At 39.1% G+C, this 288358-nt stretch overlaps 3 protein-coding genes and 2 non-coding genes across 6 annotated transcripts in view; 2 read left to right on the top strand and 3 right to left on the bottom strand.

The window, feature by feature from the left end:
• Positions 1 to 8314, top strand: part of PRKN (parkin RBR E3 ubiquitin protein ligase) — a 1788167-nt gene extending 1779853 nt beyond the window's left edge. For both annotated transcript variants that reach the window (XM_043964490.1, XM_043964489.1), the window contains 2 exons: positions 2503 to 2620; positions 7463 to 8314. In XM_043964490.1, coding sequence (XP_043820425.1) covers positions 2503 to 2620; positions 7463 to 7575 — 231 coding nt within the window. In that variant the 3' untranslated portion in view covers positions 7576 to 8314. The remainder of the gene's footprint in view (positions 1 to 2502; positions 2621 to 7462) is intronic.
• A 41895-nt stretch (positions 8315 to 50209) lies between these two features.
• On the bottom strand, positions 50210 to 50488 carry LOC122725861 (60S ribosomal protein L37a-like). The gene has a single exon (XM_043963210.1). It carries the CDS (start codon positions 50486 to 50488, stop codon positions 50210 to 50212), a length of 279 nt encoding a protein of 92 aa, XP_043819145.1.
• A 19939-nt stretch (positions 50489 to 70427) lies between these two features.
• On the bottom strand, positions 70428 to 70534 carry LOC122726953. Its single transcript, XR_006352944.1, has one exon. It is a non-coding gene; the product is annotated as a U6 spliceosomal RNA (small nuclear RNA).
• Positions 70535 to 70574: 40 nt separating this feature from the next.
• On the bottom strand, positions 70575 to 70681 carry LOC122726932. Its single transcript, XR_006352923.1, has one exon. It is a non-coding gene; the product is annotated as a U6 spliceosomal RNA (small nuclear RNA).
• Positions 70682 to 106266: 35585 nt separating this feature from the next.
• Positions 106267 to 285578, top strand: AGPAT4 (1-acylglycerol-3-phosphate O-acyltransferase 4). The gene is given in 10 exon segments (XM_043964392.1): positions 106267 to 106399; positions 157041 to 157306; positions 230424 to 230593; positions 260009 to 260170; positions 261261 to 261414; positions 264505 to 264607; positions 270221 to 270296; positions 276413 to 276611; positions 281747 to 281785; positions 281788 to 285578. Coding segments are annotated over 9 exon segments (1203 nt in total). The 5' UTR covers positions 106267 to 106399; positions 157041 to 157128; the 3' UTR covers positions 281910 to 285578.
• The last annotated feature ends 2780 nt before the right edge of the window (positions 285579 to 288358 follow it).

Genomic DNA, 288358 nt, shown 5'->3' with positions numbered 1-288358 from the left:
AAAGCCATCAAGTCAGTAGACCTGCATTCATAGCCCACTTACTATCTGTTTGGCCTTGAGCAAGTAACTCCTACTCTCTGGGCCCCCAGTTTTCTCATCTGTAACATTAAGGGACTGGACTAGATGACCCCTAAAGACCCTTCCAGCTTAAAATCTATGATCCTTTGATCTACATTTTACAGATGGGGAAATTAAGACAAACAGAAGTTAAATAACATCACAAAACTGGTGCTGGGGGCTACTAAAATGAACCACTTCTGTGTTTCTATTAGCTGTAAGATAACTTAGAGATGGCAAGATAACTTGATCCTGGGAAGTTCTAGCAAAGGGAGAGAGGTTAGGAGTTGTTCCTCAGAGCCCAATGCAGTGAGGTCATGAGTGAAATAAATCTGCACCATGAAAGAAAAGGCTATTCCCAAACACTGAATCATGCTGTTTGGATTAACAATTGGAAAAACATTTCTTCTCTGAAGTGTCCTTGGCCAGGAACCAAAGAAGTACCAGTTTTCTCTGGTGTAGATGTTGTTGAGTGCTTAGAGTAAAGTGGTACAGATTGTAGTCACTGAAGGATTAGGCGGGTACAGAATGAATCTTTCCAATGAAACATTAGAAGCCTCCTAACCTCTTCTGATTCAAGAGCCAAGGAAGATTGAGGACCCAATGACCTTCCCTGAATATATACCTTCCCTTCTGCCTCACTCTAGCTGCATGGCTTTCATTCTTTGTGCTGCCACTTCCTTGGCCACATTTCAGTGGCCAAAATCAATGGAAATGTCATTCAGTTCAGTTCAACAAGCAATTACTGAGCAGAGGATCTGCCCTGTGGTTATAGAAACAGCCGCACCTGGGCCCTGCTCTCAAGGAGTTGACAGTCTGTGGATAGCAGGGATTCTTGGGCTTTTTTTCTTTGGTAATGGAATGGTAAAGTTTATTGATGCCTGCTCAGAATTTTTCTTGTTCAGTCATTTTTCGATTATTTCTGCCTCTTCATGACCCCCTCTAGGGAGTTTTCTTAGCAAAGATACTGGAGTAGTATGCCATTTCCTTCTCCAGCTCATTTTACAAATGAGGAAACTGAGGCAAACAGGGTTAAGTGACTTGCCCAGGATCACATAGCTAGCAAGTGTCTGAATCCAGATTTGAACTCATGTCTTTCTGACTGCAGGCTTGGCACTCTCTCCACTGTTGTACACAGCTGCCCCCTTCTCAAAATAAATTTCCTTAAATGCTTACAAGAAAATACAGAGTATTGCCAAAAAATATATTGAAATACAGTTACCAAAATGTTAAAAAAAAATATTCAAGAACCCCTGATCTAATTAACAAAATGCATGGTTTTAAATTCACTAAACTTTACAAACGCAGATTATTTCTAAGTAGGAAGATGAAGAATGACAGAGTTCTCAGTCAAAATAATAAAATAAAGCATATCAGAATATAGAACAGGGAATCATTTTTCTAATTTATCATATACTAAGTGAGCATTTAGCACATACTAAGAGAACTCTTTATATTAATTGCATTTAATGGTATCTATCACTACTTTTAATACCTCAAGAGATCTGTAACTAAGAAGTGTGATTCCACTGTTATGAATAATCCCAACAGTGAAAAAAATGGTCCCCAACCACATGATAATGGATAGGTTCATGAGTCATCGTGGTCAAAAAAAGAATCCCCAGCACCCCGAAGCTGCCTTTCTGCTGCTGAGCTCCTCGGAGCCGAGCAATGTGTGTTCTCAGACATCAAACCCACAGGTCAGCACCTGGCCCTGATCCAAAACCTTTCCAGCTTTATAGGGCCTGCTAATACTGGTATAGCCTTCAAGAGCACAGAATCACCTTTATACCATAATGAAGGCAGTCAATGTGATGGAGTGGACAGAGGGCTAGACTAGGAGTCAGGAAAACCTGGTTTCAAATCCCTTCTCTGACACTTACTAACTGTGTGACTGAACACATCACCAGACCTCTCATATCTTTTGTTTCCTCATGGGTAAAATTGGGTTAATAATATCACCTCTCTATATGCAGTGAGAACGAAATGAGCTACTATATGCGATATGCTCCACAAACTTGAAAGTGCTATGTAAATGTTATTATTACCATTATTAAATGCCATTAATGTTAAGTTCCTAGTATAGAATTGAAGAAGGAATTTACTGGAAGGCATTCTTGTTGTATAAGTTAAATTCTACTCTTTTTGTCCGAAAGATTTTAATTATTTCCATCTTTCAGAATTTTCTGAGTTATTTTTGACAGGGATTAGGACTTGAAGGCATTCTTAATCGGGGGCCTGTGAATTATTTTTTCATTGTTTTTTTTTATTTTGATTATTGAATTTCAATATAATTGGTTCCCTTTTTAATTCAGTGTATTCCATTTTATTCGTTTTAAAGTATTATTGTGAGTAAGGGTCTATAGACATCCAAAGGGATCCATAACATGCCCCTCCCAGATGAGGAGCTGAGATCAATAGAACCTTTCCCCTTTCTTCACATAGGGCTTTATGGTGGATGAACAAGCTGCGGAAAGAGCAAGGTGGGAAGAGGCCTCCAAAGAAACAATCAAGAAAACAACCAAACCTTGTCCCCGTTGCCATATACCTGTGGAAAAAAATGGTGAGTCTGTCTTACAATTTAAAAATAGTCAGGCAGCTAGGTGGCGCAGTGAATAGAGCACCGGCCCTGGAGTCAGGAGTACCTGAGTTCAAGTCCAGCCTTAGACACATAACACTTACTAGCTGTGTGACCCTGGGCAAGTCACTTAACCCCAATTGCCTCACTAAAAAAAAAAAAATAGTCAAGACTTAATAAGGCCGTCATCATTGAACATTAGCAGTGTGATGACCATATAGTAAACTGAGTCATAGGCTTCAGCATTCAAACCCCATTTCATTGATGATTCTGTTACAGGATTTCAGTCTATGAATTTCTATTTCAGTTACCATCAGTACCCTAGCAACAATTATATAGTTTCCTGGATACCCTACACATGAATGTATTTTGAAGAAATGCCTTATGGATGTGTGGTTCCATCTAGAATTTCCAATTCTTAGCCTCTGAAATAACTTCATTTATGGAATTTAATTATTCCATAAATTAAAATAAAATGAATTTTTTCAAAAAGAAAGAAATCGCTTCATTTGAGAGAATACATCATGGATCATAGGAATCATAGATTTAGAGCTAGGGGAGACCTTTGAGGTACGCAGGAAAAAGATTGCTAGAGTTGGAGTCCTGTTTTTATTTCCTCATTCTACTTGCCTGTGTAACTGTAAGATCACTCAAGCCCTCTTAGCCTCTGCTTCCTCTTTGGAGGGGATTAGACCAGACAACCTCTTAAGGCACTTGTGGGTATAAATCTATGGTCCTGCATCCTAAAAGATCATAAACTAAATTAAAATCATGAAAGTCCTAACCCTGCAGTCAACTTTATGAAGCCCAATTCCCATCCCCTTCTAGTCCTATAAACGGACTCTTTCCTATTTCCAAAGTCAGATGGCTTTCATCCTTTGATCCTCTCGAGTAGCAGGTATTGGTTGCCAAGTAAATTTGCCTACATTTAGGAACTTCTGCAATCCAATTAAGATTCAATGAAGGGGGGCGGCTAGGTGGTGCAGTGGATAGAGCCCTGGCCCTGGAGTCAGGAGTACCTGAGTTCAAATCTGGCCTCGGACACTTAACACTTACTAGCTGTGTGACCCTGAGCAAGTCACTTAACCCCAATTGCCTCACTAAAAAAAAAAAAAAAAAAAAAAAGATTCAATGAAGGGAGGGGCAGCTAGGTGGTCAGTGGATAAAGCAAGCACCAGGCTTGGATTCAGGAGGACCTGAGTTCAAATCTGGCCTCAGACACTTGACACTTACTAGCTGTGTGACCCTGGACTAGTCACTTAATCCTCATTGCCCTGCAAAAAAAAAAAAACAAATAACCAAACCAAAAAGAAAAAAAAACAAAAACAAAAAGACAACAAAGATTCAATGAAGGGTCACTTGGAGGCCACATAATATAATAGAAGATGTGAGTTCTAATCCTGACTCTCCCATTTCCAAGTTTAGTTAATATCTCTCAGCTTCATTCTCTTCATCTGTAAAATGGCTTGGGGGGGAGAAGAAAGGACAAATTAGACTTGGTTCCCCCAAAGGTCCCTTCCAGATCTAAATCTTTGATCCAGTGGTAGTGCTTTGGGGGACTATGGTACTAGTAATTCTTTGTATATCAGCTATTACAGAGTTGGCCATGTTTTCTACTCTTTACTGGTATTAAAATTAAGATAAGTATTCCTTTACTAGCAGTACTTGACTTTATCTGTCCGCAGGACCATTAGTATGAATAAGTTCTTTTGGAATTTGCTGTTCTTTCAGTTGCTATTGGGTAAATGATCAATTTCACCATCTCTGTTTCTGTGCCTTTTCTTTCTTTTTCTGTGATTCTGTTCCCATGGTTTTATACTATCAGATGCTTTATACTTTTATATCCATTACATATTTGTGTAGTATGTTTTTTAATTACAATTAACAACACCCCCCCCCTGCCTTTTTTAAGACACTTCACTCAGTATGGAAGTGCAGGGGCCACTCAGTAACAGTTTAGTAATGGGTCCTATTTAGCCCAGCACAAGAAATTGTTGTTTTTATTGTTGTTGTTTAATCATTTTTTAATCATGTCTGGCTCTTTGTGACCCCATTTGGAATTTTCTTGACAAAGATACTAGAATGATTTGCCATTTCCCTTTCCAGCTCATTTTACAGATGAGGAAACTGAGGCAAACAGGGTTAAGTGACTTGCTTAAGGTCACACAGCTAATAAGTGTCTGAGGCTGGATTTGAACTAAGGTCATCCTGACTTCAGTCCTAGCACTCTATCCACTGTGCCAACTAGCTTGTCTACAAGAAATTAAACATACTCTGTATGTGGCTTGGGTCATTTCTTCCCTCCTTGAGCAGCTTGGCAGCTGCCCACTCTTTGAGGCTTACCATATTCATGTCAGACTTTTTGAATGCAAACACCAGCAAAGTCCAATCTAATTTAGAACTCCTGAGCTCAAAAGACCTGCCAACTTCAACTGCCCTGGTAGCTGGAATTACACCTACCTCCAAAGGCCCATTAACCTTTATATTGAAATTCAGACATTTCAGATAACTTAAATGAGTATAAATATATACCCTAAAGAAGAATGTGGGGCAGCTAGGTGGCGCAGTAGATAGAGCACCGGCCCTGAAGTCAGGAGTACCTGAGTTCAAATCCGGCCTCAGACACTTAACACTTACTAGCTGTGTGACCCTGGGCAAGTCACTCAACCCCAATTGCCTCACTAAAAAAAAAAAAAAAAGAGTGTGCTGTATTCAAGTTATTTTCCTTGAAAACTAAAGTATATGTACAGAATCACAATATTTCATAATATAACCTATAATACTTACTGGTTGTGTGGCCTGGATAAATACTTAACCTTGTTTGCCTCAGTTTCCTCATCTGTAAAATGAGCTGGGCAAGGAAATGGCAAACCACTCCAGTATCTTTACCAAGAAAACCCTTTAATGGGATCATGGAGAGTTGGACTTGACTGAAATCATCCAACAACAATAACAACAATGCGCCAGGGGCTTTGCTAAGCATTTTACAAATATCATCTCATTTGATGCTCAAAACAACCCTGAGTTGAGATAGGTGCTATTATAATCCCCATTTTACAGTTGAGGAAACTGAGGCAAACAGGGTTCCGTGACTTGCCCAGGGTCACACAGCTTTTAGGTATCTGAGGCTGTATTTGAACTAAGATAAACCTGAGGAAAAGCTCAGCACCCTATCCACTAATTCTAAATGCACTTAAATTATCCTGAGATGCAGTCTCTAACTTTTTGTTGTTATTGTTCTAGATCTGTGATTTCATTGATATCAGGAATTCCAATGGGGAAACCCCTTCCACCAATACAGATGAGTAACTCATCTATAATCAATAGTCTTAGAGAATTGCCTGGAACATCCAGGTGTTAAATGACTTGCCTGTGGTCATATAGCTAATGTGGACAGGACCTGAATCCAGGGCACCCTGAATCCAAGACAGGCAGTCTATATACTATACCCCACTGAATTAGCTGTGTGACCCTGGGGAAGTCACTTAACCCTGTTTGCCTCAGTTTCCTCATCTGTAAAATGAGCTGGAGAAGTAAATGGCAAACCATTCCAGTATCTTTGCCAAGAAAACCCCAGATATAGTCACAAAGAGTTGGACACAACTGAAACAATTCAACAAAACAAAGAATTGGATCTCACAGCAGACTCCCAGTGGCAAAATATAACAGCCTGGAAACAATTAGTGGCATAATTTGGCAAGAAAACAACACAGAGGGAAAAGAGAGGAAAGAGAAGTAGAAGAGAGAGAAAGAGAAATGAATTCACAGCATAATCCATAGAGTTAAATAACAAAACACATTCACTTATACATGATATTTGCAGAGATTCTGCTTTGGGCTGGATGATCCTGGAAATTCTATCAGAAGCAGATTCATTGCTGGAACCATTCAGATAATTGCCTCGATATTTCACTCTGCTTTGCTAATGAAGATTTGGGTTTCCTGCTTCAGAAGTAGATACTGTTTGTATTTGGAAATTTTGAGGAAAACAGCCTAAATTGTCAGGCATTTGGCTTATTTTTGAAAAGCCAATTCAGGAAATGCCAATCTCATATGCAAAGGAAAAGGGCATTACAGCTCATGATCTGCATGTAACCCAGACTCCTGTTTTCTAAGTCTTGCCAAAGTCTCCAACACTCAAGAAATATTGAAGGATTAGCCACAAGGACATGACTAACAGAGATGGAAATCCAGCCTCAGAGTCCAGAAGGTCCATGCCCAACCAGTTTTCTAAGAATGAGTTGCAGAGCAGATATCAACCCATGAAGGGAGTTTCCTCCCTGAGAATCCTTTATATCATTGAAATCACAGGTCTGGTTTACATTTAAAACACACACACACACACACACACGGAACTATGTAAGTTTATTAAGGGGAGAAATATACTCAGATATTCAATTGTGATTTCAATAGTTTGGATGTTCATACTGAGAATGCATTTGTAGCCCATGCATACCTACCCAGTCTGTATACCTCTTATCTATTTCCTGTCGTAATTATGCTACAGGCTATTTGCCCAGCCTGCTTTTGTAATTAACCACAGTTCATGAAACATAATACAATTTGTCAGAAAAGGCCCCCTGGGCCTAACACAATAATCAGACTCATCATTGGCCACCACAGACCTTGTCAAATCAGTTTCATCCTTTGGGTCAGTTGCATAGTTTTAAATGTAAAAGAAAAACATTCTGAAAAACTCATTCATTTTGACCCTTTGTTTCTGGCGATGACTATTTGCCCTCTTGTGTTAACAGGCATGTACGTGTTCTTTCCTATCATTTGCTCTCCAGTCCAAAATAATCTTGTCCTTTCCTCCCCACCCTGCAGGAGGATGCATGCACATGAAATGCCCTCAGCCTCAATGCAAGTTTGAATGGTGCTGGAACTGTAGCCTAGAGTGGAACCGAACCTGCATGGGAGACCACTGGTTTGACGTCTAGCTCAGTAACAAAGAAGCAGGGACGAGCTTCACCAATTGCCCTGATGTAACTGGTAACAGCTCGGTTGGCCCATGGACTCCTGCCATTTTGATATTCTTTTTCACATGAACCAAAAGAATTAAACATTAAGCTTCTTCCAAAATTCACTCGAGACAAATTATGATAGTATGCCATTTTTAGATCCCATTTTAAACACTCTTCTAGAGTCCTATGAATCGGAGCAAAGCTAAATGTAAGACAATTAAATCTTGTTTACAAACCTCTGTAAACGCACAGATACAACAGGGCAGATTCCTAGTGGAATTCAAGGATTACCTGTGGATTACCTGTCTCCTGTGAATTTAAGACAGACTTGAATTACTATGTGAATGCAGCCCTCTCAGGTTCCATTTTATATACTTGACTTATGATTTTTTTTTTTAATTATTGTTAAATGAGTCACTGGAATGATTGGAAGAGATTGTTTGTGACTCATTGTCAGTGACTCTGTTTTAGATTGATTAAGTGGGTAACCTTTTTTTTTTTGGGAAAATGTGGCCACAGCTTCAATACTAACACCTCCATATAAATTCCCACAATACCATAAGCAGAAGTCAAAAATGTTTCAGGGAAAATTTTTGCTTGCTTTCAAGAATAAGAGGGGCAGCTAGGTAGCGCAGTGGATAAAGCACTGGTCTTGGATTCAGGAGGTCCTGAGTTCAAATAAGGCCTCAGACACTTGACACTTAACTAGCTGTGTGACCCTAGGCAAGTCACTTAACCCTCATTGCCCTGCAAAAAAAAAAAAAAAAAAAGGGGGGGGCAGCTAGATGGCACAGTGGATAAAGCACCTGCCCTGGATTCAGGAGATCCTGAGTTCAAATAAGACCTCAGACACTTGACACTTACTAGCTGTGTGACCTTGGGCAAGTCACTTAACCCTCATTGCCCCACAAAAACAACAACAACAACAACAAAAAAGAATAAGACCAATTGATAATCTTAAATTACATCAATGAGATTGTAGCTAAACATAACTCACCATATCAAAGGAATGGGAAATTAGGAAAACTCATTTGAATTTTGACATGCTTAAATTATGGAGAATTAATTGAAACCTAGTATACTTCTATAGCATTTTATTAATTTTCTTCTTAGAAAAAATATATCTTATCATTTTTTTTGCAGTCTCAGACTTTAATTTTTAAAATAGACATTTCTGAGCTTGCAGACTTTTCTAACAGTTTAGATACATTGTGAAATTTAATAGCAATACTGAATCACAAACTTAGGTGCCTATTACAGGAACATAATAAAAACTAATGAGTTGTGGTGCTCAGTGTTAATAAAAAAACCAGATTGTTAAACCAGAATGTTGATAAATATTAGCATTTCTGGGCCTACATATAATATCCACCTGAATCTCTGGCAGGAAAGATTTATAATAGAGGGAAATGATGTGCTCCTAGTATGTTGGCTTAGCACCTCTACTAACACCCTATTAGTTTGGAAAACAGTAGTTTTCCAAATGGGCAGAGCCCAGGGCTGTCCATAAAACATCCATTGGTATCCATATTTTTCCAGAGAGATTGATTTTAAAGATGTGACAGCACATTTCAAATATGATCTGATGCATCACTTGGATCTCAATGGATGGTTTGAACCCCGTTTGGTGCAGCAGTAACAGGCAAGAAATTTATAAGGACTTGTTCGTGTCTGTTGATGTCTGCTAAATTCATGATAAAAAGGAAAATTTTTTAAAGTAATAGTTTTTTGGTAAAGTGATAGATTTAGTAGTAGTAATAGTTTTGCTTTTTAAAGTAGTAATTTTCAAGTAAGAAAAAATTGCACCACATGCACTAAAGAATAATTCTTTTTACATAGTTCTTAAATGAAAAAGTATTATTCTGAATAACGATTGTCTTTAGATGAGTCATTTGATTTTATTCTCTGAAAGAACATTGGAGCAACTGGTGATATCATGAGTTTCTTTCATCAATACATGAAACTATTAATGATGTTTTTAGCATCCCTAGCTAACTTAAATTTATAGTACAGCTTTTGTTTTAATTGATATTTTGGGGGGGTTTCATCCACAGTATTTTAATCCATTCATCTTTAAAGCCAAGAGGCTTTAAAGGCCTGGGAGAAGAAAGGTTAGCAGCAGGTCAAACCCAGGGGCATCCCACTATCCTACTTCCAGCCCCACCTTAACGTATCAGCTTCTTTGCCTAGTTCCTCCTAATTCTACCCTGCCTTGCCTTTCACCTCCAAGGATCCTGTGGACAGTAAAGGGCAAAGAGAATAACTTAGTCACAGTATAAGAGCACAGGTGCCTTGCACTCACAGCAAAACTCATTGGGAGCTCACTTTATGACCTTGAACCTACCAATCCTACAATTCTGTGCCCTAGTCCGGAAGCTGGGAAATCCTATGAAATACCCCAAAAAGAAACGGGAGAGTCACAAAAGTTCCTTCCTGTGGGTCATGAGTCAATAACATCCCCCTGGTGACTCAGAAATCACCCCACTGTCATGAAGCCCAATAAAGACTTCCTGGGTAAGAATGGAAGTTGAAGAAGTGATGACCAGCTCTCCTACAACCAGCAGCCCCTGACTAGTGACCTCATATTAATGTAGCTGTGCCAAGTCCCAAGGCAAAGTCTTCATTCGGTTATTTGGCCTAGTGCAGATTCCACTATTGTCTGGTGATGGTGGGGTTTTTTTTTCTTTATTATTAATGGCCACCTGCTTCCAAATGCATGATGTTTGAGTTTAAGAAATTTCAACTGAGATTACTTACACAGGATCGGTCCCATTGCATCTAGATCCTAAACTGTCTTGCTTTATGATATAATTATATAATATTATATCATCTGGTTTTTTCTTGGTGATAGTTATTTTTTGGTCCAGAAGAGAAAAATGAGTTTGAGTCATTGAAAGTGGGGGCGGGGGGAGGGGGGGGAAGCTAACTAATCAATGAATGTATCATGAGTGATATTATCTTCACATTGCATCAATAATAAACATGAAATGTGTGTCATACTTCTCAGCTTATCACAAAGGAGAGAATTTAAAGTTCTTTACCAAATTATCTTTGTTTTCTATACAACACCTAAATTTGTCCTTCAGTGCACCAGCGAAAACAATCAACAACATGCCTGTAACTTCAAAGACGTATTTTCAATAAACATTGAAAGCGTGGTTGGGGAGATGTGTTGTGCTTTATCCAATAAGCCAAGCTCACATCCTAGAAGAGTTATTTGGTATTTCAGTGGCTATTTTTCAGATGTGTAGAGTCAAGTCCCAGAATAACTCTGCTTGCTATGCTGCGGTTTTAGAGAACGCTGTCAGAATACAAAAGGGTAGTTATAAAAAGCCAACATTTATTCAGAAACCTGGCCATGTGCTTTCTATCTCTGCTAATAAACTTCCCTAAAAAGCTAAAAACTGAAACTTTGGTTTGAGGGAAAGGTTGGCCTTGGACACGGAGTGTCTCTGCCTTTCAAAGTCAGCTCAGTAAAAGTCATTGATATTTGCATTGCTATTTATTATTCCTCCAGAAAGTGTATTTACACTGCTATTTGTTTGGAATAAGCCAAAAAAAATTCACAATTACAGAATCTCCATTTTAGAAGAGACCTCAAAGTCTATCTTGTCCAAAGGCACCCAAACAAAAATGTCTTCTTACCAAGTTCTGTTAGAAGGAATAAAAGAAGTGTGAGAAAGGGCCCCTTTGATTATTTGAAGATAAAAGTGTATTTCACCTATCTTTGAATAGAAAAATGTCTTCGTATGTAAATAAATAGGGATGCATTTATTGGTATATGTGTATCTACACATGTGCATGCACATAAGTACATATGGACATATATGGACCTGTGTGTGTACACATGTATAGTTAAAGTTAAAAAATCTTAATGTCATTTTAAGCTTTGATAACTTTACATATATAATATGTATGTAATTTATATGTACATCCAGATGTGTGTATGTATATATATATATATGTGTGTGTGTGTGTGTGTGTGTGTATGTATGTCTCTCTTCTGACAGGGACTGGCCAGATCTCCTGTCTATCAGTTCATTGCTATGAATGGCATTCAAAGAACTGAGGTTAATACTCCCTAAGGTTTCCTATGATTTTATATTAAATATAGAAATTTACACACATACACACACAATGATAGCATATGGGTAGGTGGATTGATTATACACTTTTGTGTACTAGTTATTTGATTGCTGTTTTCTCCATTAGAATGTGCATTCCTCAGGGGCAGCTAGGTGGCGCAGTGGATACAGCACAGGCCCTGGAGTCAGGAGTACCTGAGTTCAAATCCAGCCTCAGACACTTAACATGTACTAGCTGTGTGACCCTGGGCAAGTCACTTAACCCCAATTGCCTCACTAATATGTGTGTGTGTGTGTGTGTGTGTCTGTGTGTCTGTGTGTGTCTGTGTAACTAGTGCTTTTGAACCAATTTCATCCTAGAAGTCTCATGGAAAAAAAGAGATTGTTTAGCAGTAATTTAAAAATAGAAATAAAGTTTCAGTAGTATAGATAGGAAGGAGTCATCTGTCCAGTGAGTGGAATGAGACGTTAACACTATGAATGTAAATCAGTGGAGAGATGTAGAAGTTTTTATGCAGAAGAAAATACCAGGATGTAAGAATAAATTTGACCTAAACATTTCAAAGAAGACTGAAGATCCTTAGAATTAAAGCCAGAAGACCTAGATTTGAGTCTCTTTTCTGCTACTTGATGCCTATGTCATTGTCAGTAATTATAGAAATAACAACAAAGGGCTATAGGGAACAACAAGTTTTTAAAATGTAGAGACCTAGTCAAGGAAATCAAAATCACATGAGACCAGGATGAGATGCATACCATGCTCATTATCCTGTCTGCTATTGGAGTTATATATTTTTATACATTCAGTGGGCTTACAGAGGATGAGTTTATAGCCTAATACTTTTATCCAACTACAAAAAGTAGTTATTTTATCCATCTGCGTGATAGGTGATGCTGAGAATAGAGTATCAGACCTAGAGTCAGGGAGACTTGAACCCAAGGTTGGCACAGTGGATAGAGGACTGGGCCTGATCTTCTTGAATTCAAATCTAGCCTCAGATATTTGTTAGCTGTGTGACCCTGGGCAAGTCACTTAACCCTATTTGCCTCAGTTCCTCATCTGGAGAAGGCAATGGCAAACCATTCCAGTATCTCTGCCAAGAAAACCCCAAATGGGGTCAGGAAGAGTCAGACGCAACTGAAATGACTGAACGACAACAATCTGCCTCAGACTCTAGCTGTGTGACTCAGGGCAAGTAACTTAACCCCTATTTGCCACAGTTTCCTCTACTGTAAAACCCCATCAAAAACCAAAAGAACAACATATCAATAATAATATGTTCATATGTTGCTTTTGATCCCCACAACCCTGAGTACCATTATTACCTCCATTTTACAGATGAAGAAACCAAGAACAAGACAGGTAGCGACTTCCCCAGGATCACATAACCAGCAAGTGTCTGGGGTGAGATTTGAATCCCCAGGACTTCCTGACTGTAGTTTCAGAACTGCTACCTCCACACAAGCTCTTAACTTAGATCTCCATTTTATCATCTTTAAAATAGAGAATTTGTATTAAATAAAGAAATTTCCCTCTGGGTCTAAATCACATGTTATTCTATTGTTTTAATGAAAATAGTCAATTGATCAATAACTTGGCATATCACCCAAACAATTCCAGCTTTGCAGATGGTTTCACAAATGGAGGAAGTCCTACAAACGGAGGGAAGTGGCATTTTACAATTAACTGAGGATGAGTGCTTTGCTTCCATTTCCAGACCTTAATTTTAAATCCCTGGGGGGGAAAAAAAGAATGTCATCTCTTTCTGATGTTTCTCTTGACTTTAAAGAGAGATTTCCTTACAATAAACCCATGAGGTTGATTATTTCAACAACGGTAATAGATAACGTTTATATAGTATCTTATACCTGACAAAGGATTTTCTTCACAAATAGCCCAACAAAGTAAGTACCATATATTTTGTCATCATCATCAATCATCATCAATCATCTTCAATCAATCCTCCTCATCTATCATTCATCATTAAATCCTCATCATCACCAATCATTCATCGTCCATCAATTCTTATCTTCATCCAGTCTCTCTTAATGATTCTAGACCCTGGCTTGAAAATCCCTAAGTTATATTCCCATGACAGTTTGCACATGGTACAACTTTACAGCAATCTTTATGATTTTTCTGAAACTGTTTTGAGTATTTCTAAAGTAATGCTAGGGGGCAGCTGGGTGGCGCAGTGGATAGAGCACTGGCCCTGGATTCAGGAGGACCTGAGTTCAAATCCAGCCTCAGACACTTAACATTTACTAGCTGTGTGACCCTGGACAAGTCACTTAACCCCAATTGCCTGACCCCCTCCAAAAAAATAAAACAAAAAAACAACTTTATACTAAATTAATGCTAGGACATGTAGAGGTGGAATTGGACTTTTTAAAGGAAGCTGCTACAAATATACTTAAAGGCTGAAATCAGTTTGTGGGGTTGGGGGGGGGGAGGTCAGAGGCCATACTTAATAATAACAAATTAGTGAGAAGATGCAATTCTACATTTGGTTCCCTGAATGAGGACTGTTCAACATTGCCTCCTCTATCCCAGGAGGAGCTAGAAAGGAAATCTTTTGTAACCCAGTGCTTTAATTCTGATCCCTTTCTACTGAGGAAAAATGTGAACCAAAAGCACAAATATATTTTTAGTCAAATGCTTGAGAATACTGTCCAGCTAGGTAATTCAGTAGATAGAGTGCTGGGCCTGGAGGCAAGAAGGCCTTCATTCAAATCCAACCTCAGACACTTGCTAACTGTGTGACCATTAAGTCTTCTGACTGCCTCTTTTTTCAACTCTAAAATGGGGATAATAGCACTTACACGAGATTGTTGTGAGGATTAAATGAGAAACTATTTGTAAAGTGCTGGGCACATAGTAAGTGCTTAATAAATTCTTATTTCTTTTCTTCCTTCCTTTTATTCTTATTTTTAAATTTTAATTTATGGAATAAAATAAGTATTTCCTTAATATAGTACAATTAAAAAGGGACAGCTAGGTGGCACAGTGGATAAAGCACTGGCCCTGAAGTCAGGAGGACCTGAATTCAAATCTCACCTCAGACACTTACTAGCTGTGTGACCTTGGGCAAGTCATTTAATCCCAATTGCCTTAAACATCCAGAGCCATCCCCAGTTGTCCTGATGTATATCTTGCCACTGGAACCAGATGACTCTGGAGGAGAGTGAGGTTGGTGACCTCGGACAGCCCTCCCTCACTTAAATCCAATTCATTCCAAGTCATGACATGACCCAGATGTCATGGTCCTCTGAGAATGAAGGACAAACAACAATAATAAAAAAGATGATTGCCTGCCTGCCTTCCTTCCTTCCTTCCTTCCTTCCTTCCTTCCTTCCTTCCTTCCTTCCTTCCTTCCTCAACTTGCAATACACAGCAAAGAAGATTTAAACAGGGAACCAGTCTTCACAGTGTGACATCTTGCTTTTGTTTAAATGGAACCTTAGAAAACAATCATCTGACTATAACAATGTGAATTGAAAGAACAACAAAAAACAAAAAAGCAAACCCCCCGAAACCGAACACTGTAATTACAAGGACCAAGCTTGTCCTGAAGAAAAGAGAGGGGGGAAAGACATTTACCTATAGTCCCTCTTTGCAGAGGTAGAGGACCATGCATGTGAAACATTATATATACTGTCTCAGTTGGTGTGTTGGTTAGTTTTCTGAACTACTTTCTTATTTTTATTTCAATTTCTCTTTTATAATTTATTTTAAAGAATGACCCCTTTGTCGGGGTCTGGGTGGGGGAAGAGAAGGAAATATGATGGTGATGGTGATGGTGATGGTGATGGTAGCAGCTGGTATTTACATGGTACTTCAGTGTTTGCAAAGCATTTAACATATTTTTTCATTTGATCTTCACAACAACCCGGTAAGGTAAGTGCTATTTTCCCCCACATTTTACAAATGAGGAAACTGAGTCTGGAAATAGTTAAGGGAAATGCCCAGAGTTGCACAGATAGTAGGTGTCTGAGGCAGGTCTTCCTAATTCCAAGAAGACATCACTAAAAATTAAAATTAAGAGAAATAAAGAGAATGGACTCTGGTTAAGAGGATGTGTGAACCAGACGCTCATATTCAAATGAAAAGGAAAGGACACACCAAAATCAATATAAATGGTTTGGATTATCATCCTGTAACAGAGAATTTACTGTCCATCAGTTAGATGAAATGACATATCTGTGATGAGAAACAAAAATAAATCAAATCAATTAAACAAAAAACAATTGAGGCTTTTATCAGTACCCAGGGAGCAAAATGGCCAAGACAAGGGACCTTATGTTGAAATCTGGGCTAGTAAATAAACTGTGACAACTGCCCCCACCCACCCCCGCCCGGGTTACCAGAAAATGCAGAAATGGCTAGAGAGAGAAAAAATCTGAGTGAATAGCTCATGCTCTGGGTCTTGCTGCTTCAAGGATGTCATTCACCCTGTTCTCAGTGTTTCAGTAAACAGGATCAATCTTTTCTTCTTCAATGTCATTGCCATCTGACCACTTAAAATTAACTGAACTCTCTGGGAAGCAGGGCATCGGGTATTTATGGCTGCTGTTTAACTTGTGGAGATTAAAAGTGCTCTCCATTAAAGATGTTGTCATATTTGTCTTTGCAAAAGCATTTGAACAGATGCTCGCGTGAGTTAACACTGCAATCAGTCATTTTATTTTTAGAATGATCACTACCACAACATCCCAGGGAGTGCTGCAGCCTTGATTGTCAATGAATAATGCTAAATGGAATGGGGCTTTGCAGCAACAACCACCAAAAAAAAAAAAAAATTAAGGTAGAATAATTCAAAATAACGTTTCGTCTTGCCTGCTGGTGAGGCAATGGGACTGAACTCCCTGGGGTTGAACCTGTTCTTGTTCAACTGTGTGAACTGAACAAACTCCAAAGGGAGCTCGATTAACCACCATTGCTGCTTCTAGTAGATTTAGGGCCCAGGAGAAGTTTGCTCATTTAGCTTAAGTACTGAGTACTAGAGAGGAGTTAATTCTCCATAGGATAAGAACAGCTCATTATGTTATTATTTACAGAAAAGAAAAATCCATGCTCCTCTTCCCATTAGTGTACATATGTCTTGATATCTATATTACACCCACTGCTTCACCCTCTCCTTAACATCTCTATTCACCAAACTGCTAATTGCAAACTTCTCTTTCTGTCTTTTTTTCTGTCATTGGCAAAAATGTGTCTGGATGGAATGGTACCAAATCAATTACATAAACCTAAAAAAAAAAATCTCTAATCGAAGAACAAAATAAAATATGTTATTTAATCCTAGCTTGTTCCAATACAGCATGTCCCAAAAGTCTCAGTGCAGTTTTAAGCTTGAATAGCTTTGCAATTAGCATTTTAAGAGTTTGGGCTGGTTTTGGGGGGTTTGTTTGGTTTTGGGGGTTTTTTTTGCATTTTAATTTTTAATACCTTAAAGCTGCACTAAGACTTTTGGAACAGCCTTTATCTATATAGTATAGATTTGGGGCAGATTTAATAAGAGAAAAACAAAATGAAAATTATACAATATTTCTTGTTCTAAGTTTAATAAATACACACACATTCATACATACATAACACAATTCCCTCTCTTGCTAAAATGTATGAAGTGTAGGTTGTTGGTTTTTTTCCATCAAATAAAGAAAATGACCTTGTGGTATTGTTCAGTTGTGTCCCACTCTTTGTGATCCCATTTGGGGTTTTCTTAGCAAAGATACTGAAGTGGTTTATCATTTCCTTCTCTAGCTCATCTTACAGATGAAAAAACTGAGGCAAATAGAATTAAGTGACTTGCCTAGGGTCAGCTAGCAAGTATCTGAGGCTGGATTTGAACTCGGGTCTTCCTGACTCCAGGCCTGGTGCTCATACTATAGCTTCTTAATCTGTGGGTTGTGAGGGCCAAAATTTGATATACTGAGCATTATTTGGGTGACTCGCCTTAATATTGGGGTCCTGGAAATATGAGGGACCTTTAAGATTTTATTCTCCCCTCTGAGCTGCCCTTTTTAGATATTTCTCCCATGCCAATAAGAAAGGAGCCTTAGAGCTTTAGTTCACAAAAGGATCAGATTTTATTACTTGGGAATTAATTAAACAACAAAGGTGAAACTAATAAAAATCAAAGATAAGGAAATAGGAAAATAGAAATACAGAGAAATGCTCTTAACTCTAAACTTAGCTTAAGCTGGTTCAAAGGAATTTAGGGTTTTCAGTAAGTAACTCACCAACCTGAACAGCCCGCCAGTCTAAGGTTGCTCGAGTGCCACCAGGACCTCAGTCACCAGCCAGAGAGAGCGAACTTGAGTTCCAGAAGTCACTCTGGAGTTGGCATTCCAGAAGTGCCCTTTAACTCTCCCTGAAGGGAGCGTTCAATCTTTTCTCCCCCAAAAGGGGAGGTCCTTAAAAAGCTGCCTATACCACAAATAATTTTTAGCACAGGTGGTGACCCCATATGGGGTCACATAACTGAATGGAGTGGGGGGGGGTTGTGAAAAAGTTGGCAACAGTAAAAGGTTATGCATACCTATTTAATTGCCCATATACTAGGGGTCATGTAAAAAATTCTCAGGCAAAGAGGGTTCACAAGTGGAAAGAATTTAAGAAGCCCTGCTCAATCCACTGTGCCAATTATTAGCTGAAAGACAATTTTGCTTTGATAGGTTGTGTCATCGATTTGAACAATAGCAGACTGATGTTTCTCTAATAAAAATCTACCTTTCTGCTTTCTAAGTTTAATAAACAAATTCAGTAGCAAGTCCCTCCAAATTCCTAGACCTCCGTTTTCTTACCTGTAAGAGTTGGGCTAGATGCCTGTGAGATCTCTTTTTGCTGGAGCTCTCTAAGCTTAAGAGTCCATGAGGCTTCAACAAGTTACCTGATAGGGGCAGCTAGGTGGCACAGTGGATAGAACACTGGCCCTGGATTCAGGAGGACCTGAGTTCAAATCCGGCCTCAGACACTTAACACTTACTAGCTGTGTGACCCTGGGCAAGTCACTTAACCCCAATTGCCTCACTAAAAAAAAAAAAAACATTAAAAAAAAAGTTACCTGATCTCCTTAGTGTAGCTATACCCTCTTTTTTTTTTTTTTTTTTTTAGTGAGGCAATTGGGGTTAAGTGACTTGCCCAGGGTCACACAGCTAGTAAGTGTCAAGTGTCTGAGGCCGGACCTGAACTCAGGTCCTCCTGACTCCAGGGCCGGTGCTCCATCCACTGCGCCATCTAGCTGCCCCTTAGCTATACCCTCTTAAAGAGCAGGTTGCAGCCCATTCATACCTTCTCTTCCTGTTTTCCCTTATGCCCTCAAATGAGGAGCCACAACAAACTGAAGGTCGTCCTTCACTTCCAATTTTAGCACCCAGGGGCACAGACTTAGCAAATGTATGTAGTAGAGAGCAATGACGGGGGCCGTGTGTGGAGGGGCAGTCCATCAGTCAATGCTCCAGGAGCCACCCTGTCTTCTTCTGAGCCTGCTCCACATTGGACATCCTCCAAATCATTGCTTTGAGATTGTTCATTGAGATGTTATCACAGTTTACTCCCTATACCTTGGGGGTGATCTTTAGCTGACTTTCACCTCCCCATAAGTGGAGTTACTTCTTTTTAAGGAGTAACCTAAGAGAATTCTCTATTCTTTTTTTTTTTTTAAACCGTAGCCCAAAGGCAAACCTTCAGCTCCTGTAATGAGAAAGGTAGGCTTGCCTTTTCTCTCCATGAGGACCAAAGTATTAGCCCTTTGGGAGCACCAAGAAACCAGTCAATTAATAGAGGCCACAGGCATCTGATCTCTTGAGTTCATTTCCTCCAGCTAACAGGATTGAATTCTTTGTCCCAAGTCTGTTATCTGACACAGGGAATGAAAATCACTCTTTAACTCCAGTCAGTTCCTGACTGCCAATCTGTATTTCCTCTGAAACCGTTTGGTAGGGGGTGGCAGGCTTATAGTCCAAGAAACCACAAAAGGCTCTATTGGTCTAAAATATCTTGGCTTCTCTCAGCACCCCTAAGAACCCCCTGAAAATCTTCGAATATTCTCATACAAAACAACATGTAGGACAATCAATCAATAAGCTTTTATTAAACACCTATTATGTACTACAAGGGACAATTAGGTGGCATAGTGGATAGAGTACTAGGCCTAGAATCAAGAAGACTCATCTTCCTGAATTCAAATCTAGCCTTAGATACGTGTTAGCTATGTGACCCTGGGCAAGTCACTTAACTCTGTTTTGCTTCAGTTTCCTCCCTGTAAAATGAGCTGGAGAAGGAAATGGCAAACCCCTCCAGTATCTTTGCCAAGAAAACCCCAATTAAGCTCACAAAGAGTCAGACAGAACTGAAAATGACTGAGCAACAAAATGTACCACAAACTCTGCTGGATACTGAGGATGAAAACACAAAGAATGAAACAATCCGACTCTAGAGAAATTTATATTCTAAAGGGGCTCATCAGGTACTTATATAAGCATATACACAATAATTATAAATAGTATAAATATGGGATAGTTAGGGAAGAAGGGTACTAGCAGAGGAAGGGGTGAGGAAAGACCATATTTGTGAGAAAATAATTATCAATAATCAATTTCTTGGGAGACCCAGGGATCAGTCCTTTCTCTCCTCCCCCTGCCTCCTTCAAAGTCCAGTTCTCCTTGAGAAACTTCATCAAATCTCATCTGAGACAAACCCAAGGGAACAAAAGGAATGGAGATAGATTCTTTTGTCTAGATGAAGGAAGGATGGATGGGTTTAAACCACACCTAGATAATGGACTTTGCTTTAAGCAACTTGAGTGAGGGTCTTTTGCATTCTTTTCCCCAAATCAGCCGGAGAATTCATTTTAATATAGACCACCTTCAAGTCAAGTCAACCAGTGGAGTTGAGTGATACTAACCAAATTAAATTTGTTTGATGTGTAATGATCCAATTAGCTTTGATTAATGTATAATGGCCTGCCTCTATCAAAAGGGATAAAAACAAAAAACAAAAAACCCTGGGCAGGTAGACATGTTAGCTTCTTTTGGCTTTCTGGGACTACATGGTCTGTCTCTGACCCTGTTTCTCTGTCTCTGTCTTTCTGTGTGTGTGTGTGCGCGCGCGCGCGTGTGTGTGTGTGTGTGTGTGTGTGTGTCTGTCTGTCTGTCTGTCTGTCTGTCTTCCTCTTTTTCCCTCTCTCCCTCTTTCCCCCTCTCTCCCTCCCTCCTTCCCTTCCTCTCCTCCTTGAGACCACCTGGGTCTCTTGGGGGGCTTTTCTCCTGTTCAGGCTAACTGGCATGCTGAAGCTTTTCCCCTGCTTTTTCTACCACAAGGCCCGAGACCATGAAAAATTAGGGAGACATGGGTGATCCTTTACTGGTATATTGATAAATTAATAATATTATTACCCCCAAATTGATGTCTATAGTAATTAATTTTATAAAACACATGTAGAAGATAATGCTTGAACTGTACCTTAAGTGATATGTAGGTTAAGACATATAGAGGAATTAAGGGACTATTAAAGTTTAGCTTCTCCAGCTAGATAGCAAGACAGACATACCTAAGAAGCAAGGTGAGATAAATTTCTATAAACCTGGGGGCCCCAGGGACAGAGATAACTCCAGAAGCCTTTCCCATCCCACCCCTCATTAAAGCTTTCCCCACCCCCAAAGGGAACTTTCCATTGCCAGGCGGTCACCCCATCCATCCTCTAGAAAAGCTTTGGTTTTCTTCTGCTTGAAGAGAAAGAGGTCTCTAAGCCGTCTCCTCCCCTCACGTGAAGTCTTTGACTTCCCTCTTGTTCACTTTCTCCAGTGCCCAAATAAAAGACCATTTTATTCTAATTCTTTACAGAGGAATAGCTAAGCACCCCCACCACCTATTTCTCCCCTGTGACATTAAGGAAGAGAGGGAATTTGTGAGATACAAGTGAGGAGGAAGTGTATTCCAAACATGAGTCATAGCTGGTGTGTGTGAGTGTGTGTGTGTGTGTGTGTGTGTGTGTGTGTGTGTGAGAGAGAGAGAGAGAGAGAGAGAGAGAGAGAGAGAGAGAGAGAGAGAGAGAGAGAGAGAGAGAGAGAATGAGAGAAGAATAGAGAGATTTGTAGAGAGATTTGGTTGTTTTTCAGAGTTTGGGAGGGGAGATAATATACAAAGAAGAGGGAAAGATGAGTTGGAGTGAAGATAGGAACCAAAAAGCTAGGTGGGGCCATCCTGAGATATGCTTTTCTGCCCTCCACCTCAAACCATTAATTCTAAGTTCTTGCCTTCCATACACAGATATTGCCAGAAAAAATCCTCCCCGGGATATCCATGTATTATCTCTCATTCTTGCTACTTGACTAACATACGTCCATTTTGATCACATTCCTCTTTGGTAATGATTCTTATGCCACAGATGTCACTCCAGTAGGTCATAAGCTACAGTCCACTTACACACACCTCTATGTATCCATCAACTTTTAGGTCCCCTATAATCTCTGAGATCATGATTCACAGCTATATTGTATTCCCAATCGATCAGTCAACTAGCATTTATTAAACACCTATGCTCAGCGCTGAACCACCAAGACAATATTTCAACATTTCTGTGGATCTCATGGATGCAGAGATCCCCTCTGTTAGTACCGATCACAACCCAGCCAACCTTTATGACTCCTGTCTGTGTTCTTCCACAGACCCTCCCCCAGAAGATCCACCAAACATGCCTCAGGTCTTCTATATCTTCTTATATTTCACCTTTTACTCTTTCCATATGACTGACTTTTTAAAATCTTACATTCCCCCAATGAAATTCTGTATGCTATTGCTTGAGTACGTTATCATTGGAAATATGATACAGGTGACTTGCATTCTTGAGCAACTGTATTCCTCAGAGATCTCTGTGATTTGCCACAAACAACATCTTTGGGAGAACATTTTGTGTGAGAAAGTTAGGTTTTTGTACCAAAGCACTCCTGGAGGTCATTAAAAGTGGTGTTGTTGCTGCTGTTGTTCAGCCATATCTAATTCTTCATGAAAGATTCTAGAATCGTTTGCCATCTCCTTCTCCACCTCATTTTACAGATAAGGAAACTGAGGTAAGTCAGGTTAAGTGACTTGCCCAGGATCACATAATTAATAAGTGTATGAGGCCAGATTTGAACTCAGCCTTCCATGACTCCAGACCCTGCACTTTTATCTACTGCACCACCTAGATGCCCCTAAAAGCACTGTGCAACTACCAAATGCAATCATTCCCACTCTTCACCTCCTATTCAGTTCTGGAACCGGTGCACTGTCCATATACAGTGGCTATCCCAAATATCTCTTTTGATATACTAATTTAATGAACTGAATATCCATTTGCATGCCTAGAAAATAGCAATTTTCATTATTTTGGTTTTTTCCCTAAATAATCGTTAGGTTCATTGATTTCTTTTTCATAATCACATATCTCATTTAGAAGTCTCCATGAGGTAATGGGGATCGATGTGATCTGCCTTGTAATATTTATGGCCAATAACATGCAGAGGTCCACACCATGTATAAGGAATCCCTCTTCCACTTGGATCCTGTGCATAATTTCCTCTGTGACAATGGCAAACACTTTAGGAAAATGTACATCTCCACCCGCTCTTTTTTTTTTTTTAACTTATTTGAAGTTAATAACTGAGGGTCTTTGAACAGTTGGCTGTTTGGTTGTATTTATCAAGAAATCTTATATGATCTTATGCATAAGAAACTCCCTTGCTGATGATCTAGTACTAACACTTATAATTGTAGCTTTAGGAGAAAAATTCTCTTATGGAATTAAAGGGTTTGGTTTGGTTTGTTTTTTTCTATTTCTGGATAATGCGATAAGGAAGCAGACCTTATTATTACCTCTTGTTTGGTATTCCCTCCAACATCACTAGGAAAATGGTTCAGGTTAAAAAGATGCATTAATAATACTTCTTATAAATAGAAATGTTTTCAGTGCTCCATAGCACAAAGATATGTATTTTGTGATTTTTAAAAGTCACATATGTCTCAATGAAGTCTGGGACTCAGCTAGAGAGAATTACCTGAGTTATGCTAAAGAAAAGAAATAAGAATTATTGTATCACATAAATAAAGCTTGTTATCCCTCCTGTTTCCTCTTTGTTTTGCCAATCAGAAGGCCCTTCAGATCTCTCTTGGGGTAAGATTTATATGCTGTGTATCTCCAGTTTGGCATAATTTGAACAATAACAAAAAATCACACAGAAAATGAAAAAGTTATCCAATTTCATTCAAGCTCTTGGATTCCTTCCCAGACAACATGCTCCTTGTCTGTCCCTAAATAAAAGGGAGAAGAGCAAAAAAAAAAAAAAGGTCTTTCATACTATTGCTCTCACGCAAGTTGGTCATATGTTTCAGTCTAATTATCCCCAGTGGAAAGATCATGGCTTTCAAAGTCAGAGGTTCTGGGTTCAAACCCTGCCTCTAACACTTACCATCTGTGACACCAAAGGCAAGACACTTTACCTGCTGGGCTTCAGTCTCCTTGGCTATAAAATGAAGGTCTTGAACTTGGAGAATTCCCCCAGTTCTAGATCTCTGATCCCATGGGCTAAGCTGCCAGAAGGAGGAGGTCATGTTTTATTTAGTTTACCCTGTTATAGTAAGCATCCTTACAAGAAAAGGTTTACTCTGATGTCAGTATCCACGAAGGTTCTTCTTGGTGGAATATGCCTTAATATTTTGTTCAATTACCTCGTTGGTAAGGAAATATTCTCAGTGGAAGCCTTCCTTTAAACTAAACAGCATAAATGCTTCTTACCTGCCTTGATTTTGAGAGAGATAGTCTCTCCCTCCCTCTTTCCCTCCCTCCTTCCTCCTCCTCCTCTTCCTCTTCCTTCTTCATCTCTCTCGCTCTCTCTCTCCCTTCCTCCTTCCCTCCTTCTCTTCCTCTCTTCCTCTTCCCCTTTGTCTTTCTCCCTTTTTTGTCTCTGTCTTTCTCCCTCTATCCTTCCCTCCCTTCTTCTCTCTCTGTGTGTCTCTCTTTGTCTCTGTCTCTCTCTCTCTCATACACACACACACACACACACACCCTAATGACGGCAAGCATCAAGCATCAAGCATTACACGATATATTCAACCAAGTCTTGTTATCTCATAAAATAAAACCATAGGGACAGCTAGGTGGCGCAGTGGATAGAGCACCGGCCCTGAATTCAGAAGGACCTGAGTTCAAATCCGGCCTCAGACACTTAATACTTACTAGCTGTGTAACCCTGGGCAAGTCACTTAGCCCCAATTGCCTCACAAAAAAGAATAATAAAATAAATTTTAAAAATAAAATAAAATAAAACTATAAAATAGTTGGTTCTCAGAGTCAAGACAAGGCTACCTAGGGTGAAACCACATAGAGTGGTGAACAACAATAGGGGATGCTTTTTTTTTGTTTACGACATTTCATAAATACCTATATTCTTTTTTTTTTTTTTTGCTGGGCGATGGGGGTTAAGTGACTTGGCAGGGTCACACAGCTAGTATGTGTCAAGTGTCTGAGGCTGGATTTGAACTCAGGTCCTCCTGAATCCAGGGCCAGTGCTTTATCCACTGCGCCACCTAGCTGCCCAATACCTATATTCTTAATGCCAGAAAGTTGCTTTTTCCATGACACATAGGTGGGGTTTGTTTGTAGTAAACCAAGTTTCATCTATGATGAAAGCTTTTGCTTCTGGTGGCCAGGAATAATAACAATAATAATAACAGCTGGGGGCAACTAGGTGGTGCAGTAAATAAAACACCGGCCCTGGATTCAGGAGTACCTGAGTTCAAATCCAGTCTCAGACACTTGACACTTACTAGCTGTGTGACCCTGGGCAAGTCACTTAACCCCCATTGCCCTGCAAAAACAAAAACAAAAATAGTAATAACAGCTAACATATAGTACTGTGGTGAGTAAAACTATATGTGGTTGCCTTATTTCTGTCCCAAGCTTGGAGAAAATTAGCTGGGGGTTCTAATATATTGTTACTTATAAATTAGAAGCTTTAGCACCAGTTTTGGGGCATTTATTAAGCCTTTATTAAAGTATATTAGATATTAGTAAAGAGAAATAGCACATGACTCAGAAAGTTAGGAAAGCCTAGCTAGGAGAGAGGAGGAGAGGGAAATAGGTGCCGCCACCTATGAGTCTCAGGTCAAAAAAGGAAAATCCCATTGCCTCTGTGAGCGGAAACTTCCTGCAGGTCCAGAGGAGAAGCGTCCCCACACACTGCTCCAAGCTAATTGGCCAGCATCACCCAAATCCATTGGTTCACTGTGCTTGATGGTGGTCCATGAGTAGAACGTGCCCAGGTCAGAGTTCAGAGAACACACCCCCTGAGGGCCAGGCCTTCAGGTAGGTGTGGTTCCAATCAAGTTAACTCCAAGTGAATCAATCAACAAAGTCAATTCAATCAGTCTTAATATAATATTCTCTATGGGGGGCCTCTGGGCATCCCAAAACCCATTATTTTCTCACAGTACCCACTTTGTGCCAGGCATTTTGCTAAGCACTTCACAATTTTTTTTTCAATTGATCCTTATAACAACCCTGAGAAGTAGGTGCTATTATTTCCTTATTTTATAGTTGAAAGAACTGAGGCAAACAGAGGTTAAGTGACTTGCCCAAGGTCACACAGTTCGTAAATGTCTGAGTCTGGATTTGAACTCAGGTCTTCTGACACCAGACGCAACACCAACTAGTAGCAGTAAAGGGCATTCAATTCTCAAATCTTGCCAAGGGCTCATAAAAGCTTTTGCCCAACCCTGCTGCCATTGCCAACTTTTCTCCATAATAATTTCCTTCTGGTCTAATAGTAATTAGCTCCACTTACTAACAGACAAACATTACCGTTTTTGTTGAGGTTCCTTCATCTTACACCACATCTGCATGTGCTGATCTTATAATGCTTTGCCCATACAAGCGTTTAATACATTTTTTAAATTCATTATTTAATTCATCTCATGCAAAGCAAAAAAAAAAAAAAAAGATTTAAGGGCCACATCATAAGGTTTGTAGCATCATTTTAGGAAATGTTAGGCTTTAGGCCTAAGGTTTAAACCAGTTTTTACCATATGTTACCAATTTAGAAAATCAAGACTCATACCAAATCATATGAGAAAATTCTATTGCGTGCCTCATTCAACCAGGTCACAGAATCCTAGATCTCCAGAGTGACTTCATCTAGGTCACCTTTTAAGTCTGTGGAGACTGGGGAGAGAATTCAGGTCTTACAACTCTCAGGCCTATGAGCTATATACCCCAAAAGTACTTATTCAAATTACTCACCCATGTTAGTTCATTCTATGGAAAATCTCAGTCAACCAAAGCAAACACTTTCTCAGCACGTAGTGTTGTGATAAGTCATATTCCCCAGTCCTTGTCTCCAGCAAGAATGGGAATAAAAAGTAATACATAAATTACAAATGAGACAGCTGACAATGGGATGAAACCAATGTGACCTGACTTAGTACATTTTGGTCATGGCCTTACCAAAGAAAAATGCTTTTCTATCTTTGTCTTGTTATTTCTGCTAGAATTTTAAAAGAAAAGGAGTTTATAAAGATTAGTAAGAACTGAAAGTTCTGTCTTTTCCTCAAACCATAACAATTGGAACATTTCATATTTCTTAAGCATTCAGATAAGGGAGCCCTCAAGGAAAAATATTGAAATTATATATGTGCGTGTATGTATGTATGTATATGGGTATATAAACACACACATAAATATATATTTAAATATTTGTATATTTGAAAATATAGGTATATATTTGAAAATTTATGCATTTTCCAATACCCTATATATTTTCTACTCTACCCAATATATTTGAAAATACATTATTTAAATACATTTATATACATATATATGTATATATATATATACATATATACATATATGGAGTCCTAGCCCCTGACTTTTTTAGCTCTTTCTTAAGTCACTTAACTTGTCAAAGCTTCAGTTTCCTCAGTCATAAAATGGGAATAATAACACACTATCAACTTCACCAGGCTGTTGGGAGGAAGGTGCAATGTCTTAAAATGTTCTATCAATGTGAATTATTGTTCTTATTATTGTCTGTGTGATAAAGTAAAACACTTCCACTCTCTGGGCCTGAGTTCTCTAGTCCTTAAAATGAAGAAATTGAACATTACAACATCAAATTGGCAGAAATCCTAAAAAACAGAAAAAGTTGGAAGGCTGTGGAAAGACAAACTCACCAGTACTCTGTTGGCAGAGCTGTGAATTAGTCCCATAGTTCTGAAAGAAAATTTGGAATTCTCCCCGGTGCCCTGTGGTAGTAATAACTCTGCTCCAAGGCAGAGCTTCTTAAAATACATAATTCTGGTAGTAGAATTTAAAAAGAAACAACAGCTTATAAAATTGCTCTTCTTCCCCCCAACAGTAAGTCTTAGCAGCCAGCCTTCATCTGTGGCATCTGCATTTTTAAACAGCTTATTTGGTGTCTTATCTAACCATGTCTTTCACAGAATACTTTAGGTGCTCAGGAAATGTTGTTTTGAGTTGTTGAATTTTGAGTGTTTCCAAGAAGTAAAATACATACATGGTCTATTTATATTCTCAAATATTATTTGTGCAGTGTAACTTTGGAAAGTAACATCTGCAAACTGACTATTCATGTATGAGTGATGTTCTAAGGATGAGATGGAAGTGGGCGGGGATGTGGGAAGATATATCTCTAAACTGTGGCCTCCTCAAATGACAGGGGTGAAAAATGGAGCCATAGTTTAAAAAACAGTGATAAAATTAAAAAACCTTTTGTTGAATCAAAAATATTGACTTCTGAAGTAATTACTGAATTAATCTCTTTAACACTCTTTTTCTAAATTCATTGAAAGTGAGTTGTTAAAAGACATTTGTGTTTGTTGGATTCACTATTTAACATACACAATAAACAAGAAGTATTTTTGGTTAATGGCAGCTAGGTGGCACAGTGGATAGAGCACAAGGTTTAGAGTCAGGAACAATTATCTTCATGAGTTCAAATCTGGCCTCAGACACTGGGTGACCCTGGGCAAGTCACTTAACCCTGTTTGCCTCAGTTTCCTCATCTGTAACATGAGCTATAGAAGGAAATGGCAAACTACTCTAGTGTCTTTGCCAAGAAAACCTAAATGGGGTCATGAAGAATTAGACATGAACAACAACAAAGAGTCAGACGCTACTGAAAAATGACTGAAAGAAGGAGGAATTGGGGGGTAATGGAGCTTCCCTTCTAGTGCTACTTTCTAACTACCCACTTTGGCAGGTTGATTCTGCAGAGAATGGTGAATTGTTTCTCCTAGGGGTTTGGGGATGTTTCTCTAGTACTGTTACTCATGGGCCCTACTGGAGTGCTCTCCATGCATTACCCAGTCGATAGCAATTAGCCAGCCAGAGTTATTAGCTTTTAATTAAAGGTGTTTACTGATTTGTGTAGTAAGAACAGTTGTTTCAAATTATTCCCCCCAAAAGTCTAGGAAAAGCTCTCCCACAAGTGCATAAAGTGGACTCTGTCTCTCCCTCCTATCTCTATCCATTTGCTCTGGCTGTCCCCCATGGCTACAAGGCACTCATTCCTTAACCTTCTCATTAGAGAATCATTCTCTCCCTTTATGACAAGCTCAAGCCCCATATTCTAAATGAAACATTTCCTGACTCCCCCCAGCTGTTAGTGCCCCCAAAGACTACCTTATCTTTAACTTTATATGTTTGTATTCATTAACTCTAATGATTATGTATATGTTTTTATAGGTACTAATTATTTCCCCCCTTAGAACACAAACACAAGGTGAGTAGGGATTGTTTCCTTCCTGTCAAGCACAGTGCCTGGCAAATAGCAATTGTTTAGTAAATAATTGTTGATTGATTAAATGTATTCATGATCCTAATGAGCATTTGTATCCTTCACAGTCCAGCTTTATATGCAAAAATGATTGCATATATGGCACCTTTTTGACATGATTAGTACCATTTTTGTTTGTTTTTCTTTGTTTTGGGGTGACTTTTTTTTTTTTTTGCAGAACAATGAGGGTTAAGTGACTTGCCCAGGGTCACACAGCAGTAAGTGTCAAGTGGATGAGGTCAGATTTGAACTCAGGTCCTCCTGAATCCAAGGCCAGTGCTTTATCCACTGCACCACCTAGCTGCCCCAAGAGTAGTACTTTTATTGATTTCAAACACAAATGTGTTTTATGCTAAAGTAACTCCAAGAAGGGAAACTAGGTGACCAAAAAAAAAAAAAGTAGCTCCAAGAAAGGAGAAACCATTGGAATGGACATAAATGGAATGAGCACCTACAATATTCAGGTATTGTGCTAAGCACTTTACAAATATTATCTTATTTCATAACAACCCTGGGAGGTAGATGTTATCAATATCCACATTTTGCAGTTGAGGAAAATGAGGCAGGTTAAGTAACTTGCTCTTAAGATTTCTATCTGTGTCTGAGTCTAGATTTGAACTCATGTCCCCTTCACTCCAGGCTCAGAGCTCTATCTCCTATGCCACCTAGCAGCCCAGAAGTTAAATGAATTATGTATGTGTTCAACTCTTCATGACTCCATTTGGGGTTTTCTTGGCAAAGATACTAGAGTGATTTGCCATTTCCGTCTCCAGCTCATTTGACAGATGAAGAAACTGAGGTGTAGAGATTGTGTCTTATCCAAGGTCATACTGCTAGCGAGTGGCAGAGCTGAAATTCAAACTCATTTCTTCTAAAGTTTCTGCTACACCAAGAAAACATTATCCCTAGTTGGATATCAAAGATAAAGGACGAGGAGTCTAGGATAATTCTGATGTTTCAAGTGTAGGTGACCAAGAAAATGAACATATAACGGACAGAAGACAACTGAAAGGAGAAGCTAGGAAAGCCCTCAAGAGGTTATCCTTGTCTAGTGCCTCACCTCAGGCAGATACATACCTAAGTCACTTAGAATGATGATGACGATGACGACAACAATGATGATCATGATGAAAATTACTAGCATTACTATACTGCTTACTACGTGCCAGGCACTGGACTAAGTGCTTTACAAAATATGATGCCATGTGATCCTCCCAACAACCAATGAATTACCATTCTTTTCTGTGCCCAAGGAGCTAATTACACAGAGATCAACAGAGCAATTTCTGCTGATCCTGGTATGTATGAGAGGATGCTTACCCCTCCCCTTCATCTGGGGTCTCAATGAGCTCTCATTTAATAGTTATGCTATAGGATGAGGGAGGTACCATCTGTGTTGCCATGCCCTCATTTTCCTGCTTAGACTCCTTTCTATGATTTTGCAGAGAAAGGACAGCGACTGGTGATGTGGTACCAGATGGAAAGATGTAGACACCAGCCAGATGACTCATCTATGTGTAACTCTAGCCAGAAAATGTGGTGCGATGAGGAAATGACAGTCACCTGGAGCAGAGATGGTGACCTAGGGAGGTATGATCCAGAGAAATATCCAGATTAAAGCACACTGACAGCTATATAAATCCCATTTGACTGGTGAACTGGGGAAACTGACTTCCCTCTTGGTTCATGAGTCTGAGGAAGGGAGTGCACAACCTTTACACACATATTTTCCCCTAAGCTATAGGCACATGTTGTGATTCTATCCTGTCCACACCCAGTTCTGGGAAGGAAAAAAGATCTAAGAACAGTAGGAGGAAAACCTCTCTATATAGAATTTCTTGGTCTAGTTTTTTTTTTCCTCTTTATGCACAGTAAATTATATGAAAGCTGCATGCTAAATCTCTAAGTCTATTAATGCCTTGGGAAGTGGCTTGAGAAAGTAGAATCCATTACCTGCTATGGACTCCAAGATGGGTAAAAATAGCTGGTTTTGTATTTAATGTTTTATGCAACATTTCATTTTATCCCCTAGATTAAATTCAAACCAAAACTTTGTTCATCAAAGTTCTCCTACTGATTGGATTTGATAATTGGGGAGCATTTTATACTCATAATAAGCCTGGGAAGTAGGTACTATTATTATCCCATTTTATAGATGAGGAAAATGAGACTGAAAGTAGTTAGTTAAGTGAGGTGCTGAAGTCCACACAGCCTGTGCTTTATAGGCTGTTTGCTCTCTGGAAGCCAACAGAAAATCTAGCACATGCCCAGAGTGAATGTTTTTCAAGGGCTGGGCTGATGGCTCAATTAGAATTCTGACTGGCGAGTGATAAGCATATTGTGCCCTGATAATTGCTGGATAATTAACACTCTGATGTACTGTCTCTCTGTAGGTAGCTAGATGGCACAGTGGATAGAAGACAAGAGTTCAAATCCAGTCTCAGAAACTTAGTAACTGTGAACCTCAGCAAGTAATTCCACCATTTTCTATCTTATTTTCCTCATCTATAAAATGGGATAATAATAGCACCTGCCACCTAGGGTAATTGTGAGTATAAAATGAGATCATGTTTATAAAGTGCTTTGCAAACCTGAAAGTGTTATATAAATGCCAGCTATCAGCAGCAGCGCTGCTGCTACTTTGGTTGTTGTTGTTGTCATGGTCATTTAGAATTAAGGAAGGCAGAACTAAAGCTGCAGGATCAAAGGTTCCCATTCTGGGTCATTGTCACAAAAATAGATATATTCAATACCCCTTTTTTAAAGAAAGAAGAACAAAATGGAGATTATACAACATTTCTTGTTCTAGGTTTAACTACTTTTACATTCAGAAAATTTGTCTATATAACTAACAACCCCCTCTCTTGCTAAAAGGTAGAATCGGAGGATGTGGTTGGTGGCTTTGGCTTTGCCACAAAACTGACCATCTGAACTTAGGCCTCATCTTTCTCAACTGTAAAATGTGCCAGGAGCAGCAGCATGGTAAAGTGTAGAAAGCTAGTCTCAAAGATAACAGGACCTGGATTCAAGTCTTTTTTTTTTTTCCTATTTAGAATTTTATTTTCCAAAATATATGTAAAAACAAATTTTGACATCAATTTTTTTTTCTTTTTTGTGGGGCAATGGGGGTTAAGTGACTTGCCCAGGGTCACACAGCTACTAAGTGTCAAGTGTCTGAGGCCAGATTTGAACTCAGGTACTCCTGAATCCAGGGCCGGTGCTTTATCCACTGCGCCACCTAGCCGCCCCCGACATCAATTTTTAAAAAATTTTGTCTTCCAATCTCTCTTCCTCCCTCCCTGCCCCCCCAACTCCAAGAACTCGGGCAATTCAATATAAGTTATGCATGAGTAGTCATGGAAAACATCTCCACACTAGCTAGGTTGTGAGAGAAAACAGATAAAAACAAAATTTAAGATTAAGGAATTGTCCAAAAAAAATATGTTTCAATCTGTTTTCAGATACCATCACTTCTTTCTCTATAGATGGATTGCAATTTTCATAAGTCCTTCATTGCCTTGCTGAAAATAACCATGTGCTTCCCAGCAGATCATCTTGTACTATTGCTGTTATTTTGTATACAGTACATTTCACTCTGCTTCAGTTCATGTAGATCTTTCCAGGTTTTTCTGATAGCATCCTGTTCATCATAGCTTTTATATAGAACCTTAAGCTTGACAAAGAATTTTCTTCACAATAGCCCAGCAAAGTAGGTATCATACATTTTGTTATTATAATCCTGGGTTCAAGTCTTACCTAAAACCTACTGTCTATAAGAACCTGGGCAAGTCTCTGAACCTCTCAGTGACTGAGATGACTCCATAAGACTCCATGTTGCAGAACAGTTGCTACCTGCAGTGGTAGAGGGAATTTTCTCACACAATGACCTCCCTAAATCAGCCAAATCAGCATCTGCCATGCCTGCCTGACTGTATCATTTATATTGAAATGGGATTATTTATTGATAAAGTCCTGAAGAATATGCCGAGATGCTGTAAAGAAATGTGTTTCAACATATGGCCTATTTCATTGAATACATTCCAGTACCATGAGATCATGGAATAAGAATGTGAGTTTTATTCACATCCCCACTTTCATCAAGTACTAGTGAGTCCAGAGTTGATGTTTTCAGTTGAGAGACTTCTCTGCATATGCAGCATCAAATGAGGGGAATTACCATCAAAGGTTAAGGATTCTCTAGAGCTGAACAGCAAAGGAGGAACAGCTGTTTACTTGGGGCTACTGGGTGGCATATAATTGCTAGTTATTTATTTCCTGGAACATTAAGGAAATCAGGAAGTAGTCCTGAAATGATGTTAATTTTGAAAATTAAGTCTGTTTTATGGTAATGGAGGGGGGAGATAAAATATTATTTTTTTAAAAGATAGATAATTACAGGGGGCAGCTAAGTGGCACAGTGGATACCTGGAGTCAGGAGGACCTGAGTTCAAATCCAGCCTCAGACACTTGACACTAGCTGTGACCCTGGGCAAGTCACTTAACCCCAATTGCCTCACCAAAAAAAAAAAAAAAAGATAGATTATTATGTAATTGTACAGATATAACCTATATCAGATTGCTTTCTGTCTTGGGGAAGGGGGAGGAAAGGGAGGAAGAGAGAAAAATTTGGAACTAAAAATCTTATAAAAACAAATGTTGAAAACTATCTTTACGTGTAACTGGAAAATAATTAAATACTTTTATGATAAAAAATTAAATTTAAAAGATAGAGAATTAAAGTCTGTCCTTGCTGTGTAAAAGAAAAGACAAGGTCTGAACATTCAAGATGAAAGAATGTTTGGGCACAGCTAGGTGGTTTAGTGGATAAAGCACCGACCCTGGATTCAGGAGGACCTGAGTTCAAATCCGGCCTCAGCCACTTGACACTTGCTAGCTGTGTGACCCTGGGCAAGTCACTTAACCCCAATTGCCTTACCAAAAAAAGAAAAAAAGAAAAAGCATGTTTGGTTTGAGAGAGGTAGCATGGAAAGAGGTCAATGGGAAGTTGGAAAAAAGCAAGGGGAGGGGGCAACTAGGTGGCACAGTGGATAAAGCACCAGCCCTGGATTCAGGAAATAGGAAATAGGAAAGAACCTATTTGTACAAAAATATTTCTAGCAGCTCTTTTTGTGGTGGCTAAGAATTGGAAATCAAAGGGATGCTCATCAATTGGGGAATGGCTAAACAGACTGTGGTATATGACTGTGATGGAATATTATTATGCTATAAGAAATGACAGGCAGGATGATTTCAGAAAAACCTGAAAAGACTTGTATGAACTGATGTGTGGTGAAGTGAGCAAAACCAAGAGAACATTGTACAGAGATAGCAATATTGTTTGATGAAGAACTGTGAATGACTCAGCTATTCTTTTTGTTTGTTTGTTTTTGTTTGCTTTTGTTGTTGTTGGGGGTTTTTTTTGGTGAGACAATTGGGGTTAAGTGACTTGCCCAGGGTCACACAGCTAGTAAGTGTTAAGTGTCTGAGGTCAGATTTGAACTCAGGTACTCCTGACTCCAGGGCCAGTGCTCTATCCACTATGCTACTTCCCTGCCCCGACTCATCTATTCTTAGCAATACAATGATCCAAAATAATACCAAAGGACTAATGATGAAGCATACTGTCCACCTCCAGAGAAAGAAATGATATTGATTGAATAAAGACTAAAACATGCTATTTTTTACTTTCTTTCATTTTTTCTTTTTTTTTTTTGTCTTCTTATAGGAAATGACTAATATGGAAATGTTTTACATAATCTTGCATGTATAACCTATATCTAATTGCTTACCACCTCTGGGAGGGAAGAGGAGAGGGAGGGAAGAATAGAATTTGGAACTCAAAACTTTAAATAAAAATTAAAAAAAAACAAAACTATGGGGCAGCTAAGTGGCACAGTGAATAGAGCACGGGCCCTGGAGTCAGGAGTACCTGAGTTCAAATCCGACCTCAGACACTTAACACTTACTAGCTGTGTGACCCTGGGCAAGTCACTTAACCCCAATTGCCTCACTAAAAAAAAAAAATCATTGTTAAGTCTATCAGTGGTTATTTTAAAAAAAAAACATCTTTTATACATGCTAAAATAACTTCTTTCTACACTTAGTGGTTTAAGTTTGGGAACAGTAGGTTTATTTCAAGAGGAATATTCCAAAGCTGTCCATTCTTTACAAATATATTCAAACTTAAGTCAAGGACCTTACAAATTTCAGAATTTGTCATCAGGAGATGAAAGCTAATGTTTACTTTTATACAGTCTATAAAGACGTGACTGATAAATTTATTTACTAAGAAAACCATATAAGAAACAGCAAAGTGTTTTCAAGGTCCTGCACATACTTTGCTCTTTACAAATAAATATTATATGTTCATTAAAACAATTCCCTTAAGGAACTCTATAAGACCCAATTTTGTTAGTTTAGTTCCAATTATTGTGTGTATCCCCTTATAGCAAAGGGGATGATGGGACGTATAATTTTTTGTTTTGGTTTGTTTTGTTTTTGTGTGTGTGTGTGTCTGTGTGAGGCAATTGGGGTTACGTGACTTGCCTAGGGTCTCACTGCTAAGTGTCTGAGGCTGGATTTGAACTCAGGTCCTCCTGACTCCAGGGCCGGTGCTCTATCCACTGTGCCACCTAGCTGCCCCTATAGTTTTTCTTAAATGGAAAGAGAGACAAAAAAATGATGTGTGTGTGAGCAGGTGTGTGTATAGAGGGCGAGGGGAGGGTCTTCTTGGAAGAGTACTACCTGGAAGGGGGAGTAACTAAGCTGAATAAAATCATGAGAAGCAAGAGATTTGACTGGCACACTGACCCAGTTAAGGAGTGATCTGACAAGGCAGAATATTGCTATTTTGCTACTACTAGCACCTGATGAATCTATCTCTTCTTCACTTCCTCCCTCTCCCCTGCTTTGTCCTGTCTAGAAACTGGCATTATTTACTCTTCAATTTTATTTATCTGCTTTATGTAACCCTTGGCTCAAAGGATCAATTGCATGAGACTCTTTCCTCATTGACAGAGATCAGTACCCCACACCTCCATAAGGGGAAGGGCACAGTTTATGACTGAGGGTGGGGAAAGAAGAGAGATGCAGGCTCTTCTGGCTTCCACCATTGAGAGAAGATGTATACGATTCCAACCTCTCTTCAGGTTGCTGAAGGAAGAGAAAGATTGTAGGAAGAAGTCAACGTGGGAAAAGCTGGCAGTCTCTACCATATATCCCCATACCTAGTTTCTACACCAGAGACATGGAATACTTTCCTCTTGGGTGAAATCTGAGAGTCTCTGGGGGTTGAGGTGAGTTTCCTCATTCCCAATAGGAGATCTCATTCACTCTGTGTATCTATCGTCTGATATATATTCTCATTGTATCCTTTCTTTGATTTCTGCTTTGCTCTTGACCTTGACAAATGGGTTTCTTTGCTATTTGCTAAACGTATTTATTATGGACCTGACATTTGGTGAAAAAGAAATTAAGCCTTGTATGTTAGCTTAGGGCTCTCTTTACCCTATTAAGAAACAGTAATCGGGGGTGCAGCTAGGTAGCACAGTGGATAAAGCGCCGGCCCTGGATTCAGGAGTACCTGAGTTCAAATCTGGCCTCAGACACTTGACACTTACTAGCTATGTGACCCTGGGCAAGTCACTTAACCCCCATAGCCCTGCAAAAAAAGAGAAAAAGAAAAAGAAACAGTAATCAGAAGCTGCAGAATAAACCTAAAAATGACATCCCCTAGACTAATAATATTTAAAGAGGGGGCAGCTAGGTGGCGCAGTGGATAGAGCACTGGCCCTGGAGTCAGGAGGACCTGAGTTCAAATCCGGCCTCAGACACTTAATACTTATTAGCTGTGTGACCCTGGGCAAGTCAACCCCAATTGCTTCACCAAAAATAATAATAATAATAATAATAATAATATTTAAAGAGGCAGATTGATAGAATTCTAGCCCAGTACCCCCTCTCTCTGAGAACTGCAAAGTAGCTAGCCTGAATCTTTTGCTTTCCCTTCTGGCAAGAGTCAAAGTCTTCCTTGGGAAAGGGTAGGTAGAGAAAATAAAGATGTCATTTCTCCCCTCCCTGCAACCCCCCCATCTAGACAAATTCATGTGGGCATACATGGACAGGGGAAAAACACCACCCACACATACCACTCCCCCTCACATGACCTTTTGTGTACAAATGAATGAAACATTTATTAGAACTTTCTATGTGCAGAGCCCTGTGCTCATCACTGGGTACTCCAAAGAAAAGTAAGACTATGCCCAGACTCATGGAGCTCACATTCTTTTTTGCTTTTTCTTTTTTGTGGGGCAATGAGGGTTAAGTGATTTGCCCAGGGTCACACAGCTAGTAAGTGTCAAGTGTCTGAGGTCAGATTTGAACTCAGGTCCTCCTGAATCCAGGGCTGGTGCTTTATCCACTGCACCACCTAGCTGCCCCCAAGCTCATATTCTAAGGGGAGAAAGAAGACATATGGAAGACTTCAGCTACAAGTCGGATAGAAAGTTCCCTTGGTTCTTCAGGTAATCTCTGTCTATTTGTCTAACTCTCTGTCTCTCAGTATCTCTCTCTTTCTCTTTGTCTCTCTGTCTTTCATTCATAACTAGCAAATTTTCTTTAGTTCATACATTTACCAAGCATTTATTAAATGCCTAGGCACAGTTGGTCAACAAGCATTTATTCAGTGTGTACTGTGTGCCAGGCATTGTGCTCAGTACTAGGGATCCAAAGTGTGTCAAGATAATGAAACTCAGGGGTTCACCTGGAGGTTGATCTAAACTGATTGAATTGAGACTGCTGACTGGCATACTAGATTGTAAGCACATCTGGCTGGTACTTAAGGATACTTAAGAAAGGCATTGTTCTCAGAAACTAAAAACTTTGAACTTTACATTGAGACCACCTTCAGATCCAGTGAACCAATGAATTTGAATGACACTAGCCAATCAGCTTGAAGGACCTCCCATTTCTGGGAGGGGAACATGAAGGAGGAAGCAGATGCTGGCGAGAGGCTTCCTCCTCTTTTTTTTTTTTAGGGAGGCAATTGGGGTTAAGTGACTTGCCCAGGGTCACACAGCTAGTAAGTGTTAAGTGTCTGAGGCCGGATTTGAACTCAGGTACTCCTGACTCCAAGGCCGGTGCTCTATCCACTGCGCCACCTAGCTGCCCCCCAGCTTCCTCCTCTTTTGCTTCGAGACATCTGCATGGTGGCAGAGAACTTTAGGAGTGGGAGGTTTAAGAAGGTTAGGATCACCAGGTTATAGGAAATCTGTTCTCAATCTTTCTCTTTCTTTTACTACCTTTCAATAAACCCTTAAAAAAAGTATATTCATTTATCAGTGATTTTTAGTCAGTTTCCCCCCAAAACTGGGGAGACAGATTAGAACCCACATTTAGAATTTTAAATTACACAAAAGAAAAGCAAAAACACAGTCCCTGTCCTGAAGGAGCTTACATTCTCTTGAGGAGAAGGGATAAACAGGTACACAAATAAAAAAATTCAAATTATCTATTAAGTCATAGGGGGAGGAGGCACTAAAAAGTAGGAGGATCAAGAAAGACTAAATATGTACATAGTATTTGGGTTGAACTTTGAAGGAAGGGAGGGATTCCAAGACAGAGATGAGGACAGAGTGCATTCCAGGCAAGGAAAAAATGAGAGAGAGAATGTCCTGATAAGAGAGCAGCAAATAAACCAGTTTGTCCAGGAACAAAGTGATCTGTGGCCCTGTGATAAATGGCTGTTGGGCAGACTCAGGGAGAGTTTGTCTTCCCCAAATCATAAGCTGGAATAAATTTGATATAAATCTGCTGTCATTCATCAAATTAGGAGAAAATGAGCTGTCGGGTCCAGGAAGGTACATCATTAAATACTCCAAGTTCTACTTACTGTATAAGTTTAAGTTTCTTGTTACCAGGTGTTCTTCACCTATTATCATAAATCTCTATGGCCATCTAATGAATAATTTTAGAATTTTGCTTTCTCCTATAGCATTGATGACATTTTAAAGAAGAAGAGTAATTCAAACCAAAGCCAGATTAAACAGGAGCTAATCATATTAATGAATAGTTTTGCATTTGCTATAACAATAGGTTCCCAAATAAAGATACTTGTCAGGGCCAGACCTGGTTCAGCTCATGAATTCTCAACTTCCTTCTGTACAGCCTACTCTGATTCATGAGTTTATACCCAAACCTGAATTTGAGGAAGTACTGAAACCTGCTATGCTAGACCTGACTCAGCCTATGATTCCCCAGACTCTTTCTGGACCTTGCACCTGTACTACCTCCATCTCTCTCTCTCTCTCTCTCTCTCTCTCTCTCTCTCTCTCTCTCTCTCTCTCTCTCTCTCTCTCCCACCTTTCCAGGTATTATTTGCCCCTATTAGAATTAGAATGTAAGTTTCTTCTTCTTCTTCTTCTTCTTCTTCTTCTTCTTTGGTGAGGCAATTGGGGTTAAGTGACTTGCCCAGGGTCACACAGCTAGTAAATTGTTAAGTGTCTGAGGCCAGATTCAAACTCAAGTCCTCCTGAATCCAGGGCCGGTGCTCTATCCACTGCACCACCTAGCTGCCCCAGAATGTAAGCTTCTTGAGGACAAGGACCCTCTTGCATTTGTATCCATAGCACTTAGCACAGTGCCTACTGTGTATTGAATAAATCCTTTTTCTGTCTGTCTGTCTACTGCCTGGGAAAGGATTGGAGCATCTCCAATATAAGTGGACAGCCAGGAAATTAGTTTTTTTTTAAAAGATTGCTTTCCAATTATATTGATTTATTCTGTTTTTACTTAACATTTACAGATTATACCCACTCCCTAAGAAGTCTCTTGTAATAATGTAAAACTAATATGAAAAAGGGGCTGCTAGGTGGCACAGTGGATAGAGCACCAGCCCTGAATTCAGGAGTACCTGAGTTCAAATCTGGCCTCAGACACTTAACACTTACTAGCTGTGTGACCCCGGGCAAGTCATTTAACCCCAATTGCCCCACCAAAAAAAAAAAAAAAACTAATATGAAAATATGTCCAACATTCCACTTCTGTAGCAACCCACACACACTTATCTATTTTTTTAATTAAAAGAAATCTATTTGATGTCCCTCCTACCTTTTTTAAAAAGAGAAAAAAAAAGAGAAGAAAAACAAATTACTTGTAACAAATATATACAGGCAAAACAACTGGCTATATACAAAAATAGATATGTCTCATTCTACTCCCTAAAACTATCACCTCTCTGTCCTGAGGTGAATAGCATGTTTCATCACTGGGCCTCTAGAATCATGGGTAATCATTGTATTGATCATAGCTTTTACAGCTTTCAAAATTATTTATCTTCATAGTGTTGCTATTGCGCATGTTGTTCTCCTAATTCTGTTCTTTTCATTCTTCATCATCAAAAAAGTCTTTCAAATTGTTCATTTTTATAATATTTATATTATAGTATAAATTGTCCTTCTGACTCTGTTCACTTCACTCTGAATCAGTTCCTAATAGTCTTTCCATATCTCCTTGAAATCATCTATTTCCTGATTTCTTATAGCACAAAATATTCCATCACATTCACATACCACAATTTATTATCCATTCTTCAACCGATGGATATCACTTTACTTTCTGGTATATGCCTTCACAAAAAGAGCTGCTATGAATATTTTTGTACATATAGGACTTTTTCCCATTTAAAAAAAATCTCTTTTGGATATAGGCTTAACAGCGGCATAGTTGGGTCAAGAGGCATGTTGTATTTAGTAACTTTTTGTATATAATTCCAAATTGCTTTTCTAAACAGATGTGCCCATTCACAGGTCCACCAATAGTGAATCACTGTGCCTGTTTTCCCACAGCTTCTCCAACATTTATCATGTTCCTTTTTTTGTCATCTTTGCCACTCTGATATATGTAAGGTGGGATTTCAGCATTGCTTTAATTTCCATTTCTCTAATTAGTATTGATTAGGACAATTCTTAGATACAGAGGCTGGGTTCCTTCCCCTGAGAACTGCCTGTTCATATCAATTAGCTCCCACTCCCATAAATTTGGATAATTTCCTTATATCTTGTAAATTAGATCTTTATCAGAAACTTACTACAAAGATTTTCCCCAGTTAATTATTTCCCTTTTACTCTTAGTTTTATTGGATTTACTTGTATAAAAACAACTGGCTTTCAGATATATCCAATTGGCTATCCAATAAACATCTTAAATTCAATATCTCCAAAAGAGAACTCGTTATCTTTCCCCCAAACACTCCCCCCTCTTCCTCCTTTATTACTTTAGAGGACAAAACCATCTTCTCACTCCCTCAGGTTCACAAACCTAGGAGTCATCCTGTATTCTTCACTATCTCTCACTCCCCATATATGATGTTACCAAGGCCTTTGTAACATCTCTTGAAAATGCCTTCTCTCTTCTGACTCTTCCATCCCTCTAGTGTAGGACCTCATCGTCTCACACCTGAACTATGATAATTACCTGCTGGTGGTTCTGTCTGTCTCAATCCAATCCACTCCAATCCGTCCTCTATTCAGCCACTCCGTTAGTCATTCAAAGCTCATAATAATATAACCCTCTTCTACCTTTCCAGCCTTCTTACACCTTCCAACCTGACACAGATGCTTCAATCCAGTGACACTGGCCTCCTGGCTTTTCCACCAACAAGATACTCTATGTCAGCTGTGGGTCTTTTCTTTGGCTTATCCCTATACCGAGAATGCTCTCCCTGCTCTCACTACTGACCTCCCTGAGATCTTTTAAGGCCCAACTAAGATCCCACCTTCTACAGGAAGCCTTCCTCAACCCCTTTTAAATCTAGTGCCTTTCTTTTGTTAATTTCCTATTTATCCTATATGTGTGTGTGTGTGTGTGTGTGTGTGTGTATTTGCATGTTGTCTTCTGCATTAGATTGTAAACTCCTTGAGGGCAGGAACTTTTTGCTTCTTTTTGTACAAACTAGATTCTCTATTTTTTGCCATCCATTCCTACAAACTGCCTTCTTCTTTATTTGGATTGAATTGTATCTTTTTCTTTTCTTTTTTTCTTGGGTGGGGCAGGGCAGGGCAATGAGGATTAAGTGACTTGCCACATAGCTAGTAAGCATCAAGTGTCTGAGGTCAAATTTGAACTCAGGTCCTCCCAAATCCAGGGCCAGTGCTTTATCCACTTCACCACCTAGCTATCCCCTGACTAAGAATTCTGTGAAAGTTTTAGATGTATGGACTTGCATGTGAGCATGCCCAAATAAGCATGAACACAACCCAAAAAAGTCAGTTGACACTGATTGATGATGCATGGGAGATAAAATGGAAAACTGATTACATCAATCAAAAAAACATTTATTAAGCACCTACTATACAACCAGGCCCTCTGTTAAGCACTGAGGATGGATTATGGTATGGTAAGTATAAAGATAGCTCTGCTTGGGTGTGGCATGGATAGATATCTCATCTGAGTCTGACCCTGCCTTTCTCCAAAGGACCCTGTAATTATTACCTTAATAAAGAATAAGGGATAGCTAGGTGGTGCAGTGGATAAAGTGCCTGCCCTGGATTCAGGAGGACCTGATTTCAAATCTGGCCTCAGACACTTGACACTTACTAGCTGTGTGACCCTGGGCAAGTCACTTAACCCTCATTGCCTCTCCCCCCAAAAAATAAAAAAAGAATAAAAGGAGGGTTTTGTCTGCACTGCTAGCAGCCTACTTGGAGAGGGGCAGGCAGAGTCTAGGACCACTCCCAGTCTCCTGTTTTGAAGAAGGATACTGAGCTAAAACAATAATAGGTTCAGAGGAAAAGCTACTTTCTCATTGCTTTCACAGAGAGTGATAATTGACTGTACCCAGCATAGCTTCCTCCTACTAAACAATAGTTAAACAAAAGACCACCAAGAATAGGTAGTACACTTTTTTTTAAATCAAAGTAAATAGTAAACAATAATTGGGGAAATTCTACAGTTTAGAATAGACCAAAGTATACACAAGAATAAAGGAGATCTTTAGCTGGGAGTGAAAATCTTAGGTCATCAAAGAGAGAGAAAAAATCTATGTCACCAAAGGTAGGCCAGTCTTAGAAGTCTCTGGAGTTATCATTTGAAATCAAGGGACACACTGGGGGCCAGTTGCCCACAAATCTGCATCTCCAAAGTCTTCTGGTAGCCTTTCACAAATTTGTACTTGTCTCTCATAGTGACTCTCTCAAAGTTCTTGAGCCGTCTCTGAAGAAGTCACTTCTCCACTCATGCAGGTTCAAAATGTTGAAACTTGTTTTTCTTTGAGCCAGGAAGGAGTTACTTTCTTTATAGGCTCAGTGCATAGAGCACCATCCCTGGCATAGGAAGATTCCTCTTTCTGAGTTCAAATCTGGCCTTAGACACTTCTTGACTTTGTCACCCTGGACAAGTCACTTAACCCTGTTTGCCTCACTTTCTTCATTTGCAAAATGAGCTGGAGAAGAAAATGGCAAATCATTACATTATCTTTGCCAAGAAAATCCCAAATGGGGTCACGAAGAGTTGGAAATGACTGCAACAACAAAAATAGGTAAATTGCACATAGTTTTGTAGGACTCTCTCTCAGAAGAAAAATTAAAATGTGTGGGTAGGAAGAGATGTTACACATAATCGGTTTAATTAGTGTGGGTTGAACTTTGAAAAACTTTAGAACTCTGATTAATGCAATAACCAATCACAATTCTAAAGAACTAAGAATGGAACATGTTACCTACCTCCTGAATGAGAGGGTGACAAATTCAAGGTGCAGAAGGAGACTTACATTTTTGGATACCGCCAATGTGGGAAATTATTTTGTTTGAGTACATATATTTGTTTTGTTTTATTACATATATTTGTCACAAGCGTTTTCATTCTCTTTTTCAACTGGACATAGTAGGTTGGAATGTTGGGAGAAAGGAAGATAGGAAGAGAATATTTGCCAACAACAAAAAGAACAAATGGACCCTAAAGCCCTTTTAAAAAATGAACAGGGTGGGCAGCTAGGTGGCACAGTGAATAGAGCACCGGCCCTGGAGTCAGGAGGATCTGAGTTCAAATCCAGCCTCAGACACTTAACACTTACTAGCTGTGTGACCCTGGGTAAGTCACTTAACTCCAATTGCCTCACTGAAAAAAAAAAAAAGCAAGCAAAAAACGAACAGAAGAAAAGCCAGAAGGAAACATTAAAAGAATACCATTGAAAGCTATACATTGAATTTATTATTTACTTAAAAGGAAAAGCAAGCTACATCTAATAGCAGCTCATGATTTCATGCACAATCATCTTTTTCTATTCTACTTTGTAGATAAAATATAGAAATTCTGATAGCATTTAACGCTTGTTAAGTCCAGGAATAAATAGGAGTAAAATGACCAAAATAATACTTGGCAAAAATCCAGTGTTTGTTGAATTAAGTTGGAAAAGATTCTATGAATAGGCACAAATGCAGAAGACTGGGTTTTTTGTTTATCCGTTGCAAGGAGCTGTTGCCTTTCAAGTCTATCTCCCACAGTCACACTGAAGATTCTAACCTAAGTATTGACAGCATTGTTGATTTATGATTTCAATAACAGTTGCATGTTATCATCTATAAAGCATAATTATCACCTAGGTCAAAATCATCAACATATATATTATTTTACAAGCTATGGAAAATCATGGATAAGAATGAGGCACATTAAAATGGAAAGATTAGTAGAAGTGCTCCTGCCATTGAAATCATAGATGCAGTAAAGCATCGTTACAATTTTATAACATGATGCCATGATGCTATAGACATCAATCTTGTGCCTATGGAAAAGCTTTGTAGGTAATGATAAAATATCAGAATTGCCAAAGCATTTGATGAATACTTTATGGACAAGTAAAACTTGCACACACCCAATTGAAAAGATTTATTCTGTTATTCACCATGGTAGATGAGAAAATGCTGAGCTTCCCCACCTTTCCTCACACAGAACCATGGAATCTTATAGTTAGGGGCCTCAGGGACCATCTAGTTTAACCCATACCTGAAAAGAATCACCTTTACTGCATACCTAACAAGTGGTCCTTTAGCCTATGCCTAAAGAACTCCAGGGGTACCTCCCAAGGCAAGGCTCATTGTTTGGGTTTTCATGGCTCAGAGTGAGTGTAAACAGCAATTGTTTCTGTTTTGACCAGATACTCTGAGGGTCTTCCCTTCCCTGGTTGATTCTTTTTGGTGGGTTTTTTTTTTCTTTTGGCTTTGAATAGAATTTTATTTTCCAAAATATATGTAAAAACAAATTTTAACACCAATTTTTAAAAACTTTGTGTTCCAGCTTCTCTTCCTCCCTCCATTCCCACTCCCCACCCACAAGAAATCAAGCAATTCAAAATAAGTTGATTCTTTTATTTTTTTTTTAGTGAGGCAATTGGGGTTAAGCGACTTGCCCAGGGTCACACAAGCTAGTAAGTATTAAATGTCTGAGGCGGAATTTGAACTCAGGTACTCCTGAATCCAGGGCTGGTGCTCTATCCACTGCGCCATCTAGCTGCCCCCAGTTGATTCTTTTATAAAGGCAAACCAGGCCACCTTTTGCCTCAGTTCTTACCTAGCCATAACTACTGAATGGGTGTTGCCACAGACTAACTATGATGTGGGAAAAACCTTAGCTTAAAAAGGCCAAGGTCTCCCAGTACATCCAGGCCATCACCAATCATCCTGAGCTATGTCTTGCCACTGAACTCCATTGACTCTGAAGGAGTCAATCACATTAAAATGAGTCATTATTATCTTTTTGGGGGGAGGGGGGCAGGGCAATGAGGGTTAAGTGACTTGCCCAGGGTCACACAGCTAGTAAGTGTCAAGTGAGGCCAGATTTGACCTCAGATCCTCCTGAATCCAAGGGTGGTGCTTTATTCACTGTGCCACCTAGCTGCCCCAAATTATTATCATGACCATTAGAAATTATCTTTTGGTTTGTTTGTTTTTTTCCATCCAAGTTCATGGACCCCCTGAAATCTATCCAGGGTTTGTGGACTCCAGATTAAAAACTGTTGTGCTATATATTCTGTCATTTAAGAGTAGTAGACTCTCAGTAGATATACATAGTCGATAAACATAGTAGATAAAGCTTTGGTGTTGAATTCAGGAAGCTAGAATTCAAGTCTTCCTTTGACTCATATAGAGTGTTGTACCTTAGGGAAGTCACTTCTCAGTAGTATAGTGAGAAGTATGTTCCAGAGAAGGTGCCAACCTGCATTGATAAAGGGAGTTTCCTCATCTAATAGTTCCCTGTACCAATAAAATCACAGGTGCAGCCCCTAGCATTTTTCTTTCATGTCATTCTTTTGGGCCAGAGCAACCTTCCACAGCTGGTGCAAAAACATTCCAAAGCCCATGGCATTCTTATTGTGCTGACTTCTATATTTCATGGATAGACAAAGGTGTTGAAATTCCATATTCATCACAAAATGATAGACTGGAATGACTAATGTTTGTTCACTCTATAAGCTGTTTAAATATCCACTGATTTCTATGCTGGACTTGATTTTCATGCTTGAACAATTTCCTTCTAATTTGCAAGAAATATATAATTAGAAATTCTTCAGTTGAGTTACAACAGTAACAAGAATCTAGAAAAGCTTGTTCAGAAAGCAAAAGCCTGGTTAGGGCATTGTCCTTAAAGTCACACCTTCTATAAAAAGCTTTCCCCAATTGTTTTAATCTTAGTGTCTTCCCTTTAGGACTATCACCAATCTGTCCCATATACATCTTGTTTGTGTATAGTTGATTGCATGTTGCCTTCCTCCTTAAATAGTGAGCTCCTTGAAAAAAGGGACTGGTTTTTTGCTTGATTTTTACCTTTCTTTGTACCCCCCACACTCAGCACAGTGCCTGGTATTGTGGGAATGCAGTGGGACCCCAAGAAACCTAAAGATTCTAACCCCAAAAGGAGTCCTTAAAACTGTCCCAAGGGAAAAGTGGCAGTCTCCCACCTCAGGAATAAGGTGTGGCATAATAAGGTCATGCCAGCCCAGTAGGCTGATAAGCAATACTAAGGTCTGCAAGACCATATGCAGAATATGGATGCTGCATATTCTACTGACACCTGTTATAAAAAAATCCCCTCTTAGTTATCTGGCCCCCGTTTTTGTATTTCTTCTTGCTTTGTAATTCCTTCCCCTTTCTTTGTTTTTTAAGATACAAAAGACCAGGTCTTCTCTTACTCTAGTGGGACAGTCAACATAATTATTTGTTCCCCAGCCATATATTCCTCTCTCCTAGTAAATCTCTTTTTATCTTATAAGATTCATGATGAGGCTCCAATTCTTTGGATGAGCTAGCCCCTTGATCCAGGTCCCGAGTCTCCCTGACACCTGGTAAACAGGGGTACTTAATAAATGCTCTTTAACTGATAACTTCTGGCAAATTGAGTTTCCTGGTTTCCTTGACTTCCCTGAATTCTCAACTTAAGTCCTGCCTTTTACAAGAAACCTTCCTTGGTCTTCCTTAATCCTAGTGACTTCCCTCTGAGATGAGAAATTGAGCCCAATTTATCTCATACACCCCCCCACCCCCCACCCCTCCCACCCACACCCACACACACACACACACACACATCTTATTGTGCATGGTCACTTGAATGTTGTCTGCCTCAGCAGACTATGAGTTCCTTGAAAGTAAGGACTAATTTTGCCTTTCTTTTCATCAACAGCTCTTCTCATGGAGACTGGCACTTGGTAGGTGCTTAATAAATCTTTTGCAAAGTTGATCTTTTATTTAAAATGAGGAGGACCTTCCACACTTTGGGGTGGGGAGGACTTAAAGATCCTGATTCGTGATTTTATCTATAAGAAACTCCCAATGTGGAAACTCTATTCCATATAGATTGGCATCTCATATATAGTTGATGATCAGAGAGTTGTCTGAGGTACTAGTTGATTAAGTGACTTGCATGTGGTCACCAAGCCAAGTGTGCCTCAGAGATTGGACTTAAACCCAGATCTTCTTGATTCCAAAGCTTGCCCTCTTTCTACTACTGTGCACTGCTATTAGTGGAAATAAGGGTAGTATCTTTATATTGGTCAACTCAATAAAGAGTACTTAAGTCACTTTCTGAGGCATGACTCTTTTCTGCCCCCTCTAGATTAAAAAAAAATCAATTCAAGTATATAATTCAATAGTTAATATGATTGCAAGGGAAGACCTATAACTTTAAAATAGCAATTAAACAAAAGCATCCTCCTTTAATAATGTAAATGATGTGGGATGGAATTAGGGTCAAATTGATTGTGAGTCATCCCAAAAGAATTACAAGACTCAGTGACTCAGTTTACCAAGTTTTATTGCAATACTGTGAGTGAACACAGGGAGAGAACCAGAAAAGTGGAAAGGTATCTCTCCAATAAGGAACGAAAAGACAGTTATATTTATAGTACAGATAAACTGATTATCAGTCTCATTATAATAATCTCCACCTTAGGGAGGTACAGGGGAGGGTTTATCCTAATTTGGAGTTCCTGGGGTCTTGAGCCAACCCCAAGGTGGGTACCTTTCTCTGTGGAGGTGTGTTTTGGGGGTTTACATGTCATAAGGTGAATCTGGGGATAAATTTGGCCTTTTCTGCACATGTCACCTTTTTATTCCCATGCCTGGTTTCAAAATATTTTCATTTATCAGTTAAAATTTCTATACCCTATCTGTGTACCATTGTTATAGTTAAGGTTTCTATGACCTACTTCTTTATGTTCTTGTTATGGGTGCTGATTAATGTGGGTAATGTGAGGGAAAACAATCCTCTTCTCAATAATTCTCAGGAACTCAGCAGCAGTGTGACAAAGGCTCTTTTATTTCCTTCTTGTGAGAAGGAGGCACCCTAGTGTGCAGCTAGTGGGTGCAACGAAAGGGGGCTCACAGGCCCTGTTTTAAAGCCTAGTCCCTAACACGAAAGGACCCTCCCCTTTTTTTCATCATTGGTCCAATTACTCAAGGGTTACAATCTATGAGCAAAAACTAGCTAATCAGAACGCAGTATTTCCATCCCTCTTCCTTATATAGGCATAACTCAGGAGTGGACCTTATTCTTCCTTATATGGACACAACTCAGTAGCAGACCTTATTGGGACCAGGACTCCTAGAACCAAGTGATTTTGTTAGCCAGAAGGGGAGGAGGGGATCTGAGACCTTTGTCCTAAAAACAGGTCAGGAGGAGTATGATTGACTGTTATATCCTCATTGAGAGGAGACAACTACCCATTTTCTCACAGGTAACAAGAACCTAGGCCCTGACTTGTATTAATGAAGCTTCAAGTCTTAAGTTCTCCATTAACTGGGGTCTCATATCTAAATTAGAGCTTGGGTCTTAGGTTTTTCTGTTAACCCCTTTTTTGCCTCCTACATCATAAGCAGCAATTTGGCCCCAGTATTTTTTACCTTTCCTTCCCCCATCTGCCCCTGGGGTGGGAAGGTATGTTTCACTAACTTCTTCTGGACTGATGTAAGACCATTCAGGTATTCATTGATAGGCACTATCAATTCATATCATATTCATCAATGCACACAGACATTTTAATAACCGGTTTATTATATGCTTGGAGCATAATGTTGTGGTACACAAAAACCAGTAGCCCACAAGTAGAATTTTTTTTTTACTATTAAAAACCAAAGTGATTTGTTTTATTACATAAATTAACCCATTTATGGTTGGACTATGGCCTACAGATATTTGATGGGGAGAAAATTTTACTGGTCTTTCAATTCCTTCAGTCTTCTGATGGTGGATTTGACTGTAACTGCAGAGGTGGTATTGTAGGTCCATGTACCACCAGCTACTGTTTTCATACAGGATCCACAATGCCAGATACCCACAGCCCATCTCTTCATTTTGTTCTTGCCACAGAAGGAACAAGTATACATGGCATGCTGGCTAATTTCAATTTTCTTCACCATTTTTCTGAGGGATGCACCATAACGTGTTCCATTTTTACCAACAATTCCAACCTTCCTGGTGTGTTTAGCCATGTTGCCAGTCGAGGCCTGGAACTTGAAGAGGACAAGTAGCATTTTCAAAAATCTTATATAGGACAAGGCAGGATGGATACAACTGGAATTTTTACACAGGAAAAAGCTGGAAGGCAAAGATTCACATATCAAAGAACTGATAGCAGAAGGTGAAGATTTTCATCAGGTAAAATAGTAAACTGATCAGTAAATATTGGGGGATTTATTCTGGAATTCGCAAACTAACCAGAAAGTGTTCATCATAAGTACATAGAGTTAATAAAGCTGAGCCAGAAATTCTTTTATCATTAACTAATCACCTGAGTTAAATTTTTAGAAGTCTCAGCCAAATTTCAGAAAGCTTCAGCTAGTTACATGACTTGCTTTAAAAATTAAATGGCTATATTTAAGACAATATGGAAATTTCAAAAAATTATTTTATGACAGGACCAACAATGATTTTTCCATTAATCATTTTGCTTTCCTTTTAGTAATTTTTTTTATGTACATTGTTGTAAGTACAATTTTTGAAATGACTTTGTAAGGCAGACTCAAGGAGAAAAAATCTGGGTGCTTAGGCTCTAAAAACAGTGAACAGGTTAGCCCTCAACTGGTCTAAATTTTGGAGAGCTATCCATTTATCTTAGTGTTGTTATTTATTAGTATTTTTATTTATTAAACTTAGAATTGTCCTTAAAGCTTTACTTTTTGCAAGATATGTTTCTCAGTGCTATTTAATCTTGTTTTGTTTTGTTTTGTTTGCAGGGCAATGGGGGTTAAGTGACTTGCCCAGGGTCACACAGCTAGCTAGTGTCAAGTGTCTGAGGCCAGATTTGAACTCAGGTACTCCTTAATCCAGGGCTGGTGCTTTATCCACTGCGCCACCTAGCCACCCCAGTGCTATTTAATCTTAATACCTGTGGAACTATCCACAATTTATTCTGTATGCATCTTTTTGTATATAATTGATTGCACATTGTCTTCCTCATTGGATTGTGATCATCTACCTCTTTCATTTCTCTACACTTTAAGAGATTGACAAATCAGTCTACCAGTATTTAGAAACTAACCCTGAGGGTTTAATGATACTTACTATAATACTTAATGCATATCAGGGTCCCTCTGATTACTCTTTATATCCCAACCAGCACTTCTAGGACTAATTTAAGGAAATTCTTAACTTCTTGTCTCTTTCTCTAGAAAGAATAAAAAAAGTAGTAAGATCTGGGAACTGAATTATACCCACTTTTATAACTAGCATGTCTTGTTGCTGTCACTTGTGTGGGCTTCAAGGAAATAGATACAGGGTCCTTTCAGAATAGTTCTAAATAACTCTATTGTATTATTCACTTGTTTGAAAATCAGAGCAACAAAAAAGGACATGCAGTTGTGGCAAAAAGCTTCAGTTCTGTAGTTCATGCTCTTTACCTTCAAATTACTGTGTAATTATATTGCCAAAAAAAGTAAATTTACTTAGACCAGTCTACTTTCTGTATAACTGAAACTGTTAATCCTTTCTAATCATTTTTGTCAATGAGCAACCACCATTATCAGTTCCTTTTCCCAACCTAACTCAGTATCTACTCCCAACCCCTTTGTCTCAGGCTGGGCTCAGGGAATGAGGACTTGATTCTACCCTTAGGTGATAAAGTAATTCAGTTGTCCTTGTATAATTTTCCCCCTGAATGTCCTTCACTGGGCTTCAGTTCATGCTTCCTAGGATTCTCTGAAATAATCTCCTTGGCAAATCAAATCCAATCTAAATAATTGGAAAAATATCAATTGCTCAATGGATAGGCCGAGCTAATATAATAAAAATGACAGTTCTACCTAAATTAATTTACTTATTCAGTGCCATACCAATCAGACTACCTAAAATTATTTTATAGAGCTAGAAAAAATAATAACAAAATTCATCTGGAAAAACAAAAGGTCAAGAATGTCAAGAAAACTAATGGAAAAAAATGCACAGGAAGGTGGGCTAGCTGTACCAAATCTGAAGCTCTACTATAAAGCAGCAGTCATCAAAACTATTTGGTACTGGCTAAGAAATAGAGTGGAGGGGGCAGCTAGGTGGCACAGTGGATAGAGCACCGGCCCTGGAGTTAGGAGTACCTGAGTTCAAATCTGGCCTCAGACACTTAACACTTACTAGCTGTGTGACCCTGGGCAAGTCACTTAACCCCAATTGCCTCACTAAAAAAAAAAGAAATAGAGTGGAGGGTCAATGGAATATGTTAGGCACAGGAGACACAGTAGTAAATGACTTTAGTAATGTACTATTTGATAAACTCAAAGACTAGCTTTTGGCATAGGAACTCAGTATTTGATAAAAACTGCTGGGAAAACTGGAAGATAATATGGCAGAAACTAGGCATAGACCAACATCTTACACCGTATACCAAAATAAAGTCAAAATGAGTATATGATTTAGACATAAAAGGTGATACCATATGTAAATTAGGAGAGGAAGGAATAATTTACCTCTCAGATCTTTGGAAAGGAGAATAGTTTATGACCAAACAAGAGATAGAGTATATTATAAAATGCAAAATGGATAATTTTGACTACATTAAATTTAAAAGGTTTTGCACAAACAGAAGCAATGCATTGAAATTAGAAGGGAGACAGAAAGCTGGGAAACAATTTTTATAGCCAGCACTTCTGATAAAGGCCTCATTTCTAAAATATATAGGGAACTAAATCAAATTTATAAGAATCCAAGTCATTCCCCAATTGAGAAATGGTCAAAGGATATGAACAGGCAGTTTTCTGATGAAGAAATCAAAGTTATATATTGCCATATGAAAAAATGCTCTAAATCACTATTGATTAGAGAAATGCACATTAAAACAACTGTGAGGTACCACCTGACACCTATCAGATTGGCTAATATGACAAAAAAGAAAAATAATAAATGTTGGAGAAGCTGTGGGAAAATTGGAACACAAATGCATTGTTGGTGGAGCTGTGAGCTGAACCCACCATTCTGGAGAGCATTTTGGAACTATGCTCAAAGGGCTATAAAGCTGTGCATACCCTTTGACCCAGTAATACCACTATTAGGTCTTTTTCCCAAAGAGATCATAAAAAAGGGAAAAGGATCCATATGTACAAAAATATTTATAGCTGCTCTTTTTGTGGTGGCAAGGAATTGGAAATCGAGGGGTTGTTTCTTACAGCACAATAGTATTCCATTACAACTATATACCACAACTTGTCCAGCCATTCCCCAATTGATTGGCAACCCCTCAATTTCCAATTCCTTGCCACCACAAAAAGAGCAGATATATATATATATATAGATATAGATATATAGATATATAGATATAGATATATAGATATAGATATAGATATATATAACCTATATCAGATTACTTGCTGTCTTGGGGAGGGGAGGGAGAAAAATTTGAAACTAGAAATCTTATAAAAACAAATGTTGGGGTCAGCTAGGTGGCGCAGTGGATGGAGCACCCGCTCTGGAGTCAGGAGTACCTGAGTTCAAATCCAGCCTCAGACACTTAACACTTACTAGCTGTGTGACCCTGGGCAAGTCACTTAACCCCAATTGCCTCACTAAAAAAAAAATTGTTGAAAACTATCTCTAAATGTAACTGGAAAAATAATAAAATATTTATATGGACAAAATAATCTCCTTGGTTATTTCTTATGGTCCATTTATATTCTATTATATTCATATATTACAATTTGTTCAGCAATTCCTCAGTTGATGGGTAACCCTTTAGATTATAGTTCTTTGTTGTTTTATTTTAAATTCCTTTTTATCTCTTCAGAACAAAGAAGTTTGTTTTACTTGATCATTCCTTCCTTATAGTCCCCTCACTATCCCTCACCAATCCCCTATTTAGTTTGATCTATTTCTACAACAAACTGTTGGGTGGGGTGTTCATCCATCTTTTCAGCTGTTTTAGATAAGATTGAGTTTCATTTGATGTCCTTCCACCATGTTTGCATATTCTTCTATTTTTACTGTTTCTATTTCTTCTATTTCACTTGATCTCATCAGCTCCCATGGATTTCATTAGCATCTTTATGCAGATGACTCTTAGATATACTTGTCCAGTCCTAACATCTCTCACAATCTCCAGCCACAGAACTCCAACTTCCTAATGGATTTCTCAAACTGAGCCCAAGTTTAAACCGAGTTTATCTTAAACTCAGCATGCCCCAAACTGAACTCATTATCTTTCCCCTAAAACTCTGCCCTCTTCCTAACTTCCCAGTTACTGTCAAGAATACTGTTGGTCTTCTAGGGACCAGGGCTCACAATCTTGGTGTCATCTTGTACCCTTTACTTTCTCTTTCACCTTTTATATACAAACATTTTGTCAAGTCCTATTGTATCTACCTTGCCAACATCTTTCTTACATGCCTCCTTCTCTCTTATAATACTATACCTTTTTGTTTTGTTTTGTTTTTTTGGTTTTTTTTGGGGGGGGGGGTTGGTGAAGCAATTGGGGTTAAGTGACTTGCCCAGGGTCACACAGCTAGTAAGTGTCAAGCGTCTGAGGCTGGATTTGAACTCAGGTCCTCCTGACTTCAGGGCCGGTGCTCTATCCACTGCACCACCTAGCTGCCCCAATACTATACCTTTTGATGTAGGTTCTCATCACTTCATTCTGGACCTGTAGCCCGTTGGTTGGTCTCCCTGCCTCGATTCTCTCCCCAATCCAGTCCATTCTGCACTCAGCTATCAAAGTTGTCTTCCTAAAATGGAGGTCTGATCATATCACTTCCCTATTCAGTAAATTATAACGACTCCCTATTGCCTCCAGGATCAAATATAAAATCCTGTGTTTGACTTGTTTTTGTTTTTGTTTTTGTGACTTTTAAAGTTCTTCATAACCTGGCCCCTTCCTACTTTTTTCTTATACCTTACTCTTAACACATACCCTGTGATCTAGATATACTGACCTTGCTATTCCTCAAGCATACTGATGTAGGAGGCAAAAAAGGGGTTAACAGAAAAACCCAAGACCCAAGCTCTAATTCAGATATGAGCTCTAAAAGGGATTCAGACCCCAGTTAATGGATAACTTAAGATTTGGGAAACAATTCAAGGCCCAGGTTCTCTTACCCACATTAATCACCATTCATAACAAGAACATAAAGAGGCATTAAGGTCATTAAGGTCAAAAAGACCTTAACTATAACAATGATACACAAGGATACACTGAAAGGGTATAGAAATTCTAATGAAAAATGAAGACATTTTGAAACTAGCCATGGAAATCAGAAAGAGACATGCACAGAAAAGGCCAAATTTGTCCCCAGATTTACCTTATAATGGGTAAACCCTGAAAACATACCTCCACAGAAAAAGATACCTGCCTTAGGAGTTGACTTAGGCCCCCAGGAACTACAAATTAGGATAGGCCCTCCCCTGTACCTCCCTGAGGTGGAGATTATTATAATGAGACTGATAATTAATTTATCCATACTATAAATATAACTGTCTTTTCTTTCCTTATTGGAGAGATACCTTTCCACTTTTCTAGTTCTCTCCCTGTGTTCACTCACAGTATTGAAATAAAACTTGGTAAACTGAGTCACTGAGTCTTGTAATTCTTTTGGGATGACTCACGATCAATTTGACCCTAAATTCCAGCCCACATTAATACCACTACATTTCCCAACCCTGTGTCCTTTTAAAAATCATCCTGAGGGGCAGCTAGGTGGCACAGTGGATAAAGCACCAACCCTGGATTCAGGAGGACCTGAGTTCAAATCCAGACTCAGACACTTAACACTTACTAGCTGTGTGACCCTGGGCAAGTCACTTAACCCCAATTGCCTCACCAAAAAAAAAAAAAACATCCTGAGGAAACTTCCAGCTCTAAATATCCAAATAATGAACTTATATAATTTTTCTATAAGTAAAGGAACAATAATAGGAGAGTCAGTCAGTAGATAGTTATTAAGCATCTGCTATGTGATAGGCACTGTGCTAATTTCTGGGGATAGAGTCTTTAAAAGGTTTTTTGAAATCATAGTTTCAAGAAAAGTATTGATTCTTAAATTATCTCTCCCCAACCACTTTTTCAGGTCATTTGTTTTTTATGTCCTTGATAACTACAAATTTACTGAGAACTGACTGATCCCCATCTACTCTCCTTTCTCAGGCCAATGAATTGCCTGAGGCTAACCAATCTTTGTCAATTCCAGACTCTTGATTGACTTATGGATCTCCCCCTAGAAAACTATCCCCTCCCAATGATTCCTCACCTTACTCAGACTTTATGTTATTATGTAAAAGGGTCCACCTACATTAAGTAGTTTCTATTTAGAGTTAAGTAGTTAAGTAGCGTCTATACTTAACTCAGGAGCAGTTCTATAGTGTCTTTTGTCAAAGGTTCACTTATATCTAGTAGTTGTATGCGACTCTGGAGCAGTCTTTTGGTTCGATTTTGTTCTGTTACCCCATAAAAACTCTGTCCTCAGTTCCCATCTTTGGGTATTCCTAGCTTCTTGCTTTGTGATACCAGGAGCTATAGTTCCTCTGCCCGATTAAAGACCTTATTTTCTCCTATATTGATTGCTTCATTAATTTCCAGACTAACGTCTTTCTTTGGGAGGGTTTCCTCAATCTTTTGATTTTTGTTCTAGTATTTCTTTGCTGTTTTATGGAGTCATTGATTTCTATTTGCTCTATTCTACTTGTCAGGGAGCCCATTGCTTGGAGAAGTTTACTGCTTTCTTTTCTAAGCTATTTATTCTCATTCTAACACTTTCCTCCAGGTCTTTTATTTCATTATTTACATTTTGCTTCATGTCCTTTAGATATTCATGTAGTTCTTGTAGAAAATCCATTTTTGTCCCATTGAGTCTCTGTTATCATTGTTAACAATTTGTTTCTTCTCCTAGGCTGGATTTTTGGGCATATCTGGTTATTTGTTAAATTTTTTTTTTTTTTAATTTCAGTTGGTGTCTTTTGGCTTACTTATCTCTCCAGCTTTTAGTTCCTGAATTGGAACTTTGTTCCAGAGTCAGTCTTTAGCCACTGCTGCACTTTTCAGTGAGGATGGTAATCCCTACTTGGTCTTGCCCTGGAGAAAGCTGGGTTCTTGAACTAACCTCCACCTGCAGAGTTTAGGCCCACTTGGATCACTGAGAATTATAGCACTGGATCTTCAGGGCTTTCTATGGCATCCCATGATAGAGCGAGAGAGAGAGAGCATCTTAGAGCATCTGAGTGTCTAAGCTGTCCCAGTCTGTATGTTACCACTTCATACTGATCATTCCTAGAGACTTCCGAGGTTCCCTCTGCCAGTCATTGACCACCCTGGGGATTTCTCAGGATAACCCTCCAATCCCACAGCCTCAAGATACAAAACCTCGCAGGCTAAATGGCCTCTGGCCCATTTCTGGACAGGCTCAGAGGCTACTGGTTTATTTGCCTGAGCTGGCAAAGTCTTTGCTACCAGTCCCTTTCCTGATGCCTGTGTACTCCTGGCTGACATTCTGTGTAATTCTGGAACAAAAGTAACTCACAGTGTTTTCTCATCTGATTTCTTGTTCAGTTATTTGATCAGATGTGAATTTCGTGTTTTTTTCTGGAATAGGAATGTGTGAGTTAAATGATCTGCTTCCATTCAGGTAGTCATCTTGACCAGAAGTATAAATCCTCAGACTTAAAATGATAGCAATCAGACAAAAAAAAAAAAAAGAGAATCCTTTAAAAATTTAGACAAAAAAATTAACTTGGAGTAACAAAACATGAAGAATTAAAAAAAAAAAAACATTTAATGGGGGCAGCTAGATGGCGCAGTGGATAGAGCACCAGCCCTGGATTCAGGAGTACCTGAGTTCAAATCTGGCCTCAGACACTTAGCACTTAGTAGCTGTGTGACCCTGGGCAAGTCACTTAACCCCAATTGCCTTACTAAAAAAAAAAAAAAATTTAAAAAGTAGAAAACAATGAGGACTGGTATATGGCAAGGCCAAAATATACTGTTATAATTGTCAAAACTATTTGCTACTATGTAAAAAAATTTTTTTAAAAACCAAACCAGTGGAAATAGATTGGAGAAGTGTTATCTTATACATGATAAGAGTTTATCATAGTGGAGGAAAAATCAAAAACCTAAAAATCTCCTTCTTACTGTATAGAAAAGTGTAATGGGGGAACTGGTCCATGAGCACCTAGCTCTGGGAACATGTACAGAGAGCTCTAATCTCCACATGAGGGGTTTGGTGTCCCTTCTTCTGGAAATGAGGATGACATGGCAGACAGGTTCCTGCCCTTATTAAGATCATTTGTAGCTATTTTATGACTATTTCCTGACTATTTGGTGAAGTCTTTTAATTGGCTGCTGAACTTGAACTCCCTGCATATGCAAAAAGCCTCCGACAAAGAAATTCTACCTCTCTTTCCTTTCTCTTGGCCCTAAGGTAAAAGGACAATGTTCTGAGCAATGGCAGTCTGGCCTGGGGAGTTATCCTTCACTTCACTTGGGCCAGTTTATGAGTTCATGGCCTCCTGATCAAGCATGTATCTAAGATAGGGCTGCCTCCTGTTTGTGTCTTCTTTCCTTTGGTAAATTGTTTGGTTAGATCTTTCAAGATGAGAAAAACCACCAGCTGTCCAACACCAACCTTGGAAAAGAGTCAACCCTGAAGAACAAGATCCGCAACACAGCCCAACAGTGAATCTACATGACAGCTAAATTATCATGGGATTTCTACAAACATGGGAGTGAATTATCAATTGTCTGTGCTACATCAGGAAGTGAACTTGTTGGTAAAAAATATTTGTAGCAATCACTTTTTTTTTTTTCAGGGCAATGGGGGTTAAGTAACTTGCCCAGGGTCACACAGCTAGTAAGTGTCAAGTGTCTGAGGTCAGATTAGAACTCAGGTCCTCCTGAATCCAGGGCCGGTGCTTTATCCACTGTACCACAGAGCTACCCCCTGGAACCACTTTTAAGTTTAAACTCCTCTACCTAGGGACCAACATGGTAGAAAGGAGAGTATGCTCCATTTTTGGTAGGAAGGAGAAAGAGGTGGTCACTCTTTGCTATGTCTTGCTATGTTTTCAGAAAATGTCTCTTTATAACAACTAAATGATCTTAGTTGATTATTATTTATTTCAATTGCTAATTATTTAGCATAGTCCCTGGCACACAGTAGGTGCTTAATAACTATTTTTCTTCCTTTCAAAGGGTTAAATTATATTGGGGTATTAGTGGTGATGATATTGGGGGAACATGACAAATAGGGGCTCACACTGATAGTATTAGAACCCCATGATCCCTCAGGGGTACCCCTAAAACACTGAGGGAAATGTAGCCAGTCACCCTCTGGGGGCCTGTGGGTTCAGAGTGTATGGACAGAGTCTTGCTATAGAATTGTAGAGAATCAAAATTCAATGCAAAGTAGTCTGAGTCCTTAAAAAGAAAGACAAGACTTATGAGCTCTTTTACTGAATTATTTCTATCTGTATTTCTCAATGTAATATCTAAGTTTGTATATGGTTACAATCTTTGAACTAATCCATGCTGTTCAAATGATCAAATATGTTCTCTTTACTGGAATTCTAAGACCCTAATAGTTAAATTAGTTCTTCAATAAGTGAGCATAGCCAAGGCCCATTTGGCACATAGTGAGCAACACAGCTGATATTCAAACCTAGGTTCTCTGGTTCCAAAACCAAGGCTCTTTCCATTACTCCACATGAGGTAAATTAGGCAGGGCTAGAAGAAACAGAATGAGTATAATGCATGACTATGGAGGAAGGAAAGGTATTAGAAGCCAATTTGGGGGGGCAGCTAAGTGGCGCAGTGGATAGAGAACCAGCCTTGGATTCAGAAGGACCTGAGTTCAAATCCAGCCTCAGACACTTGATACTTACTAGCTGTGTGACCCTGGGCAAGTCACATAACCTCAATTGCCTCAAAAAAAAAAAGTCAATTCTGCCAAATACAAAGGAGTCACAGCTGTAATATATCCCTGGTTTGACAACTTTCTACCCCCCCCCCTTTTTTTTGGACAACTTTCAAAATACCATAGTACCATATGTTTGGCATAACCAACATACACTTGAAGCAAGTGTACTCTGTAACAAGACCATGGTGCCAATGGGTATTTGGGACATCTCAAACCCCTAACTAGGCATTAGCTGTCAAATATGAGCAGGAAAAGAAAAAAAAAACAAAAACAAAAACCATCTGCCTTATTTAGATTGCAGATCCCTTAGGCAAGAGCCACGCTGTCATGTTTTATGTCTGAAGCAGGACCAAGACAATGGTTGACACTCAACAGATGTAGCAACACTAAACTCTATGATGTTCTCCTCACTGAATGTCAAGGGGTTTAGTATTGTTTTCTTCTTCCTCCTTCTTTTTCCATGATAGTTACTTTAAGAAAGAGTGTAGGGGCGGCTAGGTGGCACAGTGGATAAAGCACCGGCCCTGGATTCAGGAGTACCTGAGTTCAAATCCAGCCTCAGACACTTGACACTTACTAGCGGTGTGACCCTGGGCAAGTCACTTAACCCCCATTGCCCCGGCAAAAAATAAAGAAAGAGTGTATAGTGTAGGGAATGGAGTGTAGTGGAAAGTTGTTGTTTGTCCTTTATCTCATCAGAGATCGAAGGTTTGTCCTTCGATCTCAAAGAGGACCATGACATTGGGGTGATGGCATGTCTTGCAGTGAATTGGATTTAAGTGAGGCAGGGCTGTGCAAGGTCACCAACCTCACTCTCTCCATGGCAAGATATACATGAAGATGCCTGGAAATGGCCCTGGATGTTTGAGGCAATCGGGGTAAAATGACTTGCCCAGGGTCACATAGCTGGTAAGCGTCTGAGGTGATATTTGAAGTCAGATCCTCCCAACTTCAGGGTCAGTGCTCTATCCACTGTGCCACCTACCTGCCCCTGTGGTGGTAAAAAGCGTGTTGAATTTGAGTTCCAACTCAATCACTTATAAGTTATTTGACTTTGATCAAGACACTTGACTTTCCTCAGTATTAATGAAAGGGTATTTCTTAAGCTTTCACCAGGTATCAAGAACTGTAAGTTCTAGAAGGAAAGGAGGGAACCAAGCATCATGCCAGGCAATGTGCCAAGCACTTTATAAATATTATTTCATTTAACTCTCACAACAACCCCAGAAGGTAGGTACTAATACTATCCCCTTTTTCAGTTAAGAAAACTGAGGCAGGGGGTAGCTAGGTGGCACAGTGGATAGAGCACCGGCCCTGGAGTCAGGAGGACCTGAGTTCAAATCCGGCCTCAGACACTTAACACTCACTAGCTGTGTGACCCTGGGCAAGTCACTTAACCCCAATTGCCTCACTAAAAAAAAAAGAAAAGAAAGAAAACTGAGGCAAATAGATACTAAATAATTTGCCTACTAAGCATCTGAGGGTAGAATCGAATTCAGGTCTACCTGCCTCCAGGCCCAGGACTCTCTCTACTGGCCACCTACCTGTGTCTAGAGACAAATATACAAAAGCAAAGGATACCCCTGCCCTCAAGGAGCTTGTAGTCTAATGGGGAAAGACAATACATACAGGGGACCAGTGTCCATGAAGGGGTATTTTAGTTTAGAAAGTTCTACAGGGACGTTGACTAGGACAGAGTAGATTGGTGCAGCCCTTTCCAGTAGCAATTGTAATAGTGGTTATGGCTCCAAGGCTAGAAAGTGGGAGAGGAGAGGAGAGGACACAGAAGGAAAACAGCGGGCAGCATGGTGAGGCTGATGAGAAGATAGCCTGCAAAGGAGGTAAAGTATGGCTGGAGCTGGCGGAAGTACAGTCACCAATCAGGCTTGACATGTGAATGGGGGAGGGGAAGAGGACAGGAATTCCAGACTGAAAGAGTGGAATTTTCCAGGAAAAGGTCTCTGATGGTGGCTAGTTCGGAAAGATGGCTGGAGAGTCAAATTGAAGCATGCTTCCAACCTGATTAGATGTAGTGACATGCCTGAGGCAGTCTCCAATCAGAAAAAGCAAGATTCCAAGGTAGAAGTTCCAGGGCTTGAAAGGTTTAAGATCCTATACCAGTTGGTCTCTGATAAGGGAAGGAAAGAGATGGGAAGATGGTCAGGAAATAAATAGAGGCCATAATACTTCTACTACCTATCTCATAGTGGGTTTTTTTGTTTTTTGTTTTTTGAGGGTTTTTTGTGGGGCAATGAGGGTTAAGTGACTTGCCCAGGGTCATACAGCTAGTAAGTGTCAAGTGTCTGAGGCCAGATTTGAACTCAGGTCCTCCTGAATCCAGGGCTGGTTGGTGCTTTATCCACTGCACCACCTAGCTGCCCCCCATAGTGTTTTAGTAAAGAAAAAGCTTTCTAAGTTGCTATAGACTTATCAAACATCCTTATTATTTGTTATGACAAATATTAGATCTACTAATATACCTGATCTCCTCCCTGATTCAATCCAATAAAATCCAATAAGCATTTATTAAGTACATACAAGGTGCTGGGTGCTGAAGACATGAAGGCAAAAGCAAAACAGTTCCTGTCCTCAAGAAGCTTACATTCTGAGAAGATCCAACATGTAAAACAGGTAAGAATGAAGGAGAGGGGGCAGCTAGATGGTGCAGTGACCTGCAAAAAAAAAAAGAATGAAGGAGAGGGTATTCACAACTAAAGGGATCAGGGAAAGAGGAAGTAAACAACATTTATTAATCACCTACTATGTGCCAGGCACTATGCTAATGACATTACAAATATTATTTTATTTGACCCTCACAATAACTCTGGGAGGTAGGTGCTATTATTATGCCCATTTTATAATAGAAGAGACTGAGGCAGATAAAAGTTAAGTATCTTGCTCAGGGTCACACAGTCAGGAAGTATCTAAGACTGAATTTGACCTCTGGTCTTCCTGACTTCAGGGCCACTGCTCTAGCCACCACACCACTAATCTGCCAGAAAAGGCTCCATCTAGGAGATAGCAACAGTGAATCCTTGAAGCAAGAGAGGATCCACAAAAGGAAAAGGTGAAGCAGGAGTGCATTACAGACATGAGCATCAGTGTGTGCAAAGGTACAGAGGTGGTAGATTGAGCCCTCCACTTACAGTCACCATCCTAATTCAGGCCTTTATCACCTTTCCCTTGGGCTATTGCAATAGTCTCCTGGATAGAGCACTGGCCCTGGAGTCAGGAGGACCTGAGTTCAAATTGGGCCTCAGACACTTGACACTAGCTGTGTGACCCTGGGCAAGTCACTTAACCCCAATTGCCTCACCAAAAAAAAAATTTTTTTCAAAAAAAAATAGTCTCCTCAAGTCTCTCCCCACTACAATCCAGCCTCCACATATCTGTCAAGGTAACTCTCCTAAAGTCCAAGTCTGAACTTATTAACTTCACTCTCCCACCCTGACCCCACTCAACAAACTTCAATGCTTCCCTATTGTTTTGAGGATCAAATATAAATTCCTCTGTCTAGTGTTCTAAATTATCCATAGCCTTGTCCTTTCCTACCTTACCAGTGTTCTTATAAATTATTTTCCATTATGCTTTGTATCCTGCTTGCTGTTCTGTGCTTCCTATTCAGTGATAGTTTTTTTTTTAATTTTCTTCTAAATCTCCACTTTCTTCTAAATCTCTTACTTAACCCCAATTGCCTCACCAAAAAAAAAAAAAAAGAATCGATGGGGTGTTTTTGTTTTTGCTTATTGTTTGTTTTTGTTTGGTTGGTTTTTTTGCTGGGTAATGAGGATTAAGTGACTTGCCCAGGGTCACACAGCTAGTAAGTGTCAAGTGTCTGAGGCTGGATTTGAATTCAGGTCTTCCTGAATCCAGGGCCAGTGCTTTATCCACAAGAATTGCTTTTGATCATCCAAATGGAGGTGAATTTTTTTAAAGCATTATTTTTACCTTTTGTTTATGTGTGTGTGTATACATGTATATATGTCATTTCTTCATATAACCCCCACATATAAATGAGCTCTCCCTTGTAACAAAGGAACCCCATTAAAGGCAAGGTAGCATCTTTCTTCTGAAGGTTGAAAGCTCTTCAAAGAAAACCATTCTAATTTTCTAATCAGTGAAGTGGCAATATACATGCAGACAGAAGTGGGTGAGGAAGATTTTTTTTTTCTACTTCCTCAATTCAGAGAGGCAGCCTAGTGGGTCTAGTAGAAAGATTATTTAGTCATGAGACCCATTTCTGTATGACATAGAGGAAGTCACTTCAGTCTCTGGGCCTTGGTTCCTCACCTATGGAATTTTCTCTCTCCTACCTAAGAACCTTCTTAAGCCTGGAAATGTCTCCTCCCCTCCTGCCCCTCAGTGGCGAGCTCCTTTACAGGACTGCCATTTCTGTAGGTTCTCAGGTCATCCATGTTCACTTTTCTCATATCGAATTAATGACTCTTGAGACTTTTCCACCCTAACCCACTAACCCCACTTCCCAGCCCCTTCCTCTATTAGAATATAAGCTTCTCCAAAACACTTTTGAGGAGGGATAGGGTAAAAGAAGATAGAAAATTGATTGAATATCATGGAGAGCAAATAGGATGGAGGGAAAGATAGCAATAGTAACTGGGGAAAAAAATTGAAGCAGAGGTAAGAACAAAGTAAGATGAGGATGAGGATGATGACGATGGTACTTTGCTGGGCTACCGTGAAGAAAATTCTTTGTCAGGTATAAGGTACTCTATAGATGTTGGTTATTACTGTTATTGCAATAATCAACCTCATGGGTGTTTTGTAAGGAAATCTCCCTTTAAAGTACTACATAGGGGCAGCTAAGTGGTGCAGTGGATAGAGCACCAGCCCTGGATTCAGGAGGAAAAAAAAAAAATGAGCAGGATGCTATCAGAAAAACCTGGAAAGACTTATATGAGCTGAAGCAAAGTGAAATGTACTGTATACAAAATAACAGCAATATTATAGGATGATTTGCTGCGAATGACTTATTTTTAGCAGTGCAGTGATCCAAGACAATAAAAAGAAAATGCAATTCATCTACAGAGAAAAAACTGATGGTATCTGAATACAGATGGAAGTATATTTTGTTGTTGTTGTTAGTTCCTATTTCTAAAGTTTTTTTGTCTGATATGTTTTGCACAACTGCACGTGTATAGCTTATATTGAATTGCTTGAGTTCTTAAGGGGGGTTAGGGAGGGAAGAAGAGAATTTGGAATACGAAGTTAAAAAATTGATGTTACAACTTGTTTTTACATGTAAGATGGGGAAAAATCTAAATAAACAAATAAATTTTTAAAAAAATATAAGTGTCGGGCAGCTAGGTGGCACAGTGGATAGAGCACTGGCCCTGGATTCAGGAGTACCTGAGTTCAAATCCGGCCTCAGACACTTGACACTTAATAGCTGTGTGACCCTGGGCAAGTCACTTAACCCCAATTGCCTTGCAAAAAAAAAAAAGAAAAGAAAAGAAAAAATATATAAGCTTCTCAAAGATAGGGTTTTTTTTTTAATGCATTTTTATTCCCAGAACATATCACAGTACCTGGCACTTAAATACTTTGTTTACCTATCAGAAAATGAGGAGATTCACTGAAAGGATCTTTAAAATCCCTTCCCACTCTAGATTTTTATGACTCTTTTGGCCTAGTTCTGGAGAGCTGTATGTCCTGTCTGGATTTCTGAAGAGTCACAGAGAAAAACCCAAGGTGATGATTCGTTCTATTCCTTGGCCAACAACTCTGTGAGGGAGGTGGGGGAATCACCAGGATCATCAGTTCTAGTTGTTAGCAAGGGGAACTTGGGCACAGAGAGGATAAATAAGTCAGTGACAGATCAAAGAACAGAACCCAGGGAGCCTGGCACCAGGGACAGTCAGTGTTCCCATTCAAAACCAACTCTGTTGCTCTTTATATTTCTGTCCTTTTACTCTTTGTTTACAGTCAGCTCTCTACTCTGTATGTCTTTGAGTACACACACACACACACACACACACACACACACACACACACACACACACACACACACTGATTCCAATTGACCAGAGGAGAATTCATTTCATCCTGAATGTGATGTACTTTAGAGTTTTCTTCTACTGAGTCACAAGCACCACATGACCTTTATCTTTCTGTTTTCTCTGCTATTATTAAAAAGCACACAAAGAGCTTTCTTTATTATTTAGATTTTTTTGCAGGACAATGAGCATGAAGTGACTTGCCCAGGGTTACACAGCTAGTAAGTGTCAAGTGTCTGAGGCCAGATTGGAACTCAGGTCCTCCTTAATCCAGGGCCAGTGCTTTATCTACTGCACCATCTAGCTGCCCCTATTTAGATACTTTCAATGTCCTACTTAAAGCATCATTGAAATTTACTATCGTTTCACAAGCTTATATTGTCTAAAAAGTGTTGAACTATTTCTAAGAGTACTTTACATAATTTGGGTCTTTGGTGATCCTCTATTACCCTATTTTTTAAAAATGTCATTCATTGGCACAATCCACACACTGAGCTGACCAGTCTTACAAACTAAGAAGAAGGAGGATTCAGAAAAACATGGTGGGCTTTGAGTCACAGAGCCCAAATGGAAATTTTAAGGCTTGAATCCAAGGGAAGTCTTGCTTGGGAAGTGGAAACATTTTAAACTTTAGTTCTTGCCTATGAAGTAAAAGAGTCAACTGTAGTATATCAGTCTTAAAATCCAAATATATTGAACTTTTTAAAGATAGACTTCAAAAGAAGGTCTATTGCTGTGCTACCTTGTAGGATGGCTAAGCTTAGGTTGGCCACCCACATGTTATCTGATGGTATTAGGGACAGCTAGGTGCAACAGTGGATAGAGCACTGGCCCTGAAGTTGGGAGCACTTGAATTCAAATCTCACCTCAGACACTTACTAGCTGTGTGACCTTGGGCAAGTCATTTAAACTCAATTGCCTTAAATATCTGGGGCCATCCTCAGTCTTGCCACTGGACCCAGATGGCTCTGGAGGAGAAATTGAGGCTAGTGACTTTGCACAGCCCTTCCTCACTTAAATCCATTTCAGTGCAAGTCATGACATCTGTCATGGTCCTCTTTGAGAATGAAGGACAAACAACAGTTGACAGTGTTAGTGCATTAGACTTTCAGCAACATAAACCAGCTATGGAAAATATGATAGCCTTATGTAGACTTTCAGCAACATAAACCAGCTATGGAAAATATGATAGCCTTATGTAGAATGTGAATCTTTTTTTATTGGTATATTTTGATACAGAGATTTCTGAAGATTGTTAATTTATCTGTCTTGCTGATCTATGATATTTTTCCAAAAAATTATTCTAACACCTTATCTGTTTAGAGATAAGTTTTCTAACAGCTTCAGCTATCCAGTATACAACCAAAAATCTGAAAGCAATCCTCCAAAAGGCCATTGAGCAGATAAAGTATGTGTTATAAATTCTCTGCATTCAAATTGAGGCATCTTATTTATAGGAAAAATCCCCTTATACTCCCACACAGTCCATATACTAATATTACTTGTGGAATTCTAACAAGTTTATAAATAACAAGCTTAGTTATATAGTTTATCAGTGTATAATAAATTAGAAAATAACTCCCATGTATGTAGCATTTAAAGGTTTGAAAGTGTTTTTTCTTGTAATAACCATGTGAAGGAGTTAGTATAAGTATTTTTATAATCATTCTCATTTTACAAATAAAGAAACTGAGACTCTGAAAGGTTAAGTAGTTTCCCCATATTTCCACAGATAGTAAATATATGAATCCAGACTTGAACCTTTGTGTCTCCAGAATCCAAGTCCCTTATGCTATCCATGACACTATGGTGCCTCTCTTAAATACAGAAAAATAGAGGAAGAAAGAATATATATGTGTATATATGTGTATATAGACATGTATTATATATGTGTATAATTTTTTGCATGTATATTTAAATTTTCTTTGAGTCTCAAGAAAGTAAAATGCATAATAGGCTGGGGCTATTTATTATTGGTAGCCTATCTCCAAGAAAGTAAAGAAAATACAGGAGGAACATGGTACAAAATAAAAGCACTGGATTGGGAACTGTGAAAAATGGGTTCTAGTTACAGACCTTCTAGCTGTGGGATCTTTTTTTTTTTCTCCTTGAGGGGCAATGGGGGTTAAGTGACTTGCCCAGGGTCACACAGCTAGTAAGTGTCAAGTGTCTGAGGTCTGATTTGAACTCAGGTACTCCTGAATCCAGGGACAGTGCTTTATCCACTGCCACCTAGCTGCCCCTAGCTGTGGGATTTTAATGAGTCATATAATATCTCTGGGCCTTGATAGCTTTATTTAACTTACAATATGACAGAATAGAGGCATATGTTTACTGAAGTTATTCTCCCCTCTCATGGTGGATGTCCTATAAAGATTTTAAATGAAAGAGGAATTGCTTATGATTGGTGGTAAACTAGATGCTTTTATGGTGAGCAGCATTGTCTATCATCTCCCCTGCCCTGCCATCTCTGTTCCTTCTTTAGCCTACATATTACAAAATAGTATTAGCAAAGTTCTTTAATCTAAAGTCCTTAATTTCCAAGTCCAGAGTTCTAACGATGAAACATACTACCCAACTTCTAACAGAGAGGAGATCTCATGAGGCAGAACGAGACATGTATTTCATACATAGTGTATTTGGGAATTTATTTTGATGATGTATATTTGTTGTAAGATTCTTTGGAGTAGGGGGGACATGGAATGAAAAGACAGGCAAGGATAGGAAAGGCAGGAAGGAAGGGAGGGAAGGAAAGAGGAAGGAAGGAAGGAAGGAAGGAAGGAAGGAAGGAAGGAAGGAAGGAAGGAAGGAAGGAAGGAAGGAAGGAAGGAAGGAAGGAAGGAAGGAAGGAAGGAAGGAAGGAAGGAAGGAAGGAAGGAAGGAAGGAAGGAAGGAATTACAATTAAAGGGGGGAAAAGGGTCATTGAAACATTTTTTAATCAAAGAGAAGAGAAAAAAAGGATGGCTGAAAAAGATCCCAAGACAAACAGAACAACTTTGAAAGTTACCTATCACTTTGGATGTCTGGATTTAAGAAGTTGGAGCAAGCATGGCATTTTCAACACGCCTTTGAGGAGCAAAGAATAGATTGTATTTTGACAAAGAGTTATATCAAGGAGAGTCATTGGCTCCCTCAAAATAGAGCACCTAAGCTGAGGGAAGTCACAAGAAAAGGTTGCCCTTTCCCCAGTTTCACTGCAAAATGATTATCTATTTACATCCACTATAAAGAAGCTTACTTCAGTTGGTTGGCAACATAGTTTGAAAAAAAGACTTTGAGGCAGGTTGAAGGACCTAGGTTTGAACTTTTGAGTGTTCTTCCTGGAATCCTAGAGCTCCAGAGATGGAAGGAAGCTACATGTGCCCTGATTTGCAATACCTGTATCCCTAGAGACTGCTGAGAAAGTTCCTGCTCTCCATGACATCTTTATTTCTTGGTCTGTGCTGAGATCTTGTCTTGCTCCCAACATTTATGCTTGTGCATTTGAGGGGTGGTGGGGGTGGTGGTAATATTCTAATGTGTGTATCTTCTTTGATTTGTTTGCATCTTTCTTTGATAAAGAAGCGTATTAGGTATTCATAATGGTCTTTTGCGCAACCAGTATTTGGTGGAACAGGGTTAAACTGGTTAATATAAGCTAAGGGTTACCCTCTCCATTGAGAATAATCAGGAATAGCAACTTTTGTTCTGAACCCAGACTCCTATTCCTAGACTAGAGATATTCGAGGGGTTATAGATTTAAATAAGTCAAACTGGAAACCCCTCTTGGAGATAGGAAAGGGAAGGAGAGATTGCCTAGTCTCATCAGTCTTGGATCCTATCTGCCTTTCCCAACAGCTAGGCTGCTGAGGTCCCAGCATGCCTCTCTTTCTACTTTCCCCCAAAGTGGAACAGATCTCTCAGATTATATCTATTGGTTCTACCCTCAGGTCATACCTTTATATTTCACAGTAATCAACCACATCTAATCTTACACTGCTGAACTGCTCCCTGTTGTCATCTTCTAAGTTACTTTTCTTTCTTTTCTTTTCTTTTTTTTTTTAACATGGAACGCTTCACAAATTTGCGTGTCATCCTTGCTAAGGGTCCACGCTAATCTTCTCTGTATCGTTCCAATTTTAGTATATGTGCTGCCAAAGCGAGCACCTAAGTTACTTTTCTTTCTTTTCTTTTCTTTTCTTTTTCTTTTAATATGGAACGCTTCACAAATTTGCGTGTCATCCTTGCGAAGGGTCCACGCTAATCTTCTCTGTATCGTTTCAATTTTAGTATATGTGCTGCCAAAGCGAGCACCTAAGTTACTTTTCCAGAAAACTTCCAAAGACTCCTGAGGTTCAAGGCCCTAATTCTTAATTCCAAAGATGTTTTGCTCATGTAAATGCAAATGAGTATGTAGGGGTGGAGGAGAGTAGAGAGAGGCCCAGAAATATTCCTAGCGTACATGTGTGGCCAGCAAACCTTTCCGTGTTTTAAGTCCTCCCTCCCTACATTACCATCAAAATAGATATCTTCAGAGTTCTAAGATTGTGATTTAATTTGCATTAGTTGTATTTGAAGCTATGTTCTCTTGATAAGATTTTATGAAATACTTCCTACCCCTTGCTGAGAATTAGGAAATACTCTAGGTTAATTAGCAACATATTTATAAATATTTTGCTAACCAGAAGGTGATATTTTCTGACCTTGTCCCCAAAATATGTCATTCTACCATATTTGGACCCCACAGAATCATAAGGTTTAGAGCTAGAAGTGACAAAGAGGTCATCTGAAAAGGTGACATAAAAACATAATACATAAATAAAACTTTTTTTTAATTGAGAGGAAAAAATTAATTTTTATTAATTTTTAAAAAATCAAATTAAAAAAAACAACAACAACAAGCAAAGACTGGATGACTACTCGTCCAGCATGGTGAAGAATGTATTCCGATGCAGTAATGGAGAAGATGGCTTCTAAAGCCCCTTCCAACCCTGACATTCTGTGGTAACTTCCATACCATAAGTAAAAACCAAAAGAGGACACTGAGAAAGTGGATGGGGACTTTTAAATGAGGATAAAAGAAAGGATCCTAGCAGCAAGTGCCAAGGTTAAAGGGAGAGAACTGATAAGGGAGAGGAGAAAGACAGCAATGACATATCCCCCTCAGCTGTTCATTTCTCTCCCCATAAAAGTCCTCCTGTATTTGCTTTGTATGTGCTTAGATGTATACAAACTCATCAATTAATCAATCAATTAATACTTATTGATGAATGATTGACAGCCAATTTGTCCATACAGTAGCCCTATAAAAGGGCTTCATCAGATTTTCATCCCTGTTAAGGGAGGATGGTAGCAAGAGGAGAGGGACATAGCAGCTACAGAAACTTGAGGTGCTTGGCCCTGCATAATAGATTGTGTGGGAGGGCTCTGGCAAGTCAAGGCTGGGCAGGGCCTCCTATGTGGGGACAAATCTTCTTCCCCAGTAATATATGCACCCCTCCCTAAAGCAAGGCAAGGCTAGCATTCATTCTTCTCAATTGCTTTCTCTAGTCTAACCTCAGTAAAAGGAGAATCATTGGCCATTTGATGCCTACACTTTGCTCTTGCTTTTAAATGCCAAACATCTTACATTTTAGTAGGATTATCATTTTGTCCTCCACTCAGTCATACCGACCTCTAGAAATGTATTACCTGCACCCCAAGTGTGCTCTTTGCTTCTCTTGATAAGCTAGAGCCGTACAGAGTGTAACATGAGGCAATTAGAGCAAAGCCCACAGCCACTCTCTTCAAACTGCAAAGATGAAAACTGCTCAGCTATTGCTTCGAAGTACCTGGTTGCTGTAGAGTCAGACAAGTTCAAATGGCTTAGGGAGAAGTACTCAGCTGAAATTTTGGCTCTTGTCCATTTGAGAAAAACAACTAAGACAAAAACAGGTATGCTAAAGTCAAGTCATTTCTGGTAAGGATTCTAGCCCCAGCCTGAATTAAGAGAGGGAAAGAATGATCTCTAGGGTGATAGGATGGATAGAGTTAGAGCTAGAAAGGAATTTAGATGTAATCCAATCTACCCTCCTCATTTTACAGATGGGAAAACTGAGGCGAGCAAGGTTAAATGATTTGGCAACTGAGTGCTGGACCTGAAGTCAGGATGACCTGAATTATCCAGCCTCAGATACTTACTAGGTGAGGGATCCTTGGCAGGTCATTTAATCTGTCTGCTTTGATTTCCTCATTTATAAAAGATGGGTAATAATAGCACCCATCCCCCAGGGATGTGTGAATATAAAATGAGTTATTTAGGAAGTGCTTTGCAAACCTCAAAATGCTATAGAAATGCTAGATACTTTAATTTTTATTATTGTCTAGAGTCACACATATAGTAAATGTCAGAGGGAAGATTTGAACCCACATCTTCCTGACTCTGAATGCCCTACCCTATCCATTCTATAATGGTGCTTCTCACACCGTTACTTTTCTTTTCCCCTCACTTCTCCCATCCTCTCACTCCCCAAAAAGCAAATCTAGGCTTTTAAAGGTAGATTTTCCTGAAGGACCATGTATATGACTATTTATCAGGAGACGACACTCAAAAAACCTGACATTTGTTTTTATGTTGAAATTCCAAGAAGTATCTGTGAAAACTGGAAAGCACTTGACTTATACAAAAATAATTTTACTACTCCAGCTCTGACTCAAACTAGTAACAAGGATGTGATGTCCTCAGAGATAGGTAAAATCTCTTCCATGGTTAAAAAAAAAAGTTATATACTAGGTTCCCTTGCCTCAATACCATAAGAAAATACATCGGTGTCATTTTCTTGCCAGCAGATATCAATTTAAAAAAGGCCTTGGATATAAAAGAAACTGAACTAGATCTGATATCTTGTTTAATGGGTAGTGTGGCTTAGTGGGAATGGGCCTAAACACAATTTAGGAGAATTCAGATCTGCCTCAGTCACTGAAAACTGACATCAACTTGGGCAAGTCAAACTTTTGGAGGAGTATCCTCAGCCATAAAATAAAAGCAGTAGATTGGATTAGATAATCTCTTTCAATTCTGACATTCTCTTATTCTATTTTCTATCCTAATCAGTGAGTTGCCTGCCCTTCTCCAGTATTATTTATATTGGAATATTGGGAAAGAAGACAAGTCAAGATGGTGGCATAGATGGAAAAACAGTGAAACACAGACTTCCACTCTGCCATTTGGAAAAAAAGGGGATCACCACTGAACAGCATTTATAGAGAATTCAGTAAAGCAGAGACTCTTATTTTTTTCGGTGTATGTTATAAACCCTTTCTGATAGTTAGTGATGTCTAGGGACTTCTAGAATTATTTCTTTCCAAAGATATAATCACGAATATACAAATTTATTCCTCTAACATATGGGGTGTATTACCCCTTTTACCTTGTGCCACCTCAGCCTCTGGAAAGAGAACTAGATTCATAGCTTAGCTTGGTTCCTATAGTGTAAATACATGTACATACACACATATATACATCTGTGTATGTGTGTTTGTATTAAAAAGTTCACAAGGGGGCAACTAGGTGGCGCAGTGGATAGAGCACCGGCCCTGGATTCAGGAGGACCTGGGTTCAAATCTGGCCTCAGACACTTAACACTTACTAGCTGTGTGACCCTGGGCAAGTCACTTGACCCCAATTGCCCAGCAAAAAAAAAAAAAAAAGTTCACACATTATGCCCTAAAGGGCTATCAAAGTGTGTATACCCTTTGATCCAGCAATACCACTGCTAGGTTTATATCCCAAAGACATTCCCTCAAAAGAGAAAAAGACCTATTTGTACAAAAATATTTATAGCAGCTCTTTTTGTGGTGGCTAAGAATTGGAAATCAATTCCTTTGATTCCCATCAATAGGGGAATGGCTAAACAAGTTGTGGTATATGATTTTGATAGAATATTATTGTGCTATAAGAAATGACAAAGAGGATGATTTCAGAAAGTCCTGTAAAGACTTGTATGAACTGATGTATAGTGAAGTGAGCAGAACCAAGAGAACATTGTGTACAGTGACAGCACTATTGTTTGATGAGGAACTGTGAATGATTTAGCTATTCTCAGCAATACAACGATCTAAGACAATCCCAAGGGGCAACTAGGTGATGTAGTGGATAGAGCACTGGCCCTGGAGTCAGGAGTACCTGAGTTCAAATCTGGCCTCAGACACTTAACACTTACTAGCTGGGTGACCCTGGGCAAGTCACTTAACCCCAATTGCCTCACTAAAAACAAACAAATAAACAAACAAAAAGACAATCCCAAAGGACTAATGATGAAGAGTACTATCCACCTCCAAAGAAAGAACTGATATTGATTGAACACAGACTGAAGCATGCTATTTTTCACTTTCATTTTTTTCCATTTATTCAAGTTTTCTTATACAAAATGACCAATATGGTAATGTTTTACATAATTGCACACATATAACCTATATCTGATTGTTTACTGCCTCATGGAGGGGGCAGGGAAGGGAGAAAAGGAAATATAGAATTTGGAACTCAAAATTTTAAATAAAAATGTTTATTATTATTATTATTTTTAAAGTTCACAGCTTCCAAGTTAAGAACCCTTGCTCTAGAGATTAGGACATACATCTAGATTAGATTTAGAATTTCAAAATCTTAGGGTTGGAAGGGAAATCCAATTTCATCCAGTCCATTCCGTACCTGAACAGTAATCTCCTCTACAATATCTTTGACAAGTATCCATCCACCTTCAGCTAAAGAACAGCTAAGAAAACAGTTTGACCTGGTGGACTTGGCCCAGACTTGGAGTCTGGACTATCTAGGCTTAAATACCTCCTAGACACATCTCAGTTCTGTGATATTGTAGAAGAAAAATAACTTCTCTTAACTTCAGTTTCTTCAATGAAATGAAAGTGTTGGATTTGATGTCATCTCACTTCCTTTCTAAATCTACTTTTTTTTTTTTTTAGTGAGGCAATTGGGGTTAAGTGACTTGCCCAGGGTCACACAGCTAGTAAGTGGTAAGTGTCTGAGGCCGGATTTGAACTCAGGTACTCCTGACTCCAAGGCCGGTGCTCTATCTACTGTGCCACCTAGCCGCCCCCTCCTTTCTAAATCTAAATCTAGGATCCTGTGAAGTTAGGAATTTCAGTGAGGCAGCCTAGCTAGCCTTAGACTTTGAATGACATAAATAAATTTGTATCATTCTGTTATACTTTTCACTTTGGTCTTGATCTGTGATCTAAATGTGGTTTAGTAGAAAGAGTCGGGGATTTGGAGCTAGAAGTTGATGTTTTTGTCACTCAGTTTTCAGTCGTCTTTGACTCTTCATGACCCCATTTAGCATTTTCCTGGGAAAGATACTGGGGTGGTTTGCCATTTCCTTCTCCAACTCATTTTTTTTTTTTGTGAAGCAATTGGGGTTAAGTGACTTGCCCAGAGTCACACAGCTAGTAAGTGTTAAGTGTCTGAGGCCGGATTTGAACTCAGGTCCTCCTGAATCCAGGACCGGTGCTCTACCCACTGCGCCACCTAGCTGCCCCTCTCCAACTCATTTTACAGAGCAAGAAACTGAGGTAAACAGGCTTAAGTAACTTACCCACAGTCACAGTCAGTAAGTGTCTGAGGCTGGATTTGAATTCAGGTCTTCCTGATGCCAGGCATGGTGCTTTATCACTAAGTCACTTAGCTGCCCTGGAATGAGATTTCCTAGGTTCAAATTCTGGCATGGTAGAGAGAAAACTAGACTTGGAATCAAAAGACTATGGTTGGAATCTCAACTCTACCACGTGTTACCTGTGTTACTTTGGGCAAGTCACTTAACCTCTATATGTCTCAATTTATGAAGAGGATGAATGCTAAGGTTCCTTTCAGTTCTAGGTCCAGATGCTATCATCTTTTATCTAAAGTATAATGCAAGAATTGTGATAGCTTTGAAGAATCAGGGATAGGTATTGATAATCTCTATCTTAAAAATTCTATGTTTCATAAGAAAATAAACATTTTTTATAACTCAGGAATCTATGCAAGTGATTTTAATTGTCCTATTAGAATCATTGTAAGAAGCATGTGAATTGCATTTCTTATCCAAGGCCAAGTCTTTTCTACTAGTGTGCAAAATTCATCACCTTGGGGATTAGTGGTAATACTTCCATTATTTCACCCCTTTTAAATGGATGATTTTTATTTTCATATCAAATTTATTTCTGAATATATCCCTTCTCCTCACCTACCAAACCTTCTCTAATAACAAAGGAAGAGAAAGAAAAAAAGCCCCAGTTCAGTAAAAACAAATAATACATCTTACCTCTACTTCAATAGAATGTAAGCTGTTTAAGAATAGAGATTATTTCATTCATTCTTTATATTTGTATCCTCAGTACCTAGCCCATAGTTGGTTGATTGATTTGTTAATGCAATTCTGTATTTCACATGCCCATAGTCCACCACAGCAATGACGGTGGGAAGGTGTACTCTTCTCTGGGACCAAGCTTGCTCATTATAATTCCACAAAGTTTAGTTCCATTTAATTGTTCTTTCTGTTTACATTGTTGCTATCATTTGTTTTTCTGGTCCTGCTTACTTCACTCTGTATCGTTTTATATATGCCTTCCCGTGTTTCTCTGAATTTGTTATATTCATTTCAGTAATATCCATGACATCCATGTACCACAGTTTATTTAGACATTTCCCTGTCTATTTTATTTCTAGTTCTTTGCTATCACAAAAAGTGCTCCTATAAACAATTTCATGGTTTTTGGACTTTTCTTTCCTTCTCTCTTTGGTCTCCTTGGGGTATATGTTTATCATGCCACAATGTTGCTGTTCCTTCAACATTCAATTTTTTAATTGAATTCAATTTTTTAAGTGAAATCAGTTACTTTTTTTGCGACTCTAGATAATTTATTCACTTTTTAGCCTAATTCCAAATGACTTTCCAGAATCTAGGGACACATTCACATTTTTTACAACCTTCTATTAATGTGCCAGTCTTTCCAGAAGCTCTGTTAGAATAAACTTTGATCATCTAGTAGGTATAAGATGCATTCTCAATGTTGTTTTAATCTGCATCCTAATCATTAGTAATTTGAAACAATCTTTCATCAAAGTTTGCAATCCTTTTGAGAACTTATCTACGGAGGAACAACCTTTGACTGTTTGACCACTTATCTAATGGGACGCTAGCTCTTGATCTTACATGTTTATATTCTCTGCATATTTTGGATACCTCTGAGATATTTGATGCACAAGGTTTTCCCCAATTTCTTTCCTCATCCTCCTCATTAAATGAGATAATGTGATAACAATAACTTATTTGTGCAAAGCTTTTCAATTTAATCCAATCTAAAGGTTCTAGTTTGTTTTTTGGAGGGTTCTATCCCTCCTTTGGTTTAGAATTATTCTTCTTGCTACAGATGTGAGTTACCCATTGGCATTACTTCCATGGTCACAATGACAACAAGTAAACTAACAAAAAAGTAGGAATAAACACCTGTAAAAATTTGCAATTATTTAAAGAGAGTGTAGACATGACCTCTGGATAATATAAATATAAATGGCTGACTAAGTTTTCTAGCCATAATGTTATTTGGGTATAGCAAGCAAGGATGAACTCTGTTATCAAAATGTCAAGTTTAATGTTCTTTGGAATGGATTTTGCTCAAGGCAGACTCTGTCATTTGGTCTGTGGAGGCATCACACTGTGTAAATTCCACTTCAACTCTCACCATCATTTTTATTTTTGGTACAGTGAAAAGCCAAGTCACCTACTATTTTTCACTGAGATATAAACCTGTTAAAAAGATAAATCCTGATCACAGGTGAAACTTATGGATTTGTTACTAAAAGTCAGAGATGTTTTCTGACCAAGAAATCAAACCACATAATTCTTTCTTCCAATCCCTAAGCTGCTAATATCTAATTACATTGACTTTTCAAAATGGGAAGAATACCTTCTAACAGTCAACTCTGGTGATGAGAAGCTAATGAAAGAAAGGTTTAATCAGAAAATTATTTAAATATGTTCTCTGTTTTTAACTTGCTTACTCCTCCAAGTATCTCTATATACTTTGCTCATGCATTTTCTTAAATGATAGAAAAATTATAATCAATACAATTATTCTTGAACTTTTTAATCTTTTAAAATTATACTTTTGCTTTATCCTAGAGGGGTCATATTTGGAAGCACATGAACAAGAATCAAGAAATCTCTGCCCTGGTTAAGCCTCTTACATCTGTCATTTGTTTTGTTTCGTTTTGTTTTTTAATCTGTGAAAATACTTTTGTAAATTTGTTGATCATTTTCCACTCAAAACTGATTTTCACTCGCTTCTCAAAAGAAGTTGCCATTTTTTATAGAGTATTTTCTTGCATGTCAGTAGACATACATATTTTCTATTCATAACCATCCTATACAAGCTTCTAGAGATAATTCAAATTTCTTTGTTATATTAGAATGTTGTTATATTGAATACTTGTAGAAATAAATTAGTCATTGACCGGGGCATGGGAATTTTTTTGCCTACAAGAAAGAGTTTCATCATAATATAATCTGACTTCTAATTATCTAGTTGCTTTTTCTCTAAATTCAGTGTCTGGCCAGAGAATGGGATTAATATGAATGCTGGAGAAAGAAAAAAAGTGGTCCTGGGAACAGGTGATTTGAATGAAAACCGTGCCTTTAGTTAGGGGAAGAGGAAGAAAAATCAAGACTCTTTTGATTAAAGGGATTTTGTTGCCCACCCTTAAATTTACTTTATTTCATTCCTGATGTATAGAGGAACAGATCTGCCTATCCTCCAGGAGTCTTAGTGGATAGACTCAAAAATTCCTCTCTGAGTATTTGTTTTGGGAGAGGAACAATCCTTTCTCTTTGATGAAAGTAATTATGAAAAGCACAATTATTTTTAGAACATTCTTGGGGGGGGGGCAATAAGGGTTAAGTGACTTGTCCAGGGTCACACACCTAGTAAGTGTCAAATGTTTGAAGCTGGATTTGAACTCAGGTCCTCCTGAATCCAGGGCCGGTGCTTTATCCACTGCGCCACCTAGCTGCCCCAAAGCAAAATTATTTTTAAAAATCATCATGACCACAAGGCTTTTGCTTCCCTTGAATAAATTATCAGTGTCTACATCTATACTTACTACTCTGACACCTCCTATCCCTAGCATAAAAAGCTTCATTCAGGTCATGGGTTGCCAACCTTCTCTGTCTCTGTATCCCTTGGCTTTTCAGTAAATCTTTTCATGTTTCTTATTCAATATGAAAGGACATAATTTCTAGAGTTGAACATGCACATTCATATAAGCAATAAAACAAAGAGACTAAAAGATTTTTCATCTCTAAGGACACCCCCAAAATTTCACAGCTCCATTAACTGAAAATCAATTTCGAATTTCTGGAATAGTTCAGTATTAATAATATGTTGGGTGTTCAGTCCTTTTTCAATCATGTCCTACTCTTCATCGACCCCATTTGAGGTTTTCTTGTCAAAGGTGCTGAAGAGGATTGCCATTTCCTTCTTCAACTCATTTTACAGAAGAGGAAATGGGAAACAGGGTTAAGTGACTTGCCCAGGGTCACCCAGCTAGTAAGTGTCTGAGGCTAGGTTTGAACTCACGAAGATGAGTTTTCCTGACTCCAGATCCTGCACTCTCTCCATTATAATACCTAGCTGCCCTAGAGAATAGTATAGGTTTTACCAAATATTCCCTAGACCCCCTTGATAAATTCCTCATACCTCCTTAAGGTATTAAAATCACCTGTTTCCACATGTACCCTAGTTTTGGAACCCCTTTTCTTTTTTAAGATAGTAAATATATGTTCACAAGCAATACATTCAGAGTTTCCCCACAGATGGATTCCTATGAAAACTAAAAATGAGTAGAAAAGGAAAGCACCTATATTGAATTTCTGGTAGACCACAGAAATACTGATGCAGGAGAGAAATGCAGGGGCAAGACTAACATGCCATTGACTCCATCATTGCATATTAATAATAGATAACACTTAAGGTCTATGAAGTACTTTGCATATGTTGTCTTATTGGCTCTCACAATAACTCTGAAGCACAAGTTATTATCTCCATTTTACAGATGAGGAAAATAAGGCTGAAAGAGATTAAGTGACTTGCTACATAGTTAATAAATATTTGAGGATTTGAACTAACTTCCTGATTCTATTCAGGACAGAACCAAGTTAATATAAGAGAACACTAATGGCAATAATAAAAATAGGAACAATTAGCTAGAATTTATATAGCAGTTTTATCTTTTCAAAATGTTGGCTACACATCTCATTGGATTCTCACAAAAAACAAACAAACATTGTTTGGTAAATGCCATGAGTATTATTCTCCTTATTGATTATAGATAAGGAAGCTGAGGAAGGGGGAGGTTAGGTCATTTGCTCAGGTGGCACAGACACTAAGGCAGCCTTGGAACATAGGGCCTCCCTGCCTCCTAAGTCCATCATCTAGTCACTCTAAGTGTTCTCCCCTTTATCAATGTAATTTTTTGATTCCACACTGACCAATGAGGCTTTAAACATCTGCTAAGAACAAATGGCTTTGCCAGCCTCCTGCCTAGCTCTTGAATTTCAGATACCCCATGTATTCTTTGCCTGGGCACAGCTTCTTCTTTATTCTTTCAGATCAAGACTTAGACAATAGCCTTTTTTGACCCAGGAGGATTCTTTCCTTTAGGTCCTGTTAATTGGTCCCTTTTCCCCAGCACTCCCTGTTCCCATCCTCTCCCTAGGAGTCACTGAATCAGGCTCCCTCATTACTCTACTGCACTGATGGTGTTGCCACGGCCCTGTACAACTACTGTCTGAACTTTTTAGGACCTTCTTTGATTTCTTTTAAGTCCTGGGATAAGTCAGTGCTAGAGCTAGAACAAGGACTTTGTGCGATACGGGCAAGATTTGAAAAGTAGGTCCCTAGCATTTGACAATTATCCTCCCATGTGCTACTGTCCACTGGAGGTTTTGAATCTTTGTTATAGTGTACACTACTTGCTTTAATATAAAATAAACACATACATGCTAAGATGAAGAGAATTTGGAGCCATTAAAACATGTTTGTTTGTTGTTGTTGGGGGTTTTTTTGGTGAGGCAATTGGGGTTAAGTGACTTGCCCAGGGTCACACAGCTATTAAGTGTCGTGTCTGAGGCTGGATTTGAACTCAGGTCCTCCTGAATCCAGGGCCGGTGCTTTATCCACTGTACTACCTAGCTGCCCCCATAAGTATTTCTTCAGTATTCAATATGTGTAAGTAACTGTGTGAATACCAAAAACATGATCCCTGCCATCAAGGAACTTAATTTCTAATGGGGAAGTAGCATGCAAATAACTATGTGCATATAAGATATATACGGTGTAACTGCTCCTCTCTTTCCAGAGGTTTTTCCTCCTTGTCTAGAATGTTCTCTGTCCTAACCTATTAAAATCCCTGATTCATTTCAAAGCTTAGCTCAAGTGTCAACATGAAGCCATTCCTAATGCCCCTAGCTTTTAGAGCTTCCCCCTGTTCCCATCCCTCTACCCAAATCACACTATACTTTCTTTTTTTTATACTTATTTTCTATATAATTTGTAAGTACTTGTATGTGTACATGTGGATTCCCCCCTATAGTATATAAGCTCATTGAGGGCAGGGACTGTTTCATTTTTGCCTTTGTATAGGATGTAAGCTCTATGAGAGCTGAGATTGTTGAATGTTTGGTCTTTGTGCATGCCTTACTACATTGTTGATTGTTTTATCAATTCTCCATTACCTAGCATAGTGCCTGCCAAAGGGTAGATCATTTTTTTTAAAGTTTGTTAATTAATTGACAATTGCGGGGGCGGGGAGGGGGGGGAGTAGCAAAGTAGGATAAAAGTAATAAGTGACAGCAACTTCATTATGCCCCTTTCTAATCTATTGGTTATTCCCTTGTAAAGTTAACCCCTCAAAATCACAGGACCATAGAAGGAAACTTAGAAGATACTCGGTCCAACTCATATTAGAATCTCTTTTACAGACTATTAGACAAGTAGTCTTCCAGCTTGCCCTTGAAGACTTATGATGGGGGGGGGGGTAGCTAGGTGGCACAGTAGATAGAGCACTGGCCCAGGAGTCAGGAAAAGCTGAGTTCATATCTGGCCTCAGACACTTGACACTTACTAGCTGTGTGACCTTGGGCAAGTCACTTAACCCCAATTGCCTCACCAAAAAAAAAAAAAAAGGCATGATGAAGGGGAATCCATTACCTCCTATTATAGACCATTCACTTTTGGATAGCTCTATCTGTTATGAAGTTGTCATTTGTACTAAGTGAAACTTTGTCTCTTTGCAATGGATATTGCTCCAGGATCGAGAAGAATAAACCTAAATCTTCTTTCCTAGTAATATTGAGGGGACTTGCAACTTGGTGGGGGCGGGGGGGGGGGAGGTGTTGCTCACCCAAAGAATTGGATGCTCATAGCAAATCTTGTACAATAAAAAGATGTATTAGGAGAGAGGAATATATGGCCGGGAGACAGTGTCACTGTGGAGATTGTCTCACTTGATAAGAGAAGAGCTTGTCACTTTGTATATTTACAAAGTTGTCAAAACAACTAGGAGGGGAAACTGAGAAGGAGTGCCTAGAGTATGAATAGCACCCATCCATATCAGTATATCCTTGTTGAACTGGGTTGTGCTTGGTCACACCACATTCCTGAGGTGGGAAGCAGAGCTGTTTTTCCCTTGGGGAAGTATAAGGATTCCTTTTCCTTGGGGGTTTAGGGTCTTTGGGTTTCTTGGGATCCTGAGTCTTATGACATTGACAGCTCTTAAAACACTTGCAGACAGCTGTCACATCCAAAGCTACCCTTCCTATCTCCATTTCCTTCAACCCTTCCCTATAACACCTCAGCCAACCTGGTTGCCTACCTCTAAATATTCTCACCAGCTTATCACTATATTTCCCAAAACTGCAGAATCACAGAATTTCATTTGAAATCATAACTAATGATTTCAAGGACAGTTTATGGTTGGAAAAGAAACCAAATGAATTCAGAATTGTGCTTTTAGGAAATTAACCTGATCACCTGAGATCCCTAACAGAGTGTCTTGTATATAGTAATGGCAAAAATCGTTGTCTGAAATTTCATTTTATTTATTTAGTAGGTATATCTACCAGGGTTGTGTTGGGAAAAGCATTGCATGAGAGCCAAGAGATGTCTTAGTCCTGTTGTAGCCACAAAATAGCTTTATGACACTTTGGACAAGTCATTTAAGCTTTCTGTGCCTCTGTTTCCTCATTTATAAAATCAAAGGTTTGTACTATATGATCTTCCTAAGGTCCCTCCTTCCCTCCTGGGAGCCATTGCCAATCATTCTGACCTGTGTCTTGCCACTGGACTCCCATGACTCTGGAGCACAGACTGAGGCTGACGACTTTGCACTCTGCCTCACTTCAATTTAATTCACTTGCAAATCAAGATATCACCCTCCTGTTATCATTGCTCCTCTCTGAGAACAAAGAATGACCAATAAGGTCCCTACCAGTTCTAACACATTCTGGCTACTTTTGATCAGAAGACCTGCATTCAAATCCAGCCTCTGATGAATACTACTTATGTTTTATCTTGGGCACACCATTTAATCTCCCTGGTCCTCAGTTTCCTTATCTATTGAAGAAGAAAAAGAAGGAGGAGGAGGAGGAGGAGGAGGAGGAGGAGGAGAAGAAGAAGAAGAAGAAGAAGAAGAAGAAGAAGAAGAAGAAGAAGAAGAAGAAGAAGAAGAAGGAAGAAAGAAGAAAGAAGAAGGGGGTTGGACCAAATGGCTTTTGACATCCCTTCCATCTCTATATCAAAGAGAGAAAGTTTCTTTCAATCCAGTCCAGGATATGGAGGTTTGCAATCAAATGGTTAAATTTCTGATCCCTGGTTTTTGTTAACAGAAGGACCAATTCAGATGCAACAGATTAGCTGCTTAACTAGGAGCTAAAAGCAGGGCCCATTTCTAAAAGACTCACAAGGGTTGTAAGGAAAGGAACAGGATGCCTTTAAATTGGAAAGCAGTAAATTGTCTTTTGCAGTAGAATCTTTTGGTTCAAGATTTACAGACTTCTCTGGGAAAGAGGGATCAAGTTAACCCTGAACATTGGAGGCTTACTGTAGATATTTATGCAACATACTAAAAGGTTTGACAAACACAATTTACTAAGAAGTGACTAGTCCCAGGGCAGCTAGGTGGTGCAGTGGATAGAGCACTGGTCCTGGATTCAGGAAGTCCTTAGTTCAAATCTGGCTTCAGACACTTGTCACTTACTAGCTGTGTGACCCTGGGCAAGTCACTTAACCTCAATTGCCTGACAAAAACAAAACAAACAAACAAAACCCAAAAGCCAAAGCAAACAAAAAGAAGAAGTGACTAGTCCTCACCTATTCTCTATTCCCAAGCCAATGTACTGCCTGAGACTGACCAGAATTTGTCACTTCTAGCTTATTATTTTGTAGATCTCCCAAAACTCTCCCCACCTGAGATTCCCAAGCTTTCTTTATGCACTTTTGCTTGTTCTCTAAAAACAACTTACCTCGTGAAACTGAGAAACTCACCCTTCCCAAAAGCAGTCTCATAGCTTTCTCTGTTCTGTTAACCCATATAAACTCTGTCCCTAGTCCCCATCTTTGGGTATTCCTAGTATCTGCTTTGTGATATCTTGAGTTATAACTCCTCTGCCCCGAGTAAAAACCTTTATTCTGTTATAGTAATTGTTTCATTAATTTTCAGGTTGATAGGTTTTTTACTCACGCTGTCTTGGGCCATGACCAAGACTCATAGTCCATTCCTTTCTCAATGAAGAAGTCTTGACTGTGAAACGTCCTAATACTCAAGGGTGATCTTTAATTATGTGTTGGCTGTCCCTCTGAGGCCTTCTGTGGAGTGTGGTAATAACAAGATATGGAAAAGTTAGGGGCAGCTAGGTGGCGCAGTAGATAGAGCACCGGTCCTGGATTCAGAAGGACCTGAGTTCAAATCCAGCCTCAGACACTTGACACTTACTAGCCGTGTGACCCTGGGCAAATCACTTAACCCCAGTTGCCTCACCCCGCCCCCCCCCCCAAAAAAAGATATGGAAAAGTTCAGCTTCTACTGTTTATATTCTTTCCTACAGTGAAAATCTTACTCAAAATATCACCCTTATGACAAGGGCTAAAATACACCAAATTACAGGGAAAAGTGATTTTTTTTTTCAGGAATGGATTTTAAGTGTTGGGGACTTTTAAAAAGCACTGTGTAGAGAGAATAATTTTTGTTTCAGCGTCTGAATATTGAGCAAGTAATGGGAGAACTGTGATTGTTAGGCAATGAGAACCGTTTCTGCATTTGGAGCAAATCTCTTTTAAGGTGTCTATTTTGGCTTCAGTTTCCCTTCTCAGCTTAGCAGGAAGTGTAGCATTCTGAGAGGCCCTTCACCTCTTTGCCCAGAAGGGAACAAAGAATGTTTTTGCTAGAAGACCTAAGAATTTCACAGCAAATTCTAAGGTGTATTTTTAAGATTTTCCAGTTAAATGTGCAGAATCAAGCCTCTGAGTTTCTTTTTTTTTTTCCTGCCCTCCCCTCCACCCCCAATAAAACACTGTTAATTTCCAAATGCCAAACCTTCTGCTAACTCTTCCATGCCTGTGTTCTAAGGACACTTAAATGCAACTCCAGCTGCCTCTCCCCTTGAATGCCTAATGGTCTGCATGTTTACCAATGGGCTTTTTGCCTTTTGAGAAAATCTATTCAGAATGATAAAATCCTCTGTAGGGGAGGAACCCTTGCTCCCAAGGCCTTCAGTCCCTCCATTTAGTCCCCTTTTGTCATTGTCAATTCGGGTTATAAATCAGTAATCAAAGGCTACTTTGGTGTTCCAGTTTTGTTTTGTTTTGCCGGAGTGGGGGTGGGGGAGTTTGAGGGGCTCTGAGGGAACTTAGCCTACTAGGCTAGGAGACTTTGAAGTTTCATTGATATAGTTGGTATCTGTTTTCTGGGCTTCATTATAGACCATCTTTGATGCCTAATTTCACTACGGATTCTAGTCCTGTCCCTGAGGGACATGGTGAATAGCTTGTTCTGGGGCAAACCCATTTTAGGATAATTACATTCTAGGCCCACAAAGTTTAGAAAACAAGTGTCAAACCTCCTGGCCCACAAAACTCCACATGAACCAGATTAAAATGTAATTGGGGGGGGGGGGGCAGCTAGGTGGCACAGTGGATAGAGCACCGGCCCTGGATTCAGGAGAACCTGAGTTCAAAGCCGGCCTCAGACACTTAACACTTACTAGCTGTGTGACCCTGGGCAAGTCACTTAACCCCAATTGCCTCACCAAAAAAAAAAAAAAAGATAAAAAATGTAATTGGGAAATATTTAACAAATAAAAATACAGTAAAACATAGACATTAATATGTTTTTTGAAGTCATTATGTGACCATCAGGGTTAGTTACATGGTTTTGTGGTCCCTAGTTCTGAGTCTGACATCACTGCTCTACAAAGCTGTTTGTTACCCATAGTCCTACATGGAGACTGAGAAATATATTAAGTGATATGGTGGGAAAATGGGGTACGGGTTGGGGGTGGAGTTGGGGTTCTTGGGAATTCCTCTTTAAAGAATTACACCCTCTTGCACACAAAACGTAGTTAGAATAAGGTGATAGTTTATTTAGGAGCAAGGGAAGGGAAGGGTGGGGGGAGGGAAACCATGAAAGAAATCCTTGGACTTTTCATGGGGAGATTTGGCATAAAGCACATGGCTCAGAGGCACCAAATCTCCCCGAACAAGAGCCTGGAAGGTACTTTTATAGAAGACTGAAGGGGGTGGACCATCTGCCCGTGAAAAGTTCCTTTAGTGAGAGAGGACCATCCCCCACTGGTGGTAGCTGGGGGAATTGGGTGAGGAGTGGAGGACCATCCCCCACTGGTAGTGACTAAAGGAATTGGGTGAGGGGTGGCTACAGATCCCTCTTCAGAACACAAAGGCCGCAGCCACACCCAAATTTATCTCCCCAGACTAAGGGAGACCAGAATGAAGGGTAGGAATCCCAAGCTAGCTCAGTCCGATTTGGTTCAGCATATCTCTCTAGGCGTTATCTGTCCTCTGGTTTAGTTTCTCAAGGAGAAGATTCCTTGGTGTGCCCCAGAGAACTTCTGGGGTGCTCTGCACCCCATGACATAAGGAATATACATGACCCTCATTTCTCCCTGCTTTTGGACAGAGGGTAATGCTCCTTGAATGAAGTGAGGCACTGTGATGAACTGGAACAAGCCTCACATTTGGGGTCAGAAGACCTGGGTTGAAATCCCCACTCCGCTATTTATGCCAGATTGACCCTGGGGAAGGCTTTTTACAACTCTGCCCCTCACTCCCCTTGTCTGGGGACAGGATTCCATGGTCTCTCAGTTTCCTTCTTGTTTTAGATATCATGATCAATATATAATCAGATCCTCAAATCCTACCATAGTAATTCCTGGCAGTAGAGCTACCAAATTTGTTTTTTAAAAATAATAAACACTTTTATCTAAAATTTTGAGTGTGGAATTCTCTCCCTCCTTCTCTCCCTCCCCTGCCCCCTCAATCAGATGTGGGCTATACATGTGCAATTATGTAAAACATGACCATATTAATCATTTTGTATAAGAAAATTTGAATAAAAGAAGAAAATGAAAGGATGTGAAAAATAACATGCTTCAGTCTGTGTTCCATCAATATCAGTTCTTTCTCTGGAGGTAGATAGTATACTTCATCATTAGTCCTTTGGGATTGTCTTGGATCATTGTATTGCTGAGAATTGTTAAGTTATTCACAGATCTTCATCAAACAGTATTGCTGTCTCTGTGTACAACATTCTTCTGGTTCTGCTTACTTCACTATACATCAGTTCATACAAATCTTTCCAGGCCTTTCTGAAATCATCCTGCTTGTCATTTCTTATAGCACAATAATATTCCATCCCCAGCATATACCACAGCTTGTATAGCCATTCCCCAACTGATGGGCATTCCTTTGATTTTCAGTCCTTAATCTACCAAATTTTTGTTTGAGGGTGGGAGGTTGGGGTGGGGAGGGATTATAGTTAGAGAAAGTGGGGTGAGGAAAAAGGGGGAGTAGAGGTTGTACCAATTAGGCTTACTTGGTTATCAGATGGATCCAATCAGAGGCAGGCCTATTGTGGCTATATGCTGGACTGTTGAAGAGATGGAGGCAGTAAAGGGTTAAATGACTTGTCAGCTTTACAGTCAGTAAGTATGTGAGGTCTAACATAAATTCCTGTCTTTCTTATTCCAGGTCCAGCACTGTTTCTCACTGAAACACTTAGCTGCCTAAAATTTGGACTTGATTTTTCTTGTTTGTTTGTTTTTGTTATTGTTGTTTTGGTATTAGGGTAATGTCATGACTTGTACTGAATTGGATTTAAGTGAGGGAGGGCTGTGCAAAGTCACCAACCTCACTCTCTTCTCCAGAGCCATCTGGATCCAGTGTCCAGGTATATATATCAGGATGACTAGAGATGACCTCGGATGTTTAGGGCAATTGGGGTTAAATTATTTGCCTAGGGTCACATAGCTAGTAAGTAAGGTAAAAAACCCAAACAACAAGGTTCTACCTGTACAGTTTATTTTGATAGTGCAGTTGCTTTAAAATTTTCATATTACATGTTCCTTTTTATATCAGCAACCTTCTTCCCCCTTCCCCCATAAAATGTTGAATACTGATACAAATGTTACTTCAATGTGAAGATGTGGTGGAGGAGAGAAATCACAGATTGAGGAGACCAAAGACCTTAGTCACCATTTTATACCATCTTAAGCCACCAAACTTCTACTCATCCAAGTACCCAGCCTCTGAGACATCCTTGATTCTTCTTTCTCTTTCATCTACAGCTGGGTGGCACAGTGAATAGAGCACTAGACCTGGAGTCAGGAAGACCTGAGTTCAAATTTAGCTTCAGATATTTACTAGTTATGTGACTATAGGCAAGTTAACTTCTGTTTCCTTATCTGTAAAGTGGAGATAATAATGCCTACCTTTTGCAAACCTTAAGGGTCTATTTAAATATTAGCTAGCATCATCACCATTATTAAAACTATCAAACTTTAGTAGTAGTATTCCCAGTTATTTCCTTTATCTTGTTAATTCTACCTCTACATCTTTTACCTCCTACTTCCAGTCACATAGGTTCTTCTCTGATCCAGGAATTCATCACCTCTTCTAAGGACTTTTGCAATAATTTCCTATTTGGTCTCCTTCCTCCTAGTCTTCCAAACTGATATTTTCTTTCGTAAAAAACATTTTTATTTAAAGTTTTGAGCTTCAGATTTTACCTCTTCCTATCTCCCTCCATTGCTCCCTCCCTGTGACAGTAAGCAATCAGATATAGGTTACCTATGCACAATTATGTTAAAATGTTACGATATTAGTCACAAAAACACAAATAAGAGAAAAATGAAAGAGTGAAAAATAACATGCTTCAGTCTTTGTTCCATCAATATCAGTTCTTTCTTTGGAGATGGATAGTATATTTCTCATTAGTCCTTTGGGGATTGTCTTGGATTATTGTATTGCTGAGAATAGTTAAGTCATTCACAGTTCTTCATCAAACAATATTGCTGTCATTGTGCACAATATTCTCCTGGTTCTGCTTCCTTCACTATGCATCAGTTCATGTAAATCTTTCTGAAATCATCCTGCCTGTCATTTCTTATAGCACGATAATATTACATTATAATCATATACCACAGCTTGTTTAGCCATTCTCCAATTAATGGGCATCTCTTTGATTTTCAATTCTAAGCCACCAAAAAAAGAGCTGCTATAAATATTTTTTGTACAAATAGGTCCTTTCCCCCTTTTGGGGGGGATGTCTTTAGGATATAAAAGTAACAGTGATATTGCTAGATCAAAGGTTATGCACAGTTTTATAGTCCTTTGGATGTAGTTCCAAATTGTTCTCCAGATTGGTTAGATCAGTTCGCAACTCTACCAACACTGTGATAGTGTCCCAGTTTTCTGATATCCCCCAACATCCAACATTTTTTTTTATTGCCATATTAGTTATTCTGATAGGTGTAAGGTAGTACCTCAGAGTTGTTTTAATTTGCATGTCTCTGAGCATTTTTTCATATAGATAGCTTTGATTTCTTTGTCTGAAAACTGCCTGTTCATATCTTTTAACTATTTATCAGTTGGAGAATGACTTGTATTTTTATAAATTTGACTCAGTTCTCAATATACTCAAGAAATGAGACCTTTATCAGAAATACTTGTTTAAAAAATTCTTTCCTAATTTTCTGCTTTCTTTATAATTTTGGTTGCATTGGTTTTGTTTGTACAAAAGCTTTTTAATGTTATACAATCAGAATTATCTATTTTGCATTTTGTAATGCTCGCTGTATCTTCTTTGGTCCCAAATTCTTTTCCTGTCTATAATTCTGACAGAGAAACTATTCCATGATCTCTTAATTTGCTTATGGTATCACCCTTTATGTGTAAACCACATACCCGTTTTGACCCCATTTTGGTATATGACATGAGATGTTGGTCTATACCTAGTTTCTGCCATACTATTTTCCAGTTTTTCCAGCAGTCAAACTGTTGTTATTGGGTTGTTTTTTTGTCTTTGTATTCCCAGTACCTAACACAGTGTCTGGAACATAGTAGACACCTAATAAATGTTTATTGAGATAATAGCTCTTGGATTGAATAACCTGTTGTGCCTGTATTTTATTTTACCATATTTAACTTTTCCTTTTATTTCCTAGTATTTTTTTCTAACCACAAAAAGGTCTCGCTTAAATTAAGGAAAAGTGCCCTTTGCATGTTCAAAGTTTCTGAGCTTCTTCGGAAGACAGATAAGAACTAGAAAGGGGGAGGAAGACCCCTTTTTGGAAGAGGATCATATTTAACAGTGAAAAGTTTTCCAACATTTGACAGGGAAAGCTGTGTCTTGTTTCCTTACAGTCCCTTTACAGAACTATGCAACAGACCTCATTAAATCAACTTATCTTGCTCCAATTTTTATCTTTAGTATTTAAAATGAAAGGGGCAGCTAGGTGGTGCAGTGGATAGAGCACCGGCCTTGGATTCAGGAAGTTCAAATCTGACCTCAGACCCTTGACACTTACTAGCTGTGTGACCCTGGGCAAGTCACTTAACCCCAGTTGCCTCACCAAAATAAATAAATAAATGAAATGAAATGAAATGAAGGATTCTTCTGCTTGACTTAAAAAAAATTCATTATTTAATAGAATGCCATTTAAAAAAACAGAAACTAGGGGCAGCTAGGTGGCGCAGTGGATAGAGCACCGGCCCTGGAGTCAGGAGTACCTGAGTTCAAATCTGGCCTCAGACACTTAACACTTACTAGCTGTGTGACCCTGGGCAAGTCACTTAAACCCAATTGCCTCACTAAAAAAAAAAAAAGAAAAAAAACCAGAAACTAAATGAATTTTAAATATTAACATTCAGATTCATATTTTGAGAAGAGAGAAGCTATTTTATCAGAATAGTCCTATAAAAAGGCACACTGAAAGGCACTCTGGTTGAGGAGTGAGGAAAACAGGGTTCTGCCACTAATTATCTGTGTGACCCTAGCAAACCTCTTAACATACTACACCTCAGTTTTGTCCTCAGTATAATGGGGATAAGGGGGAAATGTTCCAGTTTGATGATGTTAAAAGAAAGAAGTAAGCTCTCAAAAGTGGTAGAGCACACACATACTTTTAAAATTACTCAAATCACCATTCTCTCATCTAGTTATATAGGATAAGTGCCTCAAACAAGTGTTCTGGCATACTATTTTATCATGTAAAATCAGGGTGTGAAACTGGTCGCTTTCGCAATTGAGTTCCATCTTAGTCATGCTTATAATTCATTTTCATATCTGGCAGGTGAGTCTGTGGAATGGTTTTGATTTGGTCTTGCTTTGATGCCAAATAGATAGTTTCATGAACTATACATATTATTAGAGCCATTCCTGTCAGTCAGTCATATAATATTTATTAAACACCTGCTGTGTGCCAGGGGCAGCTAGGTGGGGAATTGGATAGAGTGCTGGGGCTGGAATGAGGAAGACTCATCTTCCTGAGTTCAAATCTGGCCTCATACACTTACTAACTGGGTGACCCTGGGCAAGTCACTTAACACTGTTTGTCTCAGTTTCCTTGGCAAAGATCCTGAAGTTGTTTGCCATTTTCTTCTCCAGCTCATTTTACAGATGAGGAAACTGATACAAACAGGGTAAAGTCACTTGCCCAGGGTCTCACATCTAGTAAGTGTCTCAGGCCAGATTTGAACTTGTGAAGATGAGTCTTTCTCACTCCAGGCCCACCACTTCTCCACCTAGCTTCCCTCAAGCAGCCCATCTGCATAGAGATGATGATCGATCCATGTGAGTTGATGAGATTATCAAGTGAAACAGTAAAAAGGCGGCCCAGGAGAGAGACCCGGAGCCTACCTATCGTTAGCAGCATTAATATGAATGCATAGATCACCTGGAGCTGCCTTATTATCCAAATGGATTTTATGAGACCCTGGATTAATAGGAGCAAAATGCCCTTGGCTCAAAGGCTTCAAACTGAAATCAGGCGGTCCCTATTTACTTTTCCCAAGAGAATAAACAAATTTAAATGCTCCTTTGAAATTCTCATTCACTATCTTCTTTCCCAAGAAAGTGAATAGATCTTATTGTTCTCCTGACCTACTGATCTTCCTAGTCTTTGATAATACCCTTCCTGTCTGCACATAATCTAACCATAGCATTTGCTTTAAATTGAGCCATTAAACTGATTTGTATTGATTTACATTTGTAGTATTTACATCATGCCAATGAAGTTATTCTGTAACCTGTGAGCAAATAAATCTTAAAATTCCTTACAACCAAGGGGTCTTTGAGCTCCCTTCTGAGGAGGGGGGTCTCCAACATGATCATGTTATATTTCTTCTTGGGACAAAATTTAATTGGTATTATGTTTTTTTTGTCTGTCTCTGATCTGGTTTTTAGCCATGTTCTCTGATCTGGTTTTGATAGGAGACTTATGTTCTCTGATCTGGTTTTTTGTAGAAGGACCAGAATGGAAACAAATTGTAGGAGATATTATAAGATATTATAATTTCTCTGATCTGCTTATTAATTCTGTTTGTAGGAGACAGACAGATAAAAACTATAATATTCAACAGCAAGCACGACCCGGATGAAGATCCAGCAAAGGAAACTAAGAAGGAACAGTCTGAAAGCTAAGAGGAGAACCAGGAGAAAGTTTAAAACAAACAAACAAAAAACCTAGAAAATAAGAGAGTATCAAGAAGAGTGTGATTGTCAATGTCAAAGGCAACAGAGAGGTCAAGAAGCCTGAGAATTGAGAAAAGGCCACTGGATTTGGCAATTAAAACAATCATTACTAACTGAAGAGTGCAATTTTAGTTGAATGATGAGATCGGAAGCCAGACCTTAATTAGAACTGATAGTAATTTGTTCGAACTACCCTATCCCCTTTTCCTTAAATGTATTTATATATAGCTTTCTCACAAACTTCATCTCATTAGTGTGAGTACTAACTATCTCCACTGACATACATTACAACTTCCCTAGAATTTGGTATGTGGATCTTCAAAAGTTTATTTGGGGGGCAGCTAGGTGGAGCAGTGGATAGAGCACCAACCCTGGATTCAGGAGTACCTGAGTTCAAATCCGGCCTCAGACACTTGACACTTACTAGCTGTGTGACCCTGGGCAAGTCACTTAACCCCCATTGCCCCGCAAAAAAAAAAAAAAGGAGATGGGAATGTTAGAGATGTGGAATGTTTTGTGCACTTTCAGGTGAGGTCACTGTATTATCAGTTTTACTTAACTGTTTTACTCAGTTATAAGAGACCTCTCACAAAATGGGAGTAACCTGTGAATGTAATGTAAAATGAAGACATATCAATAAAACTTTTTTTTAGAGCATAAAAAAAAAATTCCTAGCAGGGAAATACAAATTTTTTCCCAAGACTAAAAGCATTTTGATTCATCAGAAGTTATTTGTAAGGGATTGTACTGGGATTACAAGCAGATAAAGGACTGAGGATTCCTGTCCTGTGAATATAGAATGGTGCTTAGATGTGAGAAATATGGGTAATTGGGAGGGTGATGTACCTCAACTAAAAGAGGGAGACTCGGGTTTATGGGGAAGGACAAGTGTTTTTAAACATACTGAGGTTGTGGAAAGTCCCATAGGCAGTTGGCATCGTAGAGCTTTGTTATTTGTTGAGTCATTTTAGCCATGGCTGAATCTTTGTGATCCCATTTGAGGTTTTCTTATCAAATATACTGAAGTCGGGGCAGCTAGATGGCACAGTGGATAGAGCACCAGCCCTGGATTCAGGAGGACCTGAGTTCAAATCTGACCTCAGACACTTAATACTTACTAGCTGTGTGACCCTGGACAAGTCGCTTAATCCCAATTGCCTTACTAAAATATATATATATATATATATATATATATATATATATATATATATATACACACTGAAGTTTGCCATTTCATTCTCCAGCTCATTTTACAGATGAGGAAACTGAGACAAACAGGTTAAGTGACTTGCCCAGGGTCACACAGCTAGTAAGTGTCTGAAGCTGGATTTGAATGCCTGAAAAAGTTTAGTCTTCTTCACTCCAGGCCCAGCACTCTATCCACTATGCAACCTAGCTAGAACTAGCTAGAGTTAAGGAGAGAAGTTAGGTGTTTCCCAACCTTCCCAATTATTAGTATCATACCAACCAAATAACTTGTATTTACTAAATGTATTTACTTAGGGAGTTATCGGAGAAGGAACTATAATTGAACCCATGAAATCTGCTGAGACGATCAGGAGAGAGAAGAACAGAGGCCTCAGTGGAGAACCTTAGGGGCTGTCCATACTTATGATGGGTTTGTGGAATAGTACCATTTAAAAGCTTGAGATCAAGTGAAATTAACTTGGGCACTGCTCTGTAGTGGAAAAAGTACAGCATCTGCATATAAATTGGGTTCAAGACCTGGGTACAAATCTTAGCTTTCCTGCACATTTCCTTTCTACTGTCTTCCTTGGCTTCTTTCAAGTCTCAGCTAAAACCTGACCTTCCCTAAGAAGCCCTTCCCAGTCTGCCTCGATGCTGACCACTTCCCTCTGAGATCATTTCCAATTTATTCTGTATATATCTTGTTTGTACATAGTTGCTTACATGATGTCTCTCTCATTAGGTTGTAAACCACTTGAGGGCATGGACTGTTTTTTGACTTCCATTGTTTCCCCAGAGCTTAATGTGGTGTCTAGCACCTAAGCAGTTGATTTAAAATGCTTGTTGATTGATTAGCTTATGATATCTCAAGGAATGCTCAAATCAGCTTCCACAGCTATAAAAGGATGGGTTTCAACTTTAATCTTTGAAGTCTCTTCCAACTCAAATCCTATCATCCTATTTTAAAATTCACTTTTATATATTTTTTTCATATCTCATTCTTTGCAAGGAAATGACAGTAACTCCTAGCTTAGCATATGTTTATCATATTAAAAAAACATAAAATATTTTGGTAGAACAGGATTTTAAGATTTTTTAGAGGCAATAGAAGTTTTATGTGTGTGTTTTTTTAAATCTTAGAAATGTTGATAAAACAATAACTTTTCTTTTTTTTTTTTGGCAGGGCAATGAGGGTTAAGTGACTTGCCCAAGGTCACATGGCTAGTGAATGTCAAGTGTCTGAGGCCAAATTTGAACTCAGGTCCTCCTGAATCCAGAGCCAGTACTTTATCCACTTTGCCACCTAGCTGCCCCGACAATTACATTTTTTTTTTTTAGTGAGGCAATTGGGGTTAAGCGACTTGCCCAGGGTCACACAGCTAGTAAGTATTAAGTGTCTGAAGCCGGATTTGAACTCAGGTACTCCTGAATCCAGGGCTGGTGCTCTATCCACCGTGCCATCTACCTGCCCCCACAATAACATTTTTTTTTCCGGGGCAATGGGGGTTAAGTGACTTGCCCAAGGTTACACAGCTAGTAAGTGTCAAGTGTCTGAGGCTGGATTTGAACTCAGGTACTCCTGAATCCAGGGCCGGTGCTCCCACGATAACATTTTAATATACAAGAGTGCATATATGTATAATAGTAGTAAAGCACAATTCATAAAGATTTGTAGCCAACAGTATGTCAAGAAGGAGGTTTGAAAGAAAAAAATAATTTCATAGCTTACTTATCTGACATCTTTTGGGGTGAAGATATTCCAGAAAAAGTGAATGTTCTAGGTAAATAACCTGTATATTTTCAAGCACTAGAACCTTTCTTCTATTTTTGGATTAAAAAAATTCTAAAATGTGTTATACATATCTCATTCTTCTTAACAAAGCTATGAATGAAAGAAGGAAAAGCATTTATTAAGTACTTTTGTTATTGTTCAGTCCTTTCAAATTCTTCATAATCCTGTGAACCATATTGTCCATGAGGTTTTCTTGCCAAAGACGCTGGAGTGGTTTGCCATTTCTTTCTCTAGTGGATTAAGGCAGAGGTAAAGTGACTTACCCAGGGTCACACAGCTAAGTTTCTGAAGCTGGATTTTAAATCAGGTTAACCCCTGACTCAAGGCCCAGTGCTCTTTCTACTACGCCATGTAGCTGCCTTTTATTAAGCACTTTGTTGTTGTTCTTGTTCAGTCATTCATTCCTGTCCAACTCTTTGCAACCCCATGGACCAGAGCACTTCAGGCCCTTCTATCCTCCACTATCTCCCTAAATCTGTTCAAGTTCACATTCGTTGTTTCCATATTCTCCATCCATCCATCTCATCTTATGTTGTCTCCTCCTTTTGCTTTTAATCTTTCCCAACATCAGGGTCTTTTGTAATAAGTCCCATCTTCTTATTATGTGGCCAAAGTATTTAAGCTTCAGTTTCAGTATTCCACCTTCCAGGGAATAGTCTGAATGAATTTCTTTAAGTATTGACTGATTTGATCTCCTTGCTGTCCAAGGGACTCTCACAAGTCTTCTCCAGCCCCACAATTTGAAAGCATTGATTCTTCAGCACTCAGCTTTCCTTATACTCCTGCTCTCATGGCCATACATTCCTACCAGGTAGCTTTGACTATACAGACCTTTGTCAGTGAGATGATGTCTCTGTTTTTTGTATGCTGTCCAGATTTGCCATAGCTTTCCTTCCAAGGAGCAAGTGTCTCTTAATTTCATGGCTGCCATTGTCATCTGCACTGATCTTTGAGACCAAGAATATAAAATCTGACACTGCTTGCATTTTTTCTCCCTTTATTTTCCAGGAAGTAATAGGACCAGTTACAGAGATCTTAGATTGTGTGTGTGTGTGTGTGTGTGTTGGTGTTTTTTTTTTGGCAGGGCAATAGGGGTTAAGTGACTTGCCCAGGGTCACACAGCTAGTAAGTGTCAAGTGTCGGAGGTTGGATTTGAACTCAGGTCCTCCTGATTCCAGGGCCGGTGCTTTATCCACTGTGCCACCTAGCCGCTCCAATGTTTGTGTGTTGTTTTAAGCCAGCTTTGACACTGTCCTCTTTCACCTTCATCAAGAGGCTTCTTAATTCCTCTTCACTTTCTGGCATCAGAGTGGTATTATCTGCATATCTGAGATTGTTGATCCTTCCTTCCAGCAATTTAACTCCAGTTTTGGACTCATCTAGCCTGGCATTTCACACAATGTACTCTGCATAAGTTAAATAAATAAGGTAACAACATACGGCCTTGTGGTATTCTGTTTACAGACTTAAACCAATCAGTTGTTCCATCTTTGGTTCTAACTGTTGCTTCTTGACCTGCTTGAAGGTTCTTCAGGAGACAAGTAAGAAGATCCTGTACTCCCATCTCTTTGAGGACTTGCCACATTTGTTTGTTAAGCACTTATTTTTGTGCTGTTTGACTAAAGTCAGACAGTACCTGCTCTAAAGAACCTTTCATTCTAATTGAGGAAGACATCTGGGAAGGTTGTTTTCATTTGGGAAGTCCCTAGCATGATAAAAATAATCTAGTGTCTAGGGGAGGTATCATTTGTTCTTATACTATCCAAGGGACTCTCAAAAGTTTTCTCCAGCTCCATAATTCAAAACCATGACCAATTCTTTATGATCTCATTTGGGGTTTTCTTGGCAAAGATACTGGAGTGGGTTGCCATTGCCTTGTCCAGGTTTTTTTGTTTTGTTTTGTTTTGTTTTTTTCCAAGATGGAGGAAACTGCCAACAAGAGAATTATTATCTGCAGTACCTGTAAAATGAAGGTAGATTCTCTAAATAACCTAATAAGGAGATTGGAAAACAGAGTAGGGAAGTAGGAACGAAAAATAAGGAAGCAGGGGGCAGCTAGGTGGCCCCTGTGGATAAAGCACCGGCCCTGGATTCAGGAGTACCTGAGTTCAAATCTGGCCTCAGACATTCGACACTTACTAGCTGTGTGACCCTGGGCAAGTCACATAACCCCCATTGCCCTGGGGGAAAAAAAGAAAAAGAAAAAGAAGGAAGCAGGGAAATTTACTCTAACAGTACCATTCTAGCAAGAAGCTGAAAAAGAAGCTGAGAATGTATTGGTCAAACTGTGTTTGACTGCTTCTCAATGATATTTGGGAGGTCAAATGGTCAAAGGAAGAAAGTCAGAAGCTTTCTCTCCTTTTAAAAACTCTGAGTCATCAGTTCCTGGAGTTCAGCTGCCAATGAAAGGATTGCTTTTGTCATTTCAAAGTGCTTTTCAGCACTGAGTCATCCCCAAGGTTCCCAGGTGCTGAGTGAGCCCTTACACATGATTGGCTGGAATTGGGAAGGACAATTCTTCATGTGCTGGGTAGGTAGAGGAAACTGAGGCAAAAAGAGTTAAGTGATTTGCCTGAGGTCACATAGCTAGTAAGTGTCTGAAACTCACAATGATGAGTCTTCCTGACTCTAGGCCCAGTGTTCCATTTAAAGCATCACCTAGCTGTCCCAACCATTTCAGGTAATTACTTGTGCTAGACTCTTAGGTTATGAACAAAAAAAATCCAAAACACATGTAAGTGTTCCTTGGTATATCTTGAAGCACAAATAAACCACAGGTTGAAATATGTATGCAGATCACATACGATTTTTTCTTTCCATACTTTCTTGTATCAATTTCCATAGTCCTTTTTTCCCCCTTTTTTGGGAAGCTCTCTTGGCTAACCCTTTTGTTCACTAACTACTCTGGTAAACTGTTTATTTTTATAATGTGACTTAAGATATTAAAATAATGAAATCTATCCTCTTATAGTGTGGAATTGATCTCCATATACTTTTCTCTACTTTCTGGGACACTCAACTGCCTGACCTTACTTGAGGGACAAGATTAATTTATTTACCAGACAGAATCAGACAATAGACAAAGACCCAAGACAAAATCTAATTATCTAATGAAATCTACACAGAACCTTCCCTCTATTCTTCGTGGCACTAGGCTCTCTTGCATTTTATGCACTATAAATTAGGGGAAAAAAAACAGTGGGATCAGGCTTCTCTAATTTGTGCTTGTTTCAGTGACCTAAATCCCTTGCCCCCTTGACCTTCTGTTGTTTTCTCCTGTGGACCCTTTAGCTTCTCCATTCTGGTGTGGGGGGGGGGCGGCGGTACTGGTAAATATTTCGCCACCAGCTCTTCCTCTCCTTAAAACTAAATAAATAAGTAAATAAACCACAACTAATCAAATAAATAAATAAATGGGTGGATGGCTAAATGAATAAATAAATAGATAAGTAGTTAAATAAATAGATGCAAAACAGCCAAATAAATACATAAAGGAATGAATGAATAAATAAATCTGTACATACATACATATGTACACACATGCATACATACATATGTATGAAGGAAAATGCTATATGCATCCAGAGAAAGGACTGATAAACAGAAGCATGTACAGAATTATTTTACACACACACACACATTTGTGTCTAATGGTAGCCATCTCCTGGGTGAGGGGAAGGAAGGGAAAAAATGGAAAAACAGAAGTTTATGTGATAAGTTTATTATATATTAAAAAAGAATAGCAAGTTGTATATAATAGAAAAAATAAAGGAGAAGGCATGTAAAGATTTAAAATATACACACAATACATTTGTAAGTTGAATTTAACATCATTAAGATTTTTTTCAGGGGCAGTTAGGTGGCCCAGTGGATAGAACACCGACCCTGGAATCAGGAGTACCTGAGTTCAAATCCGGCCTCAGAACATTGACACTTACTAGCTGTGTGACCCTGGGAAAGTCACTTAACCCCAATTGCCTCACCAAAAAAAAAAAAAGATTTTCTCCTTCACTTTTTTTTTGTGGGGGGCAATGAGGGTTGCCCAAGGTCACACAGCTAGTGTCTCCACATCACTTTTTTAAGTTGAGACAACCCACAAAATAATAAATCATGCCTTGATCTGTGTAGTGTTTGCCAGTTCTCAAGGTGTAAATGCTCACTCTGATAATTTAACAGTTGATTCTTTGCAGCTGGTTGTCCAGGTGGCTCTAGCATACCCTATCTGTTTAAGTCTTGAACCATGCATAGATGGTAGAAAAAGTAACAAAAATCCGATGATAGAATCCACTGCAAAAATAGGCTATATAAGCTCACTTGGGTCTTGATTGCTTCCTGATTGTCTATCACACTCAACATAGCATTTATTCCCAACTTTCTCCTTGGATGCTTTATTTTAACCTCACCATATTATTTTTAAAGCACTCCTTACTTTACTGAAAAAATGGAGACCACCTAATGTGAACACTCTTATTTGACTTCTTCCACATGTCAAAATATCTCTATCTTCATCCATTTTCTCCCCTTTCCCTCCGGTCTCAGAGGATGAAGGCTAACTAGGCCTCTATTTGTACCCTTGATCCAGAAATTTTTTCCTTTATTTATGTTTACATCCCTAGCACTTCTCACTTAATAAATATTTGTTAATTGATTACCTCCTATCTTTATTTTTTAAAATTTAAGGTATGTTTTCCTCCTGTCTTTATTGAGATACAGTTTCATCAGTCATCTCTTCTCTTTAGCCTCTGCCTTTATACTTGCTCCTTTTCTGACTATTAAGATTTTTTCCTTAAAAAAAAAAAAAAGCCTTCCCTGGATCCATTTATCCCCTCAAACTACATTCCTATCTTTCTCCTCCCTTTCATTGCTAGACTTCTGGGAAGAATGATCCCTTCTCAAAGCTTTCATTTCTTAATTACTCACTCACTTCTCCACCGACTAGGCAGATATTGTTGTTTGTCCTTCATTCTCCAAGAAGACCAATGACATCAGGAGGGTGATGTCTTGACTTGCAAGTGAAATGGATTTAAGTGAGGCAGAGCTGTGCAAAGTCAGCCTTACTTTCTCCTCCAGATTCATCTGAGTCCAGTGGCAACACATGGATCAAGATGAGTGGCGATGGCCCCAGATGCAGATAGGTGGCATAATAGAGTGTTGGACTTACAGTCTGGAAGATCTGAGTTCAAATCCTCCATCAGATGCTTACTAGTTATAGTACTGGACAAGTAACTTTATGCCTCAGTTTCTTCATCTGTAAAATGGGGTTACTAATAATGGCACGTGACTGTTGTGAGGAAAGCACTTTGTCATTGTGCAACAGTATATAATTGAGAGCCATTATTGTCAGTGTTGTTCCATGACACCACACTCCCCAGGTTTTCTCTTCTGGCTTTTTCACCAGTCCCTCTTTCTCCTCACCCCATAATATATACATACCTGGAAGCAATCTCTGTTAATCTTCTCTCTCTATGTTATTTTCCTTAGTGATCCCATCCATTCCCATGGTTTCAGTGATCACATTTTTGGGAAACCTGTATTGCTTGTTTCAAATTCTCTCCTCTTTGAACTACAGTCTCATATTGTTAATTGCCGGCTTGATATTTATTGGCATCCCAACCATACCTAAAACTCAACATGTTTCAGACTGATTTCATTATATCCCTTACAATACCTATTCAGCTTTCTCTTTGCTATTTCTGTCAATGGAATCACCATTTTCTCCAGTCACATCAATAATCTTGGATTCTTCCCTTTACTTCTAACATCTAATCATTTGCCAAATTCTGTTGCTTTTTCCTCTGATGTACAGTGCTGGGCTGAGAGTCAGGAAGGTTTGGGTTTGAATGTTCCTTCAGACTGTCTGTGTTACCCTGAACAAGTCACTTGACCACTTTCAAACTATTTCCTAATCTGTAAAAACAAGGATAATAACATTGACCTTGAAAGGCAATTGTGAAGATCAGCTGAGAAAATACATGTAAAATGTTCAAAAATCTTAAAACACTATGTAAATTTCAGCTCTCCAATGTCCCTTGTAACCAGCCCCTACTTTCAACTCATTGTTGCCACCCTAGTACAGCTTATATCTCCCCTCTCCAATTCATCCTTAACACTATTCCTAATAACCAGGTTTGGGGGTCACTGTTCAAAAATTATTAGTTATACTCTTCAGTATGGCATGCAAAAGCTGCACATTGGCTTCAATCTACTTTTCCATCTTTTAAAAATATATCATTCTAATTCTTGTACTCTACCTTCTTGTCTAACTGGATTACTAGTTATTTTCCTGAGCTGCTCCCATCTTCCTCTGATGTATACATTACTCACCTGATATGGATTCCCTCACCTTTCTTGAAATTTTTGAAGCTGTGCCAGTGCCCAGCTCAGGTATTGCCTCCTCCCTAGTGCCCAAGCAAGAAGTGAATTTCCTAAGTAAGATCCAACCATTCTGGAGATCAATTTGGAACTATGCCCAAAGGGCTATAGAACTGTACATAACCTTTGATCCAGCAATACCACTGCTAGGTTTATATCCCAAAGACATCCCCCAAAAGAGAAAAAGACCCATTTGTACAAAAATATTTATAGCAGCTCTTTTCGTGGTGGCTAAGAATTGGAAATCAAAGGAATGCCCATCAATTGGGAAATGGCTAAACAAGCTGTGGTATATGATAGTGATGGAATATTATTGTGCTATAAGAAATGACAAACAGGATGATTTCAGAAAGGCCTAGAAAGACTTGTATGGATTGATGTATAGTGAAGTGAGCAGAACCAGGAGAATGCTGTGCACAGAGACAGCAATATTATTTGATGCAGAGGTGTGAATGACAACTATTCTAAGCAATGCAATGATCCAAGACAATCCAAAGGACTAATGATGAAGAGTACTATCCACCTCCAAAGAAAGAACTGATATTGATTGAACACAGACTGAAGCATGCTATTTTCACTTTCTTTCATTTATTTTCTTTTATTCAAGTTTTCTTGTACAAAATGACTAATATAGAAATGTTTTACAGAATTGCACATGTATAACCTATATCTGATTGCTTACTGCCTCAGGGAGGGGACAGGAGAGGGAGGGAAGGAGGGATAAAATTGGGAACTCAAAACTATAAATAAAAATGCTTATTATTAGAAAAAATAAGTGAATTCCTTTCTTTTAATATCTCATTCTTCTCTTTTGACCTTCTATATAACTTATTACATTTTGACAGTTGTTACAGTTATTTATATAACTGCCTTGTCTCCCCAATAGACTATACACTCCACGAATCAGGGTTACTATCTTTGTATCCATCTTTATATCTCTAGAACCTTGCTGTGTTTTGCACATAATAATTCTTCATGAATTTTGCTGAACTGAATTGGAAGGGTAGAAGAGAAGGGTGTCAGTATTTATATAGTGCATACGGTATGACTGGTACTGTGGTAAGTGCTTTACAAATATCTCCCTTGAACTTCCAACAACCCTGTGATGTAGGTGCTGTAATTATCTTCATTGTTCTTTTTTTTAAAATTTTTTTTTTGCAGGGCAATGAGGGTTAAGTGACTTGCCTAGGGTCACACATCTAGTAAGTGTCAAGTGTCTAAGGCTGGATTTGAACTCAGGTCCTCCTGAATCCAAGGCAGGTGCTTTATCCACTGCTCCACCTAGATGCCCCCTTATCTTCATTTTCTAGTTAAGGAAACTAAGTTGCACGGGAGTTGTGACTTGTCCAGTGTCACAAAGCTAGTTTGTATTTGAAGATTGATTTGAACTCAGGTATTCCCAACACCAAGCTCAGCACTCTATCCACTGTGTCAATTTGTGCTGCAAATTTGATTGAGTCTTATGACCATGAACATGCTCACTTTAATGCATCTGGGATCTTATTGATGAGCATATTCCCTCCAACAATGCAATAGCAACTCATTCGTGCCTGTTCATCCCATGTGACTCAAGTACACCCCTTCCCATAAAGTTCACCACCACAGAAGGTCCTTTCAGTGTGTATAGGACCTTTCTAGCTTTCTCTCAATGCGAGAAGATAACTGTTTAGGGATAACATTGTACTGATTGTAGAACTGCATAGCCTCCTAGAATGAAATACTTGACCACTCAGAAGAGTTTGGCATAATGATCCACACAGGAAAAGCTGAGTGGATGGAGAATGTCTATTGTCCAGGCTGTGAAAGGCAATTAGATGAACAACCTATAGAGGTGAACCTGAACCTTGACAGATGTTGTAGATGACCAGTGAATGGGGTCCAGAATTAAACAGTAGGAGGAGAGCTGGCTGATTTGCCTGTGAAAAATTAGAGAATTTCTTTGATGTCTCAGAACAGCTCCTTGAAATGAAGGCTTAAAAAAAACCCAAAACACCAATATTCTCCTGGTGGTGGATACAGATTAGGAATCACTGAACAATTTAGTATTTAAGGAATTAAAATTGAATATTGCAAGGAAGTCCATTAAAAGGGAATGGGGGGGGCAGCTAGGTGGTGCAGTGGATAGAGCACTGGCCCTGGATTCAGGAGGACTTGAGTTCAAATTCAGTCTCAGAAACTTAACACTTACTAGCTGTGTGACCCTGGGCAAGTCACTTAACTCCAATTGCCCAACCCAAAAAAAAAAAAAAAGGGAATGAGGGGCAAGGGCAATATATTCCATGTTGAAGACATCCATTAATATGATTTTATTTATTTTCACATAGGTGAGTCAAATGTTCTGCTTTCAAATCCTTTTTGGTTGAATAATAAAAAGGTAATGTAAATGTGTAGGCCACCCACTTTGAAGGTTGTCAGGGAGCTCTGTTTACATTTTAAGATAGCTCTTTAATCTAGGAATGTCAGAAACCCAGAATTTGTAGCTTCCAAAGCCCCACTCCCTTTTCACTCTTGTTTATTTCCTGAGTAAAGTTAGATCTTTATCATCACTCTCTTTCTCCAAGTCATTTTACACTGGACTCGGCTCTTCTGTATAGGTACAAGTGTTTAAGTGTATATGTAGGGAGGTGAATGACCTTGGCTCTTGCACTGGGGGAAGAGGACAGGACGGAAATTTAGCTTGTTTCCTTGGGCTCCAAATATAATTTTGGGAAGGTGCATTTGTGTTCCCCCAACATGAAATGCAATCTCTCCCATAGTGCATGGTACAATCAGGGAGAGGACAGAGTGGAGCGTGGTGTTTTATGAACTAAATTGATTGCATCGCTGCTGAATGAATTAGGAGCCAGTTTAGGAACGTGTTCAGGTCACCAAAATGACGGGGCTGGAGCTGGCTGGTCCTCAGGCAGAGGGAGCCATTTCTGCAAAAGGATGCAACAGGATTTGGGGGGGAGGGGAGGAAGAAGAGGGGAAAGCAGTGGAAGGGGGGGGGAAGGAAAGGCATTTATTTCTGCTGTCTTTGTCTTGGATCTGGGCAGTGTCCAGAGCTGGTGATTTCAAACATGAGGCAAAAGCGCAACATGCTTCCTTACCCTAATTAGAAGGGGGGGAAAGGGTGAGTCATGTTACACTAGCTAGTATCTTCCTTCCCTCTCTATAACGGCTAAATTGTAGCTTTAAAAGGAAGTGACATGGGGTGGGGAGAGACGTCAGCTGAGGACCACTTTTTTTTCCTAAGGGTCCACCCCATGGGTGGAGTCTAGCTTTCTTCCCAGTGTTGGCTGACTTAGAGCTCATGTAAACTAGTGGCAATTTCTGATCCCTCACTCAGGCTTTCTCCCTTTCAGTTTCTGATTCCCAAGTCCTCATGTCAAGGTCTTCCAGACACGAGGTATGTGCTTTTCATGCTATTTCCAGAAAACTTTGCATTTGTGGGAGATGGTGTTTGCTCTCTCTTTTTTCTTTTGCCCCCCCCCCCTTTTTTTGGCTTGATTCCTCCTTAAAAGCTCTGAATGGATTGTGGTAGAGAGCAGAGCAGAGCAGAGTCAGAGGACAGGAGTAGGAGACAGTGGGGACGCTATTGATAACGTGGGCTGCTTCTCTATGGAGCCACAGAGAGGTTTCATGGTTCAAAACCAGAATTTGTCTCAAGATTCGGGTGGGGTTTTTTCTGGGTGCTATAGGGTTGTGGGTTTTTTTTTGTTGGGGGGGGTCATGATTGCTCATTTTTTTTTCTTTTGCCTGGATTTAAAACCCCTTTTCCCCCTTGCAACAGATGAAACTGACGAGAATGTTCCTATTACATGTTGGTTTCTTTTGTGTCATGCAACATGTTCTTCGTCTGTGGTGTTCCTATGGTAACCACAAAAATACTATGCAAAAATGGGGCCCTGGTATCAATCGGTGTGTGTATGTGTTTCTTTGCAGTTTGTTCTTTTATCTGTTTGTATGTGCGTGTGTGTATGTGTGTTACGTTTCTATTTGTGAGAGATCCTCCAGGGCTCTGGCTGCTACCCCTCCTCACTTTTCATTTTGGTTTTTCCCAGTCACAATGGGGCTGGGGGAGGGGGGTTGTCAAGGAAACAGCCATTTCTGATTTACCTTTTTATTTACTTAAAAAGAATTCTGTAGCCACAGTTCTGTAACCCCACTAGTAATTAAAAATAAAAATCCCAGATTTATGCAAGCACCTTTAATTCTTTTGGGGCGACTTGGACGTTTTCTTGAGATTTCCTATAAATGTAATAGTTAAAGCCAGGGGAAAGAACATTATCGATGAGAAGCGAACTGTTTGTTGTGAAGTTTCAAAGGGGATCCGCATGTAACAATTTACTACCTAAAAAAGTGTACACTGCCAACTCCGACATCTACCTGGTTTCCTGAGATTCCGGTATCTAAAATTTATCAACATGTAAAAGATGAGGCATTTTCTCCATCCTCAACTTAATCACAAACACTCAAATTCAACAAGTGGGATGGGATAACATAACAGCATGAACTAAGTGACTGTCCAACACTAATCACAACTTTCCCCTTTTTACATCTGTACTATTGAATGCTCAGGGCATTCAGCATAATGTAAGGCTCACTAATACAGGGCTGATGGATCCTCTTTCCTCAAACTGGGACATGATTAACTCTGATGAACCAAAACCCAACTGAAGAAGTTATTTTTTTTCCCCTTGTGAATTCAAAGGGGTAAAAGAATTGGATAAAAGGGCCCGAGGGGCTTAATAAATCTAAAACTGCTGTAATGGTTCCTCTCAATATTCCTTTCATAGATAAGAAATTTATGTTTTCACATGGTGTAAATGAAAGTAAACTGTAATCCCTCAAGATTAATGAGCAAAGTTAAATATACTCATCTGAATGACCCATCTATCAAAAGAGGTTATTCTTAACAATGCCACCTTTTCTTGCACATAGTAAGAATCCAGGCTGCCAGTGAGGGATGATGATGTTGCATAATATAGGATGGAGGGAGGAAAGAAAACTTCTAGCAAGAAGAGAGGTAGCTTTGGGGGGAAACCAGTCCCTACCCCATTTAAAACTAGAACTGCCATTTCCTAGCCCAGTGAATATAGTTTTAAGATAAATTCCTTTTGATTTGCATACTTATTTGACCTTCATACTACCAGGGATCTGGAAGACCTGTCTTCGCTAGTTTTGCCTCTGCCTTTTGGTAGAGTTCTGTAAAGGTCATTTAGTCCTCTTTTGCTTTTCCCATCTGTGAAGCGAAGGATAATATTTCATTGCCAAGCTCTAAGATATATTGAGGTGTGGCAGCAGGAAGGTGAGGTGGTTTTATTTTTAAAGGTTTTGGTCTTTGAGATCCTTATCTAACTGCTGTTATCTGCATTTCTTTTCCAGTTGTGCTTTGTCACAGAACAGAAGTCTTTGATACTTAGAACATTAAATACCTGAAACTGTAAATTGTGCAACTAGAATTTTTTTTTTTTTTGAGGGGACAGAGCCGGGAGGCAGAACACCTAGTTCGCTGTGGTAATCCAAGTGTGATGTGATGAAGATCTAGAGTTAGGGACAGGAATGTGAGACTAGTAGAGGAAGACCTGATGACTTGGCATGCCTACTTATGGAAAGAAAGTGAGAAGTGTTAACATTGAGAGAGAGAGTAAAGTCTCTCTCTCTCTGGTGAATGAATTCAGTTTTTTTTTTTTTCTGGTGAGGCAATTGGGGTTAAATGACTTGCCCAGGGTCACACAGCTAGTATTTGTTAAGTGTCTGAGGCCGGATTTGAACTCAGGTCCTCCTGAATCCAGGGTCAGTGCTCTATCCACTGCACCACCTAGCTGCCCCGTGCAACTAGAATTCTAACTGGCATTAAATGGTAGTAAAGATGGGAAGAATATTCAAAGATTAGGTGAACCTAGAAATACGTGACATTAATTACAGAATGGCATTTATCTTGGAAAAGCACAGGTTAGAACATGTGGGGAAGTCATTGGAATGCAGATGTTCAGTATTAGCAAGGAATCCTGAAAAACACTAAGACCAAGAGACTATACCTAAAGTCGATAATGGGGTATGTGCAAGAATGTAAATCTACTATGAAGCTCTTCCAAGAACCAGACTAATAGTATTTTCAAATTAAATCACAAACACATTGCCTTTCCACTGGCTGTGATATGACTACTCCTGGAACACAGTTTGCAGTCCTAGGTTCTTAACTACCATAAACACTCACTGGACAGAGTTCAAGGAAGAGGAGTAGCCAGACTGATGAAAGGGATAAAAGCATTGCCAAAAATCACTGTTCCACTTGGGTACTGGATTAAGGTTAAAGAGTAGCAGCAGTTTCCCCTGGTAATCCTGATGGCAAGTTCCCAGGAAGCCTCATCAGAATGTTAGTGACACATAAACTGAGGCAAAGGGCTGAATGCAGGTAATGCTATCCAGGGGGCTCCTTAATTTTGACAATCAACTTTTATTCAGCCTCTACTGTCTGCAGAACAGCCTTGAAAGTGCTAGGTTGCGAAGAAATGAGCTTAAAATATAATCAACGTGGGTATAAATACAAATGCAGTAAAGTACAACCATCCCAGCAGCCATAGAATAAAGGAGATGAGAAAGGTGCAAATGGATAATGGAAAACTGTTAGGAATACTTCAGGCTCTTATGGGCTACAAGTGAAAGGGATTGAACCGTAGGGTCTGCAGGGTTATGTGAGAGGTGATGATGACAATGCATTATAAAGAGAGCAACTGATAGCCTGGAAATAGTTCTGGTTCTAGCTTTATCCAGAAACAGACACATAATGATAACAATTCACATGATGTTATGAATAATGAACTCCTTGAGGGCAGGGCCTATCTTTTGCTTCTCTTTATATCTTTAGCACAGGGCCTGGCACATAGTAATCATTTAATAAATGTTAAAGGATTAATTGATGATGGATTAATTTGCCATTCTTTTCTCACAGAAGCTGCATAATACAGTAGCAGGAGCACGTTCTCTGGAGTCAAAGAAAGTACCCATGTTCAAATTCTACTTCTGATGCTTGTTGTCTATGTGACCTTAGACAAGTTACTTATTCTCTAGGACCACCTTTTTTCTTTAGAGTAATAGTATTAGACTAGATAAACTTTGAGGCCCCTTCCAGCTCAAAATCGATGATCTTCTATACATGATTCAGTGGTTCACAGGTAGTTTTAATAGCAATATTTTACCAACAGAGTGCAGCTAGATAGGGTGCAGTGGATAGAGCCCTAGACCTTGAATTAGGAAGACCTGAGTTCAAATCCAGCCTAAAATAGTTATTAGCTATGTGACCCTATGCAAGTCACTTAACCTGGGTTGCCTCAGTTTCCTGATGAGCCAGAGAAGGAAATGGCAAAACACTCTAGTATCTTTGTCAAGAAAACCCAAAAAGGGTTTTGAAGAGTCAGACATGACTGAAGAACAAATTTTTACCAATTTAGGAAACTGAAGTTCGAGGGAAGTTAAAAGATATGCCCAAAGTCATACAACTAGCTGATAAACCAGCACTTGCATTCTGATTTTTTTTTTCATTTCTGATTCCAAAGTCAAACCTCTTCTTGATGTATCTCAGTGCCACAACAGGCATATCAGACATCTTTATTGTGTTTCTCCATATCATGGAGTTCCTTTTAGAATACGGTTGCTTCTCGGCTTGACTTACACCTTAAAGAATTGATGTCATTTGGCACATCATGTCACACATGGACATGACCTAGTGATCTTTGAACCTATTTCTTTGATCAGCTACACTGATTTGGTGATAAAGAATTTAGCAATGAGTTCTATCCATGTTGGAGTGGAATAGAAAGACACATGAGACAGACATGAGTTAGCCCAAAGATGTTGACATGTTTCACCCTTTGTACTTAATTCTCATACAATGAACTAACCATCAGGATATTTGTTTTCAAAACAATTCTTGATGACTTTTGTATTTACATTGCCTATGTTTACCAGTATATTCCCACCTCCCTCTCCCAGACAGCCATCACTTACAACAAAGAATTTTTTAAAAGAGAGAAAAAAGAAGAGTTTAGGAAAACTATTGCCTGGGGAAAGTCTGAAATTATTAGCACTGTTCCATACCCATAATCCCCCCACCTTTGCTAACAGAGATGGATTTGAAGAAGCGGAGAGGTACCTTCTCATATCTCTTTCTTCTTTAGGGCTAAGCTTGATTTTGATTTCTAACCAGCGCTATGTAGAAGCAAGAAATGGAAGAATATTTAAAGGTTATATAAACCTAGAAATATGTGACATTAATAACAATGGCATTTATCTTGGAAAAGTGCAGGTTAGTACATTGTTTTGTTGTTCTGGCCATTGATATTGTTGTAGTCACTGTGCATAATGTTTTCCTGGTTCTGCCTTGATTCATTTCACTTTGATTCTGTTAGTTCATTATTTTTTGAGCTGGGGGTTAAGTGAAAGTCAGAGGAGATTATAGAAACTGGATATGAAATTTGTCCTTTCCTACTACCCAGTCACTCCCCTTGTATTCCCTCCTAGCTTTTAAGATCTACTTTAATCTTCAGAGGAAGACTAGATCTCATGTCTTCTGAAAAGGTAGTTGTGCCTCCAAGTTAAACCTTGGAATTTGCGGGAAAGTCTGAAACCCATCCACTGATGCACATGTTTGCTTTCATTCTGCTATCCTAGCAGTGAAATGATTGGTGAGGGGAGTGGGGGGTGGGGCGCAAATTTAGTCCCTAGGATGGATCTGTGATAGAAATATTTCAAAAGTAAATCAAATTGTCCCCTCTCATTCTGGAATTGGTGAAGAATTGAATTTGTCAATGTAGGCAAATCACCATGCATTCTTCTGGGATTTTCAAGGCTGAAGTGACTGAAGCCCAAGGCCAGTGTCTGTCTTACCTTTGTTGATTTTTAATAACTCGTCTTTCCACAGAGTGCAAAGGCAGATTATCATCGGAAACACTGAAAATGCTGAGGCTGAGTATATCTGACTTTGGCCAAATTCTAAGATAAAGATGAGAGAAACACATTGATCTTGTATAAAGTAGCTGGTTTCTTTCCAAATACCATCTGTTCCCTTATGTGCTTTTCAACTCTCTGTAGACAAAAGTTAGCCTAGGTTGATGGAATTCCTAAGAATTGTCTACTTATATCAAGTCAGTCTTCTCAGGATTTTGTATTAAGCAAACATAAAGTCAACTCTCAAAAACTGTTATCTAGTCTGTGGGCTTTTCTGATCCATTATTTCTTTTCCCTCTTCCTCCATAGTTTTTTGTTTTTTTGTGGGGCTTTTTGTCTTTCTTTCTTCCTTCCTTTCTTCCTTCCTTTCTTCCTTTCTTTCTTCCTTCCTTCCTTCCTTCCTTCCTTCCTTCCTTCCTTCCTTCCTTCCTTCCTTCCTTCCTTCCTTCCTTCCTTCCTTTCTTTCTTCCTTTCTTCCTTTCTTCCTTTCTTTCTTTCTTTCTTCCTTCCTTCCTTCCTTCCTTCCTTCCTTCCTTCCTTCCTTCCTTCCTTCCTTCCTTTCTTTCTTTCTTGGTTAGGCAATTGGGGTTAAATGACTTGCCCAAGGTCACACAGCTAGTAAGTGTTGAGTGTCTGAGGTCGGATTTGAACTCAGGTCCTCCTGAATCCAGGGCCAGTGCTCTATCCACTGTGCCACCTAGCTGCCCCGTTTGTTTTTTAAATCAGCAACTGAAGCTAGATTTGTAGGAAGGTGAAATTGAAATGACTTATTTTGATTATTTCTTAGCTCTCTGGAAAGGCTTGGTGATGTGTTGCTCTGTGTGTGTGTGTAAATATACGTATATATGTATGTCTATTTTTCACATTTATGTTATATGTAGATCTTGATGCCTGGTAAATAGAAGTCTGATAATCATCCCGGTCATGGTAGAAGAGGGGATGGAGCAATTGGAGAGCAGACAGACTACTATCTTTATTATGGAAGTAGGAAAGAAATGAATTGGAGGCAGACCTGAAGAAGGTGGAAAGAAGTGGTATGAATAAAGTGAAAAGGAGGGGGAAAACTGAAAAGCTCAAATGGAACTAAAGCCATTTGGGCAGTTGGCTGAGCCTAGAGAAAGTTTAGTTGAAGAAGTTCTGAGTTTGAGAAGCAGGAGCAGCCTGCTCTCTCTGCTTCCTGAAAGAGCAGTTCTGATTTGACTCTTTTAAAAATATTTTTTTTATGAAATAAAATGAGCATTTCCATAACATAATAGAATAAAAACAGATGAGTGTACATGAAGCTGCAGAACTATTATGTAAAACTAACTGAATCTTTAGGTGGTACTTGGATAATTGTAGCATATTCATTTTTTTTTCTTATACTTCCCTCTCAACCTGTCCAGAGCCCAGGTAGCTTATACTTAGTGGGAGCTTAATGAATAAGTGAATGAATAGGCAGAAAGGACCTTATTTTCTCAAGTATCAGTGACTGAATAAGAGATCATAGCCGGCCTCTAGAATGGGAAGTAGGGTAGGAATAATGAAAATAACAACATTTAAGTAGCACTTTAAGGATTACATTCAAATATGTTATTTAATTTGGTTCTCATAACAACCCTGTGGGGTAGGTAGTATAAGTATTCTTTTTTTTTTTAAACAGAAAAAGGTATTGAGGCTCAGAGAGGTTAAATCAATTACTCATGATCAGACAGCTTAATGTCTGACAGCAAAGGTCTTCTGCCTCTAAATTCAGAGCAGTTATCATAGTGCTGTGCTGACTCCCTTAGAACTAAGGAGAGGGGGCAGCTAGGTGGTGCAGTGGATAGAGCACCGGCCCTGGATTCAGAAGGACCTAAGTTCAAATCTGACCTCAGATACTTGACACTTACTAGCTGTGTGACCCTGGGCAAGTCACTTAACCCTCATTGCCCCACCAAAAAAAAAAAAAAAAGAACTAAGGAGAGAAGCCAGACTCTTAAGTATAGTAGACCTGGACTCTGCTTCTGTGTGATATACTTGTAATTTGCTGCCAATGGGTATATAGTGTTTGAGATTCCTCAAACTGCTTTGAAGTTACTTTTGCTTTTTAATTGGCTGGCTGAGTATGTGATAATTTGGGTGAGTTGCTGCTTACAATTCCAGGAGCTTCCAATTGCTTCTAGAATAAAACATAAACTGCTTTTCTTTAGCTTTTAAAGCCCTACCCAACCTGGCTCTGACCTGTCTTTCGAGCCTTATAAGGAATGACTTCTGCACTCACTCTGCTATCTGCTCAGATTGGCCTTTTCTCTGGCCCTCACCTTCCTGCCTCCCTGACTTTGCCCTGGATATCCTGCCAGCCTGCAATGCACTCCTTTACATGGGCTTCACTGAAGTCCTCTCTTTCTTTAAGATGCAACTCGAACATGGATACTCACCGTCTTCTGCATGAAGTCTTTCCTGATCTCTGCTGATGTAGCATCCTTTCTCCCAAGCTACCTTGTAATGAGCTATTTCTCTTCCTTTCCCCTTCTCTCTCTTCTCCCCTTCTCCCTTCCCCCCTTGTTCCCCTTCTTTGTCCCCCCTTTTTCATCCCTCTCCCTGCTTCTTCCCTTTCTCTGTCACTATCACCTTCTCTCTCTCCCTCTTTCTTCTCCCCCTTTCTTTACCTTCCTTCCCTCCCCCTTTTCCCCATCTCTCTCCCCATTTGTCCCTCTTCTCTCCCCTTTGTCTTCCTTTCTCCCTCCCTCCTTCCCTCTGTTCCTATCTCTTTCCCTCCATTGTTCTCTCTCCCCCTCCCTCCTTCTCCCCCTCCCCTTCCTTCTCTCTCACCCATCTGTCCATGCTCTCCTCTCTCCCTGTCTGCCTTCTATTCCTTCCTCCCGCTTGTGCTGTTTGTCTCCTCTCTCCATCATTCTCTTTTCTCTCCCCTTCTCCCTTTATTTCCTCCCCTCCCCCATCTCTCCATATAAACTAGTGCATACATGTATACAAATACATACATTAGCATATATGTATGTATTCATTATATGTTGCATATATTGTCATATGATATTTTTTTTAATATGTACTCATCTCCCCCTTAGAATAAAAGCTAAATGTGAACAGGATTGTTTCATTCTTTGGATTTCTATGCCCAGCACCCAAAATGCCCTTGAAACATAGTAGACATTTAATAAATACTTGATTAAGTAATTGTTTGAAAGGCACTGAAGAGTGTGCACTGCAGCAACTGCCTTGCCAAAGCCAAAACTTAAAGAATAAAAATCTTTAAAAAAAAACCCAAAACAAAAAAACCTCATAGGTAAGAAGAGCAAGCAGCAAAGTAACTCACTAAAAATTAGGCTACTTCTGTTTGGAGGTGCTGCTTGCATTTCATCTTCACCTTGTAGATGTTTTTTGAATTCCAGTGGCCAAAATTTTTTTTTTTAATGAATGGCTGGAGCAGCACAGTGGATAAAGCATCTGCCCTGGGTTCAGGAGGACCTGAGTTCAAATCTGGCCTCAGACACTTGACACTTGCCTGACTAGCTGTGCGACCCTGGGCAAGTCACTTAACCCTCATTGCCCCACCAAAAAAAAAAAAAAGAATGATTTATGCTTATGACCAGCCTGGTTATGAGACTCTGTATTTGCAAGCTGGACCTCAGAAAATGGACAGAGTTTGTCACTGAAGCCTGTACTTGAAGCTTTTCTAGAGAAGTGAGACAATCTGGTTTGATTTTAACATACATAGCCTTTGAGAACCCAGCCAGGATCATCTGTGCCATGATTGGGTATCTGAGTAGGACAGGAGTGGAGGAAATGCCCCTTTGAACTCCTCACAGGAAGCCATATGTCCCTTTGCCACAATTTAAGTGATTCCCCATGGTTGCTCTTTTACTTGTTTATAAGTTGATGTATCTTAGTGAGCATCAGAAGACTATAGCCAGAAACCATAACTGAGTCATAAATTTCTGAGTTTTTCCTTTTATCCCAGTCACTAAAATGGAGTGACTGATGACTTGGCTTGTGACCTTCCCCCTTAGCCTTAGAGCTCTGCAGTTGAACTATAGAAGCTGAACTATGTACCTGAAGGAGGGAAAGGGCTAGAACAGTGGTCTTCAAAGTGGGGTCTAGGGACTTAGGGGAGTCCCTGAGGCCCTTTTTGGTGTCTGAGATCAGAACTAGTTTCCTAATAAAATTTAGATGTAATTTACTTATTAAAATACTCATTCCTTTTCCAACTAGATATTTGTGTAAAGCCAGATTTTCTTATATTTCAACCAAAACAACATATTTCAATTGATTGAATGAAGCAGCATATATGAGATAGTAGCTGTCTTCTATTAAGCCAGATGTTAAAGAGGTTTCAAAAATATGCAAAACAGTGCTGTTCTTGTCATTCATTTTTTTGGACAATATGATTATTTTTCATAAAACCATGTTATTTATGTTAACTCGTAATTGGTTTGTTATTATTACATGAATAAACATTTTAGATTTTCATTTATAATAAGGAAAATGTTGATAGCTATAAAATCTACATTTGCAAAGGTTCTTTGGATCCTCAATGTTTTTTGTTTTTTTATTTTTGGTGAGGCAATTGGGGTTAAGTGACTTGCCTAGCGTCACACAGCTAGTAAGTGTTATGTGTCTGAGGCTGGCTTTGAACTCAGGTCTTCCTGAATCCAAGGCCAGTGCTCTATCCACAGTGCCACCTAGCTGCCTCATCAATGTTTTTTAAGAGTATAAAAGGGACAAAAAAAAAAGAGTATAAAAGGGGCTTAAGACCAAAATATTTGAGAATAGCTGGGCTACTGTATTATCACCCTTCCTTGCTTCCCCACACTATTCTGCTACTTATTGTAACGATTGGAATGATGCTACCTGCTGGAGATTTACTGTAGAAAAGCCCCGCCCATGAGGTGAAGGTCTTTGAGGGCAAGACCATGTGTCTTTTCTTTGGCATCAGGAAGTGACGTTTGCTTGTGGGAAGAAGAAGGGGGAGCCTGGTGCTCTGACTGGGGCTCTTTCCTGAGGACTTTGGCGGAGAAAGGAGCTAGAAATGCACTCTCCCTTTAATAGATGAATGTAGGCCTTTCTCTCTCTCTTTACCAAATTCTTATTCTCCTTAATAAATGCTTAAAAGTCTAACTCTTGCTAAAGCTTATAATTTATTGGCGACCACTCATTAGATCTTTTAGACAGACTAGCTAGAATTTTAGCTTTAACATTATGCTATAATCTTCAACTAATCCTTGCTAAAGGTCAGATCTCTACTTATCTTGTTACCCTCTGCCCCCACCAACTGAACAGTCTTATCTACCTGTATAAGGTTGTACCTTAACAAAGTGTAGGAATAATGAGTGGAAATTGTAGAGGAAGATATAAGAGTTGGGGGGAGGAAGGAAGAAAACTTGCTAACAATTACAACTTTTCAAAAGTGGAAAGGACTGAATTAAGACCTATGAGACTGGATAACCACTTATGGAATATATGCTACAAGGGATTCTGGCCCAGGTATATGTGAAACTACATGGACTAAAATACTTTCCCACTCAGATTCGGTGATAACCAACTTTCATTGCATTATCTCTCAACCTCCACCAAAGTTTTCTCAATAAGAAATTTGTTTTTAATCTATCAATAGCATCAAGTAATTACAATTCCCATACATTGAAGATAAACACTACATGGTCTAACTCTCAATTCCTTTAAATTGGCCTTAAGCACCTATTAAGCATGTGGCACAATACTTCAGGTACAAAGATGAAGCAATGCCTGTCTTTAGTTCTACAAGCTTATTATGTATTTAAAAATCAGAGGGTTGTTGTGCAAAGTTATCTTTGTGGTTGCATTCATCAAAAGAAATGATCTAACATATTTGTGGGGCTCTAATGCGGTATTTTGCTCTCCTGATTCAAATAATCACAAGTCAAATGAATAATTATCAGTTGAATAAACTATAATTTCAAGACAAATCATTTTGATGAGCAAACTAAATTGATTTTTATTCTATTATGTGATGTTTAGATCTGTAATGTAAAATATCATTGCACATGTTTTTAACTCCCCCCTGCCTTATTATATGATAGAATACTGTGAGAGTACAGAGGAAGTTTTTATTTATAGTTACCAATAGGACTAACACTTTAAGGTTTGCAAAGTGCTTTCTCTCTATATGTATGTATATGTGTATATATAGTATATACATATACATATAATCTCATTTGATCCTTTTAACAATCCTAAATGAATCAAATGAAATTTAATAAAGGCAGAAGCTTGGCATGTGGACTCCTTAAAGGCATAGTCTCTTTGTATCCCCTCAGTACCTACAGATCCTTAATTAGAAGCTTATTGAACTAGTTATGTGACCCTGGGTAAGTCACTTAACCCTCATTTCCCCGCCAAAACAAAACAAAAACAACCTAACTAAATAAATAAATTTTAAAAGACACTGATTGATTGATTAAGAATTTAGTTATGGGGGCAGCTAGATGGCACAATGGTTAAAGCACCGGCCCTGGATTCAGGAGTACCTGAGTTCAAATACGGCCTCAGACACTTAACACTTACTAGCTGTGTGACCCTGGGCAAGTCACTTAACCCCCATTGCCCTGCAAAAAAAAAAAGAATTTAGTTAATTAAATCCTAAGAAGTTGGGAGAAGGGTTAAGCCCGTCACTGAAAATTTTTCTACTTTTGTAGAACATAATTGCTACAAATTTGATGTTTTTTTGAAGTGTTGGAGGGTTAAACCAATACAATATTTAGAACTGTTTAAGGGTTAACAAATTCAAATTATACTCATTGTGAGAAGTTGTGTTGTCGTTAATGGCTGCCAGTCAGGGCATGCTCAGCATTAACAGCTAGCAAGGAAAAGTATTTCAAAATTGTCAAACCTGCTGCCTACTTTATAATCACAGGTTTCCTAGAAGTGTGGTTGAATCCCCTTTCCTGTTTAGGGATGGACTCGGCAGTTGTTCAAGGACCCTTTTAGTCTTGTAAGTTTGTGAAGAACCACTTGAAAATATTGATGTTAAACTTTACTTTGAGGGAGAACCCTTCTCGGGGGAAATCTCTTGGTAATAAGGGAGGATGTTTTTCAGGTCCTTTCTACCCGCCTCCAAACATACTCTTCTCCCAGCCACCCATCCTCAGTACCCAAATCAGTACCTAGCCAGCACTTAGTCTGGAGGATGTGCAGGTTCTTGTCATGTTTGCTTATCTCATCCCTTGATCCCAAGCTCTCTTTGTGGACAGTTTGTTAGAATATCTAATATTCGAGTTTTGATTCAAAGCCTTTCTCCTTCCCCTGCATGCATTGGAACCAACCTACTTTCTGTGCCTTTCTCTCTTCTTAGGCCAGTGATTTCTTGGCTCTGCCTGATTTCTTTATCTGCTCTAGTAAATATTTCTGTCATTAAATTTTGTCTCCCCAGTAGTCCCCCATCTTGTCACTGAACCACAAGCTTCTCTCCACCCTCTTAATCTCTTCCTGCTTTGGGTTTTTACTTGAAAGTAGCACGAAATAGAAAACCAATATTGTCTAGGCTCTCTCTCATGGGATTTTTGCAATAGCAAATGCATTACTCTGGATGATCACTAGGAGACTGTCTCACTAAAACCTAGAAAGGCCCATACCCCTTATAGGCTGAAGAACTGTGCAACCTAAATCTTCTGAGGGTGGATCCTCAATTTGAAATGAGTGATAGGAAATGGGAGGGGAGAAGAAAACCTATGAAACTGAACCACCACCCCAAATTAACTAAGAGAGCTTAGTAAGACATGGGTGGAAAACTAAAGGATTGAATTAAGATCACAGGTCTGTCTGGGAGTGGGGAAAACCTCCATTTGAATTTCATCTTGCTCATTTACTAGCTTTGTAACTGTAATCTCAGCTTCATTTTTCTCTTCTATAAAATGAAGATATTAATAGCACCTTACGGGGTTGTAGTGAGGATTAAATGAGACAATATATGTACATTATTTTGCAAACTTTAAAGTGCTATATTAATGTTATTATTATCATTATGCTCTCTATTAGTTTATATTTTGCATCCCTCATATTAATTATCTTACAATACAATATTTCATATATTCCTGTACAACTAGAACCTATTGACTTTGTTTCCATTTTATTTCTACTGTAAAGAGTGAAGTGAAGCCACTCTTGAACACTGTTATAGTGAGAAGGGTTATGATCAGCATCCATGGAGAGAGGAACCCCACTTGAAGTTAACAACCATTAACCAAGCTAATGCTCAAACAGGAAAAGAAGCTTTCTTCCCCAAATTTTCCACAACTTAATAGATTCTGGTTTCACATATCATCTTCAGGAATTGCAGTGTTGGTCTAATTATACCTTCCTTCCCATCTTATATTTTCCTGTATTGGTTATTTCTCTTGAACTATACCAACCTCCATGGCATGTGTGTATGTGTGTGTGTGTGTGTGTGTGTGTGTGTGTGTGAGAGAGAGAGAGAGAGAGACAGAGAGAGAGAGACAGTGAGAGGGAGAGAGGGAGGGAGGTGTGGAGCAAATCATTGAACCTCTTTGGGCCTAAGTTCTTTATCTGTAAAATGAGAGAGTTAGAAGAAAGATAGCTTCCGGGGTCCTATCCAGTGCTGAACCTATGATCCTATGTTCCTTAGGCTTTAAAAAATATACTTTAGACACTTAGAGGTTTGTTTATGTGAAAATTTTGGTTTTTATTTTGTATTTTATTTTATTTTTGTGGGGCAATGAAGGTTAAGTGACTTGCTCAGGCTCACACAGCTAGTACGTGTCAAGTGTCTAAGGCTGGATTTGAATTCAGGTCCTCCTGAATCCAGGGCAGGTGCTTTATCCACTGTGCCACTTAGCTGCCCCCTTATGTGACAAGTTTGTCTGAAAATACTTGAGCCCTTTGACAATTGTGAGATTTTTTTTTTCTTTCCTCCCTTTCTCTCTCTCTTTCTCCCTTCCTCCCTTTTAGAAAGTAGACTTCTTTTGGAAGTTCCTCAAGGTTTACATTTGGAACAAGTATTTAATTATTTTTGAGCCCTCCCTTTCTAAGTTCTATTTTTTCCCTCTCTAGTTGGGTTCTAATGTAAAACAGGAAAAAATTCTGGTAGAGGAATGAAGCCTTTAGAAATAAGTGGGCCAACTTCACTAATGACTTAATTCCATAGCTCATTACAGTATCATCATTTTCTAATTTAATCTTTACAACAACACTGTGGGATAGGTAGAAGAGATTTGGTCATTTACCCTCCAACCCCCAAAGTGAAGTGACTTAATTTGATGAACCCTGTGGGGTTTTCTTGGCAAAGCTACTGGACTGGTTTGCCATTTCTTTCTCCACCTCATTTTATAGATGAGTAAACTGTGGCAAACAGAATTAAGTGACCTGCCCAGAGTCAGAAAGCTGCTAAGTGTTTGAGGCCAGATTTGAACTCAAATTTTCCTGACTCCAAGCCTGGCACTCTATCTACTGAACCACCTAGATGCCCTTATCTAAGGTCACAGAAGTAGAAATTGAAATATCTGGGGCTCAAATCCAGATCCCCTGGTATCAGACTGTACCATCTTTGGGGTATGCCAGCCTAACTTAACATTGACACTTTCAGTTGCTCTCAACAAACATTCATAGCTTTGAATGAAACTTCACTGGCATAAAAGATGAGAGTCCTCTGGACTAGAGGGTTTCTCAATTTTCTAATATTAAAACAATGTAATCATATAATTTCCTCAAAATTATGGCAATTGGTTTTGTTATGAATCTATTTGATTTGATTTCAACTGGGCCTTAATTGTAAAAATACAAGTCATTCTATTCCTTCCCAACTTACTCAATATCCTACTCTCCCTAAGGGTAATTTCCAAATTTCTCATCTTTCCTCAGATTTCCCATGGCGTCCTATTATTTCACCTTCTCTGCCAAGGACCTTGCCTCATAGCTTCACTTCAAAAAAGAAAGAAGCTCACTGAGACCATTCGTTCACTGAGAATTCCCTCATTTCCCCTTTTCCTCATCTCACATCACTCAGACATTTTCTGCCACTATTTCCTTCGCTTTGTTCTCTCATGAAGAGGTGACCTTTCTTACCAAGGCCATCCTGTGTACGTGCACCCCTGATACTGTCCCTTTTTGGCTTCTTCAGCAGATTTCCCCAACTATCATCCCCACTCACTCTCTATTCTTCAATCTCTCCCCGCTTGTTCTCTTCCCCTACCAATTTACTGCATCTCTCCCATTTTTCTTTTTTTCTGGAGCAATGAGGGTTAAGTGACTTGCCCAGGGTCACACAGCTAGTAAGTGTCAAGTGTCTGAGGCCAGATTTGAACTCAGGTCCTCCTGAATCCAGGGTTGGTGCTCTTTCCACTGTGCCACTCTGCCATTCCTGCTAGTGATTGTTCCATATCTCTGCTCCCCTATTTGGCTTTTTGAGAAAATCATCTGTTTCTCCCCTCAATTTCTCTTCTAGACCTTCAACAGTCAGGCGTCCAACCTCATCATTCAGCTGAAGCTATCTTCTCCAAAGTTACTAACAATTTGTTCATTGCCAAATCTGATGGAATTTTCTTAGTCGTTATCCTTTTTTTTTTTTTTTTTTTTGGTGAAGCAATTGGGGCCAAGTGACTTGCCCAGGATCACACAGCTAGTGAGTGTCAAGTGTCTGAGGCCGGATTTGAACTCAGGTCCTCCTGAATCCAGGGCTGGTGCTCTATCCACTGCACCAACTAGCTGCCCCAGTCCTTATCCTTCTTTACCTCCCTGCAACATTCAACATTGTCACCTTTTCTTCCTGGATATGCTTAACCCTTTTCTCGCTTTACCTGCTTGATTCTTCTCAGTCTCCTTTGCTGGAGATATTTTAAATAATTATTGAATCTAAATCACCTATTTTTCACATAAGGAAAGCACCAAGGTGTGAAATGCTTAGCAAATAGGAGTTGTCAAGGGGGAAAAAAATAATAAATACTGTGGGGGTTTTTTTGGTGAGGCAATTGGAGTTAAGTGACTTGTCCAGGGTCACACAGCTAGTAAGTGTCAAGTGTCTGAGGCTGGATTTGAACTCAGGTCCTCCTGACTCCAGAGCCAGTACTCTATCTACTGTGCCACCTAGCTGCCCTCTGTCTTATAAAGAAATGTCAAAACTAGTATATTTCCCAATGACCTCAAATATCTCTTCTCCCCAAGATGATTTGACATTGATATAATCAATTATTTGTTTATGATATATTTATTTATTTTATTTTTAATTCTTTTTTGGGGGGTGGGGCAATTGGGGTTAAGTGACTTGCCCAGGGTCACACAGCTAGTACTTGTCAAGTGTCTGAGACTGTATTTGAACTCAGGTCCTCCTGAATCCAGGGCCACTTCACCACCTAGTTGCCCCTACCAAACCCTATTTTTAATATGACATTTTCCTTACTCACATTTGCTGTAAATGTTACATATTATATAAATTCTATGTTATTAAATAAATATATCAGGGGCAGCTTGGTGGTGCAGTGGATAGAGCACCGGCCCTGGATTCAGGAGGACCTGAGTTCAAATCCAGTCTCAGACACTTGACAATTACTAGCTGTGTGACCCTGGGCAAGTCACTTAACCCCAATTGCCTCACCGAAGAAAAAAATAGGATTTGGGTTAAGATTCTACTTCAACAAATAGAAAATCAGTCAATTAATAACTACTTGCTTTTTTCCTAGACTCCTCCCCTCAATTGTTTTCCTAGAATTATCATAAGGTCCTCTGCCCTCTGATCACTATCTTGATCCCTTTGGAATGTAGAAGAGAGCATTGCCCCTGAGTAAGCCTTAGTTCAAGGAATGGGGATGACAAAGTTCTCTTTGTTCAGTGTTTGATTTGTATCCTCAAAACATCTCTCCAAAAAGGTCTTTTCGTTCTGCTATGCTATTTCAAAAAAGGAAAACTCTAGAAAGGTGAGTTTTAAAAAATACTTTTTTTTTAACATTTCTAGAGAAACTGGAAAAGAGCCTTTTAAATATGCTTCTCCAGTACTCAATAAATTCTTGTTGAATTGAACTGAATTTACTTGCCCAAGAACACAGAGAAAGGAACTAAATGATCCAGTAACAAACGCATTCCCTATTGTTTCCAAATCCCTTGTTCTTGCTGCTGCTACACAGTGGTGAATAGATAGGGTGGGTTTCATGAACCGGCATCTGAGATGAAATCTGATAAACTCAAAAGGAATATTCAGAATTCTGTTGGAGAAACAAAGGAAAACCTTGTATGCAGACCTCTGACAGAACTCTTATGGAAGAAAAATAATTATGGGAAGAAAATGGATCCATGACAGTAGTCTTGGTAATGTTATTGTTTAGGCCTGAAAGATGGACTTTGTGATGAGGATTTTCCTTTATCCATTTCTCTTTCTGTGGGAGCAACTAGGGGGAGGAGCCTAGCATGCTGTTCAGAAGAGAACATGGGGCAGCTAGGTAGTGCAGTGGATAAAGCACCAGCCCTGGATTTAGGAGTACCTGAGTTCAAATCCAACCTCAGGCACTTGACACTTACTAGCTGTGTAACCCTGGGCAAGTCACTTAACCCCTATTGCCCTGCAAAAAAAAAAATTTTTTTAAAAGAGAAGAGAACATCAATCTCTCCAACACTAATCATCAAAATGGCAGAATATAGAGGAGCATAAAATATGGCAAGGATCTAGTCCATATCAAACTGTTCTTTTGTTCATCTGAGCTGCTTACATCCCCTTCCATTAAAATAATAAGTCTTATTGGTTATGCTACTGTACACTATGCTGCTAAAATTCCAGCAGAGTCCCAGGAAATTAGCAACCCCAAGCTCATTGATTGAACACCTACACTGGGTTTCTAGAAAGTTGAGAGAAGGTAATAAAACTTTTTTCCCCATTCTCAGGAGAAACAGAGGTTACTCATTCAGGGACATATAGATAAGTGTCTCTGAGATAGCTGCTTACAACAACAACAAAAATTATCCACTTTCCAGTTAGCTTTTCTTTTCCTTCTAGCAATTATAATGGAAATATTTAGGGGTATATCTTCCCATGACAGTTTGGTACAATACAAAGAGTGGTGGTTTTGGATTCAGAGGACCTGTGTTCAAATTCTACTTTTGACACTTTTTGTCCTTGGGGAAGTCATTTAAACTCCCTCAGTTTCATCATCTGTAAATATATGAAGAGTCTGGACTAGATGACCCCTGAGATTCATTTCAGTTCTAGAGCCTTGATCCTCTGACCCAAAGGAGGTTGTTACACTTCGAGGGAGAAGTACCAAAGATCATGGGTCAACTCAGTAGCTTGGTGCTAATGAGGGGTTTCTTTCAGTAAACCCACATACCCTTTAGCATTACTGTGCTGCTATCCACCTTCTTTATCCCTCTGTCACCAGCAATTTGAGGTACTGGACTGAGCATTGGAGGGCAACTGGATGAGAGTAAAGTCTGTGGCCAACACAACATAAAACAGGTAGATGACTGAGGGTGTGTACTGAACAGTGTGTATGTCAAATCAGTGGTGTCATCTGTACTTAGTATTATGCACACTACTTAGATCAGTACTAGAGATTAATTGTTGTTATTGATGCTTGTGGTGATTCATTCCATAGGTCTTCTTTGTCTGGACATTGTGTTTCTCTTTCTTCTGCTGAATTGCCACATCTAAAGAAAGTCCTTTTAGGGGTGTTATATGCCTAGTTTTGGAATTGATAGACTCCTTTTAGAGGATCAAAGTACAACATCCAGCTTGAAGCATTTTTTCTTTATGAAAGACTATTGAAATCTAGAAGTGATAGTTGGAGATTACTCAATTTTAGAAGAACCTACATTCTATTTACCTTCTGAAAGATAACAGAAAAATCCTTGTTTGTGACTTACTCTACTGGCTAGGAGAATGGTCTTCAAACTGGGGTAGTACATGTGCTCTGCTTAAACCCTCTCTGGAATAGGCTTCTGCCTTTCTCCACTATGGTTCTCAACTACCCTGAGGATCATGGGGAGTATCTCTTCTGTTGCTATCAGCTTAAGCCCCCACTTGCTGTATCCCTTTCATTTGTTAAGGCTGATGACTAGCATCCCTAATTAGCATCAGCTGGCTTTTATTCAGGATATTTACTTTGGAGATATAGAAAGAACAAATGTACAAATATTCTCCCCAGCATCTCTGGATCATACCCTCCACTACTACCATAGTCTCTGGGGAAGTAGATTTGAAACTATCTCATTTCATTTACAAGATTGGTTCTACCAGATTCACAACAAATTGTATCATGACTTCTAGACAAATCCTTCTGCTAGGCTAAAGTCCCAAGGATCCCTCTCCTTGCTCTGCAACGCATTGCTATTCTATCCCTCTCACTTGCCTGTCACTTCCCTACCTCTCACCCTGAGAAACCTATCAAGGTCCGGTTTTTGTCTTTCTTTGTACCCCTAGCACTTACCACAATACTTCATACATAGTAGTTGCTTAATACACTTTTCCTTATTGACCTGACTTTCTCAGATGCTACATGTGTCATTGTTTACATATGTCATATGTTTATCACATATTTATAATATATTTATCATGTATTATGTGTCATGTAATGTATTATATATTTATTAAGTGTTATTATATATCATATTTTGGTCACATATTATCATAAATTATTGTGATTTTGCATGGAGAGTAAACTTCCTAAGGGCAAAGAACATCAATTTGATCTTTTCATATTCTTAGCATTCAGCATATCATGTTTCCTAAATGTTTGTTGAATTACCTTAACTTTGTTCAAAGAGATTGAAACCAACTTTTGAATTCTAAAAATGTAACATCCTCCATTTTCCAAGATTTCCTACCCTTCCAGGATAGGAATACTGGTTTGAGTATTTGGGGAAATATGTTAATTCCTTAGTTAGGAACATTTTAGGACATGTCTTTTTACTTTCCAAGATTTCCTATTCTTTGAAGGTTGGAATGATGATTTTTTTCTTTTTTTCTTTTTTTAGTGAGGCAATTGGGGTTCAGTGACTTGCCCAGGGTCACACAGCTGGTGAGTGTTAAGTGTCTGAGGCTGGATTTGAACTCAGGTACTCTTGAATCCAGGGCCAGTGCTCTGTCCACTTCACCACTTAGCTGGAATGATGATTAAACCATGTTTTGTTAGTTCTTTGGGTGTTAAAATTTTTAGGCATTATGTAGCTAGAGCAAACCCTCTATGTATTCAGTGCCTCTGTGTATTCAGTGAATGTGCTACATTGTCCATCTTGTTTAAATTTCCCTACTTTGCTTATTTTTTCTGAAAATTTCTCCAGCCCCATTCTTCCTTTCTCTTTTTTGCCCTTAGAGTTCCATTAAGAAAATAGCCAACTTAGGGTAGCTAGGCGGTGCAGTGGATAAAGCACCAGCCCTGGATTCAGGAGGACCTGAGTTCAAATCTGGCCTCAGACATTTGATACCTACTAGCTGTGTGACCCTGGGCAAGTCACTTAACCCTCATTGCTCCACAAAGAAAGAAAGAAAGAAAGAAAGAAAGAAAGAAAGAAAGAAAGAAAGAAAGAAAGAAAGAAAGAAAAGAAAAGAACCAACTTGGATCCAGAGAGGAGTTGAGAAAACGTACCTTCCTCACCTCTTTGTTGAGGTTGGAGGGACTTTGGCTGTGGAACATTGCATGTATTGTCAGACTCAATTGATTTGGTTTTGCCAAATTCCTTTTCCTTTTATTCAGTTTTGAAAATTATGTCAAAGATATTGATAAAAATAAGATGAAAAGTTTTCAAAAGAATTGTAGCATTCTCTCTTGGTGGATGTGAAATTTCAACAGTCTTTCCATTTAGTCACTAAATCTTCAGTGCCAACTTTTATACTTATACACAGTTTACAGTGGAATCTAGGTCCTTCCTTTCCTACTTTCTTCTCTTAGAATTAAAAAGGAAAAGGGCAACCAGGTGGCACAGTGGATAAAGCCTCAGCCCTGGATTCAGGAGGACCTGAGTTCAAATCTAGCCTCAGACATTTGACACTTATTAGCTCTGTGACCCTGGGCAAGTCACTTAACCCTCATTGCCCTAATTTAAAAAAAAAGAATTAAAAAGGAAAAAATAATATTTCTAACTTCTATGGAAGCTTATAGTAAACTTCTTTTCTCTACAACCATCTAGGGCAAGGTAGAGATTCTGTGAAGATAAAGAAATGAATGTAGGTTGTTTTTTTCCCCCCATTTGAAGTTTCTTTAATTTGTCCTGTATACAGACTTATCTATTGCACAGATTTATGTATTTTTATCACTTTCAGTTTTCCTGATAGGTTTTGTTTTTACATTACCTCTATTTACAGATTACTCACATTTCATGAAAGGTCTCCTAATGTTCTATAATGAAACAAAATTAATAATACAGTGACTTCATCACAAAGTGCACCACAAAGTTCACATTTGTACCCCTTCCTATATCTGTTTTTTTTTAATGAACAGAAAGCTGTTTTCTTCCTCCTAGTTGCCACCTATTGAAAAAAAAAAGAAAAAAGAAAAAATTTCTCATAATAAATATGCGTGGTGAAGCAAAGCAAATTCTCCTAGTGGCTTACACACAAAAGATACATACACGATAGATTGTTACTCATTTGTGTCTGACTCTTCACGACCCCATGGTTTGCCATTTCCTTCTCCAAAAAATTTTCCAGATGAATAACTGAGGCAAACAAGATTAAGTGACTCACCCAGGGACATACAGATAAGTGCCTGAAGCAGAATTTGAACTCGAGTCTTCCTCACTCCAGACCCAACACTCTATCTACTGCACTGATAGATAGAACAGGACAAAATTAAAGAGATTGTGAATGGGAAAAAATATTAATTTCTCTGTCTTCACAATGTGTGTATGTGTATCATTCTGTACCCTAAGTCTGTCACCTCTCTGTGATGGATAGCTTGTTTCAACATTGGTATCTGGAATCATAAATGGTCATTGTATTGATTGTGGTCTTTATACTTTTCAAAGTCATTTGTCTGTACATATTATTGTCATTGTACAAGTTATTCTTCTGAGTCTATTAATTTTTTTCTTCATTAGTCTATGAAAGTATTTCCTCAAAAGTGTTCATTTAAAAATATTGATGTTACAGCTAGGTGACACTGAAGTTAGGAAGATATGAGTTCAAATCCTGCCTCAGGCTCTTACTAGCTGTGTGACCCTCAGCAAGTCATGTAACCTCTTTGCCTCAGTTTCCTCATCTATAAAATGGGGATAATAATGGCACATATCCCAGGTTGTAGTGAGGATCAAATGAGATAGTAATTGTAAAGCACTTGGTTCAGTGCCTGGCACATAGTAAGTACTTTATCAGGATGGTTATTACGATTATTATTAATTATATAATGTATTGTATAGGTACAAGTCATTTCTCAATGAGGAAATGTTGATCCATACTAAGTTTGAACTTGGTATTTGAACTTATGGGATAGTAGAACTTTCCTTGCCCCAGTTTTCAAATTTAAACTTTTGAGGAAGGTAGAACTCTTCTGTCCTATTGACTCATTGATCAATCATTGAATGAAAGTGTTAAAATATTTCCTTTCTGGTGAATCATCTTGTTATTTCTGGGCTTTTACTTCCTTGGACTCTCCATTTCTGGGCAATTCACTAAATGATGCCTTTGGCAGCTGGTCCTTGTTGTGTGTGTTTCGGAAGGGCATAGTTTATTGGCCCCTATTTTATACTCAAGAGCCAATAGTGCTTCCTCATTGGGACTCTGAATTGCCAGAGGATCTTGATTCCACTTACTCATTACCCTCATATAAATCTGCTCATGATACCAGACTGAGGAAGTATAGTAGTACCTAGAGGTACTAGAGGTAACAAAGACATTACAAGTGGTGGATGCTATCTGGGTTGTTTTTACCATGACTTGAAGAAACGGGAAATCTCAAGTTCATGAAAGATTTTCCCTGAATGTTATATATCATTCTTTGTCATTCTAGATGATGGCAACCAGTTATTCCAGCAAGCATCGATTTGGTTGATCTCCATTTGCTGTTTGAAACATTACCTAGAATAGATCATGGTGATTAGCCCATTTATCTAATACTTTGTCTTTCATAATATAACAGGCTCACAGGATTCACTTGGGAAGTTCATAGGATCCCCTGGGAATAAACAGGCATTGGGTACTGTGGCTGTATACGACCTTCAGTAATGTCCTGTGGCTCCCACCTTTGGTACTTGCAGGTCAGGAGGGCTCATCCGCATTCCTAGAGGTTATCTGAGTGGGAAGGCCTCAGTTAATCAACAAACATTTATTAAATTGGTACTTTGTACCTTGTACTGTGCTAGGTGGTGGGGATAGAGAGACAAAATAGCCCTTCCCTGAAGGGAAGGGAAGTCCTTGTTAGAGGAGTCAGCATGTATATAATATAAGTAAGCATGTTTGAGGAGGAGCTAGGTGGTGCAGCGGATAGAATCATGGATTTGGAGTCAAGATTATCTTCCTGAGGCCTCAGACACTTATAGCTGTGTGACACTGGGCAAATCACTTAATCTTGTTTGCCTTAGTTCCTAATCTGAAAATGGCCTGGAGAAGGAAATGGCAAACCACCCCAGGATCTTTGCTAAAACCCCCTAAAATGGGATCATGAAGAGTCAGACATGACTGAAAAACAACTCAACAACAAAATTTGAGGAGGGGATGAAGCTAGCAGGGTCACACATAACAAAGAAGTCTCTCATCTCTTATTAGTTACTAAGCAGGTCTGTAGTTTTTCTGTGGCCAGATGGCCCCTTTGAAATCTAGATAAGTCACTGACTACCTCCCTACTTCTGTTATGTAGGGTTAGAATTGAATCTCTTAAGACCTACAACTTCAGGTAAAGGTATGGCAAATATATGTTACTGTTGATTAACTGGAATTGAATTTTTTTTGGTGAGGCAATTGGGGTTAAGTGACTTGCCCAGGGTCACACAACTAGTAAGTGTCAAGTGTCTGAGACTGGATTTGAACTCAGGTCCTCCTGACTCCAGAGCCAGTACTCTATCCACTGTGTCACCTAGCTGCCCTGGAACTGAATTCTTATAATAAACATTTAAGGAGCAATAAATTTGTGTTGGCTACAATGGGGGAATACAAAAAGACAAAGTCCCTCAAGGGATCCATAATCTGGTGGAGGTGATAAGAAATGTATAGAGAGACCTGGGATGCTATGATGATGATAGCTGGTGGGGGTGAGGGGACAATTGAGGTGGGAGACATCCAAGGGAACATTGGCCAGAAGATCTTGATATTTGAATGCCCGACTCTTTATTTGCTGGATAGCAGCATTTACTTATTTAAAAAATGTTTTATTGATATCTTTTGTTTTTACATTACTGTCATTTCTGACCATATCCCTCCTGCCTCCTATACTCCTGTAACAAAGAATAAATGAAAAAAGAAAGAAGAGGAAAAAAAGCAGTTCAGTAATACTAGCCTGTGTATTCCATTTTTCAGTGTCTTTTCCAGGTCCAAGTCCTTGGTCATTATAATAATACACAATGTCTATTTTGGGGTGGTTTGTTCTTTCCATTCACGTTGTTTTAGTCATTCTGTCTTGTGATGGTGTCAGAGATTTCAGAGAGGTCAAGAAGAATGGACTGAGAAAAAGCCATTCGATTTAGCAGTTAAGAGATTATTATTAGCTTTGGAGAGAGCAGTTTTAATTGAGTGTTGAGATTGAAATCACATTGCAGAAGGTTTGTTTGGGGTTTTTTTTTTGGTGAGGCAATTGGGGCTAGGTGACTTGCCCAGGGTCACACAGCTAGTAAGTGTTAAGTGTCTGAGGCTGGATTTGAACTCAGGTCCTCCTGACTCCAGGGCCAGTATTCTATCCACTGCACCACCTACCTGCCCCCAAAAGGTTTTTTTTGTTTTGTTTTTTAGTGAGACAATTGGGGTTAAGTGACTTTCCCAGGGTCACACAGCTAGTAAGTGTTAAGTGTCTGAGGCCGGATTTGAACTCAGGTACTCCTGACTCCAGGGCCGGTGCTCTATCCACTGTGCCATCTAGCTGACCCCAGAAGGTTTTAAAATCAAGTGAGAGGAAAGGAAGTGGAGGCACCACATGTGTAGATGCCTTCCAAAGGAGCTTAGCCATGAAAAATGAGAAATAGAGGATGATAGCTCAGGGATAATCTGAGGATTTTTGGAGACTTGGGAAGACCCTGGCATGTTTGTAGGCAGTAGAGAAACATCCAGTAGACAGGGCACTACTGAAGATCAGGGAGACAGGAGGAATGAGAGAGGAAGCAGTCTGCTGGTGGAGATGGTTTGAATTCCTCAAATCACTATATATGTACTTTGTTAGTGTTCAGTCGTGTCTGACTCTCCGTGACCCCATTTGGGGTTTTCTTGGCAAAGATCCTGGAGTGGTTTGCATTTCTTCTCCAGCTCAGTTTATAATTGAGGAAACTGAGGCAAAAACAGGGTTAAGTGGCTTGCCCAGTGTCACACAGTTAATAAGTGCCTTAGGCAAGATTTGAATTTAGGAAGATGTCTTCCTGATTCCCTGCCCTGTGCTCTATTAATTGCAGTGCCACCTCGCTGCCATGTGTGTACTTACCTGTTTCTATATTGTATTTCTCTACCCCCAACTTAGAATGTGACCTCTTTGAGGGTGAGGACTGGTCTTTCTTTTGTTTGTGTATCCCCAGTGTCTCATACAATTCTTTGTCCTGCTTACAGACACTTAATAAATACTTGTTGGATTGGATCCTAAGGATATATACACTAACTCCCCTTGCTTGTTCAATTATCAAATGGAGAAATGTTTCAAGCAATGCAATATCTGATTTCAGTCTTTGGCTGTGGAGTCCAAGTCTTTGCCTTTGATGGAAGATTGTGGCCAGGAAGATTAAGATTTGATTTCTAATCTTTTCTCTCTTTGTCTGTCTCAGTTTCCTTAACTGTAAAGTGGGCATGATGATAGCACCCACCTCAGGGTTGTTGTGAGGTTCAAAGGAGATTATATTCCTTATATAAGTACTTAGAACAGTGTCTGGCACGAATTAGGAACCTAAATATTTGTTCCTTTCCCTTCTCTCTTCTGTGCTGAGGTACCTTGATACAGTTTTGTGTCGCAAGGTCTTTTTCTGCCCATTCACCTCACAAGCTGGGATGGTGAGGAGATTTTGCATAGGAGCTATGCATTTTGAAATCCAAGTGTTACCATGATCTAGATCTGTGTCAAAATATTTTTATAGAAATAATTACAAAGACTTATGGGTGAGATGCTGCAAGGAAAGCAAGTGACTTGTCAGAGGGATTGTCGGTGCAACCTACTCGTTGCAAAATCCCACAGGAATGATTATCTCTTACTCAATCGTGGAAGAGATAACCAATGGACAAAACACATGTACTTTCAGATTAAAAGACTGGTGAGTTTATCTGATTTTTGTCCCACCCTTGTCAGAAATGGTATTCTGGATGAGTTCTTTAGTTTGCCCTTTCAACAGCCTGAGATCTACGTAAGTAAGATCAGCATTTTGTGAGCAAAGGAATTGAGTTTCCGCATTGCCCTCTCTGCCAGACTTTGCTTTCTTGGAAACTAGGCAGTCTTACAAAGAGCAGTCGGCTTGCCTCGAAAGAGCAGGGACCAAAGTCAGAGGATCCAGGTTGGAGCCTTGTTGGAGCTTGCACAGTAGTACACAGCTTTCTTATCCATAAAGGGGGAGACAATAATACTTGCTTCTTTATCAGTAATAAGGAGATAATATAGTAGGAGGTACTTATGGTAGTAGTAGGTAGTTGTGAGGATAAAAAGAAAAAAAATGTGTATAAAGCAGTTTGTAACCATAGAGTACATAATAAATGAGTTATTTTATTACTTGGGGAGCCAGGAAAATGGGAATAATTATATCTTTGGAAACATTTCTTGGGCTTGTTTGTTTTGGAAGGGTGAAAATTAGATTACTAATATTGTGTAAACTAAGGTTGATAAATTGTTGATATTAAAGCTCAGATTTTGGGATTAACTTTATTAGTTGGCAGTAAGTTACTCAGACAAGTAGCAGCAGCATAGCAATGGAGAGGACAGCCTTGCCAACAAGAAGACCTGGGTTCCAGTTTTTACTTTTTTTTTGTTTTGTTTTGGCGGGGCAATCTGGGTTAAGTGACTTGCCCAGGGTCACACAGCTAGTAAGTGTTAAGTGTCTGAGGTCGAATTTGAACTCAGGTCCTTCTGAATCCAAGGCCAGTGCTTTATCTACTGCGCCACCTAGCTGCCCCTCAGTTTTTACTTCTGATGCAGAAGAGCTATGTGATCCTGAGGTCTAAAGAGGACAGAGACTGTCTTATGCCCTTCTTTTTATTCTCAGTGCTTAGCATGGTGCCTGGAACATAGGAGGTAGGCACTTAAATGCTTGTTGACTGACTTAAGATCTAAGATCTGGGTGCTTTAGGAAACTCTCTAAGATGATAGATTCCATAGAACTTGTCATCTGTGTCTACAGAAGAAGTCTGCACCCAAGTTAGCTACCCATACCCGTAAAATCATAGGTGAACACACACACACACACACACACACTATATGTACAAACACATACACATACATAAACACATGTGGATACATATATACATATGAAGATATATACATATATGGGCAGTGGGTAGAGCGCTGGGCCTGGATTCAGGAAGACTTGAGTTCAAATTCAGTCTCAGACATTTATTAGCTCTGTGACCCTGGATAAGTCACTTAACCCTGTTTTCCTCAGTTTCCTCATCTGTAAAATGAGCTCGAGAAGGAAATGGCAAACCATTCTGGTGTCTTTGCCAAGAAAACCCCAAATGGGGGTCACAAAAAGTTGTACACAACCACAATGACCAGATATGTACATACATATATACATACCCACATTCACACACATGCACACACATGCAGCTAGGTTAATGCAGTGGGGAACAATACTAAACTTGGAGCCAAGGAGAACCGAGTTCAAATCTGGTCTCAGATTCAGCTGTGTTTGTTTGCCTCAGTTTCATCATCTGTAAAATGGGGATAATAATAGCACCTACCTCCCAGGGTTGTGGTGAGGATAAAACAAGTTATTTGTGTAAGATGCATTTTGAACATATAAGTGCTGTATAAATGCTAGCAATTACCACTGCTACTTCTACTACTTCTGCTGCAGCTGCTTCTTTTGCTGCTGCTACTACTACTATTCCTAGCATAGATTTTTTTTTTTTATCTGTAAAATGAAAAGATTGGACAAGATGTAATCCGAAGGTTTCTCAGAGGCCTCGAAAGCTGTGACTTCACATTCAAGTCAGTTGTAGGTGAACCCACTTAACACTATTTCTCTTTTCTTCTAATTAGCTAAGACTAATACATTGCTTTTAAATTACATTGACTTTTTTGAGAGGTGGGGCAATGAGAGTTAAATGACTTGCCCAAGATCACACAGCTAGTAAGTGTCAAGTGTCTGAGGCCAGCTGCATTTGAACTCAGGTCCTCCTGAATCCAGGGCTGGTGCTTTATCTACTTCGCCACCTGGCTGCCCCTCAAATTACCTTGACTTTTAAAGGATTTGTTGTGGGTGTTGGTTTGTTTTTTTGTTTTGTTTTGTTTTATTTTTTGTAGGGCAATGAAGATTAAGTGACTTGCCCAGGGTCACACAGCTAGTAAGTATGGGTTATTTTTTTTAATAGAACACTTGTTTGTTAAAAAGTCAATCGTAGGGGCAGCTAGGTGGCGCAGTGGATAGAGCACCGGCCCTGGAGTCAGGAGTACCTGGGTTCAAATCCGGCCTCAGACACTTAACACTTACTAGCTGTGTGACCCTGGGCAAGTCACTTAACCCCAATTGCCTCACAAAAAAAAAAAAAAGTCAATCATAAATTCTTCTACCAGGATTATATTTTCCCACTGGACTTAAGAAGATAATTTGCCTTTTTCTAAAAAGAAACATTAGTTTTTTGGTTTGTTTTTGACATTTCAATGTTTGTAGGAACATGATTCTGCATGATGCCTCTGAGGTGTGGTAGATTAGGTAGGAATCATGACTTTACCCTGAATACTTTGTGCCAGGGGAATCCAGTGTGTCCATTGTTTGATGGCCATTCAGCTGATTCTTGCAGTGAGCATGATGTCTAGGATCTTATCTATTCATATTGTATCTTTCCCATGTTGCTACTGGCCATCCAGAGTTAGCAGAGTGAAGAATCAATACTGTCTTTTCATCTCTTCAAGTCAGTACTTGTGGAGATCAAGTCTGTATAGATTGGAGAGACTTGAAAACCCAGTTGCCCACAGCATTTGTTTGTTTGTTTGTTTTTGTGGGGCAAGGAGGGTTAAGTGACTTGCCCAGGGTCACACAGCTACTATGCATCAAGTGTCTGAGGACAGATTTAAACTCAGGTCCTCCTGAATCCAGGGCTGTTGCTTTATTCACTGCACTACCTAGCTGCCCCCTGCCCACAGCATTTTGAAAGGAATTAGAAGGATCAGACTCATTGGTTCCTGACCTCAAGACTCATCCTAACCTCCTCCTTACCTTCTCTCCCCAAAGATGCTTTATCTCCTTTTTGGCACCATCCCTATGATTTCTCACTTTCCTGAATGGATCCCCAAATTACTGACCATAGTATTCAGCTGATCAATGCTAAAGCCTATATCCTTCCTCAAGTTTCTCGATAGCATTATAATCTCTATTGACTGAGTGTCCCTGAGGCCAAGTTTTTGGAGCCCAATACCTTCTGAAGTCCAACAGTAGCAGCAGCAATAGAGACTGGCATGCAAACAGGCCAAAACATTTTGCCACTTATAACATTGATTGTGTTATCACTAGGAATTTCATTTTGTGTATGGGAAAACTCACTAATCCCACAATAAAGCAGTGCCAAAATAAGTCTCTTGGAAACCACAGTGTAGGCTTCTAGAGACCATTCTTTTATTTATCCCATAATCTCCTACAACCCTTCTTAATTTTCTCATGAATTGTTAGTGAAGAGGTAGTCCAGCCTACCTCTATCTTGTACTTGTACTATTAATTTTTTTTTTTGCAGGGCAATGAGGGCTAAGTGACTTTCCCAGGGTCACACAGCTAGTAAGTGTTAAGTGTCTGAGGTCAAATTTGAACTCAGGTCCTCCTGAATCCAGGGCTGGTGCTTTACCCACTGCGCCACCTAGCTGCTCCCTGAAATACAATTATTATTTTTTTTAATTAAAGCCCCCCTGATTAAGAGCCCTTGATTCAAATAATTGATTAAAATGTTGAATAGAATAGGACAAGAACTCATTCTTGAGGAGCAGAGACCTCATTCCTGGTTCATGTCAATTCACCCATCAACCAGTTTTGAATCCATCTACTTATACTATGAAATGCTATGCTGTTAAGTACAGGTAGAATATACCTACTCCCAGACTGTACTGTAAGTAATTTGGTAAAGAAAAAAACCAACTCCTCCCCATGACATTTACCCCTACCACTAACCACAATTCTTGAGTCTGAATTTTGTGGGAAACAGAGATAGGAATCATGATTCCCTTCCCTTGTCATGTGTACTTACTTTTATTACTCATCTAGTCCAAGGGCTAAGCCAAGCACCCAGTGTTGGCCCTTTACTTGCTTTTTTGGGTAGTCCTAGATTTATTACTCTGGGGTTGCCTGTCTCCTTAGCAGGAGAATTATACCTTTTGATGCTCCAATTCTACTTCCACCTGAGATTCCTGAGGAACAATTCTGTTTTTAGTTTAAGGGGTCCTCCCCAGTCATGTGGGGAAGAGGAAGTGAAAAGAAACCCAGAGTTCATAAATGAGGTATGAAACAGATGGTTTTATTCTCACCCATGGTAAAGGGAATTTGAAGTGATAAGGAATTGTAGAATGGTTACTGCCAGTTGAGAGGCCAATATTCAAACCTTGTAGGGAAATTTGTAAACTCTCTTTGCAAGAGTGGCTTATTAAGTCTTGCATTTGTCATCCTCTGAGTATTGCCCAATCAATGCCAAGTGGGCTCTTTTCTTTCAAGTGGCTTCTTTCTCTGCTGATGTTTTCGTTGCTCTTTCCACTGTTACAATCAGGAGATTCCTCCTTGCTCAGGTGCTTTGGTAAATAAGGAGAAGGTGCCAACTGCTTGGGGATTGGGGAAGGAAGGAATCATGGGATGGTATGAAAATATTCATCTCCTAAGAATAGTCTATGATTGTTTCCCTTTGTACCTAGGATAGTGCTTTACGAGTGGCCAGTACTGGAGAAATGATCACTGGATTGGATTGAACTGTGTACTCCAGTTGCTCTTCACATAGAAGCACTTTGGATACTCCATGACTGAGTTTCAGATGTCTAGAAACAAGTAGCTTCTAAGTAAAATTTATTTTGGAGCAACTCACAGCTAATAGTCCTTTCTTCAATCAATGATTCATGTTAGGAAAGCATTTAAGTGCATTTTGTTTTCTAGTAAGTCTCTCTGCAGGCCCATTATGTATGAATCAAGTTAGTGAGAGTTGTCTAAGTTCATTTGGCATTGCTTTATGGAAGTCATAGAAATAAAACTTTAAAACCATCCCTCCCTGTCTACCTCCCTCCTCCACATGCCTTACCAGAAATGAATGTTCACAGTGACTGTTATCTCCCCAAACTACGCCTAAGCATTCTGGGTCACCAGAAAAGAAGAGAATGTTGTATTTGACAAATTTCCAGATCCAGGAGTTTGGCCCAATTGCCTGTAGCTGGTTAATTTAATTGGATAGAGCATTGTGCTTTTGAAGCCAAGATTACATATCTGTTCTATCTTTATCCATTCAACAAATACTTGACTTCCTTTTTGGTGCCAGACGCAAAACATATTGGTGCTTGAGAATTACCAAAACCAGACCCTACCCTCAAGAAGCTTAGATTTTTTTCTGGGCCATTTATGTTCTCTTTCACCCTAGTCGGACTTTAAAATGGTCTTTAACTTTTAAATTTCTGAACGTAATAAACAGCAAACAAAATGTGTATTTCCATATGCGTCATAGACCAGAAGAGAGGATCGTATATGACACTGAGAATCTTATATAGAGCTTGCTTTTCTTTTTAAAACATATAATAAATTCATCATGTAACTTTCAAAATTGTCCTACTTATCCATGATCCTTTCCCTAGCCAGACTTCTTGCATAGATCTTTGGTGGTGATAGTGTCAATCTGTCACTACTATTGGAAATTTCTAAGAATCAACCCTACTGGTTATTTAGTTTCAACAAGAATATCATCTTTAGGGATGATAGATGATAATGAATTCCATTACTATTCAAGACTAGATTGTCAAACTGTATTGCTGCTAATGAATAGCAGGTCCTGTTTCTTCCAGAAAGCCTTCCCCTAATCGATCACCATGCACTAAATTTTCTTACTTCTGACCTCTATAATCTATCTATCTATCTATCTATCTATCTATCTATCTATCTATCTATCTATCTATCTATCTATCTATTCATCTATCCATTCATTCATTTATCTATTAATTAACTAATTTGTCTTTGGGTGAGGCAATGAGGGTTAAGTGACTTGCCCAGGGTCACATAGCTAATAAGTGTCAAGTGTTTGAGGCTGTATTTGAACTCAGGTCCTCCTGAATCTATAATTTAGACAGACTTTGGTATAGCTTAGACCACTTCTATATTATATGATTTTGTGGTTATAAATTTTGTCCTAACTAGATTATTAATACCTTAGTGGATGGATTATACCTGAGGCACAGTAATAAGTGGTCAGTAAATTCTTACTGAATTGAATAATATGATTCAGTTCAACTCAACAAGCATTTAAGTTTCTACAATAGGCTATCATTGGGGATACCAGGATGTCCCTATCAACTAATTCTATATCATTAGGAAAAACATAGTTCCTTAACCTGCCTATGTCTATGTCAGTTAATCTAAACCTCTGTTCCACAATTTTTTAAAAGGATGACTCATGCGTTGTCATTAATAACCGTTTTGAAGAGAGAATAGAAAAACATTTCATTTTAAGCTCCCTGGATTATTAAAAGAAAGTCAGTTCAATAAAGCAAATGTTAAGTGTCTTCTTTGTGCAAAATACTATGCCAAGTACAAGGGGTAGAAGGCAAAAATGAAAAGTACTGTTCCGACCCTAACAAAACTTATTAAAAATTACCAAAATGACTTTTACATTCTAGAGGCTTTGTGGCTTGGTTTGCAAAATTGCTATATTTGCCACCAGGAAGATGCGAATTTGGATCCACCTCTGACACTGAATTTACTAGCTGTGTGACTCTGGCCAAATCACTTCATGTCTCTGAGCCTATTTACTCTAGAAAATGGGAATAATGCTAGGAGGGGCCTCACAAAACTATGAGCTAAACTAGGTGTTCTGTAAACCTATGAAAATGTTCACTATTTTTACTGAAAAAAAAAAACAAACAAAAAACCAGGGTATAGTTCTTGTGATCTGAAACCTATATGCTGGGCTTTGGTAGCCTCAATTATCACTCTGGATTATGCTCATACATAGGTCAAATCAAACTATGCTCCCTCCCTCTCCAGACCACCTCACCCCTGTCAGTATATATAATATTTGTATGGGGGAAATGTGGTTAAATATGTGCATCAGAAATAGCTTTGATCAACAACCTTATGTGTATTCATAGAAACATCACTCAGTAATAGTGTTTTTAAGACAGCTCTCTTTTTATAGGGCTTTAAGTTTTGCACAACACTTTGTAACCATATTTCATTTGACAACTCCCCCCCACCCCCCCAGAATCCTTGTGAAGTTGGTACTACAGGTGCTGGTATTGCCAATTTATATATGAGGAAACAGACTTGGAAAGCTTAAATGATTTTCTCATGATCAGAGACTCTAATAAGTAACAAAGGCAGAATTTTAATCTAGGCTTTCCTGATTCCAAGTTCAACTGTTTTTCCTTAGGTACTGTGCTGAATAAAGAGCCAGCCAAAAGGGACGAGGCCTCCAAAAAAGGTGCCACACCCTGTATGTGTTTTGTTTAATCACCATTTGATGGTGTTCTTTCTCTTTGTTGTCTTGTTCATCACCACACCAAGTCAATAACAACTCCCATCTTACACAGTTGTAAATTACTCAGGCAGGTGATTTTCTGTACCCTGGAGACAACTCTGTCCACCTTAGCAATGCTCCATATTTTATGTAATAGCCAGGCAATTCTGGCCTTTTACAGATTGATGACCTTTATTGTTTTTATAGCACTTAATAAATGCTATACATCGAGCTTCTTAAATAATCAAAGCACCTTGATTGACAGAACAGTAATACAAAGTACAATTCCACTTACCAGTCTCTTAGTATCTACTTGTCCTAAGAGAACAACCTGCTTTCTGTTTTCTCTTAAGTTATTTCAATATATAAATTTTACATGCCCATTTAAACCTTACCTTTCAGTAGGGAAGGATTGTAAGTGGTTATTTAATGCATTATCACATAATTCTGGTAAATGTCATTATTGTGTGCTGAGCGCTTTAACTCCATGACCACTGGATTTTTAGACTTGGCCAATTCCCATTCATTTTATGGTCCACTTGAGTAATGTGATTGAAAGGCATTCAAAGTTAATTGGAGCATCTTCATTGAAAGCTTCAGTATTGGAGCTTTGCTCAAGGGTTATACATCAAGTACCGTTAACTTACAAAGGTTTACTTCTTCATCTAGTAGCTCATTTTTCCCATCTCTAAATTCCACGTTCATGATTCTCACCACCTTTTCTCTAGAACTTGACAACATGATTGTTGGCAGACTTCTTTTATAATGCATCTGCATACAGAAAATACAGCTTGGAAAATACACTCCATTCTACTTGAAATTGGCACATAAACTATTGGTAGTTAAGAGTGTAGGTACTTCTAATTGCCTGTTTCTTCAGTATGCCTAGTCTGATGGCCACATTAGATGACCTGTAAGTTTCCATAATTCCTAAGAACTTGCTTACAAACCTATGTTTGAAGCCAATTTAAACACTTAAGTGGTCTGAGTAATTGGATATAAGTGACTTGACCTTGGGCAAGTGGCTGTACTTTGATATGTTGGCATAAGGGAGGAACAAATTTTGGCTGGGAAAAGCTGGAAGGTATTCCAAGAATGTTTATTAGTGCTCCGTCTAGCCCAAATAAAAAACAAAGTACTGTATAGTCCAGTGGTTAAAGAAAAAAATGGGATGTGGCTGGCACAGAAATTCAGGACAATCCCATACGTGTATAGGCATATGTGCTTTTATATGTACACAAGAAGAGGCTATATAGAACAGGAAAAGGATGCTAGAATTGGGGTTAGAAGACTGGGCTTCAGAATCTAGCTCTATTAATTTTTTTTTAAATTTAGTTTATTTTCAGTTCATGGAAAAAACCAAGCATTTTGATAACATGGTACAACAAATTATTTATGTAACCTTGAGTAAATTATTTAACCCTCTGTTTCCAACACTTTAAAATGAAGGAATGGGGCACCTAGGTGGCACAGTGGATAAAGCACTGGCCTTGGACTCAGGAGTACCTGAGTTCAAATCCAGCCTCAGACACTTGACACTAGCTGTGTGACCCTGGGCAAGTCACTTAACCCTCACTGCCCCCCCCCCAAAAAAAATGAGGGAATGATCTGATCTCTAGGTCCCTTCTAGCTCCAAATTATAGGACCATTAACAGAGAGATAGAAAGAGACCTTGCTGAGTCATTTTTCAGTCATGTTCAACTCTTTGTGACCGCATTTGGGATTTTTTTTTTAGCAGAGATACTGGAGTGGTTTGCCATTTCCTTCTCCAGCTCATTTGATAGATGAGGAAACTGAGGCATATAGGACTAAGTGACTTGCCCAGGGGCATATAGCTAGTGTCTAAGACTGGATTTGAACTCAGGAAAATGAGTCTTCCTGACTCCAAGCCCAGCATTCTACGCACAGTGCCACCAACCTTGGAAGCTATTGGTTCTAACCCTCTCATTTTATCAATAAGGAAGGCCCCAGAAAATTTGTGACCAACAGAAGTTGAACTTGGGTTTTCTGGCTCCAAATTGAGTGCCCTTTCTACCATGCTACTCTACTTAAATCCCACAAACACATATATGTATATACGCACAATGGGATGAGACTGCTCTTGTCTGTGAAAACCTACCTTCCATCGGATGAAAATACCCTAGATTTAGGGAACCAAAAATATAAATCTAGAGGGAACCTTAGAATATGTCTGGTTGATTGACCTTCAACCTACCAACTTGTCTGTGTTTTGTAGGTAAATTATGAGTCTTTGCCTGTCCCAAGTCTAACTTCCTCAGGAGAGAGAGATGAAAGCATTATGGAATTAACCTTACTCTGTCATCAACTTAGCTTTTATATGTGAACCAGAAATCTCAGTTCTTTGTAGATTTAAGTCTCTTATTATTCTGGGAATCAGACTTTACAGAGGGAGCTGAAGTTATTTATTATAGAAGACAATGAAGAGGTTGAGTTTGGTTTATGGCCATCTTCTGAGTTTAGTTTGTTTTAGCAGACAGAATGTACTGTGCTGGGATGATAGCAGACCAATATGACTGTATTATAAAATTTTAAAATAGGTTAATTTTGCATAGGCTTCCGTAAAACCATCAAATAATAATGATTTGAATGAAGTAATTTTGTAGTTAGAGCCTGGTCCCAAAAGACTTTTCAGTCCAGAGAATATGTCTACTGGTTGTTTCAGGCATTAGTTCAATATGACTTGAAATAATTTTACTTATCTCTTCATTCTTTCTGGAATATCCCATCTTCTAGGTCTGCCTTTCAGATTTTTTAAATTTTATTTTATTTTATTTTTTGGTGAGGCAGTTGGGGTTAAGTGACTTGCCTAAGGTCACACAGCTAGTATCGGATTTGAACTCCGGTCTTCCTGACTCCAGGGCCGGTGCTCTTTCCACTGTGCCACCTAGCTGCCCATGACTTTCAGATTTTTACCCATCTTTCAAGGCCCAACTCAAAGTAGGTCTTCTTTTTCTTCGATCTCTCTAAGCAGATGTGACTTCTCCATATAGAGAGAGATGATCATGGATTGAGTGCTGAAGTTGTCATGGAGAGAATACCAGACTTTGTAAGGGAAACCTGGCTTTGCATCAACAGGCCTTCACTTAGCTGTGTGAACCTGATAAAGGCACTTAATCTCCTTGAGCCTCTATTTCCTCATCTGTAAAATAGAGATAATGATAGCATCTGCCTCACAAAGTTGTTTTGAGGATCAAATAAAGATAATAAAGTGCTTTGCAAGCTATAAAATGTTATTTTTTCAATGAACCAAAATATATTTTCTCTTCTCCCTCCCTCCCGGCTTTGTAACAAATTTCATGGTCAAATAAATTTGCACATTAGCCAGGTCCCAAAATTGCATGTCTCATGCTGCATCCTGAATCCTTCACCTTTGTCCTATGGGTAGCCTACTTTGTCATGAGCCTTCTGGAACAATAGTCGGCAGTTGTGTTATATCAATCAATGAACAAGCACTTATTAAGTGCCAACTGTATGCCAGGTGCAGAGGATGCAAAGACAGAAATGAAACAGTCTTGCTTCCAAGGAACTATTATAGATCTTGTCCTAAATTTATTCAGCATATTAATAATGTGAACATTATGATAATTATCTCTCTGACTGTATTTTTATATTCTGCCTTTCATATTCTCCCTTCATCTCTGGCTCCTGTCTTCTGTCTTCCCTGGCTTTCTTTAGATCCCAGATAAAGTCCTACTTTGTGCTAGAAGCATTTCCCAGTCCCTCTTTTTTCTAATATCTTCTATCTCTTGATTACCTGCAACATATCTGGTCTATATCTTGTCTGAACATATTTGGTTACCATATTTTCTTCCCTATGAATCCACGAGCTTCTTGACAGCCAGGACAATTTTTTGCTTTTTTTTTTGTATCCCTAGCTCTTAAAACAGTATCTGGCACATAATAGGCACTTAATAAATGGGTTTTTTTTTACTTGAATATCTTATTTAGGAATTATTCTTTAGCTACTTTTATCTCAATTTAAGCTTTTAAAAATAAAAAATAGTATTTCTTTTTAGTTTTCAGTATTCATTTTTTAAAAGTATTCTATTATTTTTGAGTTATACATAAGGATAGTTTTCAACATTTGTTTTCACTGGGTTTTTAGTTCCAATTTTTTTTCTCCCCCCCCTTCCCTCCCTCCTCACCAAGACGGAAAGCAGTCTGACATAGGTTGTACATGTACAATCACATTAAACATATTTCTACATTAGTCATCTTGTGAAAGAAGAATGAGAACACAAGGGAAAAATCTTTAAAAAGAAGGGAAAAAAACAGTCCAAAAGCAGAAACATTATGGTTCAATATGCATTCATAAGCCACAGTTCTTTTTTTCTGGATGTTGAGAATATTTTCTATCATGAGTTCTTTGAAACTGTTTTGGATTGTTGCACTGCTGAGAAGAGCCAAGTCTATCGTTCATCATGCAATGTTGCTGTTACTGTGTACAATGTTCTCCTGGTTCTTCTCTTAGTCAGCATCGGTTCATGTAAGTCCTTTCGGGTTTCTCTGAACTCCTCCTGCTCATCGTTTCTTACAGCACATTAGTATTCCATTACATTCATATACCACAACTTGTTTAGCCATTTCCCTATTGATGGGCATTCCCTCAATTTCCAATTCTTTGGCACCACAAAGAGAGCTGCTATAAATATTTTTGTACATTTGGGTCCTTTTCCCTTTTCTATGGTCTCTTTGGGATATAGACCTAGCAGTGGTACCACTGGGTCAAAGGGTATGAACAGTCCCATAGCCCTTTGGGCATAGTTCCAAATTGCTCTCCAGAATGGTTGGATCAGTTCACAGCTCTACCAACAATGCATTAGTGTTCCAATTTTTCCACAGCTTTTCCAACATTTGTTATTTTCCTTTTTTGTCATATTAGCCAATCTGATATGTGTCAGGTGATACCTCAGAGTTGTTTTAATTTTCATTTCTTTGATCTTCAGCATTCATTTTTTTTTTAATTTTTTTTTTTTTTTAGTGAGGCAATTGGGGTTAAGTGACTTGCCCAGGGTCACACAGCTGGTAAGTGTTAAGTGTCTGAGGCCGGATTTGAACTCAGGTACTCCTGACTCCAGGGCCGGTGCCCTATCCACTGCGCCACCTAGCTGCCCCTAGCTTTCATTTTTTTTTGTGGGGCAGTGGGGGTTAAGTGACTTGCCCAGGGTCACACAGCCAGTAAGTGTCGAGTGTCTGAGGCCGGATTTGAACTCAGGAACTCCTGAATCCAGGGCCGGTGCTTTATCCACTGAGCCACCTAGCCGCCCCATTCAGCATTCATTTTTGTAAGATTTTGAGTTGCAAGTTTTTCTCCCTCCCTATCCTCTCCCCACCCCAAGATAGCAAACAATTTGAGATAGGTTATATATGTACAATCATGGATTTAAGCTTTTTTAAAAGGCAAGTGAGGGGCAGCTAGGTGGCACAGTGGATAGAGCACCGGCCCTGGATTCAGGAGTACCTGAGTTCAAATCTGGCCTCAGACACTTAACACTTACTAGCTGTGTGACCTTGGGCAAGTCGCTTAACCCCAATTGCATCACTTAAAAAAAAAAAAAAGGCAAGTGATATGTCTTCTTTGTATCCATCACTGAACCCGGCCTAGCTTATTTTTTTTGGCGGGGGGGTGTTGCACATAGTAGGACCAGCAAATAAATATTTGTTGACTTCAATTATTGAAATAATAAAAGTTCGTTTTAGTCCTGCCACTTTTCATTCTTAATAATAAAAACCTTTTTCTGGCTAAATTGAGAACCGGACTAAATGAGTAATTTTACAAGCCCAGAAATAAGTTACTGGTTTGTTGTAACCCTTGGCCTATATTTATTCAATCTAAGGAAGAATCAGGGATTTGTTTCTTCTAAAATTAGAACATTGGCATCCTACTTATTAAACCTAGTAGGCACACTGTGTTGACTTCCTTTGCCCAGCGGCAAAGGAAAGAAGATTAATCCCTGACTTTATCTGGCTGACAGGAAACACTGACTTAAAAGAAAACTTCTCAAATTCTTTGTGATCATACTATTGAATTTGATAGCAGTGGGAAAGGGAAACTGCCTTCAGATACCTAATAGCTTTGTGACCTTGGATAAATCACTTAACCTCAGTTTTCTATAATGTAAAATGGGTATGCTAACAGCACCTGCTTACCTGGGCGGTCATGAGGATCAAATGAGGTATTTGTAAAAGGGCTTAGCACAATATCTGGCACATACTAGTAGGCAATATAAAAATACTTATTCTTTTTTAAAAATAAATACTGGGGCGGCTAGGTGGTGCAGTGGATAAAGCACTGGCCCTGGATTCAGGAATTCCTGAGTTCAAATCCGGCCTCAGACACTTAACACTTACTAGCTGTGTGACCTTGGGCAAGTCACTTAACCCCACTGCCCCGTAAAAAAAAATACTTATTCTTTCCTTTTCTTCCCCTTATTAATATTTTGAGCCAGTATTTGGTTAGCTCAAAGTTTTCTCTGAGGGACCCAGAAAGGAAGCAGAATGCTCAAACCACACAGTTCTTAGAGGAAGATTATACAACATTGGGATAAATGTAAAGGAAATAGTTCATTTTTATTTTTTGGGTGGGCAATGAGGGCTAAGTGACTTACCCAGGGTCACACAGCTAGTAAGTGTCAAGTGTCTGAGGCTGGATTTGAATTCAGGTCCTCCTGAATCCAGGGTTGGTGCTTTATCCACTGAGCTACCTAGCTGTCCCAAAACAGTTAATTTTTGTTTTAAAAGTTGTCTTGCTGTGTAAGAATGTGGTATTGCCTTTCCTAGACTACTAGAATGTTATAGCTATCAAGGGAGTCTAGAAATGAGGAAGGAGCAGGATGTAGCTGATAGGGTACTGGATTTGGAGTCAGGATGACCCGAATTCAAATTGCTACAAAAACTACTTGTAGCTGTGTCACCCTGGGCAAGTAACTTAATTGCTCCTCATTTCAAAAATGAGATGGTTGGCCTCAGTAGCCTGGAAAGCCTCTTCTAGTTCCCAAATCTATGCTCCTATGATCTTTTATTTTATAGATGACCAGAGAGTGACCTAGAGAAGTGATATGTAATTACATCATTAGTAATAGAGCCAAGACTCAAACTTAGACTGAGAGAATCCTGGTAGGAATCAAAATGAATCACTTCTTCATTTCACATGAACCTTTTTGATGCTTGTTGGGAAAAGAGTTCCAAGAGAAGTAGCTGTTTCTGTTAGCATCACTAACTGAATTCATTCTTTTGGAAAGAGATAGATGTTTTAGCTCCTGAAGAATTAAGATTGTGGGTGGTATACATTGTCAGACCCACTGTATGACTTTATTTCATAAAATTTTTTTTTCTTTGTTGAAAAGAGAGAGTTCAGGGGCGGCTAGTTGGCGCAGTGGATAGAGCACCGGCCCTGGAGTCAGGACTACCTGAGTTCAAATTCGGCCTCAGACACTTAACACTTGCTAGCTGTGTGACCCTGGGCAAGTCACTTAACCCCAATTGCCTCACTAAAAAAAAAAAAAAGAAAAAGAAAAAAGAAAAAAGAAAAGAGAGAGTTCACTGGTGAGGGGAGTTGGTAAAAAGAGAGAGATTTTATCCAGGATTGATTGTATTATAAAGATAAAAGGCATTAGTCCAATTTGCAGGAGGGGTGGGGGAGGGCAAATTTTCTTTCCTGAGTGATGTCAAGGTTGTTCCTTTTGCATAATAGTGCCCCCATGACTGTCACTGCCCTCCATTTAGCAGAGTTCTGTGCCTTAGATTCTGAACTCTGCTGCCAGGCTAGCTCTCAATTTCAGAACTATTCTTGGCTGCTTCCCAGTCTGAATGCTCACTTTAACTATGCTTAATGTTTCATTGCACTTTGGGGGTGGTGGTGCTAGGGTCTCATTATATTAACTTTGCATCTGTAGTTTCTGACCTTTCCCTATACTCCCAAGTACCCTCTCCATTCTCTTCCAAATATCATCTGAAATTCAACATTCTCCTCTTCCACATCATGGTTTAGAACAGTAATTCTCAACTGTGATCTGCAAACCCTGGGAGTTAAGACCATTTCAAGGGGTCCTTGAAGTTAACTAGAAGAAAACTGTAGTTTTCATAATAATGCATTAGTTGACTATTAGAATATTTGAATATTCCTCTCTTTTCCAACTATCTATCTGTGCAAGGATGGATTTTCTTCATAGTCTTAAATCAGGACAGCATAACACAAAGAATGAATGCTAAAGCAGACATGACAATCTAGATAGCTTGTATTAAGTTAGACATCAAAGAGATTTTCAAAAAATGTATAAAACGGTGCCTCTCTTCTTACTAAATTTTCTTTGTTTTGGAAAAAATAGTTACTTTTCATAAAAAAATTATATTTATGGTAATGTAATAGGTTTATATTGTTTTTATTTAATTAATAATTTTTTTAAAAAACTTTATCTGCTTCAGTTTCTAATTTGGTAAATATTGATAGATATTAACAAAAGCTCTTTGGAGTCCTTAATTTTTCAGAGTGTAAGGGGGTTCTGAGACCAAAAAGTTTGCAAACTCTTGGTCTAGAGTCTTGCCACCATCCTGAACACTTTTCTCTGGATTTTCTAGCTCGTTTGTCCATATCCTTCCTACACTGTCACTCAGAAGGAAACAGTAATCCAGGTATTGTCAGCTTGGGTAGAATTTTTTTTGGACTGCTTCCTCTCAGTTGCCTCATTGGCTTTATAGTTTACTAAAAAACAAAACCAACTCTTGAAGCTTTTTCTATTCAAGCTGCCTACTTGAGTTTCCTCCATTCTGTACTTGAATAGCTGATTTTTAAAAAATCTAAACTTTGTACTTAAAGACTCCTTAGGGTTTAAATATGCTTAATTAATCCATTTTGTATTAATCACAGTGAAGGAACCTGCTAGTCTGGCACTGTGCTAAGTCCTGGGGATACAAAAGAAAGGCAAAAACAGTTTTTGCCTTAAGGAGCTCATGCTAGATTGAAAGTAGTATCCAAGTGAAGCCTTTACAAGTGGAAATGGGGGGTGGAGTGGGGATGGGAAATGCCTCTTGAAGGGAAGCTAAGATTTGAGCTGAGTCTTAAAGGCCAGTAAAGCTGGGATATGGAGATATAGAGGAAGAAGTATCACCTTCATTATATCTCTCTTGTCTTTCATCCCAACCACCTATTCAAAGCCACTTATGTCTCATGAGAGCATTAGTGCATATGCTTCCTGATGCTGTTACTATTTAAAGACTTCATTTTTGTGAATCTCTTTCCTGGTTCTTTCTCTGTCTCAGGGTTTTTAAAAATATTTCTACCTATAGCACTGGTAATTGTTGTATATCAGCAATACTTGGACCTTAGATCTTGAGCGGCAAGTGAATCTTTCATGAGTGTACTGCTTTTCAAGACTGTTAGTTTTCTAATCAGAATGGTATGATAGCTTCTACAAGGCTGGCCGCGGACAGAACCATCTCTAGAGTTTTTCAAATCCAGATAATTGTCCCAGAACCCATCTGGTAAGGTGAGGGATGGAGGGTTAGGGTGGGCAGGGGTTCTGGCAGCTGAACAGTGATTCAAGAAGTCAGGAGAAAGGCAGGAGATGGTGCTGTCAGCTGGTGTTTAAAAAGATCTACAGTTAGTGAATTCAAAGGCTCCTTGAAACAGAAGTCATTCCGTCCAGTCTTCTACCTAAGGAGGAATCCTGTCTACAATATCTCTGACGTTTGGTCATCTAGCCCTCTTCATGAGCTTTTTCTGTATAGGCAGCACAAGATCCCAGCACAGGATAGTGATAGTGGTAGGCCCTTAACCCTGACTGAGGAAAATGCATTGTCTATGATACTGTTGTCCATTAAGTGTTTTTCAAAACGATGAAACTTGGAGTCTAGAAAATTTTCCCTCTCCCTTCCCCCAGGAGAGACCTGAGTAATCTGAAAGCAAGATAAAAGAGTGGAATAATAACAGTTGTCCTTTGTTATTTACACCAGAGTATTTTCATTGTCAGAGCACAAAGGACTATGGGAATGAAAGAAACCTGAGAATTTTATGGGAGATGCATTATAAGAGGTTGAATCAAGAGAGAAATTTAGGGTTAGTGAGGTAGGGAATCAAGCCGGTGATGCCAGTCTTGGAGGAAAAGCAATCAGGGTAGCCTAGGTAGACCAAGTAGTTATGTAGCCACACATCTTCCACAGGAGAAAAAGCAGGTATCAGTCTAAGACTGTAGACTTAACTGAAGGAAGCCTACTTAATCAGTAAGGGCAAGACCAACTGATAACAGATAGCCAGTAGATTTGCTTTAGCCCTGAGACTTCCAAGAAGGTAAGGACCTTGTCTTGCAGCCTGAAGCCTGGAGAAGGAGAGAGAGAGAGAGAGAGAGAGAGAGAGAGAGAGAGAGAGAGAGAGAGAGAGAGAGAGAGAGAGAGAGAACAAATCTTGGGAAGCCCAGAGTGGAAAGATTCTTTTTTTTTTTCTTCAGGGGAAGGGGTGTCTAGGACTCCCTATCAGGTCTGTGGCCAAAGGATCTGGGATGAAGGAGGTGACTGACTTAATCATTCTGGACCTAGTTCCTCCTCTGTGAAATGAAGGAGATGTGGACTAGATGACTTTAAAAGGTGCTTTTTGACTTTAAATTGTATTTTCTTCTCATCCTCTGATTCTAGAATTCCTTAAGTAAAGGAGCGGAGGCTTGTCAGATTGGATCTTTATGTCCCGGCCTAGGATTATGGAGGTGGATTCACAAGAGAGTCTAAGGCATCTACCTACACGTGACTTTGTGCAACTAACTCTCTGACACCACTCTGAAAATTATATAACATATAGCCCAAGTAGGATTTGGTTGGCAGACTTTAAGGACAAGACCGAGAAAAGTAGAGGGGTCACCGGGTAAAAAAGAAGTGTCTGATTTCCCGAGGACCAAGGTTTACTGAAAGAACAGCTATAAACTCTGGATCTTTCTCTTCCGATATGTTATTAGTAAAACTCTTAAAGTATCCCCTTCAGGGAGTAAGGGAGGAGTATTAAGAAAAGGACATCTGTATTTCACCTACAACAAATTTGCCTATTTGGGAAGGAGAGGTGATGGCCCCTAGAAGCCAATTCAATTCCTAAGAAATTGCTGGTAGTAAAAGACAGTAGGAACACAGAAGTACTGGTGCTATGTACTACAGTTTAGTTCTTTTTTTTTTTAAATTGTTGAGAAGCTCATTCTTTATATTGAGCCTGAAATCTGCCTATGATTTTTTTCCATCCTTGTTTGTAGTTATATTCTCAGGAGCCATACAGAATTCACTCCAATCTCTTTCCCACATGACAGTTCTTGAAATAGTATTCAAAGACAACATCTACTACTGTCTCCCTTCCCAAGTCTTCTCTACTCCAGTCAAAACATCCTAAATGCCAACTGGTAGACTCTCTTTAAAATGGGGTTTCCAGACCCTTTTTTATCCCAGGGAAATCCCTCTGGTTATAATACATCTTTTCCCCGCCCCTGACACAGGGCAATGAGGATTAAGTGAATTGCCCAGGGTTACACAGCTAGTAAGTGTCTAGTGTCTGAGGCTAGATTTGAACTCAGGTCCTCCTGAATCCAGGATTGGTGCTTTATCCACTGCACCACCTATCTGCCCGGTTATAATACATCTTGTTAATGTGTCTCTTTAATATGGAATACTAAACACAGTATTCCAGTTGCAGAGTGGTTTTATCTCATTTAGTCCTAACAGCATCCTGATGAGGTAGATGCTATTACTATATGCATTTTACAGATGAATAGCGAGATTATGACTTTCCCACTAGAACTACTAAATGTCTCTGGCAGAATTTGAACTCAAGCCTATCTGACCACAAGTAAGGCACTCTATTATACTACATAGCCTACAGCAAAGCTTCTTAAACTGTGGGTCAAGACTCCATATGGGGTCATGTAACTGAATGTGAGGGTTGAAAAAATTTGGTAGTAAATGTTTGCATTGTATACCTATTTTATATACCTTTATACCCAGGTTTGCATAAAAATTTCTTGGGCAAAAAGGAGTCAAATCAAGATGATGTCCCAAGAATCTTCTGTAGTAGATGAGAATTCCAGGGACTTGAAAGGACAATTTCCTTTTTGTTTCCCTTTCCCCTTTTACATCAACTATCTGAAAGGTTAGTTTTGTCAGTAGATTTTTTTTCCTTTTCTCAATTTTCTCAATATTTTCCCCCTTTTTCCCCTTCACATTGTTAACCATCACAAGTCCCATAGTTAAGAACCCTTTGTAAAGTATTTGTAATATCAGTTTTGTTTGTTGAGTAAACCATCGTTTCTCACTGAATCAGATGAGGGATTGTGAGAAAACAATTAATTATCAATTTCTTGGGGGACCCAGATATTACTTTCTCAGTCTTTTCTCTCCCCTCCCCCTCCAGAAAGTCCAGTTTTTCTTGAGAAACTTCATCATATTTTATCTGGGACAAATCCAAGGGAACAAAAGGAATGGAGATAGATTATTTTGTCTAGATGGGTGAAGGACTGATGGGATTAAACCACACCTAGATAACAGACCTTGTCTTGAGTAACTTGAGTGAAGGATCTTTTGCATTCTTTTCCCTGACGTCAACAATCATTTTCTGATTGATGAATCAAAATGATATGGAGAGAAGGGGATTCCTGAGAATAGGTCCTGAAGGAAGGAGGAAGGAAAGAAATAAGTACTTATTGAGTGCCTGCTGTGTACTAGGTACTACTGTGGTATTTGGTTGTGATGTATTAGCGCCATTATTATGTGGCTTGGGCAACTTTAATGAAGGGTCTCTAGGTATAGGGTTAGACTTGTGGTTTAGTGACACTTCTTTGGGTTGTTAAAAAGGGCTCAAAGATTAGAAATGCATAAGGACTTCATAGCTTCTGAAATTCCTGCTGCCTCAGTCCACATTTCTATTCTAAAACACTCTAATTTAATAAGTGATTGTATTTTTGTGACAGTAACTTATATGACCCCTTGGAATGGAATGTGTTGATGTCTGCTTTTCCATGGCATATGACCTTGACAAATCACATGACTTCCCTGTGGTTAAATTGGAGAAGTGCTGGAAATGTCAGTCTCCCCAAATCAAGGTGGAGAATCAGACTTCCATTAAACTACTGGAGAGTAATCAAAGACAATGATTAGACATTTTGAATATTCAACTTCAAATCAGAGCTGCTATTAAGTTGTAAATAAACATCAATCACTCTTAAAAGCCAAGGGCTCTGCTATAGTCAGTTGTCAGCTTAATGAAATACCTTTAAAATTCCAAATCTGGAAAAGTCTGTGCTAAGACTGTTTTTGGAAGGTCTCTGGCTGTATTTGAGCCCAACATATGATTCTTCAGACCACATTGTTTCCTGGATTCAGGTACCAAGGAATGGACTCTTGGTGTGTGGATAATCAGAGATTCCATCAAAAAGTGAAAGAAATTTGACTAAATGATTGTTTACCTGTTCTCAGTGTATGTGTGTGCATTCATACACAATGCATGTGTGTTGTGTGTATACACACACGGGTGTGTATAAACGTAGTTACATATAGATGTATGTATGTATATGTATGTGTGTATATATATATATATATATGGGGGGGGAGAAATGGAAAGAGAGAGAGATGGAAATTGAGAGCGAGAGAGTGAGAGTGAGCTTTCTTTAGTTTGTCTGCCCCACATCATCCATGTGTCCAATCTAGACAGTGAAGCTAGCCCTAACTGACACACATAGCATATCAGTACTGGTGTTCAGTCTCTGTTTTGCTTGGGTGGGTATACATACATAACTCTTTTTTTTTTTTTTTTTTAGTGAGGCAATTGGGGTTAAATGACTTGCCCAGGGTCACACAGCTAGTAAGTGTCAAGTGTCTGAGGCCGGATTTGAACTCAGGTACTCCTGAATCCAGGGCCGGTGCTTTAACCACTGCACCATCTAGCTGCCCCCATAACTCTTTTTAAACCTTTCAGAAGGCAGTAGTAAAATGATTAAGGGCCCCTTTCTCCCACTTCTTATAGGACTTAGCCTTGTTCATAAATCCATAAGATGGTGAGTAAATAACTAGAAACAAAAACTGGTGTCCACAGATGGATTTAGAGAAGCCTGTGTATCTGGTGAAATACTTAGATCTGCATGGCATAGTGGAGGAAACAGGTCAGCCTTCAAATTTAGAGCTGAGAAGAACTTTCAAAATATCTAGGCCAACTCTTATTTAATAGGTGAGGAAATTGAGGACCAGAAAGGTTATGCGTTTTTTTCCAAACTCAGATACGTAGTAAGTAGCAGAAATGGGAGACTTGGGTTACAATCCTAGCTCTGATAACGGCTATATAACCTTGAGCAAATCACTTTGACCTCTGAGCTTCTCTATCCTCATCTGCAGAATGGAGATAATCTGCCATCTACCTCACAGGAAAGAGGACATCGATAAACCTCAAAGAACTAAATAAATATGAATTGTTGGTATAGAAGAGAAGGAATCTAATAGTCAAATCTGAAGTTCCAGATTCTAGTTTCATCTTTGTGTATGACTTTGAGCAAATCCCTTAAGTTCCTTAGTTTTCTCAATTCTTAAGTCAGGGGATTGGACTAGGTGGCTTGTGAGATGCCTTCCAACTCTATATCTATGGCTAGATTTTGGTCTGCGTCCCATCCCTCACATACCTGCTTATTTTTCTCTCCTTCCTTTACTCCTCCCTTAGGTCAATTATTTTTTTCACTTCCTTCCTCTTGTTCTTATAACTCTCATATACTTTGTCTTACCTCTTTTCTCTCACCATACCTTTATAAAAATAAAAAAACAAGAGAAGTTGGAACAAATTTTTTAAAAATTGATGTTAAAATTTGTTTTTACATATATTTTGGAAAATAAAATTCTACTCAATAAAAAAAAAAAAACAAGATTAAACCTTTCCATGTCTTTGAAATTTTTTTGTTTATTTAGCTGGTGTTTGACAAGATCTTACATACTTCGGAGTGTGTGTGTGTGTGTGTGTGTGTGTGTGTGTACACACATATCCCCTAATAAATAGTTTCTTTAGTGTATGTCCTTTTAACTTACGAACTTTTTAGTTTGGGTTGTTTTGTTTTTTCCTTCAGAGCTGCTTTTTGGACTTCACTGATACATAGATTACCTCATAGAACAGGGTCCAGGAAAGATTAGCTATAACCTTGGTCCAGTCCCTTAACCTGTCTGCCTCAGTTTCCTCAAATGTAAAATGAGGATAATAACAGCAACATTTCCAGGGCTGTTGTGAGGATCTAATGAAATAATATTTAGAAAGTGCCAGGCACAGGTGCTATGTAAACATAAACAGGCTTGTTTATTCTCATTTTTAAAATTCTTCTTAATTCATTCTAAAGGCTATACATTCTCTCTCTGGGGGTTTTCAAGCAGAGACTAGTATGGCATAGTGAAGATGCCTTTCATGTATAGCTTGGAATAGATAACTACAGGGTTCCTTTCCAACTCCCAAATTCTGTGGTTCTATGACCTTGAGGGCAGACTGCTACTGGGAAGATTAAATGGATTTGCTCAAGATCTGGTGAGTGGCAGAGTCAAAATTAGAACTAGGGTCAATAATGATAATGATGATAATACTAATGATAATCATTACATAGCACTTTACCCAGTTTATTGCTTGAGCCAATCAATATCCTTAGAGTTATTGTTTTACTCATTTAACAGATGAGGAAACTGAAGATCAGGGAAGTTAAGTGACTTGCCTATGGTCATATTACTAGTGTCAGAGAGAATTCAAACCAAGGTGTTCCCAATTCCCAAGTCCAGCACTGTAGCCCTTTGGGTGTATTGCCTCACTCACATCATGAGAGTTGTCAATTGGCTGTGGCGTTAGAAGGGCTTGGCTAATAGTTGTTTAGTTTTTGAGTAATGATGTGTTGAGTTAGAGTTAATTCAATCCCACTCACTTCTTTTCAGATTTTTATTTTGGTAGCCCTACCCAGAAATCACATCTCCCAATGTTCAGTTCAGAGCTTTTTTTAGTGACTTTCCCTGAGATCAGTTCTTCCCTTTTTATTTAGTGAATTAGAAATAAATATTTTTAAGTGCTTGTTTAGAAAAGTAGCAAATTCACTCAAAACCAAAATAAATAATGCTGCTTTCTAAAGAACAAAACCAGAAGCAAACTCTATTTAAGCCCATAAAGAGCCAGTGATATTTTCCTAATATTTAATTTTGGTTTCATGTTTTGTAGATCTCCTCCTGAGTACCTGGGCTGCTGTCTTTTGTTTTCCCCTTGAAAAAGTTCTCCTGAAGAAGTTACTCCGCACACAGATAAAACCATGGACCTCGTTGGGTTTCTGAAGTCTCAGTTCCTGTGCCACTTAATAATTTGTTACATATTCATTGTGTCCGGGCTGATAATAAACACTATCCAGCTCTTTACGCTTGTTCTCTGGCCCATAAACAAACAACTCTTCAGGAAGATCAACTGCAGACTGGCCTATTGCATTTCCAGCCGTAAGATACTTATTTATTTAATGTTTATTTTCCTTCATGTTGGATGCTTGCTGAAATGTCTTTTAAAGGGAGGACTTTAGCTTAAGGCCTTTCAAAACAATAATTATAGGCATGGTTATATTGCTGTGTTATCCCATAGTCCTTTAGCCTAAACTAAAGGAGACCATGACCCTCGACTTAAAAGTCTGGGGGACCTGATTCTGCTTTTTTGTCTTTGTTTGTATGATGTGGCTTGGTCTTGTGACCTGGAATGGAGAGAATATTTCTACCTCTGTATATTTCATCCTGAAAGTACCAAGAGGAATGGTGATTTTGAATTGCCATTTGATAGACTGAACACTATTCAAAGTTAGGTATAATGTTGTATAGACACACATGTGTGCACACATGTCTATGTACACACAGTGATGCACACATGTATAGATGTATGCACACGGTGTACCTACATATATCAGCACATAGGTATGCATACAAACACATTTATATGCACAGAATGCATACATGTACATGTGTGTATGTATACAACATACACATGTGTATGGGTGCACATACATTTAATGTATGCATGAATGTATACTCATGCCCGCAAATGTATGTATATATGTACTGTGTGTAGACACATGTGTCTGTACACAATAGAAAGTAAGATAAGTGGGGTTAGGGCAGTTTCATTTTTGTCTTTAACCTTAATGCTTACTTAGTGTAGTGCTTGGCATGGAGTAGGTGATTAATAGATGCTTACTGGAATCCAATGAAGTGATTTATTAATAAGAGCATTCAAGAGAGAATGAGAATAATTATTACTACTTTTGTGAGGATAAAATAAGATATTTGTAAAGTGTTTTGCAAACATTAAAACACTATGTAAATGCTGTCATTAGAAGGATTATTTTTATTACTAGTTCACTGTTAGTTTTTTGAGGATAGGGATTATTGGTCCTTTATAGCTCGAAACCTTACAAGTGCTGCTTATTCAATTATTTTTCTTTTATGTTATACATTTCGTTTGAACTCTGGGACTGAAACCCAGGGAATCAGCTTTGAGGTCTCTAGATCACTGTTCTGAATAATATATCCAAACTAATGTTGGATGGAAACAAGTAGTTTGCTATCCTTAGGGTTTCTGATGAGATTAAGAAGGGTAATCTGTAAAACAATATGGACCATAACTCTAAATAACCTTTTAAAAATAAAGAGAAATATATGTGTATATGTATGTGTATATATATACATACATACATACATGTATGTGTGTACATGTGCATGTATATATACCTATATAGATATAGTCTTGAATAAACCAAAGAAAACATGAATTCTAGATTAGCCAAGATGAATTAATAGTATTTCAAACCTAGGCAGTTCTTATATACTTTATAAGCATGTGTGAACATTGGGAGACCAACCCACAGAGAGCATGTCAGCCCAGGAATTACATAAGCAATAAGGATGGGCCAGAAGTGGCCCAAAGATCCTTAAGAGAAAAGAAGATCTCTTCCTTTCATCTTTTCTTTTTCTTTTCTTTTCTTTCTTTTTTTTGTGTGTGTGGGGCAACGAGGGTTAAGTGACTTGCCCAGGGTCACACAGTTAGTAAGTGTCAAGTGTCTGAGACTGGATTTGAACTCAGGTCCTCCTGAATCCTGGGCCAATGCTCTATCCACTGTGCCACCTAGCTGCCCCCTATCCCTTTCATTTTAGTTCCCAGGAAAATCTAGAGAAATGAGAGGGTAAAACATGAGCAACTGCCTGGTTTTTCTCCTTGACATTTTGTTAAAAATGAGCCAGATCTAATGGCCTAGAGAATTCCCCTCCTTCCCAAGCTCCCAAATGAAGTTGTTCTCTGATATTTCTCAACAGCACCGAGTCCCCTGGGCATCTTGGAATTTTTATCATGAATCCCAAGGTACCCCAAGGATATTTTGATATTTTCTAGGTACCATTGCTTCTTAGCAATGCCTTTTCTGTTCTTTCTTTCTTTCTTTTTTTTTTTTTTTTTTGCGGGGCAATGGGGGTTAGGTGACTTGCCAAGGGTCACACAGCTAGTAAGTGTCAAGTGTCTGAGGCCAGATTTGAACTCAGGTACTCCTGAATCCAGGGCCGGTGCTTTATCCACTGCGCCACCTAGCCGCCCTCTCTGTTCTTTCTTACCACATGAAATAGACTTAAAAGAAAATGGTAGGAGAAAAGAAGGTAGTTACCCAGAGTGAGACAAATAGCTTGAGGTAAGTGGAGAGTAAAGTGAAGACTCCAGAAAGCTTTCCTGAATCACTGATGAGCTCTGGGGCTATAGTTCGGAGACTCAGCTAGGAAATGACACACACACACACACAAAACCCACCCCTGAAATCTGGTGTAGATATTCAGTTTCTGTTTAGTTTAACTTTTCTTCCTCTCCCCAGGGCAGAGGCGTAAATTGTTTACCTAGAGTTTAATTATGCCTTTTGGAATATGAGTCAGTGTGTGTCTTGGAAAAGCAGCTGTATTAATGATTAGAAGTCAACTTTCCAAGAAAAGAGGTAAAATTTACTGTTACAGGTTCTAGCTCCACCTTTGCCAGTAACTGGCTGTGACTTTGGATAAATTACTTAACCCCTCTGGCCTTGGTCTTTTCTCTTTGGACTTGAAGTTAGAAGATCAGAGTTCATGGCAGCTTAGCTTCTTCCTAGGCCTTTGGCCATGGACAAATTATTAACCCTCAGTTTCCTCATCCATAAAATGAGGATAATTGTAACTTGGTCCAAGTTTTTGTCTCATTTTGAAATATATCTATTATAAAGCCATCATCTTCTCTCTGTCTCCTTCTCTTTCCATTTTTTTCTTTTTTTTTGCATCTCTCCTTTTTCCCTCTCTCTCTCTCCCTCCCTTGCCCAGGGTCACACAGGTAGTAAGTGTCTAGGACTAGATTTGGACTCAGGTCCTTTTAACTCCAGGGCTGGTGCTCTATCCACTGTGCCACCTAGTTGCCCCTAAAGCCATCTTTCTTTCTTTTCTTTTCTTTTTTTTTTTTTTGTGGGGCAATGAGGGTTAAGTGACTTGCCCAGGGTCACACCGCTAGTAAGTGTCCAGTGTCTGAGGCCGGATTAGAACTGAGGTCCTCCTGAATCCAGGGCCTGTGCTTTATCCACTGCACCACCTAGCTGCCCCCTAACGCCATCTTTCTTGAAGACCACCAAAACCTACTAGTATTCTTTACTTGGCTAACGTCATTTAGCAGGAGTATCTAAGGGACACAGTACATTTTCCAGCCAAATAATTGACAAGATGTCCAGTGGAGAGTACAAGGTCATTGCATGAGGCTTTAGACTCTTTCACACTGGAATTCCATGATGCATGACCACTTTTCGTCCTGGATAGAGTCATCGCTTTAGGAAACTAGGATTTTAACAGATGAATGGGTCAAGTGAGTTGTATAATTTGGTCAACAAACTGAATAAAAAATGATGAAAATGGAGTTGTTATGGACAGAGTTTTTGTTTAAGCACAGAAAAGATTATTCACTTTCTAATAACGAAGAAAATAATGAGTGATGACAATTAACAGAACTGGTATTAATAGTATTTTTCTCCTTTTTTGGCCCTGCTATTCCAGAGCATGCTCTAGTACTCAAAGTATTCCTCTCATTTCAAGGATGCAGGTAGCCACTCATCTAGACCTGCCTGGCCTCTAAGACTCATGACCTGCCACAAGATAGCCTCCATCCTAGCATGTTGGGATCATTCTTGTATGTCACAAGACGTAGCGTGGATACTAACCCAGGCTACCTTGTCATCAGGTCACTCTCAGTGATCACTGTTTTTCTAGTCATAAGTTTCCCTGGTGACATCCTTTACCCTTTTCCTGCATAATATCTTCAGTTAATAATAGCTCTTGGAGAACATTGTACACAGTATGACAGCAACATTGTATGATGATCAACTGTGATAGACTTAGCTCTTCTCAGCAATACAATGATCCAGGACATTTACAATGGACTCAATGGAAAAGGCTCTCCACATCCAGAAAAAAAAAAAAGAAAAAGAAAAAAAGGAAAAAAACTATGGAATCTGAATGTAGATTGAACCATACTGTTTTTACCTTTTTGTGCTTTTTTCTTTTTTGAGTTTTTTTCCTTTTGTTCTGATTCTTCTTTCACAGCTTGACTAATGTAGAAATATGTTTAATGTGATTGTACATATATAACCTATATCAGATTGCTTTCTGTCTTGGGGACAGGGGAGGGAAGGGAAGGAGGGAGAAAAATTTGGAACTCAAAATCTTATAAAAACAAATGTTGAAAACTATCTTTACATGTAACTGGAAAAATACTTTTAATATTAAAAAATAATAGTTCTATCTGGCCTCAGACACTTAACACTTACTAGCTGTGTGACCCTTAACCCCAATTGCCTCACTAAAAAAAATAAAAATAAAAAAATAGTTCTTTTTATAGTACTTTAAGGTTTATAAAGCACTGGACATTTTATCTAATTTAATCTTCAAAACAAACTTGTGAAGTAGGTGCTATTACTCCCATTTTGTAGATGGGGGAGCTGAAGCTGGTAGTTTGTTTTAATGATTTTCCCAAGTTTGGATTCAAACTTAGTTTTTCCTCATCACAAATCTGAGCTCTATCCACTATGTTATCTGGGAAGATGAGTGAGTGTTCATAGCCAAAATTTCCCTTCCCCCAGCTCTAAAGATTGTTCCTTTATTTTAATGTTTTTTCCTGGTTAAAAAGAAAATACATTTGATTCTACTGCTAGAAACCTCCCATTTTAGTATAATCTATTATGCGGAAAAGAAGATTCAGTGTTAATTCTACCTTCAGTGACTTTTACAGTCTATCAAGGCATTCACCAGAAAACCAAGGTCTACAGATTATGGGCATCTTAATAACAATCATCTACCCTGACACAGATGGCATACTGCCTCTCCTTCCACTCTTGCCCTTTTCTGAATCTTACTCTTGTTCTGGTGAAAATATTAAGATCAATGCTATTATTGCTACTGGAGAAAGTGTGACAATCTGTTTCCCTAAGGAACTGCTCAGTCTCTCATTGCCTACTGTAACTTACATCCCTGACAATCACTTCCTTACATGGGTTGTGTTACCCCTATTAGAATATAAATTCATTAAGGAAACAGTTGCTTGGGGGAAAATTATTTGCAACAAATTCAGATAAACGTCTGATATCCAAGATAATGGATACAAATAGATAAGAATAAAAACCAGTCTTTGATAGAGAATTAGACAAATGGTATAAACTGGCAATATTTTCAAAGGGAAGAAATGCAAAATACCAACATCAATATGAAAAAAATATTCCAACTCAATAATAATACAAATGCAAATTAAAATAGCTATGGAGTTCTACCTCATTAGTTTGCCAAAGGTGATAAAAAAGGAAAATGAAGATTCTTGGAGGGGCTGTAATTGATACAAACAGATAAGAATAAAACCATCCTTCAACAGAGAAATAATCAAATGGTATAAACAGGCAGTTTTCAAAGGGAAGAAATGCAAAATACCAACACCTATATGAAAAAATGCTCCTATTCAATAATAATACTACAAATGCCAATTAAAACAGCTATGCCTTTTTACCCATTAGATTGACAAAGATGACAAAAAAGGAAAAGGAAAATTCTTGGATGACCATAGGACACTAATATTTTTTCTGCTGGAACTCTAATTTGGTCTAGCAGTTCTGGAAAGCAATTTAGTGTAATACTAAACTGTAATGTGACAATATCAGTATTAGGCCTGCATCCTCAAAGAGATAAAAGACAGAGGGAAAGAACTCCTGTATGTAAAGATATTAAAGCCAGGAAATAAGTGAATACCCCTAAGTCGGGGAATGGCATAATAATCATAGTACCAGTAGCTTTTGTGTATAATTTGAAGGTTTGCAAAGCACTTTGCAAATACTGTCTCATTTCAACCTCACAACAGCTCTGGAAGGTAGGTGCTAATTATTCTTATTTTATAGTTCTGTCAATCAATAAATATTTGTTACATAAAAGAAACCAAGGATGATAAAAGTTGGAACCTGTCCAGGGTCACATCCCAGTATGTGTCTGAGACCAGATTTGAACTCAGTTCTTGCTGATTCTAAGTCTAGTGCTCTAACCACAGGATTTTACATCTTGTCCCAGATCCTAGCATGGTGCCTGATACCTAGTAGATGATTAATCAGTTCTCATTGGTTGATTGAAGTAAGGAACTGATTGAGTTAGAGAATGGAAACTTCCAAATGTTTCTTCTGGTATCCATGAATTCTTTTTTCTAAAGAAAAAAAAAAAGCAGAAAGAAGGCAATTAATGGTGTATGCATATGTGTGTGTTGTGTGTGTTGGTTGTGTTTTTTGTGTGAGTGACTTGGGTGAGAAATTCGTAAATAGACTTATTCTCTTTATCATAGGAATTATTGAATGTCACAACTGGCAGAGACCAGAGCTCTGTCTTGGGCATTCTTCACCCTCTTCTTTGTATTCTTTGTTGTTGACTTCATCTGCTCCCATGGATTCAAAGACCATTAATATATCAAAATGCAGTGGATTTGGAGTCAAAAGACCTAACGCCAAATCTTGCCTTGCTTCTTACTTAGTTTGTGAGTAATGCTCGCTTTATTCACTTGGTCAAGTCATTTAACTTCTGTAGATGCCAGTTTTCCTCATTAGATAAATGAGGGGATTGAACTATATGACCTCACAGATTCCTTCTACTTCTTAGTCTATATTCCTATGACTCCTAAATTAATGGATCCAGCTCTAATCCATCTCCTGAACTCCAGGCCCACATTTCCTGTTGTCTCCTCAGCACCTCTATCTCTAGATGTCCCATTGTCATCTCAAAATCACCATGTCCGGGGCAGCTAGGTGGTGCAGTGGATAGAGCACCAATCCTGGATTCAGGAGGACCTGAGTTCAAATCCGACCTCAGGTGCTTGACACTTACTAGCTGTGTGACCGTGGGCAAGTCACTTAACCCTCACTGCCCCATCAAAAAAAAAGAAAAGAAAAAGAAAAAATCACCATGTCCAAAATAAGATTTGTTATATTTGTCTTAACCCATCTTTCCTGTAAACATCCAATTTCTATCGATGGTGCCATCTTCTTCCCAGTCACCCAGGTTCGTAATCTCTGGATCATCCTCAACTATTCCCTTCTCCATCCCTGTCATATCCAAACGATTGTCAGAGACTATTGATTCCACTTCTGTATCTCTTGTACCCATTCTCATCTCCACTTATTTTGGCTCTCTCTCTTCTACATGAGTGTTAACAGCCTTTTAGTTAGTTGGTCTACCTTTCCCTGTTTTGGTTCTCTTCCCTCTTCATTCTGTCTTCCATGCTGCTTCCACAGCTGAAAGTCTAATCCTGCCTTCTTTTCAAAAGCCTTCAGTGGCTCCCTAGCACCAACAAGATAAAATACTAGCTCTTTAGCTTCTCATTTTCAGCTTTCTACAAACTGGAACCAATTTATTTTTCCAGACCTGTTTGATTTGGTCACCCCTCCCGTTCTTCATTTTCAGCAGACAGGATCTCATTTATGTCACACCTGTGTGAAATGCACTCCCTCCTCACTTCTGCTCCTTGGAATCCTAAACTTCCTTCTGGTTCAAGTGCTACCTCCTATTTAAAGTCTTTGCATATCATTCTAATTGTTAACATTTTCCCCATCTCAAATTACTTTGGACTGATACCTGCATATATGGTATCGAGAACATAGACATATCAGGTTGGTTGTTTTGGGGTTTTGGTTTTGTTGTTTTGGGTTCATCTCTAGTGTACCTATAAATGTTTTGTGCATAGTAGGCCCTTAATGGATGTTTGTAGAAATGGAATTATTGTTATTCAATCAGCATTGATTAAATTGTTTCTCAATGGATTTTCCCAGACAGGAACACTTTTCAGCAGTAATCTCTTAGCCTTAAATCTTTTCTCTCCACCTGTTGTTGTTTTTTAAAATGATCTTCTGCACCTCCCTCCCCAAAATGTTACAATCAATTTAAATTCATTCCATATGCTCAATAAACACTAGATGCTAGCTCTGTAACTTATTAGAGGTATAGGACATGTCATTTTATTCTTTTCCTTGACCTCCTTTTAGACTGTGGACATTTTTAGTGATTATCAAGTCAAGGCAGTGACTTGACTTGAATGCCTGCCTACCTTCCAAACACTTCCATTTTCCTCCCTGTGGTTTAAGTTAATCTGGTGAGACAGACCTAAATACAGGACGCTATCTCTACAAACCTTAGTATTGTTACAGGCCCTCAGAGTGAGTGCTTGTCTGCTTTTCTTTAATTTTTTTTGAAAGGTCTGGAGCGATGGGAACCCTCTAATCATCAACCAAAAGAGCCAGCTGTGAAAGGGAACATTTCAAGGCCCAGGAGTTATTTGTCCTTGACTCGGTCAAAGCCAACCTGATGATACCGCTAGGAAGCCAGGACAACTCAGGTTGTGGCTCTCAGTTAATCTTTGGCCTTTTCTGGAAACTCTCAAGGGTTATAGGACCTAGCTTTCAGGGACAAACTTCAGAGTTAGCCAAAGTGAGTAACTAACTCATTCATTTTATACGGCCACATGACTCCTTTCTCTCCTCGTGAACCTTTTATACACACTAAGTTCAATGATAATGAATTGTAGCCTTTAATGAGCTTTTTGGGCACTTTTTCATTCTGAGGCCTTGGGTGACAATTGTGGCAAGCCTGTGCCGAACCAGTTAGCAAGGAGCTTCACTCCGGGAACAAACTGCTCATTGCTCTGTGATAACTGACCTGCTCTAGGAATTGTTTTCTGTGCATTTAGTAAAGCTCTGGGGATACCAATTTATTTGTCACTGAAGGCAGCAGACTGGAGAAGTAATACCTATGGGAGCTATTAACTGATACTAACAGGTCTAAGGCATAAAAGAGCAAAGGAAAAATGGGGGAAGAAAAAGAAAGCATCCAGAACAGAAGAAGGAACCGTAAAGAGATGGGAGAGCTAAGTGGAACTTGAATGTTGTAGAGATTAATGGCCCTTATTGGTAGCTCTGGCTTCTGATATAACTCATTGTGGTAATAATTACCAAGAAAATAACTTGGTAAATATTTACTAGGTGCCAACTATGAGTAGGTTGCTTTGCTAGGTACTGTAGGTGGAACAAAGAAATGAGAAAGGCTTTTGCCCTCATTGGGTTTATAATCTAAGAGGGGAACATAGATTTAGAACTTGGAGGGACATTGGAGACCACCTAGTCCATTCTCTTCATTTTATGGAAACTGAAGAAAGTGAATGAATCAATGAGTAAAGTGTGTATGTATAATTGGGACAGGTAGGTGATGCAGTGGATAGAGTCCTGGGCCTGGAGTCAGGAAGACATCTCCCTGAGTTCAAATCCAGTCTCAAACACTTACTAGCTGTGTAATCCTGGGTAAATTACCCTGTTTCCCCTCAGTTTCCTCATGTATAAAATGAGCCAGAGAAGGAAATAGCAAACCACTCCAGTATCTTACCCAAGAAAACCCCAAAAGGGGTCATGAAGAGTCAGACATGACTAAGCAACAACAACAAAAGCTACAAAGCACTGTGCTAAACTCTGGGAATATCAAAAGAAAGGATAGGGTTTTGTTTGTTTTTTTAATCTAAAGGAGCTTGCATTCTAATGAGACAATATATATGGAAAGTTTAAGTTGCAAATAATATGTATGGTAACTCTTACTTAAGGTCCCAAGGTCCTTAGGGTTCAGCTTTAAAATCAGTATTAATGCATCTTATTTAACGTCATTTTTAATGATAAGATCAGATTTGTTTCTCATTTTGAACAGTTTCAGAGTGCCAAGGAAATTGATAAGAACTTTGTTTTCTTGTTCCTCAGGAGATGTGACTGGAGCAGGCTGCCTCTCCAAAGCGCTTGCTTCCTAGGATAATGTCCTCAAATACTGTGCAGAAGCCTTGCTATTTCCAGGCTGCTAGGCTGTCTCCAGTGGAATGTGAGAAGAGGGGTGGTCAAAGCAGTGGTGATGGTTTTTCTCCTTCGAGGTCCCCCGCTCTTTCAATGAGTGGCAGTTTGGGGGGATGATTGGCCCCTTCTCCTCAGATACTGTCTCCTCATGGTTGGGAATGGGGTCAGTATTCTGAGAGGAGCTATCCCTCTCAGGGTTCTTGAGTCTATCCATCTGCCACTTGATCACAGTTCATTAGCAGTTGGTGCCAAAGAAGGCAGGTCACTTCTCTACAATAATTTCTCCCCTTAACAATGGCTGCAAGGGTTGGGCTAGAAGCAATTCTGGTGGTCTGGGTGGCACTGCTATTCCCAGAGTTCTTGGGTTCAAGACCATCCTGAGCTGTCTCTCTTAGGATCTGAGGGGAAATGGTGGTCAAGGTGGTAGAGGTGATTTGATTTGCCTGGTGCATCCTGTCTCCCACTTGGGATGCACTTCATCTAACTTGTCTGTCCTATGAATGGCAGGGGATCAGCAGTTGGTGTGGATGGCTGCCCCCTTCTCCACAGGAGTGCTACCTAGGATGATGACTGTGAGGATAAGAAAAGCCTGGAAAGTATCTGACCTGCCTACCAGGAGGTCAGATACTTTCATTTCCAGTTAGTCTAACACAGAAGCAGCATTGCTGGGATTCAGACCCAGCTTCCACCCACCCACCCACCCAAATCCTGTATTCTTTCCAGGTTATGATGTTGTCTCCTCAATTCCTAACATAAGGGTTTCTAACTTGCACTATTTAGCAGCCCTTTATAAAAGATTGACATTCATATTATTGTATTGGAGTCAGATACCAGTAGAGTATAAGTTCCTTGAGGGTAGGTACTGATTGATTTTTGGTTTTGGATACTCACTGCCCAGAAGAGTGGTAGATGGTTGGTATACAGTGTGCTTTATTGAATTGTTTTTATCATTTCGATTCTTTTTTTCAGATGGGAAAGGCAGATTATTTTAAGATTAATCTATGTGTTGGCTGCAGGGGACCAGCCCTTTTCTTAGAGGGGAGACTGTGCTTCAGGGAATTGTTGATCTGATCCTTTAAAAAATCTTGCTATATAAAATCCTAGAAAAAAGAATAGTCAAATATTCCTTTCTTGCCTCCAAACTTCTCTATCCATAAATGGCTGATGAATCAGCTGTGTAATGCACAATGCCAGGCTTCACAATTCATTAAGCTCTTCTGAGAGAGAGAGGTAAGAGAGGAGAGAGAATAGCATTTCAACCAAAGCTCATAGACATTAGAATGTTCTTTATCAAAAGTGGTAAGTATTCTTAACACTTTTATACCAGTTTATACTATCCTTAAAAAGCTGAAAGTCCCAGGCATCATTTCTAAAGACTAAGAAATTTTATAAAACAAAACTTTCGTTTTAAGATCAGTGATAAAGAAAAATGGTCTCTTGGTAACTGTAGTAAATGTCAGAGATGTGAAAACCTAAAGGTCCCACATTATTTTCCTCAAGTGAAAGAATGAACTTGTGAGTGACATGCAGTGATATAAGAATCACTGTCTTAAAGTTTATTATGGGTAAAAAGGAATTTCCCCTCTAAGTCAGTAAACAATCTCAATAGCTAAGAACCCCCTACTGAAACCTGAGCAAAAGAGTGCATTTACAGAAATAGCACCGGTTCTCTGGCAAATAGGAAGTCAGAAATAAGGGGAATTAAATAGCAGAATTTGTTGAAACAAGGCAGGTGGGTGAGGTTGCAGTGTTAGAGAGCTTTGTACCAATTCTCCCAAAGTACCAGAGAGCCCTTGGTTGTTTTTTTTTTTTTCTTTCCTGTCATTTTGAAAATGGATAGAATCTCAGATTGGTGGATTTGAGTGGGAGAGGTTGTGCTGAGGAGAGTAGGAAGAAAAGGAAGAAGGCAGTTAGTTGTCTAGCAAGACACAAGGGTTTTTTCCTTTTCTCCTTTAACTGCTAGCCTTAGGATCCGCCATCATCTCCCATCTGCCCAGGGAGGCAGCCCTCTCAAACCTTTTACCTGTAACCTTGTTTTTGTTGTTGAATATTTGAGGAGAGCACTCTGAATCCTTTCAGCTACAAATTTCCAGGATCTTTCAGTCCTTTTGTCTTCTTGCTTTTCTGGGCCTCAGTCCTCTAGCTGGAAAGAGGAGGCTGGTAATAGGGGATCCACCACTTCCCTTATCAAGCATTTATTTTTTTCTCTACTACCTCCCATCCTCCTCTTTTTTTTTTTTAAGTGAGGCAATTGGGGGTTAAGTGACTTGCCCAGGGTCACACAACTAGTAAGTGTTAAGTGTCTGAGGCCGGATTTGAACTCAGGTCCTCCTGACTCCAGGGCCAGTGCTCTATCCACTGCGCCACCTAGCTGCCCCACCATCCTCCTCTTAATCCCCAAAGGGTAAAACATAAAAGAAAAACAAAATATCCTAACAAATTAGTCTAATTAAGTAAAACAGCTTCTCATTTTGATCATGTCCAAAAATGTGTGACTCATGCTAAATAGTGAGTCCATCACTCTCATTCAGAAGGCAGGTAGTATTTTTCATCTTTAAGCCTCTATATTTGTGGTTATAGGCAGCTAAGTGGTGCAGTGGATAGAGCTCTGGTCCTGGACTCAGGAAGACCCAAGTTCAAATTTGGCCTCAGACGCCTACTAGAGTCATGACCCTAGGCAAGTCACTTAACTCTGTTTGTCTCAATTCCTCATCTATAAAAATGAGCTAGGGGAAAGAAATGGCTAACCACTTCAGTATCTTTGTTAAGAAAACCCCCAATGGGGTCAAAAACAGTTGGACATGACTGAAACGAATGTACAATAACAACAAAAATTCAAGGTCAGTCATAGCATGGCTCAGAGTTTTTTTTAAGTCTTTCAGAAATTGTTAGTTTTTGCAATATTGATGTTATAGCCGAAATTGTTCTTCTGGTCCTACTCACTTTACTCTGTATGAGTTCATATAAGTCCTCTCAGGTTTCTCTAAAAACACCTCTTTGTTCATTTCTTACAGCACCATAGTATTCTATTACATTCATATACTCGACTTTATTTCAGTCATTGCTGGATCGGGTCATTCTTAGGTGAGGAGTAGAAGCAAAAGAAAAGGAAACCTGCCCTACAATATGAATTTTAAGTGAAATGATCCTTGAGAAGAAATTTGGGAACCACTGACTCACAGAAGGTCTCTATTAGATTATATGAAGAAGGAAATGAGATTTCATTGTGTTTTTTTTTTAATTTCCATGAATCTAAGGAGTGATTTTTATTATAATTTAAGTAGAAAATCAATAGTTATATGGTGCAGTTCCACATCTCCCACAAAATTCTTTGGCAAGTCACTTCATCTCAGTTTTCTTATTCCCTGGTATGAAGTAGGCAGACTGAATAAGGTGATTTCTAAGGTAACTTTCAGTTCAAAAGTACAACAACAACAACAATAATAATAATAATAATAACTAGAATATATCTTGCTCCTTGAAGTTTGCAAAGCACTTTGCAAATACTTGATTTTATCCTCACAATAACTCTGGGGTTTAGCTGCTATTATCCCTATTTCACAGATGAGAAAACTGAAGCAGTAAGGACTGATAAATAACTTGTTCCAGCGTTACACAGCTAGTAAATGTTTGGCTCAGTATTTCTAGATGCCAAGTCTAATGCTCTATACATTGCACCACCTAGCTGTGTTGATTATATGGATCTGCGTTTAAAACTTTTTTATGCCTTGTCACCCCAACCTGTTTGGAGAGGGTCTTTAAGCCTGCAATTATCACTTGATAAGGGTATATTAACGATTGTGCATTTACATCCAAATAGAGTTGAAGAATTGAAGGTTGTCTGTTTAATTCAATTCATTAAATATTTGAGTACCTGGCACATGCTGGACACTGTATGTACCATGAGCTGTGGATACAAGAGAAATAGAAAGTCCTTGTCTCATTTTTTAATCTATTATTATATCTATGTATATAAATTTGTTATATATTGTTATGTCAGCTTTTATAATCTAGCTTTTAAAAAACCTACAAGATAATTCAAATGAAACTGAAGAATTCTAAAAACTTTGGGAATAAGTTATAGAGGGCCTTCAGAAAAGTTTGGACAATTAAAATGTCTTACAGGGTAGTGATATGATGGAAATGGTATTTTGGATAATTAGTTAAAGTGTGGTGGTACCACACTTCTGGAAGGAATGTCTGGGCTAGTCTTGTTCCTGTTTTTTGGGGTACTATGTGGTGTTATTCCAGGAACTTAGGGACAGATTGGGGACCTGCAAGCTTTCGGTGTCCACTAGGTTGTCTGATCCAGGGCAAAGCCTGACTGCTGCCCATCCTGGTCTGAGCTCTTCAAGTTTCTGACCTGGGTTTGGGTCTGAGCAACAGTAGACCATTTGCTGGATTCATCCTCTGTCAGCCAGCTGGAAACCATGGTTGGTTCAAGATGACAGCAGTTGGGTTCCCCTTTGGTCTAGGAATCACCTTCTGGTTATTCCTCTGTTAACTGGACTAGATGCTGAAAGTGACTCTGAGCTTGGGATCTGAGGCATACTACTGCTGCTTGCTTTGGAACTTTCTTCTTTCACTATTTGTAGCCCCAAAACTCTGTTCCCCAGGGACTGCCTAGTCCCCTTCTCATTCTGTTCTAAATCTGTGACCTGAAACTGAGTAGTGGGCAACAGTACTGCCAGTTGGTACCTGTCCTTAATGTGGTGCCCTGGTATGGATCTCGTACATCCCCAGGATGATTTGGTACCTCCTTTCTTCTAGGACACTGCAGTAGGTATTTCTGCCTCCCTATTTTGAGCTGGGCTGTACAGATGACTCAGTGACTTTTTCTGGATTTTCACATCAGTATTCAACTGATATATTTTCTAGATTTGTTTGGAGTTCAGCTTTCCATGCTGTTTTCTATAGCTTTGCCATCTTGGCTCCACCAAGTCAATTCATACAAGTCTTCCCATGTCCCTTTTAAATCATCCATTTCTTCATTTCACCTATTTCACCTTAGTATCCTATTACTTTTCTTTTCTTTTTTTTTTTTTTAGTGAGGCAATTGGGGTTAAGCGACTTGCCTAGGGTCACACAGCTAGTGAGTGTTAAGTGTCTGAGGCCAGATTTGAACTCAGGTATTCCTGACTCCAGGGCCGGTGCTCTATCCACTGTGCCATCTAGCTGCCCCCTATTACTTTTCTATACCACAGTTTGTTCAGCCATTCCCCAATTGATGGGCATCCCCTTAGTTTCCAATGTTTTTTACCATCACAAAAAGAGTTGAAGGATTTAGGATGAAAAATGCTATCCCTCCTCCAGAGGAAAAACTGATATTGTCTGAATACAGATTGAAGCATAACATTTTCTCCTTCCTTCCTTCTCTTTATCTTTTCCTTCTTTCTTCCTTCCTACCCCTCCCTTCCTCTCTGTTTTTGTGCACAAAATGTCTAATGGGGAAATGTTTTACATGATCGCACACATATAACCTATACCAGATTCCTTACCATCTGAGGGAGGGAAGAGGAAGGGTTAGAATTTGTAACTCTAAACTTTAACAGAATGTTAAAAATTGTTTTTATGTGTAATTGGGGAAAAGATAAAATATTATTTTAGAAAAAGTAATCCAAGGGCAATATCTACAAGAATTCAAGAAAGTGGAGGAACAAATAAATGCTTTCCCATTCATTCATTCACTCTTCTTAACTCTAAATCCTGTGGTCCCCACTAAATACCCATAGTGATGAAATCATGTCTTTGAAAATAATGATGTGATATTAACAAGTTCCCCTTCCTATATTTTCCCCTCCCCTCTTATACTCACTTCCTGTTGGGTCCCAGGTGGCTGTCTACCTTGCTTCCCTCTAGCCAGACAGAGTTTGATTTTTTGGGGGGAGGGCAGGGCAGTGGGGGTTAAGTGACTTGCCCAGGGTCACACAGCTAGTAAGTGTGAAATGTCTAAGGCCAGATTTGAACTCAGGTACTCCTGAATCCAGGGCCAGTGCTTTATCCACTGCACCACATAGCTGCCCCCATCTGGTACTCATTCTTGAGAGGCTTTTAAAGCACCTTGGGAAGGCAGTGGGGTGACTAGACATTTACTGAGCGCACTGAGTTTCTTTCAGAAAAGAGGATTCTAAGTCTATTTTATAGCTTGTCATGATCTTCATTTAAGAGCAAGAAATAATCTATTTTAGGACTTCCTCTAAAAATGTGCAGTATATTATTAGGTTCTGAGAAATTTCTAATAGAATAATTAGGGAGATTTCTAACTTTCCCCCTTTTCTAGTTTGTGCACTAAGGAAATGGGAAATTAAAGACTGCCAATGTGATACTGAATTCAACGAGCAGATTCTTGGCTTAAAGCCCATTGCTTTGGCTGCTGATATAGTTTATAAATAAATTAATTCTGTGCAAAGGTGCCTATTTGTTTTTGGATCTTTTTTCCCCACAGAAAGCATTGAATTACCCTTGCAGCTTAAGTTACTCTTCAAATTGCATCACAAAATTTGACTTCAGAACATGGTATTAATGTGCGGTATTCTTTTTTTCTGAGACTACAGCTTCGGTTTCAGGGTGTGACTAAAGAAGGTTGAGTTTCATAGTCACAAGCAAAGGGAAATTCACTTGGACAAAATGCCATGTTCATAAATGAGTACAGTACTTGGGGAGAAGGAAAATGGAATTCCATTCCATTCCATCAGCTTTCCTCTTTTGCATTTTATAAAAACTAGTTGTATGCAAAGTTTTTAAAGTTTAAGTGTCCTGCCATGATTTAAAAATCCTTCTTTTCAGTATGATGTAGTGGAAAGAATCCTAAAGTGTGGGTCAGGATTTGCCTGGCTACTAACTGACCTCATGATCTCAGACAAGTAACATAATCTTTCTAGGTCTCCACTTAGAGAATAATAAAATCATATAATATGAACTAATTTATGCCCTTTATGTCTTTATAATTTGGTGTAGTCATTTACATTTATGTGGTGCTTTTTTTTTTTTTTTGGTGAGGCAATGAGGGTTAAGTGACTTGCCCAGGGTCACACAGCTAGTAAGTATCAAGTGTCTGAGATTGGATTTGAACTCAAGTCCTCCTGAATCCAGGGCCAGTGCTTTATCCACTGCACCACCTAGCTGCCCTTAAATTTTTGTTTTATTTTGTTTTGTTTTGGGGCAGGGCAATGAGGGTTAAGTGACTTGCCCAGGGTCACCCAGATAGTAAGTGTCAAGTATCTGAGACCGGATTTGAACTCAGGTCCTCTCGAATCCAGGGCCAGTACTTTATCCATTGTGCCACCTAGCTGCCCCAACTTGACACTTATTAGCTGGGTGACCCTGGGCAAGTCACTTAACCCCAATTGCCTCACCGCCCCCCCCCAAAAAAAAGATATATATGAAGATGACTGGAAATGGCTCTGGATGTTGAACACAATTGGGGTTAGGTGACTTGCCCAGGGTCACACAGCTACTAAGAGTCTGAGGTGAGATTTCAACTCAGGCCCTCTTGACTCCAGGGCCAACACTCTATCCACTGCACCACTTAGCTTTACAGGAAGATCACTTTGATAGCTAAGTGGAGGGTGGACTGGAATGAGGAGAGAGTTGGGCCAGGGAGAACAATCAGCAAGCTAGCATTGTGGTGTTGAGGGCCTGTATCAGGATGGTGGTAGTATCAGAGAAGAGAAGGGGGAATGTGTGAAAGAGAATATAAGGGTAAAACCAATAGGCCTTAGCAACAAATTAGATATGACAAGTGAGAAATAGTGAAAGGTTGAGAATGACACCTCAGTTTCCAGCCTGAGTGACTAAGAGAATGGTGATGCCTCAACAATAATGAGAATGGGGGGCAGTTAGGTGGTGCAATGGATAGAGCACTGGTCCTGGATTCAGGAGCACCTAAGTTCAAATCCAGGCTCAGACACTTGACGCTTACTAGCTGTGTGACCCTGGGCAAGTCACTTAACCCTCATTCCCCTGTCCCCCCCCCCCCAACAACAACAACAACAACAACAAACCATAATGAGAATGAAAAAGAAAACAAAGATTAAACAATAACCAAAAAAGCTCTGAAGAAAGCAGTGAGCAAAACAGGGGAAGGTGTATTGGCATGTAAATAGATTTGGGGGGAGAGAGGTGAGGGAAGGATTATATGTTTGCTGTTTGTCGGGACAGAAGGCAAAGGGAAACTATAACTAAATGAATAAAAGCCTGATAGGGAAAAATAGTTAAGATATGAACTCACTGTCAGTTGTTTAGAAGGAAAATATTGGATTTAGGCAAGCCTGGTACTAGAAAGGCCATGAGGGAAGAAGTCTCTCAATTGAGAAAGGATAATGACCATACATAAATTGATGTTTGGAAGACAGAGATTGCTCTGAAATGTTCTGGGTTATTCAAGTATAGAAGTATGTTAGAAATACAGTTTGGGAAGCAGAATTTGGAGGGCAAAGCCTTTTAAAAAAGCAAACAAACCTCATGTGAAATTGTGACCAAAGAGGCAGCTTCTGTGGAATGCCTGTGGTCATTATTTGCTTTTAGAGTTGCTACCTGGGGATATGAGCAATCCAGGTATATCTGTACTCCTTTCTCCCCATAGCTGTCCACAGAGAGGGCCAACGCTTCTGCCTCCAAACACTGTGGATCAAGAAGGAATTTTTTTCACACCTTAGATCCATTTGGGAGCTTTATTAGCTACCCAGGCCTACTTTGAAACAAGGGTGCGTGATGTAGCTGTGTCTCACACGTAGTTGTAATTAACCTTATCCAACCACGAGGGAGACTTGTCAGATTATTAGGCAAGGAGTCCATACACATTTTTGCAAATGTTATCAGTTTGACTGGAATTGGATGTACCTTTTGGTTTGTTCTCTCAAATACCTATTGACAGAGCGAGGAACGGTGAAGAAGGGCATGAATATCTGAACCAAAGTGGTGTTTTATTATCTTGACAGATTGACATAGTTCTGAATCATTTTCATGATCACTGTGGAGTTCTCTTCTTGATGAAGTCAAGCACAAATATTCATTCATGTCCCTTCCATCCAATTTATTGTTGTTTGTAATGGCAGAAGAGGAAGAACCCTGATTTTCGGTCATAAGATATGGTTGCAAATCCCATTTCTCCTTAATACTTGCATGACTTTGAGTCTTTTACCTTGCTGAATATCACTTTCCCCTTGCATAAGATGTGGGAGTTGGATTAGATGATACCTAAAGTATGTTTTGGCTCAAAATTCTATAATCCTGTGAATTCTATCAAATATCAAGCACAAAGTAGAAAATCAGAGTGAGTTGGTGGTAGACTTGCTGCCTCCTTTATTAATTATCTTCTTACTTTGGGTGTCAGTAGCAAGAATCATGGGATTAAAATGGTTCATCATTACATGGTTGCCCAGCCAGCTTCTAAGGCTTTTGTAAATTTTATTTTTCATTTCAAAGATGTTCTTTAAAATAAACTGCAAGCAAAACCAGAAAAAAAAATTTTTTTAAGGTAGATTGTAACTACTCACTGGGGCACTCAGATATCACTCAGTTCTCTTTGTGCTATAGGCATGTTGGCTTGCATATTTCCTTGCCCTACTCCCTATATGTCTTTGCTCTAGAACAATATTCTAATGTGATAGACCTGAGATACGCATTATTACATCAAAGATCCAGCATCTATGATTGTAGATGTCATCAGTTAAATTAATTTATGTAGTTTGTTAGAAAAAACTTATTGGGCATACAAGTTTTTTACCTATTAAGAGTACTAGGCATGGGGCAGCTAGGTGGCACAGTGGATGGAGCATTGGCCCTGGAGTCAGGAGTACCTGAGTTCAAATCCAGCCTCAGACACTTAACACTTACTAGCTGTATGACCCTGGGCAAGTCACTTAACCCCAATTGCCTCACTAAAAAAAAAAAAAGAGTACTAGGCATGATAGAAAGGAAGTAAAGGCTTGGTCCTTCAACACAAGGATCTTATACTCTTATACTCTTTTTTTTTTTTTGTCTTTTTTTTTTTTTTAGGCAACGGGGGTTAAGTGACTTGCCCACGGTCACACAGCTAGTAAATGTCAAGTGTCTGAGGCCGGATTTGAACTCAGGTACTCCTGAGTCCAGGGCCGGTGCTTTAACCACTGCGCCATCTAGCTGCCCGGATCTTATACTCTTTGATCCAGTACAAATATCCATAAAAATGCACAGTATCACAAATTTTGATTGGGAAGGGCCCTCAAAGACAAGAAGCTCTTTTGTAGCATCCAGGACATGACATGTGATTGTTGCCATGACAAAATACACAGTAGTTGGGTAGAAACATAGTTTTAAAAAATAATGTTATTGACCTCTTTTGTTTTTATATCAATCAATAAACATTTATTAAGTACCTACTTTGTTCCTGGCACTGTGGTATATTGCCTACATTTATTTCTCAATGGGTATGCTTCCTTTTACCTTTCTCAGAGATCCATTCCTTGAAACAAAGAATTAAAGAAAAGTTGAACAAACCTAACTAACGTGGAAAATAACATTATGTACAATACTCCCCACCCATTGACCCTTGATTTTGTAGAAATATCTGGGAGGGGCAGATGCTTTCTCACCTTTTCTTTGGGGACAGGCTTAGTCATCATAATTTTGCAACAGTCAGTTTCAATTCTTTTGTTGCTGTTTTTTTCCATCAATACTGTTGGAGTCATTATCTTTCTTGTTTTCCTGGTTTGTTGACTTCATGCTATCAATTCATGTAAATCTTCCCATGCTTCTCTGTAATCATCTTGTTAATTATTTCTTACAGTACAATAAGATTTTGTTACATTCGTGTACCACATTTTGTTTGTCTAGGAATATACAGTATTTTTTTTTTAAATAAATGTGCGACTTAAGCAACACCTAGAAATATAAGACTGACAGTCCCAATTCCACATCTCTACTGGTCTTGTTCACTTCACAGAATCTCATAGTCTCAGACTTTGCTGGAAACAAAGGCCAGCCCATACCTAGACAAGAATTTTCTCTTGCCAAGAGGAAGTCATCTAAGCTTTTTCTCCAGACTTCCATTTCAGGGAAATCCATTTCCTCCAGAGGCAGCTCATTCTCTCAATTTACTGTTACTTAATATTATTTAAAGATGATGAGCATTGAAATATTACTCAATTATTAGAGTCATGATTATGATCCTAATGGTATCTGCAATAAGTACTCTATAACATATCTGATTGCTAAAATATAGGAGATAACAGCATATGTGAAGAATATTTGCCAGGCTAAGGAGGATGTTACCATATTCAGATCAGTAAAAATGATAGCTATTTTTGGAAATTTTAAGTCAAAACTTTTATTAAATCTATTAATAAATCTATCTAGATTTAATAGATTTTCATTAAGATCAATAAAATCTGTCTCTCTTTCTCTTTTTTGGGGGGGGCGGGGCAATGAGGGTTAAGTGACTTGCCCAGGGTCACACAGCTAGTAAGTGTCAAGTGTCTAAAGCCAGATTTGAACTCAGGTACTCCTGAATCCAGGGCCGGCGCTTTATCCACTGCGCTACCTAGCCACCCCAATAAAATCTCTTATTCTATCTTCCGACTATTGCCTTAAAGATTCTTTTGTTTTGTTTTTTGTTTTTTGCGGGGCAATGAGGGTTAATTGACTTGCCCAGGGTCACACAGCTAGTAAGTGTCAAGTGTCCGAGGCTGGATTTGAACTCAGGTACTCCTGAATCCAGGGCCGGTGCTTTATCCACTGTGCCACCTAGCTGCCCCCGCCTTGAAGATTCTTAACATGCTAGTGTGTTGTCCTGTTAACCATCTGCCTAGTATCTGACCTGTTGTATGTGTATAGACCAGCTAACTTGTATATAGATAGTGCTTTAAGGTTTGCAAAGGGTTTTTGTATATTATCTTATTTGATCCTTTTAACAGCTCTGTGAAGTAGTTAGTATATGCTCTTATTGTTTAATTTGCTTCAAGACTCAGCCCAGCAATTTGGAACTATTCCCAGAGGGCTATAAAACCGTGCATACCCTTTGATCCAGCAATACCTCTGCTAGGTTTATATCCCAAAGGCATCCAGAAAAAAGGGGGAAGGACCTATTTGTACAAAAATATTTCTAGCACCTCTTTTTGTGGTGGCTAAGAATTGGAAATCAAAGGAATGCCCATCAATTGGGGAATGGCTAAACAAGCTGTGGTATATGATGATGATGCAATATTATTGCCCAAAAAGAAATGACCAGCAGGATGATTTCAGAAAGACCTGGAAAGACTTATATGAACTGATGTGTAGTGAAGTGAGCAGAACCAGGAAAATGTTCTGCACAATGACAGCAGTATTGTTTGATGAAGATCTGTGAATGACTTAACAATTCTCAGCAATACAATGATCCAAGACAATCCCAAAGGACTAATGATGAAGCATACTATCCACCCGCAAGGAAAGAACTGATATTGACTGAACACAAACTGAAGAATCATATTTTTTCACTTTCTTTTTTCCCTTTTATTCAAGTTTTCTTATACAAAATGACTAATATGGTCATGTTTTACGTAACTGCATTAAGAATGACCTATATCTGGGGCAGCTAGATGGCACAGTGGATAAAGTACCAGCCCTGGATTCAGGAGGACCTGAGTTCAAATCCAGCCTCTGATACTTGACACTTACTAGCTGTGTGACCCTGGGCAAGTCACTTAACCCCCATTGCCCTGCCAAAAAAAAAAAGAATAACCTATATCTGATCATTTACCACCTCAGGGAAGGGTGAGGAGAGGAAGAGAGGAAGGGATAGAATTTGGAACTCAAAACTTTAACTAAAAATGTTTTTTTTTCTTTTTTTTTTTTTTGGCAGGGCAATGAGGGTTAAGTGACTTACTTGCCCAGGGTCACACAGCTAGTAAGTATCAAGTGTCTGAGGCCGGATTAGAACTCACATCCTCCTGAATCCAAGGCTGGTGCTTTATCCACTGTGCCATCTAGCTGCCTTTTAAAAATGTTTAAAAAAAAAAAAAGACAACCCAGGTACCACCTCCTGTGAGGGACTTTTCCTGATACCAGTGGCTGCCAGGCAACCTTCATTACATTTTTAAAAAATTGTTGTCTCATGCATCTTGTATATGTTTGTGCACATTTTGTCTGAGGATGGTTAATTTCTGTCCTAGTATCCCCAGCCCCAGACATGGTGGCTCGAAGATAGTAAGTGTCCATTAAAAAGTATTAGCAAATGCTTGTTGCCTGTGTCCCATTTTATTTAACATTTTATGAGGTTTGGTAAAAAGCAGACACACTTTCTCCTTTGATAGACTTGAAACAAGTATAAACTAGTGAAAATCAGATTTTTCTTTAATTCTCTTATCAGTAAAATGAGGGCACCAGAGCGAATAGTATTCCAGGCCTTGTCTACCTACAAAATTCTATGATCTGAATTATCATGAGGGTTTGTACTAGATTCAAGTCCCAACTCTGATACCTACCAGCAACTTTATCAATTAATCAATAAACATTTATTAATTACTTACTGTGTACCAGGCCTGGTGCTAAGTGTTGGGGACACAAAAAGAAGCAAATGATGTTCCTGCCCCAAAGGAACTTGTAATCTAAAGGGGGTTGGGGAGGGGGAAACCTGTCTCAATGCCACAATTAAGACTTAGAGAAGAGTTGACAGTGAGCACAGCCAAGGGTAGTTTTCACCTTGGGAATTCCCCACAGAAATGAAATAATAGAGACACCCCCATCCCCTCCAAAAAAAAAAAGGGTTTTTTTTAAGGTGTTGTCTTCCATTAGAGACTGGCTAGATGGTCCCTGAAGTTCTTACCAACTGTCAAATTCTATCACTTTTGTGTAAGCCATAGATAGAAAATCTTAGCAATATGTGCTTTTAAAAAAATATATATATATATATTTTTTTTAAATTTTTGGGATAAAACAAGCATTTCCATAACATAGTATAATAATCATTTTTAAAAAGGATTGAAACTGGGGCAGCTAGATGGCGCAGTGGTTAAAGCACCGGCCCTGAATTCAGGAGTACCTGAGTTCAAATCCGGCCTCAGACACTTGACACTTACTAGCTGTGTGACCCTGGGCAAGTCACTTAACCCCCATTGTCTGCAAAAAAAAAAAACAAAAAACAAACCAAAAAGGATTGAAACTGCAAATCTATTATATACAACTTGCTATTTCATTTAAATATATGATAGTTATCATTTAATTTTTTCTCCTCTCCCCAGATGGTTACCATTAGACATAAATATGTATATATGTGTAAAATCATTCTATACATACTTCTATTTATCAGTTCTTTCTCTAGATGAAGATAGTATCTTCCTTCATATTTCCATATGTTACAAAGATTATACATTATGATCAAGTAGGATTCATACAGGAATGCAGGGGTGGTTTAACATGAGGAAAACTATTAACATAATTGATTATATTAATAATAAATTTAAAAATTCATATGATTATATAAATAGATGCAGAAAAAGCTTTTGATAAAGCAATATGTGCTTTTATTGTACCAGGGCATCATATATAGATTGACATTCCTCCTATACTAGATTTCCATTTTGATGAGGAATGTGTCTCATTTCAGCACCAAGTTGGTATCTAATCTCATATCTCTAGGCTTCAAGATGATTTATGGGTAACCTTGCTTTTTCCATTTTGTTCACACTTTTGATTTCCCTGATTAAGCCAACCTTCTTTTTATGATTCAAACTGAGTTTTCCCAAGAATTGACATGTGAAATCATAGTAAAGCTTTGAAGAAAGAGTGTCTGGAAAGATTAGTTCAATTGAGTTGCGTTCCCCCACAGCAGGTTCTGATCAGTTCATCTACTTAATTTTTTTTTTAATCTCAGAGGGAGAGAAGTTAACTTAATCTTGAGGTCAATTTGGTTACAATTTTTAAAAAAATCAAAATAAATGAGGACTTTATTATATTAATTTATCTTAACTTTTGATGTAGAAATAACTGGTTTTGAATCTCAAGTTTTGTTACTACTTATGGGATGTGGGTGAAGTTACTTATTCTTTCTGGGTCTCAGTTTCCTCACCTCTAAAATGAAGGTGTTACGTCTTAATAGAGAAGTGAGGAATTCAAGATGGAGAATAAGCTGTACATTTTCAGACAGTCAATGTGGGATTTTGTTTTGATTGACTATATTTGTCACAGGGACTTTTTTTTTCTTTTCTTTTTTTCCAGTGGGGGAATGGCTGGGAAGACAATGGGGATAGGGATATAGAAGGAAGGAAGGAAAGAGGGAAGGAAGGAAGGAAGGAAGGAAGGAAGGAAGGAGGCTAAAAAGTAGGATAGCTACTAAAGTGACCAGTTGGTCACATTATATACTTAAAAGAATAGTAATCTGTATGTAATAGAGATATATAGTTTCATAGACAGCCCTCATTTTTCTGTTTTACTGTGCACAAATGTCCATTCTTTTCATGTTTAAGTTAAGCATAAAAAATAAAAGCAGGTTTTAAAAAGTAAAGGTTTTGGACTATCCACTAGACTGTTCTGTATCTTTCCCTTATATATAATAAATGTTATGTTTCATCCATCTTGTATGCATCTTGTTCAGGGTCATCTCCAGTTGTCCTGATCTATATCTTGCCACTGGACCCAGATGGCTCTGAAGGAGAGAATGAGGCTGGTGACTTTGTACAGCCCAGCCTCATTTAAATCCAATTCACTTGCAATTCATGACATCACCTGCTTGATGTTATGGTCCTCTTCGAGGGACAAATCACCTTCACCACAATAATGTATCCTCTATATACCGATTTATATACAGTTTAAATGTATATAAATTAGAATGTAAGCTCCTGAGGACTGGGGCTGTTTTGGGTTTTCTTTGAATCTCCAGTGCTTTCCACAGTACCTGACACAGAGTGAAATGCTTATTGTTTTAGCATTGTTGTTGAATGAATGGGTCTCATTAAGCATGGAATGTTTTTGTGACTTTCTGGGGAAATGGAAGCTGGACAAGGCAGGAATGCTGAAACTAGAATGATAACTCTCTGTTTCTCCCTCAACCTATAGCCTAGGCCTTCTTCTTCCTCACTATCAGGGAAAAGAGGTTAAGCCCAACTACTAAGGGTCCATGCTGAAAATTAAGAATCAATCACTTAGCAAGAACCTGCTATATGCTAAGCACTGTACTGAATGCTAGGGAAAAGAAGTCCTTGCTCTGCAGGAACTGACACCCTAAGGTGAGGGTGAGGGTGAGGAAAAACAATATATGTAAGTACTTACATGCCCAGGACGGCTAGGTGACACAAGGGATAGAGCACCGGCTTTGGAGTCAGGAAGACCTGAGTTCAAATCAGGCCTGAGACACTGGCAGCGTGACCCTGGGCAAGTCACTTAATCCTATTGGCCTCAGTTTCCTCATTTGTAAAATGAGCTGGAGAATTAAATAGCAAGCCACTCCAGTATATTTTTCCCTTAACTATATTATTATGTAATCTATATCCATATCATGTATATCTATATCTATACACTAGGTGTGTGTGTGTGTGTGTGTGTGTGTGTGTGTGTGTGTGTGTGTGTGTGTGTGTGTGTGTGTAAAAGCATATGTAAAGATGGTGATCATACTCACAATATAGTGTAGGAAATTCTGCCAAATGTTTCGTTAAAATCTTGGTAAAATTTGTCACCACATTTTTATGATCCATCTGGCCAGTGAACCTATTCCAAGCACTTAGAGTAGATCCCAACTCTTCCTTTGCTGTGACTATTGCTTATGGTGGTGGGTCTTTCACTTACTCCCCAATGGACCATGGAGCTCCTCCAGTATGACCCTAAAAATGGTCATAGGACTCAGAAATCTTGAGATGGAATCAAAATACAAAGTATCCCATCACCTGCTGAGATCACCAAGTATAAGGCTCTTTCCCCTAATTCAGCTCTATGTATTTGTCTTTCCCTGGTGGTAAGCCACTCCAGTATCTTTGCCAAGAAAACCCCAAATGGGGTCATGAAGAGTTAGACGTGACTGAAATGATTGAACAAGAAAGGACATACAGAGAAAATACAAAATACAAATTGTGTGTCAGGTAATTTTTTTTTTTGGTGATGCAATTGGGGTTAAGTGACTTTCCCAGGGTCACACAGCTAGTAAGTGTTAAGTGTCTGAAGTCAGATTTGAACTCAGGTCCTCCTGAATCCACTGCATCACCTAGCTGCCCCTTGTCAGGTAATTTTGAGAGAAAGGACTGGAGGAGTTGGCGTAGGGAGTTGGCCATCAGAAAAGGCTTCCTGTAGAAGGTAGTGCTTGAGATGAATCTTGAAAAGATTCACATGCTTAATTAACATTCACAAAAGCCAGGACTACAAGGAAAATTAAATTTTGAAATTCAGTGGTGGGGAAGTATAGACAGGAGCTCTTCATTTCTTTATCCCCCGTGAGATGTTTCTGGTAACTTTTTTAGACCAGGAAGGAGTATGAATTAGGGAAGGTAGGAGTCTGTACCTTTCATTAATTTGCTGTGTTAATTTAATTAATAAAAAGAACATTGAATTTGGAGGCAAAGGACAAGAGTTCATAGCCCAGATTTGCTGTTAACTGGGTTTGAATCCAGGAGCTACCACTTTCTACCTCTGTAACCCTGGGCAGAGAATTTTCTCTTTCTCTGGATTTTACTTTCCTTATCTGTAAATTGAGGCATTTGGACCCAGGGCTTCTTTCTTCCTCTAAATTGTTATCCACCTAGCTGTCCTAGTTTCATCTGAAAGGAAGGGGGAAGGACAAGAGACAAGTTACAAATGAGTGTGTCCTCATGGGACAAAAATTGAATGATGCCTGGGCCTGAATTAGTAATGAAGTTTATAATGCAAAATTGGGGCTCGGATGTGTACCCCATCCTCTTAAGCATATTCTGGGACAGCTGTACTTTTTGCTGCTCTTTGACTACATCCCTGATGGAGGGAAACTGAGGCACAGATGGTCTCAGTCCACTCTGGTTCTGAGCATCAGAAGGGCAACACCAATTCTCTTTTCTGTGGCAGGGATGGCTGTGGGGTTGTTCTAAGAACAAGAAGCTTTCTGGAGTATTTGGAAACTGACTCTATTACAGTAAAAGCCTTTCCAGCAGTCATATCACTGGGGCATTCTTAATCGATTGTCTTTTTTCTTTCCAAGAGAAACATTAACTCAGTCCATAAAGGCTTTTTCAAGGAGCTGGAGGGCATTAGGTCCATTTTTGTATTACCAGTCATAGTAGCTGGATAATAACTTTTTAATTTTTTAATTTAAAGTATTTATTTTATTCTGAACTTAAATGAAACAAACATTTCCATAATACAGTAGAAGAGTAGTAGAGAATAATCCCTCCCCATGGTGGCAAACAATCTGATATGGGTCATACAAGTATGATCATATAAAATATTACCATACTTGTCATTCTGTACAAGCAAGCTAAAATCATAAAAAAAAAAAAGTAAGAATGTGAAAAATAGCCTGCTTCAGTCTGTTTCATCAATATCAGCTCTTTCTTTGGAGGTGGATAGTATGTTTCATCAATGCCAACTTTTAAATATTCTAGGGAAATTAGAAATTCTGTTGAATAAATCTAGCCATAGGATCCTAGATTTAGATCTGGAAGGGACTTTAGAGGCCATTAAATCAACCCCCCTCATTTGACAGATGAGGAAACTGAGGCACAGAAAGTTTATGACACTTGCCCCAAATCACAGAGTTAGTGTGTAAGGTGGTTATGAAAGCAAGTCATGCTTACTCCAATCTAGAGGCTTATCCAGGACACCATTCAGCATCTCAAGGAACTGTCTTTACAAGTCCTCAACTATGTTATTTTCTCACTGGGAAAATAATACTCAACAGTCCTTTAAAGAGGCACGTAAAAGAATGGAGTTTTGTTTTTCTTTTATTTGACATTTCAAGCCACACACAATTTTCCTCCCTCTCTATTTACCAAATTGATTTTACGTTCAAGTTGATGTTTCATTTTTCAGAATCTGTCAGAAAGAACTTCTCTGCTAGTTTTGTTGTGAAAATGCTATTTCTTCCCCTTAAAATTCCTAGCTACTTTTTGAGCTCAGTTCAGATGCCATCTCCTTCAAGAGGCCTCCCCTGTTCTGCCCTGTTGAGGGTCTCCCCCACCACCTTCCTACTGTATACATACTTAATCATATTTGTATATGTCTCCCTCTTATAGAATAGAATTCATCATATTTGTCTGTATATTCCTAGCACCGTGGCCAGGACCTGGAGAGTAAGGTTGGTTAGTTCCTAATCAGTCAATATCTAAATGAGTTATCTCTCTCTCTCTCTCTTTTTTTTTTTTTTTAGTGAGGCATTTGGGGTTAAGTGACTTGCCCAGGGTCACACAGCTAGTAAGTGTTAAGTGTCTGAGACTGGATTTGAACTCAGGTACTCCTGACTCCAGGGCCAGTGCTCTATCCACTGCGCCACCTAACTGCCCCTAAATGAGTTGTCTCTCTAGAGCAGGGTGGATGTCTTTAGCAGTATGGTGAAGGTAATTAATCAATTATACTGAAATACAGTAATGAAAATAATTTACAAAACAATTTGGGTGACTAAGTTATTTTGACTATTATAAATACCCAAATAAACTACAAAGGACATGTAAAGGAAGATATTATTTGTATCCAGAGAAAGAATTGATAAATGGAAGTATATATAGAATTGTTTTACATATATTTATGTATATGTATGTATGTATGTATGTATGAATAGACATATAGATATATTTGTGTCTAATGGTGCCATCTCTAAGCCAGGGAGTGGGAAGAAAAAAAAAAAGGGAAAAAAAATTACATGATGACTTTTATAGATTTTTTAAAATATCAAATTGTATGTAATAGGTTTGCAGTTTCATGTACAATCTTTTTTTTTCTACTCTGTATTATGGAAGTGCTTGTTTTATTTCTTAAGTTCAGAATAAAAGAAATAAAATTAAAGGGGAAAAAAGCCCAAGTTCATGGGCCAGATTAAAAACTCTTGCTCTCAAGATAATGCCACCCACAAGAGCATTCTAATATTCAGAGTGTGCCTTTGTTGGGGGTGGGACTAGATTGATGTTTATGAAGAAAAATAGTGCATTTTTAGTCCCTTGGTAACACTGATAACAGATTGTACCCCTCCCCACCCTCAAAGGAGTATTTGGTTTTCAGAGTGATAACCTCAGAGTGTTCTTAGTCATTCTTGGTATAGCTTGGGTTTCTGCCAATACATTAGCGCTAAAAGAGAGTTCTTTAGCATTAGCATTCAAAAGGTGTCCTAGAGTAGAGGGGAAAAAGGATTATATATATTTTTTCTTTTGCTTCCTCTGTTTGGTGGGCAATCTGAGTCTAATGCTTAAGTAGCTAGGGAAGTACAACGAATACAGGTATTATACCAGTAGTTCACACAGTGGTTTCTATTATCTCATAGAAAGGGGGGCCAGGGCTCTAGTCTTGTGATTTCATCAATGTAGAGAGACAATACTTGGCATAGAAACTTCATCCAAGTACATCCTCAGTTCATCTGTAATTTATAGGGTTACAGGATTGACTGAGGTCACTGAGAATCCGAGTCAAGTCAACAAGCAGTTATTAAGTGCCTACTATAGGCCAGGTACTGTACAAAAAAAGGCAAAAATAGTCCATCTTCTCCAAGAGCTCATAGAACTAAAACCTCACATCTCATACTGTGAAGATAGTCTGCAAATGTACTGTCTCTCTTCCTCTTCCCTCTTGTTTTATTTTTTCAGACATCCTTAATAGACATTTACAGAAGTCGATAGATAGGCTATATAAGGGAAAGGTAGTTAAATTTAATCAAGATATAATATCACTAGAGTTGAGATGCTACTAGATAATTGCCTCTTTGCTGCAAGATAAATAAATGCAAAGGAGGAGGAAAACTTGATCGAGAAGAAAGCAGGTATTAGGTATGTAGTCTTCATCTAGAGTCAGGGTTTCATGGTAGATAGCTGCTCAAAGCCAGGAAGAACTGTGTTCAAATCCTGCCTCTGACACAGACACCTGCAGTGGGGTGTTGGAGTGGGGATCACACCAACCTCTCAATGCCCCAAGTAGCTTTCCAAGACTATGCATTGCAGACTAGATGTCATCTTTCACTGGTAAAGGGAATTTGTACACCCACAATTTTGTAATGAAAGAACAGATTCAGGACTTATCTTCTTCCTTAGTCTTCAAAACTGGAGACAGTTACCCAAGGATATTAAATCATTTTGGTTTCACTGTTAGACCAAACAAAATAAACCTGTATTATTTGTTTAATAAGATAACCAAGAGAAATATAATAACCCAACTGGGAAACATAAGTTCCTTTTGATCATAGTGCCAGTAATTGATTTCCCATTGATTATCCATAAATCCTAATTAATCCTAACAGTCAATGCTCTAAACAATTTTTCTATAACCTTTTAAAAAATCCTTTATCTCACACTATTTCTTGCATATCCCTTCATTCTATCCATACTGGAACATTCTACCATTTCTGAACACATCCTGTGTTTCCCTTCCATCATACATTTGCTTACACTATCCTTTATCATCGGTATACCTTCTACTTCCTTCCAGTTGAAATCCTGCCCAGCTCAGTTGTAACTTTGTCCATATACCCTTCCTTGATTCCCCCAGCCAGAAGTAATCCATGCCTCCTGGGAACTTCACTTTCATAATCTGTCTTCTATATATTTGAGTACTGACCTTATTTCCCTGCCCCTCACCCTTAATACTGGGAAGCTCTTTAATGAAAGCAACAGGATCTTATTTATCTCTGTATCTTAGTATAGGTACCTAGTACAGTATTTGACAGATAAGTATCTATAGGCTGAATTGGATTTGAGAATTATTATACATCGATTGAAAGCTATATTCTTAAAGGCTTAAAGAGCCGTGTTTCCCAGAGTTTCAGCCATTCTAAAAATGCATTATGAATTTATAAACAAAAATTAACTCCTCCTGTGTATTTGCTTTAATGTAAAGATAAGGGGCTTTCAATTCCTTCAAATGCATTCGAGGGAAATTTTAATTATCAACTCATCTTCCTAGTTACATAGTTGGAATTGAATAAGCAAGCAGAAATCTATTCAAATTTCTTAAATCATTTCCCTAATATTTTATATATTGGTGTTAACATTAAACAAAAACAATTGATGATATGAGATATTAACCATTTTGGTCGTTGTCGTTAGTGTTTATGTTGGGTTATTTGATTCCTCCACTTCAGTCACCCTCTTGGTAGCACATCCTGGCATGGAGGTGACCTAGGATTGCTAAAGGCCGTACCAGGGAGTGTAAGCTTTTATAGACTCCTTCCAAGTTTGAAAATTTTCAAATATGGGTCTAGTGACCAAAAATATGTCTATACTCTGAGTATGTCCTTCAGGAAGTGCAGAGAAGCTTGCTCTTAGTGACAGTGTGGTATAACATAGGGTTTGGAGCTAGAAGAGGCTTGGTTGGGTTCAAATCCAGCATCTTATACTTCGTGTGACCATGTGGGACCATGGACAGTTCCCTTTTTATTTCTCTAAACCTCCGTTTACTCATTTGTGAAATAGGAATGATGATGATGACGACGATGTCGATGTCTAATGATACCTTATCAGACCCCCAAATTCTGAGTTAGGAGTGATACAGAAGCCATCTTGTCCCTCCCATAACAGAACAAGAATTCCTTCTGCAATAAATCCCATATGTACCTATCCAACCTTATCCTGAATATCTCTGGGGAGGTATGGCCCACTGCTTTTCAAGGAAGCTCATTTCTTTTAGACTACTCTTTTAGTTAGGAAATTTTTCCTTGCACCAATCCTATAATGGGTCTCCTTGCAGTTTTCACTCAATATTCCTAATTTTTCCCTCTGAGGCCAAAAGAAAAAATATTTTAATCTCTCTTCTCTGTGACACCTCCTCAGATCCTTAATGAGAGCCATCTTGTCCTTCCTCTGACTCTGCAGGTTATCAATATTCTCCTAGAAATATGGCAGCCAGAACTGAATGCATTTCAGGACTCCAAAGGAGCAGGGCAGAGGAGAGTGCTCCCATCCTCTCTCCCTAGTCCTACACACTGCGCTTTTCTCCGGGGAGTCTGTCATTTATTTGGTTCTCCTGGCTGCCATATCTCCTTGTTGACTGAGTAAGTTTGCACTAAAACCACAGATGTTTTTCAAATAAACTGCTTTCTATCCATGCCTATCACATCCTGCATTTGTGAGGGTGATTTTTTGAGTCCAACCATACTATTTTATATTTATCCCTCTTTAATTTCCACTGACTAGATTCTCACAGATTTGTTGTCCAGGTTATTCAAGATAATGTATATAAAAAATGCATTGCAAACCTTTTTGGTCTCATTTACTTGTTCATCATTCATCAATCTCCTAAATATAGATAACACTCAGAGTTCTGAACTGGGCTGTCTTCTCTTTTCTCTCCACTTTGGGGGGTGGTGGTTTAGTGTTTATAACCTGGAGATCATTTACTGCCTCTATACCAGTGGCTCTCAAGCATACACACACACACACACACACGTATATGTGTGTATATAGGTCAGCTATATGGTGTAGTAGATAGGATAACCTGGAGTTAGGGAGACTGATATTCCTGAGTTCAAATCTGTCCTCAGACACTTACTAGCTGTGTGGCCCTGGGCAAGTCACTTAGCCTTGTTTGCCTTATTTTCCTCATCTATAAAATGAGATGGAGAAGGAAATGGCAAACCACTGGAATATCTATGTAAAAAAAAACCCACCCAAATGAGGTCATGAAGAGTAGGACAGGAATGAACAACAATGTATGAGTGTATATATATATATATATAAATAATATATTATATATTTATAAATATATATATATACATATATACATACACACACAAACACACACACACACATACAACATATCCCAAAAGTCTTAGTTCCATTTTAAGCCTTAGTAACTTTTTAAAAATGATATTTTATTTTTTCTCCCCAATTACATATAAAAACAATTTTTAACATTCAGGATTTTTAAGTTTTGAATTCCAAATTCTATCCTTCCCTTCCTCCTTCCTCTCCCCACTCCCTGAGATGATAAGCAATCTGATATGGATTGTACATGTGCAGTCATGTAAAACATATTTCCATATTAGTCATTTTGTGGAAGAAAACTCAAACCAAATAAAATGAAAGAAGGAAAGCGAAAAATAGTAAGCTTCAGTCTGTATTCAGACAACATCAGTTCTTTCCCTGGAGGTGGAGAGCATTTTTCATCATGAGTCATTTGGGATTTGTCTTGAATCATTCTATTGCTGAGAATATAAGCTTTAATAACTTAAGAAGTTTAAGTGCTACAGACTTACACAAAAATTTGCATGGCTAATCACTTATGTTTTAAAGATACATGTCTGTTTTATGGATGGTCGTTGTAACCATTGTCTTGTGATATACATCAGTCTAATCATTTTTCAGACAGTAAATCTTTCATCAGCTGCTGCTCAATGACTAAAAGGAGAATAAGATTTTGATACAGATAGGACAGTTTTGACATGGCCTCACAGGCAAAAGTCTTTGTTTTGTTTTTGTTTTTTCAGGGCAATGAGGGTTAAGTGACTTGCCCAGGGTCACACAGCTAGTTAAGTGTCAAGTGTCTGAGGCTGGATTTGAACTCAGGTCCTCCTGAATCCAAGGCCAGTGCTTTATCCACTGTGCCACCTAGCTGCCCCCTGCAGGCAAAAGTCTAATAGAGATGAATCAGGTGACCCAGGTGGCTGAGCCAAAGGGTGTTCTCTACTGATCCCCTGGGCTCAGAAGGTATCATTCAGAAACTGTTGCACAGGCAGTGCAAAATGACAGGATGCCCCATCTTCTTAAAATTAAAAAAATTAAATATATTTAGTGTGGGGAAGGAGATACTCATTAGAAAACTGACTATTTTGAAATTGAATATTTTATATATTGGTGTTAACATTATTTGCCAATATTTTAAAGAATATTTAAGAATGTTTTCATATCCTAATGTTAAAAGTATTATAAAAAAGAGCATCAATAAAACTTTGGTTTTAAATATAAGTAAGCTTCAGAAAAGAAACTGATAATAGTAACTACAAATTTCCTGATTGTGAGTTTGTAGATGAAAAAACAAAAACAAAACAACCCATCATTCCACAAAAAGACATCAATTAAGAAAGAATGGACTATTTAGAAAAGGAAGCCATGAAGACAAAACTATTTCTAACTGTAGTACCCAGATAATCACAATAAATCCTCCTCTAAAATTAAAATTTCTATGATAGTTATGCTTATTAGACTCTTTGTCATATTTTTATTTATAATTTCAGTAACTGGAATAACTCTAGAATCTTTTTGTACTAGTCATGGATGATTAACAAAAAACCCCTAAAGAATCATTATTCATACCATCTTTATTTTTAGTAATTTTTGGTTTTCTTTGTAATTCTATGTATCCTTTTTGTTTGTTTATGGATTTAAATAGCTTAATGGCACAGTGGATAGAGCACTGAGCCTGGAGTCAGGAAGACCTGAATTCAAATCCAGCCTCAGATGCTTATGTGACTCTGGGCAAGTCATTTACCCTCTGCCTCAGTTTCTGGCTGTAAAATGAGTGTGAAGGAAATTACAAACCACCCCAGTATCCTTGCCAAGAAAATCTGAAAGTAAGTCACAAACAGTTGAACACGACCAAAATGACTAAAAAACAAAAATTATTTTGCGAGGCGGCTAGGTGGCAAACTGGATAGAGCACTGGGCTTGGAATCAGGAAGACATCTTCAGAGTTCAAATCTAGCCTCACACAATTACTAGCTTTGTGACCCTGGGTAATCACTTAATCCACTTGGCCTCAGTTTCCTTATTTATAAAATGAGCTAGAGAAGGAAATGGCAAACCACTTTTGTATCTTTGCCAAGAAGACCCTAGATGGGGTTATAAAGAGTGGACACGGCTGAAACAACTGCCACTCAACAACACCACCACAACCAAAAATTTGAGAAAGGGTATATGACACAAAGAAAGGTGAAAAAATTCCTATTCCAAGACTATAACTTATTCCACATATTCATCTTTGGGGAGCCCTTCCCTTCAAGTATGAAATCCCAAGTCCAGACTCACCGTCAAAATTTAAAAAAACAAAACAAAACAAACAACTTCAGACTAATGAAGGTTTTTAGGGGGTTTTTTTGTTTCTTTTATTTTGAATGGGAAAAAATAATTATTTTTACTAACCTGTAACTGAAAGTTAGCACTTTTTTCCAATCATAAATATAGGCAACAATAGCTTTAACACAATATATCTTTAAAAAATAAAATTTGACTTTAGCTTACTTATTCTTTTTGTTAAATAATAATAAATGTTTTTATTTAAAGTAATGAGTTCCAAATTCTATCCCTCCTTCCCTCCCTCCTCTGGCCCCTCCCTGAGGCAGTAAGCAATCAGATATAGATTACATATATTTAGTTATGTAAAATATTACCATATTAGTCATTTTGTATAAAAAGACTTTAAAAGGAAAAAAATGAAGGAAAGTGAAAAATAGCATGCTTCAGTTTGTATCCCATCAATATTAGTTCTTTCTTTGGGGGTGGATAGTATGCTTCATCATTAGTCCTTTGACATTGTCTTCAATCATTGTATTGCTGAGAACAGTTAATTCATTCACAGTTCTTCATCAAACAATATTGCTGTCACTGTGCACAATGTTCTCCTGGTTCTGCTCACTTCACTATACATCAGTTCACATGAGTCTTCCTAGGCCTTTCTGAAATTGTGCTGTTTGTCATTTCTTATAGCACAATAATATTCCATAATTCTATACCACAGATTATTTAGCCATTCCCCAAATGATGGGTAATCCTTTGGTTTCCAGGTCTAGCCACCACAAAAGAGAGCTGCTCTAAATATTTTTGTACAAATAGGTCTTTTTCTCTTTTTGGGGATGTCTCTGGGATATAAACCTAGCAGTGGTATTGCTGGATCACAGGGTATGCACAGTTCTCTAGCCCTTTGGGCAAAGTTCCTTGGTTTTTAGTTTTTCATAAAAGATTTCAGCTTTCCTACTTATATGTGACTTTTTAATGGAATTCATTCGTTATTAGTAATATAAAAGTTGGGAATTCTAAAGCTTTAGACAAAATGTGATGGATGAATCTACTTTAAATTTTGATCAAGAACCCTACATCATAAAATAATATTAGGCAGCTCATCTTTGTGTTGTAGAATGCCTGTTAAATGAGATTTCACTGAAGTACTTGCTCCTCCATCTTTAGTGCTGTCCCTTCTAACATTACCTTCCATCTACTCTGTATTCATGTTGTATGTTCTTACTGGTACATATCATCTTCCTCATGAAGATGTAAGCTCCTCAGGCAGGATTCATCTTACTTTTACTTTTTACCTCCAGTGCTTAATGCAATATCTGGCATACTAAGTGTTTACCAAGTGCTTATTGATTGATTGATCAATAGGTATTAAATATGATGAAGATTCTAACTTAAAATTTTTTTTGGGGGGGACTAGCCATCTGAATCAGTATTCACATACTAATAGTTGCTGTACATATAGAATACAGTTTTGCTGTCATTGATTTCTATGATTTTTTACTTTTTAAACCAGGGACTTTCAGTTGGGATTAAAATTCTCTTGCTTGTGAGAAAAGTTTCTTGCCATTGAGAGGGGCAGAGAAAGCTGTGGAGGTAGAAAGGTGGTGAAGGATGTGGGGGCTTTCCTTTTTATCAGTCATCTCACCTGTTAATAGCTGGGCTGTGAGATGTTTGCACTGTTCATATTTGACTGGTTGTATTTTCCCCTCCTGAATTGCCCATTTTTTTTTTATCCTTTAAAAACCCTCCTGGGGGCAGCTAGGTGGCGCAGTGGGTAAAGCACCGGCCCCGGATTCAGGAGGACCTGAATTCAAGTTTGTCTTCAGACACTTGACAATTACTAGGTGCGTGACCCTGGGCAAGTCACTTAACCCTCAGTGCCCTGCAAGAAAACAACAACAACAACGACAACGGTGACGAAAACAACCCTCCTGAAATCCTGCTTGATGATGGAGACTTTCTTGTGTAAAGAGGATTGAGTGAAGCTTCCCACCTACCAGGAATGCCTTGCCAAACAGCTGCTTCCTCCTACATTGTCTGCATTAAGTCTGTCGAATGAAATCGAAATAGGAGAAAGGGAGGGAGTGAGGGAGGGAAGTGGGCTGAGGTAAAACCAGCCATTAAAAAAAAAATGGCATCTCTGTGGATGTGAAATTTTTGTCATCTGTTTTTGTTACTAAGGTGTAGTGCAGTGACTTAGAATTTAAGCTTTCAGAGGACAGAGATGACACCCAAAAGGGTGACAGCCTGAAAATTGGACAAAGCATGAGTGGGACAAATCCAGAGTCATCTTTCCTATTTTCCGTGTTGCTGTTTTATAAAGTATTTTTCCTCACATCTCTTTTTAACCTGAATAGCCCTTTAAATAAAAATAAGTTTTAAAAAGCACTCATCAGCTGGAATTTAAGTGACTTATGATGACATTTTGATTTCTTCCTTGGTGACATGTTCCCGTGTTTGTTTTTTCAAACTCAGACCTAAGCAGAATTGCCACTTTTTTCCTAACAGCTTTTCAACATTGCTTATTATGAACAGGATATGGTGCCTTCCTTTTTTGGAATGCCTTCCAGTCCCAAGTCCTCTTCCATCTCTTTTTGTTGTTCCTGAAAGGAAACCTCTACAGATCAGTGACAGAAACCTGGGAAGATCAATGTCACAAGATTTCCTTTGCAACACAGTGCAATTTAGGATGACTTCCTCCTGCTAAAGCACTTAGCTCTGTGTCATATAGGAGAATCAGAAGAGTCATTCTCAGGAAGCAATAGCTCTTCCTGTTGTATTTAATGGAAAGGTACGTCTGGGATGGCCTTGTAGCTAACCATGATCCCTACTAGGAATTTTGCTGCTTCTCATATAGACAGGAAAAGATTGGGTTCTATTTCTCTGAGAATCAATAACGTAGCTTCCCTGTGCTTATCAAGTTGAGTCTATCAGAAGTGATGATTCAGAACCCAAACCCTAGAGGCTAACACTTCTGAAGCCCGAAATATACAAAATGATATTTTATGGAGCAGATGAGTGTTAAAGGAGATATTGCACCGGGCCTGACGTTAGGAAGACCTGAGTTCAAGGATGACCTCAAACACTTTCTAGGTGTGTTACCTAGGGCAACTCACTTAACCTGTTTGCCTCAGTGTCTGGCACATAGAAAGTGCCTTATAGGGGGCAGCAAGGTGGCGCAGTGGGCTTGGATTCAAGAGGACCTGAGTTCAAATCCAGCCTCAGACACTTGACACTTAACTGGCTGTGTGACCCTGGGCAAGTTACTTAACCCTCATTTCCCTGCAAAAAACCTCAAACAAACAAGAAAATGCCTTATAAAAGTTAGTGATAGGGGCGGCTAGGTGGCGCAGTGGATAAAGCACTGGCTTTGGATTCAGGAGTACCTGAGTTCAAATCCGGCCTCAGACACTTGACACTTACTAGCTGTGTGACCCTGGGCAAGTCACTTAACCTCCATTGCCCCACCAAAAAAAAAAGTTAGTGATGATGATGGTGTTTGAACAAAATAAGATTAGAATTTAAGCATATAACAGTTTGGCCTTGTAGTTTAGCTGAATTTCAAGGTGGGGTCCTTTGTGTAGTTAACAAATTCTGCTAGTACAGGAGTACAGAAATAAAGGTCCCCATAAATTGAATGGACAATGATGATGATGATGCTAACATGCATTTAGCTTTGGAATATAAAATCACCTATGCTTACGTGTACAGTTATCCTTTCTTTACCTGCCTCTAACTGCCTCTGGGCTTGGCCCTACCTGTTGACAAGACAAGGACAAGACAGAGGAGAAGGGGGTAAGCTATGGATTGATCCAATGACAATGGAGAAATGATTCTAGTTCTTTTGGGTTGAGATTGTGTGACAAAGAAGTCAACCATCAACCTGTCTGCTTTTCTCCCCTATCCAGGCCCACCCTTTTCCCTTTTTTCCACTGGAAAAAAATACTGGTTTAGTGCCTACTGTACTGCAAGGTGCTATCCTTAGTACTGAGAGGGACATTTCCATAGAGCTTTAAAATTTTCAAAGCAACTTAATTTATGCACATTGTCTCATTTAATCCTCACAACAGCCCTGCAGTAGGGTACTCTGGGCAGTTAGACTTGGAATGAGGAAGACCAGAGTTCATATAACACCTCTTACACTGGCTGTGGGAGTAGAAACTACTTTGTTTTCTCATTTTTTAGATCCTTAACACTTAGCACAGTGCCTGACACATAGTAAATGCTTAATAAATGTATGTATGCATGTATATATGCATCTGTGTCTCTTTCCTTGTCTCTCTCTGTCTCTGTCTCTCTGTCTCTGTCTCTGTCTCTCTGTCTCTGTCTCTCTGTCTCTCTCTCTCTCTCTCTCTCTCTCTCGCTGTCTTTCTGTCTCTCTGACTCTGTGTCTGTGTGTGTCTCTGTGCCCCTCCCCACCCCCTATATCCTCCCTGAGTTTTCATGACACTGCTCCCTTGGTCTTCCTCCTGATTGTTCATTTTCACTCTTGGCCGATTTATTGTGCTGTGCCCACTAACTATGGGTGAGCCACGGAATTCTATTCTGAGCCTGCTTCTTTTCTCCCCACATATTCTCATTTGGTGACTTCATCAGCCTCCATAGGTTCAATGATTGACTCTACAAAAACATATAGATCTAGTTAGTATCTCTCCAGAGCTTTCATCTCTCATGACAAACTGCCCCATATATTTTGCACTGGCATTTCAGAATCAACATGTCCAGAGAACTAATTATTAGAGCTTGGTCAGATCTTGAAGATGCTAAGGTCATCTATGATATTCTTGGCCATCACTAGTCATCTTTATCTTGTCACTGGACTTCAATGACTAAGGAAGAAAGAGTAAGGTTACTGACTTTGTGCAACTCTGCCTCACTTAGATCTAGTCCATGGACAAGTCAACACAACACCCCAGGATATCATTGGTCTTCTTTGAAAACAAAGGATGAACAATAAACAAGTACAGTCCTGGGCAAATTAGGTAATTGCTCTCTGCCTTAGTTTCCACATCTGCAAAATGGGAATAATTATAGCACCTTCCTTCCAGGATTATTATAAGGATAAAATGAGGTAGTTTGTAAAGCACTTTGCAAATGTTAAAGTACTATATACTTGTTAGTGTTATTATTGTAGCAATTAGTTATTATGTTGTTATTAATTGACAGATAAGCAAACTGAGTCTGAGACAGTCCGTGACTTGCTTGTGGACACACAGCTGCTCTCAGAAGCTGCACCCTGGGTGGCACCAAATCTAGTTCTCTCTTCCCTACCCTGTGGCTTCTTTCCTTTTAAGTCCTCCATCTATACTTGTTCTCTTTTTCTCTAACCCTTTCTTTGATTCCTTCCATTTAAAGTCAGCTGCTTTGAAACTCAATGCGTTTTTGTCTCTTTAACTTTGTCTCTTTTGTATGACTTTTGTTGGGTTTTCACAGGAATCTGTGTTGGGGGAACTTGAGAAACAGTAATGAAAACAATAATTGACATTGATGTAGCACTTTGGGGTTTGCAGGAACACTTTTCATGCTTTTTCTTATTTGAGTCTCACAGTAGTCCTGGGAGGGCCTACAGATATTTGATCCCCATTTTATACATGAAGATATCAAGTCTCAAGGTAAATTAATTGGTACAGGGAAAAAAAATCACCAACTTTCCAGTGAAAGTACCCAGGTTTAGGGGCAGCTAGATGGCACAGTGGATAGAGCACCGGGCCTGGATTCAGGAGTACCTGAGTTCAAATCTGACCTCAGACACTTAACACTAACTAGCTGTGTGACTCTGGGCAAGTCACAACCCCAATTGCCCCGCAAAAAAAAAAAAAAAAGAAAGTACCCAGGTTCAAATCCCATCTCTGATGTTTAATCCCTATGTGACTGTGAACAAATCACCTCACTCTCTGTGCCTCAGTTTCCTTATCTGAAAAATGAGGGATTTGGCCTGAGTGACCTCATGAGGTTCCTCCTGTTTCCCTCTTTCCCCCACCTCCCCCCTTTTCTCCTTTTCCCTCCCCCTTCTTCTTCCTAGTTTTGTTCTGAGACCAAGCAGAGCAGATCTAATCCACTGTCCTTTATGTATTTGAAGACAGGCACCATGTCCCTCCTAAGTTTTTTCTTTTCCCGGTCAAACATCTCTAGTTCTTTCTGTGGATCCTCACACATTTTCCTGTGGTGATCTGTCATCCTGGTTGCCCTCCTCCATATCCTCTCCAGTTTAGAAAGATCTTTCCCAGGGGGAAGCTAGGTGGTGCAGTGGATAAAGCACCGGCCCTGGATTCAGGAGTACCTGAGTTCAAATCCAACCTCAGGCACTTGGCACTTACTAGTTGTGTGACCCTGGACAAGTCACTTAACCCCCATTGCCCCGCTAAAAAAAAAAAAAAAAAGATCTTTCCCAAATTGGGGCAGCCACAACTGAACACACTCATCTTAGTGTGATAGGAAGGCAGAGTGAAGCGGAATCATCAGGAAATACATTGTTTCTCAGATTGTTTCTCACTCCTTGGCTATTCTGTACTTTGAACCTGTGGCCTTGATTTCATTAGCATTGTCATCTAAACACTTAAAGACAGCATGTAGGGAGGGGAGGAATTTGCAGAAAGTAAAGGAAAGTGGTAGGAAGTAAGCTAGTGAAAAAGAAATGACTGCCCCTGAAAACATTTGTGGTTCCAGATAATATTATTCTTTTTGCTTTTTCTGCAAAGCTGATGGACAGTTCATAGTGTTTGCACAAAGAAAACTAGGAAACTAAAGTTTTCTCATTTCCTTATTACTCTAATGAAGAAAAACTAGAGAAAAGCTTATGATACCCTTACACTGTTATATACCTACTATTTTCAGATGCAGTTTAGCAGGTTTTAAATGTATATAAAAAAGAGTCAGTGAGCTCTGTGAAAAGATGGCCCATTCTGACAACAGACTGCCATGGACTGGAAATAAAAATTATGCAATAGATAACAGTTACAAAAATTCCTATCAGTATGAGTATTTTGTGTCCCCTCACAAGCAATTTTTCTTCTATTATTTCCCTATTGAAATTCTTCATCCGGTGGTTTCATTCTGAGCACATTCTTTTCCCATTAATGGTTCAGAACTATATTAGTCAAATCAGATATATACATTTTCCAAGCCTTTTCCTCACATTTCCTGAAATGAGAATATGGCTTCATAGGGTTTTGTGCTAACATCTTCATTCAGATACTTTCCTCTTTTTTAGCAGTAGAACCCATTCCCTGTGTTGTAACTCAGTAGGGAGGCTAACAATCTACACTGAGACACCTTACCTCTTCTGTGGAAAATGAGCTCCAAGTATCCATTCTTTTCACAATATTCTGTTCTTTTTTTTTTTTTTAGGGAGGCAATTGGGGTTAAGTGACTTGCCCAGGGTCACACAGCTAGTAAGTGTTAAGTGTCTGAAGCCAGATTTGAACTCAGGTACTCCTGACTCCATCTATCCACTGCGCCACCTAGCTGCCCCAATATTCTGTTCTTCTTGATGAGGCTTACTTCTGCTGATAGCTAATCTTATGCATATTCATAATTTTTGGCTTCAGTTTCAGGGATTGATATTTTCCGACCTTGCCTCCAAATTGTAGTGCTGCATAAAACCTGAGGCCAGTAGGCCCCTAGGCACTGACTATAAATAGGAGCTACCCAGACCTAACTTATTCATGCATAGATTTATCAAGTGGACTATTGCTATAACCTCCAATTTGATTTCCCCAACTACAAGGGAGATGTTTGACTTATATCCCTTTTAAATTCTAAGCTTATTGGAGGCAGGGGCTGTGTCTTATTTGCTGGGGTGTTGGTTTTTTGTGTGCCTATTAAGCACCCAGCAGGTGCTTAATAAATGTTGAATTAGATCAAAGTTCTTTGTGACCTTTTGCCTATGAGGAAACTGAGGCCCTCACAAGATTTATCTTTCAGTTGATTATGGTCAAGGTCAAACTAGAGGTCAGATATCTTTATGTATTATTTCATCTTAAATTCAGGTTTTATAACATTTTACTTTGCAGATACTTTCAGGAAATGATCTAAAAATCCCATTAGATTTAAAAGGTATAACTGTCTGTTTGATTTGCTTCATATAGTCTAGTTTTCATCTTACTCTATTACTTTCTCTGGATCAACCAGGATTTAAAAAAAAATTGTTGCACACCTACTATGTGCTAGGTACTTACTGTTAGAGAGGCACTCATATACTAGAGGAGCACTGAATTTTAGTGCTTTTGTTTTCCCAGGCTTTCTTGGTTAACTAGGTTATATAACGTACTGTATTCTGTTCACTTCTCTTTTCAGCTAAGATGTATTACTCAACTGCTAGGCCATTTAAGTGTTGATTTTTGATATTTTGTGAAAATATAATAACCAGAGCTCAGTGTCATTCACTGTGTCACCATCTGCTGTTTTTCTGAACCTCCTAGCCCAGTTGTCCAGCTGCTGCTGCCAAAATCCCTCTTAAAAAATGGATTTTTTTTCCTTTTTATGAAATTTCCATATTTTGCTTAATTCAGTAATTTTAGCCCTGCAATTTATAACTTACCTGTAGGCTCTTGAATATCATGAGCAAGAGATTGTGATAGCTGATGGTGAGTAGTTAGTGCAAGTTTGTATAGGAAAGGGGGCATTAGGAGTCAGAGCATTTGAGTTCTAATCCTGGCAATGCCATTAATCTTTTCTATAACTTTGGTCAAGTTATATACCCTCCCATGGCCTTTATGTCCTCCTCTGTAAAAGGAGGGATTTGGATGAACTCATCTTCCATGTCCCTTAGTGTTTTAAAATTCTAAAATATGAAGAGTGGTCATGTATTTCAGTGGTTGAGCTAGTCAGCACTTAAGTTACCAAAAAAGAGAGGCATATTGGGGTGTAGTATAATGAAATCCATAGGATTTTGAGCTGGATTGAGCCTTAGGGATTCTCTCCTCCAACCCCCTCCTCATTTACTATGAAGGAACTTAGTGAAGCCTATGTTCAATAACTTGCCTAAGGTTACACAGCAGCAGAGGCAGGTTTCTAACCCAGAGCCTCTGACTCTAATCCATTGGTCTTTTCATGGTGCCATATTGTCTTCCTTTGAAAATGTCAAAGAAGGGGCAGCTAGGTGGCACAGTGGATAGAGCACCGGTCCTGGATTCAGGAGGACCTGAGTTCAAATCCAGCCTCAGATACTTAACACTTACTAGCTGTGTGACCCTGGACAAATCACTTAACCCCAATTGCCTCACCAAAAAGAAAAGCAAAGAAAAGAAAAGAAAATGTCAAGGAAACCTTCCATCAGCACTTAAGCCTAAGGCTTCCTAGGGCTGCTACTGTAGGGGAGTAGTCTTAGCTTCTGAAGAGGACTGTCATTTTTCTGGAAATCTTCAAAATGTAGTAAAAAAAGATACCTGTCAGTTTGGTATCCAATTAAAGAAATAAATTTTTTCCATGTAGATGGATTCGACCTTATCTTTCCATTTTTATTTTGTCGTACTCTTCCTTCCTGTCCTCTTTGTCCCTGTCAAACTGGCCTGCTAGCTTCTCCCTGTGTAAGATCTTCCATATATCTCTCCAGGCTCCTGCCTTCATATAAATGGTTCTCCCCACCCCCACCCCCACCCCCACCCCCACCCCCACCCCACCCACTCCCGTGGAATGAACTCCTTCTTCACCTCCTGTTTCTAGAATTCCAGTCATCATTGTTCACTCTGACTTTATTTGGGGTTTTCCTGGCAAAGACACTGGAGTGGTTTGCTATTTCCTTCCCTAGCTCATTTTACTGATGAAGACACTGAGGCAAACAGGGTTAAGTGACTTGCCCAGGGTCACACAGCTAGGAAGTATCTGAGGCTGGATTTGAACTGAGGGAAGATAGATTTTCCTAACTTTGGGCCTGGCACTCTCTCCCACACCACCTAGCTTTCCCTCTAGAATTCCTAGCTTCTTTAGTTTAAAGCATAAGCTCAGGTGCTACACTGTACATGTGAGACCTTTCTTGATCCCTGTCTTCTCCTTTTAAAAATTACTTGGGGGGCAGCTAGGTGGTGCAGTGGATAGAGCACTGGCCCTGGAGTCAGGAGTACCTGAGTTCAAATCTGGCCTCAGACACTTAACACACACTAGCTGTGTGACCCTGGGCAAGTCACTTAACCCCAATTGCCTCACTTAAAAAAAATTACTTGGAGTATACTTTGTGTGTATAATTAATTATGTGCAAGTTGTATCTCCCTCTTCAACTACCTTCCCTTCCTAGCCTTAGTTCCTCATCTGCAATATGAGTGTGTTGAACATGACAACAGTCTTCACATTCCATTCTTTTTTTTTTCTTTCTTTTTTTGTGGGGCAATGAGGGTTAAGTGACTTGCCCAGAGTCACACAGCAGTAAGTGTCAAGTGTCTGAGGCTGGATTTGAACTCAGGTTCTCTTCACATTCCATTCTTGCTTTAAAGTTGATCTTGTGAATCAGTTGAATTGTATGCTAACCACTGTACTGGGTGGTGAGGAGCTTAAGAGATTGAGACATATACAATATCTTTCTGCATGGAGCTTAGTCTTCATAAATAGTCACTCAGAAAGCATTTATTAAGTACATACTATAGGCTAGCTACTTTTCTAAGCACAAAGAGAAAGAAAAAGTCTCTACTATTAGCTTAGAGACTATTGGGGAGATGATATACAAAGAGCTAGAGCTATGTACAGATAAGAAATGTACTGGATAAATTAGAAATAATCAAGAGAAGCACAGCATTGGTACTAAGGAGTATCGGGGAAGACTTCTTGTAGAAGGTGGAATTTTGGCAGATATTTGGAGGAAGTCAAAGAAGTTAGGAGGCAGAAATAAAACAGGAAATAGTTCCAGGTATGGAGGGATAGCCAGTGATAATACATGGAGTTGGGAGATGGGTTAACTTTTGTGAGAAATAGTTAAGAAAGCCATTAGATTGTAGATTTTATACAGAATGTATAATACATGTGAAATGTAAGAACACTGGAAAGGTAAGAAGGGGGCAGCTGACAAAGGACTTTGAATGCCAAAAACAGGATTTTATATTTGAGGTTTATTGAATGAGCAAGGGATAACATGGGGATAACATGGTCGTATCTGAAATTTAGGAGAATCATTTTGACAGTTGAGTGGATTGTAGAAGGGAAAGAGTTGAGGCAGGAAGTCCAACCAAGAAGCTATAAGCAATGGTTCAAACATGAGGTGATGAGGGCCTGTGCCAGAATAGTGGTGGCAGTGTTATAAGAGAGAAGGAGACTCTTATGAAAGGTGTTAGGGAGTTAAAAACCAACAAGTCTTGGCAACAGATATGGAGGGTGAGAGAGAGGGAAGAGTCAAGGATGACACATAGCTTTCAAGCTTGGGGAGCTGGGAGGATGGTGGTGCCCTCGACAGTTATAGGAAAATTTGAAAAGGGAGAAGTTCTGGGGGGGTGGGATGACAAGTTCAATTTTGTTCACCTTGAGTTAATATGTCTAGTGGATATCCAATTCCATCTGTCCAATAGACTGTTGGAGTTGTGATACTGGAAGCTAGCAGAGAGGTTAGAGCTGGAGAAGTAAAAGTGAAAATCATAAGCATAGAGATGATCACTGAATCCACGGGAGCTGATTATATATCATCAAATGAGTAGTATCAAAGGGGAAAAGAAGAGGTTTTTGAACGAAGAGCTGGGAGACACCCTTGAGTCTGGAGGAAGATCCAGCAAAGGAGAACGAGAAGTAGTCACACAGGTAGGAGGAGAACCAGGACAAAGTCATGTCATGAATGCCTAGAGAGAAAAGAAATGGAGCCTGTGATAGTCAATGGACTTCTTAAAGAGTTTAGCCACAAAAGAAAGGAAAGATATAGGGAGCATATGATCTACATATGAATGATCATAATAGAGCATTTTAAGTGACTAGTGCATAAGCAAAATTGCAGAAGATAAGGAAGGAAAGATTGTTTTTAACTACAACCATGAAGAGCCTATCACATTTAAGCTGGGATGGGTAGGATTTCAATAGGCAATGCTCAAGGTAAGGGAAAATTTAGCCCTGGAGGTGGCAAAGAACAGGACATATCCATGCATGAGGATTGAATACCCCCGATTGGGTAGTTTAAATGAAAGGATGCCTGATGGCTTCAGAATATCTCACAGTCACTTGGATTCATAAGAGCCTTCTCAATGTGACTCTATGAAGCATTCTTTTCCCATGGTGCATTTTTTACACAGTGAGGGGTGCTTCCTGAACATGCTGATTGAGCTATATTCCATTAAGTGCACTCCAGGAAAGCTATTTTGGGTTTTCAAAGATGATGAGCCATCCTGCTAATCCTTATTACAGTGTAATCTCTGTCATTCAAGGTGGCTTCAAAGAGCGTTAGTCTATATATTCACTATACTCTATACTCTATATTGAATTGGGCAGGAATTAAAATCCATTTTCTATGCCTAAATAATGGCTACACTCCTCCAAGTGCTTGGGGCAATTGTCCTCTCAGATCAAGTCCAAGTTGTTGGTTTTATTTTCCTTTTGAAAGTCAGGTTGTAAAAAATAGGGAGCAAGTTGTACTTAACCTGAAATTGTTGTTGTCGTCGTTATTCAGTCATTTCAGTTGTGTCTGGCTCTTCATGTCCTCATTTGGGGTTTCCTTGGCAAAAAATACTAGAGTGATTCAATGTTTTCTTCTGCAGTTCATTTTACAAATGAGGAAACTGAGGCAAACAGGGTTAAGTTACTTGCCCAGGGTCACAGAGCTAGTAAGTGTCTGAGGCTAGATTTGAATTAAGGGAAAGGAGTCTTTCTCTCTCCAGGTCCTCTGTACCACCTAGCTGCCCTTTTACCTGAAAACTCAATATTTATTAGAATATTTCCCAATTGACTAATAGCCAAGTTAAGTAATAACTATTTTTTTTTGGTAGGGCAATGAGGGTTAAGTGACTTGTCCAGGGTCACATGGCTAGTAAGTGCCAAGTTTCTGAGGCCAGATTTGAACTCAGGTCCTCCTGAATCCAAGGCCAGTGCTCTATCCACTGCATTACCTAGCTGCCCCCAGACTGAATATTTCTTAATACTTTCTAAGATATCAAATGCTGCTTAAGCTATAATTATAATAAGAATGCTTTTGACTCCCAGATTCCTCTAGAATAGGGGCTCCGAACCTTTCTAATGCCTTGTACTCCTTTGGTACCCTGGCAATGTCTATGGACCTCCTTCTTAGAACACTATTTGAAATGTATAAAGTAGAAATACAAAGGAAGCCAGTTATGTCTAAATTTATTTATCAGAATATTTTTTTAAAAGTACATGGATGGGGGCAGCTAGGTGGTGCAGTGGATAGAGCACCAGCCCTGGAGTCAGGAGTACCTGAGTTCAAATCTGGCCTCAGACACTTAACACTTACTAGCTGTGTGACGCTGGGCAAGTCACTTAACCCCAATTGCCTCACTAAAAAAAAAAATAAATAAATAAAAGGACATGGACTTGTTTTGCATGACTGCACATATATAATCAATCACTATCTAATTGCTTGCCATCTCAGGGAGATGGGAAGAAATGGAGAGAGAACTAAGAATTTTAAAAACAAAAGTTAAAATTGGTTTTACATTTAATTTGAAAAATAGAATATAGACCGCCAATTTTTTTTAATCAATAAAACCTTGGAAAATAAAATTCTAGTTAAAAAAAAATACATGGACCCCAGGTAAGAAATGAAGTGCCACAGATTATAGTGAAGTTCTTCTTCCTTTGATGGTAACAGATCCAGAGAAAAACTCACCAAAACAGTGTTAGCCTCACCAAGTACTCCCAAGATGCTTGCCAATCCACGGCTCCACTCCAAGTTGCCCTGAACCCTTGTTTCTTTGGGAATCTTGCCTGATTGGTGGATCCCTTCCCAAAGAACTCCTTTGAAATCCTTTTTTTTTTTTTTTTTGCTGGGTAATGAGAATTGAGTGACTTGCCCAGGGTCACACAGCTAGTAAAAGTGTCAAGGGTCTAAGGCTGGATTTGAATTCAGGTCCTCCTGAATCCAGGGCTGGTACTTTATCTACTATGCCACCTTACTGCCCCACCCCCAGTGAAATTCTTACCAGCTGCAAGACTTTAATTTTTATGTTCTTCTGTGCCATTTCTTCAAAGCTGTTTCTTACTCCACTGGGTGAAGCCTTTGTCTGACACTGAAACCACATAGAGTCCTTGCTTGGTTGGCTATTATATCACCCTACATTTCTGCATGTTTCAATTCCACTCATCCTTCAAAGCCCAGCTCAGTGAATCAGTCAATCAACTAACATTTATTAAGTGCCTACTATGTGCCAGGCACTGAAGATACAAAGAACAAAATAAAACCTACCTTCAGTGAGCCTACATTGTAATGAGGGAAGACAATAAGCTATTGTTTGTCTTCCTTCTGGAAGATCACCATGACAGCAGGAGGGTGAAGTCATGACTTTCAGTGAATTGGATTTAAGGGAGGGAGGACTGTGCAAGGTCACCAGCCTCATTCTCTCCTCCAGAGCCATATGGGTCTAATGAATATTCAAAGATATTCATCAGGATAACTGGAGATGGCCCCGGATGTAGTGGGAGACCTTGGGCTTTTTAAGCTAATGTCTGTACCAGGTCTCAGCAATAAATAAATGGATGGATGGATGGATGGATGGATGGATGGATGGATGGATGGATGGATGGATGGATGGATGGATGGAGAGAAAGGAAGGAAGGAAGGAAGGAAGGAAGGAAGGAAGGAAGGAAGAAAGAAATAAAGAAAGAAGGAAGGAAGTCTGGGAGGGGAAGGCCCTCAGAATTTCTAACTGAAACAGAAACAGTTGTTATATAACTATATCCATAATAAACAAATCAAACAAATACAAGACTATTTGAGAGAGGAAGAGCAAAAGCAGTTGTGGGAAATCAAGAAGGGCTTCATGTAGAAAATAGTGCTTGAGCTGGGTCTTCAAGGAAGGAGAGGGATTCTTATCAGAGAGGATAAGGAGGGAGTGTATTCTAGTATAGAAAATATCCCATGCATAGAAAGAGAGAGGGGAAATGGAATATCATGGGTGATGAAGTGACCAGCTTGGCTGGCAGTGATTAGCATAAGTAGACAATTAATGGTTGCCGAATGAACACCAACTGGAAGCTCCCATGATTCCCCAAATAGAAAGAACTTTTCCCCCCATAATTATTAGTGGATATGTCATTTCTTCCTTACAAGACTGTAATTTTCTTGAGGGTAAGGACAACATCCGATTTTTCTGTGTATCCTCTTTTCCCTAGCATAGTGCTTTGCACATAAGCACTTAAATATTAATTGAATGAATTAGTGAAAAAGAGGAAGGAAACAAACAGCAAGGGCACACTGCATACCAGGATCTATAATGATTGAGCAAGGTTGGGATCTTCCTCAGGCAGTATTATCTAAGGAAAGAATCTGGACTGTTATAAGTATATTCACCCAGATGAGTTAACCTCATTAGTTCTTTTTTTTTTTTTGATGAGGCAATTGGTGTTAAGTGACTTGCCCAGGGTCACACAGCTAGTAAGTGTCAAGTGTCTGAGGCCAGATTTGAACTCAGATCCTCCTGACTACAGGGCTGGTGCTCTATCCACTGCACCCCTTGGCTGCCTCTCACCTCATTAGTTCTTGCTGTCAATGTTGCTACAACTGTGGACTTGTTTAATCCAGAGAAAGAAGGTTTCCATGCATATACTCTTTTCAGTGACTATGCATTCTGCCTTGGTGTGTGGGAGGGGTTATTATTCTCAGTGTCTTGAAGTATAATTTCTCTGGGATAGGATATTTAAACTCAGTTGGTGTTGCTATATATTCTTCTCCAGTCTTCTTGGCTATACTTCCCTGCTTTGGGGTTTTCAGGGATGATTAGCACCTCTAGTGTGAGGGCTTGTGGAGCCCTTTCCAGGGCTGTGTACCTTTGGTGTCCACCTTTTACCCAACTCTCACTTGTGTCTCCAAAAAGTTGTAGCATGGACAGCAGTAACCCCATAAACCTTCCTGGTAGAAGGACTAAGCCATGGGCCTCAAACCTGTTGGTGAGTTGGGCAGGGGGTGTCTTTACCCAAAACATGTAAAGACTTCCCCTGGGGAATGGGTGGATGAAAACGATTTGTTCCAACACCCATGCAGGCAATTGAAGTAAGCCCTGTAGAGTATTTAGAGCTTAGTCAGACAATGAAGATGGAAGGTCATCCACTCTATCCCAGGCCATCATTAGTCATCCTGACTTTTGTCTTACCGCTGGACTTGGACGACTCTGGAAGGGAGAATGAGGCTGATGACTTTGTACAACTCTGCCTCACTGAAATCCAATTCGTGGACAAGTCAAGACATCCCCTGTGATGTCATTGTCCTCTTTGAAAATGAAGGGCGAACGACAACTTCCTTCCTAACCGTGTTTGTTCCATTCTTTCCAGTTTGAGAATCCTTCTCCTTGAAAAAGAGGACAGAAGCAAAGTAGCAGTGGAATGGTTCTATTTTCTCTCTCTCTCATCCATTAACTTTATTTGGTATTTTAAGTACTATTCCTAAACCTTTTTATGGTCTTGTCCACTAACCAGAATGTTGAAAACCCCCTTATCGATATTAACATTTTTCACAAAGCTAACCTCATTCTGAGTTCTACCCTTTTTTCATAACTTCATTCTTTGATATTTTGTGCCTCTTCTCTTTGTATTTGAATTCATGACTCTAAGCTTCTTGAGAACAGGGCCTAGAATATATTAGGCACTTAATAAATCCTTGTTGATGGATCAATTAATCATGGGAGGACTCTCACACATTTATCTTTTAGAAAGCTCCCTCTTTGCATCCTCACAAGGCTCATTTGGAATCATATCACCAGAATTTTTGTTTTTATTATTGCCTATCTTTCTTGGGCCATTTTGAATTATATGGAGTCTGAGCTCATTCTGACATCTCTGAAACTTCTCTTACCTTTGGGGACATAATTAGGCTTTTTAACAATTCTGGGCTTCAATTTCCACATTGGTCAAATGAGGGATAAATTTACATGGCCTCTTAAGTCCCTTTCAGTTTTAAATCCCTTCAGGATCCAAGTCTAGGGCACATATCCAACCATGCCTAGCTTTTCCTTCCTTGACTGATGGACTTTGAGATGCCTTAGTCATTTTTCCGAGGTTTCTATCACTTCCACCTCACTACACATTTTTCTTGTTGGACAGAATTAAGGTCAGGATCGCAGGTGCCCTTGTCACTTCCCCTACTTTGAGAGATGAACTGTCAGCAAGTCAAGAATTTTATCAGCTTACTTTCAATGAAATGAGACTTCCAGTAGGTGTCTCTCTGGTGATTGAAGTTCACCATCACAACTGTATCTTTGTCATTTCATGATTTATATCAAAACCTCTATTTTTGTGGTTTGGCTGTTTAATGATTTAATATTAAAATATTAACATTTAGGATTTTTCTCTTAGAAATAAAAAAGTTAGAATTTTTCCATGTTTCAATTAAGAATGTAATGTTTCACTCAATAAGCACAGAACTTCATTTAAAAAGCATGATGTATTAAAATTACTTCATCTCCCTGTTTTGTCTATTTCCTGGGTGTGGTTGCCAAAGAAGAGAGGAAGGAAAAAGTAAGACAGGAAAAAGAAGTGATACAAAGAGAGTGCTGAGAATTAAAAGCCATATGAAAGAATGATGTAAGAATAATGAGGAAATGCCTGAAATTCTGGGCTTCAGAATGTTCTTATATACTACATTTTTTTTGCGATGTTGACCATTGTTCCAAGGTCTATCACCATTCCATTCCTTAAACCACTGGGAATAAAAAGGGCAATACACTTTGGGGGAAAGTGATTCCATGGAATGCGGCTTTGAATGGTGATTCATAATTTCCAAGGGTCCGGTGAAATCATGGCAGAACTGACCTCTTGGGTTGCCCATCCTTTGTCTACAATAATACGCACATATTATTCTGCTTCTTTCTCTCTAATTTAGTAGGGAAGGAAAGAAGGGGAAAGGGAATAAATCATTTATATAGCCCCTATTATGTGCCACGTACTGTGCTAAGCATTTTACATCTATTGGTTTATTTGCTCCTCACAGGCATCCTGCCAGGTAGGTGTTGTCATTATCCCCATTTTATAGGTGAGAGGGCAACAAGATGGTAAAGTGGATAGAGCACTGGCCCTGCAGTTAGGAGTATCTTGAGTTCAAATCTTACCTCAGACACTTAGTCGCTGTGTGACTCTGGGCAAGTCACTTAACCCCAATTGCCTCAAACATCCTGGACTATTTGGCTAAGAATTGTATTTGCAGTCATCTGGGGCCACCTCCAGTTGACCCGATGTATATCTTGCCACTGGACAGATAACTCTGGAGGAAAGAGTAAGGTTGGGTGACCTTGCACAGCCCTCTCACTTAAATCCAATTCACTGCAAGACATGATATCACCTCCTGATGTCATGGTCCTCTTTGAGAAGGAAGTACAAATAACAATGACAACAACAATTTTACATGTGAGGAAATTGAAGTAAACAGAGGTTAAGTAACTTGCCCAGGGTAACACAGCTAGGAAGTGTTGGAGGCTGGATTTGAACACTAGTCTTCCTGACTCTATGCCCAGCAATCCATCCAGTGCACCACCTACCTATAAACAGTAACTGCTTAATATGGTTGTAAACTCCTTGAGAACAAGGACTGTTATTTGCCTCTTTTTGTATCCCTAGTGTTTAACACAGTGTCAGACACCTAGTAAATGCTTAGTAACTATTTATTGATTGACCTGTGTTCAGTGGTTCTTGGAAACAATGGTTTGGAGCAAAAATTATGTTAGCAGACAAAATTTAAAATGTTATAAATGGGAGACTGGCCAAACAGTGGTATAGCAGAAGTTTTCCCTCCAGCTTTATGTTTATAATGTATCCACTTGTTATGAAAAAAACAAAACAAATTAAATCAAATTTGGTTATATAGGATATGTCTATACAACAGATTTTTAGAGCTAGAAGGGACTTTAGAAATCATTGGGTACCCAGTGGGGAAAACACTGGAATAGGAAGAAACAACACAATTGAATCTTTGTCCTGACTTTGCCCCTAACTAACCATGTGACCTTGGGCAAGTCTCTTTATTTAAATGAATCCGTTTCCTCATCTATACAATGAAGATACCTGTACCCTCCCTGCTTATGTCACTGAGTTGTTATAGGATCATACCAAACCAGTGGACATTCAAGTATTTTGAAAATTATAAAGTGCTAAATATGTATTTTTATTTTATAAATGAGGAAACAGACTTGCCCAAGGTCACGCAAAATATACCAATGGAATTGCTCTTTCCACAATACCATGATGCCTCATCCTTAGCTATAGACAGAATTAACTCACCAACCTATTTCCTATAGTAACAGGGATTCTTTGCTACCACAGTATCATCAGTCTTGTGCTCTGCAAACATCAGTCAGCTCCCTCCCCCCCCCCCCAAGCCCCCTAAGCTTTCTAGCTAGAGCTAAATGGGATCGCATTTTACAGATGGAAAAGCTTCTTAATTCATGGCTGCCTAGAGGAAGTGTGCTCCCACACAGTAGTTTCACAACTTGAATAAATTAAGCCTAGATAAACCGTGGCAAAGTGTTTCTTGGGAGAACTTTTAAAGGTTAGTTATAATCAAAGGACACATTGAGTATTTAATGAACTTTCTCTAAGGCTCTATATTGCCTCTATGCCGATGACTCTTAGACCTATTAATCCAGTCCCAATCACTCCCCCTCAGTTGCAGGCCTCTGTCTCCAATTGTCAGATGAAAACTTCCACCTAAGTGTCCCCCAGGCCTCTCCAATTTAACATCCGAAACTGTACTCCTCCTGTTTGTTTGTTATTTAGCCCTGCTAAAAAGCTGAGACAGAGGTCAAAACTACTGATTAAAAAGAAGAATGGGGGATTATCTGTGCATCTGATTAATCAGATTGCTAAGATTTTTTTTTCCTTTTATCTCTTAATTCTTTCATAATCAAAAGTCAACTCTACCAATTAGGTCAGTACTTCTTCATTAAAATGTTCTTGTTTTCATCTAAGTTGGGATGTGAAAGACTATTCAGAGACACAGAAGATCTAAGGACCTTTTTTCCTTTATCTCATGGCTCTGATTTTTCTTGAACTCTTCAAAGCATTATATTTTGTAATCCTAAGGCTTTTAAAAATCTATTACTCTTTGTAAAATATTAATGCAAAGCTTTTTTTCTCTGTAAATAATGAAATGCAATTATGCAAATTGACCCAATCTTATTTTAATGGAATGGGTCTTATGCATGCAAATCTTTGGAAAGCATAAGAACAAATCTGAGTGATCATCTAATCGAACACCCCAATTTTTTCAAATTAGGACTTTGAGTCTCAGAGGCTGTTTGACTTATCCAAGGTCATACAGGGAGGTAGTAAGTAGCAGAGCTAAATATGAAATCTATATTTTCTGAATCCAAATCCAAGCACTCTTTCCACTCCGGTATTACTTAATTCAATAAATATTTCCTGAATAATTACTATGTGAAAGATTCCCCACAACAGGAGATTTAAAGAGGGGGGACTCTGCCCTCCAGGAATTTGTCTAGGTAGGGAGCTGACATTATGATGTTGCAGAATTGGCCCTTAATGAATCTCTGTATAGGTGGGGAGCTGATGTCATAATTTAATAAGTTAAATAGTACCAGGTTTAAATGACACTGAAGTCCAACAGTAGAAGAGATGATTTGTTGTTGATCAGTCATTTCAGTTGTGTCCAACTCTATCTCATGACCTCATTTGGGATTTTCTTAGCAAAGAGACTGGAGTGGCTTACCATTTCCTTCTCCAGCTCTTTTTACAGAAGAAGAAACTGAGGCAAACAGGATTAAGTGACTTGCCCACTGTCACACAGCTAGTAAATGTCTGAAGCCAGATTTGAACTCAGGAAGATGAGTTTTCCTGACTCCAGGCCTGGCACTCTATCCACTGGGCTACCACAAGAGAAGATAAAATGATTAATTATTATAGTTCAGAGGACTTCAACATTACTCCAGGTTGGAAAAGTCCACTTCTCAGAGAAAGTGAGGAATTGAAGTGGGTCTTTTTTTTTTGTGTGGGGGGCAATGAAGGTTAAGTGACTTGCCCAGGGTCACAGATATAGTGTCAAGTGTCTGAGACTGAATTTGAACTCAGGTCCTCCAGAATTCAGGGCCGGTGCTTTATTCTGTACTACCTCGCTGCCCCTTGAATTGAATTTTGAAGGATCAATGGTATGAGTGGAGAGGAGAGCAACATTTGGGGCGGGGGGAGGGGGGTAATAGGGTAAGAGCAGCGGCAGAAAAGACACACACACACAAAGCATTTCTTAGTTTGCTGTTTTTAATGTTTCAATTGATTCAAAATTAATTTTGTCTTATCTTGCAATGTGAAGTATTTTCAATTTAAATTTTAATCTTCATACCGTTCAGAAATAATAAAATCAAACTTTAAGCAGAGTCATGGGATTGTAGCATTGTTTTTATGTAGTTCATTCCCTTCATTTTACAGATGGGAAAACTAAGTGAATGTGACTTAGCCACATGAGATTTGGGGGGAGGGGGGGAGGGTCAGTGTCTTAGAATATGTTGTTAACAAAGTTTCTCACATTTTGATAGCACTAGACTCACTTTCCTTCTTCCTTCAGGGAACTGAGTTTTGTCCCTGGGGCCAACCCTTGGGACTCTGGGAGTTGCTTTTGGAAATGTTTTCGTTAAAGTATAACTGAGGAGAAATTACCTCTTTATTTTCCTTCCTTTTCTGTTGGCCAAGTTTGTCCATTTTTGCATAATCATCAAGTAAGTCCCTCAAGAATTTTTCCCCTGAAATTCAGATTCATATTTATAACTTCATATTACTGAATTCTTCTATTAAATTCTATCTCTGGTGGCCCAGATCTGGCATGGCAGGGACCCTGGATCTTTAAATGGCATGCTAGGAGAGCATATGTGATATCTGACTGTACCAACCTGGGAGTTTGTATCCCATGATGTATTACAGCACCTGGCACAGTAAAATGCCTGGCATATACGCTACAATAAGTTCATCAACCACAATGTTAGCCACTAGGTCATTAATATTTTTCCAGCCTTAGCAACCTTTGTCTGTTGTTATTCGATTCTTTTTAAGTTCTGTTTGACTCTTTGTGACCCCATTTGGTTTGGGGTGGGTTTTGTTTTGTTTTTTTGGTGGGGGCAATGAGGGTTAAGTGACTTGCCTAGGGTCACACAGCTAGTAAGTGTCAAGTGTCTGAGGCCGGATTTGAACTCAGGTCCTCCTGAAGGTAGGGCCAGTGCTTTATCCATAGGTTTTTCTTCATAAAAATATGGCTTGCCATTTCCTTCTCCAGCTCATTTAACAGATGAAGAAACTGAGGCAAACAGGGTTAAGTGACTTGCCCAGGGTCACACAGCTAGTAAGCATCTAAGGCCAGATTTGAACTCATGAAGATGAGTTTTCTTGACTCCAGGTCTGGCACAATATCCATTGTGCCACCTACCTACTCCTTAGCAACCCTGGAAGACCATATACTAAAGCCCGGAGAAGTTTGGTTCTGAGTCAGTAGAGGGAGTAGCCACAGTGATGAAAACATGGATCCTTTAGGCATTGAAGTACTATAGAATGAATAGTCTCTGAACCCTAGTTTTCAAATGTCCTTTGTCTCCACATACACTCAAAAAATATAAGAATTGGAAGGACCTTAGAGAGCATCTCATCCAATCCTCTTAATTTTACCAATGTAGAAACTGAAGAGCCAGGAAAGGTCTCCCTATGTTAAGCAGATCCTCTTTAGAGGGCTTAAGGGAAGGCGAAAATCATATAGGTTGAGAAAGGATGGTTGGATTGTGATCGGCACTGATAGTAGAAGCACCCACATCGATGATATCATAGATCCATTAAGTTTATGGAAGTATGATGACTGAATTTCTGTGAATAGACTTCTCTGCCCTACAGATCTGTCTTAGGCCAAAGTGTCATGTCTCCTTGCTTATGAAGATAGCTTAGACTAAGTGAAAACTCACTGATTTCAAGAAAACTCTGGGACTCTGTCCAATTTCCCATGTAAAAAGCTCAATTTCAAAGTTGATATTATGAAATAATTATAAATATCTGCATATCTACATATTTAATGCTTTATATACTTTTATGTACTTTATTATAATTTATAAATGTTTATAAGCTTTAAAAAATAAAACAAAATACTACTTTTTCAATCAGATATTATAACAGATATATCCCTTAAAAGATAACCACAAGAGGAAGGGGAAGGATAAGTTGCAGATCTCAGATCTAGCACTAAGGAAGATTGAGAAAGGCTTTTTGCAGAAAGTGAGGGTTTAGCTTATATTTAAAGGAACTTGTGGCTGTAAGAGTCAATCAGTGAACATTTATTAAATGTCTCCTATGTGCCAGGTACTATGCTAAGCACTGGGAATGTAAGGGGCAAAAGACTTCCTACTTCTAAGGATTTCAAAGTCTAATGACAAGAAAGTCATTTCATGTCTTTAAACCTCAAATTTTTTCAGTTGTAAAATGAGGGAGAAAATCTTCATTCCTCTCCAGGCTGAATTCCTGACACTTTCACACTTCCTCTTCAATACCCCAGAAAAGTTTTCACCCCCTGGAATTCACATACTTGAAATATCCTCCACCCCTGGGACTTCTCCATTTGATTGGTTGGTTCCTCCATGTACCCTCCGTTTTAAGGAAATTCCTCAGACTAACTATGTCTTCATTCCTTTCTTTTTTCTTTCTTTTTTCTTTCTTTTTTCTTTCTTTCTTTCTTTCTTTCTTTCTTTCTTTCTTTCTTTCTTTCTTTCTTTCTTTCTTTCTTTCTTTCTTTCTTTCTTTCTTTCTTTCTTTCTTTCTTTCCTTCCTTCCTTCCTTCCTTCCTTCCTTCCTTCCTTCCTTCCTTCCTTCCTTCCTTCTTTCTTTCTTTCTTTCTTTCTTTCTTTCTTTCTTTCTTTCTTTCTTTCTTTCTTTCTTTTGGTAAGACAATTGGGGTTAAGTGACTTACCCAGGGCCACACAGCTAGTAAGTGTTAAGTGTCTGAGGCTGGATTTGAACTCAGGTACTCCTGATTCCAGGGCCGGTGCACTGCACCACCTAGCTGCCCCTAAAAGATTCTCGTCTTAAAAGGAATTTAATGGTCTGTTTGGGAAGACAAACCTGCAAATCATTAAATAATTAGAAAACAATACAAAAGTTTGTAGACAAGCAGAGGGAACAGATCATTGTGCTGTGGATTGGAATTTCTAGGAAAGTGACATGTCATGGATAATAGAAGAGGTAGGAATTTAGCTGAATCCTAAAAGGACAGATAGGATTTGCAGACATGTCAGATGGAAGAGGTTGTCAGAAGAAGGTATGAGAATGAGCATGACATGTTCATAGATTCTAAAGAGGCTAGCCTTCCTGAATGAAGGGGATATGGTGAAAGCTAAGGTCTGGTGAGGGCTAGCATGAGTAAAATGGAAGCATACTGTGTTGAACCTTGAGTTCCAGGGAGAAAAAAACTATTTGGCTGGCTAAAACCCAGCAGAGGCAGAAAGGTGGTATAGATATATAGAGATTCCTTATTGAACAGAGAGTCAGGAAGAAATGGCTTCAAGTTCTGTCTTCCTTGCTTGGTCATATGATCCTTGTAAAATCATTTAGCCTTTTCAGCCTTAGTTTCCTCATCTGTAAAATAGGGTTAGCAGTAATACCTACCTCACAAAGTTGTTGGAAAAATTAAATGAAATAACATAGACAAAATTCTTTGTAAGCCTTAAAGCATTCTATAGGTGCTAGCTATTATTTTTATTATTAATAATACTATTATTTTTATTATTGTTGAATAGAACTGGGAAAAGAGAAGCAAATGTTCTTAATTCAGAAACCCTGGAATTTTGATCAAGTGTATGATGAAACCCAAGATAACATTCCTGCCTTTTGATTCTTTACTCCTCATGCCTTTGAGAGCACCCCTGTGTGCTCAGCAGGGGACGAAGCTTCTCTCTTATTTGTGCAGCTGATTACCTGCAGTGTCAGCTGCTGTGCAGATGAGCTGGGATGACAGCTTTCTGTTTACTAAGCTATGCCTAATTATTTAATTTCATGTTTTTATTTCAGGTTTTGTGCTAGACCCAGATAGTGTCTGATGGGCAGCATGCAATTTGATTAATAATCCTCAGATGAAAGGCATGGTGAAAATGCATGGCAATAAGATTTCATTTTTTCCCTCCCCCCAATTGTGAAGTCCAAAGGAAGGAGCAGATGCTTTTCAGGTTTTGTTTAAGGCATGGGAATGTGTCATGGGGAAAATATTGACTGCTTCATAGTGTCTTTGTTTTTCATAGTCTCCTGGATAGATGGGATGACAGGGAGCTAGGTGAACTATTAACAAGTGAAAGGTAATAAAGGGTTGTGGTAAAATGGATTCATACTTCAAGTAGGGGTTTAGTTCAGCAAACATTTATTAAATGCATGTTACTTGTAGAGCACTGTCCTAGGTACTGAAGGGAAGCGGAGTTAGAAAGTTTAGATGAGGCAGCCACTGCTCTAAGGAAACCAAGTCTAGTAAACCCATAGTAGCTATTTGAGAAGAGGAAGAATAAATAAAAGAACCCTACAAATGCAGTGTGTTGTGTGAGCAGAGGAGGATGAGTGAAGATCATTACTGTTTACTGAGATCATGGAGGGCTTCAGGGAAGAGGTGGCATTTGAGTTGGGGTTTAAAATATGAATCAGAGAAGTATGGGATGTGTGTTGCAGGCTTAGGGACCAGCATGAACAAAGACAGAGGTGGCTAGCCTCAAAACTTGTAGAGCTAATAGCGATCAGGTAGGTGGTACAATGAACAGAGTACTAGACCTGAAGCCAGGAAGACCTGAGTTCATTTCTGGCCTCAGGTAGTTGCTAGCTGTTGACCCTATTTGCCTCAGTTTTCTCATATGTAAAATGAGCTAGAAAAGGAAATGGCAAACTGATCCTGTGTTTTTGGCAAGAAAACCCCAAATGGGGTCATGAAGTGTTGGACATGAGTGAACAATAGTGAGCAATCCAGTTTGGCCAGAATGTATAGTCAGGTAAGAAGAAATTAGCTAGGACAGGTAGGATGGCATCAGGTTGTAAAAACCTTGAATCTTAGATTAAGGGGCTTGACCTTGGCAGTAAGCAACTGCAAATTGTTTTTAAGATGAGTGACATGATCAACTTTAAATTGAGAGAATTAGTCATGCAATGAATATTGAATGGGGGGGGGCGGTGAAAAGGAGAAGGAGAGGGAGTAGTAGTGGTGAAAATCTGTTAGGAGAAGCTGTTGCAATAATCCACCTTGGTTTTAATGAAGATTTGATGGAAATGAGAAGAGAGAAGAGGAGGACAGATGTGAAACTCCATGGAGAGGTCTAGATAAACTTGACCCAGTAGATCGAATGGCTTTTGGAGGTAAGAGATAAGGAAGAGTCATGGATAACACAAGGTCTTGAAAATGGGAGAGTGCGTGGATTGGTGGTACTTCTGACAATTACTGGAGGGTGATCAGGTTTAGGGGAAAGCATATTTCAATGTTGGCCCTGTAGAGATTGAATATAAAAATAGTGAAAATTAAAAAAAAGTTTTACTCCCCAGGAGCAAATAAATCATTTTGAACTACCAATAAACACTGCTGCAATGAAAAGAAAGATGGCTTCATGTATGCAATAGCACAAATTTAGTGTAAGACCAGCTATCAGTGGACCATCCAGGTAAAGAGGTTTCATATGCATTTGGAGGTAAAGACTTAAGTTGGGAAGAGAGGCTAGGCTTAGAGATGCAGTATTGGAAATCATTCATAAAGAAGGGAGAGTTGAATTGAGCATCATGGTTTCAGGAAAAACCTGGTAAGACTTACATGAACTGATTCAAAATTAAATGAGTAGAAGCAGGAGTACACTATACACAGCAACAGTAATATTGTGGATGGCTTAGATATTCTCAGCAATACAGTGATCTAAGACAATTCCAAAGGACTCATGATGAAAAATGCTACCCATCTTCAGAGAAAAGACTGATGGAGTCTGAATGCAGCTTTAAGCATACTTTTTTTTTTTTTTTGGTAAGGCAGTTGGGGTTAAGTGATTTGCCCAGGGTCACACTGCTAGTAAGTGTCAAGTGTCTGAGGCTGGATTTGAACTCAGGTCCTCCTGAATCCAGGGCCAGTGCTTTATCCACTGTGCCACCTAGCTGCCCCTTTTAAGCATACTTTTAAAACTTTGTTTGGTTGGAGTTTGGGGGGGGTGTTTTCTTTTATAACATGGCTAATATTGAAATATGTTTTGCTTGACTGCACATGTATAATCGATATCAAATTACTTGCCTTCTCAAGTAGGGAGAGGATTTGGAACCCAAAAGTTTAAAAAATGAATGCTAAAAAATGTTTTTACATCTAATTGAGAAAAAAAATAAATTTAGAGAAAAGAGAAGGGATAGTTTAAGCTTTGAATGATACTAAGGGAATGAGATTGCCAAGAGAGACAGTGTGGAGAGAAAAGGTCCGAGAAAAGAACTTTGAAGAATGCCCATGTTAAGAAATAGTTTGAGAGGTAGGAGAGAAATGGGAAAGTCAGTGTCTCTAAAGCCAAGGGGAGAAGAGAACATGTGACACAAGGGCAATTGTCAACAGCAAATGCTGCATAGAGGCCAAGAATGATGAAGACTGAAAAATGATCATTAGCTAGATATGATGGCACATCCCTACTCCCTGAAAGACTGAAGGTGGCAAATATCTTTAGTTTAGGAGTTTTATGCTACTGTGGGCTAAGCCAATTAGATTTTGCACTGAGTCTAGCACTAATATGGTGAATCCCCCATCAGTGGTGCCCGCCAGGCTACCTGAAGAAAGTCAGACTGGCCCAGGTGCCCATCATTAGTGGGAATCAGCCTATGAGTGACTGTTCTACTTTCAGCCTGGGTGAAATAGAGAGACACAATCTCCACAAAGAAACAAATAGATATAAACACTGGATTTGGTGATTAGATGGTCCTTGGTAAACTTTTAAGAGCAGTACAGTGAGAGAGAAGTTCCTTTCTGTGGATAGGATAGGAGGAAAGAGAGAGAATGGAAGGAAGGAAGGAAGGAGGGAGGGAGGGAGGAGTGAGTGGGTCTAAATGAAAGATACAAATAGATAGCTTCTATAAGCCCTCCAATTTTAAGATTCTGAGAGTTTCAACTCACCATTATTTCCTTTGTCCCAAGAGACATTTTGGAGAATCAGACATACATCTGTAATTGACTTTTGAGTTATTTAGGAGTTTATAGAGCCAGACGTGCATAAAACAAAATGAAGCCTAAGATGATTAATGACTACAGAGAGTATTTTACAAAAGTAAGCCATAATGGTAGATTTGGTGTATGATGTGTATGACATGGGATTTTGGACAGTAGCAGAATCCAAAAGGGGATAAATTGGGGAAGGGGAGATCAGTATGCTTGTCAGTTAATCTGGGGGAAGAAAATACCTTATCTCCATAAAAGGACTGATTCTGTGACCCTGTCCTATAATTAAAATACTGGTTGGAAGAAAGAAACCATGGTGATGTAAGTCTGTGAGCTTATTCATAATTTCAAATCAGTGTGTTTGGGGGGGAGAGGGGCACGTACAGTATAATACTGATGAGAAACGTAGTATGGAGATGAAGCCAGCATGATTATAGAGCATCAAACTCAGCGGGGCTGAATTTTTTTCCTTCACTGTTGAGGTAATGAATTTCACTGCAGAGAAGATACATGCGTGGGTGTTTGTAGGCAGATTTCCCTATTCTCTCCTGGGTGCTGTGCTCAACTCAGATGCATTCGATTCCCCCCAGATTGGAGCAGCTCTTGGCACTTAAGTCTAAACGTGAATAAATTGACTTTTAAAATAAAACATTGCAGGCTTATAGATGGCAGAGAAAATTTTCCACAAAGTTATCTAGAATAGCAATCTAGTCTAATAATAATTTGGGAATTTTCCATGAAGACTGAAATATAGAAGGATTGGAAAGCTGAATTAAGATAGACAGGGAATCTTCAGGGACAGAGGTTTTGTTTGTTAAAAACAGAATTTTTTAGAGGCAACTGGTAGCATAATGGATAGAGTTTAGGGAAGATCTGAGTTCAAATCTGACCTTAGATAACTTACTAGCTATGTAAACCTAGGAAAGTCATATGACTTCTTAAGGCAACAAGCATTTAAATGCCTACCATTCACCAGGCAGGTAGCTAGGTTGCACGGTGGATAGAATGTCTGGCCTAGAGTCAGGAAGACCTAAATTCAGATGCAGCCTCAGATACTAGCTATGTGACCCTGGGCAAGTCACTTAACTTCACCTCAGTTTCCTCATTTGTCAAATGAGCTGGAGAAGGAAATGACAAACCACTCCAGGATTTTTGCCAAGAAAACCCCAAATGCCATCATGAAGAACTGGACACAACAGAATAACAACAAAATTTGAGGAGGGGAGTACACAAGCGGTGGGGGACACATGACATCCACCAAAGGGGTCATAAACAGTAGGTCATGACTGAAATGACTGAACAGCAACAACAACAACACACCAGGTACTCTGGGAAAACAAAGGTAAAAGACAATCCTTTTTCTCAAGGAGCATATAGTTTAATGGGGAAGACAACTGAAAACAACTATATATAAACAAGATATATACAGGATAAATTGAAGATAATCAACCAAATGAAGGTCCTAGCATCAAGGGGCATTGGGAAAAGCTTAGATGATAAAATGTTGGCTCAGGATTGAGCTTTTTCAGTCTTAGTTTCTTCATCTGTGAAATGGAGATAATTATAGCTCCTCTTTCACATGGTCATGGTAAGGCTCAAATGAGACAATAGACTTACAATGCTTTAAAATAGTAGCTATTATTTTTGTTTTCAATGTAGCTATTATTATTCTTGGTGTTTGTTGTTGTTGTTTCGGTTTGGTTTTTTGTGGGGCAATGACGGTTAAGTGACTTGCCCAGTGTCACACAGCTAGTTAAGTGCCAAGGGTCCAAGGCCGGATTTGAACTCAGGTCCTCCTGAATCCAGGGCCTATGCTTTATCCATTGTGTCACCTAGCTGCCTCCTATTATTTGCTTTTTAATGCATTGTTTTAAATTCAAAACAATTTTTTTTAATTTATATGTTTTGAAATCTGAAAATTCTGAGGGCTGCTTTCTTGTATGTATATTTTTTGTAACCTCTTCACCTGTATTTCTCATCTCAGCTGCATTCCCTACCCCAAACAGAATAGAGAAAAGAGATCCCATATCATTCTTCTCTTTTTGTCTCTTACCACCCACCCCCACTTTCCTAGTGTAGGAAGCATAATGCACTGTTTCCTTGTTTGTAGGTGCTCAAAAAATCCTTGTCACCTGATTGATTTGAAATCAAAAGCTGCTGAAATAGGGTGGCTATTCTGGGTGAGAGTGGAGGCCCCTGCTCCTCAGAAGTCCTTGGTTGCCCCTGGCAACTGCCTGTAACTTCCAATATCACTCCTCCGGGAATCAGTTACTCTGGTTCAACTGGGTAAATATTGTAAAATCGAGATGAAATAAAGTTTGTTAAAAAAAAAAAACCCAACCCAGGTCTCTTTTTACTTGTTTCCCTTGCATCATCCCCCCTTCCTGGGATTAATGTTTTTTTGAGGGGGTTGGCGAGAAGGAAGGGATAGAGGCTCTTAGGTAAGCATAGGCCAGGGAAGTATCAGGGCTATTTAGAATTCAGCAAGCAGCTCTTCGGGCCGTTGGTCACACATTCTGCAGATTGCGTGAGTGGGTGGAGGAGGTGTCAAAATCTGTATTAATTTTGGCAGAAACATTTATGTGCCTCCATTAACTTCCAGGTGTCTCAGGCGCACATTGAGTACCAACCCTTTGCCTGAGAAAAGGGACAGTTTGCACACTGTGAGCATTTGTTGAGCCATGTAATTAAATGCACAAGGCCTAAGCAGGAGAGGATGGAATGATAGCTAATCTAAATGACAGGCTTCTCTGCTCCAGACAGCCCTCAGAAGAGCCAGGTGCTCTAAATACAAAACACAGGGCCTTTTGCCAGAGTTCCTCCTCGAAATCACCTGATAAAATAAAGCTTAAGCTTAGGCTCCTCATTATAGCATTTCAGAAAAATAACCCAGAAAGGCAATGTTGACTGAATGGTGACTCATTATTATTGTTTGGGATCAGGTTTCTTTCTACTCTAGTTGGGGTAGGGAGTGGGGCTGAAATGAGAAATACCATTATACACAAAGCAATATGTCAGTATCTTTGCACAAGGACTTCCTCTGATAAATGCTTCATAGATGAGATCACACATATTGAAGTGCCCATCAATAAAGTGAACCAATAAATCAATAAGATTATTAAATGTTTGTTGAGGGGCAGCTAGGTGGCATAGTGGATAAAGCACTGGCCCTGGATTCAGGAAGACCTGAGTTCAAATATGGACTTGGACACTTGACACTTACTAGCTGTGTGACCCTGGACAAGTCACTTAACCCTCATTGCCCAGCTCAAAAAAAATGTTTGTTGAGTATGTGACATTATACAGGGAGTATGTGACATTATACAGGGAGTTTGTTGAGTATGTGACATTATACATACCTTGGGAGATGTGTAGACATAGCCATGACCTATAAGAAACCTCATAACTGTAATCAATAGATATTGTACTCAGGGCTAGGAAGTTACACACACTGGGCTTAAAAATAAAGCTAGGTCAGGGAAAGTGCCTGGAGTGGTTTTAAGAGAGAAGTGGATTGGACATGGCAGAGAGGTAAAGAACTCAAAGAAAGGGGAATTAGTGCTAAGTTGAAAGTGTCACAGAAAACTCTTGATGAGGATGATATCAGTTGTTGAAAGATCAGAATGTGTTAGAAATAAAACAAACAAAACAAAACATTGTACTACAGCCCTGTTATAGATATCTTACCATCATCTACTTTTATTTAGGGTCTTACTTTTCTCAAGATTCCCTGGAAGGGGATGGGGGATGGGGCTGGTATTCAGAGCATAAACTAAAGGGCATGTACATAGAATCAAATATAGATTTGTAGGGGCAGCTAGGTGGCATAGTGGGTAGAGCACTGGCCCTGGAGTCAGGAGGACCCGAGTTCAAATCCAGCCTCAGACACTTGACACTTCTAGCTGTGTGACCCTGGGCAAGTCACTTAACCCCCCAAAAAAACCCCAAACCATCAAATATAGATTTGTATGCTTCAGTTCACTAAGAGAAATGGGGCAATAAAGCAAATATATGTTCTGGTTTTGGTTGATGGAGTTAGGTTTTGTTTTGTTTTGTTTTGTTTTTATAAATAATTACTTGACTTTTAAATCTTGGCCTGATTCCTTGTCATCTTGTGGAGGTGAGGAGATTGTAGAAATCTGTACTATAGGTCTCAGGCTCTTGGCAAAGCTTATCAATCTGTAGAGGCTTTGAGTGTTGGCTGATTGACACATTGTGTGTCATCTTAGGAGTAGCCTAGTTGAGTTCAGGGAGGGGTGAATTTTTTTTTTCCAATGGTAGGCATTTGTTAAGACTGTGTCTGCCAAAGCATGGAATGGTTACTATCTGTATTGATGGAGGGAGATATATGCCACAATTATCATAATTCTACACATGCTTTAATTTTTATTAATTTAATTTTTTTCTGACCTTTGCAAATATCAAAAGAAGCATTAGCATTTCCATATGTAAAGCAGGGCAGCAGAAGAAATGTTTATGAAGCTGTATTTGTCTACATGGATTGCTTTTTTTTTTTTTTTTTGCAGGGCAATGAGGGTTAAGTGACTTTCCCAGGGTCACACAGCTAGTAAGTGTCAAGTGTCTGAGGTTGGATTTGAATTCAGGTCCTTCTGAATCCAGGGCCTGTGCTTTATGCACTGTGCCACCTAGCTGCCCTGGATTGCTTTTTTAAAGAGCATAATAAATTCAACATGTTACTTTCAAAGCTCTCCTGCTTGTCTGTGCTTCCTTCTAAACTTCCTTCTATTCTTTTCTATGCATTTTTTTTCCATAAAAATATTTTGTTATTTTCCAGTCACATGTAGAGATAGTTTGCAACATTTGTTTTTATAAGATTTCTAGTTTCAATTTTTTCTCCCTCCCTCTCCTCCCTCCCCCCTCCCCAAGACAGCAAGCAATCTGATATAGGTTATACATGTACAATCACATTAAACATATTTCTGCATTAGTCATGCTGTGCAAGAAGAATCAGAGCAAAAAGGAAAAACCCCACAAAACAAAACCTAAACCAAATAGTATGGTTCAGTCTATGCATTTAAAAAAAAATTGTTTTAGTGGCTCTCTGCCGCAGGAATAATAGTCCAAGAAAGTGAAGATCTATAATTGCATTCATTATACCTATCTTTTTTTTTTTTGGTGGGGCAATGGGGGTTAAGTGACTTGCCCAGGGTCACACAGCTAGTAAGTGTCAAGTGTCTGAGGCCGGATTTGAACTCAGGTCCTCCTGAATCCAGGGCTGGTGCTTTATCCACTGCGCCACCTAGCCGCCCCTTATACCTATCTTTTTGAAGATTTCTTCCCATCAAAGGCCCAAGTTCACAATATGATGGTGAAATATTTTTAATATAGTTTATAATAATTAACATCATTCCCCCCCCTCCCCAATAGCTTTATGAAGCTAGAAAAAATAAGACATTAAGGTGACTTCTTGGATGTTTTTTTTTTCCCTTTCATACAGAAGAGTCAAGCCCTTCCTACTGACACACTCTCAGAACTGTGTCTTTCATTTACGTATTTAAAATGTGTTTGTGGTATATAAGAACCCACCTGGGAGAAGAGCACTTAAGCTTACAGAAACTGAGAGACCCATATGAAACTATCACAATACTCCCTATGGGGGAAACAGAGTGAAGGTTTGTATTGGCAGGTGGGAGTGTACACTCTGTGAGCGTCACAGAACATGTAGGACAAATCAAGGGTTCATTTAGCCAGCCTTTTGGTCTATATGACATGTTACTGACTGAATTTACCAGTTATTTGGTTTCAGGTATGTGAAATCTTCGTGTGCTTGGAAATCTTGCTCTCTTACTAAACAGTCACATAGATATATCTATAGCTATGGTTAGAGACATATCTACACAAATATATGTATTAATAGTAACAGCAATCTATAGCTGAAAGGTGTCTTAGAGATTGGCTAATTAACCTATCTTTTTATTTACAATTGACACTGAAGCCCAAAAAGAATGTACCTATAGCATGAGTCATCTGTTCACTTTTTTGTCTTTCCACTATTTGAAAGTAATAAAAAGCAAGAAAAAAGAGACTGGTTTTTTGTTGCCATTCAAGTCTTTGGCAACACTTAATTTATCCCATTTAATAGTAATAGTTTTGGGCAGCTAGGTGGCACAGTGGAGAAAGCACTGGCCCTGGATTCAGGAGGACCTGAGTTCAAATCCAGCCTCAGACACTTAACACTTACTAGCTGTGTGACCCTGGGCAAGTCACTTAACCCCAATTGCCTCAAAAAAAAATAGTAATAGTTTTTTAGTTTCAAGATAAATGCTTGTTTTTCACTTAACCCTCTTAAATATGCTCTGAAGAATAACTTAGGGAAGTACAGCTTGGTATTTGACAATTATCCAATAAAACTAGGAGCCTTTTGGCAAGATGCATATGGGAAACTATGGTGTGCTTGTGTTAATGATATAATCTTTTGGTTGAACCCATGGGGATTCTGTGTCATGCTATGTATTGGAGGACTGTTTTAAAATTGTGTTGTTATTAATAAATTACAATAAACCTCAAATGACTCTCCATATTCTGTGGATTCCCTAGACCTTTGCTGTCCTGAGCATGGCTTGCAATAAGAGGACTGAGAGTTGCGATTTTTTTATTTGTATGGAAATTTGCCATGGTATTTCTTGAAAAAGTATCGAGACTTCATTGATATATTGAGGTTAAGATTCTCCTAAACTCAAGAATTCACCACCATTAACAAATATTAGGAGTCAGAATAATTGGAGTAGGCAAAGAATTCCTTTTTCTATCATTTACCAGTAGGTTCCCAAACTTTAGAATCAATAGTGTAGAGAGACTAATAAATAGTCTGTCTAGAGAGCTATTAGATGTTCTATAAGAGAGTCTCGATGTTCTATAGAATTACCCTTCATATACATATATATATACATATATATATATACTACAACATTCAGATACTGCCTTCATCTCAAGCATCTTAGTAACAGTAAGGAAAACTTTAATCAGACATCAAATCACAATCTCTCTGTTATTTTGGCAGCTAATTACTAAAATAGTCCCATGTGTTAGCTCTTATCTGGGATACTTGGGCAACAGATAGACCACCACAGTGCAGATCCATTCTGTCTTTCCTAGTCACGAGACAAAATACTTCTAGAAAAAAACTTCTTTATTCTTCTTTGCCACCTCAAGTCTCTGGTTTCCTTCAAGACTCAACTCATGTTCTACCAACTGCATGAGACAGGCCCTTTCCTAGTTCCCTTCCTGGCTAGTGTCTCTCTCGTTGCCACTGCCCCCACTCCCAGTTACATTGTACTCATTTTGTAAACACTTATATATTTAGTCTACCCACTTCCTTGAAGATAAAGAATATTGTGTTTTTTTACTTTGTATCTCTAGTACCCTCATTATTTGGCACAAGGTAGGTGCCTAATAAGTGCTTACAAATGGAAAGTGTAGTGTGCCTTTTTTCTTTGGGTTTGTGGGCATAATAAGAGCTGACTGCTTCCAAATAGTATCATTTTTGGCTGGGCTACCTTTATTCCTGCTACATCCCAAATGTGTACAATTAACTAATGATCTTTACTTTAGGGTGTATAAGTTCCTTTGGAGATAGTACAGTAATCATATCAAATCCAGATATTTGGGTAGGATTTTAGTGTCTAATCAAATCTTAATCACCTACTTTTCTGATAGTGTTTGTGATTTGACCTTTTCAACAGCTGTCAGTGCTGTGCCCTTCAGGTTCAGTTGTGTCTATCTGTCTGTCTATCTAACATCTGACATCTATCATGTATCCATCTGTCATCTGACATTTATCTGTCTACTATTCTTTATCAAGCTATCACTCATCTACATATCTACCTTTTTTTTTGTGGGGCAATGGGGGTTAAGTGACTTGCCCAGGGTCACACAGCTAGTAAGTGTCAAGTATCCAAGGCCGGATTTGAACTCAGGCCCTCCTGAATCCAGGGCTGGTGCTTTATCCACTGCACCACCTAGCTGCCCCTCATTTAGGTACATTGTGACAAATATATCACTATGGTCATGATGCTTCCTGAAGTTCTGTGATTTCCTTGGTGTGAGTTGCCTTTATACCAGTATATGTCCTAAGCCTTAATAGAAAGTCTTTATGAATTTCTAGTGATTCCTAACTATTAAGACTTGCTTGCCAGTCCTGGATTAAGGAACTCCAGATTTAGGGTGGGCCTCATCTAGTCCATCTAGCATTCTCTTGTTGTAGACGGTGAGAATGCAATATCTCTTCTCCAGCATAGGGAGACATCAGAGGAATACGTTAGGGAAGGAGCTCCTATATTCTCTTTCTAAGTAATCTTACCCACACCTTCACTATTTGTTTATGTTTCTCCATCAGGTCTCATTTTAAAAAAATGTTTCTGCCTCCTCACTCTTCCATTTTGTTATTCCTAGCACTCTCAGGTGTTCTATGTGGCTAAGAAAAAGAAAGTATTTAGTAGTCTTTGATGGAGTTTGTAAGCATCCCAATTAGTCATTTCCCAGGATATAAAAAGTGCCATGCATCATCTCACCTTGGTTTTTTAGAGCACAATAAACAAGCAGGCACATGCTATTGATGGAGCCAGGATTTGTGATTTATTGCTTCTCCCCCAGGTGCTTAGTCAGAGAATGAAAGCTTATCATCTCAGAGGCTCCCCACCTCTCCTCCCTGGAGATGATTGCACACGTCTCTCCTCTCTTTCTGCCACTATGAAACCATTTTATGTCTGACCCTTGGGCTTGAATGTTTCAAAATGCAGGTTGGACCTACTTGAGTTGAAATGGATAATTTTCCCTTAATGTGGGATTGCAAAGCAAGGTGTCCAATTCTACCCCACAGTGTAAATGACTTTTAGTCACCAGAGATTCACTAAAATGTCTTTATTTGTTGTGGTTTGTTCCAGAGTTGGTGATGCTGCTGGAATGGTGGTCAGGTACTCAGTGCACGCTCTACACGGAACCCAAGGATTATGGCAAGTACGGGAAGGAAAATGCCATCGTAATCCTTAACCACAACTTTGAAATCGACTTTCTCTGTGGTTGGAACTTTTGTGAACGATTTGGGGTCTTGGGGGTGAGTCACACTTTATCTTAGGGCAAATGGGATAATTTGTTCTTGTTCATAATGTAACTTGATTTTTCTCTCCAATTTGTTGAGAATTTCTGAAAGTGACTATAATGGATCTACCTGATGAAATATTCTTAATAAGCTTGTATATTAGCCTCAGGTGGTAATTGGGCACTTGGAGAAATGCATTTATATAGAAGAGCAGAAAAAGAAGTCGGAGGGAGGTTAGGTTATTTGCACTGGGTCATACAGGAGGAGCAGATTTAACCTGTCAAAATCCACATGTAATATTCTCTTTAAACTCTTAAGAAAAATACCTGCGGGGCGGCTAGGTGGCGCAGTGGATAAAGCACCGGCCCTGGAGTCAGGAGTACCTGAGTTCAAATCCAGCCTCAGACACTTGACACCTACTAGCTGTGTGACCCTGGGCAAGTCACTTAACCCCAATTGCCTCACTAAAAAAAAAAGAAAAAAGAAAAATACCTGAAAGAGTCCCTAAATGAGAGAAGGAAGCATTAGCTACCCTGCTTCCAATAAAATGTAAAACCTCTGTAGCCAAGAAAATGAAAAGTCCCACCTTTATCTTTTTTTTTTTCAGGGCAATGAGGATTAAGTGACTTACCCAGGGTCACACAGCTAGTAAGTGTCAAGTGTCTGAGGCTGGATTTGAACTCAGGTCCTCCTGAATCTAGGGCTGGTGCTTTATCCACTGTGTCACCTAGCTGCCCTGCACCTTTATCTTAAATTTTTAAAAAAGTTTTAATTATTTTTGTCATAGGTTGAGTTGCTGTGAAATGATGTCTCTTCTTCCTCTGTTCCCTTTCTTATTTGGATGGTCAATTATTGTGTCAAGTGATGTCATGTCAAGACAATCAAATCAAAATGAAACTGAGAGGTCTGATTCATTCTTGCCTCTCTCATCCAGTCCAAAGTAACCCTAAACTTCCATCAACACAAGATAGGCAGGAACTCAACCCTGAGTTTATTTCTGTTTTGAGCCAGATGTGAAATTATTTTTGCATCCTGAAAGTTTCCATTCACATTGAAATGGCCTCATTGACCAATTGAATTAAACTTGGAGCATTTAGCCTACTTAGGTATAATTTGTACTTGCTTGAGCACTGGTCCTCAAAGTGTGATTCTTAAGGGTCATCCACTTGATCTGCTCTTTACCCTGAGTGAATGAATGAATGAATGAATGAATGAATGAATGAATGAATGAATGAATGAATGAAAAAACAACAACATTTATTTACATGCTTACTGTGTACAAAGCCCTATTCTAAGTGCTAGTAGATACAGATAGAAAAGTAAAACCATCCCTGCTCTCAAGGATTTCATGTTGTTTACAATATGACAATGTCTGCTCTTTAGTTTAAGACTTGGAACATTTTTCCTATCAGTGGTTCACATAAGAAAAGAAAAAAAAACACTTAATGGCCACATCTATAAAAATGTTTAGTTGCTTCCCTGAGGCCGTGAGACATAACGTGAGACAAAAGTCAGGACTTGTAGTTCTGGGTTCAAATATCACCTTTTTTTATCACCTGAGTCTTTACTGGCATGTTACTTCTCCTTTGAGGCCTCAGGCAACTTGCTAGATTGGTTATAGATTGGTAGTGATTTATGTTCATTGAGGAAATTTCCACATCAGTACAATCACAGGTTTTGACTTCATAGTGTATTTTTTAGTGTGGCAAATATGAACATTCTTTTCAATTCCACATTCTTAAGGAAGAAGAGGACTAGAGCTGGTGGGGATGGGGGAGGGGAAGACATAAGGAAGGTAACAGAGGGGGATAGAGAGGTATTGATATAGAAACAGAAAAGTAAACTCAGACTAAAGAGACCCCAAAATACAGGAAAAAAGGCAGAGAGAGACCAACACCAAAAATTATAAGGAATAACAACTTGATTTTGTGACTTATAAAATGTTGTTAATGGCTTTCAAAGTTATATCTTGCCTTTTTTCAGCTATAAACACATGGGAAAATTCTTCCTCAATAAGTACCACGTAGCTAGATGAAATTATGGCCACAGCAATAGCTGACTTGTGCTAAATGAGCTGCCATGAATGTCTTATTTAAATAACTAGGGGCATTTCATGAATTAAGTCTGCTCCAATGACTTGCTGATGCATGAAGAGACCCCCTAGCTTTTCAAAGGCTAACCAGGTATAATGTTAGAACACAAGGAACACAGGCTTGGCTAGACAACTATTTCTGTACCAAAAAAAATTGGGGGTTTGGTGAGCTACAAAGCATTAAAATACATCACCAAGGCAAAGACCAACCAGGAAAGCCAGCATAATCCTTCCCTATGTGAATAGAGGCATGATGTCTCGAACAAGGTTAGTGATTATTCTATCCCACTGTACTCTGGCTTGGTCAGGCCTCCTCTAGTGTTGGGTTTGGGCTCAGATTATTGTATTTCAGAAATGATATTGAGAAACTGGAGTATATCTGGACTACTCTGCTTCTTCACATTCTTTGTGTCACAGACCCATGGTGAAGCCTATGGGCCCTTCTCAGAATAATGGTTTTAAGTACATTAAATAAGATACACAGAATTACAAAGGAAACCAATTATATTGACATGCAGTTATCAACATAGTCTTTTTAAAATTATTATTTATTTTTAGTTTTTAGTTTTGGGGGTTTTGTTGTTGTTGTTATTGTTGTTGTTCAACTCTTCTGACCCCATGGAACAGAAAACACCAGTGTCCTCCATTATCTCTCTCTTTTTTTTTTTTTGGCACGGGCAATGAGGGTTAAGTGACTTGCCTAGGGTCACACAGCTAATAAGTGTCAAGTGTCTGAGGTCAAATTTGAACTCAGGTCCTCCTGAATCTAGGGCTGGTGCTTTATCCACTGCGCCACCTGGCTGCCCCCTATTATTTATTTTTAACATTTTTTTTCTTTTTAAATTTTGAGTTCCAAATTCTCTCCCTTTGTCTCATTTCTCTCCCCTACCCACTGAGAAGATAAGCAATATATCAGCTATACATGTAAAGTCATGTAAAACATCACTACAAGGGCAGCTAGGTGGTGCAGTGGATTGAGCACCAGCCCTGGATTCAAGAGGACCTGAGTTCAAATCCAGTTTCAGACCCATGACACTTACTAGCTGTGTGACCCTGGGCAAGTCACTTTACCCCAATTGCCTCACCAAAAAAAAAAAATCTCTACATTAGCCATATTTCAAAAAAGAAAGCAAGAAAACCATACTTCAGGTTGTACTCAGAGTTCATCGGTTCTCTCTCTGGAGGCGGATAGCATATTTCATCATGAGTCCCCTAAAATTGTCTTGGATCATTGCATTAATCAGAATATCCAAGTCTCTCACAATTGATCATTACAATATTGCTGTTACCATATGCAATGATCTCCCAGTTCTTCTCACTTTACTTTGTATCAGTTCGTACAGATCTTGCTTATGCTTTTGAAACCATGTATTTTTGTCATTTCCAATAGCACAATAATACTCCATCATAATCATATGCCACGATCTAATCAGCCATTCCCCAGTTGATGAGCATCCCTTTGATTTCCAATTATTTGCCTCTACAAAAAGTGCTGATGTAAATATTTTTCGACATATAGGTTCTTTTTTCTTTGATCTCTTTGGGGGTATAGATCTAGTAGTGGTATTGCTGGATCAAAGGGTATATATGGTTTTATAGCCATTTCAGCATAGTTCCAATTTCTTTTCCAAAATGGTTAGATCAGTTCATTTCATCAATAGTTCATCAGTTTACCAGTTTTTCCTTCATCCCCTCTAACATTTGTCCTTCCTTCCTTCCTTCCTTCCTTCCTTCCTTCCTTCCTTCCTTCCTTCCTTCCTTCCTTCCTTCCTTCCTTCCTTCCTTCCTTCCTTCCTTCCTTCCTTCCTTCCTTTCTTTCTTTCTTTCTTTCGTGGAGCAGTGAGGGTTAAGTGACTCACCCAGGGTCACACAGCTAGTAAGTGTCAAGTGTCTACAGCCAGATTTGAACTCAAGTCCATCTGAATCCAGGGCCTGGTGCTTTATCCACTGTGCCACCTAGCTGCCCCACGTTTGTCATTTCTGATAGGTGTGACATGGTACCTAAGAGTTGTTTTAATTTGCCTTTCTCTAATCCATAGTGATTTGGAGCATTTTTTTCATATGACCATAGATAGCTTTGATTTCTTCCTCTGAAAACTGATTGTTCATATCCTTTGACCATTTATTGATTAGAGAATTGCTTCCATTTTTTACAAATTTGACTCAGTACTATACTCATTATTTATTTATTTGAGAAACAGAGTCCCTATCAGAGAAACTTGCTGCAAATTTTTTTTTGCTATTACTGTTTGTACTTTTTAGCAAAATTATAGTTTCCCTCATTATCTTTTTTAATTGTCTCTTTTTGATTTTGCTTTGTGAGAGCATGATTGCTGAAGCAAGCATAATATGGTTCTGCACGAGCCCTTTCTTTTAACCCTCTGTGTGTCTTTCTGTTTCATCTGTGTCTCTTGTAAAACAACATATCATTAGATTGTAGTTTCTAATCTATTCTGCTCTCTGCTTCTGTTTTATGGGTGAGTTCATTCCATTCACATTCACAGTTATGTTTACTAACTGTGTATTTCCCTTCCATCCCAGGTTCTTCCCCATCCCTGACCACTGATCTCTCATCCCTCTTTAAAAGTTTATTTTGGGGGCAGCTAGGTGGCACAGTGGATAGAGCACTGGCCTTGGAGTCGGGAGTACCTGAGTTCAAATCCGGCCTCAGACACTTAACACTTACTAGCTGTGTGATCCTGGGCAAGTCACTTAACCCCAATTGCCTCACTAAAAAAAATTAAAAATTTTTTAAAAGTTTATTTTGCTTCTTACCATTGCCTGCTTTTATCTGCCCTCCCCTTTAATCACCCACCCCTTTCTCTTATGCCCTTCCCCTCTTGTTTCCCTATGGGTAAGTTATACTTCTACATTCTCTCTCTCTCTCTCTCTCTCTCTCTCTCTCTCTCTCTCTCATATATGCATGCATGTATATATTTCTTTCTTTTGAATCAATTCCAATGAGAGTGAGGTTCAAGCATTGCCTGCCACCACTGCCCTATTTGCCCTTCCAATGTACAAACCCTTCTTTGTATGCCTCTTTTATAAAAGAAACTTTTCCCCTTTCCCCAGTGCATACTTCTTTGTTTCCCCTCCATTTTGGGGAGTCACTATTCTAATATAATTAACTCACACCCATGCCCTCTATTTATGTAAAACTGCCCTAAAAATAATAAAGTTCTTAGGAGTTTCATGTATCATCTTTCCATATAGACATGTAAAGTGTTTAACTTTATTTAGTCCCTTGTGATTACTCTTTCATGTTTACTTTTTTTGTGCTTCTCTTGAATCTTCTGTTTGAATGTCAAATTTTCTACTCAGCTCTGGTCTTTTCAATCAGGAATGCTTGAAAGTCCTCTATTTCATTAAATACCCCCCCCTTTTTTTCCCCTCTGAAGGATTACACTCAGTTTTGCTGGGTAGGTGATTCTTGGTAGTAATCTTCCCTCCTTTGCCATCCAGAATATCATATTCCAAGTTTTCCATTCCTTTAAGATGGAAGCTGCTAACCCTTGTGTGATCCTGACTGTGGCTCCATAATATTTGAATTGTTTCTTCCTAGCTGCTTGAAGTATTTTCTTTTTGACCTGGCAGCTGTGGAATATGGTAGTTTTCATTTGGGGATCTCTTTCAGGGGGTGATTTGTGGATTCTCTGTTTCTATTTTCCCCTCTGGATCTGAGATACCAGTTTTCCTTGATAATTTTTTGAAATATGATGTCTAGGCTCTTTCTTTGATCATGGATTTCAGTTAATCCAATAATTCTTAAAATATCCCTCCTGGGGGCAGCTAGATGGTGCAGTGGTTAAAGCACCGGCCCTGGATTCAGGAGTACCTGAGTTCAAATCCGGCCTCAGACACTTGACACTTACTAGCTGTGTGACCCTGGGCAAGTCACTTAACCCCCTATTGCCTGCAAAAAAAAAATATCCCTCCTGGATCTATTTTCAAGATTAGTCATTTTTTCAATGAGATATGACACATTTTCTATTTTTTCATTCTTTCAACTTTGTTTAATTATTTCTTGATGTCTTATGGAGTCATTAGCTTCCACTTGCCCAGTTCTAATTTTTAAGGAATTATTTTCTTTAGTGAGTTTTTGTACCTCTTTTTCCCATGTGGCCCATTCTTCTTTTTAAATAGTTCCCTTCACTGAGTTTTTGAGCCTCCTTTTTCATTAGGCCAATAGTATTTTTTAGGGTATTATTTTCTTTAGTACTTTTTTGTGACTCTTTTACTAAACTGTTAATTTTCTTTTCATAATTTTCTTGTATCACATTCATTTATTTTCCCAATATTTCCTCTCCTGCTCTTTTTTCTTTCTTAAAGTCTTCTAGGAATTCTTGCTGGTTTGAGGTCCAATTAGCATTTTTTTTAAGGCTTTGCTTGTAGCTGTTTTCACATTGTTGTCTTCTGTGTTTATTTCTTGGTTTTCCCTGTAGTAGCTTTTTTATAGTCACATTTTGTTGTTTTTGTTGTTTGCTCACTTTCTAGCCTATTTCTAGACTTTGAACTTTATATTAAAGTTGGGCTCTGCTCATTTTGGGATGGGGAGGCACTGTGCCAAGCTTTAGGCTTTTTCATGCTATTATTTTCAGAGCTAGGTTTGGGGATTTGCAAGTTTGTGGTGCTTCCAAGGTGGTAAGATTCTGGGAGAGGTGTGGTCACTGCTCTACTGCTCTGCCCTCTGGTACCCAGTGTAGGGACCAAATTTAATATGGGGAGAGTTAATTGAGTGGCTCGCCGTAATATTGGTGTTCAGAAAATAATGAGGGACTTCTAGGTCCAAAGCTTCCTCCCCTCTGAACTGCCTTTTTTAGTTATTTCTCCCAGGTCAATAAGAAAAGAGTTTAACAGCCTCTTTTCCACAAACAAATCAGGTTTTATTAAAAGTCAAGGACAAAGGAATAGGGAAAGAGGAAAATGGATAATCTCCCTGGTTCTAGCAAAGGCTGTCTCAAAACCCAAACTCACTTTCAGCTCAGCTAATTCAAAGGGCTGGATTTAACTCACCACCAGGGATCCGTAATTTCTATGGGAGTCAGCAGCTAGTCTCTAGTCTGCCCCGAAGGCTCCTCCAAGGCCTGAGAGAGACCAAGAGTGAGTGAGCCACTTCCTGTTGGGGTCTCTTTTTCTACTTTTTCTCCCTCCCCCAAAGGGTAGGTCCTTCAAGTAGTGTGGCTGAGACTGGTTCCCTGTTGATGACACAGTCCACAGCCTCTGAGGACACTCCTCAGGGTTGGCCAAGTTTAAACTAGGTGGCTAAAAATCTAATCGTTTTAAGTGGGTACTTAGTAGTTTCTCATTCACATCCAATTCGAACACTACTAAGGCAATCAAGTCCGACCCCTGGGCGTCTGCCAAATTCCATGATTTTACCACACCAGGAAGGCCCCTCCTCCCCAGTCCCTTTAAGCTGTACTTACTAGCATTGTCTTTGTTTTGGAGCTGTAACCCTGGCCCCTGCTCTCTTGTGACCAACTCCCAGAGCTCTTCTACACCCTGGAATTGCAACCTAGAACTACATGTGGGGCAATAGCCAATCACTTCCACCTGTACCCAATTGTCAGTAAAGGGATACCGTAATTTCTTTTGGATCGGTTTTCTAACCCCCTTCCTCCCCTCTCCACCTCCCCCCCCAAACCCCATTGTTTCTGGGCTCAGCACTCTTTAAACTGCTGCTGTGACCATTATCACTGCAGATGCGTGTGGGCTCTGGAGAGACCTCCACCACCTTTCCACCCCAGCGTTATAGACTTCTCCTGCCAATCTCTTAAGTATTCTTGGGCCAGAGAATTATCTGACTTTTTGTTGTCTCTACCACTTCAAAATTTGATTTTTGAGGTGTTATTTTAAAGTTTTTAGAAGGGAAGTTTGGGAGAGTTCAGCTGTGTGGCTGCCCCTAATCTGCAATCTTGGCTCTTCCATTAGCATAATTTTTTTTTTTGCAGGGCAGTGACAGTTAAGTGACTTGTCCAAGGTCACACAGCTAGTAAGTGTCAAGTGTCTGAGGTTGGATTTGAACTCAGGTCCTCCTGAATCCAGGTTTTGTGTTTTATCTACTGCAGCCACTTAGCTGCCCCTCATTAGCATAATCTTTAAAAAGTTCTTGGATAAAATAAGATAAAGAAAAGAGGATAAGGGCCCTATAGATTCTAGAGGAAAGTGACTAGAATGATGAGAAAAAAACCAATTATGCCATATGAGGATTAGTTGGAGGGATCTAGGCTATTTAGCTTGAGAAGAGGAGTCTTGAGGATATGATTACAGTCTTCAAGTACTTAAAGGTTTGTCATATGGAGTAGACAGTGAACTTGCTCTCCTGGACTCCTGAGGATCAGTGTGTAAAAGTTGTAGTGAGGCAGATTTAGGTTGAAATATAAAGAAAAAATTCCCCAACTTTCCTAAATTTTTTTCCTAAAAATTTTCCTATTAGAACTTTCCCAAAATGTAACAGGCTTCCTGAGAAGGTAAATGGGCTTTCATTAAGCAGAACCTAGATAACCACCAATGGTTATTATAGTACTATCTTCTGAGGTCTGTTTAGCTTGGATAATGTGTTTCTCTGAACCTTTTGTCAGGTCCTACCACACTGAAAAGGCTTAGAGAGTAGGTCAAGAGATAAAATACAGACCTATCATCCAAGCACAGCCTCACTCAGTTCACTGATGTGTATTACCAGAAAGTTAGTCATCAGGTAATTTTTGTTGCTGTTGTTATAGCAATTCAAAAAGGCTGTCTGCTAATCTGTGATAGCAGAGTATATAGCTACACTGATTAAATCACAGAAAAACTTTCTAAAAGTCAGATCCAAAACAACAAATTTTGTATCTCTACTTGTTTCTAATGTACAATAGGACTTTAAAAAAAATAAACATTTTTATTTAAAGTTTTGAGTTCCAAATTCTATCCTTCCCTCCCTCCTTCCCTGAGGTGGTAAATATAGGTTATACATGTACAATTATATAAAACATTACCATATTAATCATTTTGCATAAAAAACTTGAATAAAAGAAGAAAAATGAAAGAAAGTGAAAAATAGCTTGCTTCAGTCTGTGTTCCATCAATATCAGTTCTTTCTTTGGAGGTGGATAGTATGTTTCATTTATAGTCCTTTGGGATTATCTTGGATTATTGTATTGTTGAATAGTTAAGTCTTTCACAGTTCTTCATCAAACAATATTGCTGTCACTGTGCACAACATTCTTCTGGTTCTGCTCACTTCGCTTTATATCAGTTCATACAAGTCTTTCCAGGCCTTTCTGAAATCATCCTGTTTGTCATTTCATATAGCACAATAATATTTCATCACCAGAATGGCTGGATCGGTTCACAACTCAGCAATAGTGGATCATTGTCCCAGTTTTCCCACATTCCTTCCAATATCCAACATTTTCCTTTTCACAATAGGACTTTAATAAATATTTACTGTTATATTGCATTGGTGTTTCATGAAAAGCAGCACTAGTCCTATTAATTCTAGTAAACTTTTTTTATAACTTGGATTCTGTGGTAAATAAAATAATTATGAGACAATTCTGGGCAAATTATAACAGTTTTATCAATTATGACCCTTAGATTGACAAAAATGGCCAGCAATCAAATCTAATTGGTTAGTATAATTGGAGGTGGGTTCTATTAAAATGAAGTGTTTCTTGGATGTAAAAAGTATCTTTCTATAAGGTCATCAGTTCAAAGAATGTAGAACCCGAACAAGCTGAACAGAGCACAATAGTTTCTACATGGGTGGGGTCTTGGAACAAAGAGAGTCCAAATCTCATCTGTAAGGGCTAAAGTAAGGCACGAGCTAGGAGGGTAAGATCTGAATCTCCCCAAGATAGTGGTTATTAATAATAAAATTTCACAATATAGTCTTTCTTTGGGATTTCTTGTCCAGACCGAATGACCTAAAAATTTGGGAACCACTGCCCAATAATATTTTTTTTGGGGGGTGAGACAGTTAAGTGACTTGCCCAGGGTCACACAGCTAGTAAGTGTCAAGGGTCTGAGGCTGGATCTGAACTCAGGTCTTCCTAAATTCAGGGCTGGTGCTCTATCCACTGCATCACCTAGCTGCCCCAATAATTTTTTTTTAAACTTACATTTTATCTTTTTTTCCCCCAATTACCAAGCATTTACTAATTTTCCTCCAAATAAGCCTCCTCTCACTGAAAAAAAGCAAAAACAAAATTCTTATAACAAATGTGCATAAAAACAAATGGAACAAAAGAAATGCCTATATTTTTCATCTTCAATTCATCATTTCTCTTTGAGGAGAATGGTAGAATAATTCTCCATTGCTGTTCTGGAATTATATAGTCTATAATTGCATTGATCAGGGCTCTTAAGTGTGGGAATCACTGCTCAGTGGTATTCTCACATACTTTGGGATTCCTTGTTGAAGCGTTATTTCCTGATTTGATTTTTTTTTTAAATCTCCCAAGTCACAACTGTCTTTTTCAAATAGCTTTCAGCAACAGGATAAATCATTTTCCTCTTTCTCCAGTAAAGGAAGGATATTCAAATAGCTGATACTTTTGTTTGTTTGTTGTTGTTGAATCATTTTTCAGTTGTGTCCAACTCTTTGTTGACCCTATTGGGGCTTTTCTTGGCAAAGATACTGGAATGATTTAACATTTCTTTCACCAGCTCATTTTTCAGATGAGGAACTGAGGCATTCAGGGTAAAATGACCTATCCAGGTTCACAGAGCTAGCAAATGTCTGAGGCCAGATTTGAACTCCTAAAGAGGAATTTTCCTGACTCCAGACTTGGCACTCAATCCACTTTACCACCTAGCTGCCTAGAGTTATACATTCTACTTAAGTGAAAGGCTTTCATGGAGCAGATCTCACTCTGAAACAGTGTAAAGACCTGAAAAGATTAAAGGGAGAACAGTTGTAGCCTTTATTGGAAAATGGACCAGTTAAGATGGAAACCACTGGGTGTTTTTTTTTCCTCCCAAAGGAACTTCTTCTAGATGGTGGAAGAAGCATTTTTGTCCAATAATAGATACGAGAGACAGTTGTGTCGATTACAGTATCAAATATCAGAAAATTTCTCTGGAAGTATTCCAAGGTGCAGGTTTATTTCCATGACCCTTAAAAGTAGTAGAAAACAGCATCATTGCAAATTCATCATTTAGTAGATAACTTGTGTAAGCAAAAAAAATCACATCAAGGGCATGTATGATTGGAAAAGGAGGTCAACTGACCCTGTGATGAGAAGGATAAGATATGAACTGTCTGGATGTGGTACTGGTGTCTAAAAAAGAAGACTTCCACTGCATTGGGTAGATCATGGAATCATAGATTTAGAACCAGACAGTACCTTAGAAGCCATCTAGGTCAACTTCATTTTACAAAGGAAGAAGCTGAGGGCCAGGAAGGTTAAATTACTTGCCCAAAGTCACACAGGTGTTAGGTATCAAAGCGGCAGAATTGAACACAGGTCATTAATTCCAGTGGTAGATCCCTTTCTACCGTTGCCCAGTGGCTCCTGTGGTAGAATTCTATGCCTGGCATTCTTCCTCTCCATCTATGCTTTCTGACTTTCAAGTCCTAACTAAAATCCCACCATCAAGAAGATTTCCTGAACTCCCTTAATGCTAGCGCCTTCTTTCTGTTGATTACCTCTCATTTATCTTATATGTAGCTTGTTTGCACGTACTTGTTTGACTTTTGTCTCTCCCATTGGACCATGAGCTAAACCTGAGAGGTTGTTTTGTTTTTCTTTGTGCTTCCAGAACTTAGAAAAGTGTCTGGCATACAATAGGCTCTTAATAAATGCTGTTGGCTGACTAACTGAATTCTTTTAAGGACAAAATATGCCTTCAATACCAAAAAATTAGGGATGTTCCAAATTCCCTCTCCCATCTTTGTGATGCTATAAAATTAGTTTTCTTCTTGGATTGCCTCTAACTTCTTCCTGAGATGATAATCCACTTCAACATATATAATATATTGTACTGCATAGAAGGTGTTATGACATCTAATATATTTATTTAATTTTGGTCTATGAGAAATAGAATACACAGAAATTTGACAGTATGTGCACATCAGCATTTTAGCATGGGAAGAGACCTCATGTCATCTACGCCTCTATTTTATCAGTTGGTCCCATTATAGTTAGTTGACTTATTTAAAGTTACACTAAAAGCTAGGATTTAAAGCAAAGTCTATTAACTTTAAATCCAGTGCTCTTTTCATTGCCTCTCCCCTGATCCACCTTCTCTCTCTCTCCCTCCCTTTCCCTTGCCCTTTCTCCTTCTTTCCCTCTCCCCCTCTCCTTCTTTTTCATTACCTCTCCCTCTCTCCCTCCCCCTTTCCTTCTTCTGTCTTGTTCCTTCTCCCTCTCCTACCTCTCCCCCTCCCCTTCCTTTTCTTTCTCTCCCTCTTCTTCTCCTCCCTCTCTTGTTCACTCTCCTCTCTTGTTCCCTGTCCCTCTCTCATTTGTGTTCTCTCTCTCTCTCCCTCTCTCTCTCTCTCTCTCTCTCTCACACACACACACACACACACACACACACACTCACTCTCACTCAAATATATTTCATGGGTACATTTGAATGTTGAGCACTTAGCTCTGACTTTTTGAAATTTTAGGGTTCTTCTTGCTTGGTAAAATATGTAGATTCTATCTAGCCCCCTCACTCACAGAAGGATTTATAATTTGACTGACAAATACATGGCAGTTTTGATATAGATTGAATATGAACCTTTTCTATGGAATTTTAAAGATACAAGTTGATGTCACTAAGTCAGACATACTTCTTTTTTCTACTTGACAAAATATTATATTAATGGGTTCAGTGCCAGATAGTCCATAATTATACCCATCATTTAAATGATGGGTTTTCTTGGTGACATTTTTATGGCAAGAGAATCCTCTTCATTTTTCCACCAAGGGAACTATATTTTATGACATTTTCAACAACAATAATATGTTTTGTGATGTGCATAAAGAAAAACTGCATGTTGTCCTGCTCTGAAAACAAAGCTTATTTTCAAGAATTATGATAGAAAGTTTATGAGGGGTTACTTAGAAGTAGCCATTCATTCATTCATTTATTCATTTGACAGGTACTTACACTTAGAATATGTAAGGCATTATGCTGCAAAGAAGTCTTTGCTGCCAATGAATTTACAGTCCAGTAGGGGAGGTAATACATATAAATAAATTTATATAACAAGGCACTCTGTGATACATTTTTATGAAAGTGGCATCTGAGGCATGTCTTGAAGAATGGTATCTCTGTAGGCAGAAATGGGGTAAAAGGAAGAGTAAAGGGTATTTTAGGTGGCATGAAGGGATAAAGAAATGGCCAAAATGTTTTTAAGCCACAAGTAATAGTCCATTTTTGTTGGAGCAGAATATGTGTGTGTGTATGTGTGTGTGTATATACATATATGCATACATACATGTGTGCATATATACATGCACACATACATATACAGAGGGGGATGGATGAATGGATGGATGTTATGTCAGATAAATCTGGAGAAGTATATTATTAGAGTCAGATTGTAAAGGCACTTCAATGCTAGATTGGGTTAAGAGACCTTCTATTGACTGGAATAGTTGAAAAATATGGGCTTTATTTGACCAAATTATCATGGTGAATGTACTATTTTATTGCGGTCTGATAAATGTTTAGTCCTTTGTTTTAAATGTTTTACCTCAGTGATTTTTGGATTATTTAAGCTGAGTCAAACTAGTTTAACCTAATGTTTTATTTGACTCAAATTCCATTTTAAAAGGTACCCATAAAATGGCATAGGGGTATAAAAACATTAGGTCTTGAAAATTTGCACAAATGTTGAAATAGGAGCTCAACTCAAATTGTTCATGGTCTGTATTAGTTTTTTCCAGGAAATTTTCATCAAAAACACATGCAGCATAGCCTTTTATACAGGTAAAAAGTATTTATGTTTTAAAACTTTAAAAATACCATAAATACCTGTTCTTGCCAAATTTCAACTAAAGTGTCCATAGGGTATGTTACTGTACAATGCCTAAGAGTCAGGAAAATCTGAGTTCAAAATTCTTACAAAATGGTGGAGTGCAGCCTAGGACCCAGCTGAGTTCTTTCAACATTCCCCTCCAAACAACTTTAAAATAAATTCCTCAAATCAAATTTTGGAACAGCAGAGTCAATCCAGAGGTCAGAGTAAAACATTTTCCCAGCATAAAACAATTTGGGAGGTTTATGACACTGAAGTGGGTTCCTACTTGACAGGATAACCAGTGGTTGGTCTTGGAGGTAGCCATGATAGCAACAGAAGCAGCAGTTTTGAGAGCTCTCAGTCTAGAGATGCCCAGGATCACAGTTTCAGTGCAGAAAGGAGCATTTATGGTTAGTAATAACGGAACAGGGTACCTAGTCACAGTCAAAGCAAAAGCACTAGTCACAGTTCCAGTGCGAAAAGGAGCATTAGCAGTCATGGCTGGAGGGGAGCAGGGGCTTTTACTATGTAAAGACCAGAGCAGTGACCACACCTCTTCCTGTATCACACCACTTTGGAAGCAACAAAAACTTTCAAAACCTCAAAAAATAGCTCTGAAAATAGCAGCATGAAAAATCCTGAAGCTTGGTATAGTGTATCACCACCACCACCACATGAATAGAGCCTAACTTTAACGTAAAGTTCAAAGTAAAAAAATAGGCTAGGAAAATGAGCAAACAGCAACAAAAAGAACTTGACCATAAAAAGCTATTCTGATAACAGGGAAGATCAGGACAGAAACTCAGAAGAATTCAACAGTGTGAAAACAACTTTAAGCAAAGTCTCAAAGAAAAATGCTAATTGGACCCCAAATCAGCAATAATTTCTGAAAGAGTTAGCAATAGAGAAAAAAATGGTAGAGGAAAAATTGGGGAAAAATGAGAGTGATACAAGAAAATTATGAAAGAGAATTAACAGTTTGGTAAAAGAGGCACAAAAATATTTTCCCTAATTACATGTTAAAACAAATTTTTAACATATTTTAAAATTTTGAGTTCTAATTCTCTCCCTCTCTTCTTGCCCTCCCCACTCCCTGAGATGGTGAACAATCATGTAAAACATTTCCATATCAGTAATTTTGTACAAGAAGACTCAAAAGAATGAAAAAAAGCGAAAAATAGCATCCTTCAGTTTGTATTCAAACAATATCAGTTCTTTCTCTGGAGGCAGATTGTATGCTTCATTATTAATCCTTTGGAATTATCTTGAATCATTGTATTGCTGAGAATAGCTAAGTCATTCACAGTTTTTCATTATACAATATTGCTGTTACTATGTACGACATTCTCTTAGTTCTGCTCACTTCACTTTGAATCAATTCATGTGTCTTTCCAGCATGGCATTTAAAATTATATGTGGTCACTTTATTTCTGTCCCAAGTTTGGGGAAGATTAGCTGGGGTTTCTAATATATTGCTACTAATAAATTAGAAGCTTTAGCACCAGTTTTGGGCATTAAGCATTTATTAAAGCATACCAACAAGTGGCTCAGAAAGTTAAGAAAGTCTATCTAGCCTAGAGGAGAGATAGAGTTCAGCTTGGTTTCCTTCTTTCTCCAAGTCCCCACCACAAAGTGTGTCTGAGAGCGTGTATGTCTCTCAGCTTCCTCCAGGTCCAGAGGAGAGGTGGCCCTTCCATACTGATCAAAGTTAATTGGCTAGCATCATTCAAATCTATTGGTTTACTGGACTTGAGGGTGGTCCATGAGCAGAATGTGCTGAGGTCAGAGTTCAGAGAACACACCCTCTGAGGGCCAGCCTTTCAGGTAGGTGTGGTTTTAATTAAGTTAACTTTAAGTGAGTTAATCAGTAAAGTCAATCTAATCCATCTTAATATTATCCCCTGGAGCAGGGCCTCTGGGTGTCCCAAAACCCATTATTTTCTCACACTAGGTTTTTCTGTAATCATCCTTCCTGTCAGTTCTTATTTCAATAATAATTTCTTATTTTTTCTTTCAGTATTATTCCATCATAATCATATATCACAGCTTGTTTAGCCATTCCCTAAATTATGGGCATCTCTTCAATTTCCAATTCTTAGCTACCACAAAAATAGCTCCTATAAATATTTTTTTACAAATAGATCCTTTTTACCTTTTTAAAAATCTCTTTGGGATATAGATATAACAGTGGTATTGTTGGATCAAAAGGTATGCACAATTTTATACCCCTTTGGGCATAGTTCCAAATTGCTTTCCAGAATGGTTGCATCGGTTCACAACTCCACCAACATTAGCATCCCAGTTTTCCCACATCCCCTCCAACATCCAAGATTTTCCTTTTTTTGTCATATTAGCAAATGTTAATTATCATGATTGAAATCTCTGCAGGTTTGTAAGAATTTCCAGATTTTATCATTTGCTTTTATAGCCTGAGAAAATCCATGGATTTTGTTGGGCTTGATGGTATATTTACAGGGAAGAATGAGGTTGATGGATCTCTTGAGCTCCAATGACCTAAAACAGTTGGATGTCTTCATGAAGCTGGGCATCAAAATAGTGGGGGTGGGAGATTGGGAGGAAGGGATGCCTAAAAAGAAGTAAAGTGACCCAGATTAAAGACAGAAAAGGTGAAAATTCCCATTCTGATTAATGGTAGGATCAGGCCTAGGAATGATATTAGTAATAACAATTATTAGTATACCTATCATTAGTAAAGTGCCAAGTGCTTTACAAGTATTATCCCATTTTATTCTTTTTTTTTTTTTTTTTTAGTGAGGCAATTGGGGTTAAGTGACTTACCCAGGGTCACACAGCTAGTAAGTGTGTGTTAAGTGTCTGAGGCTGGATTTGAACTCAGGTACTCCTGACTCCAGGGCCGGTGCTCTATCCACTGCACCACCTAGCTGCCCCCCCCCCCCCCCATTTTATTCTTATAACAGCCCTGGAAGGAAAGAAGGAAAACAGATCCATGTTGGTTATAGCTCAGCAATATGTCAGTAGGGGGCAAGGTCACATGGTCATATTATTAATGAGAAGTGGGGAGAAGAGTTTGGATTTGCTCTACCAAGGTAGAGAAAGGGAAAAAGAGAGGGAGAGAGAGATTCATTATAATAGTGTCATTAAATTATATATTTGGTCCAGACCTATGCTTTTGTTAGTGTAGGGCGGTAGTATCAAACAAAAACCAATCCCTCCTCCTGGCTCCAGATTTATACCTAAGTCAAACAGGCAGAGCCAGGAAGGAAGAGAAAGACACTTGTTATTAAGTGATATTGAAGTATTCCTGAGTGAGGGTCATGAGGATGGACTTCTGGGCTCGACTTTGACAGACGGCTTGGGTTGGCCTGTGTCTCAGTACGGGAGCCTGGAAGCTGGGAGTTCTTAGAGAGCTGTTTTTCTTGCTGTTTGTTTTCATCATGTCCCTTGTGGAAATGACTAATTGTGGAATGGTGTTCATTTTGCTTGGTAATCCCTTAGGATTTTTCCAGGAGCTTAATGATTTATGGTATTTTCTTTCTGACAGGGTTGGGAGAAGAGAGAAGGTAGGGGACATGGAAACAAAAACAGGTCAGATATGTGCTGGCCCAGTTAGCCCAGATGAAGAAATCTTCTTTGATTTGTTCCTGTTCATTCACACACCAGCCTCATTTTAGAGAACTATGGTGGTGAAGTGGAAGCAACGTGCTCAGCTTTGTGGGCAGAAGGCCTAAGATGGAGACCTAGAATTATTTGCCACTTACAATCTTATGTGACTTAGAGCTTATCATTTTACCTTGATGAGCTTCAGTTTATTAATTTCTGGTTTTGGGGGGGGGTTTGGGGGGGAGGGGTTGGGCAATGAGGGTTAAGTGACTTGCCCAGGGTCACACAGCTAGTAAAGTGTCAAGTGTCTGAGTCTGGATTTGAACTCAGGTCCTTCTGAATCTAGGGCCTGTGCTTTATCCACTGCACCACCTAGATGCCCCCCAGTTTATTCATTTCTAAAAGAGAAAAAAATATCATTTGTATTATTTAGGGGATTTTTACCAGGATTAAAAAAATATATATATATATGTGTATATATGTATATATATATATATAATATATATATAGAGAGAGACACACACATATAATTTAGGATATGCATATGTTTTGTATATATGTATGCATATATGTATATATACCTGCATATATTATAATATACTTCTATATGTATCCTATATATGTATATGCAGGTATGTGTGTGTGTGTGTGTGTATATATATATATATATATTTACATGTGTAAACACACAACAGTAAAGTACTGTGTAAGTGTATCATCATTATATTCATCATTCTTATTCATCTTCCTACTTTGTACCATAACTGAAAAAGGCCCGCTTCACATGCCTTTTTACTTTGAAAAAACTTAAGATTTTAATACTACTTTATGGTACATTCAAATATAATCACAGGAATGCCATGGATCTTTGTTCTGAGGGCCTCAAGTCTGTGTTTTGAGGACCCTGAAAATACTGCCTTGTCCTCAACTGTGGCAGAACCCATGGATGTGTTTGTGTTTTAATAACAGCAGATTTCAAGTTGCCCCTTGAAGAACTGCACTATTGAGGAATTCCATCCAATTCTTTTTTTGGGGGGGTGGGGAGAGCAATGAGGGTTAAGTAACTTGCCCAGGGTCACATAGCTAGTAAGTGTCAAGTGTCTGAAGCCAGATTTGAACTCAGGTCCTCCTGAATCCAGGGCCTGGTGCTTTATCCACTGTGCCACCTAACTGGCCCCCAATTCATTTTTTAAAAGGTCTAGTTACCAGGAAAACTTTCTTATGTTGAATTAAATTGTGTCTTCCTGTAACTTTTACCTGCCTAGCTCAAGAAGAATTTTTGTCTTTCATATTCTTGAAGTATTTGAAGCCCACAGTCATGGTACCCTGTTTCCCCCAAACTTATTTTCAGATTAAATATGTCTACTGCAGAAATTGATCTTTTAACAACATTGCATTTTTGCTTTTTTTGTTCAGGTTTTTTTGGGTGGGGCAATGAGGGTTGAGTGACTTTCCCAGGGTCACACAGCTAGTAAGTGTCAAGTGTCTGAGGACAGATTTGAACTCAGGTCCTCCTGGATCCAGGGCCAGTGCTTTATTCACTGTGCCACCTAGCTGCCCCCTTGTAAAGCATTTTCAACAATTCAGGAGGTATTTATGAAGTGCTAACTTTGTATTAATGACTGTGCTAGGATATGAAGCAAGGAAAATAATATGGCTCCTCTAGAAGTTTACCATTTACTGTGGAGAGATACCATGGCCCCAGATCAGTAAATACAAAATACTTTTGGATTTAAGAGGTTCCAAGACACAGAAGTAAGGAGGGAAACCATCCCAGGCATGAATCTGGGAGATAGACTTTTATCTATTGGGAGCATCACATTTATCTGAAATGTAGCATGTACAATCAGGCTAGAAAGACGGGACATAAACAGAACATGACATGCCTTACATGCCCAACAGAATAATTTGTCTTTTATCCTGTAGACAATAGGGAGCCACTGAGTGTTTTTGAGCAAAGCACTAACATGGTTAGGCTTGAGCTTTAGGATAGAAAACTTAGATTCTTTCATGGGAATCCTCATATTAACCCGATGAGGCAAATGCTGTAGGTATTAATGCCCCAGTTTCCAGATGATGAAATTGAGGCTCAGGGTAGTTAATGACTTTTACCCACAAATATATTATTTAAGAGCATGGACTGGTTGTTTTTGTTTGTTTGTTTTGTTTTTGTTTTTTGTAGGTTTGGGGTTTTTTTTTTTGGTGGGGCAGAGAGGGTTAAGTGACTTGCTCAGGGTCACACAGCTAGTAAGTGTCAAGTGTCTGAGGCTGGATTTGAACTCAGGTCCTTCTGAATCCAAGGCCAGTGCTTTATCCACTGTGCCACCTAGCTGCCCTGACAGGGACTGTTTTAAAATTGTTCCTTTTTATTCCCAGTGCCTAGCATTCACTAGGTGCTTAATAAATGTTGATTTGGTTTGGTTTTGAATGGATTATAATTGCATAATACACGCAGTGAAGCTGAGACTTCAAGTTCCACCACTATCCCATTCTTTCTTCCCAAGCCAAGATGATTCATGTTTTTTTCCCTCCATAAGCCTTCAATAGTGAAACTTAGGGGCCTGCTTCAAAGCCTTTATTCTACCTGGGTGTTGTGTTGCTTTTTATGTTGCTCCAGGGCTAGTAGACAGGCTGTATCCCAGGACCTCGTCGTTGGTGGTCCAACTTGCTATTTAATGTGAGCTGTTCATGAAACCAGATGTGACATAATGGAAGGAAGGTGGGGTGGGGGGTTGGGGGGCGGGGCAGGCATCCAAGTTGCATAGCCATACAGGAAGTTCTTTCATCTTTTAATTCAGTCTGGAATAAGATATGCTATTGGTGTTGCATCCTGTCTGCCAGCTGCCTGGAAGACATCCTGGAATCTCATTTTCTGTAGGGTCTATGGCAGCCTAGCAGCCTTGTGGCTGCTAGGAATGCTCCTTTGCTCTTGAAATCACAGATTTTTTCTGATGAACAAGTTGTTCTGTGATATCACTTACATTTAGACAAACTAGCTCCTGGCCTCATGCTGACTTCGTAAAGAATTCTATCATTTTCTTTCTTGTATTAGGGCATGTTACCAGGACATATTTAGCAACTGCTGCATGGAAACTCTGGAGACTCTTGGTGAGATTTATATTTTAATTTAGTTTTCTGCAGAACTAAAAGTACATACCAGGAGGCGGCTAGGTGGCACAGTGGATAAAGCAATGGCCCTGGTTTCAGGAGGACCTGAGTTCAAATCCATCCTCAGGCACTTAACACTTACTGTGTGACCCTGGACAAGTCACTTAACCTTCATTGCCCACCCCCTTCACCCCCAAAAAGTACATGCCAATGGAAGGTTCTAGATCACTTGTCCTAGTCTCAATTTTATTAGTCTAGAATAGATGAACTAACAGTCCTGCTTTACTCCAGTAAGGACATGAATTGAGTCATACAAAATTTCAGTCCTGAAATGGTACAGCACAGCAAGAGACTATTCTGAAATTTTTCTCAACAACAAAACGTTAATACCTAGTTCTCAGGACTAATGGTGAGAGGTTTTTGGTGGTTTTTTTTTTTCATTGTTGCTGCTGTTTTGTTTTGTTTAAGGTTCTTTGTAGGAGTGAAAATCTCTAATGATGGTTCCCTGATTTTGAAAGGTCGTGCCTACAGGATTATTTTGTGATCTAAAGTCAAACCACATCCAAAATCAAATTATTAAGCAGCTACTGTGTTTCAGGCATTGAACAAGGTGAAGGACATCCTAGGACATTAATGAGGCAGTCTCTGACCTCAACTAACTTTCTTTCAGTAGGGGAAAAATCTTGTATGCAATTAAATATTTATAGAGAAATGAATACAAGGTAACTTGATAGGGTGGCACTAGCAGAGGAGAAATGAGGAAAGGCTTCATGGAGGAGGTGGCATTTGAAAGAATTTTGAAGAAAAGAGATAGAAAAGGGAGAACAATTTAGAGATGGGAGCCAGCCTATACAAAGCTGTGGAGTTGGAAGACGGAATGTTACTTGCGAGGTATAGCAAATGTTTCAGTTTGTCTGGACTGAATAGCATTTGTTTGTTTGGTTTGGTTTTGGTTTGGTTTTTGTGCAGGGCAACGGGGGTTAAGTGACTTGCCCAGGGTCATACAGCTAGTGAGTGTCAAGTGTCTGAGGCTGGATTTGAACTCAGGTCCTCCTGAATCCAGGGCCAGTGCTTTAACCACTGCGCCATCTAGCTGTCCTGGGACTGAATAGCATTTGAAAGAAAAAAAATTATATACAAAAGGTCTGGAAAAATAGGTTGGAGACAGGTTGTAAAGGACTTTAAATCCCAACATGAGTTTTTCAACAGAAGTATACAGATGAGGGGCAGCTAGGTGGTACAGTGAATAGAGCACTGGCCCTGGAGTCAGGAGCACCTGAATTCAAATCCAGTCTCAGACACTTGACACTTACTAGCTGTGTGACCCTGGACAAATCACTTAGCCCTGATTGCCTCACACACACACACAAAATACACAGATGAGCGTGTTGTATGAAAGTAGACCATCTCTTCCTGAATGATGTAGGAATTCATTTTCCTTGGATCAGGGAGTTAAGGTCAATTGGTTTCTCTAGGTGATTTTTTATGTTTAGACATTCACAGTGTAGCTGTTCCTTTAACTGTAAAAGAAACTGTATCACTTACTTCCTTAAAACTTGACAAGACATTTTTTATTGAGCTTATTACAGTGGATAGAGTGGCTGGACTAGAGTCAGGAAGACCCATCTTCCTGAGTTCAGATTTGGCCTCAGATACTTAGTAGCTGTGTGACTCTGGGCAAGTCGCTTAACTCTGTTTGCCTCACTTTTCTCAGCTGTCAGATGAGCTAGAGAAGGAAATGGCAAACCACTGCAATATCTTTGCCAAGAAAACCCCAGATGAGGTCAAAAAGATTTAGACACAGCTGTAATGACTGAACAACAACACAAGTAACATGTATATATGTACACATACACAACACACACACACATATATATACACACAGAGAACCATGTTATTTATTATAGCCTTTAGTCATTTAAAGTTAACTTGGATGATAAAAGGAAGATCTATTGTGTGTGCTCTTTTTTTCTTAATTGATAACATTTATACCCAGCTTTGAGCACTACATAGATAATAGGTGCTATTAATCTCCATATTTTACAGATAAGGAAACTGAGGCTAAAGGTGGTTAAAACTTGACAAGATTTATCTAGCTAGTAAGCATCTGAGGCAAGATTTGAAGTCATTATTTCTTTATTTCAAGTCCAAAATACTGTTTAAATGCTTCTTCATCTTGATCTTCTTTTCCAATATTATGTGTCTTGTGGATGAAGCAGGTATAAAAAGATTGGTGGGTTTGTTTGTAGAGGGGGAAAATGAACAGAAATTTCATACTGGAGCAAAAATAAAAATTATTGCAAAATGCTAAGTATTGGAGTAAAGTAAGGACCAACTCTTGTAGAAAGATAATTGGGGGCAGCTAGGTGGCGCAGTGGATAGAGCACCGGCCCTGGATTCAGGAGGACCTGAGTTCAAATTTTACCTCAGACACTTCATACTTACTAGCTGTGTAATCCTGGGCAAGTCACTTAAACCTCATTGCCCCACCAAAAAGAAAGAAAGAAAGGAAGAAAGAAAGAAAGAAAGAAAGAAAGAAAGAAAGAAAGAAAGAAAGAAAGAAAGAAAGAAAGAAAGAAAGAAAGAAAGAAAGAAAGAAAGAAAGAGAACAGCCTAGTTCTTTTTTTTTAATTTCCTGGTCGTTCTCAGGATTGTTTTGACTTACGCTCATGAAAAAGTGCTATACACAGATTTTATACAGTCTGCAAAAACAAAGATACCAGTTTGCTCATCCCTTGACTTTTCCAATTAATTTTTATTTTTACTTTCCTGAACCATTCTCCCGAGAACAAGTTGATATTAGTTCACGGAATGACTCTTGTATCAATAAGATGGGTCCTATAGCAATTTTCTGGCGCTCAAAATTATCCAGTCACCAGGTACCTCACTGATACGAGTGAAACAGTCCTGAAGAGAAGGCCATGTGAATAGGCTACAGTGGTATGGCTTGGATTTCTACTGATCATCACCAGATTTTTAAATTTAAAAATAATACAAACAGTATCTTTCACATTTAAATGTCTTCCAAATATTCCTAGTCCTTGGAACTTCACTTTTCAGACTTTGCTTTCAAATAGCATTTCCAATAGCCCGAAGTCTGTTGTGCTGTTTACCAGATTCAAATAAAGCAGAATATATATTTAAATAATTAGGTTAGTCCAGGAGAGAACATTGTCTTCCAGACAAAAGTCTATACTATGTAATAGTTTAGACCAATAACTGAGGAAAACTAGATCTCATTCCAAAATTATAATGCAAGAAACTTACAAACATAACACTAACATAAAAGAAACTCAGAGACTTAAAACATGAAATACAATCTTGCGGCTAGTCTAAAAACATTAATATATTTGAATGCATATCCAAATCAGCTACACAAGAAAATATTCCATTTATCTACTAATACTGGCATTCTATCCTGGTTATAATACAGAAACTAACGTGGAGTAGTTTTCACTTTTGCGCTTATAGCTGCAGAGGTGTAGCACCAGCAGTTACCATTTGGAACACAGCTTAATCATACCATAAATAACAATTGACTCCTATTAAGTTATCAAACTTAATATGAATCCAAAATTTAACTTGATTAGTTTTTAAAGTTGCTCATTAATTGTACCTAGTTTTTTCAAATTCTCAAGAATGGCATTACCTATAAAATTAAGCTTGGGAATTTAACTCTTGGGGAAAAAAAATAGTAATATTGCAGTCTCTATTTTAGGCATGAGTCTTCCTGAAATAATTTTGTATTTACTTTAACATTGATCTAATATCCAAGCCATTTTTAGCTTAGAAAGAGATGTCCACATTGCATGATTTAATACTTCGACTTTTCTTTCCACACCTGTCACTGAAATAATCTAATTTACCATTCAAGATTAAGAAAAATATTGTTTTAACCTTGAAGTATGTGACCATCAAGGTGAAAGGAAAGGCAGGATTAAAGTGTACTGAGGCCATGGTAAGTAGGAGTCAGAGTTGAGAGGATTGTGTAGTATGCCTTTGGAAGAGCAGCATTTTGAAGCCCTGAAACTGACTTTACTGGGTGTCATTCCATAGAATTTGGAAACGATTTCTCTTATGATACTTTTGTTCTTCCAGCTGAGATTGTATGGGTTCTAAGGGTGAGCTGAGTTCATGCTTTTGACTGACAGGCATTCCGTTCTCATTTGTAGCATTCAAAAACAGACTAAATATAGTAACCATGAAAATTAACCCATACCTCATTTCATAGCACTAGGACTGAAAAGAAACAAAGCTATAGTAGGTATCTAAAAATCTTAATGCAATTTTGAAAGCATAAATAACGGGTGTGACATTGAATAGAACACTGGACATGTCTAAGAAGGCATTCTATACTTTCATACTCCATTTCAATTCCAAGAAATGGGAGCTAGATTTCTTTATTGGTCTTTTGAAGCCCTCACTGCTTGTTTGGATCAGAGTTCTATAGTTTTTACCAGGTGTTTTCCTTCATATTTTTGTCATGGTCACTGCACAAATTGTTCTCCTGGTTCTGTTGTAGTTAAGACAAATCTTCTCATGTTTCTCTGAACCCATTGTATCTGTCATTTCTTATGGGCAATGAAGAGAAGAATGAATACAAGTGCAAAAGTAAGCAAAAAGGGCAATTTTGTTACTACCTTAAATTAAATGTATATATCACATACATATTTTTATCATCTTTGTTCTTTGTATGTGGAAATATTTGTATTTGTTGATTGAGTTCACAATAAAACTTAAAAATTTTAAAAAAAAGATCTTACCACTCCTGGACAAGACTACTCTAGGAAAACTTGACAAAAATTTGGCAGATCAAGAAAATTTCTGTGAAAGCCAAATCCTTTAAACTTTTTACAAGACCAGATTACGATGTGAGTGTGCATGCATGTACAAGTTTTTGTCTTGTGTAAGGACCTTCTTTTGGGAGCATCTATTTCTGCAGATGCATATTTAGACTTCATTGATCAGTGTTCTAAAAGAGAGTTCAATAGGGAAAAAATTAAAATGGAAAAACAGAGTTTCCATTTTTAAAATGTTTTATCAGTTTTAGGGGAAAATTGCCAGTTTCTAGGAGGCCATGCCATTTCTAAATTGCATACAGAGACCTACAAGACCAGGACTGAGTAAAGGTAGAGGACCCATTCTGGTCCTTCTATGATTGTGACTATGGATTCCCAGTAACTAGAATATTAAGCATATAATAATTGCTTAATAATGCTTTTTGAAGGAATGGATGTTAGAATGGAGAGGAGGAAGAGGAAGAAGAAAAGAAAGGAGATGATTATGATGTTGATTTAATCTGTCTGAAATATTGATTCTCTTTTGATGTTTCAATAAGAAAAAAAATGTTTGGGAATTTCTTGTTTAAGTCCCAAAATGTTTTCAGGATGAGAGATGGTAGAAGCTATTACTTCTTTCCCTTTCCTAAACACAGTTTTAAGTATCATCTTTTGGGTAACTCATTAAGAAGAAATAATATTTCTTGGGGTGAATAATTGTTACCCTGCCCCTCACTTCCAGTTCTGTGGGAGCTGTCCTAAGAATGGTGGCTCCTGAAAGAATCTTTACTGGAGAACCTTTCTCTCCCACTTGAGAACCCTCATTCCATAATGAGCAAACTTCCCCACATCTTGTTATCTCTTTTTTTCGCACACTCCTTTCACCTACTAACTCTCATTGAGACCTGGCTCCCTCTGAGTGACATAGCATCAAAGGCTCTTCTTTCCAATATGACTTCTATATTTTTTCACTCCCCCAAGAGTTGAAGTACTCCTTGGTCCTGGCTGCCACTTCCAAACTCTCCCTTTATCTCCATCACTTATCAGCTTCTCTTCCTTTGAAGCCCACTCAATCAAAAAATTCCATCCAAACTTAATCATGGTGGCTGTTGAATACTGTCCCCTAGGTCCTTCTCCCTCTTTCCAAAGGAGTTCTGCATCTATATCACTTTGTTTCTTCCCCAGCTCCTTGTACTAAGGGACTTGGATATCCTGATAGATGCTTTCTCTAGCTCCCTAACCTCCCAATTCCTCAGCCTCCTTGACCCATGACTTATTGCTTCTCTTCATCTCAGCCACACATAGGGATGATTATACATTGCATCTCACTATCACCCACAAGTATCCCACATCTTAATAAAAAAAATGTTGACATATCTCTATCTAACCATAGTTTCACCAGTCCAGCTTTTCCTCTTTCTAAGCCTCCCTAAACCTAATGTTTGCCCTCCTTGAATCCCTTTGCCCATGATACTTTCTCAGGCCATTAAGCTGGTATGATTTCTCTATACTTCCTTTCTGGTCTTAACCCTGTAATTAGCCACTTGAACTCTATGCTGTCTTTTGTTCTCCATTTTCTTGCCCCACCCCTACCTCCGACCCCAAGTTGGATCCATGGTCATTTCTTGGTCAGTTCTTTCTGAATTACTTCCACTAAATACCTCCTCTCATTTGTACTCACTATTGTGGAACAGAATTGTTGGAAGTATCAAATGTACTGACTGAGTATAGTAGACAATCATATTATCCAATCTCAATTGGGCTTTCACTTCAGCGAAGTAGCCCTTTTAGCCCTCTCTAATTGATTCCCTATCTCACTTCTCACAAGAGCTATTCCAAACCTTCTCTTCTACCCCCAAACCTTTCACACTTCTCCCTTCCCTCTTGCAGCTAAGAACTTTGTCTCTTTACTCAAAATATTGAGGCCATTTGATATGAATCCCTTCATTTCTCTTTCCCTTCATCTTAGAACCTCTTGATATCATATTTCATTCTCTCCTACTTATCACCAGTCTCTAACAAAGTGGCCCTTCTTGCTAAGGCCAAACCACCTCCACACCTACCCCTCTTCAGCAAATGTCAAGCTCAGTCATCCTCTCTACTCCTGGAGACTGTCTTCTCTCTGGGGAACTCTCAGGACTCTCCTTGTTCTCCTACTATTGTGACCACTCCTCCTCAGCCTCTTTTGTTGGCTCATTGTCCACATCATACCCCATTATTGTGGTTGCTCCCCTGAGCTTCCATCTGGTATGCTTCTCCTAAATTCTCCCTCTTGGTAATCTCATCAGTTCTCCTAGGTTTAATTCTCATCACTATACAGATGACTTAAATTGACACCCAGCTCCACCCTCTCCCCTGAGCCTCTTATCTGAGGTCTCTTATCACTAATTGCCCATGGACATTTCAGATTGGATTCTCTCTCTCTCTCTTTCTCTCTCTCTCTCTCTCTCTCTCTCTCTCTCTCTCTCTCTCTCCCTCCCTCCCTCCCTCCCTTCCTCCCTCCCTCTCCCCCTCTCTCCCTCTCCCTCTCCATACATACATATATATATATATGTTCAGACTCACTGTGTATAAAATGTGTACAAATATTTTCTATACTTATACCCATACATAAATATAATCAAACTCACCATGTATAAAACGGAATATCTTGCCTCAAACCCTCCTCTTTTCCCAATTTTCTTATGTCTTTTGAAGGCATCATGATCTTTCCACACTTCTAAATTCAAACCATGATATTATTGACACTCCCCTCCCCTCATATCCAGTCATTTGCCAAATCTTTCCATTTTTACCTTTATAACATCTCTTGCATCCATTCCCTTTCTCTCTACTGCATAGCCACCACTTAAGTTCAGGCCCTCATCACCTTTCACCTCCATTATTCTAACAACCCCATGGTTGATCTTTCTGCCTCACATTTTTCCAGTGCAGCCTAGAAACTCCTGCCAAAGTGATTTTCATTGCATGAAGATCTGATCATTTGATTTTTCTATTCAATCAGATCTGTTGGATCCCTACTGCCTTTATTATATAATATAAATTCTTTTTAAAGGAGTCCTTATGGCTCTTTATGTACTAATCTTAACTTATCTTTCCAGCCTCATTGGACATCATCAAACCTTCTCTTGTTCTCTCTTATCCTGCCCAATTGTCTTCTCTCTTCCTCATTTGTGGTCCTTTAACTCCTTTCTCTGTGCTTTTATACTGGAATGCCTGGAGTGCACTCCTTCCGAACTTCTGTCCCATGGAATCCTTTTCTTCCTTTAAGGCATAGATAAAGTACTGACTTCTTCATGAAGGCTTTCTTGATCTCTTCCCCTCCCTCAACTAATGACCACCCTCCCAAATTACCTTATATTTAGCTACTTTATCTATATTTATTCTGTCTATAGTTTCATATGATATACATATATATATACATACATACATACGTACACACACACACACACACACATATATATATATATGTGGTTTGTGGATGTATAAAGTGGGTGTATATATGTGTGTTTGTACGTATGTATGTATTTCTTGATGTCTTTCCCACTGGAATATAAGCTTTTTTTAAAAAAATAGGAATTATTTCATTCTTGTATCCCCAGTGCATAGCACAATTCTTGGCACATAGTAAGCACCTAGTAAATGCTAGTTGATTGGCTGATTTTTTTTTTTTTTCGGGAAATGAGGGTTAAGTGACAAGTATCCGAGGCCGGATTTGAACTCAGGTCCTCCTGAATCCAGGGCCAGTACTTTATCCACTGCGCCATCTAGCTGCCCCTGTTTATTTTCATTTTTAGCCTTATAACCTCAGCTTGGCATATAACAGGCGTATAAATAGTTGTTGACTGATAGCTTGGACAACATCATGTAGAAAATCCCTTCTTACCTCTCCTCTGGTCTTCCTCTCTCCCTCTGTTTCTCTGTTTCAGAGTTCCAAAGTCCTGGCTAAGAAAGAACTTTCCTATGTTCCTGTAATTGGATGGATGTGGTATTTCTTGGAAATAGTATTCTGTTCCCGCAAGTGGGAAGAAGATCGAGAGACAGTCATCAAGGGTTTGCTAAATCTTCGGGATTATCCTGAAAACTTCTGGGTAAGTAAAGTTTGGAAACAGAGGTTAACTGTCAACCACTTCTATCCTGACAGCCCCCAATTCTTCTCACCCACTAGGAGTATCCTGAAAGGTCACAAGACTTTATGGCATTATTTTGATGTTTTTTGGAGTGATGTATGTGTGGGTTTTTTGGTTTGGTTTGGTTTGGTTTTGGTTTTGGTTTGGTTTGGTTTTTTTGCAGGGCAATGAGGATTAAGTGACTTGCCCAGGGTCACACAGCTACTAAGTGTCAAGTGTCTGAGGCCAGATTTGAACTCAGGTCCTCCTGAATCCAGGGCCACTGCTTTATCCACTGTGCCACCTAGCTGCCCCTGCTCACAAGACTCTAAAAATTGACCAGGCCATGAGGACTTACTTTTTCCTCCTGCTTTTTTCTTCTTGTATTATTTTTTATTTTCATAATCCTGGTTGGGGGGAGTGTTGGGGGTTGTTGCTCATTTTTGTTTTTATTTTTCCCATTCCTACTACTTCCTAAATATTGGTGTTGTTTAGTTGCGTCCCCATTTGGGGTTTTCATGGCAAAGATATTCGAGTGGTTTGCCATTTTCTTCTCCAGCCCATTTGATAGATGAGGAAAGTGAGGGAAACAGAGTTAAGTGATGTGCCCAGGGTCTCACAGCTAGTAAGTGTCTGAGGCCAGATTTGAACTTGGGAAGATGAGTCTTCCTAACACCACACCCAGCACTCTATCCAGTGCACCACCTCGCTGCTCTTCCTAAACGTGCCCAGTGCTAATACTTGGTGCAGCTAAAGATCAAGAGATTTGGAAGCATTTAGAGAACAGGAAGCCTATACCCCAATCCACCTTGCAGTGTTTTCTCACCAGGCCCCAATAAGGTGGTGATTTCTTTATTCTTTACACTGCATTAGCTGGAGTCGTGTCTAAGTAACATAATCAGAGAATGTTATTCAGGAATTGAGATACCTGGAGCCTATGACACAGGCTGGACCACTACTTCCTGAAAAACACAAGTCTAGGAAAATAGGCGGCTTTCATTCAGTCTCATGATTTTGCACAGGGACTTCTTCCACGGAGCGGTTTCTAATTTCTCTCCTCTGTTGTTTCCAGTTTCTGATTCATTGTGAGGGCACCAGATTCACCCAGCAGAAGCACCAAATCAGTATGCAGGTAGCAGAATCTAAAGGCCTGCCGAAACTCAAATACCACCTGCTCCCGCGCACGAAGGGATTCGCTGTCACTGTGAAGTGTTTAAGAAATGTAGGTAAGGAAAGTCATTTGGTGTAACTTTTTTTCTTCCCTTTTAATAAGGATAAAATAGACTCCCAATCTCCCCCACCCCCAACGCGTCAAGCATGCTTTCTCTCCTACCAGAATTTACATGGGGTTTCTTAGCTGACTGCACAGGAGACTGCTACATTCAGACCTTTGGCTAATTAGAAATAGAGAGGGGGAGAGTTTAATTCTGCTATGGCTCATCAATGATGTCAATAGCACAAATTTTTGTAGTGCTTTAATGTTAACAAAACAACAGCTATGTGAGGTAGGCAGTGCTACCCTGCTATAATGGTGATGAGATTTATAGCATCCAGCTGGAAGGGATTTCATTTTACCAAGGAGGAAATTAAAGCCCAGAGGGGAAGTGGTTGGACCAGGGTCAGTACACAGGAAACATCATCAGAGATATGATTTGAACCCAGGTGTCCTGACTCCAGAGCCAGTGAGTGGTCTTTATTCCTTTTTTTTTCTTTTTTTTTCTTTTGGTGAGGCAATTGGGGTTAAGTGACTTGCCCAGGGTCACACAGCTAGTAAGTGTTAAGTGTCTGAGGCCGGATTTGAACTGAGGTCCTCCTGACTCCAGGGCCGGTGCTCTATCCACTATGCCACCTAGCTGCCCCTAGTGAGTGGTCTTTAAACAGAGTGCTGGAGTTGTGGTCAATCAGAAAGAGCTGGCTACTTGCTCTGTGGTCCTGGTCAAATATTTAACCTTCCTTTCCTCATCTGTACAATGGGCATCATCATACCTGGAGTGTCTACCTCACAGAGTTCTCAGGAATCTCCAATGAGATAAAATATATGAAATGCTATGGAAATATTAAAAAGCTATGGAAATTGTTGGGGTTTTGATATGGTTACTCCCACTAAATGGGTAGCAAGGTGGCACAGGTCTGGAGTCAGGAAGACCTGGATTAAAATCTGACCTCAGACACTTAGTATCTGTGACCCTGGGCAAGTCACTTAAACCTGTTTGCCTCAGTTTCCTCATCTGTCAAATGAGCTGGAGAAGGAAATGGCAAACCACTCCAGTATCTTTGCCAAGAAAACCCCAAATGGGGTCACAAAGAGTTGGATATGTCTGAAACGCTGAACAACAACTACCACTAATGCCACCACCACCATTTCATTTTACAGTAGAGACATCTGAACTCCAGAGAGGTTAGATGTCTTGCCTAGGGTCACACAGCTAATAAATACCACAAACAAAAGTCTGTCATGGTGGCCACCTCTTCATTCAGGTCATTACATAGAAGAGTATCTATGAGTGGCAGCTAGGTGGTGCAGTGGATAAAACACTGGCCCTGGATTCAGGAGGACCTGAGTTCAAATCCAGCCTCAGACACTTGGCACTTACTAGCTGTGTGACCCTGGGCAAGTCACTTAACCCTCATTGCCCCGCCAAAAAAAAAAAAAAAGAATAGTAACATCGCCTTCTGCTGCTCAGCACAGATATTGTGACATTGTGGGTGACTGTCAAGACACCCTCCATTTTCTTTCCTTTGCTGCCCCAACAGCTCTATCCACTGTGCCACCTAGCTTGCCCCTCTTTCTTCATTTTTTAAATAGGGCAGTTGGACTAGATCATTTCTCAGGGCTTGCTTTAGCTCTGTGATTCTAAGTGTACCTTTTCCCTTATTAAGTTATCCAGAATGACTTTTCCATTGGGGCAGCTAGGTGGCGCAGTGGATAGAGCACTGGCCCTAGAGTCAGGAGGACCTGAGTTCAAATCCTGCTTCAGACACTTGACACTTACTAGCTGTGTGACCCTGGGCAAGTCACTTAACCCCAATTGCCTCACAAAAAAAAAAAAAAGAAAAAGAAAGAATGACTTTTCCTCCTCATGTCACAATACCAAATGAGAATATAAACATCAAGGTCATTCTCCCAGTTCTTTTGACCTAGAGCAGCTCCTCCCTTCTGGATAACAGAGTCACTCACCCTCCGGGCAGTGCTGAAGGGAATTTTACTCTTCCCTTTTCCTAGTCAAACTCCAGTCTGGTGGGGACAAATATAGAAGTAATTTTATTCCCTCTTCTGATATTTCCTAGGGCTGTACACCAATCCAAACAGTGGGGATCTCAATCCTTTAAAAGCATTAGAACTTCTATCAGTCCTTACTACAAATTCTTCCAAGATAGAGAATATATAAGAAAAATACAATGTGACGATTTCCTCCCTTTCTTTTTAGAAAATATTTCTTTTAAAAATGATTTATTATTATGCAACAATATGACAAATTCAATTTGATTTGTTACTAATTATTTCATTATATCAAGGATCTGTGATATTTATGTTGTCTGTGGAGAGAGAGTTGCTTAAGGCTCACATCCCTAATAAGGGTCAGCGCTGGTCATTTGAACCTAGGTTTTCCTGACTCGAAGATCCGTCTTCTGTCCACTTCTCCATGCTACCTCTCAACTATTTATGCTTAAAAGCATTTCGATGCATACAAAGTCACAGCTTGTTACAGCTTTTCAATCCTCCCTCTAAGTTTCCAGCAGGACTCTTGGTCCATTTGTTACTATGCACTTTATCTCTTTAATTGGTTTTATAGTTAGAGTGTATTGTCTTTTTGCGTTACCATTTTTCTTTATACATAAAAAACAAACTTGAAATATCTATCCCTTTCACTGTGGTCTCCCTTACCATTTTTCTTACTTGACATCCTATATCATTTAGTAAGTAGATAATTTCCCCCCCCCATTGTTTCCCTTTATTGTGGTATAGTTCATTCACAATAAAGTCGTGTTTAAATTTTATTTTTAATTTATTGAAGTTCTGTTGCTGTGGGTATTTCTAGGCAGTATTTTGTCTCAATTCCACATCTAACTTGGGGAAATGTGCTTAAAGACGATTTCCATTACAGTAACTGAGATTCCCATGCTCAGAGAATGTGTTTTGAATTCATGTTTGTCTGTTTTTTAAAGTCTCAATTTCTATTATATATATCTATTGATCACATATATTGAAAATAACAATTGTTGGTATAGATTCTGAGAACAAAGCACTGTTTGAAATAAATGCACTGAAGCTTATTCAAGAGCATGGCTTTAATAACTCTCCTTTCTTCCCACAGTTGCTGCTGTGTATGACTCTACACTCAATTTCAGAAACAATGAAAACCCAACACTCCTGGGTGTCTTAAGTGGAAAGAAATATCATGCAGATTTATACGTAAGGCAAGTTATCTTTATTGCTCCAAAAATACACGCAGGTTGACTCACAGTAGAATTACTGGTAATTAAGGAGTCTCCTTTTTGCTTGCAGTTAGTGAAGTCTTCATTGATTCCCCTCTGATATTTCCCAGTTTAGGAATAGCTTATCAATATTACTGATATTATTGATTTGTGCTCTTGAGACACAGTGCATTGGTATGTCATGTGACGTTTCATACTGAATCATAGTCTTCTAAGTGAAATTTTTTGAGTGACAGGTTTTGTTTCTTTTTTATTTGTGTGACCCTAGTGAATACATACTTCTGTCACCTTAAGGCAGTAAAATTCATGCAGGGAAGATGACCTACAACTTTCTCCAGCACAGGTCCCTTGTGGATGGGTTTATGAAATGAGAATTAGAAAAGAATGGAATAGAGGTCATGTAGCTACAAAACCAATGTCTCATGGAAGTTTACCCAGTACTTTGATTTCATGGTTTGTTAACAATGGTTCGCCAGTGAGTATTTGGTGACTTGATGAGATATGTATAAGTGTGTGTCGAAATATAATATAGTACTGTGTCTAAAACAACATGCTTGAATGATTGGTGTCCTCCAATAACAAATAGGAAAAAGAATAGAAATGAAAAATGTTTGAATGAGATGAATGAATTGTATAATGTTTTTGGAACATTGGGGGCAGCTAGGTGGCGCAGTGGATAGAAGTACCACTCCTGGAGTCAAGAAGTCTCCTCTTCATGAGTTCAAATCTGGCTTCAGACACTAGCTGTATGACTTGGGCAAATCACTTAACCCTGTTTGTCTCAGTTTACTCAGCTGTAAAATGAACTGGAGAAGTAAATGACAATCCAGTCCAGTATCTTTGACCAAGAAAGCCCCAAATGGTGTCACAGAGAATTGGATACAACTGAACAACAACAAAACATGTTTTTGGAAAATGGGAAATTTTAGTGAGGGATAAAGATAATGAAGACAGTAATTTGAAACTGAATCACTGATCACAGACATTTAAAGTTTCCATAAGATTGAAGGTGGTTATGTGGATACTCATATGCTTGAGTGGTGCAGAGAAAGAATATACATGGCCAATCTGTTGGGCATTGATCTCAAAAGTATATGGAACATGAACAGCAAACATCCTGAACAATTATTCCACCACCTATGTTATGGTGCTATAATATAACGCATGCCAATTTTGCGATTTCATTGGCCTCTTGGCATTCTCTCTGCAAATACAGATCACAAACCATCTTTGACTTGGAAGATAAATCAGGAGTTGCTTAAGGCACGTAAGGTCAAGTAACTTATCCAGCTAGTGTCAGAAATAACATCTGATCCCATTTCCTGTCTCTAAGCCTAGCACTCTATCCACTCTACCAGGCTGCTTCACATCACAAATCATTACAACATTAACAATGGGCATACATTGGCTAAAAATGTAACCACATTCTGTTGACATCTTCTTTGAGAACTTTTGTAAACTACTTCTTTTTATTCATTTGCTTATCCACAAATTTGAACCTAATACCTACATCCTTTGCTTGTCATAGGATTGAGCAAAAGTCTTTGAGAAACAGACTTGAAAGCTATCATGAATGAATCAAATATAAAGTCTATTCCTACCAGCAAAGGTATTCTCTCATTCCTTGCTCAGTATGGGAATGAGGAAGGGAGTGGACTCCTGGATTGTAATCCATTGCAAGGCTTCTTAAACTTTTTCTACTCACTATCCTTTTTCACCAGAGAAATTTTTATGTGACCCCAGGTACATAAAATAGGTAGACATAACCTTTTTTTTTTTTTAAGTGAGGCAATTAGGGTTAAGTGACTTGCCCAGGGTCACACAGCTAGTAAGTATTAAGTGTCTGAGGCCGGATTTGAACTCAGGTACTCCTGACTCCAGGGTCGGTGCTCTATCCACTGCACCACCTAGCTGCCCCTAGACATAACCTTTTACTGTTGCCAAGATTTTCACAATCCCCACATTCAGTTACACAACCCCATATGGAGTCTCGACCCACAATTTAAGAAGCTAGGATCTAGTCAAATGCTTGTTGGTTTAAAAAGTGGCAAGACATTTAGCATTTGATTAATTTGTTTAAAAACCTTTAAAAAGAAAGTTGCTAAAATACAGCAGAGCACAGTTCAGTTCTTTGTAAATGTGAACAAAAGTATATTCAAATAAATTGAGTTTCTTCTAAGTGTGAGCTGTTCAAGAAAGAAATTCACATGGAGAAATCCCAGAGGAATCGTGGTGACCTTTAGCCTGTATTGACCTCAAGGGATCCTGACCATTTCCCAAGTAGATTCATTCCATAAGTGTACTTTCTCTTTGCCCATGCCCTAGGAGAGCCTCAACCCAAGTCAGAGTTGAGCAGGTTCCTTATTTATAAAATGTATTACAGATTCCTATCTCATAGGGTTGTTGCAAGGGTTAAATAAATGCATGTATGTAAAGTGCTTCATAAACCTTAAATGAGTACTCTATTAATGTCAGCTGTTCTTATTATGCGATTATTCATCATGTTCAGAAGGGGATAGCTAGGTGGTTCAGTGGGTAGAGCCCTGGGCCTGGAGTCAGGAAGGCTCATTTTTCTGAGTTCAAATCCAACCTCAGACACTTACTAGTTGTGAGACCCTGAGAAAGCCACTTAACCATGCTTGCCTCGGTTTCCCCATCTGTCAAATGAGCTAGAGAAGAAAATGGCAAAACCACTCCAGTATCTTTGCCAAAAAAAAAAAAAAATGGGGTGATGGAGAATCAGGCATAGTTAAACAATCACAAGAAAAATTCCAGAAGTCACAACCAGAAACCTTAAGTGTCTGTAACATAGCTGAGAATAAAAACCTAAGTCCCTAAAACCCAACCCAACCCAACCCAACCCAAAAAAAGCCTGTTAGTAGTCCAGAAAGGTGTCACAGAATAAATTCACTAAAGCTTATGCGTTTTACTCACAGGAGAGTCTCTCAGCCTTCAGAAACAATTTAATCATATTTTAGCAAGTAACTATTCTAGAAAGTCTGTTTGTTTGACTTTCCAGCCCAAAGAAAATTAGAAACAATAGATCTGATGTGTGTACATGTGTGTTTATGTACACATATGTGTGTAAATTGTCAGAGTCAGACACACTGACTGCAATGAGATGAGACAGCTCTTAGTAAGAAGACAGACAAAATCACAATATCCTAGACATGACAAAAAACAGATTGGTTTAGGGTCATTGAGTGAATGACAATGTCTTGTTACACCGCAGTAGCTCCTTTGATAGCACAGTGTTAACAGCTGATGGGGGTAAAGATGCTCCTCAGTGCTGACCCTCAAAAGAAGGTTAACTTAAAATACTCTTAAGAAGGCAGTAGAGTGTGTTAAATACTCATTTATAATCTACATTCTGAAGCTTAGAATATCATCTCTGTGGTCTTGGGCATGTCATGCCCTCTCTCCATGGGGGGGCCTCGGCCTTCTGACATGTCAAATGCTGGGCCTGGGCCAGCTGACCTCTGAGATGGCTCCTGGCTCTAGAGCTGTGCTTCTGTGATCCATTCCACATATAAGAGGAGAGGGAAAATGATGTATACTTTTGGTTTTTCTCACTTGGGAAGCTCATTTTACCTGGAACACCTGATTCCCAAACAATATTAAATAAATAAGGTTGTCTTTTATATCATCATGAATGGATTTGGGGGGGGGGGGGCGCCAGTGGGGGTTAAGTGACTTGCCCAGGGTCACACAGCTAGTAAGTGTCAAGTGTCTGAGACTAGATTTGAACTCAGGTACTCCTGAATCCAGGGCCAGTGCTTTATCCATTGCGCCACCTAGCTGCCCCAATCATCATGGATAGATTAGTAAGAAATTTGAGAACCAGGGAGATTGATTAGTCCTAATGATGAACTTCTTACCAGGACCATGCATATAAAGGGTATAAGGATTATAGCAAATTGTACTACTGTGTAATGGACTCTCTCTTCTCCCATATGTGTTTATAAGTGTGAAATCAGATTGAAATGAGCATCAGGGGTACCCTGGAAGAGGAAATAAATCCCAGAAGTCCAGTAATTGAGGGATACATGAGGAATCTTGACAGAGACAGTCCCAGTGGCATGGCCTTGGTTAGGATAAAGTAGATATATGAGCTAATTGTATGTATAATTGCTTCAGGCAGGTCTTCTATTAAAAGTTTAATTTTAAAGTACTAATAGACTGAGCCAACTTTATTCTTCCCTATGGGCTGCCTCCCTGAATCACAGTTCATCCCCAAGTCATTGCGGCATATTAGGGGACCCCTAGGGCCTTCTGCCCAGTACCACTAGATTACTTGTACCACAGCATAGAAGCATTCCTGCTTCCTACTCCATCTGCTTCTTGTAGCCACCTTCAAGCTGTATACAAAGGCATTTAAAAAACGTGTTCATTCAGCAGATAATTATTAAGCACCAACTGTGTACAGCACTATGCCAATTTGCTACAATGAAATAAGATGTGGTCCCCATCTTCTTGGACTATATATTTTAATAAATGATAAGATGAGCACATAGCTAGAATATACTATATTATATGTGATTTAAAAGAGACATGAAAGGTTGGGGAGGGAAGGGCTGAGATCATCATTAATTAACCTTCTTGGTCAGTTGTTTTGGACTCTTTGTAACCCCCATTTGGAGTTCTTCTTGGCAAAGATACTGGAATGGTTTTACCATTTCCTTCTGCACAGCTCATTTTATAGATGAGGAAACTGAGGCAAACAGGGATTTTTTAATGACTTGCCCCAGGCTCTCACAGCTAGTTTGAGGGATGATCTGAACTTCCTGATTCAGGTCTAACACTCTATCTACTAGCTGCGGGGATGGCTTTAAAAATATGAGTTGGGCTTTCAAAGGAATTAGATTATGCAGAGTATTGCCTCAGGAATGATCCATATTTGAGGAGTTCAGTCATCAATTTTAAAAGGAATCAGTCATTTTGGATTCTTGTCACTTGGTGGTCAAGGCAAGGGAAGGCAGGCAGAGTTAGAAATAGACTTTTGCTCTACTTTGGGAAAAGAGGTGAATCTGTGTCATTGAATCAAGCATTTTAGGCACACTTTCAAATCCCACCCTTGCGTTTTGGTCCCACGTTCCCAAAATACATGTACTGAATTTGCCAATTCCTATTAATTTAATTTCCCATTTTGTTTTCAGAAATGGCTCTATTTGAACTACTTAAAAGCCCCCGAGCAGTTTTGTCTCTGAACCATTAATCCAATGGGATATTATTTTGGGAGGCAGATCAAGTCTGACTGGAGCACTTAATCCATTGACAGAAATCCCTGGGCAGAAACTTCTAGGCTCTAAGCTGGCTTTAGCTTTTATTTAGAAATCTTATAATCCTTTCCATCGCCCAAGAGGGCAGTAAAAATCATCCATCCCATCGTTTCCTTGCAACCACATTTTCATCAAATGTACCTACAAGACTTTGCTTTGGCTTTCGGATTGTCAATTAAAAGACTGAGGGCGGAATTGAGATTTCAGAATTGTGAGGTCTTTTAGAAAGACCTCCTAGACATGGGGGCTATTATCATAAGGTGTTTGAGTAGCTTGTGCTTTCCTCATCTTTGCTGCCCTTTCTTTGCTTCTGCAGAAGGATTCCATTAGAAGAAGTCCCAGAAGATGAAGAGCAGTGTTCCCAGTGGCTCCATAAACTCTATCAAGAGAAGGTCAGTCGGCTCTTTTGGAAGCAGCCTGAGCTCTCATAGTAGTTTATGAATCATTTCAATAATTCATTTCCTCCTGCAGCAGGAGACAGCTCTAGATGGGCTACTAGTATCAGGTGGTTGAAATGTTGCTTTTCCCCTTGGTACCTTCTCTTAGACAGTCAGCTCTCCATTATTCTAGGACTAATCAGCCAATTTGTAGCCTGCTTCTCCTTTTGTTCCTGATTTCCTTTTCTCCTGTGGCCTAATTTTTCCACTGTCTTACTCTTAAAATAATTCATTAGCCTTCTATCAAAGGATGGGGAGGGGGAAACACACATCAGTCAGAGTTAATTCTTGATAATATCAGTGGCTAAAGAAAAATTTCGGCCAGATATTGAAAATAATAGATAAGCTATAAGCTTTTATTTTTTTTGGTCAGTCATCAAACATTTGTTTGTTTGTTTAAACATGCACAAATTTATTTTTTACTTTGGACATTCATTTACATTTTTTTTTTTGGGTTCTGAATTCTCTTCCCTCCTCTAGCACCTCTCCCACCCACTGAGAAGACGAGCAATGATATCAATCATGACATGTGAAATCATTAAGCTATAAGTTTGGGAAGCATCTATAGAACTTATTTATTTATACTTTCCAAATCTTCAACCACCAGGGATAAACCAGGGTTGGCTCCTATAATTTTGGCTATTGCTTCCTGGGCAGCTATTTGGGAGCTAATTTCTCCCATCACATTCCTCTTTATCATCACCTATATGGACAAGAATTTGTACACTGTAGAAATACTTTATGCTTACAGGTCAGGTGGGAAAAGAAAAGAAAAGATGGTTGATGCCTTTGAGACCATTATGGTCTTCATTTATTCAGTAAATAGTTATTTAATTGCAAGTAGGTGGTGAAGAGGAGAGGATGCTGGATTGGACTCATGAAGACCTGAGTTCAAAGCTGGCCTCAGTCATTTACTAGTCATGTGACCCTGGGCAAGTCAGTTAACTGCTACCTGCCTCAGTTTCCTCATCTGTAAAATGGGAATAGTAATAACTTCTACCTCCCAATCTCGTTGTGAGGCTTAAATGAGAATGTTTGTGAAGTCCTTCACACTCGTTAAAAACAATTTATAAATGCTAGTGATTATTTGTTTTTGGTTTTGGTTTTTTTGTTGTTTTTTGGTGAGGCAATTGGGGTTAAGTGACTTGCCTAGGGTCACACAGCTAGTAAGTGTCAAGTGTCTGAAGCTGGATTTGAACTCAGGTCCTCCTGACTCCAGGGTCGGTGCTCTATCCACCACGCCACCTAGCTGCCCCAATGCTAGTGATTATTAATGGTTGTTATGAGCAAGTTATGATCTAAAAATTGAAGGAGATGTAAAAACAAATAATGTGTAGTCCATGGCCTCAAGAAGTTTTCAGTCTTGGGGGGAGATGACATGGAGACAACAATTGTCTATGCTTAGAGGGATCTGGAAATCTTCATGGGCAAAAGTCATATATAAACTGGATCTTAAAGTACCTTTAAAGTTTAGCAGGCAGAGATTGATGCAAGAAGGGTGTTGTAGGCAAGGGGAACAGCACAAGGAAAAGCATAAAGGTGAGAAAATACAAACATCTTGGATTACCAGCTAGGAGTCCAGTTCAGGTATTAAGTATATAGGTTACCGGGAAAGGAGCAATTGTAACAACAGCTAATAAGTAGGTCATACTTTAAGGAACAGTAGAACATGAGGCTGGGAAAGTAGATTGGGGACAGGTGGTGAAGATTCTTGCATGCCTTGTGAAAATGTTGGATTCTATGGGCATATCCCCTGTAAAACTGTCTTTGCAATAATGTCACCATTACAACATGACTGAACTCTTCCAGGAAGTAATGACGCCTCTCAATATAACATCATTGGATGAGTAGCCATTAATGAATATTGAGCCTTAGTAATTAACTTACTGTCCTGGCACATAGTAGGCACTTAATAAATGCTGATTGGTTGATTGATTTTTCCTAGTACCACAACTGAATACAGCCAAATGGTGCTTGGCTGGAAAATGCCTGATCAGCATTAAAGGTTTTTCTATAGTCAGCCTTAGAAAAGGAAGGGGGATAGTTGTTCTCTGATACCTAAGGAAAGTTGGACAGAATGAATGGATGAGGAAAACGGAAGCAAGGGCAGGTAATGAAGGGTGAATACAAAGATCTGGCATGATCCTGTGAGACTAGAGTTAGGATTACTAAAGCTCAGCATAAGCAGAAATTGACAGACTAAGGGAGACAAAGAAAGGTCGAGGATTTGTTATTGTTGTTGTCTTTTATTAACTACACTGAAGAAAAAGGAAACTCAAAAATGGATTTTAGAGCTAAAAGAGACCTTAAGGGCTATAGAGCTGAGCCCTCTCATTTCATAGATGAGAAAATTGTGAGACAGAAAAATTAAGTGACTTGCCTGGTGTCACAGTGCTAATAAATGGCTGAGGCTGCATTCAAAGTCAGGTCTTCTTGATTCCAAGCCCAATATTCTACCCACTCTGGGGCAGCTTGGTGGTGCAGTGGATAGAGCTCAGGCAAGGAGTCAGGAAGATTCATCTTCCAGAGTTCAAATCTGGCCTCAGACACTTACTAGCTGTGTGACCCTGAGCAAGTCATTGAACCCTATTTGCCTCAGTTTCCCCATCTGTCAAAGCTGAAGAAGGAAATGGCAAACCAGTATCTTTGCCAAGAAAATCCCAAATGGGGTCATGAAGAGTCAAATAAGACTGAAACAACTGAACAACAACAACATGCTACCCACTATATCACCCAGCTGTAGGTGGAATGATATCCATGACTTAGACTATCATAGAAAGAGGTTCCTAACTTGGGGGTTGTGAAATTATTTTTTAAAATATTTTGATTACTAGGCTTCAGTATAATTGGTTACATTTGGAATATCTAATAATAATAATTAGTAATTCCTTTTTTTGTGAGGCAATTGGGGTTAAGTGACTTGCCAGGGTCACACAGTTAGTAAAGTGTTAAGTGTCTGAGGTTGTATTTGAACTCAGGTCCTCCTGACTCCAGGGTTGGTGCTCTATCCACTGCACCACCTAGCTGCCCCTGTAATTCCTTTTGATAATAAAGTTAGTAATTATTTTGGTAACTAATTTCAGTATAATTGGTTTCTTTTATATTTTGTTTTGTGCATTTAAAAACACTTTTTTGCGGGGAGTGGCAAAGGGGCACCAGACTGCAAAGGACTATATTACATGCAGAGACAAAAGTCTAAAAGCCAGGACTCTGCCCTTCTCAGACTAACCCCTGGAGGCCTTGTGTTTTTTCTGGCCAACACAATTTAGGAAGAGATATCGATAAATCCAGGAAGGGCCATCAACTTGGCAAAGGGGTTTTTGATCATTGCGTAGGAGCGTTAAGTTGAAAGCTTGGTGAGGTAGCAAGCTAGGTGCTGCAGGAGATAGATTGTTGGACTTGAAGTCTGGAAGACCTGAGTTCAAATCCTGATGCAGACACTTTATAAGCTATATGACCCAAGCAAGTCACTTAGTCTCCCTTAGCATGAATTTCCTCATCTATAAAATGAGGATAATGGTAACATTTTTTGAGGCTCAAATAAATTGATATATGTAAGTGCTTTGCAAACCATAAAAAGGTTATTTCAATGTGAGCTACTATTGTCATTATCTGTAAAATGCAAAGGCTAAATTGGATCTCTAGGCAGAGAGGTGGCAGAGAGCATTGTACTTGGAGTTAAGGCTGCCTGAGTTCAAATTTGCCTCAGACATTTACTATTGTTATCCCTTCCACATTGTGGCTTTCCTACCACAGTTTCAATATATCACCGGTTGGCATAAGAAATTAAATGGAAATTTGGGGGGAGTTTTGAGGAAACTACAGACAACACAGACAGGAAGGCCAGTGGATTTAGAAACTCAGAAATGAATAAGCTATCTGTATACTATTGTATAATATCAACACATTTAGCTTTTAATACCATAATAATTCAGAGTTCTGTCCTGGTCTGAAGGGAGGGCCAAAAAATTGTAAGCGGATTCTCCATATCGGATGCACCACTTCCCTAACCCCTGCAATGTGGAAGGGACAACTCTAGTTGTGTAGCCCTGGGCAATTCAATTAACTTTTCTTTGCTTCAAATTTGTCATCTCCAAAATGGAGATAATAATAGCACCTACCTCCCAGGGCTGTTGACTATTATTATGCTCTTTCTAGTTCTGACAGTCACTATTTTCTCCACTTACATAGACCACCTATGTCCTCCCCAGCCATCCAGTTTTCCTCCTATGGTCTCCGTCTATAACCAGATACACTCAAAGTAATATGCACATGGGGGAATGGGGGAGGGAGGGAGAAAGCCAATTAATCTAAGAGGGAAAAGAAAGTATATTACATATCTAATGATTTTAATCTAGCTCATTTGAATTGATGCTAGGTATGAGCCATACTTGTGTGTGTGTGTGTGTGTGCGCACGGTGAGTTTAAAGCCTATTTTTATATAAGAAAAAACTCAAGCTTATTTTCCTCTGTGTGGTGATTTATTTCATGTTACCCCAAAGCACGGACCGCTCTGTTCAGCTTAGTTTCCAATCTCTTCAGACAAAGCTGGTGTCAGAGATAACAATCTGACTAATCATGAGTTCCTTACAGCCTTGTTCTGACCAAAAAGGTGCAGAATCACAGAATATAAAAGTTAGAAGTGACCTCTACAGTACTCATCTATTCCAATGTGAAGTCAAAGAAATTCCACGACAACCTACCTGACAAGGGATCATACCTCTCCTTGCAGACCTCCAACTAAGGGGGGGGGGATCCACCACCTCTCAGGGCTCACATTATTAGGGAACTTTCCCTGAAATTTGTCTAAAGTTGCTTTTCTGCAGCTTCTACCCCTGGTTCCTGCTTCTGACCTCCAGAGCCAAGAGAAGAAGGCCAATTTTTCTTCTACTAAAATTACAGTCTTTCAAGATACCTAAAGACAGAAATGAGATCTTCCCTTCATCTTCTTTTTCTTCTTTCTTTCTTCCTTTCTTTCTTTCTTCCTTTCTTTCTTTCTTTCTTTCTTTCTTTCTTTCTTTCTTTCTTTCTTTCTTTCTTTCTTTCTTTCTTTCTTTCTTTCTTTCTTTCTTTTTTTTTTTGGTGAGGCAATTGGGGTTAAGGTGACTTGCCCTGGGTCACACAGCTAGTAAGTTGTCAAGTGTCTGAGGCCAGATTTGAACTCAGGCCCTCCTGACTCCAGGGTCGGTGCTTTATCCACTGTGCCACTTAGCTGCCCCCCAGTTATATTTGTATTATGGGAATTTGTCCTCTATCAACAGTGTACATGGTAGAGAGCTCCTGATGTATAATTTTAATAATAATAATAGCTAGTATTTGCCAAAATGCCTACTATGTGCCAGATACTCTGCTAAGTGCTTTTAAAAATATTATTTCCTTTGATTCCCACAACAATCCTGGAGGTAAGTGCTATTTTTATTCATATTTGACAGTTGAGGAAACTGAGGCAGGCAGGGGTTAGGTGACTTGCTCAAGGTCACACAGCTAGTAGTGTCTGAGGCCAGATTTGAAAACACCAAGATGAGTCTTCCTGCTTCCAAGCCCAGTGCTCTATCCACTGTGCCACGTAGCTGCCCTCTGGAATCAGGAAGACCTGAGTTCAAATTCAGCCTCTGATACTTACTACCTGTGGTGTAAGAGGTCACTTAACCTCTGTTTGCCATGGAGGCAGCTAGGTGTCTCAGTGGATAGGAGTCAGGAAGACCTGGGTTCAGACTCAGCCTCACTAGCTGGTTAAGTCACTTAACCTCTGTTTACCTTAACCACCACAGAAGTAGTGGCAAACCACTCCAGCATCTTTGCCAAGAAAATCCCATGGACAGCATGGTCTGTGGGGTCACACAGAGTCAGACATGACTGAAGAACAATAAAACTGTAATTCACTGTATTTGGTTTCCTTTTTAATCCTATGTATTTTGTGCATTTAAGAATATTATTCTGAGAGTGAGTGCATAGGCTTCACCAGTCTCTCCAGGAGAGCTCCCACCCTGCTCTAGAGAGCTAAGCTGTTGGCACCCTCCTCCTCTTACCCCCCACGGTGAGTTCATAGTGGTACCTCTTTGTCTTCCCAGGATGCCTTTCAGGAGGGATACTACAGAACAGGAACATACCCTGGTACCCCCATCGTGCCACCTCGGCGACCCTGGACTCTTCTGAGTTGGCTTTTCTGGGCTCTGCTTCTTCTTTACCCCTTGTTCCAACTGGTGGTTAACATGATCAGCAGCGGCTCATCGCTGACGCTGGCCAGCTTTGCCCTTGTCATCTTTGTGGGTAAGTGAGGTGGCTGATGCCTGGACCATCTGTGTGTGTGTGTGTGTGTGTGTGTGTGTGTGTGTGTGTGTGTGTGTGTGTGTGCACGCGTGTGTAGAGGAGTGAGCGAGCAGGCTCAGCTAAGATGCTCCACATGTTGTCTGAACCTTTTCCAACCCAGAACTTCTGAAAAATGGAGCCCAAGCTGGGGCTGAGAACATTAGAAATTGCGGGGGACCCTAGTAATCACCTAGTCCAGCATTTCCCAGGCTATGTTCTGCTAAGCACTTGAAGGCTTTCCAAGGAGTTGTAATAGGAAGATAAGCCCTCAGAAGTCTCTCTGCATTGTTCTCTGTGTTGGTTCCCTCCAGCCATCTGCTGCTGCAGCTGCAGCTGGAGCCTGTGACCCCTGATTGGGGAGTCATTGCCTCATGCCTTCCATGGCTGCATGGGTCAGAGCTACTGCTGAGGGAGCAGCCTGGGCCCCATGGAGGGGCCTGAGCCCTGAAGGGACAGACTGGCCTGGCCAGCTCCACCTCAGGTCCCGCACCTGAGCCCCAGAAATAACCTAAAATTTTTGCTAATGTGACTGTGTAGCTCTCATGGAGGGGGAAAAAGAAAAGAAACAGAAGTCAGAGGAGCAGCCTCAGTTGCCGTTTTGTCCTTAACCTCAATGAAGCTCTGCAATCAGGACCCCGTTATTTGGGGTGTTTTCTTCGGTTGCCCTAGTTGAGTTCCCACTGCTCTACTTTTCCTTGGAGATTTTCCAAGTTCAGATCTCTTTTTATTCTTCCTTTCCTTTGGTGTCCCTAACCAACCAGTGAATCATAGAACCTTTATTAAGCTCCTACTATGTCCCAGGCATTGTGCTATGCACTGGGGCTATACCAAAGGGTCAAACGATGTCCCTGCCTTCAAGAGGTTTCACAACACTAATGGGAGAGACAACACACCACAAACAAATATATTACATGGATGAATGAGTGAATGAATAAATAAATAAATGCAAAGCAAGCTAAATACAGGATAAATAGGAAATAATTAACAGCAGAAAGGACATTGGAATTAAGAAGGATTGGGGAAGACTTTCTATAGAATGTGGGACACACTTCTCTGCCTTCTCTGCTTGTGTCTACATCCTGGTATCCACTGTCCTCTTCCCTGCCATGGGTTAAATGAGTTCCCTTAGGAGACTTAGGGAGAAATTTCTGGTGGGGAGTAATCCTCGCAGTCTTGCATGGGTAGTGTATCTTGCACGGGACCCTCCTGGGAACAGTACTTGCCTCTCTCCCTCTTCAGTGCCACACTGACTTGGTAAGAACTGACATGCCTACCTATACATTTCCATCCTTCTCTCTCATAGTCAAGCTAATGAGCATGCATTTATAGAATGCTAGATGTGAATTGAGGAAGATCTAGGTTGAAATCCAACCTCAGATGCTCCTGGCTGTGTGACTGAACTGCTGTCTGCCTCAGTTTCCTCATCTGTAAAGATGGGGTATGATAAAAGCAGGTTCTTATGATTGCACAGGAGCCGATATTCATAATGTGCTTTGCAAATCTCAAAGTGCTACATAATTGCCCGCTATTGTTATTATTAATAACTGTTCATTGTTTATTAAGACTCATTCGACAGGCCTGATGGCAGAAAGGACTCAGAGAAAAAATCAATCATGATTCTTGGAGTGTCCTTTCTTGGCTTTATTTGAGGCAGAATTTGGAAAAACTGAGAAAGTTCACTCTGAAGCACATTCATTTTTGTTACAAGATCTTGACCAAGGGGGTCTATTTTATTTAAAATTTTTAAAAGGTCATTTTTGTAAGTTCAGGAGAAATAAATAAAAGACGCAGCTCCCCCCCCAAAAAAAAAATCCAAACAGTTTTTCTTATAGAAGAGGGTTTCACCAAAGTTTGATTGGAGCAAGAGTTTCTAGCACTTCAAAATGCACTGAATAGCATTCAGTTTGTTCTTGTCAAGATATGAAAACTGAAGCCCACAGGGCCCAAGGGCCTTTATCAAAACTCTTTAGTTGTGTGGCATTCCTGTATTTTATGACGACTGCTTGTTTCTGGTGATTGAAATGACCACCGGTAATACTGCCAAAAGCAACCTAGAAAATATTTCTAAACATTTTGAGGGTTTGAGTAAGCGACTATTGAGAATAACGATACGATTCTACTTTCCTCCTACCATGGAGGAGGGGGTGGCAGGGTGGGAGAGGAGAGAGAAATGATTTGGGGAGTGAACAGCTGGCTACAAGATGGTTCCTTAAAACGAGATTTGAATTTCCAGAATTAGCTGCCTGAATTAGGCACCCTGCTTGGCTTCTAATCAGAGGTTTTAGCATTTGTTTTTTATCTCCCTCTTGACTCCTTCAAATTGATGGTGTGCCATTTTAGGTCCTCCCTCTGTTTTAAGAAGGTGCTACTAGGAATTCAGGGCAGGTAGGTGGTGCAGTGGATAGAGTGCTGGCCTGGAGTCAGGAAAACTCATCTCTTCCTGAGTTCAAATCTGGCCTCGGACATTTGCTAGCTGTGTGACCCTGGACAAGCCACTTAACCCTGTTTGCCTCAGTCCTGATCTGTCAAATGAGTTGGAGAAGGAAATGGCAAACCATTCAGTATCTTTGCCAAGAAAGCCCCAAATGAGTCATGAAGTGTTGGGTGACTGAGCAACAATAGAAATATAGCGGTGGTGGTGGTGAGTAGTAATAGTAATAGCAATGGTAGTGGTGGTGGGTTGTTATTCAAAAAAAGCATTTATTACATATTAAGTGCAGAGACAAAATACGCCTTGCCTTCATGAAACTTACATTCTTGGTTGGGGGGGAGGGTGTATAGATAAATAGAATGTAGAGGAATAAATCTATAGTAAATGATGCAAAGTAGTTTTGGGGAAGGCCTTGTTTAGGCCTTTCTTTTTTGGCGGGGGTGAGGCAATGGGGGTTAAGTGACTTGCCCAGGGTCACACAGCTAGTAAGTGTCAAGCGTCTGAGGCCCAATTTGAATTGTTTAGGCCTTTCTACTAGTGAATCTGCACCCACTACTTTTGAAGGAAACTACTCAGGATAGAAGTGAGGAGAGCTTGCATTCAAGATGGATTGTCAGTGTGGCTAACAGGGAGCAAGTCGGTTGGGACTGGAAGAATTGGGTAGTGAAAATAATATGAAATAAGCCCAATGTTGGCTTTCATAGCCAACAGGATGATTGGGAATACAGAAACTGAACATTTTTCACTAGCAGAGTTTCAGGGTCAGATCTTTGTTTTAAAGAGAGCATTATCGGTGGTTGTGTGGAGGATGGGAATTAGAGAGAGCAGAGATTAAAGGTTATTGCAGTTATCCCAGACAGAAGTGATGAAGGCGTAAGCTGAAGTAGAGGCTGTGAACTCAAAAGAGAACACAGATGTGAGAGATGGTCCAAATTCTGCTACACGACATAGGCCCAAACTGTCTATGTTAGTGCAGTTCTAAACAACCTCCTACCTCCAGGCCTCCAAATGCCGTTGGTTTATTTACTCTAATAGGAAACCCACATGTGAACTTGGCTTTTAGCCAAAGAGTAGCTTTCTTTCCTTTGAGATTGATAGTGTTTGGAGTGCTGGGCCTGGAGTCAGGAAGATTACTCTTTGTGAATTACTCTTTGTGTCACTTACTAGCTGTGTGACCCTGGGCAAGTCACTTAACCCTCATTGCTCATGAAAAAAAAAGAGAGAGAGAGAGGTAAAAAATACTCAAAATTATTTAGGTATTTAGAATCATGAGAAATAGTATTTTTATTTTATATAAATTATTTATTATTATGTGTTTTATTTTTATTATTGTTTCCCCAAGTACCCAGAGCAGTGCTTACCACACAGTAGGCAGTTAAAAAATACTTATCACAATGATTTGAATTAGATTCATAGCAACTTCATGTCTTCACCCCTGATTCTTGTCCAAGGGCTCTTTCTTCGGCTTTGTGCTGTTGAGTTTTTAACAGTGACCTAATTGAAGGCATGGGTGCAAGACTTCTCGAGTTTATTGATAACATAAAGCTTGGAGGAATATGACTGACAGAAAAAGGATCAAAACTATGTTGGAGGACTAGATTATTAAGGCCAGTCTTCCAAGGTGGATTTTGTAGGGACAAATGCAAAGTGGTATACATTTGGTTTAAAAAAAAAAATCAATGTTACAAATACAGTTTTTAAGAATTTTTTTTTCTTTTTCTTTTTTTTCAGGGCAATGAGGGTTAAGTGACTTGCCCAGGGTCACACAGCTAGTAAGTGTCAAGTGTCTGAGGCTGGATTTGAACTCAGGTCCTCCTGAATCCAAGGCCCAGTGCTTTATCCACTGCGACACCTAGCTGCCCCCTACAAATACAGTTTTTTCAGAAAATGGTTTGTCTAGATAGTGAATCATCTGACAAGGACCTACATATTTTGGTGTACTTCAAAGTCCTATGGCAGTCAAAAAATCTAAATGTGATTTAGGACTTCGTTGAGAGGCCAGTGTTGAATGTGGGGACATTGTAGCTGCACATTCAGCTGTGCCCTAGTTGGAATATCATGTGCTGTCCGTGTGCCACATTTTAGGAAGGAATAAGTTGGAGACTATTCAGTGGAGGATGAATAAGATGGTCTCAGGATGATGCTATTGAAGGAATGAGGACTTTTAACTCATGAGAACAGTCATGGGAGCAGGACTGACAAGGAACATGATAGCTTCGGTATAAATACTTGAAAAGCTGTCCTGTGTTTAAGGTTATTAAACTTGATCTCTAGATTCAGAGGGTGGAACTAGGAGCAATGAGTACAAATAAGCTATAAAGGCAGATTTAGACAGTGTAAGAAATGGGGTGTCTCTGGAGGTAGTGTTCCCTTCACTCAGAAGTCTTCAAGTGAAGGTTTATGACCACTTGGTGGCAATATTGTAGAAGGGATTCTCAGTCAGTATGGACTTTAATGTCCCTTACAACTGTAAGGTTCTGTGGTGTTTTTTTTTAAGGGTATTAACAGATCTTGTGAATTGGTACCCCTTACCCACCAAAAAAAACTTGCGAATTCTCAGTGAAATTAATTGAATTAAAACAGCAAGTATCCTTGGTTTACTGTGGGCTCTATGCCTTTATCCACGAACTTCCTCCTGACTCTTGGCCCTTCTCTCTCTCTGCAGCATCTGTTGGTGTTCGGCGTATGATCGGTGTGACCGAAATTAACAAGGTTCTACCTACGGAAACAACAGCAGCAAGCAGAAAACAAAAGTGATTGATTCAGGGACTGCTTTCATCCAAAGGGAACTTCAGAAACTCTTGATTCTCCTCAATAGGACAGAGTGATGAAGGTTGGATGAGAGACTACTGGGGATATATCAAAGCACTCTCCCTTCTTGGGGGGCGGGGCTTGGTCTCAAAGCCAGATGGGGAAGAAGATGTATTCTTAAATCCCCTCTCCTAACATTTTTTAAGCGGGTTTTTCTTTCTTTCCTCTGTGTGTGTGTGTGTGTGTGTGTGTGTGTGTGCGCATATGTGAGCGTGTGTGTATGCGTGTATGCATCCATATATGCAGAAGGCCTATGTTTTATAATAATCCAAGACATACTTTGGGGGTGGGGTAGGGAATCCCTTTTGTCCTTTGGTGCTGAGTTTTCCGTAACCCTCTAAAAGGTTACCAGGAATGGCGTAGAGAGTGCTTTTACAAAGAGGATTAAATTATGCCTCCAAAACAAAAATTAACATGTATGTCTGGCACATCTGTGGTATATGTTTACACAGGCCTCCTTCACTCTCTCCCTTTTCTCTCTTCCTGGCATGGCATTTTTGTGATCTTTATTACAAGGTAATTTGGAGACTGCTTAGGCAGAGAGAGCTATCATGCCTGCAGACCATGAAGCCTTCTAAATGAGGTAGATGACCATATATGTCAACATCCTAGATGAAAGGATGACAGTCTAAGAGTCTGGACTGATGGACATCCATACCCAATAAGTAAGAACCTGTATACATCTGGAAGGGAGAATGAATAGAGGATTTGGGGGAACTGCGTGAAAGCTTTTGAATGGCCAAAAAAAAAAAAAAAAGCCTTTCCTTTCTCCTCTTTGATTCCTGGGTTACATACCCATGGTGTTTTTGCTGCTGTGATTTCTCTGGTATCCATCCTGTTTTGTCTCCAAGTCAGCACCAGCATGCCTGTGCCCTTCTCATCCTCAAGACAAATATAATACAATGACCTGGCACATCACTACCTTTTGTGGGTGTTCCCTTGTCCATGGCATCAGCTAATGAAATGCAAAACTGAATACCAGTGCAAATTCATTGGCACAATCCAGAAAATCTCATCGAATCATGACTTTCACTTGATTAAAATGCTGTTTAGCCTTTTCTTAGGTTTTTGTTTGTTTTTATCATCATTAGTAGCTCTCACTGAACTACCAAGATTCTAATCTTGATCAGGGCAATGGTCTCTCTTATGTAACTCCTAATTTATTTTACCAAAAGATTGTGTCCATGAGACCTTGGGGCAGAGATGTCCTGTATGAAGGATCCCATGCTTGGTAGCCAACATAGCAACTGGTAGAAAAAGCAATAATTTACCCCAAAGAGAACTGTTTTATATAAGATGGGTTCCTTTAGGGATGGCTGTACTTTGGGTTTGTGACACTGATGCCACACTCAGTTTGGTTTTTTAAGTAACAGAGATGTGTATGACTTCGGCCATTTCTGGTTAGTCATCTGGGATTTCTTTTTCTGGACACACACCCAACATCAAGCATTAATGCAGGTATTGGATCCTTAGACAAATAGGAGTTTAAAGGCTCATTCTGTTCAGAGAGCTCTACTTTCAGACAACCTGTTTCTTATTCAGTCCATTAATATTTATTGAATGTGACAGTATTCTGCGGTGCAGAAGACAGAGACCTTTCCATTTAAAGAGCTTTTGATCTATGAGGAAGAACAAAATATAAATAGATTCAAGCAAGCAAGAAACAGGACTGTCAATGAGGCCAATTTTGTACAAGTCTTGCGCAGTCATTTTCATTATTTTATGTCACACCCTTGTGTGTATATATGTGTACACTAAGGGCAGAGTGATTTTAGGAAATAAAATGCTTCTTCCTCCTCATTTTCTGATGACTAGATTACAGTATCATGAGCCTGATCGTGAGCTGTTTTTTTAAACCTGCCTTTGAACATAAACAAGATGGAGAACGTGCTGGGATATATCAACGGTAGTCATTTTTAATACTGGATGTGGTCTGGACCTTTCACCATCTTTTACCATCCATCCCCTCAATCCTTGACAACTTGAGAGCACAAAATACTGTCCCATCTTTAGAAATTTTTTTTCTTTTAAGAGATTCACTGGATTGGAGGGGTCTGTTTAAATGTTTCTTTTCTGAGTTAGGGAACTCTAGATTAAGACTCTCCCTTGCTTCTTAAGCATGTTTGTTTGACATAATCATCTTGGGTAAGCCCTGTCCAAGGCTTGCTCACAAAGCCAGAGATAATGAGGAAAAGTAATCAAATGTTTGTTGAAACCTAGTTGCTAATTAGCTGTAATATCTGGGTTCTTTTATAAGTTGAAGATGGGAATCTAAAACTTCTATCTATGTATCTAAAATGTATAAGTAGGCAGGTATATCATAGTGATACAGTACCTGCTTAGTTAAGAGATGATGACTAGTCCTGTCCCTATAGCTAATCAGACACTTATTTGGAAAACTTGGAAAGGAAGCTTATCCTAACATTTCTGAAGGTGACTTGTTTTGTGGCATTCCCTAAGATGAAAGTGGGCAAAAACAACTTCTCTTGGGCACTGTTCAGTACAGCCCACTTTCACTTTCAATAGTGGCTAATCTCCTAGTCACTGGCACCTCTTTAAATGCTTGCAGTAGCCATGTCCATATTTATAAATGGAAAGTTAAATTACTGAGAAAAGACAATTTAAACAGCAAATATAAAGGTATGTCAAGATTTAGAGTCCTTCCATTATTTAGAAATGTATGACAAGCCTGACTGACCCCCTATGATGGAGTTCACAGTAAAGACTTGCTTATCCTTCTCCTAATAGAAGGCACCATGATGTTGGAGAATCCAAAAAAGGACCTATTTGACTACAGGATATGCTTTTTTATTTATCTTTAAATTTGAATATGCTGATGTTTTAGGGATTTATAAACACTTCAGCAAAATAATGAAGCCACACTGTGAAGAATCTGCCTCAGGATAAAGGATCATAAATTTCGAAGCTGGAACATGACCTCGGAAGCCCATCTAATCCAGTCCCCTTAGTTACGGATGAGGGAACTGTGACCCAGAAAGAGCTGGAAAATTGATATAGATTGCCCCGCTCGAGTCTTTTTACTCCTCCATTCTCTGCTAGATTTATCTCAGATAAAAGTAGTAATTAGTCTCATGATCACATTCCCCAGGTGGGATAGAGAATTAAGAGCCTGTGTGGCTATCGGCCTACATAGGAAAGAAAAAGTCAAAAGTCAACATAAGCTAGTGAGTCTTAAAGGACTTTTTCACTTAGTTTGTTAGTTATGTGAAACAGAAATTGAAAGTATGATCTAGGGGGGCAGCTAGGTGGTGCAGTGGATAGAGCACCGGCCTGGATTCAGGCGGACCTGAGTTCAATTCTGGTCTCAGACACTTGACACTTACTAGCTGTGTGACCCGGGCAAGTCACTTAACCCCAATTGCCCCACAAAAAAACAAACAAAAAAACAAACAAAAAAAGAAAGTACGATCTATCTACCATAATCAGAGTTGACTATATATTGTTACCCAATCCTTCTTTTCCTAAAGCTTTTGGTGAAGTGTGTATAATCCTGCCTGGGAAGGTACTTGCCAAAATGTAATAAAATTTTTCTGGTTTACTGTATTAAAGCCGTTACATATTGTGTCTTGTTAGGCATCAGTTGTTATCCTCCATAAGCGACTGTGTTTTACAATTGCCTTAACAAAAGTAGTCTAATTTTGTTTACAAGGGAAAAATAAAAACAACTGAAGTTACAACGACGTTTATTGTTGTTGGCATTGTCTCAGCGTCCAGTTCCTGGAATATAATAGCCTTGATGACATAGGTGGATACAAGAGATGAACTGTGTGTACAAGTTCTGTAAAATGGAGAACAGTCATTGCTCTATTAATGACCTTAAAAAAAAAAACCACAACAACAAAAACAGCCTTTCCTTTCTGTAAATGCTCAGGTATGAACAGAATACAAAATCACTTGATTTACTTGAGTGAAAAGAATAGCTGCTTCAAATGAATAAAAACTTGACTCTGGGTTCCGGGTTATACAGATTTCAATCAACAAATTCAGCCACCTTATTTATTTGAGTATTTTTAAATAACTTCCATTAACACTTATACAAATGTATATCCAAGCTTGGAAAGAATGGAACACTTGAAATTTGGGATTGTGTGTGGAAATGTGTTTTTGTCTAACTGATATTCCGTGCCTTCTTGATGTCAGTTGGGGGGTAGCAACAAGAGGGAAAGAATTTGGAACTTGAAATTTTACCAAAAAAAAGGATTTTGAAATTTGGGATTGTAGACCTTATCTGTGCTCATGATAGGCAAAATGTTAGCTACCTAGATTTAAGTTTTAAAGTGATTAAAATGTGGGGGCAGCTAGGTGGTGCAGTGGATAAAGCACTGGCCCTGGATTCAGGAGGACCTGAGTTCAAATCCGGCCTTAGACACTTGACACTTACTAGGCTGTGTGACCCTGGGCAAGTCACTTAACCCTCATTGCCTTGCAAAAAACCCAAAAACAAAAAATAAAGTGATTAAAATGTGACTATGTTAGACTGTGAGCTCCTTGAAAGTAGCGACTATCTTCCCTGTTTCTTTGAATCCTTAGCACTTAGCATAGTGCCTGGAATGTAGTTGGCATCACTGAATGACTTTAGTTGACCTGCTCAATTAGTGAGGTGGCCTGCTGAACCAAAAGACAGTTCTTTTCATGTTACTAATTGAGTGATACAGGCAAAACCCTTACCTTCATTTTCTACTCATCACCTCTACCCCCATTTAGACATAGGGTATTGGTGTGAATCTACAAGAAATTGGTCACGATCTATACAAATCATAGTTAATAGATGAAGTCGACCTCTGAGAAAATGATTTAAACAGATTTGCTAGTCTTAGCAAAACTTTGACTAAGCTATGGCAACCACTGCTGAGTTAAAATTTGTTCAAAGACTTAGCAAAGATCGCATTACATTCTTCATACAGCATACACAGTTAAAAAAAAATGTTTCACTGCCGTTACATATTAGGGAACAATTTGAGCAGAACACAGTTACTCTAGTGTTTGCTTATATGTAATTTTATCCACAAGAAATGAGAATGTCTGACCAAGTCGCACAAGACATAGAACAGATGAGATGAGGAAAAATGAGCCACAGTCGTCTACTTCTGGTGTTTTTCATCTGATTGAAGATAACTCTTTGCACCACTTCACAATAACTTACATGATGCAACCCTACTTCCACAAGCAAACTTGTCTTTTTCAAGGTAAAGTGCCATATTTATTATGTATTTTCTGGCTCAGTAGGAGCTGTGGATGGAGGAGAGCTGGGCAGCACCAACACAATCCACTCCCCACCCAAACCCCCACTTTATGGCTAGGGTCCCAGAGTTTTGGCTTACCAGATTGCCTATGACCATCAACCTTTTCGAGCCTGGTCCTACGGGAGCCAGAGAGCAGGCTGAATAGCAGTTCAACGCTGAGGACTCTGCCACTATTTATTGTAGTATATACATATTTCTTAATCAGTTAACTTATTTAAAAAAAGTGCAATCTGTTTTTATTAGGTTTCTTTTTCTTAGTGTACCACAGAGATATTTTAGTGTTATCCTTCTCTGTTTTCTCGAAAAACCTTTTGGTTTTTTAAAAATTTTGCATAGCATGGTGATTTTTAGAAATGACTGTTAGTAACAGAACTGCCTCCAAAAGCAATCCCAAAAGATTAATGAAATAACCCTAGGGAGTAGTGGAAATATCTGGGTGACCAGAAACTTGCATTGTACAAAGTGACTAAGGGCTCATTTTGCATGAGGTTTCTAAATGTGTGATTGGATAACTAACTGTAGGCAGGCAATGTAGGTTACTGAGTGACAAAGTATGATGGCATTTCCTGCTAGTAATAAGGAACTGACTTTAGAGCTTAATTTATTTTCAAGGTTGGGTGGGTTTTTTTTTTTGGTTTTGTTTTGTTTTGCTTTTTTGGGTGGGAGGTGATTTGGAACACCAGGAAGATGGGTAATGAATGGATCAGTGGTCTAATTTGCCTGAGTCCTAAAGGGAATGATGAGATAGCTCCAGGGAACAGAGATCACTTTAGACCAAGGGCTTAGTTTGCATGAGGTTATCACAAAGGTGTCAGCACTACTAGAGGGAATGAGGTGGCAGAATGACCAAAGACCTTTTTTTTTTTTTTTTTGGTGAGGCAATTGGGGTTAAGTGACTTGCCCAGGGTCACGCAGCTAGTAAGTGTCAAGTGTCTGAGGCCGGATTTGAACTAAGGTCCTCCTGAATCCAGGGCCAGTGCTCTATCCACTGCGCCACCCTAGCTGCCCCCAAAGACCATTTTCATCCGAGAGTTGAAAATGATGAAAGGATCACTTCAGAGAGTCCCAAAAGGCATCAAGGAGCTAACTCCAAACTGCAGTGGAGATCCCTGAGACACCTCTGCTCGAGTGTATCACAGTGGAGTGCTTCTGAGAGGGATAAAAATCATTCTTTGTATAATGTGAAAGGGGTTTCCAGGTTG

Source organism: Dromiciops gliroides, chromosome 4 (genome assembly GCF_019393635.1).
Source record: "Dromiciops gliroides isolate mDroGli1 chromosome 4, mDroGli1.pri, whole genome shotgun sequence".
Taxonomy (NCBI): Eukaryota; Metazoa; Chordata; class Mammalia; order Microbiotheria; family Microbiotheriidae; genus Dromiciops; species Dromiciops gliroides.
This window is presented reverse-complemented; position numbering and strand designations above follow the sequence as displayed.

Excerpts from the sequence above, each read along its gene's own strand:
- LOC122725861 (XM_043963210.1), bottom strand. The coding sequence starts at position 50,488 with ATGGCTAAACACACCAGGAAGGTTGGAATTGTTGGTAAAAATGGAACA.